Source organism: Blennius ocellaris (assembly GCF_963422515.1).
Source record: "Blennius ocellaris genome assembly, chromosome: 21".
In the NCBI taxonomy this organism is placed as follows: Eukaryota; Metazoa; Chordata; class Actinopteri; order Blenniiformes; family Blenniidae; genus Blennius; species Blennius ocellaris.
The window spans coordinates 9,917,686-10,206,043 of NC_137670.1; the positions used below are offsets into that span (position 1 = coordinate 9,917,686).

At 43.1% G+C, this 288,358-nt stretch overlaps 14 protein-coding genes and 1 pseudogene across 27 annotated transcripts in view; 10 read left to right on the top strand and 5 right to left on the bottom strand.

Annotated features, from left to right (window-relative positions):
• mapk8b (mitogen-activated protein kinase 8b) overlaps positions 1-11,566 on the bottom strand; it is a 26,871-nt gene extending 15,305 nt beyond the window's left edge. For both annotated transcript variants that reach the window (XM_080516880.1, XM_080516879.1), the window contains exons 1-5: positions 11,386-11,566; positions 4,841-5,021; positions 3,339-3,468; positions 2,813-2,871; positions 591-729 (exon numbers count right to left, since the gene is read on the bottom strand). In XM_080516880.1, the coding sequence (XP_080373006.1) occupies positions 591-729; positions 2,813-2,871; positions 3,339-3,468; positions 4,841-4,962 (450 nt within the window). In that variant the 5' untranslated portion in view covers positions 4,963-5,021; positions 11,386-11,566. The remainder of the gene's footprint in view (positions 1-590; positions 730-2,812; positions 2,872-3,338; positions 3,469-4,840; positions 5,022-11,385) is intronic.
• Positions 11,567-15,866: 4,300 nt separating this feature from the next.
• On the top strand, positions 15,867-27,567 carry frmpd2 (FERM and PDZ domain containing 2; the record flags this gene model as incomplete). The annotated part of the gene is made up of 27 exons (XM_080516819.1): positions 15,867-15,987; positions 16,075-16,238; positions 16,678-16,743; positions 16,835-17,014; positions 17,156-17,231; positions 17,835-17,922; positions 18,244-18,400; positions 18,518-18,589; positions 18,770-18,944; positions 19,104-19,239; positions 19,678-19,816; positions 20,113-20,265; positions 20,369-20,554; positions 20,659-20,818; positions 20,949-21,147; positions 22,330-22,445; positions 22,564-22,638; positions 22,785-22,892; positions 23,047-23,163; positions 23,719-23,900; positions 23,980-24,078; positions 24,592-24,685; positions 24,852-24,937; positions 25,703-25,901; positions 26,914-27,128; positions 27,309-27,375; positions 27,453-27,567. The coding sequence occupies 27 exons, from the start codon at positions 15,867-15,869 to the stop codon at positions 27,488-27,490; spliced, it is 3,468 nt and encodes a 1,155-aa protein (XP_080372945.1). The 3' UTR covers positions 27,491-27,567.
• A 48,890-nt stretch (positions 27,568-76,457) lies between these two features.
• Positions 76,458-81,927, top strand: gdf10b (growth differentiation factor 10b). Its single transcript, XM_080517392.1, has 3 exons — positions 76,458-76,856; positions 77,957-78,807; positions 79,432-81,927. Exons 1-3 carry the CDS (start codon positions 76,601-76,603, stop codon positions 79,621-79,623), a joined length of 1,299 nt encoding a protein of 432 aa, XP_080373518.1. The 5' UTR covers positions 76,458-76,600; the 3' UTR covers positions 79,624-81,927.
• A 1,582-nt stretch (positions 81,928-83,509) lies between these two features.
• On the top strand, positions 83,510-85,247 carry gdf2 (growth differentiation factor 2; the record flags this gene model as incomplete). Its single annotated transcript, XM_080516637.1, has 2 exons — positions 83,510-83,846; positions 84,355-85,247. 2 exons carry the CDS (start codon positions 83,510-83,512, stop codon positions 85,245-85,247), a joined length of 1,230 nt encoding a protein of 409 aa, XP_080372763.1.
• A 3,385-nt stretch (positions 85,248-88,632) lies between these two features.
• On the top strand, positions 88,633-91,398 carry irbpl (interphotoreceptor retinoid-binding protein like; the record flags this gene model as incomplete). The annotated part of the gene is made up of 1 exon (XM_080517033.1): positions 88,633-91,398. One exon carries the CDS (start codon positions 88,633-88,635, stop codon positions 91,396-91,398), a length of 2,766 nt encoding a protein of 921 aa, XP_080373159.1.
• Positions 91,399-92,922: 1,524 nt separating this feature from the next.
• On the top strand, positions 92,923-95,786 carry rbp3 (retinol binding protein 3; the record flags this gene model as incomplete). Its single annotated transcript, XM_080517034.1, has 4 exons — positions 92,923-94,116; positions 94,239-94,429; positions 94,771-94,913; positions 95,374-95,786. 4 exons carry the CDS (start codon positions 92,923-92,925, stop codon positions 95,697-95,699), a joined length of 1,854 nt encoding a protein of 617 aa, XP_080373160.1. The 3' UTR covers positions 95,700-95,786.
• A 2,093-nt stretch (positions 95,787-97,879) lies between these two features.
• On the top strand, positions 97,880-134,141 carry antxr1c (ANTXR cell adhesion molecule 1c; the record flags this gene model as incomplete). 2 transcript variants are annotated; one of them, XM_080517418.1, is made up of 19 exons in its annotated part: positions 97,880-97,970; positions 98,518-98,601; positions 111,729-111,800; positions 113,771-113,842; positions 114,256-114,337; positions 114,556-114,586; positions 114,669-114,742; positions 114,840-114,908; positions 115,146-115,226; positions 115,565-115,625; positions 116,869-116,967; positions 117,998-118,067; positions 122,184-122,262; positions 124,155-124,250; positions 124,411-124,449; positions 124,979-125,077; positions 125,176-125,343; positions 127,065-127,145; positions 131,624-134,141. In XM_080517418.1, the coding sequence occupies 16 exons, from the start codon at positions 113,775-113,777 to the stop codon at positions 131,885-131,887; spliced, it is 1,461 nt and encodes a 486-aa protein (XP_080373544.1). In that variant the 3' UTR covers positions 131,888-134,141. The 2 variants fall into 2 exon arrangements, with proteins under 2 accessions (XP_080373544.1, XP_080373543.1); XM_080517417.1 differs by lacking the exon at positions 97,880-97,970 and having other exon boundaries at positions 98,441-98,601.
• Positions 134,142-148,188: 14,047 nt separating this feature from the next.
• On the bottom strand, positions 148,189-162,678 carry ubtd1b (ubiquitin domain containing 1b). The gene is made up of 4 exons (XM_080516854.1): positions 162,070-162,678; positions 154,728-154,955; positions 154,399-154,556; positions 148,189-153,376 (listed from the first exon to the last, which is right to left on the bottom strand). The coding sequence occupies exons 1-4, from the start codon at positions 162,149-162,151 to the stop codon at positions 153,131-153,133; spliced, it is 714 nt and encodes a 237-aa protein (XP_080372980.1). The 5' UTR covers positions 162,152-162,678; the 3' UTR covers positions 148,189-153,130.
• Positions 162,679-163,623: 945 nt separating this feature from the next.
• Positions 163,624-174,562, top strand: mms19 (MMS19 homolog, cytosolic iron-sulfur assembly component). The gene is made up of 31 exons (XM_080516887.1): positions 163,624-163,717; positions 164,893-164,941; positions 165,217-165,317; positions 165,592-165,677; positions 165,766-165,840; positions 166,209-166,278; positions 167,205-167,333; positions 167,430-167,491; positions 167,871-167,957; positions 168,042-168,116; positions 168,253-168,330; positions 168,523-168,661; positions 168,938-169,092; positions 169,304-169,388; positions 169,617-169,742; positions 169,817-169,898; positions 170,078-170,175; positions 170,297-170,443; positions 171,154-171,309; positions 171,625-171,724; positions 171,852-171,954; positions 172,136-172,213; positions 172,290-172,416; positions 172,487-172,593; positions 172,859-172,915; positions 173,009-173,195; positions 173,278-173,360; positions 173,443-173,607; positions 173,684-173,743; positions 173,824-173,924; positions 174,154-174,562. The coding sequence occupies exons 1-31, from the start codon at positions 163,630-163,632 to the stop codon at positions 174,182-174,184; spliced, it is 3,087 nt and encodes a 1,028-aa protein (XP_080373013.1). The 5' UTR covers positions 163,624-163,629; the 3' UTR covers positions 174,185-174,562.
• A 127-nt stretch (positions 174,563-174,689) lies between these two features.
• On the bottom strand, positions 174,690-181,724 carry zdhhc16b (zDHHC palmitoyltransferase 16b; the record flags this gene model as incomplete). Of its 2 annotated transcripts, none has more annotated exons than XM_080517611.1 (9): positions 174,690-176,071; positions 176,352-176,422; positions 176,552-176,675; positions 176,773-176,858; positions 177,074-177,323; positions 177,427-177,515; positions 177,823-178,017; positions 178,103-178,391; positions 181,597-181,724. In XM_080517611.1, 8 exons carry the CDS (start codon positions 178,361-178,363, stop codon positions 175,969-175,971), a joined length of 1,179 nt encoding a protein of 392 aa, XP_080373737.1. In that variant the 3' UTR covers positions 174,690-175,968. The 2 variants fall into 2 exon arrangements, with proteins under 2 accessions (XP_080373737.1, XP_080373736.1); XM_080517610.1 differs by lacking the exon at positions 181,597-181,724 and having other exon boundaries at positions 177,074-177,207; positions 177,295-177,323; positions 178,103-178,504.
• A 670-nt stretch (positions 181,725-182,394) lies between these two features.
• On the top strand, positions 182,395-192,154 carry vps35l (VPS35 endosomal protein sorting factor like). The gene is made up of 30 exons (XM_080517421.1): positions 182,395-182,403; positions 182,955-183,054; positions 183,147-183,332; positions 183,410-183,529; positions 183,709-183,733; positions 184,056-184,135; positions 184,753-184,881; positions 184,963-185,047; positions 185,122-185,178; positions 185,280-185,376; positions 185,661-185,708; positions 185,809-185,902; positions 186,611-186,811; positions 186,915-186,961; positions 187,113-187,224; positions 187,322-187,438; positions 187,515-187,568; positions 187,646-187,726; positions 187,801-187,863; positions 187,965-188,050; positions 188,137-188,217; positions 188,313-188,376; positions 188,528-188,626; positions 188,722-188,799; positions 188,895-189,009; positions 189,105-189,244; positions 189,543-189,708; positions 189,853-189,971; positions 190,296-190,445; positions 191,872-192,154. The coding sequence occupies exons 2-30, from the start codon at positions 183,052-183,054 to the stop codon at positions 191,968-191,970; spliced, it is 2,796 nt and encodes a 931-aa protein (XP_080373547.1). The 5' UTR covers positions 182,395-182,403; positions 182,955-183,051; the 3' UTR covers positions 191,971-192,154.
• A 431-nt stretch (positions 192,155-192,585) lies between these two features.
• On the bottom strand, positions 192,586-194,753 carry LOC308145569 (tripartite motif-containing protein 16-like; annotated as a pseudogene). The gene is made up of 2 exons: positions 193,310-194,753; positions 192,586-193,227 (listed from the first exon to the last, which is right to left on the bottom strand). The product of its transcript is annotated as a tripartite motif-containing protein 16-like (transcript).
• A 1,644-nt stretch (positions 194,754-196,397) lies between these two features.
• Positions 196,398-203,484, bottom strand: get4 (guided entry of tail-anchored proteins factor 4). 2 transcript variants are annotated; one of them, XM_080517653.1, is made up of 10 exons: positions 203,319-203,484; positions 202,355-202,433; positions 201,858-201,939; positions 201,484-201,633; positions 200,266-200,404; positions 200,016-200,156; positions 199,790-199,865; positions 199,218-199,290; positions 198,537-198,674; positions 196,398-196,848 (listed from the first exon to the last, which is right to left on the bottom strand). In XM_080517653.1, the coding sequence occupies exons 1-9, from the start codon at positions 203,456-203,458 to the stop codon at positions 198,583-198,585; spliced, it is 972 nt and encodes a 323-aa protein (XP_080373779.1). In that variant the 5' UTR covers positions 203,459-203,484; the 3' UTR covers positions 196,398-196,848; positions 198,537-198,582. The 2 variants fall into 2 exon arrangements, with proteins under 2 accessions (XP_080373779.1, XP_080373778.1); XM_080517652.1 differs by having other exon boundaries at positions 196,398-198,674.
• A 1,064-nt stretch (positions 203,485-204,548) lies between these two features.
• mrtfab (myocardin related transcription factor Ab) lies at positions 204,549-246,255 on the top strand. 9 transcript variants are annotated; one of them, XM_080517363.1, is made up of 20 exons: positions 204,549-204,613; positions 205,132-205,190; positions 208,806-208,994; positions 230,101-230,166; positions 235,007-235,062; positions 235,949-236,024; positions 236,415-236,576; positions 237,478-237,641; positions 237,765-237,908; positions 238,080-238,148; positions 238,888-239,072; positions 239,760-239,934; positions 240,232-240,615; positions 240,918-241,877; positions 242,477-242,683; positions 242,780-242,872; positions 243,380-243,520; positions 243,642-243,734; positions 244,583-244,646; positions 244,728-246,255. In XM_080517363.1, the coding sequence occupies exons 2-20, from the start codon at positions 205,151-205,153 to the stop codon at positions 245,339-245,341; spliced, it is 3,882 nt and encodes a 1,293-aa protein (XP_080373489.1). In that variant the 5' UTR covers positions 204,549-204,613; positions 205,132-205,150; the 3' UTR covers positions 245,342-246,255. The 9 variants fall into 9 exon arrangements, with proteins under 9 accessions (XP_080373489.1, XP_080373490.1, XP_080373492.1 ...); XM_080517364.1 differs by having other exon boundaries at positions 244,586-244,646; XM_080517366.1 differs by lacking the exon at positions 243,642-243,734.
• Positions 246,256-262,063: 15,808 nt separating this feature from the next.
• The window catches only part of shisa8b (shisa family member 8b), a gene marked incomplete at both ends in the record, with an annotated part of 29,920 nt that continues 3,625 nt past the window's right edge, over positions 262,064-288,358 (top strand). The window contains 3 exons of the mRNA XM_080516821.1: positions 262,064-262,704; positions 274,545-274,669; positions 287,377-287,490. Of these exons, the coding sequence (XP_080372947.1) occupies positions 262,064-262,704; positions 274,545-274,669; positions 287,377-287,490 (880 nt within the window). The remainder of the gene's footprint in view (positions 262,705-274,544; positions 274,670-287,376; positions 287,491-288,358) is intronic.

A 288,358-nucleotide genomic window follows, 5' to 3' on the forward strand; every position in this document is an offset into this window, starting at 1 on the left:
TCCGTATCATGCCTATCAATCAATCCCTCCATCGATCCCACTATGTAGTACTGCCTCCATTCCACATCACCCCATCCATCCTTTTGTGACTCTATGCATTCAATCCTCGTCCATTCTCCACGGATCCATTCATCCGCCGCTCCATCCAAGTTCCATACAAAATGACAGAGTGTCATCACTTGTTGAAATAAAACCACCCGAGGAGTTCAGAGGGGATGAAAGCCATTTGTTGAAGCCACAAACAAGTTCTGGACATCTGACGATTGGGTGTTGCTGCAAAGCTGATAATATATCAATCATTCAGGTGAAAGGTAACCTGAAAAAAAGTAACCTTATATATTCTACTGGGACAAATCATCCAAGAAGTATCTAGAGGTGGGGGTCCTCTGTATAGAGGGGTCTTTTCACACCCTTGTTGTGCTCTTAATTATCTGGGATCAGTTCCAAACACCATCCCCTTCTGCCCCGACGTCTGTCTCTATGTCCTTCCTCTTATTCTACACAATTTTCTCAGTCTTCCTTTCTTAGTCAGCTGAGCGATCTGATTTCGAGAACATGTGAAAACACGGTCATAATAACACATGACTAACCCTGTGTATGATGCCTGCAGCGTGCAGGTGCTTGATTCCACACAGCATCTGGTAGAGCAGGTAGGAGAGCCTTTCGTGGTCCAGCTCCATCTGGATCACCTGACAGAGGTTGGCGTCCATCAGCTCCATCACTAGATACCTGCAGAGGAAACCACAGGAGCTCAAACAGCAGGCACAGAGAGGGGGCTCCCATTCTCCCCAACTGTTGCTCCTAAGACACTTTATTATGGGTTTTGTGCAAAAATACATATACAAATACAATGAAAGAAATCATTTAGCATGGTTAAAGACTTATTTATCTAGACATGGAACAAATAATGAGAGAATATCTGGTGTTTTTACAATGACCACACCCAAAACACTGTTACAACAATGAAATATAACCAATCGACTGTTCCCAGCATTATTGTTTTTTTTCTTTGGATTCATAAATATGACATTAATGGGGGATAAATCTACCGCTTTATCAAAGTAAATACAAAACACCAAGACATTTCTCGATTCCAGCAGAAATGAGAGTGAAGCTACGTTTAGGTTTGTTACGTCCTCCCCCACGCAGCACTTCTTCTGCCTGGCATTTGGGAAGTGACAGTTCGGGTTTCTCCTCCTCGAAACACCGACGATGTTATGTTATCTGGCAGCTGTTATATCACCGGTCTCCTCAAACCTCCTACGTAGAGCGAAGAAACCTTTTGACAGCTTTTCGTTCCTTCACTGAAAAGCGACACCTTGGCGACGACGTCTGCCGTTTCCACGCCCGTCAAAGTCGGGTCCTGCGCTTGCCTGGAAGGCAACGCGCCGTCGATGAAACACATTTGAAGAACGCACGGGGCAAACGGAAGCGTTCGCCCCCTCGTCCTCTCAGCTGTGCGCTCGCCCCGCGGCCCCCTCTGGCTATGATTTGTCCGGTTTCCTTTTTAGCTCCAATGAGGCAGACAGGGCCGCGCCATCTAGTCGCACGCACATACGCACGCACGCACGCCCTGAGCTTCTCGAGGATGGCATTAATCATGTTTGTTCTCATCGTGCTCGGTGTAACCATCACTTCCCCCACATCCCGGTCCAGTATTCCCCCTCTGTGATTTTACAGCCAGTTTCCACTTGCGTGGACATCTTGTCGACTTCGAAATACATCCAGGACTCGGCTAAATATACCCGGGCGATGCTCTTAGTGACGGTTAGAAGTTCACATAAATGTAGAAATTATATAACAATGAGGACAAACTCATCTCTCTCAGATCACACCCCCCTCCAACAACGAAACATTTTCACCTTCTAACAATGACAGCAGAAACTGTTTCAGGACGCTTTCACTACAGCTTTGTTGGGCACCGTTTAACAACAATTCAAGTAAAAACACACCGTTTTAACATCTTAGTTAAAAAAAAAAAAGAACAGAATCTATTTACTACGGCTGTAGTGCACATGTGTGGTATCAGCTTTGCGTAAAAGTTCGATCTGCTATTTCCACGGAGATGGAGCGTTTGTTGTGGTTTTCACACACACAGTTTCAACGGAACCAGACGGTTTTCAAAAAGCTCCAAGTTGAAAGCCAAATTCAAAAAGTAGGATTTCAATTAGCGCGAACAGTGCATTTTAGACACCCAAAGCATTGCAGTTGTTTGTGGCCGCTCACAAGAATAATAATGATTTTTAAATTGCTGCATTGTTTCTTTTTTGCGGTGTGTGTAAAGTCGGCTGAACAGGATGAAGCCTCATTTTCAGGGCCGATCAATGAGGCAGATTGCCTAATTCTGCTCTTCTTTAATCCCCATTTCCCTCTTGCATCACGTCCCAGAATAGCAGCATGACAGTCAACCAAGCTAAATCAAAGTGTGAACGTTTTCGACAGACCCGCCTAATTAAATATATCGAGTCGTAAAGTCTTGAGGTGGAGTCTTGGAAGACTTTTCATTCTTTGGACTACTTCAGACCAGAAAAACTTCACACGAGCTGCAGTTTTGGAGATTCGTTAATGTGGTCCTGTAGCCATCACTATTTGGTCTTTTTCAAACTCAAATTCTTACATTTGCTCATTTTTTTATGGTTGATTGTGCAGGTCCACTCAGTATTATCTCCTCTCACGTGTTATGAAAGACAATATCACTCTACTAAGCTCCTGCTGGACCCTTGAAGTAGCACACAAAAACCAAACAAAAAAAAAAACCCCATCCTTGCCTAGATGGATTTATGCAGCTGATTGGGGGTTTCGTGATACTCACACATCTTGGAATTCTTCCAGCGTCTTCTGCGGCGTGAATACATTTAAGAGGCCGATGATCTGTGGGAAACAAAAAGCAAAGTTACCAAGGTGTATCTGGTCGAAGCAGGGAGAAGCACCGAGGTGATATAAACGTATATCCTGTCGCAATGGACATCCAGAAGACGTCCTGCTGAGGGAAACAAACTGAGCAGCCTTCTGCTTCACTGCCGACTCCGCAGTGACTCTGAATATGACCACATATCAATATTTAAACGCCGACTGTGCCGGTGACGAGGCTGCAAGGTTTAAAAAAAGGATGCACAGGCGGCGAGATTGATGTTCTGCTTTATATAGCGGCCAGGATTTCCTCAAGCAGACTTTGATTTTTGCCATTTAAATGAGTATTTGCTGCTTTTGCCAACTGAATCATTATTTATATATTGTGAGGTATTTGTGCGGCTAATTCTACATTCAGGGGATAAATATCAGAAGACGGACAATATCGAGTCTTTTATAGGAGGAGGAAAGCCATGAGGAGCTCTTACGTTTTTGTGGTTGACACATTTCATGAGCACCAGTTCTCTGTAGGCCCGCTTGGCGTGGGTTTGATTCTGGAAGGGCCGGCTCAGCTTCTTGATGGCGACGTTCCTCTCCAAGTTGTGGTCGTAGGCTGAACTGTGGTGAAACATGAACACAGAGAATGATCAAAAATAATCAGAATGCGAGAAGGCGCGTGAGCCGACGGTGCATTCTCCCCATCACTCGGAAGTTTTGATCCAAGAGATAGATATTTTCAGGCGTATTTGCAGGCGAGAGTGGTACCACACCTCCGACTGTGAGGCAAATAGAAAAGGTGGCTCCAGATTGGCTCCTCCTACTTTATCAGAGAGCGACGCAGCTTCTTGACAGGTCCGTACGTACAAGACGATCACACGCAGTTCCACAGACGTTATTTTAGCAATACTGCATCACTGCTTCAATCGTTATAGTGTAACGAACTGCATTGGTGGATTCAATTTCGGTGTCAGTCAGCATATGTTCCCGTTTCAAATTGTCGTTCCGAAACACAGATGGCCAATCGGCCCTCTCGAGTGATGGAACATGTCGCACGTTGGGTATGCACGAAGTTGGAAAAGGCGGGAGCATGTTCTGCCAACGTAAGAGAAACACAGATGCTGATAATTAATTGCCACTCTTGACTTGCGTTCGTCTTCATCACTCTCGTTGAGTTCCCACCTGGTATGAGGAGCCGGGGAGGATTGATGGCAGCACAGAAATTGGATGAGTTCATCTTGGTTAGCTTATGTTACGAGATTGGGGCGCCGTTTGCTTCAGACCGCCCCGCTTTGGCACTTAATTATATATTTGACGTTCCGATCAATCAGCCCCTGGCATGATAGATGTGCGAGCAGTGCACATGGCGATACGTATGCAGAAACCAATTCTTATATGGTGATTAACGGTTCGCACGTCAAAACTCATCAACCTTTTGAACCAGGAGCCAGTAAAAGATCTAACTCGACAGCCTTGATTTCTGTCTACATCTCAGAACTATGAATTCTTAGCACAAACTGTTGAAAAACATAATAAACAGGATTCTGTTCTCACAAGCTTTCCCCAAGTGTTAAAGGAAAACGATCCTGTTGTATTTAACTGGAAATCACTTCCAGACACAACACTAGGGCATAAATACATCTATTAGCAAATACAGCTTCCAAACCCAGCACTGATAAATGTAGAGACGTGTACGACTAGTACGCCAACTAGTAAATGTCCTTTCTAAACCTTGTCAGTTTTGTGAGAATCTACTTTTCGTTTACTTGTTAACTAGTTAATCATAGAGTTCGCACTACTCAACCTAATAGAAATATCAACTCTGACTCATCGAGGTCAGAGTTGATTCAAACTCACATTTCCCATTTAGAGTTCTACATCTCCTGCTCTGTAATCAACTCCATCGACTAATTATCCAGAGCTGGAAGCTGCTCAATGTGGCGCTAACACAAGCGAAACCTGCTCCCAGTCGACATGAGGAAATCGTACTCACCAGACAATTCCCTGCGCTCCGGATCCGATGGGTCTGAGGTTCTGGTAGCGCTTTAAAACCATGAAAGTTGAGTCGCCCACATCTATACTGTAGTACTCCTTTTCACGCTTGTTCCGGTTCATGGTGAAGCCTTGGCCGAACGCTGTGGCTGGGCATCCAAGGAGAGATCACCTCTCAAGAGCTGCAGGGGGAGTGAAGAGGATGATGGGTCAAGTTTGACATAGAGAAGAAGAATAAAAAAAAAAAAAAAAAACAATCCTACAGACAAGAGCATGGAGGGCACTGCTGATTATGAGCTTCCCATTTCAAACAGAATAAAACAAATCCCTTAATACCTATGCACAGCGGGAAGCTGTATTGAGGAGCTGAACAGATGTTCAACACAATTTTAAAGAGTTTGCTGATTAAATATGCCTTTGCGTGCAGCCTTTCAATAAACAAGGAGGTGAAGACAAATTGCTCATATATACAAATATGAATATGCATGGCGCGATTTGTGATGGAAGCTCTGACAAAACTAATGTTATGACTCATAGAAGAAGAAATAAATACCGTCACGGACAAAATGAGTTCTCCAACAATCAATTTGAGCATGTCAAGACGGACTGGAGGGAAAACCAGCACGACACCAACTACATATAGAGACTCTATAAGAGATAAGCTTCATGTGAGCACATTAAAAGTACGGGTTTACACGGCCTCTTCCATGCTAAGTGATCTGTGAAATGCGGGAATAACAAACAACCAGTGTCGTGCAAGCAAACGAAAAAAAAATTTCTATTGAAAAATTTGTAGAATTACAAGTTACTGAAAAGTGCTTTAATTTGCTTTTGATTCTGTGCCCATTATATTACTGTGGTGTGGCTGTGAAACAAGGGTTGAACTGTGTAATAACCCATTTGCCTGGTGAGTTCAGAAAGCATTACGTTAGAGGGAAGATGCTCTGTAAATTAGATGTCAGCAGTTTTTGGACAACTGATTTTCCAAGTTTCATGAGGAAACTGCACCATTGTCATTTGAAAACGAAGCAGTTCGTAGGAAAACCTAAGAATTTGTATATCAGCCCGCACCAGGCTTGTGAGTTTGAAATCCTTTAAACTCTCTTGCCCCTTCGATGACGATAACACAGTTCAGGACAATTACCCCGGGAGACGAAGATGATGATGATAATGAAGAATTTAAATATAAGGAGGGCACTTTTGAAGCAAGTACTGTTTTGCAAGAATAGAAAAGTTGCTGCTGTTGTTTAGACTCTTGAGTTGTCTTTCCAGATTGCTAGTAAGTAAGAAGCTCAGAGGACTTATGTGGAACGAGTTCGAGCACTGGATATATTATTCCGTAAATAAAAGTGGCTGATGGTCTTCAGGCTGGCGCTCAGGATCAATGATTCTCGAGTAGGAAAAGTCATCAAAGCCCATTTATGGGTCCTGTTCATCGAGGGTCTGAGTGTGAAGCTGTATGAAGTAATCAAACACAGCCCCGTTGACGTGTCCAGTTCAGCTTAATTGACGCAGGTTAATAAAATGTGAGCAGCTTGAGGAATGTGTGTACATTTTTTAAACTGGGAGAATTAGTCTGATCAGCACAGGCATGCCATCGGCAAGGATCTTGTATTGTTTTCTCTTCTGCCTAATTAAAACACCAAAAAGCACTCACGAGCAGCAGCACGTCAAAGCGGCCGCACAACCAAACCGCCGCGATGACTAAGCTAGAGAAATCAGCGGAATAACCCTGGAGGAGCTGCATGTGAAATCCGAAAGGTCAGGGGCGATGGAGCAGCGATGGAGGCAGAGAGGAAGCAGGAAGCCGGGCTTCACGCTGGGTATGAAGATGACAAATCATTAGAGGGATTAGGAACGCTGCGGTGAAGAGGTCGGCTCCGTGCTGATCGCTCAATGTTCCGCGGACTACGAGCTGACCGATCGAGCTGCTCGCCGACGCCACCCCACCCCTTCGTTTCCAGTAGAGCCTTCCCTTCTCCCCTTTCCACTCCTCTCCACACAAAGATCTTGACCGTTGGCTTTGACTCGGGTTGAACAACAACCTTGCAAGACAAAGTTAAAGTAAAATTCAACCCTCATGTAGATCCCTGATGAGGCAAACCATAGATCTGATGGCCGGCGTTCTTCTCTCTTCTTTGCACTCCTTGCTTCTCTCTCCGTCTCCCGCACTTCAGTCGCTTTCACTCTGATCAGGAAGCGCTGCGTTGTCCGTCTTCCATTGTGCAACCCTGTCGACCGTCTTGGATGGAGAAACGGTTCGCGCAACGGGAGAGCCTGAAAGTGGCCGTTTTATCTCACAGCGGGAAAAGCACTGAAGAATACACAAACACAGACCTACAATTGGCCTTTCCAAAAGATGAGCTGTGAAGGTTTGTTGGACTGTTTCCACAGCTCATATGTTGGGTCTCAATCATTTCTTAGTGAGGTATGGGTTCACGAGACTTTGTAGTACCAGTCCACCTACCACACATACACTATTTTCACACTCAAGCTGGCCCCCTGTGCAGATTCTTCAAACAAGTCAGAGTCTGTGATGGATCTTTGTGCCAAATTTCTCATTATAACTGAAAAATGAACACTGCCAATGAGTTTCATGGTCGATCCTTCTATGCCCCTAAGCGTTACTGCAGTATTACAAATGTTTGTCTTCAAGTTACCCCTCCAAAAATGGAGAAATTCAACAATAAAAACCAAATACGTGCAAGGGATTAAATGACATTACACACTGTCGAAACTTTTGCGTTCCGACCCATGATTGGACAGTTTCTCGACACTCAATATGAGCTTTAACGGTAGACTGACTATAAAGATAATACTGTGAAGTTCAAGTGACAATGCAGACCAACCATAGCAAAGTCCTCGCATGTGATTTGCTTCCAAACTGCAGCAAACATGTATAAATAACCTCAATGCTCTCAAGCACCCTTTATCTCCACATTCACTCTGATGTTACTCTTTCCATTTATGCTGCATCCAGTTTCATTAACTCTTGCTGGCTGACGGGAAAAAAAAAAAAAAAAAAATCTTAATGTCAACTTCATTTGCCAGAGGTATCTCACTTCAGCAGGGCCAGAAATAACAAGTAAGCCAGCTTCAGACGTGCTTTTTTAGAAAATGTCATTTGACAAATCCAATATGGGCCACACTGGAGGGAGAGAGTGTATCTTTGTGCTCCAGTATTCGAAGAAGTATGTGAACGTTACGGAATATGGCGTCGGCTGCCAGTCCTACATACAGCGTCAAAGTCAGGCATATGTGAAACAGCAATCACTGAACAAGTGACTGAATGAGTGACCTCAGTTACTAAAGTGGGTTCTATCCACCAATACTTGAGAAATGCTTCGACTCTCTGATTCTTTGAGATCTAAGGCGACTCCAGTCTGAAAAAGATGTGATGCCAACATGCATATTCCAATACACTAGGAAAAAAACTAAACCCAAATCAACGAGAAAAGTCTTCCGAGAGCCAGACAGAAAGGAGTAGATAACTGTGTCAGAAAAGTGCCAGATATGGCTTTTGGACTGGCAGTGGTGTCCAGACCATCCACAGCCTCCCCTCCCACAGCCTTCCATCAAACCGCCTCTCCCGGGAGTAAATCTGCCTCTCGCTGCTGCCGCAGGTCTGCTCCACTTCACGTCTTATTCGCACAAATACAAATTCTGAGGTCACCTCGGCGGCTTGGCTTTTATCTACGGAACACTCGCGTTTGGCCAAAGTAGCGGCTGTTGATAACAGCCCACAAGGACGCCATCAGCGCCAATAAAGACCCTGAACCAACTGCACTTCTCAACATTTACCGGGACAAATCAGTTTTTGGTTCAGCTAGACCTTCCAATTTCACAAAACATGGTCCCGTTTCTCATTTGCATTCCAGAATTTTTTTTTTTAAACAATAAAAGGAAACAGCAGACATTCAATGCTGCACACACACGCGATGAGCCGAGTACCTATTGTTGTCGTGTGCTGATGGCTTTAAATGTGACCCATGGAGTCGACATCTGATAGATTTCTGGAGGTAAACAATCACAGCTGTCCTCAAATTGCAAAATGGTCATCTCTCCAACTCTAAGAATGAAATCTTCCTGTGTAAAGACAAATCGAACCCGCGCCATGATTGTCCTGCAAAAAACAAAACTTCTTCTGTTCATTCAATTTAGGTTCAATGAAACGGTGCAAATAATGACAGGAAACACTCCCGTCAACCTCCTGAAAGGCCTTCTCTTTATGGAAAGTGAAAATTGAAAACCTTTGTTGTGTTTTAGGGGTCTGTAAACTGATGCAATTGCAAAAATGATGCATTTTTACTTGAAACATAAACTGAGCCTCAAGAGAACCTATGGTGGCCATGAAGCCTTGGAAACACACTCCCGGTAAGTATTTTTCTGCTTAGAAAATATGCAAATGTCTCAGTAAAACATGCAACAACCTGCATATTGCAAACATTTTAATAAAATAAAGTAAAATTCTTGTAATATTAGTATTACTATGTAATATTAGTATTACATGAATTCAAATCCACAGTGGATTTCAAGTCTCTTTGCAGATTTTTATAACAAAAGAAGAAGAAGAATAGAGTCATCTGTTGCGACAATATTTAAAGAGAATAGATTCACCACAAATAGTCAACATGTTTTTTTTTAAGACATTTCACTGTATTTTGTCCCAGGGCACATTAAGTCTTTTATAAAGATTGAATTACAGTTACATATATTTGTTTTTCTTTGCACTACCATATTAGAAGTACATTTAGAATCTTGATTGTTTATTAGATTACAATTTGACAGGTCCGGCCACTTGTGATCAAAGCGAGCCGTTTATGCTGACAGAGTTGTTGAGTCCCCTGCTCCAAACCCAACACACAATAATGATAACAATCACCGAGTCAGTTGTGCATGGAAATTGTTGCAATGAATCATAGCAGAGGTATAAATACAAATGCACACAGGCTTCAATGAGTCCAGTCTGCAAACCTCTGGATGAGACGATTCTCCATATTAAAAACTAACTGACTTAAAAGACATCTCGGCGTAAATGTGAGCAATCTTGCCTCGCAGGATGAACGTCCCCATACGAGTCTGGGCACCTTTCTGTGAGGAATTTTACATGTCCTCCCTGCTTTGTTTTGGAGTTTTTTCCAAGCATGCATGCTGAAATTACACAACGCTTTCAAGTGAAAATGGAACATTTTTGTTGCGTTCTGAGTGTCCGATTACACAACAACGGAGCATAAAGAACTTGAAAATGCAAATTTCATGAAAACGGCTCCAAAGGTGGAACTTTCCGAAAACGTTCTTACTCCGAACTGAAGAAATTGCAAGTTTATGAAAACTCTCTTGTCTCTGTGTAGACAGAGGAAAACAGAACTTTTATGGAATGCTGTCATTGTAAATAGTTCTTCTGCACATGCGCAAAAAGATGGTAAATAACAACAATGGCAGCCTTCAGAGTGTAATGACTCTCAGTTCATATCCTCTTGGGACTTGGTAGTTTTATAGTTGAGACTCTCCCGTAACAGCAACCCAATTTTGTTGTCGGTCCATATGAATGTTCGTGTACTCGCCATTGTAATAGCAATGCAATATTTATTAACATATTTAACATATTGTTCTCTGCACGCATGTGCGTGTGGTTTCATTACAAGGCCAAACAAGCGCCATCTTGTGGCCTGGCATGCCAACTACACAGGTTTGAGTGTTTCTGTAATTTCCATGTCAACGGCCATTGTTTTAAAACGTTGCCGTGTAAACACAAAACTTTTCTGAAACGAAAACGCAAAAATCAATGCGTTTTCACTTGAAACAAAGTGTAAACTGGACCTGAGTTTCTGTGTTTGTTCCATAGGGGGGAGGCGGTTGACCTGTTCCAAGGTTACGGCCCCTTTCTTAAAGCCCCTGAATTACACATGGCAGCAGCAAGGATGACCATTAACGGGGGATATCAGAAAATCAGACACGATCACCAAACTCTTCCCATCTCTGCAGACCACGTTTTGGTGCAGGGGTCAGATTTCTTGGTGCATTTCGGCTGATCATCACTGCCCTTTTTTTTTTTTCTTGGCCGACAGTTTGAAAATATCTGCAATCAACCAAATATCACTACACAGAGGAAAAACAAAAACAGAAACTAACATTCAACGCAAGCTGCGAAAGACACATCAGATCCTGAAGGCATGCTGAGGCAAAACCGTGCAGGATGTGAGAGGAGTCAAACTCAGAGGTAGCTAGCCGGAAAAACAAACGAAAACCAGGGTGTATTCAGAGACTTTTAAGCGTTTTCCCAGGAGCAGACGACTTCCTATGTGACAGGCAGGTTGGAGCTAATGTGCAGCCCCGACACGGGAGGGCTCCGGCGACGCTCCCCCTCCCCGCAGTGTCGCCTCTCAGCCCGGGCTGCTCTGCACCGTTTAGGCCGGACCCGTCCTGCCTGTCGTGTTTGTGCTGGAGGAACACGCTACCACAGCAATACACTATTATGACCCACTTCCAGGCGCCGCTAACAGTTGACAATAACACGACAAACATGTATTCACGAATCGAGCTCACCCCACTCCGGTTAATTCCGACACTGTCGACCCGCTTGAAAGCCTGCCGGAGACTCAACGAACCAGGACGGGAGTCTTTCTTTCTTCCTTTCTTTCGTCTTTTAAACAAAAAAGGAGGAAAAGCAGCTCTTGAATCTCCTTTCCTTTCTCCGGTTTCCTTCACACTAGCAGGCCAGGACCGCCGCAGAATACATGTGTAGCTTCTACGTAACCTAATCTCGGCGCTTCCGTGACACGGACAGTTTCTGCCATTTCATTCCGACCGTCGTCGAAAGCTTCCGATGTTCTCCGATCAGTCTTCCGATGTTTCCTTCGGCTCCGCTCGGCAGCGGAGGGCGGGGGAGAAGTGTTCAAGAGCGGCGAGGCGTTCTTGAACACTCCCTCTTCCGCCCCTCCGGCGTAGGGAGAAGCGTTCAAGAGCGGTTATGCATTTCCAGATATAGACTTTGCAACGTTTTGAAACGTGAAACTCAGTCAAGTATGTAATATTACCCTGAATGCACACACACACACACACACACACACACACACACACACACACACACACACACACACACACACACACACACACACACATTTTATTAAAAAAATGTTTTGATTGTTATATTTTTTTTAATCTATTTATTTCTTTTTTTAGTTTTATTTCTTATTTTATTCTATTTTTTGTGTTTTAAAGTTGTACTCCTCATACACAGCACTTTGCTTCAAACATGGTTGTTTGTTTCAACCTTTAAAAGACAAGATAAGATAATTCTTTATTTGCCCCACAATAGTGACATTTGTGGAAATTGCATGGTATTGGTATTTTCGTTTGTTTTGAAGGTAAACCACCCCTTTTACCCACAAATGAACTGTGTACATTAACATACACATACTTTTGAAATATTAATTAATAAGTTCAAGAAATCTTTTTGATAAGCAGGTTTTTTAAAGGTCGGGTCAATAACAACTCAACTGGCTCCTTCTCTGGTATCCCCCAGGGCTCTGTCCTAGGTCCGATCCTCTTCATTGTCTCCCACCTCCAACTTGGGAATGTTTTCCATGCACACAATATAAGCCATATAGCCATTGCTATCCGGATGACATTCAGCTCTACATTTCTACCCCTTTTTTAATGTTACTATGTTGTTACCATCCTTACTAGTGAACATTTTCACTCTGATTTAGAGTCTGTTTTCCTTTTGACCTCATTACCAATAATGGTATGTTTGTTACATGATTGTTTGTCAATCGAGAAGTCATGGAAGAGGCATTATAGTTTATTTCACACCATCGCTATAGAGAATTGCTGAACATGCCTGAAACAAAGTAGTGAATTAATGTGAATTATTAATAATTATGAGTGTCGGTGCGATTGACATAATTGAAAGTTAACACCAGTTTTTACCATGAGGTGGGGTCTCAGTTTAGTTAAATTATGTTTTGAGAGTCTTTCTAATCCATAATTTTTTAAAGATTAATATGTAATATCCAATCACTGCTTTGAATCTATGGAAATTGTGATTAGAAAGTAGGACAATTAATTAGTCACTTGCAGTTGAAACATCAGATTACCACAGCACTGTCTACAATGGATTGGTCATTTGCTGCCCCACCTGCCGCTCACTTGCCCTGCAAATCCAATTATGTTCTTAAGTTCCGCAGGCTAAATATAGTTGAAAATGACGGAAAACACAGAAAGGACCACGTCAGTGGAAGAGAGCGCAGAGGAAATAACGTTATGGATCTGATGTGCTCTTTCTGCTGAGACAATTGATCTGCTATTGAGGAGATGAGGGGCTGGTGAGGGGCTGACGATGAAAGACAGGAGGGCCGGGAAGAGGGAGAGGTGGGTGGAATGGCAGCAGGGGACGCCTAAGAAGAGGAAGGATTAGGTTCAAGAGTGGCGGATGTCTGACTGAACTTAAAAGGGGATCTCTACAGATACCGGATGAAAGAAGGTAAGCTGCATAACGTGTTGAAACTGGGCTATATATTGTTTGAATATTGCTCATCAGATCACCTGGAAAAGTATGTATGCATGGATGGAGGCAACTGTTACCGGTGGTCAGCATGCTTTTTGTTGCTGGTTCTCTATGACACTTCAGTTTTCCCTTGGAACCAACAGAATAGTGGCGAGTGCACAACTAAGCAAGATGGAAATCACAGCAGCAAATCATTTCTAAACTGTACAACCCATCATGGACCTTCAGTCACACCAAACCTAAAACAAATGATGGCTGGATTCCCCTCAACCGCTTCAGGACGATGGACCTTGTCCTGTTTATATTGGCTGACGGTCATGTCTTAATGTAATCCATCATCATATATAGCTTATCTAGCTTTAACATCAAAGTATGCAGTGTGACAGGAGCCCACACACCACTTGTGACCGGCCAGACACTTCACAACAGGTTATCTTTCTTTGAATTCATTCAAAGCACACACAACCTCCAGTTACAATCGATTTTCTTACCCGCCACTTTCACATGAAGTAATGTCTCCTTTCTGTTCAAACTTTAAATTGCGTTCACATGAGAGATGGATCACAGAATCATGTGGGCGCATGGCAGCAGTTTGTACTGGCAGACAAGCCAGCAGCAGAAATAGCACATGTTTTCTTTGAGGCTTTTCTGGCGACATCTGGCCACTAATCTGTTAAACAAACAGAGAAACCTCAGGTTACTGGTGTTACCAAGAACCATGTAAATACCTCTGTGTCAAGTTAATCTGGGTATTCACTGCAGCTTACACTTCAGCCACCATCCACTCTTCACTATGAGTTTAACCCTAGTTTTCTCAGAAATGACTGCTTCTTCATATTTTGTAAGCCAGTTGTCCAATAGCTTGTTTATTATAAATACTCTACTTAATAACTATAGTGTTGGTAATGTGGCGCAAGTAAACAACATTCAGTTCACCAATACTGTCACTTCATCATTCTCTTTTGCAGTATTAATTTGTCATGCAGTATTCAACAGACCAATGGTAGAACTTGTTTATTTGATATTGGTCTGAAGCATGGTATGACTTGATACGGCAACATTTGACAGATGAATGGTAGAAGTTCGTCATTCAACCGACAATAAGTGCCATTTTACTGATCAGTGGGCCACTTTGGTAAAACAGTATTCAGCCCAACAAAACTGTCACATTTGCATGCAGTATTCAGTTGACCAATGGCCGAACTTAGTCATTAGATGTTCAACTTACCAATGGTACAATTTAGCCATGCAGCATTTCATTGAACAATAGTGAAATGTAGTCACAAAGGAATTGGATTGACTAATGGTCTAGTTTTTTCATGCAGCATTCGGCTTACCAATGGTGCACCCACATTACTCAATCAACTAGACATAAGCTCAGTTACACATCTTAAAATTAGTAAAACTGGATCATTTTAATCTCTGAAAAGAAATATTTGACCCTGAATTTTGAGTAGCTATGTTTTGGTGATCCTCTGCTCACATTCCGATACCATATACTGCCCCTCTTCATTCACATAATATCTGTAATATTATTAGAAGTGTCCTATTCATCAAAAGCTATCCAGTGATATAGCTCACAAAAAGCTGAATATTTCTCTGATAAAACCAAAATTACAGAGGTACTGCCTAAACTAACGCGTGTTTGGTTGCAATCCATTTTACACAATTTCTCAGTATTTGAAATAATCATGGCACATATACAACACTGCATGACATTAAGGATGCTAACATGTTTTGTGTTGTCTCTCAGGTCATTAACTACGACAGAATCCTTTACTATAAGCACATAAGTGCTTTAAACGTGCTCAAACCAGACTTGGTTCAATGGACAATAGAATTAGTCCAGATAAAGAAAATAATCCAATAGTGGACATGCAATTGCGAAGTAGTGAGTGTTGTGTTTTCTCTTTCGTCATTGTTTTTGAAAGGCTGCCTTCTTCCTCTCCTGATCCATTTGAACAAAATAAGACATATCATTTAAAAATGTCTTAAGAGAGGTTTATTTCCCATGTTCAACATACTGTTGTCATACAATGTCACTTCATTTTGAGAGAAAGGCAGACTATATCCAGTGAACCTCGGAATTAGATTGTTTCTACTTAGTGCTCTTCTATCCCACTCGACTATAATCTTATTGGTCTGAAACTCTGACCTCTGAGCTTTGCATGTCCACTGTGTGCGATTTACATGCTAGTGGGATTCTGGCCTGGTAGGCGAGGCAGCCTGTTTGCTAATAAATTGTACCAAGAAATTGCAATTCCACCAAAAAAAAAGGCTTCCACAAGGATTTTGACAAGGTCACATACAATTCTATGTCGTTTTTTTCTTTCTTATTTGTCAAATAAAATGAATTATACAGACAACATTTTTATATACATGACATCTTCTCTTGCTATTTCATTTTCTGAATCTCCAACCGAAGAAATTGCACTTTATTATGAGGCAAACAACAAACAAACAATGTAATACCATTGAGTTGTGGGTGTATCTCCTTTGCATTTGTATTCCAGCAGGAATGGGCACCTTTGTGACCCTGGCAGAAGTGTTGGAGGCCCGGGGTTCACCACTGGAGGAGGATGAAATTTGGTGTCTTCTGCTTGCCACCACTGAGGCCTTACTGGACATCTCCCAAAAGGGTAAATGTTTAAAGTCTTCAGGCACTCATCACCCTTCGCTCCCCAAAGATAGACGTCTTTTGAGCTTGTGGTCTGTCCTTTGCTCAGGTTCAGGTAACATGTGCAATGTGCTGAGCCCCAGCTCGGTGCTGCTCTCTGCTAATGGGAGTATGGCCTTCAAGAACTGTGGGCGATATGAAGACGTGGCCTCCTTCACAGCCCCTGAAGTCCAGCAGGGTCTCGCTGCCTCCACCAGGACTGCAGCCGAAAAGGTCTGGAAAGTGCCATGATATTCAGCCCAAATGCTTCAAGACCTCCGTCCCCTGTGTTTTAGTGTCACTGCTTCAACACACCCAAATCTAATGATTATATTCTCACCAAGCTCTGAAGAAAACCCAGTAAATGTTGCAATCAGGTGTGTTACAGCACAGAGTTCTCCAAGATTAGGATTAAATGCACCTACAGACATATAGATCATGTTTTATGCCGACACAGTATGAAGGTAGACAGTAGTAAAAAATGATTTTCTGTTTTTCTAGGTGCTCTTATTAACCACATTTGTGCAGCTCAGATGTCATAAGATTTTAGGAAAGAAAGAATGGTATTTTTGTTGAAATTGATTGATTTCAAAGACAATCGCATTTAAGGGTTCTGGACTTATGAAATATGGCCTAAATGAATAACATTTTTTTGTCATTTCTTTGTCCTCAGATGGTTGTGTACTCCCTTGGGATGACTCTCTATTGGTGCATTGATTATCATCTACCTCAAAACCAGGTACTGCACTGTCTCTTCTACCGACTCTCCCTTGCACTCGCTCTCCAGCCTTCTCAGCACATCCTCCGTTCTGCTGTCGCCCGTTTCACAGCCGGTTCACATGAGTGCCGAGCTGGAAGGATTACTTTTGAGCATGTGCGAGGACATGACGATGAGGAGGACCGACCTGCTGACGGTACTGGAGACGTGTGAGCTTCACCACAAGGCCTCAATGCTGCCTCCCGCCGAACGACTCATTAGGCAGCTGGTAGAAGATGTGTTCAGAAACTCAGTGAGTGGTTGTCAGTTGGCCTCTTTAACCTTCAGATGTTTCGGGAAGGTCTTCTAGGAGTGTGGGTCATTCTTGTTTTGAGTTTACTGATACACCGACCGTCTGCTTGTCTCCTTGAGCCGGACAATCATGTCTTTGCAGGTTGATCACGTGTCCATGGGCGAAAACGGGTCCCAGCTAACAGACCGCAGTCAAATGATCAGGGACAGATTGCACAGTAAGATACTGATTCCTTTTGGTCACATTTGAAGGTTTTCATTTTGAAATGTGCTTATTTAAAAAAAAAAATACTGTGTCTATGAAAAAACATGATACATATCAACCAGCAAACAGGTTTCTTCAAAACTAATAGAAACCAAGACAATTACAAGAGCCAAATGTAATTTGAATAGGCTTGAATAGATTCCAGTTGCCGCATTAGAGAACAGGAAGTTATTCACTGTTGCGTCTTCCTCAAAGAAACTGCTTTAGAAGCTACTGGGAATGCTAGCAATAAGATGATGATAAACAAATACCAGGTCTGAATTTGTTCTTAAGTACCAAAGCTTAATTCAAATAAAGGTTTCTTATTGGCAGATTCACAACAGAGACACTTGACCTTGATTTGGAAAGTTAATTTTAAATGATCAAATATATCTAAAGCTATTAGGATTCTGAACATTTGGACACAGCAATGCGATAATCTTTGCCTCACTAAGCTGGGAAAGTGATAGTAATGTTTTGTACATTTTTAAATTGCCCAAAATATTATTATTATTTTTTTTTTTTTGATTGAAATGTTATTGGCATGTGGAAAATTAAGCATCACTTTGCCTTTCAGGGGGATCTCTTTGTAACTCACCATGGGCTATGAGGAGGAAGATTTCTAGAACCTTTTCGGGAGTATCTTATGGAGCCGAATCCTCTGGGTAAGTTTTCTAATAAACCTACAGGCACAAAGAGGAACTGCTATGAACCCATTTGCATTTCTGAATCCAAGTACAAAATGTATTCATCCATGAATCATCATCATAGTAACTTCAAACTAATTCCAGACACGAGAAAAATGAGACACTATGGAAAAAGACACAAAGGGGAGAGAAACTATGAAGGGTGGAAAATCTCCCTAAAGGCCTCTTTGGCACAGCTATTGCACTATAATATATATTGTCTGGTTGCAAGCCATCATTTCATGAGTGACAGATCTCACCTTCCATCAGAGTGAGGAATGGAAAACTCATTTTCCCCAGGATTCCCTCGGGAGGACGTCACAGGGAGAGTTACGGCGGCTGGCAGCAGCTGAACCACCGCTCCTGCAGCCCGTACGTGGATGGTAATCGACACTGCAACTCAAGAACCCTCGCAAGCCTCGACTCCACGATGAGTCTAAATGACAAGAGACTCAAGGTGAAGCTGATGATTACATTAGGTTTTACACCTTAATAGTATAAGTTTAATAACTTGCCATAGTCTGTCAGAAGCTTGTTTGAGGGTGGGATTGACATGTCTTCTTTTGTGTCACAGGATATGGGTCCTGAGTTTATTAGAGTGTTAGAGGAACCTCCGGTTGTCCTGGAGCTGCCTGGATCCATCGTGGTGAGTTGTTGAAAGAAAAAAATGTCATCAGAGAATTTTGGAGATTTTCTATCGGTGGCACATGTGACAGATTGGCACAAAATATAGCTGGAGTGATTTATCGGAACGCAATCCTGTCTTGATGTTTCTCTCAAGAACCCTCCATTTATCTTTTTGAAACTCTCTTGACTTTCTTCACAGTCAAAGAAAGGGAAATCCCCCTCCACCCAGAGAGAGCTGAGCGTGGTGATGCCAAACGGCCAGAGCATTACCGTCAAGTGCGAGGTGAAATCCAGCGGGGGAGACGTCTTTGACATGATCGTGGCTCACTCCAACCTCGTAGAACACTTCTACTTTGGCCTTGCATACATTGACGGTAAAGAGACTTCAAAAGATGAGTGAGTGACTGTGTAGTAATTTGATATAAAGAGGACTTTCATGTGTTTGGGAACATGACTTCAATTCATAATGTTTACGAAAATTACACAACATTGTGATAATGTTGACATTTTATCTTTGTCCATTCTCTGGCCAGATAATGAGTTTTTCTTTGTGGACACTGACACCAAGATTTCCAAAGTTGCTCCAGATGGCTGGAAGAAAGTGCCTACATCCACCTTTGTCCTTTTCTTCAGGGTCAAATTCTTTGTCAATGACATTTCTCTTCTTTTGTAAGTTTTGCATGAACATTGTAATTTTCAAAGTCTTCAGCCCAATTGAATGCCCCATTGTTGACATCTAAAAATTTTTTAGATAAGGACTATCAAGGCCTCCGAATAAGATGATGAATAATTAGAGAAAGACCAAGACTGGAACCCAGTGTTTGAACCCTATGGGAGCCCATTTCTCTTTAAAGCACATATACTGATGTCAATAACAATTCAACATGTAATTGAAGGATCACAGGCAAAAGTATATTGTGTTTCTAAACCCCAAACAATCAACAACTAGCTATGTGGCATTCAGAATGGTGACAATAAATCCTAAATCTATTGGAATAATGAAAACTAACAATGGCTTTTGGATTGTGCTGATGCCCTTACTGGTAGAGTAGGATCACTAAAACTTGAAGGTAAACATGTTTAGAAGTGTGTGATCTTTTCCATCAGGCACAAACAGACCCGTCACCAGTATTACCTCCAGCTCAGGAAAGACCTTTTAGAAGACAGGCTGTCCTGCCATGAGGGGACTGCTCTGTACCTGGGAGCTCTGGCCCTGCAGACGGAGTATGGAGACTGCATGCCTGAGGTTGGACACATACAAAACTAAATTATGGATCAAAGTTGGATAGCACATGAGGGGAAATGCAAAATATTATTAACAGAGCATTTATTGTCCTTTTATCCATGTTATAGACTACTTTCTATTCAAACTAAAGTCACAGTGTCACCATACCCTCCAGAAGTATTGGTTTTAGCATCAAAATGGAATATTGGTGTTACAACAACATTAATATCTCAGCTGTTATAACATACAGAAGGTTGTCCATAATAAGTTATATATTAAGCTGATTCTACCATCCTCTGATTTTGTGTCATGTTTAGGTGTATGGTAGGAACTACTACCGCCCTGACCAGTATGTCTCCAAGAGTCTGATGGAGAAACGTGCCTTGCCTTACATTCAGTCGGAGCTGCTCCGACTTCACAGCAACAACGCTCAGATGCTCCCTGATGAATCTGAGCTTGAATTTCTCAAGGTGGTGTAGCAATCACAAATTTGACTATTCAGTACGTACTGCCAAATCTATCCAATTATGACTCTTTCTTTTCTTCCTTTTTTTTTTTTCTTAATCTCTACAGGTGTGCCAGCAGTTGCCCGAGTACGGCGTGTTGTTCCACCGAGTAATGCGTGAGAAAAAGCCTTTAGACGGAGAGATTATCCTCGGGGTTTGTGCCAAAGGTGTTACCGTCTACGAGGTTAAGGACGGGTACAAGTCCACTGCGCAAAACTTTTACTGGAGGGAAACGGCAACCATCTCCTCTAATGTGAGTGACTGGTTGGTAGTGACACTTGTTATTTCATGTTCCGCTTTTATGCCCATAAAAAAAAAAAAAAAAAAAAAAAATCACTTTTCTTTGTTTATTTATAGAGACGTAAGTTTTTGGTAGAGTGCCGGGGCGGCAAGAAGAAATACACCTTCATCACAGAGAGGTCGAAGATAGCCAAGTACCTGTGTAACCTCTGCTCAGCCCAGCACAAGTTTAACAATGAGATGAACTCCCGACAGCTGAGCCACAGCCAGGCCTCAGGTCAGCAAATGCATCATAGAGCAATGAAAGAGGAACTCCTCCATGTCTGAAGACAGATTTGTGAAAAGCAAAAAAATTGACATGCTGATGGTGTCAAATTACTGAAGAGAACTTCTACCTCTTTGTCCAGAAGACAACATCGTCCAGTATGCATCGGTCTGTCGGACTCAGAGTGGCCGGTTCAAGTCCTTCTCGTGTTCTGAGACACCACAAGATGAAAGTGGCCTAACGACACCTCGGGACGAGTCCTTGGTCAAACTGTGTGACGATGTCACCGCCAGGATCGAGGCCCGTGTGACACAGCAGCGCCAGAGCCTCAACGAACATAGGTACCAAAATTTCCCACACAGAAAAACAAATTGTTATAATATATAAACAAAATGCTAATTGATTTGTAAAAAAAAAAAAAAAAAAAAAAGAATATGTCTGTCAAGGATTAAGATGAATTACACAAACAATTTCATTTCTTTTTATGAACCATGTGTTGGATACAATGGCAGGTTTTCAGATCTAAGTAAGAGGGTTTCGTGTCAGAGTTCTTTGTTGGTTTATTGAGAGAGAGAGAGAGAGAGAGAGAGAGAGAGCGAGAGAGAGAGAGAGAGAGAGAGAGAGAGAGAGAGAGAGAGAGAGAGAGTGTGTTGGAACACAGTCTGAGCACAGCTCCAAGTCACAACTTAAAGGTCTTAAAGGATCTGCGGATAACATGTGGTGCCAGAAACAACAGGGCACCTTCACAGATCTCTGCATTAGTAGAACTGGTTAGCTATAGAGGAAACACCAATGATCAGTGGGTTTTTTTTGCAGATTCCTGACATGACCATTTCCATAGAAATTGTCCTTTTATGGATTTCCAGTGAGGACTGAGAGTGAACCCATAGTGAAGAAACAGCACTGGTGAAAGTCAATAACAATAATCGTATTTGTTTTCATTATCCTGTTCAGACTTGAGGCTGTCGTTTAATTTAATTGGTTGCAGCATTTTATTTAAGGTATATAAACACATGGCTGAGATATAAAAGCAATATTTTTTTATATCATATTTCTAAAGTTTCCAGTTTGGTCATGTCAACCATGCCCCCTCTATGTACTGTATGCTTTCCTGAGCCTTTATTATCAGTAAATGCAGCACACATTTTTGTTCACCTTCCTTTGATTAGATCCACTGGATTTACTTAATAGCTGCAGAGTTGTCAAAAAATATTTACAATTATTGAGATCGTTTGCCACCTGTTCCAAGATAACGCCACCGTTTAATATCGAGCAATTCTTCAAATTTACTGTTTTTGAAGTTACAGAAAAAAGTTGCATGTTAAAAATATAATGGTTTGGGAATATGCAAATGACGCCTTCTTCTTCCACTGTTTATCTATAATGCCATAACAAATTTAACAAAATATCTTTGTCAGTTTTGGGTGCATCGAGTTTGATTTTTGATATATTTTTTTATAAGTTAATGTCACTTCATTCTAGTAATACTTCACCCCTCCTCTGACTCTGCCTTTGTTTTACAGCACTTGCTCCAGCAGTCAACGCAGCAGCATTGGTATGAGCAGCATTAGTATGCGTTCACCAGCATGTTCCCAAAGGAGTGGATCTGAAGCCCGATCTAGTTCCTCCGCAACTAGAGGTAAGAGAATGCTCAGCATCCTTGACTCTCACACAAAAGCTCTTGTTTTAGGACGGCTGCTTTTTCACCCTTTTGCTCCACCGCTAAGTCACGAATGCTATTTTAATATGACCCATAGAAAGCCCTAAGGTTGGAATGCTGGAGAGAGAAGTCATATGCGTTTCCTTAAAGAAAGACCCAAAACTAGGACTTGGTAACGTGATCACACACCACCACACACAACAAGCACAAAGCTGTTTATTTGTAGGAAATCAATCCACTATAACATACTATGCCATGCACTCAAATGTTCTAGCTGAAACTCAGTTCTCTTTCTATGCCATTGGGTTGCATCCGTAGGTATAATGATAGTTGGGGAGGACGCGGTGGGGCGTTACGACTTGGGCATCTTTGTTGCCTCTATTGTTCCTGGTGGGCCTGCTGATAAAGACGGTCGCATCAGAGCAGGTAAAGAAACCACTACTAGTGCAACCTCAGGAAAATGCAACTGGGGACAGAGAATGAGTCTCTGATTTGCCTGTTCGGCCTTTGGGGTCACACAGTCTTTGATCTGTGCCATTACTGGACACCGGCATTGTTTCACTGTGACCTTTGCCCTCAGGTGGTCGTCTGATCTCTCTGAACCACATCAGCCTGGAGGGTGTCACTTTCAACGAGGCAGCAGAGGTCATGCAGAGCAGCCCTGAGGAGGTGCAGCTCATTGTCTCGCAGCCAAAAGGTGCTCTGTGCATGTGTGTGGATTTGTTTTTGTGTGTGGTTACTGAATGTATGTAATACTAACGTGGTTAAAACCTTTGCCCACCTTTGGGGACGTTAATAGTAATGGAAGATGAAGAATTCCAAAAAAAAATTCTTCTCTATAGAAAGACCACGTCCATGAGAAACTTCCTTCAGCTGCGCTTGCAAACTTCAAAAGACACCGAGCTAGCGCTTTTGTCTGTTAATGTTTCCTGTTTCTGCCTCCAGATCTTGCTTGAGGGACATAAGGGAGAGTTAATCTTCTCCTAAAAACCCAGCGCTGATATTAGCTTCAGGGTTAACTCTTGTTACCCGACTCCAGTGTTGGTAAAATTCAGTTTCTACACGAACAAGTTCAAAGTTCAGCTCACAAATTTTATAATGAATGAGTTCAGTTCATAGTTCATGATTCAGTTCCAAAAATGAACGAGTTCATAGTTCTTTTTAAAGAACAAATGAAAATGCCAAACAACACAAACCAGGTATTTTAAACATACGGCAGAATCAATTCAGACATTTCTGTTTTTGTCCTTAGTCTCAATCAGCCCGATCAGCATTCGCTCACCTGTAATGAGGAATTGCGAATCCCAGACCACACTGATGACAGACGGACGATCGGGAGAGGAGAGTCTCGATGAGATCGTGTCCGCCATGATGACGCCAAAGCCCGGCAACAAGCTCTGCGTTCCTCTTGATGTACGAGCCGTCGGTGCACAGGTAGCCCTCGTGATGACAGTGATATTGTTTGAGCCTCAGATGAAGCTGAAATGAGTGTTAATGTCTGCGTTGGTTTCAGGATGGTTACTCGCTTTCCCCTTCTCTGAACTGTGTTGGGCCGGAGGAGATCACTGTGGAGCTCAGGAAGCTATCGGGAACCTTGGGCATCAGCATTTTTGTGAGCTAAAGACAGAATTTTGTCAGAATTAGAATGGGCAGCTTTGTTTCAAAATAACAAATTTTAGTAATTGCTGAGTGTGGCCTTTGCATCGTTTTGGTTTCAGCATGTATGACACTTGTTTTCATCCAACTGATGTGTTTACAGTGCATGGATTTCATAAAGAACTTTACAAATGAGCAGTCAGGGGGGTAATTAGTGAAGCGACTCATGTCCAGTCTTTGGCCGCAAAGTCTGCTCCACCCAATCTCATTAACAACTGTGATCTGACAGGATTACACAGAGATAGAGAGAGTTACACTGCTCACTCTAAATATCCCTGCAAAGTGATTTTGCAGGACTCCACAAGTAAACGTTTTTTTATAAATACTTCATTAGGAAAAGGATTGTGGAAACTGCAGCTCAAGTAAAGCACCTCATCTTTATACTTGAGAAAATTAGCTTAACATTGCAAACGCAACAGTGTTCACATGGAAAAGTTGAAATAAAAATCCCCTGTGACCGATTGTTCAGGGAGGTGTGAACACCAGTCTTCCTCATGGAGGAATCTACATCAAGAGCCTCGTTCCAGGAGGGGCCGCTGAGCGGGACGGACGTTTACATACAGGTATTATTAGAGTATGGTGTTGTTTGCGTTGGAATCTCCAACAAAGAAAACTTGCTGGAATCACTAGAGAGCTGTTTCACTTGAAGAACATTCCTTGTTTTCGGATTGATATCTTTTTCCTCCACAGGTGACAGAGTTTTCGGATTGATATCTTTTTCCTCCACAGGTGACAGAGTGTTGGAGGTGAACGGCAATAACTTTCAGGGCTTCACCTACCAGCAAGCTGTGGAGTGTCTCAGTAAAACTGAAGAGGTAAGAAATAAACACATGTATATGATCAATATATGCTGCTGATGATGATGATGATGACCAAAACCTGAGAGGAAACTGTATCGAGGTTAATTGGTGACTTTTGATCGCCCTTACATATACATGTAATGGTCTGGGATTCTTTCCGGACCAGGCAAGCTTAAGTTTGATAAAAGCAGTATTGAAGATGGATGGATGAATTCTGAATGACTCATCCAATTTAAACAGCCCTTTGAAGCAACTATAGACGTTCCACTGCCTGTCCTGCTTCTACAAAACTTTTGAAAAGTAGCTTAAATATCACCCTTACCTTGGTTGAGTTTTTTTTGTGTGTCACAGGCTGACTGTGTTGCAGTCTAAAAGGAAACCAATCACAGTAAACTACAGGCCAAACGGTTCACATACGTCACCAGTTTGGGCTGGGGAGGCTACCAATGAAAAATACATATGACTTTGTAAACACAGTAGATAGTGTTGAGCATATGAGTGTTGAGTCAATGCTTCATGCAGATTGGCTTTGATCGCGCTGTATAACAATGCTACGTTAAGGCAAAAGAAACATTCTTGTAATCATTTGACCGTGAAGCTTCCCATGACTTTTAAAGAAGCATATTTATTTATATGTATTTACTTTTTTGAAATATGCTCAAAACAGTTCTGTGACAGAAATCTGAAAACAAAAAAACAGCTGGATTTGTGTTTTTCTTGTGTTTTTCCTCATCTGGGTATCAAATTCATTTCAATCTTCCTCTCGTCTTTCTTCTCCAGGTGGTTTCTTTGGTCATGGAGAGGGAGATGATCAACCTGCCCAAAGTTTCTATCAGTGACGACATCAGCAGCGTGTCCAGTCAGAGCCTCAGTCCCGTCACCAGCAAGCCCAGACTCAACAGCTGCTCCTCTGCCGGCGCTCCTCCTTCGCCGAACATCACATTTGAGCATCCCCGGGACTACGGCTTCGCCACAGAAGGTAGGACACCTTTGGAAAACATCTCAAACCGTGTAATTAGGAGAGAAAGGTGACTGCCCGTCCACAGGAGAGAGGAGGAGCTCTCGTGAGAGAGCTGATAATCTGCCGTGAGCTTTAATGGGCGACCAAACAGCCAGACTAGTGCAACTGCATGAAGGTGAACTTTAACATACTCCCTCTTTGCACTTCATCCTGAGCTCCTTCACTGACCCTGACCTTCCTCGTCTTATCCTTTGGCCTCTATATCCGGAGTCAGCCCTTATGGTCAGGACCGCCCATTATGATAACTTCTGTGCTGATCTTTAAGTATCTTCATGAAGACATTAGGCATCAAATATTAAATGTTTCTTTATCTCATGAGGAACCACCAGAACTGAAGTTTAATGCTTTTTGGGGAAAGTCATCACCTAACAATTATCAGTTCATGACAATGATTGGGAAAAATGTGAAAATGGAGATACTATATTTAGTACAAATGAAGAATGTGACCTTTAGTAAACTCTGTGCCAAAAACAAAATCACACATTACATTAACATATAAAGTACTGTAGTACTCATGGAAATGTTTTAACAAGATTTTGTGGACAGATCGGACAGAAACATATTCAGTTTATGCAAATTGTTAAGCGATCTGTCATGAAATGTGTTTGACACAAAATAATATAATATGGGACCTGTAAAATGATCTACAACACTAATAGATAGTTAGTCTTGAATTAGCCGTTAAAAACCCCTAATCCAATTTGCACGTATTTCAAGGTGTGGCCTATAAAGGGATTAAAAAAAAAAAAAAGGTATAAAAACTGACCCTTGAAACACCAGGTCAGAGATTCCTGATAGGGTTCAAACTTTCAGGTATTTCAATGAGTGACACTTAAAAGGGTCACGTCTGGAAAAATCCTGAAATTTCTAGACCAAATTGCTTGTTCAACACGAATAAAGTTAGATTTACCAATAAAGATGATGAACATCGTTAGTTATTGTTGTTCCCTTCACCACTCTCCGATTCAAGACAACACCCAGGATGTGATCCTGACCAAGAGTGCCAGTGGGCTGGGCTTCAGCTTCCTCATGTGCGAGCTGGATCCACCCACCCGGGACTTCGGCAGTCTGGTTCGGATAAAGCAGCTTTTCCCTGGACAGCCGGCGGAGCAGAGCGGCCGGATCCAGGAGGGCGACGTTCTGTTGGCCATCAACGGGCAGTCCCTCAAAGAGCTGTCCTATCCGGTACGGACAAATGCTAAACGACTCAAGTGGTTTCCAATTAGAATTGCATTCATCCATTAGACATCTCCGTAGCTAGATGGACTCTTCTTCCTGAAGAGAAGCCATTTTGGGTTGTTTCGCCTTATAGCTGATAGAGTTTCGAAGAATGTTATTATTTCTATGTGTTTTTTCTTTCTGTAGAAGGTGTTAAAGCTGTTCAAGACCTCCCCACCTGAAGTCCAGCTCACTCTTTGTCGGCCCGCACCAGGTATGTATGGAAAAGACGAAAAAACAACAACCTGCAAGTCATTTGACCACCTTCTTCACCCAACTTCTTCTGTGCAGGGATCCTTCCTTCGATGGATCAGTTCACCGGCACATGAGTCGTGTTAAAGTGTGGCGCATATGCCAGCATCGGTGGATTGTGTGAAAGCAACAGCGTGCTTTCCCAAGAAGAGATGGAGCGACGAGATCCGCACCGAGCAGCGGACGGAGGCGTTAAGTGGATCTGGTGGATGGACGTCAAAGACAGGTTGGCGACGTGGCTCAACCTCGCCAACAGAGCGACAGAGCACACCGTGACCTCCACTTAACCCCCTTCTGCATGACACTGCCAGCAGGAGTTTTGTCAACTCTGACTGCGCTGCCACTTATCCCCTACAGCCTAATGTTACATAACAAACCATCACAAACATGCATAAAGGATCAATGACATTCTACTACTTTGTTTTATGTTTCTACTGGATCTTTATTTGTTCGGGGTTTTTTTCTCCCTAATTTTCATTGCAGACTGAAGAATAACAGACAGATCGGCGGAGTGGAGAGTTAATAGGATAAAAGTGATCGGCTTTATCATCGGTAAATAATCTCACATCGTCTCAGTTTGGATTCATTTCATTGTGTTTGGTTTCTCAGCCATTTCTAAGAAATCACCCAATGTCTATCAAGGACAAACAAGTTGAGATGTTTCTTTTGTTTGTTTGGTAATTTTTGCTTTTCCAATGGCAGAAAGAAGTTTATTGTACCCATTTCTGAGGATTATTTGGAATGTGAACATTCAACGTCACTGCCATCTACTGGATCTTAAGATGGAATGGCATCCAATGAGCCAATAAATATATTTTAGGGGTTTTAAATTCAAGTAGTTGTTTTAGACAGTTAATATGTTTTTAATCTCTTTTCTCAGTTTTTAACTGTCTTAGACATTTACTGATTTTCACAGCAATTTTGAATTTGTCAGGTGATGTTAGTAATTTCAGCCACAAAACACATTTAACTTTTGAGATGAACAAATAACAGCTCATGGGCATGTGGGAATAGTCTTTAACTACACTTTGGAAAAAGAGCTTTTATATCAGTTTTGCATATACTTTAGCTCTTTCTTTCTTTCTTTCTTTCTTTCTTTCTTTCTTTCTTTCTCTCTTTCTTTCTTTCTTTCTTTCTTTCTTTCTTTCTTTCTTTCAGATATTTTCCTTGTTTTTTCTCTTTTACCTTGGCTTGTGGCTCAAGCCAATGTTGCTGCTTTGTTATGTTGGAAATATTATCTTTTAGCCATTTCATTTACTTCTGAAGCAATTTTCTGCAGTTTTAGCTAGTTTTTTGCTGATTAATTTTAACCAGGTCAGTCATTTTAAGAAATGTAATGTATTTTTTTACTAGTTTAGCCATTTAAAGCTATTCTAGCAATTTTGGCAGTATTTAACCATTTTGTCTGTTTATCTGAAATGTACTCCTTCACAGACCATTTCAAAAACAGGTCTGGCATGTAAATATATACAATATAATATATAGCATTATATACATCCATATATAAATAAGATTTTAATGTTTATATGAGTATAATTTTGCAAAAACTTCAGTGAGAGGGGCTGCAGATCAGGCTTCAGAGTAGACCCCTGGCTTACAAATAGCTCAGAAAACTACTCATAAAGTGAAAAATACATGTTGCTTTGTGGCTCCAAAGTGTTCACAGGATGGCCCATGTTGCTGTTACCTACTCATATCCACCTGAACTTTGTCTGAGACTTCAAGAATTGAAAAATATGAGCAGAATTGGTTTGAAACGTGTTTAAGTGAAAACAAAACTTGTGACTTTTTCAACATTTATGGGTGTATTATTGCATTATCCACATGTAACCGTTTGAACAGTTTTAATGCTTTAAAACAAAGATCCTGAAGAGATCCCTATATCCCTAGTCTACCTTGTCCACAATGTGGCAGCATTGCGCTGTAAGCCACAACACCCACTATATGTGCTGCTAACCATTATTGTCTTCTCATACTCAACTGGTAGTGAATTACTTTGGAAGAAAATATGGTAATGATGTGTTTTCTTTCCCTGCAGGAAATTCGTGAATGAAGAAGATCACCAAATGAAATAACTTCCATCATGAAACACCAGATGAATTTTATTAAAGGGACTGCCACTTTATGCTTGTTTGAGTAACTTTCTTCACTTTTTTTTTAACAAAAACCTCACCTTTTCCCACCAAAATTAAAGCCATTAAACTGAGTCTGACCTGAATGTGGATGACCTACTCCCAAACACCCATTTAGTGAGCGGACACACACACACACACACACACACACACACACACACACACACACACACACACACACACACACACACACACACACACACACACACACACACACACCTCTCCCTGGGTGAGGAGCCAGCAACGGCCCCTCGTAAATAAGGGTTCCTGTATTTTCGGCGAAACCCAGTAGTGCATCTGGATCCCATCAGAGCTTGTGTTCCCTTTGCAAATGATCCCAAATGTTTCTAATTATGCCAGTGGAGCCGGCACGAGGCTTTTGCAAGCGAGTCCTGTGTGTTTTCATGTGTGTGTGTGTGTGTGTGTGTGTGTGTGTGTGTGTGTGTGTGTGTGTGTGTGTGTGTGTGTGTGTGTGTGTGTGTGTGTGTGTGTGTGTGTGTGTGTGTGTGTGTGTGTGTGTGTGTGTGTGTGTGTGTAATCACCCTGAGGTACACACACAGAGTGCACCCTGGCTGTTGTTTATTCATGAACCGGGCAGTGGAGATGGACAGCGCGGTCTTGACCTCTGAATTCTCTGCTCAGGTCACTGAGGAGTGAAACATGGGACAGAGAGAGTGGTTTTCTCCCAAATAACACGAATCTACCCACACTTTATGGAGCTTCTCTATGCAACCCATGTTGGATCTGCATCATATTTGAGGTATCCAAAGTTGCATGGACGATGCAACTGCGCTAATGTGAGTGTGGATCGAGGGTTTACACACCAGGGATTGTTAAGAGTGTTCTACACACCTTTTCCTTTGTCATGCCACCATAGATATCTCCAGGAACGAAGCACAATTGACTGCAAAGCATCCACTTTTTCTGAAACGAAAGTGCAAAAATGATGCAATTTGACTTGTTATGTAACGTTGTTATGTAAATGGAACCTTAAATACTACGAGTTAATTGAATGAGTTAGCAGAACAACGGAAAACTTCACCAGCTATATGGTGCATGCTTTCATATTCATTAGAAGGTGTTTTTGATTGTTTTGATTGGGGGTATGTTTTCCATTGGAATATTTGACAAACATTTTTCCTGGTTTGTAGTTTCCCAGCAAATGCAAGGTTGAGGGCAGATACATCATAAATATGAGATTAAAACTATAATGAATCTACTGGTTCACAGATGCAGCAAAGACACCCTCAGTGGAACAGATAGTGATGTTTTATATTCTGTGTTGAAAGCACTGTATGTATAAATATTTTTAAGCAATAATTTGTAGCACAAAGCTTGCTGGAGGGGGATGATTGATACAATCACAACATTGGCCAAGGTTGTGACTATTTTATTTGGCCTAAAACCAGCTAATTGAATTTTTAATATTAAAGAGTTTAAGAGAGTGATTATTCACATTTTCTGCCATCTCTTAAGCCATTGGCTTTCTAAATAAGTAACATTCTCCCTGGTTCAACACAGTTCTAAACCTAAGCTATCTTTTCCAGCCTGTTTCTTTCAGAATTCACTTCGCTTCCCACATTGTTTAGTTAATTCAACTGTCAGCTAGTTATTTAGACTATTTACTTTTTCCTTTTCACAAAAAGTCACTACAAATGAATTTTGTTGAGGTAACCGTAGATTACTTTGAGCAATTTCTGCCCACAGCAGAACAAAAAAAAAGAAGAAGCCTGTTGTGGTTCCAGTACTGTGATACAATATTTAAAGTGTTCAGACCTGCTTTCTAATCAGAAAAGAAATTGAAACCTTCTCCCCTCTGCAGTATGGGACCTTCAACATCGTTGTGTGTGGCCAGAAGCATCTAAATGACTGTTAATGTGTTCTGTGACTGCAGGAAAACCACTTGCTAACACGTTAGCCACAGATGTGCCTCCCCCTCAAAAAATACTGCTTTAATGTCAAGCCTGAGCACTTATTTCTTACTCAGTCTCTACTTAACCTTCAGCTAAAAGCTGATATTGAGTGTAGAGGGTGTGACAATGTCCCGCCCGGATTAATATTACACGTTACGACTGAGCTTATTTACAAGGAGCGGCATTATACAGTGACTGGAAATAGCTGTGGTCAAGTCTGACCCCGTCTTTCCTTGTTGTGAGCAATGGAGTGACACATGAGAATCTGGCTCCTACACCCAAGCTGGTCATCATTTCACACCACGTCTCCAACTCACGTCGGACACTACGGAGGCATGAAAGAGCATCACACAACGGCGCACTTCGGCAGGCCGTGGAAATGCCCTCTCACTGCATCACGAGGCATCGTGTTCTCACTTTTTCCACCGCGCGGGCTGTTTGATGTCACCTCTTGCCATTTCCTCCCAATTAAAATTGATTGTGCTAAAGGGCAATTCATGGTAAGGTGTGTTGCTTTTTAGGACGGCCTCGCATCCATCACTACGGACACAAACCCCTCCAGCGCTGTATGAGACGGGAAATCATCAAATCTGCCTCGCCACTGGCAAGTGGAAAAGGATATCCTAATTGCAATTGTACCCTGGCCAAAGTGGGTCAATATTTGAAAATGAAAACAATTGGTAATTGGACATTTTAATGGGTGTTGGCTGGTTAGAGGATCCCACCTTTCGGGAAGTTAATTGCCAACAGAAAGAAAGTTCAATGCATTGAATTGATGAATAGAGGGTAAAAGGTAGGGGTGGGTGTGTATTTATAAGCGCACACACATACGCTGAGGAAAAGTGAGAGAATCAAAGGAAATAGGAGAGCTCATAATGTGTGTACATTGTTGAGTGTGGGAGGTCGCCCCGGGGGCACGCCACCCAGCACACAGGGGAGAAATCCAACGGCTCTTTCAACGGAAATCCTCATCGTACGTCTCCGCTGCTTTCAGAAATCAAAACAACCCCAAAGAGAGGGCCGCGGAGCCACAGCCGGGGCCGCGGTCGTCCCAGTCCGCGAGGCGGAAAGGATCACGAAAGATTTACTCACTTTGATGACAGGAATCCAACATCTCACGTGTTGAAACCGAGAAGAAAGGCGCACACTGTTCAAACATTATTCAAGCCTTTACAGGGCAATCATCGGTATACCATGCCCCAGAGTGTTATCTGAGGGTCTCTCAATACTTCAAAGTCAGTTAAAAAAAAAAACAAACCTCATCTGCAGTTTACACATGATAAAGTATGTTGCAGAAAATTACACTCACACGTGTTTCACTCTTTTTGGCTGAAAGTTCTTGTAAAAAGAGGTTTTACAATGTTTAGCATAACAATTGTCACCAATGTACAATTACAGGAAGAAGTGCAGAAGTGAGCCGATATCGCCACTTGGATTAAAGAGAAAGAAGAGTTTGGCTTGTGGGAAAGGCTTCAACAATGAAAATGTTGGAGGGAAATATACAGCTTTCCTTGTAATAAATACTGTGTTCCACAGAGAGGGATGTGTGCACACACTGAAGGGATCCACTTATTCCAGGGAAAGGTGACTATAATGTGTCTCATGCATGTGCTCTTTGTCAGCAACACTGATTTCATTCTTGGTTACACCCGCTTACATCCGCTTACATCCGCCGCGAGCTGCCAACAATTAAAAGTCGTGCAGCTCATGAGGGTAGCGGCGGTTGTGGGACGTCTGACAAGCAGAAATGCCCTTTCGCCACTCGTCAAGGGACAGTGACCACATATGAAGTGTAAAGGCCTGACCGTGTCGTCTGGAGCCAGACGGTAAGATTTACAGTGACCTCTCATGACCAAGGTATTTATAGCGGCAGCAATGTACGGAGGAAGTATCGGAGGCGAGTCGGGGTCAGGAATGGACGGATGATGGGATTAACCTGAATTGGAGGAAAGATGGAAGAAAGGAAGAACAAACGTGCTTTGGATTTAAAGAGGTGAAGTGGCAATGCTTCATAGCAAGATGATTGAATTCGCACAACCTAGCGTGTTGTTTTGGCCCGGAAGTCTGAAGCAGCAATTTATTATCTTAAAGGGGAAATATCTTGGAGTAATGTCACACCACTGTGGTTCATTAGGTGGCAGTGTTGAACCTCTTCAGTCCCAGCTTGTTCTGTAATTACCATATTTTCTAAGGTTTTTTTTCTATGTCCAACCATAACAGCACCATTGTAAAGCATCACTTCTTCCTTCCTTTTCCATTTCTGGGTTCATATTTATTACTTTTTAATTAAAAATTTGGTGTTATTGTTTTGTTTTTATCAACATATGAGATGTCAAACATGGATATAATGGAGGTTAGCTTTTTGTTGGTGCTGTAACAACTCTATGGTCAAATGGTGACATCAAGTGGTCACAGATGGTATGCATGGGACTTACAATACAGTTTAATTGTTTGGCTGGTTATGCAAAGTAGTTTATGTACAAAGTAAGGAAAATAAGGTAGCATCCCTTTGCAGAATGGCTGAAATGCCAAAGCATACTTCCCTGAAATGCTTAATGTTTTGATACAGTTCCTATCTCGAGTTGTGTTGAAGACAGATTGATCATCCCAGGGGACAGAAATGAGATGTAGTCATCTACTCATGATATCTCCATGCAGCTACGAGACTCTCGTTCACACTGAACAATGTGCTTCCCAGTTTCTATCTTTTAGCTGCTTTCAGCCTGAATCATGCCATCATCCAATATCTGCAGTGATTATATGGAAGCAATAAAAGCATTTTAAAGCTCACAAAAAAATACATATACAAGGTTAAAGGAGAACTTTATTCACCCCAAATGGTTATTTGTTGTCCAGCAAGCAGTAAGATACAAATAAAATAATTAATTATTTATGCGATACAAATACTGACACATGTATTTACAGTTATTGAGCCGTTCAATGGTGGTTAGAATAAAACAGTTCTTGTGCTTGTTGGATGTGCAAGAGTGTGTGTAAACTGAACCGACGTCCTGACGGAACCAAGTGAAACACAAAAAACAGAAGACGGTTGCAGTCGATCAAGCCTGAGCTTTTTCCAAGGTTCTTGTTCGATCTAAATCTGTGAGCTCTTTCACTATACCCTTGAGCCTGTTTTGTTTCTTTCAGTGTACCAACAGACAAAGGAAAAAGTAAGAAGGGATTCAAGAAAACAACGAGAAAACATTGTCATCAAAGTTTGATTAACATTCAAATTCTAAAATGTTTAGCTTTTCATAAAGTCCACCGACGAGGTGCTCAAAAGATAATTTGTCATCGATGGTGGTGCCAAGGTGTTTGCAACTTTGTACTGCCTTTACTGTCTGGTTCATTAAGGCCCCATTCACATGACACAAGTGAAAATGTATTGTTTTTGTGTTTTCATTTCAGTCTGCCTGGCAACGATGTCCGTTTCTTCCACTTTTGGCAATGTAGTTAACATGTTGGTTGTTTTTGTAATGAAACCTCACACACACACACACACGTGCACAGAGAACAATGCGCTATAAATATTAAATATGACGAACACACAGACATTCATATGGACAGACCATCACATTGGATTGTTATTACAGGGGACTCAACTATAAAACAACACGTCCCAAAAGAGAATCTGGACTGGGAGTCATGACTCTCTGCAAGCAAACATTGTTATTGTCCATCTATGGAAAGATTATAATAAATAATAAATAAATAAAAGAGCAGTGGTTCCTCTGGTGCATATTGGGGTAGTGGTTAGTGGATCACCTCTGTTCAACGCCAGGCGAGAGCCTTGCTGTATAAGACGAGTCGCAGTCTAATCGGGTTTTAAGACACTGACAAGGCATCTGGTAAAATTTTACAGTTTCTTCACAACGGGTGATTTTTCTCATAGTGCCTGTTTAATAAACAGTGCGAGACAGCCAGCGCCTCATCTGGAAATGGAGTTAATCCCTAGACAAGACATGTTTGGTGTCAAGAGACAATACAAACCATTACATGGACGTTTTTTTGGAAAAAAGAAAGAAAAAAGGAAGGGAAATGGAAACACAAGACGTTATATGTAATTTTGAAATGTTGGGACCTGTTGAAGACATTCTGGAGAGGAGCTGGACTCAGAAACAGTTCACAGAGACTATCACAGATGAAGGTAAATATCTAACAGGTGCGATTGGGCCTACTTAGAGAAGTGACAGTGGTCAATTCTTCAAAGTCAGGCCTGTTGGCTCAAATGTGGTTCGAATTTTCATGTTAATCATCAATCCATCCATCATTTATACCCATGTAGTCCAAGCTCGGGTCACGGGAGGGTTGGTGCTCATCGGCAAGGCACACCTTGGACCAATCAACCCAATTTCAGGCCAAACACACAAAGACACACAATCGCCACATGAAGTTGGGGTTGCTGACAAACCTTATGTTGGCTTTGTAAGTCTGTATTGTTGAAGGAAGCTGGAGTTCGAGGAGGCATGGGGAGAACATACAAGCTCTACATAGAAGAGCTCTGGGATGGTACCAAACTTCTTGCTGTGAGGTGACCACGTTTGCCACTTTCACACCGTGGAAGCAGCAGGTCATGATTTATTATCTATTTATCAGTTCAGTTTACATGATAGCAAAAAGTGACGGTTCCATGAAATCGCAAGGTCCACATTGTGATCATGGAAGGTACAGTAAATGCTTTTCTCGCAGTTGAAATTCAACACTTTTAAGCTTGTTTAATCTATAACATTCACCTCATTTGCGGTGTGAACTCAAGTTATACTCCCATGACAGGAAAAAAAAAAGCCACACGGACTTTTCGATTCAGTCTTTCGTTTGCTCATTTCATTCTCAGTGGTCAGTATCCCTGCATGTGCTCTCTGGCTGCCATAAACCAGACTCTTCAGCTCTCACTCAGCACCTTCTCCCAGAAGAAAACCATCTGTGCAAAGGATCAAACGGCCAAAAGAGAAAGAGGCTCAGTATCCCTTACAAGCAGAGGTTAGGACCGGGGTCCGACTTTCTGCTTGCATTGAGGCCAGACATTCTGGTTATGAACTTACGATGAGGGAGGAAAAGGTACTTGTAGCGGACATGGACAGAGGAGTGATGGGACTTTAATTCATCTGAATCCCTTTACAGTGATGATAAGACCAGAAGGATGAGGTATTGTGTGACAAATTAACTCATTTTTCCAGAGGCCTTAATGAGGCTCACATGCTGGGAAAAGGGAGCTCCGTGTTTCGCCAAGTGCTTGAATCATACAGGGGTCTGCCACTGTTTTAAATATAACATTAAATAAACAGAGCAATCCAAGCTTAATCAATAGTGAGGTTAGTTTTCAAACAAATAAACGTCACTCTTTTGTTCTTTTGGTTGGCCAGCGCTGGTGTTTTATGGCGATTCGGTCTGGAGCAAATTCACACGTTTGCCTTCAAAGTAGGGCTGCACTATACATTCCAAATTTACTGTCATCGTGATGTCAACGCTAATGGTAAAAACACCGACTGAAGTGAAATAATTAAGTTTCAGTGAAATGTGCACTCATGCTCTACATGTTCACATGTTTGACCAATCAGGTGGAGCACTAGATTGTGTTGACAAACATTGTCGTTCACTTCATTATTTCAACGTCACCATCATATCTGGTGGCAAAAAGCCAGAAGTCTAAAGCACAAATCAATGAAAATCTGCTCGAAATAATGAACTCAACAAGCTGAAACACTCCTGAAACGCTGTGGAAACTCAAAGAAAGAAAAACAGAGCACTCAAAGGCCCGGTTTGCATGACAACATTTCAAGTGAAAAGGCATTGATTTGGCATTTTCATTTCAGAAAGGGTTCACGTTTACACAACAACGTTTTGAAAACAATATTTGCATGCACGGAAATGGCAGAAGCACTGAAGATGATGTAGTTAACATGCTGGGCCACTCGTGGGTGCAGTTGTTTAACATTGTAATAAAAACACAGAGAACAATATGCTCTAAACATTAGAAATGGTGAGTTCACATTGGAGTTCACATTACAGATGACTCAAGTCTAAAACTACTAGGTCCCAGGAGAATATGGACTGGGAGTCATGACACTCTGGAGGCCGTCATTGTTGTTATTGTCCATCTACTTGTGAATGTGCAGAACAACTATTTACCATTTAGCAGCATTTCAAAAAAGTTGAATTTTCTCCCAGCTTCTACAGAGCCGAAGATAGCCTTGGGAGCCATTTTGAAAAGGTTGTGTCTTTTAGTGGCTCTGAACAAAGTTGCCATTTAAACAAAATGCAACATAAGTTTTCTGTTTTCACTTGAAAACTTTTCAACGTAAACAAGGTTTTATTCAAGTCATATTATGATCGCATTGTTAATGTTACTCCATATTGCATGTTTAAGTAATAACCTGCAGCCCTGATCGAAAAGGATTAATCCTAAAAGAAAAATGATGGGTGTTAAAATAAAAATAAAAGAAATCCTTGAAGGAACATTTCTAGAATCAATAATAATTGTCTCACTTCACTCTGCCTCGTCTTTCAGAAATCTGATGTGAGATGAGATGACTTTATACAAAAAGAATCGGGGATCGAACAGGGTGTCTACTGGACCTTTGTGCCGAAAGAAGCACGCTCAAGAAAATGACCCCAACGAAGTAAATCAAGCGAGGGGTTGTTAGTTTACAGTAGGAGTAGGTATATTGTGCGTTCTGTTCATTACACAGTTGACGGTACCTGGAACAACCTGAGTTTCAGCTAAGCTATAAGACACCTGATGAAAATTGCACAACTCAAAAACAATTGTAAAAGTTTTTTTTATTTTTTTTATTTGCATGCTATAAGAAAGCCCCATATTGTAAAAGAAAATTGTGAAGTAAAAACATTCCGTCAGCTGGGTAGCATTAGCAGCCCCACATGATGGGTCAAACCCTCACACGTACAGTAAAGCCCACCCATCTGCAGCCAGAGCCTGGATCATCCGGAGCCATCTCTCTCTCTCTCTCTCTCTCTCTCTCTCTCTCTCTCTCTCTCTCTCTCTCTCTCTCTCTCTCTCTCTCTCTCTCTCCTTCTGCCTCTCTCTCTCTCTTTCGCCCTCTCGCTCGCTCTCTCCACTCCCCTCCAGTCCAGGAAAAACACGCTGAGCTTGGACCCTCCACCTCGCCGCTGCAGTTAACTTCAGCCTCCGTGAAACGCAGGGAGACCGCATCAGCCCCAGACAACTTTTACAAGCCCTCTGCTCGCTGTTCTGGCCTCAATGGGCACCGCCCCCTCCCACCCCCCCCAAAGGCCCTGTGTCCTCTCCCGGACCACTCCCCCAGGTCCCATTAGCACTCACAGCTTGAGGTTTTACTTAAAGAAGAATTCCTCTGGACAGGAGCAGATATCAGCACAACGGGAAGTAGCCAAAGATCGGTGAAGTTTGTTGAAACGTCAACCGGTGTGGAAGGAACTCTGGTCTGGTGCCGACCGCATCATAAAGCCGAGGCGTCTGACATTGATTTATAACTCTTACATCATTCAAGCTGCTGAAAAGCTTTACATTTTGAGCTCTTTTGTGGTGAATTAATTGCATTGCCCTTTCTGTTTGTCTGGCTCGACCCAAATTACTTGAGACACCATTAAAAATATGCCAAATCCTGACGATTCAAGAGCAATTCTCATTGGTAGAAATATTTACCTTTCGGTTGGAGTGATGGCTTGTTTGAGTCCCCACGATCGCTTGCAGAAATCACGTCTTCTAAAAGCCTCCCTGAAGAAGGTCAAGAAACTAGAATTCAAAAAATGACCAGGAGACATTACAGTCACTGCAAATCACTCACCCAGGCAGTAACTACAACAACACAAAAAGATGATCCAGCCTTCGACTAAATGATATTGAGCGATTAAAAACCCACCAGAGGCACTGGTGGAGACCTAAACCTAAACATTTCTGGGTCCTGTGTTCGAACCGTGGCTGTGGCAGGAAGAACATCCTGCATGAAACAACAAGCCAAATAGCTAAATATATGATAGAAGTTGCAGCGACTTGCTGTTTTGACCCCCGGCAAAAGAGAGCAACACAATTTATGCATTATTGATTACATGTGTCACACTGAAAAGGAAGTTTTCTTCTCTATAAAACAGATTTATATTGTGATCATTTTGCATTCCAAACCCATAAACTGGTTAAACGATGAGAGTCTAATTATCTGTGATGATGGAGTATGAAGACCGTGAATTATACTGTGTATTGGATTGGTTTCAGTATAAATTCTTCAGGCTAATGTTTATTTTTCAAGGCGAAATGTTGTATTTTATCCTTCAATTCAGGACTCAAACTTTGGCAGAGGAATGCGCTACAACTGCTCTTCACTGGTATTGTGGGTTTTTTGCTGGGTTTTTTTTATTTGACGTGAAGATAATGAAAGTGAATGACAGGAATTCAACAATCCCCACAGCTCTCTTTATGTGGAGTCTTTTTCTCTCTCCTCTGTTTCCTCTGGTTTATTTCCCCTTTGCACATTCATTCCCTTTTTCTTCATCTAGTCTTCCTGGTCATCCACCTTTTCTCCTCTGTCTCCCCTCTTAATGGATCCCTGTGGAAGGAACGGGCCACGCCAGAGCCGTAAATCTCACCCCAGTCCATCTCATCCCTTAAATTTTATTTTTTTTTATTTTTTTTTAATCTTTCTCGTCCTGGTGAAAACTCCACATCCTCGGATCCCTGTAAATAATTTGTTGCCATGTATTTTACAAATCATGCTCGCAGTGTGATGTCCACCTTGTTCCAATCACTCCCTGGAATGGATGATTTGATGCACAGCGTGCGCAGATTGCTACAAGGTGGACTGGAGCTTGAATCAAGGCGACGGGCGCACGCATGCAAGTACAGAGGAAAACTGGCCGTGCATAATGCATCCTGACCCGCGGGGTCAAATTGTCTCCACCTGTTATTACGTCTCATTGCAGACATTCTTGCTGCATTCGTTGTTGGCAAAATTCAAGGCAACGAAGACCTTTTTCACCACGTTGTGAATCATTTATGAATCTTGACCCTGAACCTTATAAATTTAACCAGCGAAGAAAAGTGTTGCGCGAAATCCTGTTGACTGATCAGTAAAGTTCAGTTGGAGTACAAAGTGAGCAGCTGTTGTCAAGAACAGTCCAGACGCCCGAGGTTTTACTTTTTTTCACTCTACTTTGAAAAGGACGGCCCAGTTCAGACATTCTTATTGTTGATGTTTACAGCTTACTGTTCTTCCCAAGTGTGCGGTTTCATTACAAAAACAAACAACACCACCCACTAGTGACCGAACATGAAACCTACAATATTTTTAGCATGTCTGCGAGTTTCATGTAAATTGACATCAAGACGTTTCCGTATTTCCGGAAGGAAAACGAAACGTTTTTACATGAAATCTTGAGTAAAGTCAGAAGTCACCATCATGGACCGTTGTTGCTGCTCAGGAAATTCAAAAGTCGAGGCACCAAACCCTGTATTGATTAAAAAGAGAAAGTTGAGGGTGAAATGTTTACATGTGACTCACTGGTGCCAGTAATCTCTTTATCCACCTTCAAGAATATGATAGATTTGATGATAATTGAAAAGCCCCCCCCAAAACTTCCAAAATGTCTAAAATGACCATCAGACCCTGATGTTGACATCCATACAGGGGTGTTGATCACAACAACACTTTATACGCTGACACAAGATTTTGAAGAAAAACGACAGAGAAGTTGTTACAAACACGTTCTGGTCATCAAACCACAGATCGGCTGGCTCGTCTCGTCTTACCGTCTCCTCAACTAATCCTGGACAGACTGTGATGTGGAAATCAATCGTTTGTGTGGTCTGCAGCATTGTTCCCCAAGCTCTTTGTTCTCTGAATGACACGAGCTGCGTTTAGGGTTTTTTTTTTTTTTTTTTGTCAATCTGATTGAGTTCTTTCCGATTGTAAATAAACACTGAATAGAGTGGTGAGATTGATGTGCTGGTATAAGATTATCATCCAGTTCAGTCGGTGAATCACTCTTGTAATTCTCTGCATTGTGACATTGACCGTCTGTGACTCTCAGACAGGATCTCAAATCAAGCTTCATCTGGAAGGACTCCAGTATTTGGTTCGTCAAGTAGATGAAAGTCTGATCGGGAAGAGACGAGTTTTCAACATTTTCTGTTTGAGGCAGCAGCCTCGTCTTTGTCTCCTGCATCTACCAGTTGGTTTACGACCGCATTTTTTTCCTAAACACAGTCGGTGAACTGTCACATCATGGCATTTAACAATCCCATTGTATTAAGTCAATCTAATCAGACAGAAGTGTTTACATGATTCAGTTTTAATCAGATTGGTGTTTGGCATGTTTGGGATTAGTTGGAGACAAAGAGACGCTTTCATGATGGTATCGCATGGTGGATGAGTGTGTTTGTAGAGTCTTGGTTAAGCTGCTTCAAAATATTCAGAAGAGATGGAAAGTCAGACGTTGCTTTGTTCCCTGGCCTCACATAGCTGTGTTCAAACATCTCAACTTCCTTCCTGAATCCTTGCTGTTTGGTTTATTAAATCTGACCAGTCACCCCTTGATCTCACTGGAATTTCTCATCCAAGTGTGGTTCGATCCAGAAGATGGCAGTGCAGAGCTTCAGCTGGTGTCACGATGACAGGCTGTCATTGTGCTGCATGTCCCCTAAGCAGGGATCTCAACCTGGGGTCAAAACAAACATGGATGGCCTTTAGAGGTTTCATGAACTGTAAAGGAGTACAGCTTCCAAACAGTGGCTGAACTGTGGAACAGACCGGTCTGTTTTTCCAACAATTCATTATCTCCTGTGTGTGTGTGCACGTGCGCACGTGTGTCATTAAGGGTAAATCAGCTATCAGTCTAACTCTGTCTGTGTTCGCTTGGCTATTACCAGAGCAGACAGACCATCAGATTGGCAAAATATGTGCGTTATTAGTGTGTGCATTCCTGTCTGCTTTCCCTGCATGTGAATCTATGGAGGTGCATGCGGAATTGCTTATGAGTTCCTGCATGTGCCATTATTAGAAATCGGCTTTTGTCTAATTGTGTATCCACATACTTAACCAGGGTTCAATCAGTGAAACTGCTTCCGATCATCATTTCACAGGCGCATATACATAAAAAAGGACATACAAATTATACTCCCAAGTTTACCAAAAAAAACCTAGTCTTTGTTCAATAACTTGAATCATCAGGGATTTGGATTCAGATCTTCACAGCGGTAAACATGCTACATGGATGTTGAGATAATCTGATTTGAGCCTTTGAAAGAGTTGATTTAAAGTCATACTTACTAACAATGATACTAACCCTCACCCTGTGAACCTGTGTGTGTGTGTGTGTGTGTGTGTGTGTGTGTGTGTGTGTGTGTGTGTGTGTGTGTGTGTGTGTGTGTGTGTGTGTGTGTGTGTGTGTGTGTGTGTGTCTGTTGCGTCCACTCCATCTGCCATTACCTCACTGTAATAAAAACACCATTATTCTTACTAACTAAGATTCCATCCTCGGCTCTTGATGACAGTTGAAGCTTCTCCAGCTCCAGTGTGTGTGTGTGTGTGTGTGTGTGTGTGTGTGTGTGTGTGTGTGTGTGTGTGTGTGTGTGTGTGTGTGTGTGTGTGTGTGTGTGTGTGTGTGTGTGTGTGTGTGTGTGTGTGTGTGTGTGTGCGTCTGTGTGTCCCTGCCAAAGACACATGCCCTGGGAAACACAGCTGAGCCGGCTGGTGGGGGTTTGCCTTTCACCGCATAAAACGTGTCATCCCTTCTCTCCGTGACGGATATTATATCCATGTGCGTCGTCTCCAGGTGCCCGGGCTCTGTTCGTCTGCCCATGAGCATGTTCCCTGACTTACTGTACCCTCGCCATGTCTTCATTAATCACAACCCTGAGACGAGAGACAGACCATCTTTGTTTCGACCAAAGACGCTTCTTTGATTTCCGTCTTTCCTCTCCCAAAACCGCTGAACGGGACACAAAACATGATCTCTTTTGACCACAATTCAAAAGCCCCCTCTGCGCTCCGGCTGGAAGGCTGGCCTGTATTGTCTTTAGATATGGGCTAGATCATACAGACTGTGGGTTTCCTGGCTGGGTGGAAATGTAGCAGTGAGAAGAAGAGAAATGTTGAATAGACATTAGCAGAGTCATTTATTTCATCCTGCCGTGGAGTATCAGTGTCAGGGAGGGTTACAGGCCATTTAACAAAATTCTGCTTTTCCAACTTAAAGTGTTATGCAGCAATGCATATCCAATTTTGTGTTCAGTCGCCTTAGATTTATTGCCCTTGTGGTTATTTACACCAAAAAGCAATTTAGCAATAAATAATATTGGAGGAAACATCAAGAATTGGTTGATATAAGCCTGATTTACACCAGGGAGTGGTTGGATGAGCCTCCAGCAGAAGATCAAAAGTGATACTCGGAGTTCAATTTGTTTTTAGAGGAAATTATGAAACATATTGGAATGAATTTGACCCCCCCCCAAAAAAGATGAGAAAAACACAATCAGTTTGAGGAGGTCGCTATCACCTTTTCAATTGTGTTAAAATAACATGCAACTATCTACAGATGCTGTAAAACAGATTGCATTTTTGAGCATTCATGAAAACAAATGCGTTAAATTGACAGTGCCTGTTATGTGTATATGTTTGTATATGTTCAGCCATTGTGAATGAAAACTGCATTCCGTGTACGAGATGTTCTCAACATGTTGGCTGTGTCAATGCAAAGCTTTATCTGAAACGAAAACGCAAAAATGTGTTTTCACGTGAAACGTTGTTGTGTAAATGCAGCAACTGTAACAGTCACCCAGGTGGGTCACCCAGGGTTTTATATTATTATAGTTTATGTCAACGTCCTCAGCTGGCTGTGGCTCACTGACTGTTACAGAGACCTTCAGTGTGATTGTTGCATTCACACTGAAGGTCACACGGGGAAAAGTGGCCATCGACATGACTGGAAATGATGAAAAATGAGTGAAACAACTAAAAACAAATAAAACTAAATTTGAAAAACAGCTAAACTGATTATATAGTGGTTCATTAATACGGCATATCATAATTTCTGTCCTCAGCAGCTTTAGACTTTTGGTCTCTTTTGATTCCATTATTAAGAATTAAGCCCTCCTTTGTTTTTTGTTCAGTCAATAAGAAGACATCCAGGCCAGCACCCACTTTCCAATGACTTGATAACATTTGCAGGCTTTAAAAAAAAAAAAAAAAAAAAAAAAAAAAGATGAAGAAAGTTTTGGATCCCGGAGGTGCCAGAGAGCGTAAAACTCTGAGCATTGTGAGGGATGGTTTCCGGCCTCGCTTCTGTTTCCCTCCTGCGGGCATCAGGTGATCGGCAGGAAACGGAGCGTAGTGTCATGCATTCTTGATATGAAAACACGACTCAGTACAGTAACATGAGGATAAACATGTCATCTCTACACTAATCGTGATGAATCGCCTCATTGTTTTTCACCACGAACAGAAAACACAAATGGCTTCTGTAAAGGGTTTTGTCCTATATATTTACACTAAAATGATATTCAAACTACAGGGACATTCATCATTTGTTCTATTTCAGGGTGTGTCTTCTAAATGGTTATAATCTGCATTGTTGTGCGTCTGGCTGAACTCTTTGTGGCTTTTGATACATACACACTGAATATTGGGAGGTTATTCGAGTCCGTCGGGATGTGGAAAAGAGCATTCCCGTAAGTGGTTTGAACTTATCGACATGGGAAGACACAAATTTCTGTTAGTTATCCCCTCTACATCAACATCATGGCGGTTAGAGAGCGTGCTTGACCCGATTCCAAGACAATGTCGACCTGACCCGGTTAAAAGCCACCTCCAGGCCAGAACCGGGTCCCCTCAGGGTCTGGAAATGCATCTACAAGCCACAGAGTTGAAGGTTTGGATAAAACAGACCCACCACTGTGGATAAAACCAAACTTTATCCACATCCAATCACGCTGAATACGGCTTATGTGTTCACCTTGGAGCTGATTTAATGCATATTTTCCTTAAGTCTTTGGCCACGACAGTGGTAGCTGTTCGTATTCTACTTCCAATTCAAGTTTATTTATTTCTGGAGGCTGTCGTCATGGGCCTGTCTCAAATCAAACTAATCAACAATCAATTAGGGAAACAAATGCAGCTACACAAGTTGTCGAGGGCTGTACAGAAGGAATAACAAGCTCTCCAAACCTATAGAAGCCAGCACAGGCAACCTGGCACCGTCAGCCACGGGCTTTTAAATGTGTTTAAGGAAAAATAGCCCCCAAAAAAATGACTTGTATTTATTTATCCTGCATCTTTCACAAGCGCTGACACAAAGTATACAGTCTCCTTTAAATCTCTCCCCGCCAAAATCTCTATCTCATATTTAGTGTTCCTAGAGTTTGCGTCTGATTTTAATCCAGTTCAAATCTACTTTATTTATCATATGTTTAGTGGAAATTTGAGCCTAAATGACCATCTATATTTGGTTGAGGACAAATTCCCCCTGTTGAAAGTGATCCCAATTCAAATCAGAACCACAGCTCCTTTTTTTTTTTTTTTTTGTTCTCTTTAAAAATGACACTTTTCTCCTTTTTTATTAAAACCTGATGGACCAGATTACTTTTATGAAGTCCCAATGACATGAAACAAATATCATGAGACACATATCCGTTATACCTGCATTTCTCATTCTTTTTGGATTTGGACCTGAGCAAAATGTTGACAAAAACATATCGGGCTGTGTTGTTCAATATATTCAAGTACTGACACTTGGCTTTGAAAAAAGGTTTTCAGGATTTCAGTGATTCGGTGCAAACGTCTGCTTATCCTCAGGTAGCTGAATGTACAGTTGCAAGCGATCAGTTACATTGTTCATTACTGTTGAAAGTAGGGACATTTCAGTGAAAGTAATGATAAATTATTGAGCACATGGAAGGAAAGCATGGAAACTCTCCTTGGACAAATGTGAATGTGAAGCCATCATTTACCTTGAGACTGTTGTTTCATTCAGATTTGTCTTTTTTCCTCCAGTAAACACGGTGATCGAGGGCACGAAAGTCACAGGTCCCGACGAGGCGGGAGGTGCATCAGAAGTTCATTAGGCTCCGGATCAGGAGCGGAGGTCAGTTTTCCCCACCGAGGAACATTCATTGCGGGGTCCCTCTCAGAGCGTTTTCATTGTTAACAAAATGAGACAGAACTGTCAAAACAGAGCAGATGCATGAAGGGCACGACTGTGCGTTTGTGTCGCTGTTTGTGTTTTCAGGGCAGGTCCATTAACTGGCTACTTACAGAGAAACTCAGCGGGGTTCACATGTGTTTTGTCTCGCTGTTGATTCAAGCTGTGTGACTCTGAACTTCAGCAGTCGTCATGGGTGGCCACACACACACACACACACACACACACACACACACACACACACACACACACACACACACACACACACACACACACACACACGAACTTAAAAATATTTTTGCCGACATACATTTACATGTTTTTAACATGTACACAGAAAATACATGTTGAATGCATGTCTGAATCACCCCAGTTCAAATTTAAAGAGACGTACTCACTGAAATACTTCACACACTCTCATTCACACACACACACACACACACACACACACACACACACACACCCGTCTGAGCCGTAAAAACAAACTGCTCAAAATATGGCATTTGTCTTCTGATTAAACTCCCCACATTCCAGCGAACTGTGCTCGGCCGGCCCGGCAACAGCCGTCATATTGACAGTGGGACGTGCGGTTTGTCGGGGTGATCGCTCATGAAGGGAACCTTTATGGCACAGCCAGCTCCGTATAATCAGCTTTAAATGGCCCCAATGCTAACCAGAAGAAGCCGGTGCCAGCCGAGCCGCCCCCGACCCCCCGGGGTCAGGAAACACAGAGACAAGAGCCACAACGCCCATCACAGACCGAGGAGCGGGTTCAAGCATCGCAGAAAAGTCACATTTCATGGCTGTGGAAGTGTTTGTTAAAGAGTAACCACCAGTCTGGAAGCTGTTAAGCTGGAATGATGATTTGCTCTTGTATGATAAATTGCTATAGCTACGCAAAGGAGCAGCCAAAATATTCGGGGGTTTACTGAAGTTGATGTTACCAAAATTTTAAACTATTTCAATTCATCGGCTGACAGATTTATCTTGGACGACAAGCATGGTTGATGTCATATAAATCTCCATGAAAGCACAAGTGTTTGCAGCAATTGGAGATGACAGATTTGACTTCTGAGATTGGCAACAATTTGCCCGATTTCTTTGGTGAGATTAATATTTTTTCTCTAACAGTGTTCCTTCCACATCAGCATGTTAACTCCATGGATGTCCCTGTGGCTAATTTCTAGGATCGTAAAACGGGTGGCTGGTTAGATATCTTTGGAAGGGAAAACAAAAAGAATCGTGACATCTCTTTCATGCATACGTAGAGCATTAACGAGCCTTGAGACATCAACAAAACAATGGACGTCTTCTCAGCATACTAGCCACTTGATTCCTGCTGCTGTGAAACAGGTTGGAGAATGAAGAACGCAAAAGGAGAGAGTCGGGGGCCCACACATGGTGCCTCTTACCCGAGACCCCAGGGGTGGTTAAAAACACCCCTGCTCGTGTCCGATCCTATTGAAGTGAGTTCCTGTAAGGCAATACTTACAGCAGTAAAATCGCTGCGTTTACAAGTATGACTCATCTCGGAAGACACACGAAGAGCAGAAAAGGGAAGGGAAAAGTCATTCCAGATCTAAACAAAGATTACAATAGAATGTCCCTGTCATGTGATCCCACACATATGTCCAGACGTCCAAAACCATATTTTATTTTCTCATTAATTTCCAATTGAGCACGGTCCTTCTGGCGCAGTCAGAGTCATAAGAAGGGGATAACTGGAGACACGGTGAACCAGTCAGAGGAGATAAAGTTACAGAAACCTTGTGCTTACAAGGAGCTCAGACACTGTAATGTAGAGGCTCCAGTTTCTGACGACAAACCTCTCATATCCCCCACTGACAAGTTTTATCTATCAGAGGACGCAGACAGGATGCCTTTTCGGTTATGTAGCAGTCTCTCTCTCCGTCAACCATGTCTGAGACTGCGAAGGCGAGGAAAGGAAATAGCCGGGTGGACGTCAGGCTAACGTCAGAGCCCGCCGCTCTTTGTTCAGGTGTCAGGAGGAGGATGAAGAGGAAGGCAGGAGGAGAACAAATGAGATGAACAGAGACGGGAGTTTGGATGTTTTACCTTCATTCTACTGCGAAATGTAGAAAAGCAGCCAAGAAAAAAGCCCAGACAGCATATTTTGACAGTCAAGCACACAACTAGAAAAGCTAAGTTCAAGTCCGATTCACTAAAAGACCCAAATACACAACAAACAGCTAAATCTGCAAGTCATAAAGTAGATTTTTCAAATTAATTAAAATTCTACAAATACAACAAGGCTATAAAAGCAGCTTAGTCCATGTTTGAGATTGGTGTTTTAGCATGTCTGAGACATGTCTTAGGTCTCAGTGACGTAAAACCACAACAAATGTCTAAATGCCCAACTCTTAAAGTTTAGATTGGAATATAATGTGTGTAATCACAACAAGGCTTTAAAAGTTAACCAGTCTGTTGCACTCCAAAAAAAAAGTCATTTGTTGAGTTTATGTAATGTTAACATTTCCATCTATGTAGATTCAGTAGATTGGATGTCTTTTAATTATGTTATCTGAATGACATGTCTTAAAATCAATCATTTAACAACGAGAAGCTCGATAAGCTCAGCCTTTCAAAAACCCACTGACAAAAACAATTAAGTGGAAGTGCTGCGATGCAACCAATATTCATAATTTGCAGTTTAAAGTTTCCTCTGAAAAGTAAAAACTCAAATCAAACCTTAAATGACATCCTCAGGAGCCAAGGGTCCCCAGGAAGTCGACACCTACACCACACATAGCTGAGGGGAGCTTCTTGAATTGTTGACTCCATGTTCAGCCATGCGCAGCTTATTAACCGAGCTGAACTACAATGGGACAAATAGACGGAGCTTAACAAGGCAGCGAGCATCTGGTGAAAGTAAATCTTTACAAGGCCCAGACACAGCGACAGGGCAGCGCGGTGAGAAGAGAAAGACACATTATACGAAGATAGGAAGAGGAAGGCTTTACGGGACAGTTGTGTAACCCAAGAGAGGATGCTAACTGAGGCGTGTTGACTTCCACAGTATCCGAACACTCACGTTAGAGCAGAAAGAAAAGGTGAGCTGTTGGGGTTTTTTTTTTTTTACTTTTTCAAATGCATACAAGAGCATGAAAATCCAGATAAAGTTCATGACAAACAATCAAAACTTGTGAGCTCTCATATCCTAACTCAATACGGTGAGCGACCTGAAGGGGGCGTTGCTCGATCTGTGTGGAGCTCGTTAAAGAATCACTGCAGCTTTGTAACTGTTGTGTTAAATAGCTTATAAAAGTGTGTGTGTGTGTGTCTGTGTGCACATGTGTGTGTGCGTGTATGCGCATGTGTGTACGAGTAAATGTAGGTTCTGTTAGACAGCCTGCCTGAATTTAAAGATCATAAAGTACCACAAGCTACAAGATGCAATTATACAAAGCAGGAATAACTGAAAGTATTCAGAGGAAACAAGCAGATTTGAGGAATACTTTACAAAAGATATAGGCCGATATAGAAATTAATGCAAACTTGATGTTTACGAGTGTGTTTGTGTGACGTCTTTGAATTTGAATTCACTTTAATTTAGCTCATTCTCGTCGTAAGTTGTATCTAAACCTTTTCATTTGTGTTCTGCCCTTTGTGGCTTTGTTACGAAACCTGAAAAATAATAAAATAAACAGCCCATGTTGTTGTAGTTTTCGGTTTGATTGAAATATCATCAGACATTACAAACACGCCGCTCGCAACGTTGGTCAACAGACAATAAACCAGCTCCTTCATACTGGTTTGGCTGCACATGCAAAAACACCTGTATTAAAATCCAGGAAAAGTACTATATGTCAGTTATACATTGTAAAACTCTCGATTTTATTTTTTCCATTTCTGCTCTGACCTTACCTGTATGGTCTTTATGGGCTGACTTTTTGTGGTGTGTGTCTGGACCAGTGCATGATACAGTACATTGACGCTTTATGACCATATCTGGTAACTTTTGGACGGGGCAAAACCTTTCTGGCGTGACTGCAGTGTGTCCGCCGTTCCCATGTGTTACGGAGCAGTGCTGTGGAAACGCTTGCAGGCTTCAGCTGCCGTGGCGTTTGGTTGGACTGAAACGGCTCTGGCTCGCAGGAGAAATGCTGGTTGCAACTCACCTCTGCGAGTGTTTTCTCAACTGGACCCCAGTATAGGAGACTCGGCGCTAAAGCACTATCCCAGATGTACGCTATGCATCAGGCTTTTAGGAGACGGCGCCCAAATGGCCGTGGATCCCATGGCTTTCCAGTGGCTTTATGACTTGAGATCTTAATAAAGTGTCTGAATGACTTTCCAGTGCTTTTATTCGGCCTAATTCTCCTCACTGGAGGAAAGCAAACACTCGCCGAGGTCTGTGAGGATCTGCCTTGAAGAGCTTTGCAGGGTTTTTTTTTGGTTTTTTTTCTCTAGTTTTTTTTTTTTTTGCCTTTGAAGGATCTGTGCTTCGGGGATTTTCCCAGTACAATCCATCTCTGTCTATCTTCCCTGTATGTGAGTGAGTGAGTGAGTGTGTCGGTCCGCGTCGGGCCTTTGCAGCTATTAGTGGGGATTTTGCCCTCTCTTTGAGGTGGTGATCTGTTTCCTTTTAATAGGTGAGACCTTGAATTGGTCCTGAATCCTCTGGGCACGCTGGGCAGGATTCACATTTTACCACACGCTGCTGCAGATCATCACACGGTGGACCACCGTTGCCCTGGGCGTGCGGTGGGTCTCGCACGTGTGGAGAACACTGGAGATGAGATCAGGCGAGGCGGTTACACAAGCTATCATGTCAACCTGAAGGCCACAGTTTGATTAGCCAGGGAACATGGTTTCAGCAGCTGAAAAGACAAATGCTTTCTATGGAAAATCAAAGCTGAAGGTAGATTTCGTAATACGGATTACGTAATACGTAATAATTCTTATTTCATTTTTGTGATACATTGTCGTTTCTACGTGGTGGTTTTTTGTGCTTCATTGTATTTTCGTCTTTTATTGTTTTCCGTGATGTTTCTCAGTTTTTTTTGTGTTCGTAGATATTTTTTAGTTCATTAAGCTAAACCTTGGGCCTCTTTGGAGTCATTTTGTGGTTTTTCATAGCTGTAGTGCATATTAGTGGTGATTTATATCTTTGTTGCCTGCTTTTGCCTTCTTGTAAAGAGGATTTTGTTGTTGTTTAAGCGTGTCTTTATGATTTCATATGTAGTTGTGGCTCTTTATGCTCTCTTTATAGTTATTTGGTATTGTTTTGCAGTTTTGTATTTCTTTGTAGTTATTTGGGAAATAGTTAAAATAGTAACTAAATAGTTTTTTAGCATGTGTTTGTATTTCTTTTTCATTGTTTCACATGTTTGTCGATTATTTTGTGTATGTTTGTGTTCATTTTTAGTTGGTTTGAGGTTTTTTGTTTTTGTTTTTTTTCTTAACTTTTTTTGTTGTGTCTTTGTAGGAACTATGAATCCCTTTTAAAAGGATAGAGGTTGTTTTGTGATTTATCATGTTTCTGTGTCACATTGTTGTAGTTGGGCTTCTGGTTGTAATTGATTGTTTATCTTTAGAGAGGTTTATTATTTCTTGGGAGTTGTTTTGTGTCGGAAAGCTGGGACTCTCAAGAGAAAGGTAAACAAACAGCGACTTTATGGCTTTGCTACTAATTAATTCAGATTAATGACTGGTAGCTTAATAAAACTAATGTTAACATACCTTCACATTTAACTTTCCATTTAGCTTTTCTCTCAGGATTCACACTTTTTTCTTTAACAGGTTTTTTATCTGTAAACACCAAAACAAGTTTGCAGATGGAGGGTAGAGTGCATTTTTGCAATATAGCCAAAAGCAGTAAAGCTTGTTTTCAACAACACCAACAGTAACAGAGACATTATATTTAGCTGGCTTGGCTTCCACACTTTATTGCCCCCGACTGCTTTGTGGGAACACACAAAGACATAAAAAAAAAAGTAAAGAGGTGGAGGTGAATAAACATGTCTGAGTGTATCAGATAGGTTCAACCGTGCATTCCACAAATACTGGCTGATATGTCTTTATTTCAAAGGGATTTTCTTCTTTCGAGACGTTGACAATTTACAACCCCGAGGTTTGCTCCAGGTCCCGTACGACCCGTCTTACACACTCATGGACGTACGCACATGCTCATTTGGAGTACCTCTCGTCTGAAGTATTTTGCCAGGGAGCCTCAGAAGCTTTTATGTGCTTAACTCTCGTCTATCACATTAACCTTAATTGGCTGTGTGAGCTGAAGGAACAACAAACAGATCCTGAGTGCTGCAGAGACAGCTCAGGCCCGAGGGAGACACAAATACTCTTCGAGTGGACGCTTCAGGACAGATGGATCTCATCTCAAAACTGACACGAGTCACTGTGCACCATCCATTTGCAGCTGATTTAAACGAGATATCTTTAATACACAAGTACACTTTTCACCACTTTTCTCTTACATGAAATAATGGGATCTTTGTTGAGTTTTATAATTATTCCCATAAAATTTAACCACCGTTGAAATTGCAGAGTACAGGCTTCTTGATGCTGACAACCTTCAATCTAAATGTGCTGCACTTAGACCCAATTGAAAGTATAATTATGTGCTGACGTTGGTACTTTGGTGCATTTGATATAAACTCCAGCGCTCATTTCAACCAGGCTCAGTGAGGGTGTTGCAACCTTGCGCGCGATGACAAATTAATGAAAATGAGCTGGAAAAACCTCGACTGTACGGCTTGCGTCTAAAATGATTTTTCAACTTGTCACAGCAACAGATGTTTTAGCAACAAATAAAGTGCAATAACTGCTGCAATTTCTGAGACATCCGATTCTAATAGCAGCATTTAAAAGCAGTTAGTGTCGGTGGAGTGTACAGGGATTAGTGTGTCTTCAGGGGTGAATCTAACAAGGATACACCAGTTTTAATATCACATGTAGTCTGTCTTCTTTTAATGATGCTGTTGGATGATTTGAGTCACTTGCAGAATTATTGATGGTGGTCTCGCAGTTGGTTGGTTTGTTGGTTGGTTTCTGCATTAATAATTTCACAATACTCATCAGTTACTTTCCACAGAACCAAATGAGTGTGAAATTACATGAGGGAGCTGAGTGAATTTTGATCAAATATGATTTTACACATTATACCAATGATTTCAGGATATTTATATGCCGCTTCCAACTGAGCTTTTCATCAAAGTGTTTCCTAAAAATGTATTCACATGCACTTGTGCAATTTGTTTACCATTAAGAGAAGGGTAAACAAAGAGAAGCAAAGCCATGTGATACTACACTATATATATATATATATATGGACATATACTAAATGTATAAAAAATATATCAAATATCAATTAGAAATAACAATATGTAAAAGTACATTGTACAGGATGTATTTTCTCAAACAAATTCTGAATTCTCATCCATGGACAAGTTGTCCACTGAGGATTCTGTCCGTGGACGAGCTGTCCTACAATATTTCTGCTATTGGGGTTAGAGGAGAGAAAAGGATAGGACAGACAGATCGAGGGAGGGAAGGGGGTAGGGATATAATAATAACAAAACTTTATTATTATAGACCTTCTTGCTCCAGTCGGAAGTCAGACCCTTTATTTGTGATAGATATCTACAGCAATTCAATTAAGCATGCTAGTATGTGACGCTAACAAAACACCAGCATGGTATCAGCAAATTTGCAATATAAAGTCTCGCAGCCATGGCTACAGAACTCCGTTTGACACATTTATGAAGTAGTAATGCAATAAATGTACGTGTTACTTCTCAGTTGGGTGGAGAAAAGTGTAGGTTGAGTGTGCGATTAGTGAACTGTAGTTTGAGGTGAGGAATTCCCACATGCGTGGCGAAATATGCAGCTCGTAGGGTTTGCGTGATTCTCAGGAAAGAAGTGGAGCCGCTCAGTTAAGTGTTTGATTCACACCTTCAGACGCCCCCAACCACACTGTACACCCACACATACCTTCCCCTCTCCCACCACTGCTGGCACCAGTTGAAGCACCATGTCTGAGACACCCCTCATTAAGTTCGTGAGTGTGTAGAAGTGTGTGTGTGTGTGTGTGTGTGTGTGTGTGTGTGTGTGTGTGTGTGTGTGTGTGTGTGTGTGTGTGTGTGTGTGTGTGTGTGTGTGTGTGTGTGTGTGTGTGTGTGTGTGTGTGTGTGTGTGTGTGTGTGTGTGTGTGTGTGTGTGTGGATTTTGATTGGCCTCTTTTTCCTGCTTATTAAACATTCTTAGGAGGGCAACTACCCCCGATGTTTAAGTTCCTTCCTTTTAGCCTGTGTTTTTGTTGTGTGAGGGTTTTCTGTGAGGCCTGCAGTGATCACACAGGGAGAATGTTACAGGATGCTAACAAAGAGCTACTGTTCAAAAAGTTGACGCACTGATCAGTGTGTGTCCGCATCCTGCCGTTCCCTCGTCTTTTCAGCACGTCGTCCGTTCTGTTTTCCGAAAAGCAAAACAAAGTCTCATACCTCGCAGCTATTCACGTAGCTAGCTTAGCTGTAATCAATTTTAAAGGTCTCTGAATGGAGCATTTTGCATCCTTGAACAACTTCTTGCCAAAAAAACAACCTTTTATAATTTTTAAGTAAAATGCGATTTTGTTAAAGTAGCTTGTTCCAGACAAACAGACAGATGTTCACCTGTTCCACCATAACAGAGACTTCTAGTGACTGCAAAGATTAAGACAGAGGCAGAGTACAAAAGTCAAAATGTTGTCAATCTGGAGGAAGGGTTGCCAGATTTGACCGAGAGTTTCCAGCCCAAAACACAACATAAAACACAACAAACTCAATAAGAATGGGCCCAAATCTAAACTTAATTACAAACTCACATCATAATAGAATGAAGAACACATCAAAAACATCCCAACTGCATCATTTACACAAGACCCTTGACCCCCCAGCGCTGTAAGGTGGTCGCCCACCACTCCGAGTAATAGGAGAATTGTGGGCAGTGGTGGACTCAAGGTTAGAGGAGTGAACTGAGACTGGACATTTGGAGGTTCCAATCCTGCTGCTGACAGGAAGTGTGGGTCTCTTGACCCCACACTCCTGAATAGGATGGGTTAAATGCAATCAATAAATCAATCAATAAAAGTAAGCTTTCTTCTTTTGTGGATGTTTTGCCTGGAATATTTTCTAATTATCAGCCTAATGTTGTAAAAACCAGACCACTTCAATCTCGTGGCTTCTTCATTACTGTAAGGCTCCGTTTACACAACCACCTTGTGTACATAACCTTTCTCATCTGATCTCATCTGCAAGAAAGGTCACATTTAGAGTGCAATCTCCTGAGCAAAGTCTGACTGCCAGGCCCCGCTCACCCTTAGTTACGGTTGCTAACTCGAGAAAGCCATCGCAGCTGACTGCATGTTTACGATGGCAGCTGTCAGTGGCGAAACCACAGCGTGACTATGAAGGTAATATTGGTGGAAATGGTTGGAGCGCCTGTCAAAGTGCAATTTGTAGTTGTGTACAGTGAGTTGTAGATTTTACATTCTCCACAAGTACAACACAATACTTACACATTCACAAATTCTTAATCACAGGCGCACCAATCTTCATTTAGAAGTCACAGATTAAAAAAATGATTGCTCATATTTTTGCCACTATTGTTTGTAGTGAATTTGGTGCAACAACGCAAACTTCCTCATTATGGGACAGATAAAGGGATTCTCTTATCTTAATATGCATGCAAAATGATGTGTATGCATTGATATGAATGAAATGTATTGGTTGTTTTTTTATTTTATTCTTTTTAGAATGACTTTAAATGTCTCTTCAACATCCAAAATTGACCAAATATTTCAATGAGTGCCCTGTAAAGGGTTAAATCTCATTACACACACACGCACGCACGCACGCACGCACGCACGCACGCACGCACGCACACACACACACACACACACACACACACACACACACACACACACACACACACACACACACACAGGTCATTTCACTACTATAATAGCCCCCAATAAAGCGCCCCAAATGCCAACTCCAGTGAACCTTGAAAACCATTAAAACTCATATTTACCTTCAGTGCTGCTGCTTTTTGATTATTGCACCTTCACATCATTTACTTCATCCTACCTGCACCCATTCAGAGCTGAATTCTTCCTACCAGGCATTAAAGACCCATGGAGCCACTGGAAGAGGTGGGAAAGTCTCACGACTTTTGGCGCGCGAGATGCCCGTTTATCTTTTCTGTTTCGTTTATTCGATTTCATTTCGGCAGCCGTTCTCAAGCCAACAGCGTTACAAAGGTTGGATTTTTTTTTTTTAAATCCTCTCTCCGGGGAGCTAATCTTCCACTATGCTTTCAGCCAGAAAAACATTTTATTCCACCTAATTATTCCACTCTCATAATGCCTGCGTACCTGGCCAGCTCCCCTGCACAAGGTTATTTGCCCGGCTTTGCCAATTTCTTGTTAAAAAATAAATAAATCTGAAAAACCTCTGAAACAGAACAACTCAAAATCAACTTCAGATTGGATTTTATTCGTTCTTCTTGTGGCTTCACTCTGCTCTGGTTTTTGATGCTGATGGTGCTGAAACGTTGCAGTGTGGGATGCAGTCATGTGTTCATTTTTATCAGACAATAAAGTGCAGCTGCACACAAAGAATGGGGGGGAAACATGAACTGACTTTTCTTTAGAGTCAGCCTGTTCTGTCTTTTTATGGTTCAACACATCTACAGAAAGTCTAAAGTTTCCAAGAAATCTGTAGTGATTTTATCACTTTTATATGTTCATTCCTTTCAATTTCATGAAGTTTTTTATTTTGAAGAGAGTAATTTGACTGCACAGACAAACTAACAACCAGAACTCAAACAAGACAACCAATATTTACCAGAGCCACCAAGTGAAGACAATCACACTCTCAGGTTCAGGTGAAACACATCAGGGCAGGGAGCAGCAATCAGACACGAGGAGGGGAAGTCAAAGAAACCTGAAACAAGAGACAGCCTGAGAAAAAAACTAAACAATAAACAGACAAAACAGAAGATGTGTTCCATGACAACTCTCTGTGCTTCGGAAGATTACACCCACATATTGTTAATAATGAAAACATAAAACTGACATTACAGCAGCTTTAGTCATTATTTCACAAGAGTTGGAGATAAAAGAGCCAGACAGCTTCATCCAGATCCGATAAATCTGGAGACTAATTAATAGTGAAAGTCTTAAATATTTTAAATCTGCATGAAAACTTTAACAAAACGGTAGAATTATTGTTTCAAGTGAAAGATTAAAAAAAAAAAAAACAGACTCCAGCGTTATCTCACATTCTCATGTGACAAATAACCTGCTATCGAGTGACACAGCAAGTGAACTGACGCAGAAACTTCTGGATGTCGGCATGAGAGAGTCTGAAAATAGTTGGAATTGTCCCACTTAGCGCAGGGCCCCTGGTTTTCTCTTTAACGTCTCTCGTTCCCACCTCATTGTCATTTCTCCTCGTCTCTTTGCTTCTTGCCGGCTGTCGCGCCAGTGCAGTTCTGTTATCGGTTCAAAGCAACACTGCGAAGGTCAGCGAGGGAGCGTGTCACTCAGACAAGTTGTCGCCCAAATGATGACAAATTGAGCGTCTCTCCGCTCGCCTCCCAATCAAGTCCAGACTTGGCTTTTCATGCAACGCAGAAATCCTGCAAATGGAGATCGATGGCGCTCAGGTAGAGCTCGTTCACTCCACATCTGCTCGCATTCTGAACGTTGAGTTCTTCTGGATCTGGTGCGTTTAGATCTAAATGCTGCCTTTTTCACAATGAAAGCCCACACTAACTGGACGCATGTGCTTTTGACAAGAAAATTGTCATATTGGACTTCATGGACCAGTATTGAAGTTGGCATCCAGCTTCTTCCCACCTTGCACAGCATAAGCTACGGCACCATCAGAGAGCCTTCACCTGTTTCTGATCTCGGCTGCTAACCCCGCCGCCTCGCCGATGGGCTCCTTTCCAGGGAGACAAACATCGTGTAATCCTACACTGGTAGTCTTGCAATAACATCGTCTTTATCGTCGGCGATGGATGGAATTTTCTCATTTCTGGAAGCTGAGAGAATATGCAGGAATGCTTTTCCTCCTGGTGAACGTAGAGCGGAACATGAGGCTAAATATTTGCTTTCTTTCACGCTATTTTCTCTCACTCTCATGGGCCGTTATTGTGTCTCTATCTCGCCGTCCGTCTCTGGCCACTTTGTCCATACACGTTACGTTTGGACAGTGGCTTCGCGTGGAGTTAATCTTGTTTGTGTTTCACATTCAGGTCACATTGGACTGAATTAGTTAGCTCGGGGTACGGCTGTGTCCACTGGCACGGTGTCGAATCCGTAAATAAAAGGCCTTCTATTCGTCAGCCCTGGTCTTAGTTAGGCAACTGATTCACCGAGCTGGCTGGTCCAAACACCGGCCTGTAAATCCAGCGAGTTTGACTCAGTTCGCCTTGAAGTTAGAAGGGTTTTAACAGCTTGAAATATGGTCTGTGGTTATGAAAATCTGAGTAACTTTCCAAGGTTTCACAACAATAAAGACAAAATGAACTGACTTAGTATGAAATCAACAAATCAAATGATAGTTGTCAGTGATTGACTTGATTCATTGACAATTTTCTTTGCGCATAGTCTTTTTATTGTCTCAGAACCTAAAACTTGTCTTCGTCATGTCACTTTTTTTCCCCTGTAACACTCCAGAACCAATCTAAAACTCCCAGGTTTTTGTGAATACAACCAACTTCCTCCAATATAAAAGGTCAGTGTTGCAGCACCCCATTAGATGACAGACTCGTCCATCTCGACAACACTGGGCGAACTGCGCCCGAGGATTCGAGTGACTCAGCGTTTTTATTACTGTTTGGTTTAATGGCATCATTTCTGACTGCCTGGTAATAATATGTGATTTTTGAATGTTCTTTAAATGTCATCTTTTACAGTTTATGGAGCAGTGTGTGCTGACTCTTCCAAAGGTGAAAGTACCATGAGGGGGGCATATAATAAGCTATTTTACACATTTCATGTCGTACTTTCATCATCTTCTACTTTGTTTTTGTTGCTGCTGCGAAACCCTCCGAGGGCCGTAAAGTTTAATGTACTGTCGCTGTACAAATCCAACCTTCACTGTACGTCGGCATTGGGATATATGAGTTTTGGGGCTTGAATGCATTCCTATTTATTCTGCTGTGATGCAGTTCCATGTCTGTGGTCATCTCTGGTTTTGGTGTGAGGAAGGGGCAGAGGTGAAATCCAAAACTTTGAGGCAAACACATACAAAATAGTCCGTTTCATTTTCTCAACCGCAAACTTTCACCGCCAAGTTGGAAATTAACCTTGATTCAGAAACAACAGAAGCCTTTTGTCTCACTTCTTTTTTTTTTTTTTCTTTCAAGCATCGAGTCACTCGGCTGGGCGTCCTGTTATTTTTCCACGCATAAAACTTCCATGATAAAATAGAGCAGACGGGCGGATGGACGATTGACGGCCCACTCTTGAGATTTCGGCCTCTGTCGCTCATGAAGCTCTGTGACTGATGAGAGGAGGAAAAGATGCATCTGCTTTTGTAGACAATGATTATGTCGCACATTCATTTTATTTTTTAACTACTTTTCCCCTCATTTATTGGTTTACCTTTAATTGTTTCTGCTGTTTGTTCCTCCATCTTCATGCACACCCAATTACTGAAGATCTCGCATGCACGCTCTCACACGCACACACACACTCTCAAGTTCCTTCATATTTTGGGCTTTGGGAGCGTGATGAAGACTTGAGTCTGGGTCGTTTCCAGGCGGATGTTGGTTTTGCCTGCAGCGCGTCGCTTCAGCGTCGATATCTGATATTCATAATCTGTCATCTCCGATGTTTTCCTAAGCCCCCTGCTCGACCTGTCCTCATAAATAAGGATAAGCTGCACACTTAATGGGGCAGAGGAAGACGGTGATGATGGCCGGTGTGTTTGACGCCGCATTTATTTCACATGTCTTGAAAAAATTGTGGCATTTTGTGGATAGGAAATTGAACTTTTGCCCCTGGTTTTTAAATCTTAAATCCAATTTTGTATTACTAATCTAAGTAATCTAAGTGATGTTCTGAAAAGAAAATACAGGGCAACAAGAGGGCAACTGAGACACATTAAAACAGAATTAATTTCTGTTCATTAATTTGATTAGTTTTCTTGTTACTTCATTATCCACAGAAAACACAACCTAATCGAGTACGCAATTCAGCAGGCTTTGTGCAGGATGTTAGTCAACCATCCATTATTGTTGTTATCCATCTGCTTGCACATGCGTAGAAGAACTATCCGCTACGGCTCTGGTGCGTATGTGCAGTAGCAGCCTTTCAAAAAAGCTGCGTTAGCTCCTATTTCCATGGAGACGGGGCATTTCTTGAAAAGTTCTACTGTTTTTAGTGACTCCAAGCATTGTTGTCGTGTAAACGAACTTCTAAGTCAGGAATAAAGTTTTGCTTTTTCAGTTGAAATGGTTGTATAAACAGGGCCTTAGTCACACATAACATAGCAAACATGTCAGTATATTTCGAGAGGAAGCTAGAGTATGTCGATAAAGACACAGAAAGAATACGCAACTCCACTTAGAAAGACCTTGACTCCCAAACTTTGAGGTGACCGTGTTAAATCGTGAATAGAAGTCACTAATAATGTTTTCCCAATGTTTCAGCTGTCCCCAATTGTTAATCACATTCAACCATTGACACACACATTCACACACGCCTCAAATGGAGGCAGCTGCCACACAAGTCCATTGGGAACAGTTTAGTGTTCAGTATCTTGCTCAAGGATGCTCAACACATGCACAGACGGAGATGAGGAATCGAACCTGACCACAATACCAACCCAGCCACAGCTGCTCCAAACCGCTCATAATATAAAACTCAATAAAAATAAGACCTACTGTTTGGTTTCCCTTCAAATCAGTGTCACGTTTCCATTCCTCCTGAAATGGGGCATTGCGGTTTATAAGCAGGTTACTGTTGGAGCCACTTTTTAAATGGTTTTCATCACATCGGATGGCTTCTCAGTGGCAGGCAATTAATTTTCCATAGGACTGAGTTTTGGGTATTTTTTTTCTTTCTTTTAGTGTTACCTGGGGAATTTGTGTCTCTAATTCATTTCTTTGCAGTTTACACTTCCACTCCAGCGCCGCACAAGCTACACACTTCGGCCATTAATTCCTCTGATGCAATTTCCTGCGTCTCTGAGCCTCCGGCGTGCGACAGGGCCCACGCTAGCGTTAATTACGAAACGACACATTAGGCCAAGTCCTTCTTGGCTCTCCCACGGTAACGTGAAGGAGCGATATCAAATGTCTTAATTAGCGGCGTTTTGGCAGAAAGCGGCGGACTGAGCTCACTCCTGAACACACACACCTGACGCTCAGGAAAACAGGCAGACTGACGGGAGGCGGGGAAGCGAAGAACGAGAGTGACACGGTTGGGGGAGGAGGCGAGGGGAGGGTTTGTAAATAAATGAAGCAGACAGACAGAAAGTTCACGGTGGTTTGATAAATGCAGCAGCCAAAGTTTTACGGTCCCATCACGCTGCATGTGGAGCATCTGATATGGAAGGGTCAGGTTCAGAGCGTGTTTCAGCGCAATGCGGTGGAAGATCGTGATCCTGGGGGGGGTATCGGAAATTAGTTCATGTCAACACTAAAGACAAGTGTGTGTGTGTGTGTGTGTGTGTGTGTGTGTGTGTGTGTGTGTGTGTGTGTGTGTGTGTGTGTGTGTGTGTGTGTGTGTGTGTGTGTGTGTGTGTGTGTGTGTGTGTGTTATATTCACATATAATTTGATCTGCAGTGGCAGAAATGAGAGTTAATTACAGTCTGCAGTGTTGCAGTCCTCCACTTTCAACAGGACGGTGCAGCGGTAATACCTCTGAGGCCGATTCTGTCGACCTTCATCAGGATGACGGGAGGATTTACAGTCGCAAAGGGGAAAACCACCAGAACAAAAGTGACATTTTAGGAGGTTTGATGTCTGATTTAATCAGGAAGCATATTGTATTAACACAAAGTGGGAACGTACACTCACACTACATTATGGCAGTAGTTTACAAGATCAAGACAGTGTCTTTACAGATATTGCATGTTCTCCTTGTACCAGGAGTGTTTTTCCTCAAGTACACCTGCGTTCCCCCACAATACCTGTATAACACACTGGTTTTAGCCCTGTGATCGATTGGTGCACTGCACTTTACTCAGAGTGGTCTTGGATTGTTCCCAGCTCTCCATACTGACACAGCAGATAAACAATCTGAACAAAAATGGATACAAAACCCAAAAGGAACAGGAAAAAGAAAATCACCCTGATGCTTAAACGTGTCTGAAAATATTAACTTTGGTTCTGCTCCCTTTTATAAAGGCGATGGGTGTCATCATTGGTTTTATATTTTCGCTTAAGAAAAGTTTCGCCTATAGATGGAACACACACCTGTAGGGCCCCCAGTGGGTGCTGTGTTTATGTAATATAGCTCAAACAATCACGCTGTTTAAGGCCCCGTTTACATGACGTTGATCAAAAGATGAAAGATCAAAAACGTTTTTTGTTTACCTGACAACGTTTCGAAAACTCTCATTTATAAAACAACCAAGTCCCAGGAGAATATAAACTGGGAGTTGTGACAGCACCATTGTTATTGTTATCCATCTACTAGCACATGTGCATAATAACTACTTACTATGCAGATGCAGCATTTCAGAAAAGTTGCACTGGGGTATTTTTAAAAAGTTCCACCTGGATTCCTTCATTAATGTTGTCTATCTACTTGTGCATGTGGAGAACTATTTACTTACCATCTCTGTAGTTCAGCTACAGAGATGGTATTTACAAAAGTTCCAAACTTCAGTGAGTCACCTAAAATGCAACAAAAGTACAATTTTCACTTGTGTCAATATAAATGGGTCTATGAATTGCTGGCAAACAATAATCCAACATGCATTGTGTTGCATTTAATAAAGCAAGTAGCTGTGATGTCTGATATACTTTGTTGATTTTAAGTCATAGAAAGAGTTTCATCGTAAATGTTTTTTATATGATGTTAAATATGTCAACGAGGACAAACCAAACAGGGCTGCTAACATGTCTGCTTTCTTTCCCAGCTTTGGTCTCGATCAGTGCATTGCACTACAAGTCAGCACATCACCTTACACTCACTTAAGGAGAGGGAAACGAATCACGGGTGCAACAAGGCGGCTGGTTTAATCGAACAAACAAGAAGAAACCAGATATGGCTCCTAACTTTTCTCGTTTTTATGAAATGTTGGTCCAGATTGCTGTATTGCAGTGCAAGTGAGAACATTGCTCAAGGAGAGAGAAAGAAGGCACGAAAAACACATTTGGGTTGAGAAAACCTCAGGTTCGGAGCTAAAAAAACGATCTGCAATCAATCAATCTGCAATCGAAAGAACCATAATGATTTTCAGTTTGAAGTTTGGACATAGTTAAAAAAAAAAAAAAAAAACATCCTTCTGCACGAGAAAGAGAAAACTGTTCTTTTGTTTTAAAGTGCAGAGGCACAGATTTCATCACAGCTCCTCATAAACTTCCCAAACACTGCTGAACTTGTTGCAATGGAGGTGCCACTGCTACACTCCATAAAACGAGTACTGGATAATCCTTTTAACAAAGGCTACAGCTTTGATAATATGATCCTGGTGCACACATGTAAACTGCTGTGAGTCATGTCTTTACAAGGTATTTATCCAAGCAAGACAAAAAAACTTCACAAATACATGAAGGCAGAGAAAATCCTTATAACCTCTGACTTTTTTTTCTCTTAGAGGATGAACTCATTCGGTGAAATCTCAAAAACCACCCAAATGTAAAAAGGATAAAATAACCTCAATTTAGTCAATGTTTGCATGAAGGGTTTCAGTTCCATGAGAGCGGACGTCTTCAGTTTGAGGAATCACAGCAGGAATCTGACCATTAAAGGTATTAAGTTAGTTTTTCTCGGGGGACCAACGGCAGCCTACACTGGAATACCCAGCTCTGAAAAATATCATAAAACATTTCCACCATTAAACATACACATCCGTTTTTTTTTCTGCTTAAAGGCTTATTTTGTAATTTGAGAATGGTACATTGATTTGTTTACAGCTGACTGTTGCATTCAGTTTGCAGACATTGATTGTTGATCTTAAGTCGACCCCTCAGTTTATGATTGTAAATAAATGTATTTTAAAAGTATTTATAAAAGGATGTCTTCTTTTTAATAAAATAAGAAAAACATGCATAAGAAAATTTGAAATAGTTTCTTGTCAAATATCGGAAATTGAAACGTATTGTTCTTTCTCATATGATGTAGTATCTCAAGGTAAGAATAGTAAACTTGTTCTATTCAAAATAATACAATCTGGTTAGTGAACATTCTCTGTTGAACCATAGACCTTCTCCCCATTCGTACCATAAATCCAACTTGTTCTTTCAATATTTGCTCACGTTGAACACGCCAGACATCTGGTTTATAAACTCAATAATCCTGCGATGGCATCGACTTTCAGGCCTCGACACGAACATGCCAGTGACATGCTGCAAACTGCATATGGCGTTTGAACAAGCTGGCTTTACACAAGGGGAGCAGGAGCTTGATGAGACACGGGCAGAAACAATCGAGGAGCAGGAACATCGAGACACCTTGAGGATCACGCGAAAAGACAACTGCAGCAATGAATATAAACTAAGCATGAATGAGACGGAACAGATTGAAACGTGACATGGAATGACGTAATAAAACATCACCAAATAGATGTGTCACATCTGTCCGTTACGTGACAGATGCTCTGTTAAAAAGAAGCTGTGGCTGGGGTGAAAGATGAGGGTTGTAGGAAATAAAGAACAGAAGAAGAGTTGAATCTTCTATCTCCTGTCGGTCATAACAACTGTATTAAACAATACCTTAAAACTTGACAAGAATTTGACCATAGAACACTTGAGTGAAACTATGAGGTTGAAAGTTTGGATGTGCAGGATGCGGGTGTGTGTTCTTCTCCATTCATTTTCCTGCTATCTGCACAGCGGAGTGCCAGCCGCCTCCTTCTCTCTCTCACTCATCAGCTCTCAGAGACAGGAAGCAATTCACTAACCCCTCTCCTCACCACTCCAGTTGTTCCTGTCTCCAGCACTTTGCGGAGCCATTTTGATAAATACCATGACAATTCATATACAGCGAGCCCGCCATGCCGCATTAGCCTCAATATGATGGAGTGTGTGAATGCGGAGCACAAATCTCGGGCCCCTGACTGAGTATGGTGCAGTATCCTCTTAAACCCCCTTCAAAAAGCAAGCATTCCCTCATGGATTCATGAAAAGAGCCCATTTATAGACATGAAAAAAAGGGCTTGTTTCAACAGACTTTAAGTGCAGCAGCCAAGGAAAACAATTTGCCTAGCCAGAAAAACTCAAGTCTGTAATGCGCTGACTTAATTCCATTCTCTCGCATGAAAAGGGAGTGAAAAAGTTTTCTCGGTCGGCTGGAGAGCTTGCTGTGTCCGGATTGTGTGCAACTGACAGAGGCACTGACATACAAAGTATCGCGCCGCACGAAAATCAACTCCGGGGCTAAATCACACGGCGGGGCCGCCTCGGTGGGGGCCCCGGTGGGGGCCCCGGCGCATCACGGCGATATGACAAGTGATTTATAGAGGGCTGCGGTGCGACGGACGCGACGCGAACGCCATGATACTCACGGTAAAGAGTCAGGCTGGGAATAGGAAGGGGAAAGACAGGAAAGTATAGAAAGATAGAGTAATAAAGTGAAGGGGCGGGTGGGGGGGTGGAGTGAGAGCTGGAGAGCGCTCTGTGCCAGTCGTCGATCCATTTTGTCCATTAATGCGAGAGAGTAACGGCCTCGCCGACTGAGGGATGATGGTAAAATAGCCCCTTCCTGTAGGGCTGCTCTTGAAGTGATATATGGTACCGAGGACAGAGCGCGGCGCTCCGTCTTCCTCCGCTCATCGCAGGCATAAACAACAGGGGGTCCTTTCGGCAAAGACAGGGCACTTCAGCAACGCAGAGCCAAAGCAAACATCAGTTTTGTTTTGGTCTGGGAACTCTGCATTTACTCTCTATGAAAACGTGTCGGCGCTAATGGATCCCCAGCGCCGAGTGATACTTCTACACTGTGAGACAGCGACAGCAAACAACGACGCGTCCCTACTGAACTGTGTGAGCTGCGCACGGAACACGGAAACAAAGCACAAACCTCCTGAGTTATTTGGTTGAAGTTTGGTAAAGTTTCAACAGTTGTTGAATGTTTGAAATTACAAGTGAGTACAGCAAATGTTTGTTATGATTTAGCTGCTGCGAGCCATGATTAGGCTACTTTGAGATTTTTGGATGTTTTGTCCCCAACTGGTTGAAGACAGTAACACAGCTTGGCAAGATCTGCTGTCACATAAGTTTAAACATTTTCAAGTCAAAATGGCTTTATTTTTTCTTTGCTTTGTTATCTATTCTGTGTTAGCTATTGCAGCTATTTTAGCTTGTCTATGTTTTTCTTTTTAGAGTTGAGTTTCCAAACACATTTACCACCTTAAGTGAAAGACGAGGTTATATGTGGTATATTTTTTTTGTCCCCAAGCCAAAGAATCATTCTTTTATTTCACGGCGACGCATCAACAACACCGTCTTTTGTTTAGTATTTAGGCTTACGTTTAGCATGGGCAGCTTTCAAATCAGTTGCTTCATGACATCCACACAGTGGCAGATAATGACCCACACACGTTTTTACCCCATTTACCCTCATTCTTCCTGCATCTCTGACAAAAAGACTTTGCGGTATGGAGGCTGTTAACAAGGTGAAGCCGAGCGAGTGTGAAATCGGCCGGCGCCTCGAAACCACCGGCGAAAGAAGCCGTGCAGTCACGGTCGGCTTTCAGAACGCAGCTGGCCCAGAAGCCGGGGGATGTGAATAATAGGCGCAATTTGAGATCGTTGTCAATTTTTCAAATAACTGACAAACACGTCGTGGGTGATTGTTCACAGAGAGGGGCCACGGAGGAGGAATCGCCAAAACAACTCGCAGCACTGACAACGCTGGAGGAGAGCGATCATCAGTTGCTAATGAACGCTCTTCTCCGGGGAAACATTCGGTCGCATCCGTCACACAGTCACCGACTCACACCCGGTTTAGGCACTTTGTAAGTGTTCAGCCGTCCGCAAGACATATTTTCTTGTGATTAGCAGGAATTGACTGAGTCCCTCAGACTTATTGGAAGTCTGCAGCCTGGAAAGACAGCAAACTCTGTCTTTGGCTTTCCAATCCAGTGCCCTCAGATCTGGATTCTCACTTTCTCTTTGTGCAAAGGGATTTCCCAGAGTGTCTGGTCCTAACCATAATGGAACTAACTTCCCTCTTTAGAGTCAATAGAAGTTCGAGCCTCCAGTGCAGAACATCAACCACTGGATGAGCCAGTGAGACACAATGAGGACTTAACTCGAGAACGAAAAAGAACAACCCACACAAGTATTTTCCTAATTGGGCTGCTTGAGGAAAAGCGTGTCAGGGCTGAAATCCATCACGCTGATTGCTGGCCTTGTCTGCGTGGAGCCACATGGGGGTGGTGCCGTGTGGGGGTTTGTTGGGGTTCTTGTGGTTTTGGACTCTGCACATGCTAGTTGGATCTCGGGAGGGAAGCCCTCGCACAGCCGAGAGCAGCTCATTACCTCGGTTAGTCATCGGCCCCTATTGTCTGCAGAGGAATGATAAATGAGCAGGTCCCCATGTGTGGCTCCGGCAGAACCCGTGGCGAGAGGTCGAGCTGAATTATATTGTGGTGCAAAAGCCACTAGGAGGCCGGAAAAGATGCGACCACAATTCGGAGAACCGTGATGGCTTTCTGGGAAGCTCACTTGCTGTGTTGAATCTCTTTTGTGGTATAAGTTCTGTAAACAACTTAAATCCATCTGGAAATGAGTTACATGATAGCATGTGTATAATCAGATTTGATAACCGGCTTTTTGTTTTTCCCTCATAATTACGATTTTTATTCTCCCAACGTTCAACATTTCTTCAGGTGGTGAGTTGATTGTACGTCTAATGATTCAGATCTAGGTTGTAGTTTAACTTATCTTGTACACTATAACGGATAAATGAGCCAATTGCTATTTCAATGGATTGAACTTCAGTACCAAATTTTCCAAATGATAGTTTTGTCCATGTCCAGATTTAATTTACAATCCTGGTCAAGCACCTTTTTTTTTCTTGGAACTTCTGTGAATTGGTTCATCAGCTCAGGTCCTTCTGCTCTTAGCAAACCATTTGCCTTGTTGTTTTCTTCATTACGGTAACTTTCTTTCTGCCAGTTTCTCACAGTTTCTCACATATTCTGAACTCTTTCTTAGTCTGGATATCATATTCTATCATTTTTACTTTAAATTCTGTATAGATTTTCTCCTTTAGTAGAGACATATTCTCTATTAAAGGAGATTGTTCTGTTGTACTGTAGCAGCAAGCTACATTATGGTATGTACTGATATATTCTAAGATAAAAGTCACTTTTTAAAATAAGTTGAATGACAAGCCATATAACGAAGATAAATGTGAATTATTGTCCATAAAATGCGGTAAAGCAAGTCTATTGATCATTATGGGTATAACTACTACATAAAAACATATGTACATGCAGAAAATACAGTATTTGCAAATTAGATCAAGTACAGCAGCATGAAAGTAAATTACTAAACTCAAGTTTTACTTTTTGTTTTCTAACCATTTTACTGCTTTTTCCATCTTCAGGACCAGGACAGGCTATGCCAATCACACACAGCTCAGCGGTACACTGAGGTAGTTGGTCAGCTGATTTATGGAGTGCATTTGACGATGTGTCGATGTGCCTTACATGAATGATTCATCACATTCACACACCACTGGCAGCAACTTGGTTTTCAGTGTCTTGCCCAAATACACCAGGTTCGATCCCACAACCTTAATTGAAAGTCAATCCGCTCCAATAACAAGTCCAGGGAAACATACAGACGAGCTGCCCAGGTACTGCACGAACGAATCAAGCAGTGTCTACTTCTCCTCATGTGTCACTGGTTGTTTTTTTTTAACCATAAAGTCTGGAAAATTGCAGTGATTTGCAGTCATAAATTTGTAATGTGCCAGTTTCCCCTCCGACTCCGGCAGACATTCCTCTTTCAGCTGGCAACGCAGCAGCTAATGCCTGAGACAAGCGGATATCTCCCGGGGCGAGTGTGTGTGTGTGTGTGTGTGTGTGTGTGTGTGTGTGTGTGTGTGTGTGTGTGTGTGTGTGTGTGTGTGTGTGTGTGTGTGTGTGTGTGTGTGTGTGTGTGTGTGTGTGTGTGTGTGTGTGTGTGTGTGTCAATCTGTCACTGTGGCTTGAGTGATGCTGATGTGAGCCGAAGTGGCATGACTCTCTACGAGGGAGGTATGGCACGGGATCCAGACCAGGCTGGGGGGCCGGTTGGGTGGGCGGGGAGATGTCATGCCCCTCAGACGCTAAAACACAAACATCCATATCCACCATCAGCGAGCATGAATGGTCATTCAGCTGCAGCCAGCAGTATGAAAACAAGTCAAAAGAAGGAAAAAAAAAAAGGGGGGGGGGGCTGGAGGGTGAAGGATGGGGTCTCGGGCCAAAAGAAACATGGTGGGCTCGTCTGGCTTCCTCCTGTCCTGATGAGCACCCCAGGCGAATATTCTGTGAATGAGAGCATATTTTGGGGGGGGGCTACAACTTCAATCTCGCCTGTCATCCATGACATCATACGAATGAAAAGTTAAAATGAGTCTCAATGTGTTAGAGAGGATCTGAATATTGGTAGCTGGTCTGGAAATACTATCACTCTGCAGTTTTTACAAGCTCCATTGCAAATGCAAAAACTTTTAAAAGCATTGTAAATCAATTCTTGTGTTTTGTACAGTAATCGATTAGCACAAACTCCTTTAGGGATTTTGTATGCTGTTGGAAACATACTGAATAAATTCACTAAACAGATTGCACTCAATCCAATCACTGGGAGACATTTCCTATTCTAATTAACTAACTAATCACACTTTAATAATCCCCTTGGGAAATTTGCTTTCTGCATTTACACATCACATTTCTAGGATAAGGTGAGCAGCTACTTTGGGCACTCCAGGGTTCAAGGGTGGAGGTCAAAGGTCTTGCTCAAGGGCCCACAGCGATGACCCTTTGGCTTTAGGAATTGACCCAGCAAACATTGGGGTCCCAAGATGTTCCAGCCTCTAAGCCACCGTCCCTCACTGATCAGTTTCTTGCTCAAGGAGATGGGGAATCGAACCGCCAACTCTGATTGAGACAAAACCATTCCACAGTCGAGTAGATGAGCAACCCTTTAGTAGATCAGGGCTGTAGAATGCAAACGGAAAAAAGTTTTTTGATCTTTGAAGTTCGGGTTTGGTTTCAGCCAAAGACAATATTTATTTGGTATTTTGGGTCGTATGTGGAGACAAAAGTCATCATTTATTTGAAGGCATGTTATCAAAGTTGCACTCCAGAGAAAACAAAGTTGTTTTAACAAAAACTACGATCTTTTCCCAAGACAGATCTAATCAGAGCTACAACATAGTCCAAGCCTAACTTTGATGTCTCCAAATGATTAAAAAAAATATATGTTTGTGACTGTTGATGAAGAACTTCTTGTCCCGTTTTCAACCTGGGCTTTGACAACTCTAACCTTAAAACATCACAGGGGAGGTCTGACGCTCTGCTGTTTTAATGTTTTCAAAATTATATTTGCACATGTTACGAAAACCAAATTAAAGCTTCCTATAGTCCAGAATAGTTCTGAGCGACTGCACGGTGCTTTAATTTTGAAGCCTCCTGCTCTTGTATGTTAGTGGGTATGGGTGCGTTTCAGCCAGCATTTGGCTTCGCTGTGATATTTTGGCAGATCAGACATCGCAGAGGTGGTCTTCACTCTTTCTCAGAGGAAAATAGGTTGAGATCTACAGATCTGAACGGTTTGGGAGTGAGTGGGCTTACTGTGGCATTTCTGTATGACGTGCTGGAACCAGCATATTTCCTGAAATGTCAAAGTATTCCGTCTTGTCAGGGAAAGTACATCTCGGACCTTTCTATTACCATTCTATTCATAAAAAAGGATGCTAAAAAAAAAAAAAAAAAAACAACTCCATGTGGAATATCAAGTATGAGGCCATGTAATATCTGTGCCTAAGCACCTAATAATGACTGTTTCTCAGTGTTGGCCCTCTTGGTCTACACTCCATATTTTGTTCAGCGGCTTGACTGGTAACCAGGCTGACGTGTGTGGGACACAGAGCCCGGACACAGTCCTTTGATCTCTGGCAGCAAATCTACAATAATGAGGTGACTTTATGATCGCCCAGGATTTACACTCATTGAATGTAACAGTTTTCAATCCACTAAATTATGAGCCGTGTCCTTCTTTACGTCCGCCATGACATTTTCTTAACTTTTCCTGCAGTGGGGCAAGCTGTTAAACAAAGGGTCCTGTAAAGTTTGCCATGGGTGTGACAGATACTCGCGAGGGTTTAAATTACCTTTGAAGTGCTGGGTAATCACAGAGCTGGAGCAGATCTGACTCGTGGGGGAGGCGAAGAGGAGACGCCAAGCTGTTTGATTGTGGCAATACGTCAGACTACTGGTGTTAAAATGGTCTTCAGAACAAATTAGAGAAGGATTCACTCGTCATCAATCAGCATCCAGTAAAGGAAAGAGGAAGGGCAAACTTAACTTTGTGTTTGACTCACAAGGCAAAAACAATGACTTTGTATGCAACAGGTTAGAAAAAGGTGAAGATTGAAATTGTTCAACCAACTGTTTGATTTTAAAGTGTAGTTTCATCTCTTTGAGTGATTTCAGATGACACCTCATATTACAATGTGTCTAAATGCATGTCAACTGATTAATTGCGATCATAAGGTAAATACTCACCACTGTGCAATCTAATCTATGTATATACTGTACATTTGGACTGTTCGCCACCAAATATTCTGATTTCAGATTCTTGTACAGTACTGTGAAGATTATGATTAGTTCCTCTCTGAAATATAAATACAATAGGGCTTTTGATAATCATTAAATATATGGAGATAATTACTCTGTGATTAAAAAACAGTCATAGGGTTGTTCTTTAAAGTTTTTGAATAACAGCGTTTCACTGTAATGGTTATAAATGTCGCTGACAAGGCCAAACACTGGGGAAAGGGGAGGTGCAACAGGCAGCAGATGGCTGTATCAACAAATCTAAAGCTGTCAAATCAGAAAAAATCCCAAAACCAAAGAAAGCCTGGAGCACACGGAACGCAGAGATAGCAGGGACACAACCCACACTGACACACAGATGAACCGTCAAACAAGACACACAGAAGAAGCCCAGTATATACCAGAGCCACCAGGTGAAGACAAGCACACACTCACATCGGGTGAAACACGAGCAGCAATCAGACACAAGGAGGGGAAGTGAAATGAGACAGCGTGAGAACTTTAAAATTAAACAGGTAAAAAAAACCATGTTGTGATTATAATCTAAAAAAAATCTAAAATACTGAGTTCATATTTAGTCTTTTTATCACAATGTAGTTATACAACTCGCCATATTTACATAACAGCAAAAAAAAGTATCCGACTTCATTAAGTTTCAAAGCAATATGTTGAATATCTGGGGTGTATTATTTAATAAATAATAAATCAATAACCAATAGTATCATGTCTCGTATGATAATTGGTCAAATCGAAGGCTTCTGAAATTTAGCATTGACTCTCTTCATCACATCCAAAGGTTGCTGGTTCCATCTCCCATGGAGAACCGGATATGTGCAAAGGTGTCCTTTTTCATTGCTAACAGGCAATACATAAGTATAATCCATTTACAATTTCTTGGGAATCGCAGTTACAATAAATGTATTGTTCAACTAAAACAAGCCCGTCATAAAAACAGGTGACAGCAGCAGTGACAAATGCTAAAACCAACCAGAACTAAACTGTGCTGGTTGATGATTGAAAGCTTTGGCCAGTGATTGTGAGTTATCAGTAACACAGCTAATCTATCTCTTATTTTCACAATGGTATGTTTCAGACTGAAGTCTTGTTATAAATGAGGTATTTGACATCTTCATCGCCGAATAGCTAATAAAGCCACTTGACCTTTACCTTTCAAAATTACCTGATGACTATTGTCATGCTCTGGCCTTAGCTTTGCTTCATTTCAGACATCAAAAAGCATGAGGTTGAATGCTGACGATCATTTTCCAAAGACACCAGAGTCCAGCTGACGGTAGCAGATAAGATGTGAACTGTGGTCTCCAATATCAGAGCGCTGCCCTCTGTGCCCCCATTCATCAGCGCTGACCTCTGTCCTCAGAAGTTCTGTGGTACTATAACAACATCAAGCTACTTCCATGGCCCGGAATCCCAAGGGGACTGATTGGTAATCCACCCCAGGGTACTTTCTCATTAGCGACTGAAAAAGAAGAGTCTTTATTCACGTGGCAACAAGACGGTACTTGTTGGGTTGTTTCAAGCGTTTGATCAATTGATTGATGGTTTTCCTCTGGTGAGGACAAAAAGAGTTATAATCACTGGAGTGGATCTTCTGATGCTTTAATTCACTTTGAAACCACCAACAGAAAACACAATATTGGTTCTTCTAAAACCCATTAAAACCAATTAGAGAACCACACGCTGAGTGACAACAAGTCTTGATTACTCTTGGAGAGGAGATCGATGCTATCTGGAGCTTTTCGAACACATCAGCATTTTACTGAAGGGAAGATCTCGGTCCCTGTGGAGTCATTTATCTCTGATGTAGTACACAGTGGTGTCAAAGAGCACCTTGTGATCCCCCCCCCCCCCCCCCCCCCAAGACCAGCAGGAGGTATTTTAATGGCTTTCTGACCTGTGGTGGCAACAGCCTAGTCACAGGAGACCATTGTGCCCCATCAGACACACAGTAAGTCAAAGGTACTCTCTTCTTCTCTTTCTGCTTTGAGCTGCTTAGGTTTGTCTGAATGAAGCTGTCAAGTAAATAAATGACGAGGTTTCACCTTGAGGCAGGACTGAATACACACCCGTCAGTCAGTGCTCGTCAGTTATGTGGAATAGCTTCGAAAAACTATGGAATAAGGGGGAGATTTTATGGATGTAAATCTTTCAAATTTCTCTCATTTGTCAATGATACCATTGTCTTTTGCTCCGGGAAGAATCTTCAGCAAAGTATGATCACAAAAGAAATAAATGTATTTAAAATGTGGCTTGACAGAAATGATTACAAAATCTAGTGAAAACAAAGACGCTGTTTGGAAAACCCAACACAAATGTTCATGTGGATCTAACGATGAACAATTGACACGTCAAAAGAGTTTACAAACATTATCATAGATCACAAAATATGCTAGAAATGACATATAAGCCATATTAGAGCAAAGCTGGCCTCCTTACCTGCATCTTGGGACTATGTGTTGTTGTTTTTTTGTTAATATTTACAAATTTTGACCATGACCACATTAACAGTGGTTACCACTGTGCTAGTCAAGACCAAGACCTTAAGGGGTCGGGGCAGAGCCAAAACATACACATAATCAACACTTCCTCTTGTGTCTTCTTTAATACATGGAGGCATTTCCATGACAGAGGCATTTAAACTGCCTTGTGCCAACATGTTAAAAGCCTAACTTGAGTTTTCTCTGCTGTGTGAAGTCATACCAGAGGAATCCCTGTTTGTTTCTGAAAGCAAGCAGTCACAACACAGCTGACCTTTAAAGACAGGAAGGACCATGGAGTTCACCGTCAGGTAGCAACGACAGCTTGTTTAACCTCTTCTGTCTGAGTCTAAACTGCTTGACGAATGAGAAGCAGTTTACGGTCAGTAAAAGCGCTTGTCAGTACTGCTAACAAGCCTCCGAGTCATCCCAATCTGATGAGGGATCAGAGATGTTGGTTTTATCACAACAATTTGACACAAGCGTAAAAATATACAATGGAAACTCTTGAGATCATTCAGAAAAAGTAAAAAACACTCACACCCTTTCACCTGAAGGTCATTTCATTTCCAAATGCTACTGGAATGACAATCAATAAGATGCCAGAAAATTATAAGAATAGAAGAAGTCCTGCAAAAATGAAATATTATGAATGTTTTAAGTAATATCTTCACATTTATAAAGAAACCACTACATTTTTGTGACAGTGATAATGTATCACTCTAGTGGCGATTAATCAGGAGTATCAAATACATGGCCCACAGAAAGAAAGAGGTTCAGATGTATGAAGGATGACCGTGCACTGTTTAAACATTATAAATATACTTATTTCCTTGTTGTGGTTTTTTTGTTTGTTTTTGTAGTTCTTTTAAACCTTTTTTGCCAGTCAATCAAACTTCTGGGCAACTCTGCTCAGACTGCTGCCTCCGTGACCCGGCCCCGGATAAGCGGCAGAAAATGGATGGATGGATGGATGGATGGATGGATGGATGGATGGATGGATGGATGGATGGATGGATGGATGGATGGATGGATGGATGAAATCCGCTTTCTGTTTCTGGCCTGATCGACTCTCCGTGATGGCTCATGACTCCTGCACTGCTATAAGTGAAGTCCATTTGCCATATAAATGTAGAACCTCTTTAGATTATATTTACAGTAAATGTACTTTCAATAAAAAGTTATTGATGTGTGTACTTCCTTGGCGGTCGATCCTCGGGAGCAGTTCACCTCTTGGCCTGCGCGCACGGCCCTTCGTTGGCTGCGCGCGCCGAGGCGTCACCATCTGTCATCCAGCAGCGGCGCGTCACGCGCGCGCCTTCCGCGGATCTCCTCCCATTGTAAGAAACAGCTGTGGACTGTGAACCGTGGAGCTGAGCGCGGGTCTGACACGGATTACCTGGATACCGATTTTCTTCGGTTCTTGCGATTAATTTAACGCCTCGGTTGTTTTTTGTTGCTTTTTTTGTTTTGTTTTTTTCTTTGTTCTTTTTGTTTGTTTTTCTTCAGTGGATCCACTTCCCAGATCATTAACAGCCATGTTTTTACACATACTGCCTGTATTGGTGATCCTGGAGTCCTGTTGCGCCCACCTCCTGTCCGAGAGTCCCGATGGAGCCGCGCGTCAGGCTCCCGAGGTCCCGCCACCGGCCGAGGAGCCGCGCGTCTTTACGCACGACGGCACCAACCGGGACGCGGTCTCCATCAGCATGTTCAAAGTGTACGAGAGGTACAGCAAAGAGCCGCAGAGCCGGAGGGAAGGGAACACCGTGAGAAGTTTTAAAGCTGTCCCGAGTGAGTTTATCTATCGATTGATCTTTTCTACTGACTAACAAACGTATTTGGCACCTTGGGTTCTGACTGCAGAAGTCATTTAGACTCTTATTATTCTTAATTTCATTTATAAAAGTTTACACAACTGATGAACAATTACAGGGTTGCATCTCATATCACGATCAACACAAAAACATGTTTAATATTTCAGAATCAATACAAAAACGACAATGATTACACACTTTGAATTTCACAAATTCCTATTATTTAAAAAAAAAAATTTTTTTTTGCGACCTAGAAATGCAGATTGAAATCAGAGAGTTTAGCTTGAACCTGAGTGATAAAGAATAATTATTTCATCATCCTAAACATCCAGAGTGCAGGTGCTTTGTCCCTCCACACAGCAGCCCCCACTTTGCTCTCCGACTTTGGGGTAAATGTCTTCACCTCTGTGCCCCACCAGTGTTGTGATTTACTGAACTGAGCGGCTTTAAGCCTCAAACTGTTAGTTCCCCGGTAGCAGTAACAGCCGAGGTGTTAGACAAGAGCCTATTATCACACCCAGACACCGGCTGCACTGCAGAAAGCCTCAGAGGAGCTCCCTCTGCCATAAGCACTTCCATATGCCTGCCACAGACCTAGTGGACCTGCCTGATGTTTGTCTTTCAGGCTGTGGTGGAAGTCCGGGAGACGAGGTTGAACTTCAAGAGTATAGCTATCGAGGATGTTTTTTTTTTGGGGGGTTGTGCATTTAACCATGCAACACTTAATATTTTCCATACTGCTGCTGCTGCTTATGTCAGTCAGATGTGTTGAGAAACTTATTGCAGATGATATATCAGATGTTGTTACTCATCTGAGTCAAAAGTCCCCGAGTGAGATGATAAAAGAGGAAAGGAAAAAAAAAAAAAAGATAAAAGAGGAGGGAGAGCAACGTGATCACTTCAGCAGTCTTTATTGTTCATTTCAAAAACAGTCGCGCTCCCTGAGGGCTTCAACAAAATATCTGCTCGGCAGAACTAGAAAGTACAGTTTCTATCAATCAAACCCTTTTAAAATGTTAAAAAGCTTTGAAAAGAGGGAGTTTTGTCTCAGCTTTCACTCTTCTTCATATTCCCCAGGAGTGTCTCAAGGCAAAGAAGTGTTTCACTTCAACCTTTCCTCCATGCAGACCTCCGAGCTCATCCTCTCCGCGTCCTTCCACTTTCTCCACAAGCGGCCCCGCCAGCACCACAGGCCATGGCGTTTCCGTAAACCCCGCCACCTGCATCCCCACCCCCCCTCCTCCCAGATCCTCTTCCATGGATCGTCCCCGCTGGGAAACATAACTCTGGCGCCTTTTAGGAAAGGCTCCTGGCAAGCAAAGGACGTGACTGCACTGGTGAAACATGCCAGTGACACAGGGGAGCTCGTGGTCACGGTGGAGTTCGATATGGGGGTGCAGCAGAGGAGCCCGCACGGCCAGGAGCGACTCTCCCCGGCCAACCTGCCGTACATCCTGGTGTATGCCGACGACCAAGCCATCGACGAGCCCAACAGCGTGGCCCTGTCCCTTCAGAGGTACGGCCCATTTCCTGTGGGGGAGGATGCGGCAACCTCGGCCTCGAGAATCCGGAGGGAACTTCACCTCCAGATCCAAAACAACGACATCCCGGAGGTCCAGTTCAACAACCTGAAGAACCACGAACTGTGGCAGAACACGTATTTCCCTGCAAAGGCCAAAGCCGCAGTCAAACCAGGAAGGAAGCAGGGTCAGGCCGGCGGCGAGGGCCTGGGCAAACCCCAAGTGCTGACATTTGATGAGAGGACAATGAAGAAGGCCCGCAGGAGACAGTGGAGCGAGCCCAGAGTTTGCTCCAGGCGCTACCTCAAGGTTGACTTTGCTGACATCGGCTGGAGTGAGTGGGTGTTGGCGCCAAAGTCGTTTGATGCCTACTACTGCGCCGGCACATGCGGGTTCCCCATTCCTAAGGTGAGCGACAGAAAGGGTTAACACGGGGTTGTATTTTCTGCAAACAGATGCATGATGTGAGGAAATATTGGGTCAAACTTTATTAGAAGAACCTAAATTCATTGAGTATTTCAAATAGGATATCAGGATAGTAAATAGGATTGTCATTCAGAAAATGTACTTGAGTCAAGTGGAAATCAAGGTTTTTAGACAGAAACTGTTTCTGATCTCTATCTCTACATGTGACCAGCCATTGGATGGTCGTGATCATGGTGCCAAATATACAGAGATCATGATGATTGAGTCACTTCTGTTGGTTTAGCAGAAGAATTTGGCGAGGAAAGAAGTTTTCTGGGCGAATATGAGTCAGCTACATTACTACAAAATGTCACATTGCAGTAGTTACCCAGCTGTTGACACAAGCAATGATCTCATGGATGAACGCTCTTTGTTTCGTCGATTAAACCACGGAAAATGAAGCACGCAATATGGACTCTGCAGTGTTTTACAGTTAGTCGCCTCATTTTCTTCCGTGCTTCAGTTGCAGTTCTGACATAAATGAGCATCAGTAAGTTCAATCAGTAAAACTGCCTCCACATGGAGCAAATCAACAATTCTCCTGTCCTTTTGGTCTTCTTCCTTCAGGTGGCTCGTCCCTCCAACCACGCCACCATCCAGAGCATCGTCAGAGCCGTGGGGATCGTTCCCGGCGTCCCCGAGCCGTGCTGCGTTCCCGACAAGATGAGCCCGCTCTGCGTTCTCTTCCTGGACCCCAACAGGAACGTGGTGCTGAAAGTTTACCCCGCCATGTCCGTGGATACGTGCTCCTGTCGGTAGGAGCAGAGGATTGGTTTGAAACGTGGACTCGGCATAAAGCGCGTGTCAGGTTGTGGCGAGATGAATGGAGGACGACGGAGAGAGTCGGAAGAACCATTTGTCTTAAAATCTTGGACTTTATTGGACACTTCCTTCAGTCTTTAACCCCCCCCCCCTTTAATACGTTCTTGGGGATGCGGGCCTAAAGAAAGCCATGTTTGTAGCTCCGTGTTGCTCGACATCCTGCACATAGATCACGTTTCCATTGATCCCTAACAACCTTTTCCTGTCCTTGTTTTCCAGTTGTCACAATTCAGAAAGTAATTTTTGAGAAGGGCTCGTTTGCGCGGGAGTCAGCGTGGACTCAGACTGAACCCGATGTTGGAAACTATTCAGACTCCTCAGAAAGGGTTTCTTACGAGGAACATTTTTCCCTTGCTCACCTTTGATATTAGAGCTTTGAAAACCTGTGAAATCTCACCCTGGTTGAACTGATGTACCGAAAGAGGCTCTTTGCCAACTAACCAGCCCTCGAGGTGTGATTACTAATGCAAAGTAAGTGGTACTTTTTCGGAAGTGATGTGACACCCGATCCTGCATGAAACCTCATATCTTCGACTATATTCCAATTATTTGTTTATACCTTGTACATAATGAGTATTTTGAGTGTTTAAGCATCAGAAGCCTCATTTCGCAGGTCTGTGCTGTCTGGAGCGTCACAGGGTAAAAACAGAAAGAAAGAAAAACTAAACAGTGCATTGCTGCCACCTGCTGGGCATTTTCTGAAAGTTGAAGGGACTTTTGAGACTTTAGTTACAAGTACAATGTCTATCCAAAAGGATGTGTACAGATTGTTTTATGTACAGTTTACTGCAGATACACCTCATATTAGTACAGCTCAATTATAATTCAATCGTAATACTGACATGTGCTTTGACAGTCATAGGGATTATATTTGCTTGGAGTGGAAATATGTTGAATTTGTACATAGTCAGTGAGTATTGTTTAAATAACTTTTATAAGAATAATAACAGTATGAGCTGAGCATAATGTGCTGTATTACATATATTTACCTTAAATGATGTTACGTCATATTACATAGTATTTTATAGTTTATTTAAAGCTAAGCTAATATCTGACTTTGTTTCTGTATAAAAATCATTCTTTTTTCTATTATTAAATATGACATTTTGGACACATTATTTATATTTTCCCCCCTAAAAATACAGCTTTTTATATTTAAACGGATGTATTCTTCATGGAAAGCTACACGTCTTCGTATTGTTCATTTTAACACACAAAATCATTGGGATGTGCTACTTTGTGCAGTTCAGTGTCTTTAATCCGATTGTTTTCTATCCAACTTTGTTTACTCTTAGGCTCCGTTTACGCGACAATATGTGAAGTGAAAACACGTTGGTTTTTGAGTTTCATTTGAGAAAAGTATAACGTTTATATGGCAATGTTTTGAAAACTATGTCTGTTCACACAAAATGGCAGAAACGCTGAAAACAATATGGTTAGTATACCGGGTCAAAGTCGAAGCGTTTTTGTTTTTTTTAAGTTGCGTTTTCACTGCTTCATTATCTGTGGACAGACCCTTGAAATGCAAACAAAAGTTTTCTGTTTTCACTTGAATACATTGTTGTGCAAACAGGACCTCATTCTTTGCTAGATTATCATAGTTTTAGGGGCAACAATGGAAAAAAAACCATTTAAATTGGCTTCCTAAAACATGAGTCAACACAATTAGCACCACCTGCTAATTATGATAGTGTTGTTTATGTAAAAGTTGTTGAGGTCTTTCAATAGTAGATTTCTGTGAACATATTAGTCAAATCAGCATTAATAAGTGATAAAGTCTTAGTGTTACATTGATTTCAGGCCAGGCAGATCTTTTTCTTTTTTTTAAGTTTATCTTTAAAAGGATGGCGCATTAATAAATGGTCAAATGTTGCATACGCATATCAGCAGAAGCCCGCAGGTGTTGTGAGAGGTTTATGAATAAACAATTTCTTTTATTCTGAGTTACAAATTCAGATTGATTGATTGTGATTATTTAAGTCCAATTGGCAATTAATTTGTTATATCTTTTACAACCGTCATTAAAATGTAATGCCTCTTTACCCGAGGAGCAAAAATATCTATACTGGGGTTTTTTTTTTTTAAGATTAAAAGCTAATTTAGTGTGAATGTTTAAATATTATTTGGATTTTTGATAATAAAACCAATAATTAAAGTTTTGTTTTTCTTGTATGATTTGACATTAACACCAGTGTTATTGAATGAATGAATGAATAGTTTATTTTGGTTACATTTTTAGTGAAAAAGTAAAATTTTGTGCATTCCGTTTATAGTGCTTAAAAGTTCACACACATTTTTGGTTTTCTGTTTCTTTTTTAAATATAGCTGTCGCCGAAATGGGTATAGGCTGAAGCCAAGGTTTATTTTTGCCTATCCCTTAAAAACCCATAAAGTTACCCAGGACACCAGTGATACAAGAGAAGAAGAAAAAAAACCAAAACATAACAGAAGTAATACAAAAGAGGGAAAAAAAGCTTTATTGATTATTCTAATAATTCTTGTTCTATGTGTATTTCCCCAAACCTCAACACAATGTCTTATATGGCATGAAAATGGAAATAATATGAAATACAATATATGCAAACATTTCTTTTTCAGAAAGTGGCTTGTTTTATAAATAATACCAATAGTTTTAGATCACGTATTGGCATGATCATATAGTTTTGTCAGTTTATTTTCCTCCTGCATGCCTACTTTGTTTGCTGTATCCATGCCAGTGCATTGTGTTGTCACTTTTTGTTTTTTTAATCACTCTGGACTCCACTGGAGAGGAAATGAAAAGCATGAAAGTAATGAAAGGAATTTCGTGAAACCCAGTGTGAAACAAGTGCTGAGTGAATTCTGGGGGGGGGGTTGGCAGATTTGGGCCAACGTCCTCACACACAGTGACATTTAGTGTCAGATCCCACCACCCCAACCTCACAGGAAGAAATGTGGAGCTTCCTATCCTGTCATCAATCCAACTGTCCAGCTTCCATACCCGCTTTATTCAAGCTCGACTCCAGCGGAGTCTGGCTGCACACATCCAAGCTCACGCATCCATTCACATCTCAGTAATTTGAAGTTACCACTCCAAACCTCATGCAGGCCCACCAAGAACATGCAAACTCCTGCTTCTTCTCCTTTGAAAGTTATTATCCCAACCGCTACAATAACGTCAAATCTCGAGGTTGCAACTATAAACTTAGTTTGTGAGGATTTTATGTATTTTTGAAGTTCGAACAAGACTCCTGAGATAATGTTTGTGTTATAAGCTTGATATTAAGCCACAACTATGAGTGTGTTTTTTTTTTCTCTTTCTAACATTGGAGAAAAAATAAAAGTCCTGCATTCGATCATTTTCGCTTATATAAATTTGACACTCGGCTGCAGTGCAGAGGTGACTCGAGGGGATTTCTGTCGTAAATCTGGCACCTGCGTCGGCGTGTCTATTTCACTTTTTCTTGGCTGGTTTCGTTATGAGGCCAGGATTTCACCCCCCCGAGCTGGGAAAAAAGCATATATAGAGAAGTCTGCCTGTCAGTGACCTCACATTTTCCAGCGCCTCACTCATCATTACTGCAAAGTGTTTACAGTGTCTTCATTAGCAGCCAGCCCTCTCACGATAACAGAGCTTTAAAGAAGGCTTCAACGGCCGTGATAAGGTTGGCCGTGCTACTATTTTGGTTGACACAAGTCCCCGTGTTTACTCTGGGAGCATGGGAGCGGACATCAGCACTGTGATCCTCGCACTGAGGACCACCATTTTCAAACTTTGCCACCGCAAAGTCTGTTTTCGCACCAGCAAGAAGGTAAAGCGGATTAGGGAAGATTTGATTCCGGAATGCAGATCTCCAGAGCTGTCCTGTTCCAGCTGTGTTCCAGTCTGCTGCTTTCGACCCGCTACTGCACCTGTAGGATGCTCACCAGTGAGGATCCAGAGGAGTTCTACTCTCGCGTGTCGCTGGACCTGGCGGAGGAGGAAGACGCAGACGCCAGGATGGAAAATCTCCTGGTGACCATGAAGGAGGGTTTTCTGAGGCAGCTCAACCTGTCGGACGTTCCCAAGGAGCACAGCAAGATCTCCCCCCCTCAGTTCATGATGGAGCTGTACAACAAGTACGCCTCGAACAGCTTGGCAGCCCCTCAGTCTGATGTCATACGGAGCTTCACCGTACAAGGTACAGGCGGCTTGAACTGGGTATTAGACGAACACTGTGAAATAGTCTTTTCTGGGGTTGGCTTAGCTGTAACACCTTGGTAGTTAATCTTGTTTATGGAGCTGTTTCTCATCATTATCGCTGAGATTTCTTCTCTTGTGATTGTAACCTATAGCCTAATCCCTAACACATCGAATCTGATTAAAAAGGGCAACAAAGTCCACATAGCTTATTTTATTTCTGAGATCCAAAGTGATCTTAACTTTCTCGAATCAGACATCTAAAGTTCCATGTTGGCCCATGATGCCTTTTCAATCGTCATCATTTAATCAACCAAATGATATTTAACATCAGTGTATAATGGTTACAAAGGACCATTTCCATCATTTGGAACCAGGAACACAAATATGTCTAACTTGACTTCTTTTGGCTGCTTTGACCAATTTCATGCACATCCTTTGATATGATTGTCGAAATGTGACGTGTTCTTTCAGATAAATAATCAAACTTTGTCTCATCTTGTCAACAGATATCCTCTCTGTGACAGATGGCGCCGTGTCTAAACACAGGCTGGAGTTCAACATCAGCGTTCCCGCTCACGAAAAGATCACCACTGCCGAGCTGCAGCTCCTTCTGCTTCCAGATTCCAGGTCAAAGGTCACTTCCACCAATTTCCAAGCCACTGTCAAAGTGTACGAAGTCAACGACACCAGTTTGGCATCACAGACGCAGCTGCTTGATGGCGAAGAGGTGGCGGGTCCGCAGAGCACGTGGGCCACATTCGACGTGACCACGGCGGTAAAGTCGAGACGGGCAGCAACGGCTTTTGACGTCGCGGTGGATCAGAAGAACTGTTTTGAGACGGGAAGTAACGGGTGTTTGAGTTTGAGTCTGTCCGTTGGCGACAACGCCTCGGCAGCTTTGATAGTCTTCTCAGACGACCTTGGGAGCAGGAGGTGGGAGTCCAAGAAGGAACTAAAAGAGATGATCCTTCACGAAGAGGAAACCATCCTGCACTCCGCCGTCAACCTGCGCGGCGAAAACCACCTCCCGGATGAGTCCGCAGAGCTTCAGCCCGCACGAAGGAAGAAAAGGAAGGCAGAGCGGGAGTACTGCAGGAGAACATCTCTCAAGGTCAGCTTTAAAGACATCGGCTGGGACAGCTGGATTGTGGCTCCTCCAGAATACGATGCCTTTGAGTGCCGGGGCTTGTGTTACCACCCGCTGACGGACGAATCCACGCCGTCAAAGCACGCCCTCATCCAGACACTCATGAACATCAGGGACCCCAGGAAGGCCAACATGGCATGCTGCGTCCCCATCAAGCTGGACCCCATTACAGTCATGTACCAGGAGAACGGGCGCCTCACTATAAGATACCTGTACGAGGAGATGAAGGTGGCCGAGTGTGGCTGCAGGTAGTGAGAGACTTGCGGTAGCAAAGGTGGTTTGAAGGATCCTTATCAAGCATTTCATTCATTTTAGTCCAGAATTCATGAACATAATATAACTCTGCCTGTCTATCAAGTGCAACAGTAACATGGATTTGTTTTGGTTTTTTTAACAGTTTTCATCAGAAAACAAATCCATCACACATTTCCAGATTTATCGAGCTGGAGATTGGGATGATAGCAAACGTTTCATATGGAAGGTTTCCATGTAACCAATGTCATATATGCAATCAGTGCAGTTAAGCTTTCATGTTGGTAGTTTTTCTTAAACTTAACTAAACATTTTAAATGTGTTACATGACTGTTGGCAAGCAAATGAGAGAGCCATACAGTATATTGTCATCAGCCATATTTTCTTTGATGCAGAAAATGCATTTTGGTGTCCGACACGGTAGTAGTGCTCAGAGCCACTGAAAACAGACTTTGTTTTAATTGGCAAATTCCAGTTTCGGTCTTTAATACAGAAAAAAATACAGGAAGTTGCTACAAACTCAAGACTGACAGAGTTGAGAAGGAATATTCAATCATCAGAGTCGTAAACATTTAAGCCTGTAATTTTTCACATTTCGCATGCAAAAACTATCATATCTCACTGAAGATTGATGACAAGAGCTCACAGGAAAAGACAGATATGTACGTATCGTATATTTATAATGTATTTAAATCATATGTGTATATATAAAAGTTTGTCCTGCCAATTGTTTCTGTTTGCATGTTTTAGCTTTAAGATGAATGAATGACAAGTTATCTTATAAATATCCTTAATTTCAGCTACTATTTCCACACGGACAACAATGTTTGGGCAAAAATGTAAGAGAATCTGTTGGTATAAAAAATATCATTGTCACCACAAATGATAATTTTGTCCACCACAACATCTGCTGATATTATGTGCATGTAAATCTGTATATTTCTACTGTGAGTGTAATTTGTTTATATTGATGAATTGAGAAAAGTACTCTGTAAATTGCGGCCTTACTGAATAGGTTGCACATGTATGCAATCACAAATATTGCATCGACCCTACCTGAAGTCTCTACACAATGCCGCTATACAGAACAGCATTGTTATAAACACACCTCCAGTAGATAGGCTGTCATGTGTTTATTGTGTTTATACATTTTGGTTGAATTAAACCAGATGTTTGATCGTTTAAAAAAAATACAATCTGATAAATGTATAATACAACACAGCATGTTTTCATTGTATCATATTATGTCTCATGATGTCCACATTTTGTTTCTGAGGCCCATCGATATACATGAATAAAAAACAATATACCTGTTTGAAAAGTGTTATATATGTGAGTTTAATTCATGGTTTATAATTTTAGAGCGACTGACTCTCACGAGCAGTGACTTACTGACTGACTGACAATGAAAGCCAATGAAACTCAGTGAATGAACGACTGACTAATTTAACTTTGTGCTTGGGTGATTTTGAGATGTTAACTGACTGAATGACCATTTCACTGGTAAAATATAGGCGGTTGATTGACTGACTAGTGCTTGTTTGATTTGGTTGGATTGCGATTGAATTGATTGACTGGATAAAACACAATTATATTTGGAGCCTGGTTTGATACAAAACACAATGTGAATTGTTTTTTTGTTTTTTTGTTGTTATATATAATTGTGCTGTTTCCTGGTTTTAATTAAATTATGACTCTGAATTAGGTGAACTATGGCCACCCAGCTAAGAGTAACTTCATGCAGGAAGATTCTTCTCAAAATATATCATATGTTCATCCATCACTTGAAACTCATGATTGTCAACTGTCTTCACTGCTGGGGCTGTACATACTAAATAAAAAGTTGCCCACAGATTGACTCAAATTGCCTTCAAAATTACGAAGTGGATCAAATTTGATTTGGCAAAGTGTCAATATCTCAATGCATTAAATGAAAGGTATTAACATATTATCAAATGTTACAAATAGATTATTCGGATCAATGATTCCAGTCAATTTGTTTCACTTCCCTTTCCCCCATAAAATATAAATATTTGTAGAGTGTGACAACCTTATCAGAGCCGGACCTCCAGACACAAAACCAGAGTGGGGGTGAGTTTGTCCAAACACTTGACTGTATTGCATGCGCAATCCAAAACTGCTGTGGTCTCAAAATAGCCCTATTATCGCAGCCTGAAATCCCATTCCAAAGGAAATAATTGGCTTTATTGTTTGCCAGGAAGTTGTCCGTTACTGTGGTCATAAGACCATTTCCAATTCTGTTGCTCTGTTTAGTTGATTCATTAAGAAATATTCAATATTTGATGTAACATTGTGAAACTGTTTGTTTTATATTTATTAAATAAATCTTAACTATGGCAGCCTGTCTTCATTATTTGATATCACATATTCAAGTTTGTCGGTTGTCATAGAGATGTCCAAGTTGTTTAACAGTTCTAATATGTTTGCACTTCAAAGTTTTCAGAGTTTTTGGTAACTCTACTCCATTTTGACACATACTATCAAAGAATGACAATAAAATTCAAGGTGTCGATGTGTGAATGGTCTTAAACTGTATCTGGGAAAGTGGCTGAGCTCAGACAGTATTGTGTAAGGAATTAAGTGGAATTAAAGGTTCAGGCGCTGCGATTAGCTATACACAGTGAGTGAATTAAAGTCAACAGTAGTGTTATTCAATTAAGCATGATTCACCAGGTCACAGGTAAAACAGGGGAAATAAGTTATCGCTTAATCCGTATTAAAAAAAAATAAATCTCCAAGGCCTTTGTGCCTTTAACTTGAATAAAAGCTTTTTTCGTTAAAACCCAATTCTCATCCTGCTTGTGTTTTAAGAAGGATTTGCCACATGTCCACAAACTATGTAATCATGTCACCACTGTCGCGACCCAGACGTGACCTTTAAAGCTATCACCAGCACCAAAATACACCACCAAAAACAGACAGGAAGAGGGAAGGAGGGAGTGAGAGTTGATCAGGCTTTGACTCCAGTCTATCAATTTCTCACCTGGCCCATCAACACTTCACATATTTGTAAAATAAAATATGATAATGCATAGTCAGCTCTGAAACAACTATGAATCCAAACCAAATAAGACAACATATATTGTGACTGACAATAATCTGGGTCATAAGTCATTTTTATATATAGAGCAATGTTCTAATAAAAACATTTTTTCGTCTCTGCTATTGTCTACTGGCTGAAGCACTACGCATAATGCGATTAAAGGTTTACTGGAGACAAAAGCCTCTTATGTTGCTGTAGCTGTCCAAAACAATGCTGAAAATTACATGTTCCCTCGTGAAAAAACAAAAAACAATTTCTCGATGCAGACAAATGAACCAAGTTTGGGTTGTCCTCATATTGTTGTTGATGAAGACAGGAGTGATGGTGTGCCACACTGTACCACAGCTGTGCATGCTTCTCTGTATTCTCTCTCTTAGTTCGTCGTTCCAGCCAGCTCTGGTTTTAGAGATGGCCAGGATCCTTTTGGAAAACTACTGCTTCCCTGAGAATCTGGTTGGGATGCAAGAGGCAATAGAACAAGCCATCAGCAGTGGAGAAATCCAGCAGATTTCAGACAGGAACACCCTGGCAGCAGTGCTCACGGTTGGAGTTCAGGGAGCACTGAACGATCCTCGACTGACCGTCTCATACGAGCCTAACTTTGTCCGGGTGACGCCACCGATGCTGCCATCTCTACCCAAAGAACAGCTGGTTCGTCTTGTGAGGAACTCCATCAAGATGGATATCCTTGAGAACGACGTTGGCTACTTGCGGGTTGATCGGATCATTGGGGAAGAAACGGCGGCCAAGCTTGGCTCGCTGCTACGAGATAATATCTGGGACAAGATTGCTCGTACGTCCTCGCTCATCTTTGACCTGAGGTACAGCACAGCTGGAGAGGTCTCCGGGATTCCCTTTATAATCTCCTACTTCTGCGACCAGGAGTCCCTCATTCATATTGACACTGTGTATGACAGGCCTGCAAATACAACAAGGGAACTGTGGACGATACCCTCACCAATGGGAGTGAACTATGGGAAGAAAAAAGATGTGATCATTTTAACCAGTAAGCGTACAGTGGGGGCTGCAGAGGCGGTGGCCTACATACTAAAAAACCTGAAGCGAGCCATAATTGTTGGAGAAAGGTCTGCTGGTGGGTCAGTAAAACTCCAAAAGATCAGAATTGGTGAGTCAGACTTCTATATAACAGTTCCAGTGGCGAGATCTCTGAGTCCGATCACAGGCCAGAGCTGGGAGGTGAGTGGAGTTTCCCCTACGGTCAACGTTCTGGCCAAAGATGCCGTGGCAAAGGCCAAATCCCTCCTGATGGTGAAAAAAGACATTCCAAAAGTGTTAGAAAGTATATCTGACTTGATCTGGAGGTTATATGCCTTCACTGATAGAGTACCAGCTCTCATTCAAAATTTGGAATCTACAGACTTATTTGCTGTCATTTCCGAGGAGGACCTAGCAGCTAGACTCAACCAGAATCTCCAAAGTGCATCAGAAGACCCTCGACTCATCATCAAATACATGCCAGACAGTATTGCCAATGCAGAGGAGGATTCTGAGGTTCATGAAGCTCCAGAAGATCCACAATTATTACGAAATTACTTTGATAGTATATTCAAAGTTGAAATTCTCAAAGGCAATATTGGTTATCTCAGGTTTGACACGTTTGTCACGTCATCTCATGGGGCTAAGTTGGAAGAATTCATGGTTGAAAAAGTATGGGAACCTCTCAAAGATACTAAGAATCTCATCATCGACCTTCGGCACAACACCGGTGGATCCTCAAGCTCTCTTCCTCTAATGCTGTCTTATCTGCATGAAAATTCCTCCAAGCATCACTTTTTTACAATTTATGATCGAATGCAGAATGTAACGACGGAGCACAATTCACTGCCCAACATTACCGGTCCAACGTACCGCTCGACTTGTGGGATCTACGTTCTGACCAGCTACGACACAGCAAGCGTTGGTGAGGAGTTTGCTTACCTGATGCAGTCCTTGCATCGTGGCACCGTTGTTGGGGAAATCACGTCAGGAAACCTGATGCACTCGAAGACATTTGGAATTGAAGGGACACGTATGGCCGTGACAGTCCCTTTCATAAACTTCATAGACAACAACGGGGAGTTCTGGCTGGGAGGCGGGGTTGTCCCTGATGCTATTGTGCTGGCAGAGGAAGCGGAGGAGCGTGTTCATGAGATCGCAGAGTTTCACAAAGGCCTCAGGTCCTTGATAAAGGGGGCAGGGGAACAGCTGGAAGAACACTACGCTATCCATGAAGTTGCTGTACAGGTTAGCAAAGTGCTGTTAGATAAATGGGCTGAGGGCTTGTATCGGTCTGTGGTTGACTTTGAATCTCTTGCTTCACAACTGACGACACATATCCAGGAGAGCTCCGGCGACGACCGTCTCCACGTCTTCCACTGCAGCGCTGAGCCCGAGACTCTTGAGGAAATTCCTCAAATCCCCACCACAGAGGAAGTCGGATATATAATCGATGCTTTGTTTAAATTTGAGATTTTGTCCGGTAACGTCGGCTATCTAAGGTGCGACATGATGGCAGATTTAGAAGTAGTGAAAGCCATCGGGCCTCAACTCATAAAAGTAGTATGGAGCAAGTTAGTGAACACAGCAGCTCTCATAATAGATATGAGATATAATACGGGTGGTTATTCAACAGCAATTCCCTTCTTGAGCAGCTACTTCTTTGATGCTAAACCTTTGCAACATCTTTACACTGTGTTCGACCGCACAGCTGCCACCATGACCGAAATCATGACTTTGCCTAAGGTCTCGGGTCAAAGATACGGATCCTCCAAGGACGTCTTCATTCTCACCAGTCACATGACCGGGTCAGCCGCCGAAGTGTTCGCTCGCACCATGAAGGACCTTAATAGGGCCACCATCGTCGGGGAGCCAACGATTGGAGGGTCTTTATCTAGTGGGACATATCAGATTGGCAGGAGTGTCCTGTTCGCTTCAATCCCGAACCAGGTGGTTTATAGCGCCATCACTGGGAAAGCGTGGAGCTTTTCAGGGGTTGACCCTCATGTGGCTGCTCAGGCGAACAACGCACTTTCTGTGGCCAAAAGAATCGTAGCAAGGAGGCTTCTGAAGAGACAGCAAGGAAAGTGAACTGGCTTTTTAATTTCTTTTTGGTTTTTACTGAATGTTGCTTTGCTTCGTGTTTAGACTAGACTTCTGTGATTGTTTATGTCCAATCAGTGAATATTTTGTCAGGTTTTGTGGATTAATCCTTTATTTAAAGCTGATAACCCATTTTTTTTTATTCACCAGTTTATTGTAAAGAAGGTTGTATTTCAAATATATTGTGATATTGTTATTTGGTTTAGAGCAGTGATCTGCAACACATCCTTTTGGAGCCATATATGGCTCTTTAGTCCCTCCATAGTGGTTCCCTGAAGCTTTCCCCAATTTTTTTTTTTCTTTTTTGCACACAAGACTCATTCTTTTAAGCAATCTTATCTCCAAAAATAAAATATCAAACAATTAAAATGGCTACGGATGGCTTAAAGGGCACAAAATAAATGTCTAAGACATCCATAAGTCATTTTCAACTTTCCAGACATTTCCCAACTTCTGAAGAAATGTATTTAGTGGAACGTGGAAAAAATGGCTCTTTTGATCATGAAGGTCACATACCCCTCATTACCACCATGCATACTCTAAATGCATATAAATTTTTTTTAATATGTCACTTCTGTTAAACAACTTAATATAAAAACTGTTGAAATATCAGTAATACAGCATCACTTTGATATTACCTTTATACCACAGTTGTAGTGCCACTGTTAAAGCCAATAAAAAATAAACAAAATGAATTTTCTTCAGTATTTTTTTTTTACATGGTTCTTTATCAATGTGCTTCTACATCAATATAGATTCTGTTTCATCTGTTGAATTTAAGGAATTCATTCTTTTGAGTAATTCATTCTTTCATTTATTCATTCATTTATTCATTCATTCTGTTTTAGGGTGTCGATAAATGATGGACACTAATCCCTGTATATTTCAACAGTTATTGTTTGCGTTGTACTTCAGTTGCTCCTGCTGTGTTCAAACATCTTAACTCAACCAGCAGAGGGAGCCAAGAACCCAACAAACCTCCACTGGATCTGCTTGTTCAGTGCAAATATCAGCTGAATACTGCTCTTCGCTTTAAGTCATTGTAAACGCAAATATTATCAAGGAAAGGGCGACATCAATCTGTAAACAATAAGTAAAAAATATCATGAAGACACATCTAGTATCTATTTACACACAGATATAAAAGGTCCTTGTGAAAGATTAACCGACTCTGATTGACAGAATATTTTCTGCCTCCTTAATTTGTTACAAAACATTTGAGACGGACATCTTTAAATAGGTGTGCAGAATACTTTGTATTAAATTAAGACCAATATCTTTAGCAACACCCTCTTGTTACTACACCTATTTGGCTGGCTTGTTATTGCATTACAGAGGCACTAATACGATTAGAGGTTTATTGTGGAGCAAATCCTCTTATGTGTGTGCTAACAGAGACCTTGCAGTCAAAACAGTGCCATTTGACGACGCACCTCTCCGGAGACGGAGGTTCAGCGCTACAACCTCCACTTTCCAGCAGCTCGTTTCTGTTTGATTCGTTTGGGGGCAAAAATGGCAAAGTCCATCTTTTTAGTGGCGTCTCTGCTTGTTTTGGGAAATGCCTCCATGATCCAAGCCTCATTCTCTCCTACCGTCATTGTAGATATGGCAAAAATTATTATGGACAATTACTGCTCTCCAGAGAAGCTGGTGGGAATGAAGGAGGCGATCGCTGCAGCCAGTAGCAACACAGAAGTTCTCAAGATCCCTGATGCCGAATCTTTGGCCAACGTCCTCAGTGCGGGAGTCCAGACCACTGTCAGTGACCCACGTCTGAGGGTCACCTACGAGCCAGATTACGTTCCCGTGGTTCCCCCACAGATGCCACCGCTGCCCCCTGAGCAGCTCGTCGCTATGCTCCAGACCTCCATCAAGCTCGACATCCTGGAAGGAAACATTGGCTACCTCAGAATCGATCACATTCTCGGTGAGGAGGTTGCCGACAAGATCGGTTCTTTGCTCTTAGATCTCGTCTGGAATAAAATCCTGCCAACGTCAGCTCTGATCTTTGACTTGCGCCACACCGGCAGCGGAGACGTCTCCGGGATCCCCTACATCGTGTCGTACTTCACGCAACCCGAGCCTCCGATTCATATCGACAGCATTTATGACCGTCCCTCAAACACTACCACCAAACTGTTGTCCATGGCCACACTGTTGGGGGACCGATACGGCACAACCAAGCCTCTCATCATCCTCACCAGCAAAAACACCAAGGGTATTGCCGAAGATGTCGCCTATTGTCTCAGGAACCTGAAGCGGGCCACCATTGTGGGTGAGAAGACCGCCGGTGGCTCAGTGAAAGTCGACAAAATCAAAGTGGGCGACACCGACTTCTACGTTACCGTGCCAGTTGCAAAGTCCATCAACCCCATCACCGGCTCCACCTGGGAGGTCACAGGCGTAACTCCAGATGTGGAGGTCAATGCGGAAGATGCCCTCGCAACCGCAATCAAAATCGTCAGCTTCCGGGCTCAAATCCCAGCCATCCTCGAGGGGTCGGCCACCCTGATTGCCGAAAATTACGCTTTTGAGAGTATCGGCGCAGATGTTGCTACGAAATTAAAAGGGCTCCAGGCTAACGGCGAGTACAGCATGGTGGTCTCCAAGGACAACCTGGAGGCAAAACTGTCCTCTGACTTGATGACCCTTTCTGGGGACAAGAGCCTCAAGACCACGAGCAACACCCCAGCTCTCCCACCAATGGTAAGGCCTTTGTTGAAGAGATTGTTGGAACTAATTCTTCAAAGTGTTTGACTGATAAAAGCATCAAGATAAAAGATCAAACATTTCTTACTGTACATGTGCCAAAATGTTCTCTTCTGCAGGACTATTCTCCAGAGATGTACATCGAGCTAATTAAAGTCTCCTTCCAAACCGACATATTTGAAAACAACATTGGCTACCTGCGTTTTGACATGTTCGGAGACTTCGAGGAGGTCAAGGCCATCGCCCAGATTATTGTTGAGCTCGTCTGGAACAAAGTTGTCAACACCGATGCTATGATCATCGACCTAAGGTATGTAATCCTGTTTATGGTGCAAGTCTGAGCTTCTATTCAAAACTGTCTGCCTATTTTTAAATGACAAATCATGTACCAAAGCTGCTAAAGCCCATCAATCTAGCTCTATATATAGAGGATTTAGTAGGCATGAGTTCAGTGTCCATTTGACAGGATTTATTTATTTACGCATGGACAATCCTGGTAGTTTGTGTATCACTTTAGAATATGGACCACTTAGAAATGTTGATAATTAACTGCTTGACCCACTGATTACAGTTTCCAGAATGGACCATCACTCAACAGATTATTGGCTAACAGCAACATTGCATTTCTGTGATTGTTTCATGGATTTTCAGGAACAACCTTGGTGGCCCAACATCAGCCATCTCCGGCTTCTGCTCTTACTTCTTTGATGGGGACAAGCAGATTGTTCTGGACAAGCTGTATGACAGACCATCTGGTACCACCACAGAGCTTCTGAGCCTGTCTGAGCTCACCGGTAACTACAAAGAAAACAATCAATGCATCATGTTGCATTCCCTATACATACCTTATTAGGCAAAAGGCAAAGAAAACCACGTACATCCATCCATCCATCCATATTGATTTAAGCTGTTGAGTCAAACATAGTATTTTAGGTCTTTTTGCCATTTTAGATATTTATCTTTTTTAAACAGCATTTTTTGCTGTTTAAAAAATGTTAACCCAAGTAGGCCTTTTAATACTTTTAGGCATTTTGGCTGATTTTCTTTTGACCTTTTCAAGTAGTTTTAGCTATTTAAGCTGTTGCAATGATTTATACTAATGAATTACAGTATGAAGACTTACAAGTAAAGTTTTTTAAAGTAAGCTTCATTTGTTCTTTCTTAATGTTTCAGTACATTTCAACCAATTAGAGGTTGATTAGTGAACCACTCAAACTTCACTTGATTCCACCTCTATCTGTTTCACTCTTTCAGGTACAAGGTACGGCTCCAAGAAAAGCCTGATCATCCTGACCAGCAGAGCCACCGCCGGCGCCGCGGAGGAGTTCGTTTACATCCTGAAGAAGCTGGGCCGCGCCATGATTATTGGAGAGACCACTGCTGGGTCCTCCCACCCACCCAAGACCTTCCGCGTTGGCGAGACCGACGTCTTCCTGAACATCCCCACCGTCCACTCAGACACCACCGTGGGGCCGGCCTGGGAGGGCACTGGCGTCGCACCGCACATTCCCACCGCAGCAGCCGCCGCTCTGGAGACCGCCAAGGGGATCCTCAACAAGCATTTTGCAGGCCAGAAGTGAGCCAGGTCCCGAGCGAAGCCAGGATGGGAGACACCCACTTTTATTTTGGCAGCCAAATGGTTTCAACAATGTAGACTTATCTGAGAACTGAACGATGTAGATAAAGATCAAAGAGTGAAGTATTTTTCATTCTGCTAATACCTAAGCCTATACTTTGTCTCAATGTAAGGTAGAGCAAACATTCAGCGGGGTTTACTTTTCTGTAGATTCGTGACTCTGACTATTGAAGGTTTTTGAGTATGAATGGTGCTGAAAAGCCCACGCAACTTTTCGTATTCAAAAAGAAATTTTAAAACCAAAACATAATCTCCAAATATCACATTTTCAAAGAAGTCAAGTGCACAAACTGATCGAGCACACACACATACATTTGCTTTTTCCGCTTGATATCCAAAATTGGGACCTCGGAAGTGAATTAAAGTTGTTGATCATTGAATGTGACGTCCGCACTGTGTGGAAGAAAACCTACTTGGGTTGTGTTATGTGTACCAGTGGAGAGACTCAATAAAGACGACATGTGAAATACAAAGCTGAGTCTGTGTGTTTTCATGTTTGTAATTTCTGATTGTATCATCACAAAGTGCTTTGATAAGCCGGACATGGGAGTGCAGGCGGTTCTGTCGGATGGATTCAGTTTGTTATGTGACAATACAAACCATATGGCACATCTGAAACGGGGTGTCGAAGGGCCACATGCGGCTCAATTCAATCCAGAGTGGGTCGTGACAGCACAACGGGAACAGGGCAGCTTAGAAATAACCACAATGCAAAACATTTCAGTTTTGCAGAAAAATAGAGCACATTTTGACCATGTTTTCATATGAGAATGAAAAAAACTTTTGTATATTCTGGGAATACAACTTCAATTTCAACATATATTTGATTGATTCTTCCTGGTGAAAAACACAACAATAGTTCCAAACTGTTTCCTGATTTGTGACGTGAGCTCCGATGCTAATTTTGACTGTTGCATTGCTGAGGTCTTGTCACCTATCCTGAAACAGTGATCCTCATTGAATTTGTTAGAAATGACAGTTAATCATATTGAAAAAATAAAGTAAAATAGTTTTTTTTTTGTAATTTTGGTGCATGCGTTTATCTGGTGGGCAGTTGTTTGTTTTTTTTTAAACCTCTGTCCAGCTCACTGGAGAGCAGAAAGTGTTACTAAATCATACATTAATATACTAAAACTGTCAGGCAGCAAAGTGGGTGGGTGTCACATCAAGTGAAAATATCCCCAGTCCGAGTCTGGGTCAGGGGATTTCCCTGCATGTTCTCTGGTTTCGTCCAACAACCCAAACATTTAAATAGTGTGAATGTGAGTATTTCTGGGTTTGGCCCGACGAACAACCTTCACTCACAGTTATCCGGCTCCAAAACACCCAATAAAGCAAATCGAAATAAAATAAGCATCTGCTTGGGTGGGTTTCATGAACCTTTTCAAATCCTGGGCTTGTCAGTGACAGAAACATTGTGAAGATTATACAGTGTTTAAAAGTCAATCATGTGTAGCGTTCTAGGAATACGTTCGTCTCAATTTTTGTGGTTTCAGTGATTGCAGTTCTCAAAGTTTTTCAGAGTAGAAGGCAGGCTCAGTTACTTCACGGAACTTGATATTTGGTTTTGGCAGGTAAAATCCTTTGGAAAAAAACAAAAAAAAACATGATCGTACAACCTTCCGACACTGTTTTTCCACATGACATCAACATATTTGCAATGACATCCCTGGCGTCCCCATAGGATATTGAGATGTGAAGCTGCTACAGACTTTACAGGAAAGTATTTGCTTGTCTGGATTGTGTAGAAGTGAAAGCTGATTATTGCTTCCAACGAAAAGAATCCAAAAACAACTTTTCAAACTATGCCCGCATGCTTGCCTTACTTGCCTATTTAGATTCAAATTAGACTATCTATGAATTATTTGAGGTTTCAGCTGCAGATAACAATACAACAACCGAGTTAGAATAGAGTTAAATTAAAGGTAAGCTTGAAACAACAAAAAGAATTTAAAAAAAAAGAAGTAGATAATCCATCAAATAAGAATGTGTATAAATGATATTTAGCTCATACATCTCTAACTCTATTTGCTTGTGTGTGTTTATGTTGGTCTGATGGCAGAAAAAAATGGAAAGCAAATAATCAATAACCAGAACTCGTTCGATGGATAAAAACACCGGCACAGCCCGGAAGACTGAGCTGTGCGGGCGGTGTCAGCTCCATCCTTCCCAGTGAAATGCGCCAGTCTGCCACGTGAGGGAGGCGCAAAAAAAAGTAGGGGATCTTGACCCATTTTCCCGGTCTCTCCTCCTCAGGATGAAATATGAAACCTTGTCCATTTCAGCCAAGTTTGTCCCCCATCTGCTCCAGATCCTGCAGCTCCAACTCAGCTCTGCATGGACTCTCCTCTCGGCGTTTTAAACACTGAAACCAGCAACTTTTATACAAATACAAATTCTTATTTTTACAAACCACTTATGTCCAATCATCGCATCCTGTCTGGATTTTTTTTCCCCTCCCTCCATCATTTCTTTGCAGAGCTGAAAAGTTTGAGTGCTGCTCGTGGACCGATCACAACTAAAAGTTGATTTCTAATCCTCCCCATCCTCTCCCTTTGTCGCATCTCTCATTGTATTCCACTCTCTGGGATGTAAAACCCCACGTTTTAAAAAGTTTAATCCACAAAGGAATTACTTTTTTTTTTTTTTTTTTTGCCGCTCCTTCTTTCAATCAGAGGAGAAACTATGGCCATCTCTTTGACAAATGCGCGTCTTGTTCTGGTTTTGTTGGGATTATTTTTGCTCTTTTCTCCATCCGCAAGATCCGAGCCAGAGCTGCAGGAGGAGGAGGAGCAGGAGGAGAGCTCCTGTCAGGGCGCTTTTGACCTTTATTTTGTGCTTGACAAGTAAGTAAGAACAGATTTTTTTTTTTATATGCGCAATTAATTAATTAATGTAAAGTCTCTGCACACTGAGAAGTAAACGGAAATTCGATCATCTTAATGTTTTGTTTTTTTACTGATTTGTTTGGATACAACATGTTCTGTTTCTCTTTTTTTAAACTGGAGGAAAAACAAATAAAGATAAGAATAATAGTTTTGGTCAGACGGGGATTCGAACCCTTGACCACCGGTTCCAAAACGAGGTCAACGAGGGCACTGAACAGATAAGATACTATAGAGGCCTCCTAGTGTGATATTCAGAAGTTATGAATGATGTCAAACTAATGTCATTTTAAATGCAATTAATCAATTTCCATGAAATCACATCCATTCTGTGACGTTGTTATATATTAATTAGCTCCATTTCTCGTTTATTTTTGCGTTGTCTATTGAAATGTGTCCTTCTATGAGTAAAGATGACACTTTCTGTGGCCCCAACCATGATCACTGCCATATGTGCTGCTTTGATGACGTTTCCTCTGGATGCAAACACACAGAAAATGAATTCTTGCTGAATTATTCTTCGAAAGCTGCCGAAAAAGCTTCGGGTTATGAGGCTGCATGTTCAGTGGAAAGGAGGCAGTCTCCTGGAGAACAGTGTGCTGAGTCAGCAAAAAACAAGGGCGACCCACATCTGTGCATTCAGTTCTTTAAACCCCCTCAACTCTTACCGTTGGTTATTTATACGAGTCAACCAGAAACTCTTCAGGCCTTTTCTTTCCTTTTCTTTCTGCTTTAAGGAACGTCTCTCCCCCCCCCCCCCCCCCCCCCCCCCCCTTCTTGCTGCTTATTGAACTCTTTCATTTATTCATACACCCACATTGGAAAAATGTTGCGGTTATGTGACATCTTAGCTGGACTGGAGCAGCAGAGGAGAAAATAAAATGTCAGGGGGAAAAACTTCTGGACTGGCTGGTGCAAATTTCTATTTATGCACATTTAGTATCAAAAGTATGTGATGCAAAAAGGGATTAAGTTTAACCAGTTTGAAGTGTTATATTGGTATTTACTTGCTGGTTAAACTTAAGCCATCACCTCAACTTGTCTTTAAAAAGTACTTTCCTTTGTTCACTACAAATTGTAAACCACAGGAATCACTTTGATTTAGTACATTTTTCACTCACTCAGGACAAAATTTACCTTACAGGTTCATGTTTTTACAGATTAATTATCCATTAAACTCCCAAACAATTTCAGATCTGCAAATCAGTTAAACAGTTTAACCTTTTCTATACTGGATTGATTACTTGATGTCATGGAAGGTTCTTTTTAATCACTTAAATGTTCAATGATGATAATAAATTATCATTTTTGTGTAGCATTGCATTTTATATTAACATCCTTCTAAAGTCATTTAATGATTAAAAAATGGCCAATCAATCCCATCAAAATCACACTTTTTAATCACAGTCACGAATATAATAATTTATTGTGCAATATTAAGGTTTTATTTATTAATCTTTTTTTATTGTCATGTATTTGTTAGATATGATAATATATTTATAAGAATCAATCACTCACTTAACATGAACCTTTCTTATTTATTTTTAAATATTAATACAGCAGTCATGCTATTTGCAGCTAAATTGTTTTAAATAAGCATCAGATTTCTCAATAGTTTATGAAGAAAATTCCATATTTTAAGTAATAATCAACATTTACAAGAGAATAGATAGCTGACAATTGTGTATCATGTACTGAAACTGCCATTTAAAGAGTTAAAATAATTATTAATTATTCAAATGGTGATGTTTCTGAAGTCAATCAACAGATTTAACCAAAATAAAATGCTTTCTTCAGAGGAGGAGGACTCAGTTTTATATTCATTTTTTGGGAAATAAATCCAAAATATGGTGGTGGTGGTGGTATATGGGAGATTGAGTTGCAATATAATGTGCCATGTGCACCAACAGAGTCTAAATTATGTTCAGATCAGGAAGGGGAGGAAAAAATGAGTAAAACTCAACAAGCATCTCCATTTTTACTTTTGTTTTTAGTATGCCTGTAAATACTGTAAACGAACAAAGACTCATCATCCACTGGCAATTTTATTAAAAAAAACAAAACTTGTTTCTCTTCCTCTGTGGTTCTAATGGAGCAGCGCCAGTGAGAGGGAGGGAAAACAAGAGAGGACAGGAAGCAGCAACATTTATAGAAAATGTGGTCCTCATTTGGGGGAGAAAAATGTTGCACGCTGCACCTTTAAAGGGCTGTTTTGGTGCGTTTCTATCGGAGGTTGTCAGATGATGAGTTTTCTTGCAGCTTTTGGCCTTAATGGGGGAATCAGCAGCATTTTCACACTGAAGGCTCACAGCAGGAATCAATCCCATGATTTGACTCTGCCCAACCAAAGACCCTGAAACCTTTAGGAGTTTCTCTGTTCACTTAAATACCCAGGATCAATTGCCAAAAAAGAAGGTGCTGTCTCCCAGATGTGAATGTCAAGAACCAGCTCCATTGTTTGTTGCTATTTTTAGCTGTCTGGCGTGCTTCTCTGCCCATTGTGGGGGTGAATAACAACACACCATTTGTGGACTTCAAACACACAAGAGGAAGCTCATTAGGGACTTGTTTCAGTCATCTTATACCCCCCCCCCCCCACATACACACACACACACACACACACACACACACACACACACACACACACACACACACACACACACACACACACGCCTTTACAGGACACAAGCTTGTGGGAGGATCGCAGTGAGCAGATCGTGAGAGGCTTGAGTCCTTCAACTCACGCACTTTAAGTGGTCAGTTGGTCGCAATTTCCACAAAGTCAGCAGGGAAAAGAACAGATAACATATGAAGCAACCATTAATACTAGATTTTGTTGTCATCTTCAGGAGCTGCTACAGGTCACGCGCAGCAAAGTCGTAGAAAATAGTTCCTCTCCACATGCACAAATTGATCAACAACAACAAACAATGTCGGCCTCCGGTGTCATGGGAACCTCCACGAACACCCCGGCGCTCCTCGTTGCTTTCACCGCGTTGTCCGCCATTGACGCCGTGTGCCGACCGAGCTGGCCGATGACCTGACCAGTAGGGGACGTTCACTTCGGTTTCAAGCAAGAACCGTGTTCTGTAGGTGGAAAAAAAAAAAAGATCCACTGAAGATACCGCTGCGCTGGCTCATAAAGCGGAGTCCAAAAGCGTTTATTACAGACTGGTGGGCAGATGATGTCATGTCACGGCTTGAGCCTGTGGCGCTTGTGCAAACACATGCGCGGCTAAAGTGTGAACTGTAAAGATGGTGGCTCGTGATGGTTTGCTTGCCAGTTTACCGTTCGGGGCATCTGGGACAGGGGGCTGGAAAATGTGGGCTTCAGAAAGACGTATTAATTCCAACCACTGTGAGCCATGATGAAACATGTGCAATATCTTGTAGGAAAAGTAGGACTTGTTACAAGACCCGGGCGGGGAGAGGAGGCAGCACGCAGTCACAGGCCGGCAATGTTTAAATCAAACACATGTAGAGATTTTTGGAGCTTCAGCACCAAAAAGGGTTGACGCCAATGATATCAAGCTCATGCAGTTAGAAACATTCAGTTACTGAAGTGGAAAGAATGACAAATACATGCGATAGGCAAGATGACACTGCTCACGAGACAGAAGGTGTCCAAATTAAACTTATTAAAAGAAGGATGTTAATTGGAAAAAAACAAAAACAAAAAAAGTGGCTGTTTCACAGTTTACTTTGACACATGGGTGTGTAAATCATAAATTAAATTATGTATTATGTAGATTCTATAGTGTGATTTGGGTGATTCTGGCAGGAATAATAATTGTTGCTCATGTAGGTTCGAGCAACAAATTTGAAATACGTTTATATTAAGAAGAAGAAGAAGAAGAAGAAGAAGATGAGGAAGAAGACGAAGAAGCACAATCCATTATCTCATAGGTCTCAGAGACAAGAAGCTTCAGAAAGTTCAAAATAAAACGACAGTTCTGAAAACACAGCCCAACATTAGATCAAGTAGCATCAATAGTGGATGAATGGACTTGATAAAACACTTCAACACTGCTAGAAGAACCACATTTGGGTTCGTTTACAGCCGTTTCTCTCACTGGTCCATTACATTTTATCCTGTGGGATTTTCTCGACTATATGTCGCACCCATAAATGAGTTTGATTCTCTTATTTTCAGTGTACTGTAAGCGTGCCAACCTTGATGAGCGCAGATTCCTGGAACCAATAAAAAATGTGAGCAGGTGATGTCATGAGACGAATCAGCATCCGGTGAAGTTGCATCATTTCCCCGAAAGTCAGAAAGAGTGACATTGAGAGCAGGGTTTTTATTCTCGTTCAACACTGCCGTGTAAAGATTTTAATCAAAACCAAGTGGTCGAGCAAACAGATCGCCACTCTGCAACGTCAGCAGCAAGTAGACAAGAGAGGACGAGCGATGTCAGCGCTTTGGAGATTCTTTAATATTAATGAGAATGACAAAAGTAAAGGCAGACTGTATCGACCGGTGGCGAAAGCTCGTTTGGACAACACCAGCAACTTAATCGCCAAGACATTTGGACCGTCAGAGTAGGCCTGATGTCCACATTAGTTTATGGCTCAGTGGATTCACAAAATTCTACATTTTAAAAAGTTTCCGACTCAGTATCGGCAAATAGCTTAAGCTTAGTATTTGTACTTGTACCGGTGCATCTGTGGTGATTAACACTCCCTACACAAACCATCCAACGACACCAATGAGCTCCTAAACTAATGCAATTAAATTTTATATGTATTTTTAAAAATTAAGCAGGTGTTTTGGCATCAACGCTTTAAGAAGTAGAAATACGCTTCAAAGAGCTTCAGGTGAGAGTTTGAGGTATTTGATAACAAAAAATCATAATCATTAATATAAATAAGTGAAAGGCAAAATAGTCAGTTATATTGGCAAAACAGTGTTTTCCCCATTGAATATTTAGTAATTGATGTGGTATTATAATTACCACATCATAATTGATTATAGGCGATTATTAGATTTTTCGAGCTCATCATTCATTATTGATTCCAGATACAATCAGATCAGATCAAAGGTATTTCCGTCCTGTTCTGGGTCTTGCACGATGCTTCTGATGTTGGTGTTGTCACGAGCTTGGGTCATGCTTCCTGAATCCCGGCAAGTCAGCGGAAAATCCCCCAAAATAGTGCTGCTGCAGTCAGTAAATACCTCGGATATGTCTGAATACATCCTAGCGGTGGAATCACACCCAGCTCTCCTGCTCTGTCCTCTGGCCTCACTTTTCACGGAAATCTTTCAAGAACAGCAACGGAAAAGCCCAAAATAGACTTTAAAAGACGCAATTACGAAGAGAAGTGCTTTGCAATGGTTTTTTACGTGATAAGAAATACAAAGGAAGAGATCATATCTGCAGCCACAGTTTCCACGTGCCTCCCCAACGTCTGTTCGCCTCTCGGTTTAGCACTTAGCATTAGCTCAGCGGTCGTAAAGACTTTGACTTCTGCGATGCCTGTAAAAGTAGGTTAGTGGTTTTAAACAAACAACGCCTTGTGCCATGTCAGTTAAATTGGAGCTCCGTCATTGGCTGCAGGCTGGGGTGGTGTGGGTCGGCCTAGCAGCTGGAATGGCAGACTTTCTGGATTTCTTCTACTTCTTCAAGTTTATTTTTTTGTTGTTTTTTTTTTTTTTTTTGACACTTTGAACCGTGAGAACAACGCCAAGCCACTAAGCTTTCAGACCGAAGCAGCTTTTTCCCACATGGCGTCAGCCTGTTGCCCCCTGGGAGAGCAGAGCCCGTTCGGTTGTTAACAGGAGTTCGAAAGAAGGAAAACACTGAGAATAATTTGCAAAGGTATCATATTGAGCCAACACGCCTCAACTATATTAGCCCTACAAGACCGTTGGGAATAGTTAATACTCGCCTGGCATTTGGGTATTCTTTGCAAATCCAACATGAACTCTGTCCGTATTGGTGTAACGCTGCCATGCCATTCATGAAAAACAATACTTATAAAAAATAATTAAACAATCAGATCATTGAAGCCGCAGGACATAAATCCAATGAGCTGAAATAAAGCACTCAGTAAAGCCAATACAAACTTGCTGAGCTGGAGGTTCATTATTTGGGGATTGGCGAGGTTGTTCAGGTTCATTCATGTGACTCATTGAGAACTCAAAATATTTACAAGAGCAGCTTTTAAGTGGCTTTTTTGTTACATAACAGTTTCTGAAAGTAATTATTCTTCAGGGATTGTATTGTAAAGGGCCCCAGCTTGTATGATTTACATCTCACATTACATTAGATTTCTATTTAAGGTTAATACGCAGTGATTCTCAAAATATGTGGCGTCTCCTTAACTACCGGTATTTTGAAAAAGGGAAATGGAGCTGAATTCTTCCAGAGGGTTAAATGATGTGAATCAAATGATACGCAAAGTGCATAACGAAAGAAATCTAAGAATAGTATCATCACTTTATGAAGGACTGAATTCATTTAAAACCAAACACCTCTTGGTATTTTGCCCTATATCTTTGTTAAATTCCTGAAGGAATTATCCCACAGAAGGACAAATATCTGATGAAAAACATTGCTAGTTGTGATTAAGAAAGCAATTAGGGTAAGCCGATATTGTAAATGCCTTTCAAACAGCATTTGATGACATAACTAATTCCCAGCGGACTGAGAAGTCTCGATTTTTATATTTACAAATTAAGCTCAAGAAATACAACTGTAATAAAACAAAAAAAAACAAGATGTTGACACTGTCATTATGAAGTTGTTAGCAGGCTAACATTAAAAGCCCCAGAACAGATATGGATTGGTAGAATGGGTCATTTACACAACTTTGTTAAGTGAAAACGTATCAATTTTACTTTTTCATTTCAGAAAAGTCTCATGTTTGCACAGCAACCTTTTGAAAATGATGTCCGTGGTGAATGCAACGGCGCAAAAGTGCATTGAGGCTGCTGAAGCAGTGGAAAAAGGGGCCTGTGTAACTGAAGTCCATCTAGAATTGACCACAGCTACGTAAATTACAGCCTTGCAGCTGATCGTTTTGGGCGGAAGCAACGCAGTCGAGTTTTTTTTGTTTTTGTTTTTAAATCGGGTTTCACCTATACTTCACAACAATAACACAAGAAAACAAATTGAAATGGGATTTAATACACAATTGGGCTTTCATACCACACAGAACAAAGCGGAAGCCAATAAAACATATTTGACAATGTTATTTGCGGGCGACATTCTCAGCAGTAAAGACTTAAAACATGGAAACACGTTGTTATGATCTTTATTATATTAGTCGGACTTCATCGTTGCGTGCTTCCCACAGCAGTGTTGACACATTATGGTTTAGTCTTTTAGCTTCTTCCGCTGTTTTTTTCTCCTTAGCTGTTGTTATAGCTTATCTATTTAGTTAATTTCTTGTTCTGCCTTTGCAGCACTGTTTCTTTTTCCTCATCTTTAAGCTTTTGTAAACACGCACAGGCTCACGTTGGCTCTTTTTCCGTGAGACCAAAATATCACAGTGGAAGCCGGTCAGCAGAAAATGATGTTATTAAAAATGATTGAAAATGTTTTCATTCTTCAAGGCTTCTCATGGTGTACATCCAAGGAGTTCATTTCCTCTCTTCACATGGCCTCTTTTAGCATTGCTGAGAGGTAATAATTCATATTATCTCACTTATTCAGAAAACAGAGGCGAGCTGCTCTAAATGACAAATGCACCAGAGAAAATAAGTATCTGATTCCATATAATTTTGTACAACAAGGTTTCAGGATGGATGGTCTGTGGAAAACAAGACTGACACTAGTTATGTTGTGCATGTATCTAAAGCTGTGCTTTCAATTGTTGAAGTCTCTATCCAAATGATGAGTTGGGTTATTGTGAATGTGAAGCTTAACTATATTAATCATTAACAGTGTCATCAAAACTGATAGTTTTACCAGAAATCACATGCTCACCAATGGCTAATGAACCAATATTTCATTATGTTCTAGCCTCATGACCAAACAAAGCAAAATGAGCAAGAGAGAATTTTGCATCCATCTATTATTCTTATCCCGCCACTTTATATTAGGATCACAGGAGCAGGAGCAATTTCTAACATAATTAGAGTTCCACTGTCAGCAGTTCATTCCAGTGACACAACATTCAGTCACTCCTAACATAGAGAAAACCCATGCATGTAGCAATGGAAGTTAATGAAGTGTTTCCTGATAGTATTCCCAACAGGAAGCACGTATAATGTGAAAAGTTGTCAAGGATCGCTGATTGGGGAAGGACTCATGAGTTGATTAAGTCCCAGGAGCTTTTTCTTTTGTTTGTTTTTTTGTTTTTTTGAGAAGCATTGGGGAAGGAGGAGATGAGGAAAGCAGCCGAAAAAAAAGAAAAAAGCCTGGAACAATATGAGTGAACCCAGTTTAGGACTGTTCCTCACATCCCGAATACAGCACTGACATCAAACAGGACATATTTTTGTGCCACTGACTTTGAAATAACCAGCAGGAGTGATGTAATTTCTGTTACTGAACCCACACCAAAACCGTTATCCCCATGACAGACACTTGGAAACAAAGAAAAGACGTATGTCAGTCACAGCTGGCGTAAAATGGAGTCGAATGAAAGAGCACTGTTATTTAGAAGAACAAATCTCAAAACAAAAATGCATTTACAGTATTTAGTTTTTGTTGCAAATCTCAACACGATAATCGAATATTTCATGTCCATGTGTCTTTATATGGAGGGAATCTTTTAAATCCCCATTTTGAATGATATTAAACTTCAAAAAAAAAAGCTGGATAAGGAGGCGTTAGGAAAAACACAGTAGCCTGCTGAATGAGAAGAAGGTTTGCAATGGAAAACAAGGAGAAGCTCTATTAGCAGTGACTTCAACATTGAACCTTTTTTAATGAGTGTCACTTTTTGCCCCATTAGCATTCACTTCACTTAGGATGCAACCAGTGTTGCAACAAATAAACTTAATTTTCAATGTATTTCTCCGAGCTGGTCTCATGCAAAGAACAAGAACAAACAAAGGCGAATAAATGAAGGCTACAAGCAGTTACATTCGGTTTAGATCAGGGTGGGTGAATACATCTACAACAACACTTCTTTTGAAGTAATTACTTGGGCTGTGACTTTTCTTATTTTCAAACAACAATAAGTAATTTACGTTTACATGCCACACATTGTTTTCACCAGTTGTTGATTGCTTGTCTCAAGAAGTCTCAGAAGACTCAGAGACGAGGCCTTGAAGCTGAGGTTTCCAGTAAATCGCTGGTGTGTTTTCCTGGTAAACGTGAGATTACGTCACTCCCACGCATGAATTTAGTGAATTTTCATCGATAAGACTCGTCATGTCTCTCTCCTTCCAGGTAACCACCAAGTAAGACATCGTTAAAGCTGTCAATCAATTCAAGTTTAATTCTATTTTCTGTGAATACTGCACATTAGTCAGTCACACCTTTTATTTTAAAATTCGGACATTTTGGATTTGCAGACAGCGCACGGATGAATAAACCTCCGCAGGTCAGTCAGCGTCTCACAATGTGTGTGTTGCGTGTGTTCGACCACCTGCGACCCTTCCTCACCTCGCTGGCTACGTCCACTGAACCTCAGGGCTCGGCTCGGAACATCTAAATTAGATCAAGGGGATTGCGTGTTGGGGGTGGTGGGGGAATAATGCACCGCATGAAAACGGTTTCATCAGGAATCACAGAGCAAAATGTCCCACTTCCTCTCGCCGACGCTGTTTAGACAGGTGAGCGAAACTGCAAGCTCGGGTTCGGTCCCACGGCCACGTCCACCACAGACAATCCCGCCGGTCCAAAGCAAACAAGCACCACTGTGGTTCAGAAATGAAGATAAGCAGCGAGAAACCAAAAGGAGGCAGCCCTCAGATTCACCCCCCCCCGTGTTAAATAAATACTCGGAAACGACCCCCGCACCTCCGCAGGGTTTCACCGGACTTTATTCTCTCTCTCGCTTTGTTGCTGTAATGGAACAATCTGCAGGAGAATCTGATGCTTGCCACTCCCTCAGGTTTGCATGCGGGCGTGTGAGTGTGTGTGCAGTCCTTTTGTGATACTTTCTGTTTGCGCTGCACATTTGGTCGAGCTAAACATTTGGCTCCTCTACCTCAACCTCTCTCTCTCTCTCTCTCCCCTTATTTTGGGAGGATTTTGTTTAGCTTGTAAGGTCTTGTCCTCCGTCTTTGCTCAGTCAGCACCGGAGGAATGTCAGCTTTAATGTGGGAGAACAGGTCATGTGAAATGCCAGGAAACGCTTCGCTTCTTCGGCCGACCAGTGTGTCGAAGTTTCCAGAGGTTTCCAGACTTATGTAACATTTCATGTCTTGATATTCCAACATGAGCAGGTCTTAGGAACTGGTTTTCTTGCTCAGAGATCTCAGCTCCAGTTCTTCAACACTGCTTTTCATTACCGCTACATGTTTTAGCTGTTTTTAGTCGTTTTTTCCGTATATGTTTGATCTGGGTTTTGCCTTTTTGTAGTTATTGTAGCAATTTTGCAAGTTTACCATTTTCGCTTCAACCTCCTGCATCAGTTTTAAAACTCCTGCGCTTGTTTGGAGTTAAAAGCCTTACGGTGTTTCCTTTATTGTCATTCTCGAACAGGAACATATGACGTTAATCCTTGTGAACGAGACCATAATTGCATTTTCAATATCAGCAACTAATTAAAAAAAATTATAAAATTATAAAAAATGTACATAAAACCACTTAATGATTTTTGGAAATTAGCTAAAGTGAAACATCGCGTATGGCCCAGTTACATGACAACAGTGCTCAGAGCCACTGAAAATACACATTTTTGAAAACGCCTCCCAAGATAGAACTTTTTAAAAACGCTCCGGCTCAGTGAAAACTCAACTTTTCTGAAACACTGCTTTTGCGCATGCACCCCATGGCTGCAGTCAGTCGAGGTTGAAACTGCATTTTGTTGAGTTAAGCTCAAAGCAGAGACTCAAGAACTGTTGGCGCATTTCCATCGGCCAAGTTGTGATTTTCTTCCTTCATTAATATAAAACTACTTCAATCATTCAAAAGACTGTAGTACTGTAGTACTCGTACTGTCATCAAAGATATATTGTCAAAAGTAAAACCCAGCTATAACAGTTTCTCCAGCTTTGTGCAGCCCTATTCTCAAGTTGCTGTTAATTTAAATCATCATCGCTACAGTTGGAAAGTGCGTTACGACTTTTGAGAGTTCCAGCATGTGCAAAAGCAATTGAGAGACAAACGGCTATATCATCCTCTTGGATGCATTACACTGGCAGTAAAAATCTGTCTTAATGCCTTTTTAAAGCAGAAAATTGGAGTCTACAAGGATACAAGACATGAGTTTAAAAAAATGTGTATTTAATGGTTTTGGCTGGACAAATAGCCTTGAATGATGGGAAACTCCCTGGTGCGCCCTGTCTGTGTGTTCCCCTGAGCCTGGCCAAGTAATTACCCTTCCACTTCCAAGCAACAACACAAAAACACAATAGGGCATAAACCTCATCAACGAAAGGCAAATGTCATTAGACTCTGGTTGACTTCCACTTCAAGTTTTAGCTAAATGGCTCTTGTATATTTAAAGAAAACTGCATATATAGGCAAAAAAAGACATCAATCTGTAATAGAAAGTATCATTTTATACTAAATGAGAGCTGTTTTAGTCCAAGAAAATCCTTGCAGATACAAATTGGTGTTGACCTTGTATGGCAGGTCCTGTGTGGTAGAAAAAAAAGCCCCCCCATCAACACAATGCTGCTACGTCAGTCCGTCAGCAACTAGAATAACCCCGAGTCAGCCTCACACTTTGTCCTGAGTAAGCTTCCTCCCCGAAGCAGACTTCCAGCTTCACCACAATCAATTAGCTCATTTCCCCTCAATCTCAAATCTCTGGCCTTTTCATTAGCCAACGGATCTCTCTGTCCACTCAAGCCTCTCAAACATAAAATGTCCATGAATAGAAAAATGCAGTCTGGCCAGAGGAAATGAAGGGTATCGCTGCAGGGAGTTGTTTTACAACAGTACAGTTTTATAGACCCCCCCCCCAGGGAGAAAAGAGCCTGCTTCCTTGTCCTCCTGAGGCTGATTCAGGATTCAGGAGAGCGCTAAATAACACCCCGACGTCTGTTGCCTGGTTCTTTCATCTGATTGCTAATGATCGCAAGGTACGAGACTAAATACCAATAGTAACCTGCTTTAACTGTAGCAAAACAGATCGCTGGTTGTTGTTAATAACGGTGGCAACTCAAGGCTTATTTGTGCTTCATATGCTTACAGATATGCACAAAGCTTTCAGTCATCTTCATTTATTTCTGTATTTCTGTGTATCTGGAAGCTTACAGGTGTGAAACTACAGAGCAGTACCACTAGTAACCATGGAGGGGCAGTGTTGAGACGAGCACCGATTAACAAATCGGATGACGGAAGTGTTTGAAGAGTGTCACTCAAAGAACTCTGTCATCTCTAATTGTGCCTCATTTTCCATACCAATATCAGTGCCAGCTCCTTTCTTTGATTAATATCGTAAATGATAAAATATTGGCAGTCTTTCTTAATCCTTGGCAAAAATGTAGATTTAGAGAAAATCCTTCTGATGCATTAATTTCCAAACACTTATTCCAACATATTGGACACACGGAAGTACAGAGTTGGTGACGTTCAGACCGTTTGAAGCACACATGTTTTTCTGCATGTGAAATATTAAAAATCCTGAATAGTGACAGACAGTAAAGTGAATGTATCAAATTAAACAGCTGAGTTTTCCCAAGCACACACACACACAGCTTGTTCTCCGCATTGTGCTGCTGATGTTTTGACCCCCTGCTGTGCCTTTGGCTCGCCAAACTGTACTTTTAGAAGTTGAATGCTCCAACATGTGGCAGCTCGCGCCCATCTGACAAATAATTTAAGCCTGGGGACTTTGTTCGAGTTCCTGCTGAGCAAATCATCTGCAACGCACAGATGTGCCTAAAGTATATTTTACGAACGCTACGGGGCTGAACTGTCTCATTTCCTCCAGCTTTTTTATGTGCTGGACTTTCAAAGAAAACATCTCGTGTTTTCATTTGTTTCTCCCTCTGTTGTTTTGTCTTATTTCCCCAGGTCGGGAAGTGTGAAGGATCACTGGAGTGAAATCTACTACTTTGTGGAGAATTTAGCCGAGAAATTCAAAAGGTAAGAGAAACTTTGCAAATACTTAAAGACTATATGTAGTTAGATCGGAAAAAGAAACATCACGAAACTGGACTGCAGGTCCCCAAAAAAAGTCGTCACCTCGTATTCAACTTCCTGGAGCCACACAGAGATCCCTGAAGAGAAAAGCACTCGTCACCCTGCTGAAGTCCAAATAAAATGTGTTCTTTTAGCTACAACGGCCCATATGCTAAGTCATTCAGTATGTCAGTCTGCTGCAGCTCGCCGACGTCTGTGAGAACACACTGAAGTGTCTTCATGTGCCTGGCCAATGTCAGTTTTCTATCATTTCAAGCAACAGAAAGCCCCACGGATTAATGGCTATCGAGGAAGATGCATATTCTGGAAGAACTGAGAGATTTGTGTGTGTTTTCAGTCCTTGGAAGACCACATGGGAAAGACTCTTTCCAAGAATTATAAACCATATGTGAGACGCATAGAGAACAAAATTCTCTTTTCATTCAAAGTATGTGAAGCCCTTTACCGATAGTACAACAGTGGTATAGTACAACAGTATCTGTTGTACTATACCACGATGTGTCGAGATTAAAATTCGACTTGCGATGAACAAAGAAAACAAGTATATGACGTCAATGTCTTTGTGCTTTAGGATTTTTTTCCCACAAATCTCTTCTTTGACCCAGTTTCCACTGGATACAACAGCACCGCCGAGCTCAGCAGTTTTGTTCACATGAATGATGTTGATGGCTTTACTGAACGTATTCCGACGAGTCGCGTTATGAAAAAGCCATACGTTGTATTTTTCACATGTGTTTTTGATTGGAGGCCTACTGAGCCAACTAGGAAGTGGAGGTAGGTTCTGACAGACCAGTGATTGTCATTGAATTACGCGGCTGAAACTCAAGCAGAAACTTTTAAAGTGTCCTGCATCTGCCCCGTACTAGAAAAGCCTCGGCTGTAGTTATAGGAATATTCACAATCTGTGCATTACTATGAAAACAGGGTCGTCGCACTCGTTTCACTTCATTTCAAAATGTCTTTAAGTGGGCCGGACCATCAAAATGACATCAACCCAGGCTGTTTTCTACTTTGATTATTTTTAAAGAAATATGAATACGTGAAAGTTTATACCAATACAAAAAAACCTGAGCATTAGGTAAGACTGACATTTTTACAGTAAAATGTCAGAATCCTAGGTTTCATTCACTAAACTTTAACCCTTTAAAAGCAAGACAGTCAAGTCAAAAAGTTATGTTTAAAGTAATTTTACACTCACATTTAATGTCTTTCGTCACTGTTTCACCCTTTGCCAGGTTATTCTGCCAGCCGGATTCGGCCCTCAGGACGGCCCATTTGGGCCTTAGAGCCACATCTTAGACACCCTTGCTATAAAAGTACTTGAGTATAATGCCTCCATTCTTAGCTCTTGGGTTGGTTAGTTGTATTCTTTGTCAGGTCCACACCAACACAAGAAACATAATAAGCTTCAAAATGCGCAGATCTGCCTCAACTCACCCGCTCTGGCAAATAACGTGTATTTCACTTTGGACTGTTAAGCTTTAAAGCATGGGTGTATTTTCACTCGAAACAAATTTGGACAATAGACACATTTAAATATCTTTTTCACGTCGTCAATATCTATTCAGGTCAGAATCACACAGATAGGAAGCATATCTGACACACTGGCCCACGTCCATGTATGGTGTCACCTTAGTACATCAGTGTTTTTGTCTGAAAATACAAAATCACATTCATATCATATCACCAATCCTATTTAGACTGTTGGAGGGACCTCAAAAGACTTGAAGTCATATCTGTCTTGTCTTGAAACTGTAAATTAAAGAATTAAAGAATGAAGTACACCCAGTTTTTTGTGTTTGTTTTTTTATTGTCAATAAGTATTAATTGCAATCTTTGGGAGTAATTTCACATTCAGAAATGTTTCCAGTCCTTTACAGTGCACTGAATAGTTGTTTATTTCTCCATTTCAGTCCCATGCTGAGGATGTCCTTCATTACATTTTCCTCCAGATCATCCACCATCATGAAACTGACCGAAAACAGGTGAATTACATGAAGAACTTTGTCACGTGTTGAATGTTGGAATCGTCTATAAGCCTTTAAATAGTCCAAAGTAAACTTAAGCTTTTAACACCATGCATGTTTAAGTGACAAAGATGAAGTCATGTGAGTTTTTAGTCACCTTAAATCACTCCTCTGAAAAGATGTTCCACTTAACGCAGCCTTGTCTACGCCTTGCTGCAGGTAGAAGAAGATATAGTATCGATCAAATGTAAAAGTAATCGAACCAGACTAAAAATAACACTGTATTTGTAAATTACAGACCAGATATGGTTGTGTATCTTTGGTAATTACTATTATTCTGTCTGCAAAGTAAAAGCTGAGCTCTATGATGTAGTCAGTAATTTGGTTGTGGAGAAAGTGACCTAAGCTCTTTGCTGTGTTTCTCTGTGCAGAGTGAACATCAGAAAGGGTCTGAACGCTCTGAATAGAGAGATTCCCGGCGGAGACACGTTCATGCACCTCGGGCTGCAGAGTGTAAGCATTGTTTGTTGTTTGTGAACAAGGAATGACACTTTAAATATGTGGAATTTGGCTGTATTGTACTGGACGAGTATCACTTCCAAGCATTTATTGAGAACTTCTCATGGCCGCGAACATCTAAAAAGTCTGATTTATTCAGTCTATTCTCCCGATGAATACCTTAAACCCAACTTAAATGTTCTTGACATCTGAAACTTTCTTTCTCTTTTAAGGCAAATGAGCAGATACGCAAAGAGAATTTTGGTAAGCCTAAAATAATCCATGAACCTTTTCTTCCAGCTGAGTTACATGTTAACGCCACAGCACGTCTGTCTGTGTTTTCCAGGCACGGCCAGCGTCATTATTGCACTGACAGATGGGGAGCTTCAGGAGCACCAGCTCATCAACGCACAGCAACAGGTAAAAAGAAAAAGAAAAAAGACAGATTTCCATAACATGCTAACATTGTGATGGACATTTTTCTGGAACTTAGCTGTATGCTCTTGTCTTCCAACAGGCAGAGGAAGCCAGATCTCTTGGGGCAATTGTGTACTGTGTTGGTGTTAAAGACTTCAATGAAACACAGGTGGAGCACAAAACCTTTTGCAGCATTGGGGCAGTTTATCCTTCCATTCAATTAAGGATAGGATCAATCAAGGCATATATACAGGACCAAATGCTCTCAGTGTCGCTACGGTTTTAAAATCACATCACATGGTTTTAACATGTCACTACAGATTCTTTTGTGGATCAGTTCTTCTGCGCGTTCCCCTCTTTGCACACCTTCGTGTAAATGTGTCTCTCTCTCTCTCTCCCGCCACAGCTGGCCACCATCGCAGACACCATCGAGCACGTGTTTCCTGTGCTGGGCGGCTTCCACGCCCTCCGGGGTGTCATTGATTCGGTAAATAAACTCTTCTGCGTGCACGGCCAGCAGCCGTCACTCACAAACACACTGGTCAGATGTCATAATGTACATATTGTATATTGCTTGAAGCTTTGCAAGTATTTGGTTGTGACTTGATGCAGTAGCAAAAATAGAGTATATTTATCTTTATTTTGAGTTGAGCTGTATTCGTTAAAAATGACTATACACTCACATTTCCTCTCTCAACTCTGTTCCTACATCAAAGATGGAGATTTTGAATAGTGGTATATTTTGTGATATCGTATTCTTTCATCATCCAGAACACTTTTACTGAACTCTTACATCCCATCCCGATGCTCTCGTCTCTCTTCCAGATCATCAAGAAATCCTGTATAGAGATTTTGGCGGCCGAGCCCTCCAGTGTGTGTGCAGGAGGTGGGGAGCTACAAACACACACTCATCTTTTGAGTCAGACGTGCAATGATCAGATTGAAGTTGTGGACATGAAAGCCACTCATCAACGAGAAATCTAGAAATCATGAAACAGCCATATGTGCGTGTATCCAGGTCAACTGCAGGAAATCTGGTGGGAAAAGGTACTGCAATGGGAATAATATATGTAGTATTTATTAAAAGGATTGGCTATAAGAGGTTGGCATAATAATCTGTCACCTAAACCTCTTTTTTATCACAATTCATATTAAATACATATCCTTAACAATATAGGACTTTAATCTAAGGAATAGCAACCATAGAATTCCCCTTCAAAGTCCAGATCTGGGGTTTTAAATCAGTGTTTTTTAAAATATAATTTCAAGAGTCCAGGTGTTAATTAAAGAACCCAAGTCTTTTTTTTCTTCTTAAAAAAAAAAAAATTGATATGTTGTGAAAGGGTGCAAGTTAAAAGACAAGAAGCAAGAGATAAAATCAGGGGCTGATTTCCACCCAAAGCAGGAGGACTTGGGACTGTTTTCCACATCTGCTCCTGCTCTTTCGCAAAGCAGTGAATTATTTTCTCCCTCCAACAGGGAAATTATTCCATTTGACATGAAGTAGTTTTCATTGCCCTGTTTTGAGGACGGGACAGGACGGTTCTCTTCTCTTCAGTCCCACAAGTTCGTCATCGTCACATTTTCCTTTAATTACATCCAAAATTGTTTGAGGGGATCTACCTTTTGTTTTCCGATGGTTCAAGCGGCAGCCATTGAAGCGGAGCTTCACAGGAGGAGCGCTCAGCCTTCAGGTTACTGTGCATGATGCAGGTGTCAAATTACAAGCACTCATTGGTGTGTTTTAGCAAAATAAGATAAATCAATCAAGACGTTTTCAGGGAAGAGGGAATCAAAGAAAAATAAGCTAAAACTGGTTAAACTGATATATTTACAGTATAGAAAGCTCAATTAAATAAAAATAAATAAACTTTCACTGCATTTTAATACATTTTCATCCCATTTTGTGTAGTTATTCTCACTGCACAAATAATCTAAAATGATCCAACAAGTATAATCCAGTAGCCATGTTATGTTGGGAGTGAAATGTGACCGTGCAGCGTTAAACAGGAAAATGAGCCTCATGTACAATAAAGTAATAGAGTATCAGATGTGGTTTTGCTTGGCAGAAGCAGCCCGCCGAGCACCTCATAAGTAAAAAATGTCCGCGTGTGTGTTGTTACAACCAGAGTCTTTTCAAGTGGTGGTGAGGGGGAACGGCTTCCTCCACGCAAGGAACATCGACCAGGTGCTTTGCAGCTTCAAAATCAACGACACCGTGACCGTCAGTAAGTGAACCAGTCGCCAGAATAGCGATGGATGATCAATGTGAGCGAGTCTCACCTTGATCATTTGGTTGTATATATGTTGATTTGTTGTTGTTGTTTTTTTTTATAGTTTTGGTACTAGTAATACAAACAACTGTGGTTATGTGAGAAATTCACATTATATATATAATATTTTTGAGCAAACTCATTACATTTTATCGCAAATAGACAAAGTGGGGTTTGGCACTCATAATAAAATACTATAAATATCCTCCTTTTCAGTTTTAAAGTTTAATTAAACTCCTTTATATGACAGTAAATCTAATAAAATCTGCTAAGTTACCAAAATGGAACCAAATTTCTTCATTTACACATACAAACATCTTTCAATTTGACAATTTATTTTCTGTAAAACGTTATACACCGTTAGGTATCGATGTCTTGCCATATTTACAACATTGGTTTGGAAGAATCACGATACCAAATATGCTCACTTCTTCTATAAATGATTAAGAAGGAAACAACTACTTTTCTTGTTATTTTATTTTATTATATACTTTGTTATACTTTACAGCAGTGATTCCTAAAAGGGTGGGCTGCGGCCCAACTGTTTTCAGTATTTTAATTTGTACGTTTGAGTTTAGAATTTAGGCCTTTATTGAGCCTTCTTTTGAAGTTGACTTCCCATTGGGAGGTCTGCCACCTCAGGACTCAGGATACCTGACGTGTTTTACAACTTTAAACTCTTCAAGTCCTCATATCAACAACCCAGCTGTGATAAAGTGTCATAACAAAGTATTTTGTTGATATTGCCATTAGTAGATGTAATAAATGGAATTATTCTGTTTCTGGAACAAATGTTTCAGGGAAATTCATTTTTGCCTCATATTGCAAACAAATTATGGACATTAGAGATGGCTGTAAATTTAACATTTTAAAGTGCTTGTATTCTGGATCTTGTAACTGACTGGTTTACTGTAATATCTGGCTGAAGCTGAGTACTGTATTTCAGAGGAATGCACACAATTAAAAATGTTTTATTTCCTTCTAGATGAAAAGCCGGCGGGTGTAGAAAACAAATTCTTGCTGTGTCCAGCTCCTCTTATCGATGAAGTCGGAAAGTAAGTATCTCTTTCTTTATAATCTGATTCTCTTTCAAAGGGAAAAGTCTCCTGCGTCTTATATCCCATTGGTTGTATGGATGAAACACATGGGTGCGTTCCAGAAGCCTGCCGCACATTAGCCGTCTTTATGATCCTTATCCCAGGCTGCATTCCTGCTTTCTAGATCCCAGTATAGCTTAGCAAAATATAAGAGGCTCTGTGGTTTTGCCAGCGAATGCAGCTTTAAACTCTCCTCCTGTCCTACTTCTGTCACGAACTTAGTAACGAATCTGCTGTTGGTTTTAGTGTTCTGTTCTGAGTAACAAAGAAACTAGAAACTCACAAAACTAGGTTTGAAATCTTCATTTATTCATTGAGATCAATAATCTAACCCTTAATTTTTCACCCCGATACAAACGACCTCGTCTGGGTCGACTTGTATCTGTTTTCAAGTGGCCATTGCCCCTTCCTTCAATAGGTTGCCGTTCCCATGGCAACTAGTACGGCTACGTGAGAGCCTTGATGTTGGACCTGACGCAAAACTGAAAAACTGTCGTACACAAACTGCTGTTTACCAAATAAAAATAGTTTTGTCACATCATATTACAGGCTGCCAATTCCTTTGGAGCTTTTCTGGTCCAGAGTTGTTCTGTATTTCCAGTTCTAGGTCATTAAATTACTTTGCAATACTACTTGAAAAATGACATTACGACAAGGGAGAATTCAGGCAACGGCAGCAATGTCGCTCACGACGACTTTGATTGGGAAAACTTTGATTGCCTCAAGTTAATCTGTTCAAGTTCAAGAGTATTTTTATCCTTTATTCTTATCATTTTTGTTGTGTTTGACTGCTCAGGGAAAGCGCTCGCAAGCGTTCACTTCTTTTTGACACAAATGCCTCCGTCTCACTCTCCCATATCGCGTGTAAATCCCATTTGCAGGCAAGATTTGTCCTGGCAGTGGTGAGGAATAGTAGGATAATTTGATTTTAACTGCAGAGAGCAAATGTTCACAGCAGCCTTGATTGACGGCTTGACTTTAATCGATGGTGAACGGTACGGCTGTGTGTCTATTCTTGTTATTCCCAAACGTTTAACGTCCTGACTCGACAATCCTGCGTGAATCTTCTCCTTATTCCCCTTATACAAGTGCCACCGTGGCAGAGTTTCAGCAGCGAGATATGAGGATTTTTGTTTTTTCTTTTCTCCCCATATGGGTCTTTTCTTTGTCTTTCTCACTCTTTAACTCCTTTCTTCCCTCACAGTCTGTTGCATGTCTCCTCGTCCAGTCGTGGCTGATCAAAGCCATGTAGCAAGCGCTCTGAGTCTTTCAAGTGTGTGGCCAGGTGTGTTTGTACGCGGCGGGATTCTCGGCGGGGGGGGAAAACCCTCCAGCGGAGGTTTTACACTCCACTGCAACTCGGGCTAATTAAGAACTCACTGGGCTTTAGCTGTGCTTGCTAAGTTCAGAGTTTTGAGGTTTTTCGAGACCGTTTCTGTGAGTCTATCATTGTTTTGCTTTGTGTGTGTATGTATGTGCTGTCTGCCTGTCTGTGTTATTTCCTGGCCTCACAGCTGTCTGCCACAGCGCCCTACATTACCTCAACGACTTTTAATATCTTTCACACCCTCATATTCACACTAGTCTAATTTTGTCCGCTTTTTTTCCTCACCCGTGTGTGATTTCTACTTCTTTTGTAACATTCCGTTTCTTATCTTTAGACATCTTATATATCGCGACCAGCAAATCCTCTTTGACAGGTTGTCTTTTCGCAGACAGGGTCAGTGGAGCTCGCCTTCTCGTCATAGACTTCCATCAGTGGTTCACACAAATCTTTTTTCCGTCATTCTCTTGTCTCAAATCCTACCTCGATGCTCCAATTGCATTCCGAAAAAGTACGCGTTCTGCTCTTGTTAAAAAAAAAAAACCCCAGAACGGCCATCTGTTTAAAGAACAAGGCGAACAGTTGAAGTAATAAAGTCTTCAGCAGAAACAACAGCAGGCGTTCTGAGTGACGCACGACAACACATTTTCGTTGACCTTTTTTGATTCTTTGACATTTAAAAATTGCTTTAAATGTTAACGATTACACCATATTTTTGCTTCTAACTCGTCCCGCATTGTCGAGCTCTGGAGGAACCAATGGAAACCCACTATGACTTGAAGCGCTAATTAATCCAGATGTTTGTAACAAGTAGTCCAGGGTATACGTGGGTATATGGCGTATACCCAATTATTTTTCAGTCATTCAGTCGTTGCGTACGCCAACTTCCAAATCCCCCGTCATGCACCACTCAGCAGAATCAACAAGCCAGATTAAATTTTTTTTCCCTTACGATGGTGAAGCCACGACTCGCTATTCTCTGCCTGTAATTGGCGAGTACTCACATCATTCATTGATTTGATTGGTTATCATCAAGTGGCAGGAGGGCTGGCAAGCCAATCAGAGACAGAGTAGAGCGGGTCACAACGAGTTAAGTATTGCAAACAGAGAAATTACTGTATATCACAATTATGTGACAATGAGCAAAGGCAAACAAACGTCAACGCAGTACTTTAACTTTCGTTTTCAGTGTCGCTAACAGACCCATTATTTTTTATTGAAATATGTTTTGGTGCTTATTAACACATTTGTCTTTGGTAAGACGGATTTATTATTATCAAAGGCAATAGGGGAAAGTAAAATAAATCAGGAAATTACTCTTCGATGGTATTTTTGCTGCTACCTGCAACCTGTGATCACCTGAGATGCCATAAAAATAATAACAAAAACCTTAAAGCTTATATGCTACTGCAGACCATCTAAGCGTGTTTCTCGTTTCAGTGGAAGATTACAGAGTTGTTTTTAGGGCTTTGCGTCTTGACAGAAAATTATTTGAGCTATTACAAAGACGTAAAATTCACGATATATGATGCAGTTTGCTGGTTAAAGTCATAAATTCCACCAATGGAATAATTGAGAATTGGGATTCAAGACGCAAAGTCCTGCGTATCGCTGAAATCTAAAATAATTTGTGGAAATTCTGCATGCAGATACACACAGTCCCAGTGGAGACATGCTCCGAGACTGTCTAACGTTTTCATTCCATTCCGTGGGCCAGATGTTTGCCATTAGGACAGTGCGCATGCCATCGATCATGAGCTTCACCCACTAACCCAGCTCCGTCTCTCCGGGCTCAGACAGATCTGCGAGTCAGTAAAAGACAGGTTTATCGGTCAGACGCACTGATTTCCATCTGCCAGACCTCATTAACCTCCAAGCAAGCCTTTCATGCGCAGGGTTAAGAACTGAAGTGCGACAGGCTTCACAGTGGGTCACTGAAGGTCCCTTTAAATTCTCTGAATTGTTTTTAACCACTCAGACGAGGTAAACTTACCTATTCTCCTCCAGGCAGCAGTTTTCAAAAAGCACAAGAGGAGGAGATTGTTGTTATTCACTTGCGTGCAATAAGTACAGTTTTATTTGTTGGAAAAAATACACAGACTGTCCGAAAGCATAAAGAAAACAACCTGAACTGGCAAACCGAGTTGTTTCCACTTCCATGTCTTCAGGCCCATTCGTCCTACACCGACCTCCGGGCCTTCCAGTGTCGGATGCCATCGTCACACCTGCAGATTGCTGTTCTTTCCACTGTTTTATGACCATTGAGGAAAACATTTGTAGTTGGTTCATTTAGGTCTGGATTGCCTGGTAGCAAAGGAAATGCATGTAAACAAAACTTCGCAAGTAGCTTGTTTATTCGACAAACCTTTCAATAATGTCTCTTCATGCCAGGTAAAAAACAAAAAAGGATCCTAATTCCACTTTTTGAAGTTTAGACATAAATGTCAAAAACCGGCGAATGACACCATTTTGTCCTTGACTTGAAAAGGCTTCAGCTCATTTTCCTTTGAGTTTTGTGGCTGGTTCAAATTACATTTTCACGTCTAACAAGCCACCTCGCAGCTTGTCGGGGGTTTGGTGACGTTGACTCGGTGTGAAGTCAAGTTCAAATGAGCTCATGCTGCTCAAACAAAGCGGGCCGGAGGAGGAAACGCTTCAGACTAAATAAACTGATCCAGATATGCTGTTGCAACCGGATGACGAGATACTGACTTGTTCTTTTCTTTGCTCTTTGTGTCGTTTTACTCCAGAGTGATTTACCTCCAAGTGAGCATGAACGACGGCTTGTCCTTCATCAGTAGCAACGTTCACATCACCACCACAGAGTGTGTAAGTGAAAGATTCATCTCTCAACGTGCACAAGTACCGACTTCAGTCAAGCAATGTGGTGTTCCAGAGTTTTTCTCCAGAAGTGTTTGCCATTATAAGGAAAGATCATGTGAAGATGACTCGGATAAAAAGTAAAGTGAGACGGTCCCCCTGGAGTCTGGTGGTGATGGAGGAGAGTGGTAGATGGTTGAAGGAGGGACGAACCGACTGTCCGTGTCATTACACTGGGAGGAATGGTAACAAAATTGACAGGCAGGTCATTTGGACAGCAGGGAACTGTGGGAATAAATTGGAGGGTAGAGGAACAGGAAATTAAATAACCTCATGGTGACTGCAGAACAGAATGTGTACGTAGGAATCTTTTCATATATAGTAAATAGAAGCTTTCCATTTGTTCTTGCACATCAATGTTTCTCTTCCCCTAAAAGTCTACTGTTTCGCTCTCTGCAGTGAGTTCCCATTCCTTTTTATCGCTTTCATCTCCCTCTTCTCAATTTTGTTATTTTCCCCCTTTTTTGGGGGAGGGGGGGGGAGTCAGACTCCAGGGGTTGGTAGCAGCAGTGGCTCCACCCAAAAAGTGGCCCCGTGAAGTTCATCTAAAGATCAGCGCAAAAGGTCAGAGAAGCAGGTTCATGACCATTGGTTACATACATATGCTTGCCTGAGCACATGAAAGAGACGCTTCCTGTAACAACCTGGACTGATGGACCAAAAACACAGTCCCATTGACAGTCTATCAGTGTGAATTAGGGACAGAGCCACAGGCCCTGAAAAGCAAGAATTCAACATCATGTAGAGCAGTTTCACTGAATAAAAGGCGCATGTTGAAACATATGGAGCAAATTCCTCCTCCGAACCAACGAGAAAGACGCTCTTTGATGCCGTTCGCCCCCTCAGTCCTTTTGACATCGAATCAGGAGGACACCGTGAACTCAAACAGCTTTGTTGTGGTTTGTAATATACAGGCCTCAATTTGACATACCACTGCAATTAGATGCCACTCGCTGCTAAACCCGACCCTATAGCCTGAAGTCACAACAGGCTTAGGAAGGCACAACAAGGGCGCCAGCTGGAGATGCGCAGGCTCAGCGCAATAAACATGCAAACCCACAAGCCCACCAACCCCCTGCCCTCCCGCTACGAACTCTGCCCAATTTAAGGTTCCATTTTTGTCGCTGGTACACAAATTCTGCACATTTCAGGCTGGTAGCAGACAGTGTTCTGCACTGTACTCATGACTTGTTACTTAATGAAGTCGTCACTGTAGGAAGTCTGTTGAACTTGCTGATTTCGGAGAAGTCATTTTGTTTTCCCCAGTGATGGGACGCCACTGCAGAGTTCAAATTAACCTCCTCCCCCTCATCTTCATCCCTGCCACAACACAGAGAGAGGAAAGTCTTTACCACATGTGCTCCTCAGCTGTGGTCTGTAATGGGAACCATGTTTGTCTCATGGATGCCCGCCTCACAAGCAATAGCTACCATACGGATTTATTCAAAGATTGCATGATTTACAATATTCACTGTCAGAGAGCGAAAACATGAATAATAGAGCAACAGTTATGACAAAGGGACAAGATCTTCCCAACCATCACACCATCAATACAGCTGTGACTGTCATCAGTAGTGCTACCGCTGCAGTTTGGGCTTGTTCATGAAACAACTCCAGTCACTGGCCCCCTCAACCTGCAGTATAGGAAAACTTTAATATCACCAAATTTTTATAATTAAATATACTCAAAGTGCCTGAAGTAATTTTCCCTCATATTCAATCGTCTCAAGTCAAATGCCCCCAAACTGCTCCCCATGGCAGCCGCCTTCATTGGTTCATTTACCAATTTTCCTATTTTTTGTCATAGTAAAGCTGTGATATCTTGTGTATCTCGTGTACAGTTTGATGGTACCATCCTCCTCATCACCCTGCTGGTGTTGTTCCTCCTGCTGGCTCTGCTCTTGATGTGGTGGTTCTGGCCTCTCTGCTGCACGGTGGTAAGAAAAACCAAATAGTTTCATCTGGAAGTGGCCAATATGAGACTCTTTTAGCAACTGTTAGCAACATTTTCAGAACGGCTTTGTCTAAAAAGTAGTGAGCAATTGTCAAAAATCATATCATCTCTCTTTTCATCTTTTTTTTTTTTTATGTCCAAAGGTGATCAAAGAGCCTCCTCCTCCACCTCCTCCAGAGCCTGTGAGTCAAAGCAAAAGCACACACAAACATCAACACACTTCACGTGATAATTTCAACTCTCAATTACATGTGACTTCTTACTTATGAGACAATCGTCGTGAAATCAATTGGCCCAAACACATTGAAATGTCAGTGTTTTTGTTATGTGTAAATGGGCCATGAGACACTGGAGAATTACTCACACAGCAACACAGACGAACCAACGACTCGGGCACACAAAAGACTCCCAGAAGAAACTCAAAGACAATAAATGTGAACTGTTACATTCCAGACTGTGTAAATCAGCACAATTGTGTTCATACAATTAGTACAAACTCCCCATAATGTGGTCTGAAACACACATCCGATATTCCATTTCAATGAAGGTAGGTGTATGAAATTGAAAGGGGTTTTTTTTGTTTCTCTCCAACGGTATTATTAGTGTGCCTCACTAATAGAACACCTTCATCCTCTTTAATTCAAGCCTAGATTCTGACAAATTATAACTTACATAGAGATCATAATCATCTGTAAATCATTCGTATTTCAGGAATCAGATGACGAAGACGGCCTGCCCAAGAAGAAGTGGCCCACAGTCGACGCCTCATATTACGGAGGACGAGGAATCGGAGGAATCAAGCGGATGGAGGTTATAATATGGCTCATGCATAACGCCAGCAGTAAATCTGGATTAAACCATTAGATTACAGTCCCTGTTGGTAATTCTGGTGTTGTGCCTGTCCGTAGGTGCGTTGGGGCGGAAAGGGCTCGACCGAGGAGGGGGCCAAGCTGGAGAAGCCCAAGAACGCGGTGGTGAAAATGCCCGAGCAGGAGTACGAACCGTTCGAGCCCAAACCCAAGAAACCCCACAGCAAGAAGCCGCCTCAGAGCCGGAAGTGGTACACGCCCATCCGGGTAAACACAGCCGTAGTTACCGCGCAGAACCAGCAGACAATGAAACACTGTAATGTTAAAAAAAAAATATATATATATATATATATATATATATAAAAAATTCCGTAACCACGTGTCATTTTCCAGATTGCTAAAATACTTTCATTGAGATAGCGTTCAAAAATATCCTTCATTACAGTTTTCTGCCTGACTTGATGGATAAGAAGCAGAAGTTTCTCTCTTTCCGAAATATAATCATGAACATAGGCGTTTCACATAAGCAGTGAGAAATAAAGCCTTTTCTACACCATGTTTATGGAGAATTAGTTGTCCAAACAGAGATCTCGGCCATTGATCTTGCTGCGGACAGTAAGACGTTGTCAGACCTGGTGCCTGTACGGGTTTTGCTTCCATCACGAGCAACAATGCAGCTCCTGTGCCGGCCTTTAATACAGTGGCGGTACTGTTACCTGTACACACGGCGACTTTGAGGGCCCTTCAGTGATTCACAGGGAAATATTACACTGATCATACATGACAGTCGGTGGAAGAAAAAGTGAATGACTGTGGTGAATACTGTAAATACATCGACTGGTGGAAGTGGGTGTGGGGGCCTGAGTTTTACACGTTGTTCTGCACGTGTACAATTCTTCATGTGTGACGCAACTAGGGTTAAAAATATTGTGGCATTATATGGCAAAAAAAAAAAACGATAACCAAGTACCTTTTGTAAGCATCCTTCTTTAAGGTTGCTGGTATCAACAACTAGCGCTTTAATGTTTTTCAATGACTACATATATGAGATATACATGTATTCTGAAACATTAAAAATAGAATGGAGATAGTAGAAATAATACCAGCTAAACTAAGCTAACGTAAGATAGAGTGAGCCAAACTATATTAAGAATTATCAAGCTCATCGCAGGCCAAAAGTGAAAACAGAAAACTCTCATTGTATTTGGGGGTCTATTGACACAACACTGAAAGTGCAACTTTTTGAAAATAGCTCCCAAGGCGGAATCTTTCAAAAATGCTCCGACTCTGTCTCCATGTAAATGTGGGGAAAAGTAGATGGACATGTGCGAGTAGATGGACAATAACAAGAATGGCGGCCTCCAGAGCCGCATCACTCAGCATGCACTCAACATTTTACCAAAAACATTAAACGCTAAAATGTTGCCTTTCCTCTTGAAACATTGTCGTGTAAACGGGGCCTAAGCCAACAAAAGAAAACATTTATCAAAATAAGACGAGTTAAATTGGGATAAACTAAGATCAAATTTACCCAACACTAAATTAAGATGAGTTAAGATGAAATATCTTATTTAAGTCTTAAAGACAAGTTCTCTCTAGTTTAAGAACTTTTGTACTCAAGTGCCAAAAAAAAGTTCTCTCTTAATCACGAACTGAACTATTATAAAAGCTGCAGCGGAGACGGTCGAGGCAAAGGTTCACACGTTTATGTTTCCAGTGAAAATGACTAGACTGTAGGCGTCAGTCTTCATGACGACTCAGTGACTCAACCAGAGGAAGGAACTCATCAAGAGAATCAGCTGCTGCAGTGTTTGTCTGATATTAAAACCTGCAGACTCTTGATTGAGAACCACAGAAAGGCCCGATATTTGCTGATACGGGAAAATCTGAATCCACATGCTTTTATTAAATCATGGACTGCAGTGCAGAGAACGTTGGCGTTCCAGACGTGGCCAGCTGTTGAACCTCTCCCTCTCTGTTCTGTCCAGGGGAAGCTGGATGCTATCTGGGCTCTGTTTCGCCGTGGGTACGACCAGGTTTCCCTGATGAGACCCCAGCCCGGGGATCATGTAAGTGTCTCTCAGCAGTGTTTGATTTCATCAGATGCTTTCTCCCGCACCCGCCCTCTCCACTTCCAATTCTCCTGCAGTGTTTTATACTCGGTTTGACCTCCAGGTGCTTCACTTTCCACTGCTTTTTTTTTTTTTTTTTTTTCTTCTTCAGTTCTCCCAATGTCATGTTTCTTGAGATTCATGAGGTTTAAAGGCTGGATCTTCATGAAATGACCTTAAACCTCTGGGTTTAGGAGGGACAAATGGCCGTTATGTCCCACAGAGAAGACGCCGTCTCAATTTAGCTCATTTAGTTTCCTCCAATTAAAATTTGTCTGCATTTGTTTGCATGTACTTTATAAAATTTCTAACTTTTGTGGCCATTGTTTTTTCATACGTTTTCCCGCTTTTGTCATTTTATGCATTTCGTCTATTTTAGCTGCTTTAGCTCTTCTTCCTGTCCAGTATGGCGACTTAACGCAGCGCCCTCTGGTGGATCGATTGACAATGGCCCAACCGAACACATTTTTAAGGAGAAAGGCAGAAGCGTTCGCTGCGTGTGAAGCACACGTGTCTGCTTTTGTGCATATGTAGAACATAAATGAGCCTTTCCAGCCTGGATCAGACACCTGCTTCACATTAGACGCTTCGAAATGGTAAAAAAAAAACCAGCAGAACCACCGCTCAGGTCCTCGTAGCACAACAGGGGTGTTTTTGATGCGTTCGCATGTCTGACGTGATGAAAGGTTCTCGTTTCTTCAGATCAGCCACATGGTTTCATTTTATACTGACTGGTCTGTTTCTATAAAAGAGACAGATAAGAGTTTAGGATGAAGACGATGGAAGGTCATAGAGTGCAAAAAAAGCTCTCGAGGGATGTTTTAAATCCATCCAGCACACTGCACAAAGACAGTTTGAATGCTCCAACCTGTGCTGCAGCATATCCTGCCCTGATCGGCACTTTGTAAGTCAAACATACATGATGTGCAACAAATATACAGTGGTTGGCAAGTATTTTAGTGGCATTTTAAACCAAAATTCTGTAATCTTGGACATCTTCCTCTTCATTTTCATACGTTTCTGCTTCGCTGACTCCCGCTGATCAGGACTCGTTCCAACACAATGTAAAATTCTGCGTTATTAGCAGAAACTTTCCAGAAACTTTTTTTTTTTTTTTTTAACAGGAATTCCACATGTAAGAGGGTTTTCTTGGCATCATATGCAGGGACAGCGAGAGAGTTTGTTGCCAGATGTATCCGTCAGCTTTCGTTGAGACACGTGAGACAAAGCTGCCTTTAACTTTAGGTTATAGCTTAACCAAAGTGAATTGACATGAAGATTCTTTTTTTTTCTTTCTTTTTTTTAATGAAATTGGGGGATTTGATCTCCTCCAACTCATTTCCCTTTCCCACAGAGAAGCTTTTCATAATGGCTGCCTGCGTAAACTCCACATGATGCAACGCTTATTCTCTCTCTCTCTCTCTCTCTCTCTCTCTCTCTCTCTCTCAAAAGAATAGGTTAAATAATGTCGCCTCCTTGAGTCATTTGCAGTTTGAAACAAAGCAGCAGAAATGTCACAGGCCGGAAAGCCATCCCATTTCCAGGTATCTTTTAATACCGAAAATAAACCAAATCAAGTGGAAACCAGAGGGAAGGACCTCAGTTTGTATTTTGGGGCAAACCTAAAAAACTATACAAAGTTAAAAATCCTGGCAGTGGATCCAGCATTCCAGCCGAAACACAGCTTTTAGAGCAAAGTCTCACACTCCAACGCTGGCAGACGTTCAAACTCGTACGAAATCTGACTTTCCAAATTGGTTCGGTGTAGATTTTCTCACACATCGATTGCAAATGGCGCAATGTCGCTCCTGAGGAAAGCCCTGCGGTGCCGTCATGGGGTGAGAGTGTACCCAGCCCACAGTGCTTTCAGGTTTTTCCAACTGTAATACTTTTAAAGAAAAACTTTTCAGCAAATAAAGTTCAGCTTCAGTCTTGTGTCCAAGTCATAAACTGTTGCACGCCGTCTGTTGGAACAGGTCAGCCATCTTCTAACAGTCAGGCATGTTTGCTTACTGCCTGTTTTTTTTTTTGTTTTTTTTGAAAAATGTCTCCACAAGTAGGCAAAAGTGTGGATGTGGGTGATGTAGCCATGAGTCACAACTCGTGATTTAGAAGAGATTTGGCTCAATCAAGACGGGGAAACTTGATTTTAAGATTTTACAGACACACACAGAGAAACACACACACACAAGCTATAAACTGACTTGTGAGTGCTCATGCACAGTTCTCTTAAATCGAGTAAGGACTGAGCCGTTATGAGATGGTGCGTCACCAAACCACATCCGTCACGCCGACGTCAGAGCGCGCAGCGCGAAGCGCCACCGTCCCGCCGCCGTCTCCCTCATTCACATAAACACCGAAGCTCTCCAGGGAGGCAGTTGGCGGGCTGAAGAACATGAGGTAATAGCTCATGACAGACGACTGCCAGGCCCGTCTCCACCAACCGTCCCACCATCTCTCTCTCTCTCTCTCTCGCTCTCTCTCTCTCCCTCAAACAAATTTAGCGCATGGCCTAGACAGTTTTATGACCTTGGTAAGACTGCAGACAGTGGAGGAGGTCAGGGAGAACGAACGAGCAGGAGTGACTGTTCTTGATCTGGGAAAATGTCCAGAAGTTCAACCCACAGGTGGTTATTAACAGAAGGACGTACATGAAGAAGGGAAGAAGTGTGTGTGTGTGTGTGTGTGTGTGTGTGTGGGGGGGGGGGGGGGGGGGGTCACAAAACACACAAAAGTCAGCATTTCCAAATTTTAAGAAAACTCTCCCAAGGTTCAGATTAGTTTGAAAGTTGATTCTTTGAGCTCTTTATAACAACAAAAGGTAGCTCATTTCTTGTTTTAACTAATGCTGAGCTATCTCACAGCGAACTGAAACTTGTCATATACAGCCTCAGTGCATCATTAATTGGAAATTGTTTGTGGACACTCACTTTTTTTTTTTTTTTTTAATCCATTACGAAGTTATATTTCTGCATGAAATGGCGTTGTCGTGTGGACGGGTTCCTTTTCAGAGCAAAGAGAGCAAGAGGATAAGGCAAAGGGAAGCCTTGATGGGGTTTTACTGCAGTGATCAGCACAAGCATAGCTTTACCATACAGATACAATTTAAACGATAAGAAATACTCATTGATGTAGCTCCACGCTCTCCTACTGTCAATATGGGGTCTTTTCTCTGCTGGTAAAAACCCCACATGGTCCTTATGAATGAAATGTGCATAGAAAGAAAGAAAGAAAGACATCTTTGCATGTGAAACATTTAGGTGATAGCTGAGTGTTAACTGACTTAATCTTTACTGAATGTCATTACTCCTTCACCCCACACACACACACAGACATCCCCACCCACTTCAGTTTCCCTTTCAGTCTGCAGTGTTACTATTGAAGAAACTAAAAGTCTAAATGTTTTGAATAATAAGGAAAAATTCAATAGAAGTGAATGGAAGAATTTGTTTTACAGTTATGCTGATATATGAGTTTGTGGGTAAAGAGCCGAGAAACTCAAAAAATAAAAAGAAGAAGAAGAAGAATATTTTCAAGGAGCATCACTGGATCAACTCACTTCTAGGCAGGAAAAGTGTTGTGACGATTTTCCCATTTCGACCGTCGTCAAGGAATGTCAGACTGGATAAGCAGCAACAGACCAGAAGCTGGTGGTTGTTGCTGGAATCTTCTGTTTTTGTTGATTTCCTGCCAAATGTTGCCTCAGTGTGACGCTGCTCAGTCTGCATGGGTCAGTTTTGTGTATTTACATTACTTTCCTGCCACCTAATTTCTCATTCCGCAGGCATATTTGGTCTGACCTGAGCAGAGGTGGGCCAAAGCTCAGCATGGGTGTTGGAGAACATGTTGAATGACACGAGACAGAGAGCAAAAGCTTAGGAACAGTTGTCTCCTTTCGCAACTTTTTTTTTTCTTTCACTCATTCCAACTGAATCCACGATATTTGCACGATGTGAAAACGACATGTCAAGACTTTGTGCTGGAGGTCTTCGATTCCTCACAGCATCACTTTCCACTATTCAAAACCTGTGGCTCAAATCACTGACACTGCTTATTAGCAGATTTGCATCACTTCACCGCTCTCGGGCGGCCGACCACATTCAGCTATGCGGCGGGGTTGGGGCACCCGTGGAAACGGGGACCTCTGTGAACTCGCGGTCGGTGTGAAATTTAACAAGCTAAAATTTCAGCCGGAATAAATCCATTTATTTTACGGTGTGAACCGTTAAATTGTTCCAGCTCGGTTCTCACACCCTCAGACCCTCACCCCAATTGTGTTTCCACCACATGTGTCGCAGTGAGCAGGGAAACTTTGAGGGCGTAAAAGGCAATGTGATCTGGAACAGATAGAATGATTTGGTACCGTGACGAGCAGCGAGAGTTTGTCGACTTTGTCGTTTCACGAGCCCTGCTGAAGTCTCTTCCCGTCTTTTCAGGGTCGATGCATCAACTTCACCCGAGTGAAAGAAGAGGCAGCAGCCGCCAGGGCTCCGCCTCGCACCCCCATCCACACGCCATCGCCTCCACCACCGGACTACTGCCCCGCCACTCGTACCCCGTCGCCGTCTCCGACCTCCAGCAGCCCTCCTGCCAGATGCCCCCCGTCTGGCCAGGTCCTCCCGGGGCCCCCGCCCGCCCGCACGCCCCCGGGGCTGCCCTGTCCGCCGCCATCACGTCCTCCACCCACCCTTCGTCCCTGAACCACCACAGACAAGAGCGAGAGGAAAAATATAAAAAAACAAAAAAACAAAAACAAAACAAAAAACAGAAAAAGAAAGCCCCACCCTCTCACTGCACCCGCTTTGATATCACATTGATATTGCCGCCATGTTTGACCCGTTGGAAGGCCGCGGTCTCCTCACTGCCAAAGCTACTCCTGCTATAAGCCAAAGATGAGCATTATGTTTAATCAAAGTCGTTCTGTGTTCTCCACGTGGCAGAGTGTTGATTGAAACTGTAAGTCTGTTATTACTCAGGACGCTGAGAGAAAGCGTTAGAAAAGCCACTCAAATGTTTATCAGCGTCAATTTTGTGCCAAACAAAAGGGTGACAATATCAGGACGAGTTGTTTTCTGCGGGGTAAGCAGCCGCTCATGAGCCGCGCTGTGATTGCGGTTTGACTTGACACTCTGTCTCTCGCAGCCTGAACGAGGCGATTTGGAGGAAATATTTTTTCTCGACGTTTGCGAGGAATTGTTGCTGGACAGCAAAGCACGTAGTAACAGGAAGTGCACAGAAAAGAACTGCAATGGATGAAATGACATTGTATGTCTTCATCAACTACTGAGTAAGGCCATGGTTAGCGAGAATTAGGGTGAGAAAGCAGGTCAGACGTGAAAATCGGAACGTTTTCGGCAGAAGGCATTGGTCGGTTTCTCCGTTGCTCGTATTTTGCAAACTGGATTTCAAAGCCGCGTTGATTGGTCACATGCAAGATGAACCAGTTTTTTGGTTGACACTAAAAAAAGTCTAACCTTTGAAGATGTGCAACTAATTCCAACAACGTTTAAAAAAAAGAGAGAGAGAAATAACAGTTTTGTGATTTGTGGTCCGGTTTTTGTACCATTCAAAAACAGGGAAGTGTACAGATGTTTTATGGGAAATGTGTTTGTTTGAGATGTGTTTTAAATGTATGTTGATATCATTGAGGCTTTGGGTTTTTTCCTTAACCACCTTTTCAAGTAGCTGAATTTAGACTACAGCAATATGTTTGTTTGTTTGTTTTTTTTATTCATTTGTTTTGTCTTGTTTTATACCTGATATCTGCGCACATAGACTGCTGGGAAACCACAGTATGTACTTGTTTTTTGTTTTGTTTTTCGCATTTGGACGTCAGAACTTATGAAATTGAGCAACCAGAAATCAGGGTCAGGTCTCTCCTCACTTCTTTTTTTTTTTTTTTTTAAATACACAATACTGATACTGTACTTTGATGCTATTACGTATATTTTAAGTCTTCAGTTATATCATTACCGGTCACATTGCAACTGCAGGGCAGTTCAAAGAGCATCTAATTTATTTTACTCCCAGAGTGAAACAGAGGAGAGTACTTGAATATCGACAAGGTGTCCAACTGCCAAGATGGACACTGTGTGCAGAATTTAACAACACAACAGCTCGCCAGCTCAAAGTTTTGTCAGGCTTACTAGTGTTTCCAGGCACTTCAGCTACATTGTCAGATTCTTTAAAAAGACAATCAGGAATATTTTTACGCTGTGTGTGATTATTGAGAAATTGTGGACATTAACATTGATCGAAAAAAAAAAAGTGGAAAATGCCAGACATTTCCCACCCCAAAAAATGAGCATAAATATATTCTCAAGATATTGAGAAGAGGCTGAAACTGCTGGTATTCATTTTACATCTAGTGCCTTTTGAAGTTTTCTTCTTCTTTGATTTTTTTTTTTTTTAATTCAACTCACTGCAATGTACGTCGTTCAGTTATGTCCTGTACCGTTGTCTTATTACATGCAATCGTTATGACCTACTAAAAACCTCCAGCTGGTTCCCTGTAGCCAAACAGCTTTAAATATTATGAAACACATGTTTTGATCTCCCAAGATTTGCCTTTGAAGGGTCCACTGTTGATACATTGCCAGATTTATGCATTGGATTTCATAGACAACTCGGCTCACCGACAAACTCCAGATTCCCTCCAACGTACTATCTGAGTACTTTACATTATTCGAAGAGAGTTTAAGTATATGTTACTAGAAGCAGCATGGGTCAGAGCGAGGAAGGAAACTTCCTCAGCAGGGGTGCAAGTGATTTATCACACAAATGAGAAAAGACATTTTATGTTATTCAGCATTTTTGTTTCATTTTTTTTTTTTTTTTACATGTATAAACGGCAGTACTGAAGCAAATATGAAAGACGTATATGATTTTCTATTGTTGAGTGACATGACTTTTTTCAACAGTATCAATAAAGGTTGACTCCTAAGCTTCTTATAACATTTTGTTCGTGTGATTTTTGCTTGGACTTGTGGAAATATCTGTTTGATTGACTGAAAGTACTATTCTGTACAATATACAGTATTTACTTTTTTCCTTGAGCTCGGTTCTGTTAATCCCAATAACTTAACAGTAGGAATCAATGTTTTTCCAATCCTCCACACCACTTCCACAAATACCACATCTTGTGTCGTTTTCAAAACGTTGCTGTGTGAATTCAAAACCTGTCTGAAATGAAAATGCAAAAAACAATTCCTTTTTACTTGAAAAGTTCAGTGAACGTGGCCTAAAAGACAAGCGGGGGCTTTTAGAGGTCTAATAATAGTGTTTCAAGAAAAAAAAACGTAACCGTTTTATTTCTTTTTTTAAAGCTGAATGCAAACATAGGCCATGTGATATGAATCTAAAACCTATATAAAAAGTACAGTTTGCTTGAATTCTAAAAACAGCTCTGGTGGGATGGGGACAGAATGAAGATTAAACCTCACTGAAATTTGTATCGTTCGACCTGCTTTGTGAAAGATAAACAGGCAATTGGAGCATTCAGACTTAGTTGACATTGAACGTTTGCTCTGTATACACAGCAGCTTTATCTCCTCTCGAACTCACTGGTGACCAATAGATTTGTACAAAATCGCTTTTCGTCGCAGACGAGAAACATTCACAAAGTGGCTGTGAAGCCAAACAAACTGCCTGAGTTTGACAAACCTCAAATGGGTTGCCTGCCCCCAAGTAAAGATTTTTACAATATTTTCAGTTAAAATATCGTTAAAATGTCCAAACCAAGCAATAAAAACTAAGTTATGATACAAAACAAGGGCTTAAAACAAAATTGACTTTTCCAACAGTCAGTTTAGACCCAAAGGATGTTTTGCTTCATGTAATACTGAAAGAAATCATAAACTTAAATTTCTAATTAATGATCATGTGATGGATCAATGAGTTGGGGGGGAAAAGGATTTAACTAAAAGCAAAGAAACAGGTGAAGAGATCTAAAAATCTGGAAGATGCAGGAGCGACTGGGACATCCACCATGCAGACAAACCACCACCAAGATGCAACTGAAGCACAATATATAGTGCAGTGACCAGGTGAAGACAATCACACACTCAGGTGAAACACGTCAAGGCAGGGAGCAGCAATCAGACATGATGACATGAAGCAAAGGAGCCTGAAATGACAAACAGTGAGAATTCATTCTATTTGGTGACAGGAACTTACCAGAAAACAATATTTAAATAGCAGCAGATATATATATTTTTTTTTATGACGTAGTCGGATGAAAACAAAGGGAACATTTACAATAGTAGAGATTTATATGACACAGAAAAACATATAATATGAAAAAAATATATATGCTGTTTAATGAGTGCTTGATCAGATTTGTGTTTATCTTCTATTTTCAGGTTAATCTGGGCTTGTACTGAAACAGCTGTTGTTCTGAGTTGCACCCAAAATAAATAAATAAATAAATAACCTTAATAGTGGATTACATGAATAATCTAAAAGACGGTTACTTGTAGCATTTCAATATTATATCAGGTCCTTGGAAGATTAAAAAACTGATTTGATTTAAAATGAACAATTGAATAAAGATTTGTTTGTATACAAAGAGGCAGGCTATTGCGATTTATTTTTCCACAATGGTGACTCAAAGACAGCTGCTTGTATGGATGGGAAGTGCTAAAAAAAAACAACAAAAAAAACCCAACCACTATGTGGCTTGTAAAAGTATTCATACCCCTTGAACTTTCCCACATTTTGTCACATAATGTAAGAGACCAACACGAACGACATGAAATAGAAGGAAAATGATACATAGTTTTCAATTTTTCTTTTTACAAATAAAAAACGGAAAAGTGACTTGCTGAGCTGTTTAACCAAGAAATCTTCAGCATGTAACTTTACCAGAGGAGCCGTTACCATGCGGCTAATGACTTCCATTCAGAAAGCTTGTTATTGTAGACATAAACACACTTCAGGATTTTCCACATCTCTTAATTCTCCAGAGACTTCTTCTTTAAAAAAAAAAAATAATAGATTACCTCTACATTTCCGCTCATACTTTTCTCTGCACAGCCAAATAATTCATCTTTAGCAGCGAGCTAAACCCAAACGAGGCTTTTTTGTATCGACGATCATGGAGGTCACATTATATCTCAGTGTGGATGCAAACACACACACACACACACACACACACACACAGTGCTCAGGGGAGTTTTTAAAGAGTCTTTCTTTGGTCGGTAATGAATTTAATACAGCCAGAATAGCCTTCATGAGCAGTTCCAGCTGGATAATTACTGTGGAGTCTGCATTTTTTTTTTTTTTTTCCCCTCCGCATGCAGAGCAGAGAAGGATGTGGGCTGCTGGAAGGAGGTGGGCTGAATCAGAAAAATGGGGAAAAGAATGGAGAAAATGAGGCAGCTGGAGTTACAAGACGTGACGGAGAAAGAGATCTGAGGGAGACAGAAAAAGGACATATTGAATGATTTCTAAGCAATCAATTTACATTGAATTGCATGAAATGGATATTTAATCATCTGAGCTGGTAACCAGCGAGACTTCTGGCTCTCACAGACCTGTTGGTTTTTCTTTAAAGGGATCATATTATACAGCTTTTCAACACGTTCGTGTGGGTCTTGTTGGTTCAGAAATGTTGTATTCAAAGTTTATTGACCCAATTGCAGCTTTAATTTGATTTTCAGCTATTTGAATATTGAATCATAGGAGCTGCATTCAGAATCTGCTGTGTCTGTGTGAGCTGGATTGGCTCCGCCCACACATGCCCTTCTTGGGAAGAGGAGGAAGCGCTTCCTCTCGTGGTGCCATGTGCCAGAACAGAGCTGCCTAATTGTGGGTGGAGTCAAATGGAGAGCCAACCTTGAATGCGTTTGGCTTAAACCCCCGATGATACTTGATTTCTGATTCACTCATTGGCGCAATAACTTTTTAAAAATTCAAACAAGCCAGGGAGAGAGACGACAGACATTCTTCACTTCGGGGGCGGCATTCCAGGCATGGGGGGGGAGCATCGTAATGTTGGAAAATTTTGCATAGTATGACCCCTTTAAGAAATCCTTCTCCACTCATTAAGTGTATTAACTGCAACTCGAAGGCAGCAACTATTAGAAAATGGAAGAAACTTAAGATGACCGTCAATCTCCTAACCAGCACACGGGGTGGAAACATCATACTTTGGGGTGCTTTTCTGCAAAGACGACAGGACGACTACACAGTATGGTGGGGAGGCTGGATGGAGTCGTGTACCGCAAGATTTGGGGCAATGGCCTCCTGAGCTCAATTTGAGCAACCAAAATGGGTCGTGGTTGTGTTTTTCAGCATGATAATGACCCGAAACAACCAGGGAGACTAAGGAGCAACTCTGTTAGAAGCATTTCAAGGTCCTGGAGCTGGAGAAGATCTATATGGAGGAATGGGCCAAAATCCCTGCTGCAGTGCATATGAACCTGGAGAAGAGCTGCAGGAAACATCTGCTCTCTCAAAATTCAGTTTTTCTATTGTATAAAATACCTATTTCATGCAATAAAAAGCAAATTCATTGTTTAAAAATCACACTGTGTCTCTCACAGTTGAAATGTACCTATGATAAACAAGACAGACCTCTCCATTCTTAGTGGGGGAAACTTGCAAAATCGGCAGTGGAGTCATTTTTCCCTTGTGGACACTGGTAGAGTAACTTGAAATACAGAATGTGAGGCTGTGTTTACCTGATTTCAAGTTAAAACGAAAAACCTTCATTGTGTGGTGGTCAGTCTACACGACCGCAATGTTCGGAGTCACTGAAAATGTAACTCGATCCACCAGATTAGCCAATCAGCTAAAGAGTTATCCTCACTTTTCCTCCCAGATCAATCGAAACGACGTATTTTTCATATTGTTCTGAAATGGGACCGAGGAGTTACTGCCATGACGATTATGACATGTTTACGGATCGTTTGGTTTTTCATAGCATATGTGTGATAATCTGTTTTCTTTCTCTCACTCTCTGACTCCACGTCTCTCCCTCCAGGCACAAGAAAACCGAGGCCCATAGGAATGTGCTGATGGTTGAGTGTTTCATCTCGGTCTCACATTACCGCCTAGACTGAACCTCACTGACCCAACACACACACACACACACACATACAGAGCACAGACGCACACACACAACCGCAGATGTTGCTATTTGTCATTGTGCCTGTGTTTTGATGCCCCCGGTATCCACAGTAACCGGCGCGAGTGCAAAACAGCGGACTGCTGGAAGCAGCCATCTGCTGGTTCCAGCAAGTCCATGCCATTCCCACCATCAAAAAAGAAGCAAGAAAGACGAAAACGAACGAGAGAAGACGAAACGAGTTATATAGTTGATGGTCGTTATGACACAGAGTGTCTTCATGGCAGTGACGTGCTGTGAGGTTCATGATCGGTGAGGCACGGAGTCCTCTGGACTCAGATTTACAATTGTAAGAACTGAAAAGAGCATCTTATTTCACTATTTATCCAACAGGATCGACTGGTAATGCTTCATATCCCGTCAGCATTCCCCTTTCAATCACACCTACACCAACACAAACATACACACAGGAATGTAGTTGTCCTACAAAGAAAGTTACTTGTATAGAAATGCATAGAGCAATTCATATTTACTGTAAACAAATTAAAATATAGAGATGTGTGCAGAACAAATTTAATGTTGACATTCACTAAAAATTTCTGTTATTTTTCAAACTTTAAATTCTGGTGCTTTAATCACTTTTAATAAAGTTTGTCTATCAAAATGGTAAGAAAAAAAATAAATATTTTTTTGTCCCTGATGACCATTTACCTTCTTCTTCTTCTTCACTTGGGTTCAATGGCAGTTGGCATCTGTGAAGTTGCACTACCACCATCTGCTGGATCCAGCATTCTCTCCGCTCAAAAGAGAAAGAAAGAAAGAAAGAAAGAAAGAAAGAAAGAAAGAAAGAAAGAAAGAAAGAAAGAGAGAAAGAGAGAAAGAGAGAAGAGAGAGAGAGAGAGAGAGAGAGAGAGAGAGAGAGAGAGAGAGAGAGAGATCATATATCCTCTCAGAAGTGTCATCAGGATTGTTTTCAGTTGTTGACGGTTGTTTTGAGCTGATGAACACGACTCAGCTGGTTCACTATTGCTTAATGGTGAAAAGAAAAGTCATGAAAGGGTCAGAGGCAGAGTGCCTTGTTTTTGAGAAACGTCGGCAATCGCTGTAATCAAATGTCCGCCTTTGCGATTTCACAATGTTGGTATGTTTTTTGGACATCAGGTTACAACATCGCACATTAAAAACAGGCTGGAGAAAATTTCCACTTGGCTGTCAACTCTTTACCAAAACACTTCAACCCGGGATTTTGGGGGGAAAAAAAAGAAAAAAGAGTGCGATGGAGGCGGCTTTCTTCTGAAATCTGCTGCTGACTGACATCACTGTGAGCTGACCCAGCAGCTTTTCACCCGTTCAGTCAATCTTTCATCTTTTGCTTCTGGGTTAGTCCACATAAACATCCAGTTCGATCTGATCTGGTGAGAGAATAATCTGCAGACAGGACTTGGATGTTAAGCACATGACAGCGGCCTGTTGAGAGACAGTTGAGGCCGAATCCACTCCACAGCTTCTGAGGCTGATTTCTGGTTGACATGTGCATCCAATCACACAGAAATTTTCATTTTCCATGCGATTCCCAGGGAGGGAATAAACAACAAGAGCAACAATTAAAAGGATGTAGTCCAATTTGTCAGCGTGTGTTGCAGTTAAATGTGGTTTGGGTGTTTTACATTACTAGTGTAACTGCCATTAAACAGGAAGCATTTCCAGGGAACCATAATTACAACATGATGCTTCAGTTTGACCTCTGACCTGCTGAAAGTACTTCTTCCTGAGATCAACAGGTCAGAAGTTGTTGTCAGTCTCACAAACGCAGTTGAAAACTGGTGGGGATCTGCCTGTACAAACTTCTGTACTCAGTATTGTTGATGTTTGTATTATCTGCAATCATGTTCCAAAAACCACCAATAGTGCCATCATGTGGCCTGGCACGCGAAACCTTTCTTTTCAAAATGCTGCTGTGTAAACGCGAAACTTTTCTTCAACAGAAATGCAAAAATGGAGCGTTTTCAATTGAAACCTCAACTCCACTTTATTTCTGGAGTATTTTTACAAACAATCACAGCTGACCCAAAGTGCTGTACATAAACAGACATAAAACCCTAAAAACATGAGGTGCAAACAGTAAAAACGATAAAAGACAAAACAATAAAATGACGACAAATAGTACAGGAGCAGAGTCATAAGCTGGGTTAAAAGCCAAGGAATAAAAACAGATGTTTAAACTAGTTTTAATAATGGACAGTGAGCGTCTTTCAATAATCAATAAAAAATGCCAATATAAATCAGAGGCTGTGGACAAATATTGGTGGCGAAATACCATTACTTGTGGAATTGGCTCATTTACAAAAAAGAAAGGCAAGAGCTTTCAACCCACTATTGAATTAGCAAACGGTGGGAAACCAACTGCAGTTGACATCCATAAGAAGTCTAGCTATCTGGAAACAAATGAAAGGAATGAACTTTGTCGCTCAAAAGAAAAGGTTTGATTTCCGCAGTAACACATCGGATGCTCAGTTTGCCAAAAAAGACATGTAAACTGCAGTGGAGACGGAAAGCTGAGATAAGTAAAGACGACATGCTGCTGTTAGTCGTGTCGCTCGGCAGGAGTCGGCCGGAGCGGAGACCGATCACAGCCTCCGAAGTATGTGAAGGAGGTGCAGCGCCAGCCCCGCTGTGCTCCGAGGTGAAAGGAAGTACAGTTCTGTGATGTAAACGTGGCACCAGAAGCCCCCTCCTCCACCCTGACACACACACACACACACATACAAACACACACACACACACACACACACACACATCCCCTTCTGTGCTTTCTCCTCCTTCCTGCGAAGCCGGCCAACATTCGAGCCCCCCCGGAGGGCAACTTGTGTGGCACAGGCTCCCTTCCGTCTTCACTTCTTCCTCTCCTCCTCACAGAGTCCGTCCCGTGTTTTCAAACCGGTTTCATGCCCGTCTACCTGGAGCCTCTCATTACCTGGATTGTGATACAACAACGTTTGCTCTGACCGAACCGGTCTGTAATAAACCCGACCGACACTTGTGTCACCATGTAAACCACAGATTGGAAGGGAGGCGGCACAAGAAGGATAAACACAGGCAAACGCACGTGGAGCTGGTTTGTGAGTGATCAGGAGAAACGAGGGTGGTCCGGATTGAAGAGAGACGCAGGGGGTTCAGGAGCAGCTGAGGTGCTGGGGAACCCGAAAATCCTTGCTTTCTTATGAGCGTCTGAGACCATATGGATATAATGACGGTGAATTTTCCCAAATTCTTTAAATTATCTTGCAGCTGAATAATCGATTTTTGAATAAGATGCAAATCAAGCAGAAAGACCGTTTCCCACTAAATAAAGAAATGGACGCCTTGACCTTTTCGGTGACCCTGATTCGCACTGTAACCGTTGTCATACAGTCTGTGGGACTTTCAGACTTTTACATAATTGGGAGGAACTGCACTGGAGACATAATTATAGATGGAGAGGGCATGCAGTGGTCAAACTTCAAGAGTTAGATCATGTTTACCTCAACCAGGCCTCACAGCACCATGCTTTTTTTTTTTTTTTTGTCATTTCCAGACGTCGACTGAGTACCATGCCATCAATGCATCCATGCAAACTCCTACTTTCCCTCATTTTTTTTTTTTTTTTTTAAGTATATTTGCAGTCTGGCTTGTATCAACCCCCACATTCTATCATCGGGCCACTTTATTTGTCATCAAGAGTAAATGGAGGAGATCTTCTTGCCTTATGAAATCTAATCTGCCATGTTACTGCTCTAATCCAACGTAGATGCGACGAAGAGCCTCCGCTCTGTTTGGACAAATGTGTTTTGGTTGCAACCATCTATTATTGTGTTGTGGCAGGGAAAGAATGTGATTATGTGGAGAGGGCAGCTGTATCTGTGGTCACATACTGTCAGACTGTCCTACAAAGTTAGAAATAAAGCAGCAGAAGTGAAGGTGAAATAGTAAGTTATAGCTGATGTGACTGTGGCGAAGCCTCAAGATGGAGGTGCCAGGGCGCCATTGCACATTTCTGTGTAAGTGGGAGTGAATGTGTGTAGAAATACTGTTTGGAAAACACAAATGATGATCAGCACATAGAAGGAGATTCTTGGAGAGGTCACAAACCACAAAATGTGCTCACAACCACTTATATGACATGAATTATTAACCCAACACCTTGAAATGTGGATTTAGCCACAAATTATGTACAAGAGAAGGTCGCTGTAACCCGAGAGGAGGACTTCAGTTCAGTAAAATTCAACTTTTTAGAAAGTGCCCGACCATGACGAAGACCACTGAAGCAGAACAACTCCTCATATAATAAATATTACGATTTACAGATGTGCCCTGATCAAACTATTGACCACTAACAAATATGAAGCAATGAATGAATGAATTATGAGAGAATTGTGAGCATCAGCTTCCAAGGATGTGCTGAACTGCTCTTCACAGTTTTGTAAATCTGTCTGTTCACATGGAAGTCATCACCCAGAAAAGCTTGTGAGTTTTGGAAACAGAGTGGGGTTTTCCCACCGGCTTCGTGTTTTTCCCCTTGTTTTCAGTGCGGCGTTCTATTTGGTCAGCTTTTCCTAATTTCTGCCTCCTCAGTGTTTAATTGAGGAGACTGACAAAGCCAAAAGTTGCCAGTTGGGAATGACAAAGCCCCCATTTCCCAGGAAGGAAAAGGGGAAATTCCCTCTGTAAATAGGAGTAAATGATAAAGGCAACACAAGCTGTTTGCAAAAATCAATATCATGAACATGTACTGCACAAACTGGGGTCAGAGAGCGAGTGCTAGTGGAAGACGTATGTTCAATCAGGAACGAAGAGGAATAAGTAAGTGGTATTTGTCACGTCGAACAAATTCAGCCATCTTGACTATCAGGAATTACAAAACAGCCAATTTTCCGATCGAGAGTTTGACACATCTTCAACACAGTGACAGTCTGACTTCATCACCAACCGCAGAAGGAGAGAAAAGCGGTGCAACATGATAGGATATAATCGGGAGACGTGATGTCAGTGTCATGTGGTCTGGAATGAGCAGCATGGATGCCAGACGTGATTATTCTATATCAAGAGAGTGTCTGTCTGTCTTTCCGTCAAGTCTTTTTTTTTTCTTTTTTGACAGTTTGTTTTGAAGAAATTTGCTGCAGTGACTGACTTCTCTATGCCGCAGTAGTAAACTTTACTTATGCAACAAAATTACAAAGCTCTTCAATGTGATGATAAAAGGGCACAGCAGCACAGAAAATATACAAGGTCGGGGGGGAGGAGAGTAAACATAAATGAAGGTTTGAGTTGTGGGCTGTTGCTGTTCCATTTGACCTGAAGTCTCCAGCTCTTCATATCGAGTTTATTTAAATCTGCAATATTTGAAGGCCAATACAGTGGAACCTGTGACCGGACAACCTGCCGAACGCAGACAATCGACAGGTTTTTCTGGCAAATTGCAAGCTGAGCGACACCAAAACGGCCGGATTATTGTAATACTGAGATGCTGTGATGTCAGCAGATTAGTTTTGAGATCTGAATAATCGCTGCTTCATCACAACACAGTGCTGCTCAGGATGTGGCCGCCCCAACCTCCGCGCCTCAGCACAAAGCGTGCAGGCGATGCAACGACAGAACCTTTGAAGTGTAAAGTTAAGGTTATTATAGCATTTATTTGGTAGAACGTGGCAAAAAGGACCGCATCTATGGTGGATCACGGGGGGAACATGCAAACTTCACACAGTAAATCCCCATTAGGCACCAGGATCAGTTCTAATTCCTTCAGCACCTTGTCGCCCAAACTACATTTCCATTTGCTATTAAAAAAAAAGAAAACAAAAGGCCCCACGCTGGAAATCGTCCAATGCTTTCGTCTGTGCAATCGTTCAATCACAGCTCACCGTTTTTGAAAATGGAAGCGCACGCCATGTTTAATGTGACGGATTGCCTCTCTCCAGCACGTTTCTGCTCTCGCTGCGATGCACTTCAGACCACAAAGAAATGAGAGGCTTCCCGGAATAGAAGGACTCGAGTATCTGAGAGGCGCTGCTCCGCTGGACATGAGACATGTCCATTTCAACACAGGTCTTCATTTTACGGCGGCCATCCTCCGTCCTCTGGGATGTGGGAGGGACCCAGGATCACTCAGATTTAAAGAGGGATCAGGGCGAAGCATCTTATACACTTACGCAGATGATGTTGCTCTCTGTGTTTTAGGAGTTGATCTGACGTGTGTCACACTTTTCTAATGTTCCAGCACGAACTACACTGATAATGGGTTTACTTACACTTTCAGACATTGATTGCATCCCATTGAGACTGTGTTTCAAGTGTTTAGTCTCCTTGCAGTTACTCTGTATGATTGTTGTTGTGGAAGTTTGTTTTCATGGTAGTTTTTTTCATTTGTACTGTTTGCGTCCTTTAGTAGTTGTGCCATTTGCTTTTGTGGTTGTCTTCAAAGTTTTATATCATGTAAAGTTCTGTGTCTCTTTGTTGTTGATAAAGTTTGGGATCACCGTTGTATTTGGAGTTACTCGGTCTCTCGTTTTTTCCTTCCATATGCAGTGTCTATGTGTCAGTTTGCGGTTGTTTTGTATGTAAAGGATTTGCGTCTCTGTCGTTGGACGATTTGTCTTTTGCTGTTTTGTTTCTATTCGCAGTTTCTTTGTGTCTCTAGTTTTGTGTCTAGTTATGATATTCCTGCCTGTTTACAGTAGCTTTGTCTCCTTGTAGTTTCATCATATCTCTGCAGTTTTGTGTCCCTGAAGTTGCTTTATTTCTGTTTGTACTCACTTTAGTTCTTTGTAGTTTCATCGTGCCCTCTGTAGTTTTGTGTCTCTACTTTCGGGTCTATTAGAAATTTGTCCAATTTATTTGGACATCTATTTGCAGTCAATGTGTCTCTTTGAAGTTGTTTTATTTCAAACTGAAATTGTTTTTTTGTTTCCGTCTCTTTGAAGTTATTTGTTTCTATTTGTTTTATTTCAATCAGCAGTCACGTGACCTCTTTGAAGTTGTTTTGTTTCTATTTGTAGATGTTTTGTCACGTCCGCCAAGAACATAATAAAACTAACTTTCTGCGGATCTGTTTGTATGACTGTCAGCGAGATTACTTCAAAAGTACCACACCGATTTTGTTGAAGTTTTCACCACAGATATATATTAGGCTATGAAAGATTCCATAAAATTTTAGAGGTGATCGGGATCCAGATTCTGAATCAGGATTTCATTTTATAGGCTTTTAAGGATTACGTCAAAACGGCATGAAATGTCAGAAATCTCTTTGCTGCCACTTTGAAGTTTTGTTCCTATTTGTAAATGTTTTTGTTTTGTTTATTGCTCAGTTGAATGAGCTCTTCCTTCCTCGGTCCACTTGCTCCATTGTCTTTGCATACTGAAGGTTCACCGGTCCACTGACCCACCGGACCCCCCGCGCCTGTGCCAGGTAGGCCTCCTCGGTAATCCCTCAATGCTTCCCGCCATGGCTAATCCCTGGAAACCTGCCTGGCCTTATGACACCTTCCATTGGCTCTGCTCCGACTGGGTGGCGTCACGTGGGCCATCAGGCCATGGGGTGACCAGGTTCACGGGTGACTCACAACGTCTCCAGGCCGAGATAAGGTGTGAGCCCGGCCGGCGTTAGGTAAGTGGATGAGAGTCGGACTATAGAGCCACTACAACCAGCCTGACACACACACAACAACACACAAGCTCTGCACAGAGAGGATTTGACTTCATCTATTCTTTTTCTGGAAAAAAAAACACAAAAAAAAACGTCTGCTTTGCATAACAATCCGCTGTATTTATCCCACACACACACACTCTTCTTATAAACATCCCCATGACTCACGAATGACCTCCAGTTCCTGTAAGTGCGCACAGCAGATTATCTTCGGTTCACCAACATCCAGTCCACACTCAGCTGAAAGGGATCTGTGTTGAGAAATAACGCTGGCTTTTGCTAATAGTTTGTGAAAACACAACTGAGGGGGGGAAAGCAGATCATCCACAGCTGATTTATCCTCTTTTTGCCATCTTGTCATGAGATCAAAATAAATCTACTAGAGTCTGAAAATAAGAAACTTGAGCTTGATTGTATGTAAAATATGCCAAAAAAAAAAAAAAAAAAGTGCAATGAATAAGGAACAGCTTCCAAAGCAGGGGTTTCGAACATAAGACCCGTGAGCCAAAACAGGTCCGCAAGAGGCTTTTTTGGACATTTTACGTTTTTTTACACCAGAAGATTTCATTAAAATGGGCTTGATGTTGAGATTGTAGTGATTTTGTGTGGTAATTGTTTTTGTTTTTTTGTAAAGAATATAGACATTTCCCTCACATATACTCTGCTACACAACAAAGAAAAACTGTGTTTGACGCGTTTGATGCCCCTGTTCTAAAGCAATTAAATTAATATTTCACCTCAAACAGAAAGAGTCTGAAGACCTTAATCAGTAAACCAGTATAAAGAACAGAAGCTGTAACAACCAATACGTGAATAATGGTCAATGAATAATTCCTAACAATTATGTATTACTGGCCTATGTTAGACATAATAATGCCTATAAATGAAAAAAACAAACCTGTCAATAGTGCAATGGGACATTTGAGCAATTCAAAAGCCAATAATTTAACATTGTTGGTTTTGTTACAGTCAAAATGGTGAAATGATTACATTGCTGGCAAATACTAAAAGTTTAAGATCGTGTTTACGCAACATTTTCAAGTGAAAATGCAAAACATCTGTAGCATTTGGGGTGTCACAACATGACTGCGGTGCTCAGAGCAACTGTGAAAATGCAACTATTTGAAAACACTCCTTTGCAACTTCGCTAAAACTCTGTTATTACACATTTGCACAAACATCCATAGTGAACAGTAAAGGCGAATTGATCAACAACGACGGCGGCTTCCATGGTGTCATGACTCCCAGTCTGTATTATCCTGGGACTTGGTAGTTTCAGAATGGAGATTCACCCACGGAATAACAATCCAGCTTGGTCGTCAGTCCGTCCAAATGTCTGCATACTCACCATTGTCAATGTTTCTCTGCGTGTGTGTTTGGCAAACATTACCGCGGAAACCTTTCGAAGGCTTACAATATCGACAAGGTCAATCGAAGATGATTTGTGGGTCCAAACATTCCGTACCTACCCAAATATACTGAAATAAGGTACGAGGCGTTCTGTATACAAGATATGAGGATATGTCGGGGTCATGCTGGGTTTGACAAAACGGGGCTCAGAATAAGGCTGACTGGGCTCCCTGTGAAACTCCACCGTCAATAGGGGCTTTTTCCAGGCCCAGTGCACCGCAGCCCTCCTGGGACCCTCTGTTGACTGTGTTTGCAGAGAGAGAGAGAGAGAGCGAGAGAGAGAGAGAGAGAGAGAGAGGGTGGTGGAAAACCTGGAAAAGCTCCCTCGGCAGCAGCGCAGTCATGATTGGAAGCGTTGATGTGACGCATTTCGCCATGCTGGTAGGTTTGTATCAAGGCTGGAGGAAAACAGGCCACCATCACCACAGCGCCACCTGAAGACCCTGAACCCTCGTGGGCAGACATTTCCAGAAAGAGTCCCACTGTGACAGTAGAGCGAACCTCCTCCAGCTTTTGCACAAGAGCACAGCACCATCTGGTGGCGAAGTTGGGTAATAAAGCAGCTTTTCCAGCGTTTCTACTGGTGCACCAGAGGTAAAGAAACAAAGCCTGGAACCAGTTCACTGGTTTCAGTCCCTGAATCCCGAAGTTTATAACCCCAAACTGCAACTGGGTTAAAGATCTCAATCTTCCCAATGGACGAAGAATCATGAGGCAACATAAGAAGTCTTCAACTACCAATAGAAGGCTGGAAATTTACAACAATTCAACTTTATTGATATAGCACCAAATACAGTCTTTTAACAGAGAATTATTAGGATTACTCAAGGATTGCAGATTTTAGAATGACAAGGATTAGGAAAATCTGAAATTAAACGACTATACAAATACACAAAAATGTAATACTTTGTCATTTAAAATGTTATTTTTATACCTCAATGTTTTTCCATTTCAAGTATCCTACAATTTATTAATTTAACCATTTGGTATAATTTATTTTTACTGCAGTTTTATACATTTGCAATTAACATGTATTATATACGAGACATTTAGCATTTATAACATTTTTTTGTGCCTTTTACCATAGTTTAATGACTTAATTTATCATTTTGTTGAAAGCTTATATTCGTTTCACTTGTCAGCACACACACACACACACACACACACGCACACAGTGAGGTAAACAACAAACAAGAGCACAAGTTTATTTTTTAATACAACATTTTGATTTTATTCAACAGCTTAAAAACATGATTTAAAATGAAATCAGCATATAAATGAACGCACCGAGTGTAAAATGACAGGTTGGTGTCATCCATCAAGAAATATCTATATCATGACTCGCTTTTTATGTTTTGCTAAATAAAAACAGATTTTTTTTTTCTTTTTAAACACAAAATCAGATGAAGACAACGTAAAAACACCATGTTTTGAGATTTTCTTTTTCTTCAAGATATGGTTGTCCTTGCATCCCAGCGTAGAAAGCTTTATCTAACCGTTATAATGGTACGAGGATCGGGAGGTGGCATGAGGAGTGTCCGTGCGCTCGGCGAAGAACTTCATGTGCAAGTCAGTTCTCTTGGTCGCATGTTCGCGCTCTCGTCAAGTCTGAGTGGAAATGTGCCTCCAATCCATCGAGTGCAAGACATTTTGTTTTTGCTTGTTTTTTTAAAGTGGCATGAAGACTGCTGGGAGGACCCGTGTCCATTTGCATTGCTCCGAGCGTGAATAGACCAGAAGGAGGCTACGTTTGAGGCTGGCGGTTCAAGAAAAAGTCAAGACGTCGCCGAGCCTTTTTTTATTTTTTGCGAGCTCCAGCTAAATTTCCACTGAAAGTCATTTATTTAAAACTTGACTCCAACTAAAAAACTCTACGAGCATGAATGGAGCGCGAATTAGAGCAAACTTCACAGCTTTCCAATAAAAAGCAACGCGGGCCTTGCCCCGCACAGTGGTGTAGTGGACAGCCTCTCCCAAACCACCGGTTTGAGGCTGTACGATTGCCCGTATTCACGAGTGTCTCTTTGCGTTTGCCCGATGCTTGAGCCCAACTTTACAGAAGACCAAGCGTGACGATTGGTTGAGAAAAGATGCAACTCTTGCAGAAACCCAATACGACCTTAAGACGCGATTGGCAACATAAAAACGGTCTTAATCCAGCATTTTTGGAAAGAAAAAGTGGAGCATTATTGTGCTTTACAACAAACCAAAGAATTTCAGGGCTGCATCGATCGATTCATCAATCAGATGAACAACTACGGATCAAGGGTCTGCAACCTTTATAACCATAAGACCATTTTTTATACAATATAGATGCTTGATAACTTTTTCTTTTAAAATTTGAGCAATTTCTCCTATTTTTTCCTACATAGTTTTCCTATTCCTCATGGTTTGAGTGATACCAGCAGCTTTAACTTTTTTTTTTTTTTTCTGTAATTCCACAACAACCACCAGTTCAGCCAGCTTTTCTGTGTTTTTTAATGGTTTAACTATTTTTTTTGCCTTGTGAAGAGTTCGATATGTACCAACAACCGAAAATGTAACAATGACTCGCATTGTTATAAAACCTAAAAACCTTTAATGTCACATCATAGGGCAGGCAAAAACAGTTTCCCCCTAATATTGTAATAAATCCTAAAGTGAGTCAATGATGTATGGATTTGACTTGAACTGCTTCAATTTGAATAACACTGAAAGAATGAGTTCTAAAAGTTGTATACGTATAGTATTCATTTATACATATAGTACTCGTTTATACGTCTATATACTTTATGGTATATGTATGGTTACTGTTGCCCAAGTCGTTTAGTCTTCTGTTCTCTACAATTTGTAATGTATTTCTCCAATCAGTACAAAATAAAGTACAACATTAAACATAAGATCACATTAAATTCTTGCTAAATCTTGTTACATTATTGACCAGCGATTACATTTTATATTACAACAATTTGGGTCGTTACTACATTTTGGCTGTTTGTTACACATCGGGCTCCAACAAGCCGCCTTTCATCATTTTGAGCCAGGAGATGAGGCCAGTTATGAAAAACTGTGCGGTATACACACAAAATAAAAATTAAAGCGGCGACGGAGGATCTGAAGATCCACGATTGGCTCCAGAGCTGCAGGTTCCAAACTCCCGATGGAGCCAATGTGAAGAAGTAGTTAACTTTGAATTGAAAGACTTTTGTGTTTGTAGGCAGATTCTTTTAATTCTTCAAATTCTGCCAAATAATCATCAATCGAGACTAACTATCGAGGGTTTTTTTTTTTTTTATTGAATCAAATAATACGCATCTCCTCCTGTAAGGCACGTACAGCTTGACCGGCAATTGGAAACGTTGATCAACTCAACCCCTTGCCTTCAAATACACCAGGAGTGTGTCGTGCCATATATCGTCATATCAAGACCGCAAATCAAACGTGGGGAGTTTAAAAACAAAAACAAAAAACTCAATTCAAAAGGCCACGGTCTGCTTTCACTCCTGCATGGAGGATTGAAAGAGGGGAAAAACAAGAGGACGGTCAGAGACACGAGATAAACTGGGACTTCGCTGTAAGAGGAGACGTTAGCAATAAAGCTGTCAGCGCGGCGCTAACCTTCACATCATGATGCTGAATGGACGCTGGGAGTGGAAGCTGTCAGGAGCGGTTTAATAAGATCAGATTTGTAGAGGTCGGTAAGAGAAGAGAGCCCATCCAGGCTCCTCGAAGTGCCTGAATAAGTAGTTGATTATCAGACACGGGCTTCAGATTTGTTGTTGTACTTGTAGCTTGACGTGATGCTGCTAAGAGTCGCGGCTGGTGCTTTGTGGAATCTGCGGAATCGGAAATGGCGCTACGAGGTCTCTTGTATTGCACATACAGAGTGAACTGCTCATTCAAGTTTGCATACAATGATTACAAAATATCCCTTTAAAAAAAAAAAAAAAGTCTCGGCAAAATAAGGCAGCCGAGAGAGAGAGAGAGAGAGAGAGAAAGGTCAATTCATGTGATGAAGCAGCGGCTCAGTTTGGTTTGATTCGCCGTGTGACGCCGCCGGGAGGGAGACTTGTGCGATCGGTGCGGCGGATGGAAACGAAGAAGCGTCGCGAAGACGCACGTTTTCTGCTGGAGGCCGGGAAACAGATTGTCAAACACGGCCGAGTGGAATCCCACAACACTGAAGATGAGGTCCTTTTTGCCCGGCTCATCGAAACGGGCCGACGATTATTCCGATCAGTTTCTCTCATTTCACTGGTTCGGATCAACAGAGTTCGATCCATCAGCCGACAGAGCACGTCTGAGGCCAGTGAGCCATGAATACCTTTGAAACAGACACTTTAAAGCCGCCGTTCCCAACCTTCGTTCTGGAGACGTTTTCCTTGATGACTGGAAATCTAATCCTGGCCGCCCTCCGAATGGCTGAGAGACCAACTGGTTGGGAAACTTTGCTTTAAGGTGAGATCAAGCTGGATTTGGTGCTGAAATAAACTCTTTTCAACTCGAAATATGATTTGGCCTCCTTTTGAAAGGAAACCAAATTGCTGAAATGTTCATAAACATCTATGTAAAATTATTGTTTCCCTTCCAAGGCTCTATATGTTAGGTTTAACATACTTTTTTTGTATTTTCTTAAGCTAATGGCTCTCATTTGTAATGCTAATATAGTCAAACCAACCACAGTAACATTACTAACACTTTATGAGGTTTTCAGAAACAATACTTTAAACTCTTCTTTTTCATCCGCCGCTCTATGCCAAGTCGTCCGACGGGGAAAAGAACCAGCAAACTGAACTTATCGCGTCTCTGACGAGTTAAAATAAAACAAAAAACAAATACTGCATCTACATTCACCAGGTGATGAAAGAAAGAACGATACCTGTATGTTTTGAAGTGATTGTCCGAGTGCTGAGTTGCTCCCTTCTTGTAGTGATTTCAGAGTTCTTTCCCTCGAGGAATGGGATTTACTGGCGAAAGGGACGAGGCGGAAGGATTTAGTGGCACGGGTCCCGCTTCCAAACGTGTCGGGAGAACCTGCGGCGGTGTGTGAAATCTTCCCGAAAAGCCCCTTCCACCACGAGATTTGTTCACTTTAGGTCTTACTGCAGATGGATCCCTCTAAATCCTGACGCTGGTCCTTTAAGATACGACTCGGACTGTAGTCTGCGCTACACATCATCGACATGATTTCAGTTAAAGGCAGCAAATATAGCTTAGATAAATCTATTTGTTCCTGGGAAAACAAAAAACACAAAACAAAAGGGGAAGCCGAGCGGTAAAACTTCCGTCTCTCCAGACATCAACCCGTCCCCAGATTTCTTTTTTTGTCTTGTAGAAGGCACACAAACTACCACAAAAGTATAGTAATAATCTTTGAATGTGCAAAAAAAGCTCAGTTTACAATATTTCCTCGGTAAAAGAAAGGAGGAAGAGACAAAAAAAAAAATAAAGAAAAAAAAAATGCTCACATACTCTACCAGATGTGTTTTAGTAGTAATGTGCTTCACAACCAGCGGTGAACTCCTGCAGTTTATCCGTTGGCACTCGGAGGCAGCGTGCGCTCGCGGGCGTGCACGGTGAGCGAGCTCATCTCGAGTGGTTGGATCGCTGAGAGGCGGCGCATGAAAGAAAGCAGCACTTTGCAGGTCCACCCTCAATTTGTTTTTTTGTTTTTTTCCTTTCCACTCCGGGGTAATATTTTACCTCCACAGTTCTGATGTTTTCCTTTAGTAACAGTAGCCATTGTCCAAACTAATAAACCCTCCAGGAGGTGGAGGGCCCCCCTCCCCCCCGCCCTACCCCCCGGGGCTACTCTGAGGCGGGGACGTTGGGCGCATGGAGGGCCTGCGGGTTGACGATGACCTGGATGACAAAGTCCTTCTGGATCTTGGTGTCCTGCAGCCGCGTCTTGTCCGTGAGCAGCTTCCCGGAGAAGAACCAGCGCTGGTGGCCGGCGTCGATGTCCTCCTGGACCTGCAGCTGCTTCTTCAGCTGCCCGATGGTGTCGGCCATGCCGGCGCTGAGGCGCACGTCCTTCCCTGTGGACAGGCGGACCTGCGGAGGGGCGAGACGGGGATGGAGGGAGGGGGGGCGGAGCCACAACGGTCAGGTGGACGCAGACGGCCCACGTTTTCTTACAGTACAACTTACGGTGTGAGACAATTTAGTGGTTTATGAAATCTTGTGATGCAGTCGGCGGTTGGCGTTTTCGCTGCATAGCGAGACGACGCCCTCGCTGGAGTCGTTTCTGTTTGAAGTTTACACGTTTTTCTGTAAATCACAACCATAACTGACGCCGACGTTGGAATATTAAAAGTTCTTAATAAATCTCCGGGGAAAAAAAACCTGGTTGGATTTTTTAATTATTTTTACCCTTTTAAATCAGAACAAGTAAAACTGATTAAAAGTGATATATACTAGAAGTGTAAGACGAAGCAGCGTTTTCTCCCATTTTCACTTTAGTGTTTTCAAAAAGCGGCATTTCTAGTGGCTTCAGGAACCGTTGCGTTTTCAAAAACGCAGACAAAGCAATCGGAAATGAAACAGAATAATTCGCGATCCATTTTAGTCGCAGCCACTGATCGATTCCACAATATGCAACTATTACAATGATCTTCTGACGGCAGCATGAGACAGGTTGGACGGTGACCCAAAATAAAAGTCCTGATACTGGTTCACCCAGTCCACTGTACGCTCATTCTACAGGAGAGGATGAGGGGAAACAAACAGTGGCTGGAAACATTTTTGTTCCGACTTTAATCTCAGTTTATGTCTAGACTTTTATAAGCTCCACAAAATGTGGAAAATTAGTGAATTGAAGAATTTAAACCAAGCAGCTTTTACGCTGCACATAAAAAAATCCACAATTACTATGAATCCTATCTCTATGCTTCGACTCGTTACGTCTTTCTTAGGTTTTGGTTTTATTTTTTAGTTGCACTGTCAAGTAGACCTGGTTATAAAAAGTACAACATAACTAAAATCTTCTATTCCGCGGCCGTTGCGACAGAAGGGAACTCCTATAGAGCCATCCGGTGAAGGCTTTACTGTTTCAGGACTTGTAACGGTGCTGGTACCTTGAGCTGGAACTCCTTCTTGGTTGCCACCGAGGGTTCGGGGCTGTCGCTGGGGTCTTCGTCGCTGCGCTCTGAGATTAGGTTGACCGGCGGGGCCAGGCAGTAGACGGGCAGCTGGTAGCGGTTCCCCAGTTCGTCGTAGCACTCCGTCAGGGTACCTGGTGGGCAAGGAAGGAAAGCGACAACATGTGGTCACTGACCTCATCCCAATTTCAGCCTCATCCGGTTGGATTTTTCCACAATATTACACAAGTTTGTCTTCTAATTTCATAAAGGTATATAAATCCAAACATCCCATTTATATTCAGGCGCCATCCGTTTGCGCTCACCGTGAGGCAGTGTGATACTGGCTCCGTCCACTATGGCCTGGGCCAGCTCGTGGTCGTTGCACTCCAGGGCCACGGCGGCGGCTTTCAAGGCGTCCCAGATCTCTTTGCGGCCCTCAAAGGCCGGCGCCGTGTCCCAGAACTCGTCCCGCTTGCTCCGCAGCTGGCCCTCCGTCATCGGGTAGTCGCTCTTCCACTTGGGACGGTCTTTCTTCAGAGGCTCGTTCCGTCCTGCGGTGAGAAGAGGAGTCCGTCACATTCGTTTTCAATTTCCAATCTGTTCAGTACCGTTGGCATTCCAATCATTGCAAAACCAGACTATAAGCTCAAGTTTCGAAATCTGCAACTCTGCTTGTGCACTTTTCACAACTGAAAAGTGTAAATTGATTACAGACTGGTGCCAATGGACAGGCTGAAGAGGACAACGGTCCAATCCTGCGTTCTCATCACAGTCACGAGCAGGGCTGCCAGCAGGGACACGCAAGCCGTCACCAGAGACACGCAACATCCCACTCCACCCCGACATGTCATCCCAATCTAAAATTAGGAGGTCATTCACAGTTTGCAATATGCATGAAGGCCGTGTCGCCTGCATCTGTCAATGTAACCTTACCGGTGTTTCCCACCATGAAATATTCACACCAGGCCCACCTCAGGAGCACTTACTGGGGATGAAGAGCGTCAGACAAACAGAAGTCAGAAGTTTTTTTTTGTTTTTCCCTACAGTGACGTCCTTTCTGTGATTTCGCAATGCAGATCGGCGTTGCCGCTGCCTCGACATGCGTTTGATGTACGTGGTCGAGTGTTGGCTGCGTCGCCGTCTGCCGCCAGAATGCAGTTCAATTCCACGTTGAGTCCTGGCATGTGCAAGCCTGTATAAATGAACGCCCGGGAGGCAGAGATACCACGGGCTGCAGAGTTGAATGAGGCAAAAGGGTTTAGAAAAAGGAGGCGGCACTCATCCGGAGGGTTGTCTTTCTTTCAGACTAATTATTTATAGTGTAAAATGTGGAGGACGAGCGCTGGTGTAGGATTAGCTTTTTGTAGAGTAAATCCCAGTTGACACAAATAGGTCTTCGCCACTGTGGCCGATCAGGCAATAAGACACCGACTGTCTACAGAAGACACGTGGGGGATTGTAGCTGTGGATTTACAAAAAGGTAGTCAAAGCCCAATGAGAATTGTGATGCAGGAAGTGTGGAAGGAGTACTACTCCCAATGACTTCAGGCCTCAAGAAAGGTTACAACAAAGTCTGGAATTTTTTTATTTACTTATCGAGTTCCTTGAAGACAAGAACCCAGAACTTAGTATAAAAACAAATAGCTTCTGGTGATAAAATAACATTTAAAAATGTTTTTTTTAAATAAATCTGTATAGTCTGAGTGGCATGTTTTAAGGACTGTTTTGTTGACTTTCGGGTAAAACTTTTTTTAGATGAATTTTGATGTGTTTACATTGAAACAAGCCTTTTAATATGCTTTTGTAGGTTATTCAACCTTTTCCAACAGATCAGCCTGCTTCCAGAAAATATCTTATCTACTTTTACTTTTAAGATGGAGGTAAGCATCTCTGGCATATTTTTCTAAACAATAAGGGGTCATTTCCCTCCTTCATTTCTTCAAAGCATAAGATCAGCTCACTTTTAACAGACTGGATACAAGGTCCACCGGTGCAGAAAAATATTGAGACATTGCATACAGTATGTCGATCGTGTGCCAAAAAACACAAGAGATATTTTCAAAACGCAGGACAAGGAGCCCCTTGGTGTGTCTCAGTACTTCTTAAGTGGAAGAGGAGCGAGAATCATGGAGCGAAAAGAGAAATAAATTGGACGGCTGATGGATTGTCTTTATAAAAACCAGTTTCGTGCTCTGTACTGTACTGTAACTGTTGGTGTCAAGTTACAAGATGTAATTGTCGATAGGCCTTTACCCACCTCAATACAAAGGGGGAAACTTTCTTATTGGCAAGTTAGAAAAGTGCATGAATTGTTAACATTCGAAGGATGTGTTCAAGTTTTCCATCCTGATCTGCCCCTGCTGGCAACAAATGGTGGTGCACGTGGCCCCTGAATCAGCATGGATTTGGCAGGGTGACACTGTGCAAAAGAAGACCACAACCTTGCAGGAACCACGCCATGGTTAGAGAACTTGAGGGGTGAGGGAGGTCGAGTGAGGCAGAGTTTGATGTTGTTGCTTCAAAACTCAGACGTAAAGTAATACATTACACACACAATGAAATATGTGGCATGTTTCCGTCCCCCGGGACTCCCCCCGAAGCAGGTGAGGAGGCTACAGCAAAAGTGTAATCCTGAATATCAATGAAACATTTCACGCACGCCGCATGAGAACAACGCACCAGCTTTTATCCGATACCTCGGGAGACTTCTTTGACTTTTCGCTCAGTCCCAGCATCATGCGGGTTTGGCCTTGTAAAGACATTTAACAGGCTCACACATTCCCCTGACATGAGGCAGACGGTGAAAGTGGGCTGTTATTCTGCGTTTCGCTGGAGCACATCCACAGTGGATGGAGTGGAAGCGCCCTCGACGCATACCGAGTCGATGTTCGACTACATTCTCGCCGCCCATAAAGACACACATTATCTCGTCGCCGCAGCAGTGCCTTCAGCTTCCTGCACACGGAGATAAAGTGTCGGAGATATTAAAGTCCTCAAATTGTTTCTGACAAAGACCGTGTCGAAAATAGCAACAAGATATGCTTATTTTGGACTGATCTCGGGACTCGGTAGCAAACTACAGTTTGAAATTATGTAAACTAAGAAGCAGCCAGCAGGCGGGATTAACAGACACTTGATCCTGAAGTCATCAGTGTTATGAGCTACGTTCATTGATGCATTTCAAGCACAAGCCACCAGAGATTCTTTGATACAATGATATCATCCAACCTTTATCAAGATATGCTGGGGAATCAAAAGCAGTGTCTTGACATGCAACATAGATTTACCACCGGCATCATCACGATCTGACTCCTCAGACCATACAACAGAATGAGCAGGAAGAATTTAAAATACTTCCAACATAAAATGAGCAACTTGTGAACTTGGCATGGGTCCCCACTTCGCGTGCCTGTCTGCATGAGGGTGCGTCAGGCCGAGAGGATTCAGTCCCGTAAGAGGATCCCGTCAGCGACGCGACCGGACATTCAAGGATTCAAGGATTCAAGGATTCAAGGATTCTTTATTGTCATATCAAAGAATGATACGAAATTTGGACTCAGGTCCCGGTGAGCCAGTAATAAAATATATAGTAATAAAATATATAGAGCGTAAAATATATACAAATATACAAGAGCAGAATGTAAGTGTGAAGTGTTTGTAGTGCAGGAAGATGGGAGTCTACGGAACATGGCTCGAGTTCACAAGTCTCACAGCTTCGGGGAAGAAGCTGTTCCTGAGCCTGGTGGTTTTGCTCCTAATGCTCCTCAGCCGCTTTCCTGAGGGGAGGGGCTGAAACAGTCCATGTGCTGGTCCATGTGCTGGGTGGGTGGAGTCCTTCATGATGCGTCTTGTTCTTTCTGAGCGAAGCCTGGTTTACTTGGAGTGTCTGTTGATACCGATCAGGGTGGGAAACAAACCACAAGCGAGAGGCCAGAGGCCAGGGCAAACTCGACTGTGGCGGCTCCAACTTTTAAAAAGCCACTCGAGCGCGATCAAGAGAAACACAAAAGTTACTTCCAACACCACATTTACATCGCTACATTAGATGTCAGTTCAGGAATGCTGCCAAGGAAAGAAAACGCTGCATCGACACTCTTTTTCGACCAAACAAAGCTGGATTCCATCTTGAAAGCCTCTTGAGCCTCCTGTTCCTCTGATGTAAACTGGAGACAATCCCCAGCTGGAAAAAATAAAAGATTGGCCCGCAAAAACTTTCCATCGGTAACAAGCAAAGGGGACATAACCTGCATCCAAATGAAGAACAGACATGTAGATTTACAGTAAAGGGACAACTGGGCTGACAAGGGAAGAGCGTTGATGTTACACTTGTCAGAGAATCTCAGAGGTTCTCAATGCGGGAAAGAACGTATTTTGCTGTGCAAATATGGCGAGCGGAAAATGTTCCGCATTCAGCAACGAGGTCTGTAAACAAGTCGTTGTGCTGTAACAAAGATGTGATCCAGGTGGGATTGGAGCGTTTCGGGATAAACAATATCACATGGGGGTGGTGATTGGCTCCAGCACCCTGAAACCCTGAGCTTAATAAAATGGTCGAGGATGGATCATCATGACCAAAGAAACCACCAGGACAGCATCAAATATGGAACCAAAATCCTGTTATTATTATATTTCTGTAGTTTAAATATGAACACTGCTAAAGTCAACACTGTTGCATTTTCAATTCAACACCAAAGGTCACCACTACAAACGTCTGATTGAATTATTTCCTCCGAAGGGGTCAGATTGTTCCACTCACATTAACAATGAACGAAGAAACAATACGCGACGTTCTCACGGAATCTGATTGGAACATAACCAGCTCCGTCAATCGACTCGGTGTTGACATGACCTGCGTTTTCAGTCGGATTACTTGTGGCCCTCGTCACCGGAGCCATTGTTGCCACGTGTCGGGTCGCGAGAGAAACCCACGACTCCTGCCAGTCCTGCCGCGAGGCTCCTGTTTATTCAATTTAGTCTGGTTGTAAATATAACATTTACTCTTGCTAGGTGTTGAAGCAACGGCTCAGGACTCTGTGTGCCATTATCAAAGAGGGATCAAAACGCGGCAATGTTTATTTTTAATAACGCGTTACCTTCCGGGAATGTGCAGAACCAATAAATCTGAACACGCAGGGTTGGGAGGAAGCGTAAGCTCTCTTACTTTCCTGATTCTCCACAAATTAAATGAAAGACTCGATGACCAGGAGCAGAATACACATTTCATGTGACTGAACTCCAACGGCTATTGATGGTCACGTGAAAAGGAGTTTACCAAAAAGGAAAATCTGGCCGCTGCAATAAAAGAGGAGAGAAAGGAAGGAGATTATAGCAGAGCAGCTGAATATGTAATCATAATGTTAATGCAGCAAAGTCCATAAACACCACGTGCCACAAGAAAGGACTGTTTTTGTAGAATGTCATCTTGGAAAGAAAAAATTAAATTGTAGAAAACATGGAATATAAAAATTAAAAAGTACATTAACTTGCTGAATTGTTGAAAACATTTACGTTTTATTTATGTTGGGATTAGATTTTTTTCTCTGATTATCATTGAAAGATTTTTCCCCCCCCTTTGTATCATAATAAAACCCAAGCTTAATATGCGATCGAGGCTGGTCAAATGAAGAGTTTAGCATTCTCACTTCATTGGAGAAGGTCACCGGTTCAAGTCCAGGTTGGTTTGTGTGGCGTTATCATGTGCGAGTGCCTTTTTCAGAGAGTCGAGTTTCATCCCGCAATCCAAAAAACATGCATTTGAGCCTTATTGTCGACTCAGATTTGACGTAGACGTGGATGTTTGTCCATGGCGTATCCTCCGTAACCTTTTGGGATTGGCTCCAGCACCCCGCGACTCGGAGTTGGTTAAATCAGTCAAGAAGATGGGAGGAAATGTAGCTCAAAGGTTGTGGGTTCTGTGTTTCAGCAAGAAGAAGAAAAAAGTGACTGCTGGCAGGTGCACCACACACAGAAAACCGACTAGGTTAGTGGCATCAAAACGTAAGGCCTGTGGGCCAAAAAACAAGCAAATTGTAATTTAAAAAAAAGAAAAAGAAAGCCTTTAGAGTAGCAAACTCTAGAAAACACTGAGCCTGCTGTTAATGAGTATATCAGTCACACTTTAATCTCGTTTAGCACGTAATATTGGAGTATGAGCCCTGAAACTCTTTAGCATGGAGCACGGCTCGGAGGCTGAGTAGTTAACCTAATGAGCGACATCAGGATAAATCTGCTGAACCAAACGTCACTGGAGATTAAGTTGCTGGTGCTGTACGAACTAGCTTTCACCTCCTCTTGATACTTTGGCAGATCACAGTTTACCGTTTTTTTTCATTCTCACTGATATAAAAGAATCTACCAACCGCGACATCGCTTGTCCTCTCGTTGCGGCAGACGATGCTCCCGCATGACGTCACGTAGGATTCGTCATTGGTATGGAAGCATCCCTACGAATAACTACAATTTTAATACAAGGGTCATCGTGGCATTATTTTACCGGTTCAGCCCGCTCAAGGTGAAATTGGCCTGTTTGTAGGCTCCTGAACAAAAATGTGTTTGACGTGGCACAAAGGGATTTCTCTTCAAGAGGTAGGAAGAATAAAGGAAGTTGCATAACCTGCAGAGGAGTCAACATATGTCATTTGGCATGATAAGTGTTTGTGACAATATGATTAATACCTATTAGTCAACATCCTTCCCCTTTTTATTTTACGGTTGGGCAATTTTTCATAAAAGTACAACTTAGAAATATGATGCCGCTTTAGTTGACAAAGTAGCATCAGAAACCTCCTGCAGGCAGGCGAGTTCATGAAAACATGCGTTCTGAGAGGCAACAGATCAGTCTGGAAAGGAAGACGGCAAACTTTAGCGGCGTCGGTAAGGATGAGATAAGGTCCCATTGTTACTTGAAGACTAAAACAAGTCTGACGCCGAGGATCACGTACAGTATGGCCCCTCTGCTCCTCTGATGAGCTGCAATCAGTTTCTCAGCGCAAAACAAAGATGAGCGGAGATGTGAAACCCAATAACAAGCGGTGACCTGAGATGCATTTGGAGTAACCGTGTGCAGCAGGAGTGAAATACATCCGGATAGAATGAATCTCGGGCAGCCGCCACGGTTCAGCCCCTCAGAAACCTGACAGCCGTCTACGTGGGCTTACAGTTCAAAACTGTTTAAGTTTCAATCTATTAAAATATTTAACATTGTTTGAATGTTTTGGGGATAATGAAGATCATGAAGTAACGTGCAACTGTTAAAGCACTGTGGGACTGCTTAAGCACTTGAAAAGCACTATATATATATATATACGCAAAAGTGAAATCCATTTACCATTTACATCTGCCAAAATAACAACTTTAGCCATGGTTATTCCCCACAGCTACTTGGAATAATGTCAGGACACTTCAGATGAGGGCATGCACAAGCACTTTCCTGTAAATCTGTTAAATGTCAACTTACTTAGACACACGTGTTGCTGTTGCACTAAACTGTGCTATATTCTGGTGGGAGATTGACGTTTATGCTCAACATTTGCATGTGCAGGTTGGAGTCTGCGCTCCACCACTAGGTGTGGACAACGTGTGCTTACTGTCTTCGTACTTTGAACAGGCGTTTCTTAACTTTGTACGAGTTCGTGAAGAATGATACCCACACACACACAGTCTTACCTCCACGTCCACCGTTCCTGGACGAGCCTCGGCTCTGCGTGTCCTCCCAGCCTTCCCAGTACCTCCCCACACACCCTCCCATGGCTCAGCGGGCTGTGGGTCGTCTCCCTCCGGGGTCTCACTGGCTGAGGACGGGGTCCATCGCTCGGGCAGGGTTGTGAACTGGGTCCGATGACGGGGGACAGGTCGCAGTCGTGAAACCACGTTTCGTCATCCGTTTGCTCAAACGGAGACGCTTAGTGCTGCGGCGAATCAACGCCAGTACGAAGCGATCCACACGACCTCGTTGGCTCGCAGCAGAGTCTCATGAGTTTGGCCGCCGAAATCGAAACTTCCCGTTTATAACGCACTTGTTGCCCGCTTTTTTCCCCCCTGTAAAGTTTAGTTTTCGTGGTGTTTCTCGCTAACAGGCTAACGGCGCTAGCCAGCTAGCTCCCACAACAACAGTGAACACAAACTTCCACATCGTGTCCACAGCGCGACGAGCCGCTTTGCCAAAGTTCCACTTTCCTCTCGGGCCGCGCTTCCAGGTGGAGTTACGGCTTCTTTTCCGCACTTTCTGCGGGCTTCCACCTTGTTTAAAGTGTTACTTCCCTCTCCGCTGGTAAAAAGGTGACTAGCCGCGGGGAGCTAGCGCGAGCGAACTTTTTACGCGTCTGCGTAAGCACGCAGGTCGGTGTCGTTTCTGTGACGTCACGGCGTAACCGAATTACGAATGAATGTCGATAAACTCGAGTGGCCGTCTTAAAAGGGTCAGCCACCATAAATATATTTATTAAATTCTGACTTTAATCCCATAAAACTGTGAAGTGACCTGAGAGCTGGTGTCAGAATTAATGTAAAGAAAAATAGAAGTGCCCTGATCTTTTTTTCTGTGAGAATGAATTAGGAAATCTGACTTTAAAGTTGGAGTCAACTTGAGATTTCTGTGGATTCTATGAATTAAAATGGAATTCGGATTGCTCTTTGATTAGATTTTCAATCGTATTTTTTAACTCTTCGAAACGTTTTGGCTCTTTTAGACTAGTGTGCACATAAAATGATGCAGATTGTTTGTAATTTGTCTCGGTTGAGGGTGTGATTATTTAGTAATGGGGTGCCTGCAGTGGATGTAAATGTCAAGCTTCAAGTCACAGTATACTGTCTTTCTTATGAAAAAACTGGACTTGAAACTGAAACAAGGAAACATTCCTGGAGCTCATCAAAATTTAATGAATGAAAACAATGACTGCAGGTGCAACTCATTAACAGGTAATTAAAGTGTATATTAATACATTTCGCGCGCGCGTGTGTGTGTGCGCGCGTGTGAGTGTAAGATTACCGACAGTCCATGAATGCAGCAGCAATACAAACATGTCATGTGGCATAGTTTTATTTCAGCGCGTTGCTAACATTTATACAAACATGCTATTTAATCTGCATTATGTTTACTTTGTGTTGTTGGCTTATGAAGTTTTTTGGGTTTTTTTAATTATCATTTGTTGTTGAATTAATGAGTTTCGTATTTCCGGGTAAAGTTTTGACGCATGCGCAGTGGTGGAAGAGACAGAGCGGAGCACGATGGCTGCGGACAGCTCCCTTCTGCTGTCTCTGGTGGAGGAATTTGTCTCCGGACTGCAGGACAGCAAGGCGAAAGATGCAGCCACAGGTAAATAAGACATCATCGCCTTCTGCTCCGCTGGTTCACAGAGCATGTCGGTACTGGAGAGGCGTTTTTATTTAGGGCAAAAGCCGAGGAAGGGTAACTAGCTAAGTTAGCTACCCAACATCCTGTGTGTGGCTACAAGCCACAAAAAAAAACCTTTCACGTTTTATTTCACATCTCACAGCTCGTCCTGCAAGTTTATCTGTGCTAACCGACCAGGACCATGAATATAAATCCCGCTCGTGTCAGGATCACCGCGTGTCGCTGCTGTGTTTGTGTTCCTGGAGAAGTCAATGAACCCTAAGCTGGATCCAGTCAAACCTGCATGTTGTAGATGTTCCTCCTGCTCCAGCAATTTATGGACCACATGGATATGTGATCACAAAGCTCCTCATAAAGCCCACTGAGGAGGAGCCCCTCGTTGTGGTCAGACGCAGCTCAAGGTCCCTCCAGGTCCAAGTCATTGGGCTGCACCCCCAGTGAAAAAAACATCCGTTTGTGTCACTTTCCACTTGTTAAAATGACTCCGGAGCCACAAAACATCAGCAACATCAACGCTGTCGCACTCAAGTTTAAGAAGTATAATTTGCAGTTCGAATCGATTTTTAATAGTTTTTGTTGCTGTGTTTCGCAGTTTCACTTCTTTATTAAAGTAGGTTTCAAAAGTTTTTTTAACAGTTTAAAATGTTTTTGCAAAGTGTTTTTTTAAAATTAATGTTTTCTTTTTTGAAGTTGTAGAAATTGAACTGTTTTGCTGTTTGTTTGTTTTTAAATCATTTTATAAATCTTTATCTTATTTTCCTTTTTATATCTTGAGTGGATTTGGCTGTTTTACCTTTTTATTGTTTGTCAACTTTTTTGTTTTTTTATATTTTTTTCTAATGTTATGCTGTTTTTAAATTTTGAGCTGTTTTACTGTTTTGTTTTCATATTTTTTTTCCTTTTAGTGTTTTAAGGTTTTTTTGTTAGAAATGTTAACAGTTTTACTGTTTTTTTATATTACTTTTAGACATTTTAATCTCAGTGTGTTTTCCCTCAAATATTTTCTTGTGGGTTTTAGGTATTTTTGCTCTTTTAGCATATCTATCTATCTATCTATCTATCTATCTATGATTGAATATGAGTGTGGTACAAGTAAAAGAAATGCTCATTGACCAAACCTTGCTTTTCTTGTTCAGGTGTGAAAGATGGACAGTTTACGGTCCTGCAGCTGGTGGAAGCTCTTGGGTAAGCTGTCACTGTTGATTTCCAACTTAAACACACGTGGACCACAACCTTTGCACATGTGCTTTTCAGTGAAGTTACGTTAAAACATTTAAACTTACTGATATCACACAGTGATTGGCCTCATGGCATCCTTTTCATGTAAAAAAACCCCCCGCAGAAATGTTATTGCGTTTCCTGCGTCTGTTTACACGACAACGGCGATCGGAGCCACTGAAAACTCAACTTTGTTGAAAAAGCCTCCAACTCCGTCCATCATTGTCTTTTCTGTATTTTAGACTCAGCCTGACCAGCTCGCAGCCTCACACACGAGCCCGAGGAGTGCAGCTTCTCTCCGAAGTGTTACGGGAGTGCTACAGCGAGCTGACCGAGAAAGAAGGTACGGATTTCCACTGTTTGACCGGAATATTGACGACATGTCAGATTTTGATAGTAAAAGACTAGATTCCTCAAAAAGTGGGGACAAGGCTATGCTTACCAGCTGCTCTGTGGGTTGTTTGATATCGTCTTGCTTGAATATGCAAAGCACAGACAATTGTTTTTCAGTGTAGCTTTTAAAAAAAAAAAAAAATTATTGCTGATTTTCCAGTTGTTTGGGCAGTTTTAAGACTTTTGACATCTGATGTCGTGTTTCTCCGTGGTGTCCTCTGCAGTGGAGGTGCTCATCGCCTTTTATGAGAACCGTCTGAAGGATCACTACGTCATCACGCCGGCGGTGCTGCAGGGCCTCGGAGCGCTGGTGAGTCTGCCCGTCGCGGATTCTCGGACAGAAAACGTAACGTGTGGCGACAGAGACTCACAGCTTTGTGTTTTTAACGCGTGTTTAGACAAAGTGCACAGCGCTTCCCCCGGGCTCTGCCGTGTCCATGCTGAGGTCTCTGTTCCAGGACGTTCATGTGCAGGTGAGAAGATATTTAATCAGCTTTTAATGCGGTCCATTGTAATTTGACATGATTATATGGATTCCTACTATATCCCGTTTTGTTATATATCAATTTAGAAACCTGAGCAATGAATAAAGATTGATTAAAGACGTTTGAGCTGCAGGGTTTTTGCTCCGTACCTTGTTAGATTTGGGCTTATTCTAACTGTTTGAGTTTAACCAATTAAAGTGTAAAAATCTACAATGGCAAGTGTCATTGACTTCCTGTTGTAAATACTCTTTGTGGTGATTCACACACAATCGCACATGATTAAAGGCCAGTTTACACAACAGCGTTTTCAAATGAAAATGCAAAACCTTCGTTGCGTCTCTGTGTTTCCCATCTAGTCTCTGATGCTGGCTGAGCGCTCGTGTGTCTACACCATGCTCATCGACCTCATGGAGACCCGGGAGGCTGGTAAGAGACGACATGCAGGTTTTAAACAAGTATAAGTGATGAAGAATACAATAGCTTAATAATAACTAATTCATGTTAATAACTTGGTCGTATACATAGACATTGTTTAAAGTCGTGTTTCACATTCATAGTTCCTGTTTGCACTGAGAAAAGTTTTTTCTCCTGAAATACAATGTTTTAACTGGTTTTGTTTCACTTGGTGTCGCTCTGTAGTTTTGATTGAGTGATGAACCGTGAGGCTGTATTAGACGGTCATATCTCTGTTGTACATTAGGGGGCACTATGAAGACACGTCTGAGTCGGTCTCTTTCGTCTGGCTTTGGGAGTTTCTGGCTCCTTGGCTCTTTTATTCCCTCTCCGATGTAATTGTACACACCAGTACAGTGCATAAATAATGTGTAGCAGCTGATCATGCTGACCCCCCCCCCCCCCCCCCCGCTACTTCTTTGAGTGACTCAATGCACCATCTTGTGACACAAACTTGTATTGCTCGTTTAAATCAAGTATTGCCAATTGGAAAGCTTCGGGAGGTCCACCAGCATCACAGTGCCATTGTCACTTTTAGTTAGCGTAATATTTGATTTTAAGTTAATTTCCATGAAACTAAAATATTATGGACCTTTTGAAAGTTGCCATAAGAGTATTTCTGTGAATCTTGAAAAGCCACTTTTCATTTTGAAGAACATTTTTAATGAAATTGTCACTTGTCTACTTATAAACAACCGTTATAATTACTTGTTTGTCTTTATTTTTCCACGAAGACTTCTCAACATTGGCTCTTTATTACTAGTCATTTAAAGCATTTCCAAACCATCTCTTAAAGTCCTTCCAGCTCTTTGTTCTTCATTGTGTAATTCCTCCCTACGTTCCTTGTTGATAACATGTTTGTCACTCAGCTGACATCGTCTCATTTTCCTCTCCCACAGAGCTCAAGGGTCTGGGCGCTGACTTTGTCTTCGGCTTCGTTCAATCAATGGACGGGGAGAGGGATCCCCGCAACCTGCTGTTGGCGTTCCAGATCGCCAAAAACCTCATTCACCGAGGATACAATCTAGGTGAGAACCTGTAGGTTCTTGTCCCCCCCCCCCCCCTCTCCTATGCAGCTCACGTAACCGTTGGGCCTCCTCTTAACTCCCGGCGTGCCGTCACAGGTACATTTACAGAGGAGCTGTTCGAAGTGACCTCCTGCTATTTCCCCATCGACTTCAGCCCGGTGAGTCCCCTGTTTACTCAGCTGGTAGATACGGGTGACTGACGAAAGCAGCAGAGCAGTTTGCAGAACAGAAGAGTCGTCACCGACTTTCTGTGGCTTCCAGTAAAGGCACTGTTCAGGAAACGGCGTTCGCCTGCAACAAGCACAATGTTCTCGTTTGACGTGGGAGTTAATGAGACTGACTGCGACGACGTCATCGACAGTCCATAAAAGCTTTCGCAATTGTAGAAATGTGTGTTTTAGCTCAATTTTTGGTCTCCACCAACTCAAAAAACCCTGATTTGGCTCCTGAGCCACTTCAAAATGTGTATAATATGAGAACAAGATAAGAGTAAGGTGATAGAGTGTATATTCATTGCTTCGTCATTGCTTCCTTCAGCCTCCCAATGATCCCCATGGCATCACCAAAGAGGAGCTGATCCTGACTCTGAGGGCCGTCCTCACCGGGACTCCGAAATTTGCAGAGGTGGCTTAGTTTTTAAGCACAACTCTTACTATTCAATGCGTATAGAATCTGGCTCAGAGTCTAACGGCCGCTGTGCTCCTGCAGTTTCTGCTGCCTCTCATCATCGAGAAGTTGGACTCGGACGTTCAGAGCGCGAAGCTGGACGCGCTGCAGACTCTGGTGAGAAACTCTTATTCAGAAAGACGTACACGCACAAACCGGACGGGTGTCATAACGGATCGCTCATCGCAGTCAGAACGTGCGTCAGAGTGACTTTAGGTTTCTTACCAGTCTGCACGTTTTGTTTATCTTGCAGACGGCGTGTGTGTCGGAGTACGAACACAAGGACCTGGCTGAGTTCCTGGAGGGCCTGTGGTCATCGCTGCGCAGAGAGGTTTGTTCGACATGCATTGAAATTGTGTTTACTGTTGTCGAAAGATTCCGACATTATTGCCTTTATTATCTGTAGGTTGTGTCATTCCACTGAGTTAAATGTCCAGATCTAAAGCCATCTGGACCAAAATGCAGCGCTGAGGATTTGGAATTGGAAAGATGGTTTACAATGTTCGCCTACGTCACTGTGCAGGTGTTCCAGACCTCCAGCGAGAGAATCGAGACGGCGGGCCTCGCCGCCCTCACCGCGCTCACTTCCTGCCTGTCTCGCTCGGTCCTCAACTCCGACTCGGAGGACTCCCTCTGCACCTTCCTGGACCTCGTCCTCAAAGGTGACGCGCTGCGCCCAATGGTGGAAAAGCTGCAACTTAAGACGGCTGACCTTTTAAATGAATAAGTGAACGTATGAATCGGCTGCAGAACGACTTGCAGTGTGGAGACGCTTCAAGAGCTCAGCAGGAAACCCTCAACCACACTTCTTTTTTTTTTTTTCTTTCTTCACGCCCAATATGTCGCGTCGACAGTCTCGTACTTGGTGTTTGTTGTTAAGACGCACCAGGCGACATTCAGACTAAAGAATGAGGCCTCTCTTGTCCCCGATGTTGCAGACTGTAAGCATCACCTGTGCGAGCCCGACCTGAAGCTGGTGTGGCCCAGCGCCAAGCTGCTGCAGGCCGCCTGTGGCGCCTCCCACAGGGCGAGCCACGTGGTGACGGCCGCCGTCATGCCGGCGCTCATTGAGCAGTACAGCAGCAGAACACAAGTCAGTCACACGCTCATTCTCCTTTTTTTTTTTTTTTATCCCTTTGTGTCTTTTTTACTCTCACGTTTCCTCTCTGCATGTCTCTCGATTGTTGTTGTTTTTTTTTTGGGGGGGGGGGGGTGTTTTCCTCCCACTCCACTTCCTCTCACGGTTTCGGGTTCTCACTTTGTTTTGCTCCTTCTCTCTCTCTCTCTCTCTCTCTCTCTCTCAGTGTTCCCACAGAAGGACATTACTGGAAGTCGTCCAGCGATTCGTCCAGTCGGTGAAAATCTGTGGGTCTGCAGACACCAGCCCCGGTGAGTGCGCGCTGCATCCACTGCCTCGCCGACGTATAAATACCCCGCCTATCAACATATACCCTCAACTCCCCCTCAGTCCCGCCCAAACCAGGTTTCAACTCGTTCCACGGCGTCGTGGAAGCAGCTGCATGTTGTTTTGTGTCCTTCTTTCCGCCTTTTGATGAAGCGTGAGCTTCTGCAACACGTGCCTGTGTGTTGCGTTCATGTGCTTTTACCTTTTACCAGACGAGAGCGCGCTGTCGGGCTTCAGGGAGGCACTGTGCACCATGGTGTTCTCGGCCCTCGCCGAGAGCAACTCCAACCTGCAGGTCACTGCCACCTGCGTGCTCACCTCGCTGGCTCAGCACACAGGTGGGAGGCAATAAAGGGGAAACGCATCATCTCCGCCCGACTCCTTTCTGAGCGTCCGCTTCTCTCGCACGCAGGCCTGCTGTCCGATCCCGATGTTCAGCGAGCTGTAGATCACCTGGCCAGGCTGCTGCTGACTGAGGAGGAGGACAGAGTCTGGTAGGGCGCGAGATCTCGGTTGAACATTTCTTCTTCTGTGACTGGGAACCGCTTTATTAAGTGCTCATATCTACACGTAGCGAGTGTCTTGAATAGTTTTGACAATCAGCTGGATTGAGTTGATTTTTATGCACTCGACTCACACGTGTGTCACATCTTTGTCGTATTTCTGCCCGCAGCCTCGCGGTGGTGGAAAGTGCCGGAGCCTTAGCAGCCCTGCACCCGGCGGCTTTCGTCAACAAACTCATCCCAAGACTGAAGGAGGAGCTGTTCTCCGGTGGGTAGGAAGGGCTGTCATCACTGCACGCTCGCACCACCGCGGCCGAGAGTGTTTGCAGCAACTGCTTTTCCTCGATTTCCAGCCTATCTCAATGCCAGTTGTTCCCTTCTGTGTTCAGAGCCGACGGAGAAAGACGACGGGAAAGTTCCCCGCCATGCAGTGCGCCAGCGGTGTTTGTCCGCTCTGGCGGCCGTGTCCATTCAACCCAGCGTTGTTCAGCAGAGCACACCCGTCCTCCTGCACGTCCTCAGTTCAGCACATACAGGTAACGTATTAACATATCATGTAAATATTAGTTTGTGCCCGAATTTATAAAAAAAAAAAATAAAAAATGCTTCTGACTCATGAAAAGCTGCAGTGTGAAGCTCGTCTTCTGCTTCAGTTGTTTCATGCTGCAAAGTGTTTTGTCAGAATTCACAGGAACTGTCTCACTGGTGGGCGGCACAGCGGTGTCACCGCTCTCGCTCTCGCCTCAAAGCGAGAAGAAAAGGATTTCTTTCAGGATTTTAGCAGTTGGAATTGCATGTTCAAGGATTACTTTGGTTCTCTGCATTAAGTAACTGTAAATTAAATTATCCATTTAATTTCGTGTCTTTCTTAAACATGAACCATTCCCAGTGAAATTGTCATTGAATCCTGTACGGAAGCTTCTGGTCGCTGCTGATCAGACCTGCACAATGCTCTGGAGGAAGTTGGGATGGTTCATCTTAACTTAAAAAATTTATTTTCACAAGAATAATGCTAAGCTATCCTGGAACCGAAGCAGCAAAGCAGCCTCTCACACTGATGCTCCCTCCATCATGCTTGAGGTGTAAAGCTACATGCTAGTTTTCCAAGTAATTAATGTAAAAAAAAAAAACCCAAATATGAAAGGTTTCTTATATTTTTCTTGCGATTGTGGGTTTTCTCTGGAAGTTTCTTCCCACAAGCACAGAGAGTGACGGACGTGTCGGTGTAACGCGTCGTTCCTTTCAGGCGGCGGTAGCTTCTCGGTGGACGAGGTGGTGCTCGCGTGCCACAGCCTCCAGAGGATAGCAGAGCAGGTTGAGGACACCGAGGAGACGGGGCGATGCTTCCATGACGTCGTCATCCCACGCATGCTGTCTCTGGCGCTCCAGGCAGCTCTGCAGGGTAAGCAGCTCGCCAAAACAGGAGTACCAAAACATCCCGGCATCAACAGTACCAGCCTCGAAGTGGACTTTAGAGCAAAAACTCTTGTCTTGTCTAGTTTAATCACGAAAAACTGTTTGATGGCTTGAAATACCTCGGCACGTTTATGAATACAAATTGAAATCTGAATCAGTTATTGCTTTTTTTTTTCTTTCTTTTTTTTTTTGTGCTGATTTTGGAGCATTTTGACACACAAACAGGCTTCACAAGGTGAGCTCCTTTCAGGACAAAAAAACACACCAGTGAAATGAACTGATGGGGATCTTCTGTTTGCAGGTGAGGAGTCTCCTGCTCCTCGCAGTCCTCTGACAGAGGAGGTGGTCCTGTCTGCTATGGTCCCTGTTGTGAGCACCGCCTGCTCCAGGCTGCAGCCCTCGTCAGTTACCTTTTCTTTTTTTTCGTCTTTACATCATTTCTGTATATTTTCCTTTGTGAGTCTGTGCGATCTGTTTTTGGAAACGCACTCGGAGAAGTTTCCATCACGCACATTGTGGTTTCCTCAGGTTGGCGGCGGAGACGGCGGCGAGCGCCGTCGCTCTCTTCCTGGATGGTGACGTCTCCTTTCTGCCCGACAACTCCTTCCCTTCGAACATCCAGCTCCTCAAGGTTTGTGGATTTTGCACGAGGGGCCTTTTAAAGCTCCAACCAGGCGTTTTCATTTCGCTGTTTGTGAATATATGACGTGAAGGTCAACTTCTGATGATGAAATGACAATGTTGAGAGAGAGAGAGAAAGATGATGGAAAAGTTTGTTCAGCTTGAGGATAACCGGTGACGATGCCCCTCAGGAGCAGCAGGGAGGATCGTGGAGCCGCTCTCAGATTGTCTGCCTGCTCATGGCCTGCGTGTGCTCGCTGCCCCGAAGCGTAAGTCCCCCGCTCAAAACACAGTCCCGTGAAGTTTTGCCATGAAAGCAGAGTGACCCGACGGCATGTGGTGCAGGTGGACGTGCCGCAGGCGGACCGGCTGCTGTCCGAGCTGGAGGAGCTGAGCTGCACGTGCAGCCGCCCGCTGGCCTACACGTCGGCCGCCAAGTGCTTCGCCGGGCTGGTCAACAAGAGGGAGCAGGGTCAGTGTCTCGGCGACTCCCGGCCTCCGAGCTGCGGCACGTCAAGTTAAAAAAGCTGCTCTGGTTTCAGGAGAGTCCCTGAACGGCCTGATTCAAAGGACCATGGAGAGAGTGGGCAGAGCGCTGGACTGCGGCTCCTCGCCCGGACGCACTCAGGCCTTCACGCTCATGATCTGGGTAAATGTCCCCGACTTACAGTGTGGTTCAATCCCAGTCTTCGCACCTTGTAACAACTAATAATCTAATCAGTTCAGTCATTTTGAAAATCACTAGCCAGTCGTGTCCTGAAATATTCAAATCTGTATTGTAACATTTTACCAATAATCTAACAATAACAAAATGTAGTAACTACTCTGAATGACTAATAGATGGAACCAGCATCTTGTGTGGCAGCAGCTCGCATTAGACGCTCAGAGCTTTAAAAAGTCCCTCTTTCCCTCAGGTTGCGAAGGCTCTGCTCCTGCGATACCACCCTCTGTCCTCAGCCCTCACAAACAAGGTAAAACTGACGCCCACCGGGTCCGGCCATACCTTCATCTGGCTTGTTTACATTGCAAAGTGATAATTCCCCCCCCCCCTCCCGGGACCGCAGCTCTTCTCTCTACTCGACGATGCCGAGCTGGGCCCGGCGGCAGCCGACGGTTTCTCCCTCCTGATGAGCGACTCGCCCGACATCCTGAACCGAGGCAGCCACGCCGACGTGCGCATCATGTACCGCCAGCGCTTCTTCAGCGAGAACTCGGCCAAGCTGGTGCAGGGCTTCAACGCCGCACCGCAAGGTGAGGAAGCCACAAAACCAAGGCTTTATTTAAAAAAAAAAAAATGTATTTATTTAATCTAATTCGTCTGAATTTCCACCAGAAAAAAAGCCCAACTACCTGAAAGCTCTGTCCAACATAGTCAACAAGCTGCCCAAGCAGGTTCAAGTGGCAGAGCTGCCGGCGGTGAGTAGAGCGGCGACGCCAAAGTTGGTGCCACGACACAAGCGGCGTGGCATTAACGTGCGGTCATGTTGTCCCGGTGCAGCTCCTCTCTCTGCTGCTGGAGGCCCTGACGTGTCCCGATCAGGGCGTCCAGCTGTCCACGCTGTCCTGCCTGCAGCCCGTCCTCGTCAGCCCGCCTCAGGCCCTCATCCAGCAGCTGGAGGCTCTGGTCAGCCGGCTGCTGGCGCTCGTCCGCAGCCCGGCCATGGTGAGTGAGTGAGAGAGAGTGAGGGATCGCGTGTGGCGACAGCCCGTTGAACCGTGTTTTTCCTCTTGTTTTGCAGAGCGTGCGGATCGCTTCACTGCGCTGCATCCACGCCCTCTCCCTCTTCCCTGTGCACGAGGTGAAACACCACGTCAAAGTGTTGAGCTCTAACCCTAATTCTCTGGACGTCTTCTAACGGATATCGTCCCCTTGACTCAGGTGCTGCCGTTTCGAGCGCGGGTTCTGCGGGCGTTGGCTCACCCGTTGGACGACGGGAAGAGGCTGGTGAGGAGCGAGGCGGTGCGGGCAAGAGGAGAGTGGTAAGGACCGGCTACTACCCCGTCTAATTGGTGGTTATGATTTCATATGACATGATTTTCCTGTACATGTACCTTATTTATTCATGACTAACTTCACCCTTTACTTGACCAGTGGCTATCTTTTCCACATTTTTTTTCTCCGTTTCTTAACCAATGGTTCATAGAACACGGTAATGTTAGTATTTATTCTTTCAATGTGTCTCAACATTTCTCTTATTTTCCCTTCTAGGTTTCTGGTCGGGAGTCCCGGGGGAAGATGATTTTCCACAAAACCCACCGGGAAACTCCAGGACCAAGTATTGAAGCTGTGCAGTTCCTCTCTGGGCCTTTCAGTTCCTCCTCCTCCTCCCTTTTTTGTTATAATCGTCTGTATTTACATGAAACGCACAAAGAAATGTTGATGTCCTGACTCGGCGAACGTAGACGTGCCAACTGACTGAGCACTTTGAATGAAGACAAGGCCGCGTAATGTACTTCAAATTCAGATTGTAACTTATGTGGAAAGTATGTCAAGCATCCATTTTTTTTTTTTTTATTCACACTCATGTTCATTTCACTCGGATGGTCCGGCGACTCGTCCGCCACCGCCACGGAAATATTGCAAAGTCTGTCTAACTTAAGATGTTATTAAAACTTTTCTTTGTAATTTACACAAACCAAAATGATGTGCTCCTTTTGTTAAACTGCAAACATTTCAGACACGCATACACAAAAGAAGTTTTATTTCAGAAAGAAAAGGATTTGAGTGGAGCACAGCTCCCGCGGTGACAAATAATGCAGCTGGGAGTTCAGTCGCTACGGCAACCGCGTTCATCCCAATGTCTTAAAGGACTGAAAACGTCTTTAAAGCTGAGCAGTGACAAGGCACACAACAGCTTCAAGTGAGAAATGTAAGAAAAGGGAAACGACTTTTTTTTTTGCAGCTTTTTGGCACAAGAGTTCGATTGGACTGCCGATCCTCCAGCTCGTTATCCGCAGGTGTAAACATGACAGTAGTACAGTTTTTTTTTTTAAGTCACCGGATGGAAAAATGAACCATTTACCAGTGACATGAAGCAGAAACGAGTCATTACAAAGTAGTCATTGGCTTTTTTTCAATAAGCAAAGTGAGTTCGGATCTGACTGAACGAAGTGTTACTGGTGCTGTGTGTTGCACTTTGTCACGCGCTAATAAAAGCAAATTCAACAAAATCCCGGGAATTTTCCACCTCACGGCGTTAATGCGATGAAATGGAAAGCTCATGTCGGGATTTAAATAGGACCAGTTACAAAATGGACTCGTCTCCATCTTTTAATTTATTTGTGTTATGCAACGTTTGTATCATCAGTTCATCATTCAGCCGCCTTTCGTGGAAAATAAAACGAGCTGTGACACAAAACAATGAGCATTAGGACACGAGAGGAGTTTGGGAAGTCCCAGCTTTGTGTGCCTCGACGTTCCATCTTCCTTTTCTGACAAAATCCAACGTTGAAAACAGGAAAAAAATCTACTAAATTGATCACAACTCTTCTAGAGATATGAGGAAAAGCGTTAAGTTTCAATTCCACATTTCATTCCCTTTCCGCTCTCAATGCAGTCACTCAAAACAAAAAACCTTGGTCACATCTGAGTGAAAGTTGCAGCCAAAAACAGCTCGGTGTTAATTAGACTTTTCATATTTTCTGTACAATAAATTAAGTGGATTAAAAAAATTACATTTTGTGGATTTTACAAGGAGTGAAATCTCGATATTGAGGCCAATGAATCCATGTTGGAACAAGATGGGTGACCAGCATTGAATGTGCAACACATAGCACCTTTAAATACGCCGTCGGTTCAGTCAAAGTCTTTTCACAGTCCCCAACAGGTAGAGCTGCTGGAGCCAAGATGCCGGCCAGCAGCATCAAGTCAAGTCCACGTCACTGCAGACACAAGCGTGACGTTGGAACGTGTGGGGGAAAGAAACAAACTATTTTGGAACATTTGTGGCCGTTTTTCCTGAAAATACTTTGGGCACAAGCCCAAAAAAAAAAAAAAGCCTCCCGGTTTTGTGGGACGCGGGTTTCAGATGGCCATCGGGTCGTTCCTGGTGAAGACGCAGTCCCACATGATGCCGTCCCCGCCGGGCAGATGGTTGGAGGGGAGGAGGACCCGCGTAAACCAGTGACTGAGGGGGGGGGAAACAAGGACAGACGGCGTGAAGACGTGCGGCTCGAACGTGACAAAAATCCCAGAGGCGGCGTTTTACTCTGACGGGCGACTGAGGGATTGATCGTTAACGCCCACACTGATCCTCACCGCCGGTTGGTTTTGTTAACGACTCCAATCGAGCGTCAACATCTAAGGCGGCTCCCTCGATTAAACTAAACACCGTTTGCACTTTGCGTGGGGAAAAATGGGAATCCAATGTGTCCGTGTAACGATCGACGCCAAGCAGATGAACCCACCTCTTTTTCTCCACGCTGAACAGCAGCCTCCAGTTGTTCATTTTCCCGTGGTGAAATGGATTTCTGAACGCCTGAAAACCAACAAACACAGATACCCATTATTGTACCGTATGTGTATTTCATGTAACTTAGTCCCTTAAATAAATATAGAAATCAAGTGACGCGGCGTCACAGTGCCACCTCCGCGTGACTGCGCGTACCTTGCCCTTCTCCCGCAGTCTTTTGGTCTCTTTGCGGTTGATGTGGCGCTCCACGCTGGTCTCCCCCCGGCTGATGAGCGTGGCGTGCCAGAGCGTGAGTCCTCCGAGAGCCACCGCCACCGAGCTGCACGGCAGGAGACGGGAGACAAAGGTTTCCAACGTGAGGCTGTGCGACGTCGCAGGCGAGATCTTGCCGAGACGGGCGGCGACGCGCTGCTCACCTGGTCAGTACCCAGAGGAAGATGATGCTCTTGTGGGCAGTGGTTTCTCTCAACGTGAAGTCCGGGGGAGGGGTTTGATAGTACGTCTGATGGGATCAAGAATTGTGTCCCATTATGTCGCACACGAAGTTACACGATGAGATACGACACTGCGGCTCATCGGCAGCAAGTTACGACTTTAACTTGCTGGATCTCGTTTGCTGCTCTTCAGACACACGACTCTTCCAGACTGGTACTCAAATCCTGCCGCTTGTTTCACCATCTGGGGAACTTTGAGAGTCTTACTCTGTTCAACACTCACCTCGATAGCATTGTAGGCATCGAAAAACAAGTTCCTGCTGCTGACGCTGCAGTAGATGCAGCCCAAAGTCATGTAGACGCAGAAGGAGAAGAAGTAGCGGTGGTTGAAATGACCCACGCAGTTGTTGAGCCAGGCTGGAAGCAAGTTCAGTCCAACAAGTGGAACATCAGAAAACAGAAAAACAATTGGACATTGGACTTTGGCGAGTCCGAGAAGGATACGGCAGTGATGGTCCATCTTCAATACACACCTGGAACATGAACATTATACCGGGTTGGATTAACAAAAAAAAAAAAAAAAAACAAGTACAAAGTGACTTTTTGCCAATGTGAAGACGGATCAGATGGTCTTACACGTTACAGATGCTGCAGTGGTGCGTCCTCGGTGGTTTGGGATTGATACACTTCTTACATATGGACACAGACGGTATGTTGATTTTGTCCTGAGAGAAACGAAACCCAACAATCAAAAGGGATGTGGTGGATTACTTGATTGAACCGCAGACAGAATGTTAAAATACTTCAAAGAAAACATATATGTTTTTAACAAGTTTCTTAAATTTCACGAGTCCGTCCCACCCGTGAAATTGAGCTGTATGTGGCCCATGAACTAAAATGTGTTTGACCCCCCCCCCCCCCCCCCCCCGATGTAAAGCAAGAAAATGATCAGGATACCAAGAAGATATAAGCAGCAGCCAATACTTAACTCTAAAATATCAAATCAGGAGGAGAAGCCAATGACTGAGGTACCTTGGGGGGGTGTCCAGGGGAGGTGGTGGTGGCCTTGTAGTAATGGAACACCACCATGACGAGAAGCCAGTGGCCGCAGCAGAGGTGCCACGCGATCCAGTGTGCTGGGTAAGTCCTCAGGATGGTGGGCAGGACAAACATGTAGACGATGACGACGATCGAGGACGTCAGCACGGTGACGAGACAGACGAACACCTGACAAGTCAACAAGGGTGAAAATCCACTAAAAGCACGGATAAGGAAAGTATTAAGATGAAGGTGTGGGGGGGGGGGTACTTACCACTCCAAACCAGCGGGTCACATTGTCCACGATCCAGTAGACGGGTTCAAAGGCACAGTCCAGCAGCGTGTCCGAGTTGGTCAGACTGTTGTAATAGAGCGACCGCAGCAGCAGGCTGCTGTAACTCCACAGCTCCAGAATCCTGCCGCTGATCCACGGTTTGCCTCGGCTTCCCGTCTGCAGGCGGCACAACCGGCACCAGCGGAGCGTGAGTCGCATGGCCCGGGATAGCTGCCACCTCCAGCTGCTTCCTATACGCATGCCCCCGCCGCCGCCTCTCCTACACACTCTGCCCTCCAGACACACACACACGCACAGGCAGACGGACCAGCAGTTACAAACGCACGCCGCGTAAAACAGCAGCTCCTCGTGACGAAGCCGGACGGCCGCCGAGGTGTCCATCGTCGGGTGGCGGGTCTCCCAAGACGTTCGGTGCGAACGCGGCTTCCACTCCGAGGAGAGTCGAGAAAAGTTATTCAGGCACAGTTACAGCCTCCTCTGGGTGACATATGCCAGTCAACGCGAACGGGGGCTATCAGGTGATGAGCTACGCCCATTGGGGCCCCTCCGAATAAACTTCTCCCTTTAATAATTCACAATAAATCCAGATCCACAGGCCAGAAGCCTCCTTTACAAACTCTTACTGGAGACATGTTGAGTGGTAACTCTGTACGGGGGGGAATGCCAAGGGATGAATGTCTTAAGAAGGACCGACAGAAGCTACCTGATCCCGGGGCTTCAGCTCATGAATGTGAGTATTGGTTACACAGATAAGACTTGTTCGGGTTCTCCAAAATAGGATGGCATTATTAATGAGAGATGCTAATGTGGGCGCTTGAAGTACAGTAACTACGAAGCCGGGCAACAAATGCGATCGGACTGATGACTGTACCTGGTTTTGATTGAACAAAAAGCAACTCAAACTGAAAGATTTGGGACCTAAAATTACGAAAGAAGTATCGATATAAAATAGAAATGAGTGATATTGGATCCTGAGGCAAAATGCACCGAGAAAATGTCGAAAATAAAAACCAAATGGCCCGTATGAAGATGAAGTGTTGAGAAGACTCAAGAATATCGAAGGCATTACCAACAACAACACTTTCAAGTGAAAATGGAAAACCTTTGTTGCGTTTGGGGCGTCTGTGTCGGCGACAACACTGTTCACAGCCTCTGAAATCGGCTCGCAAGGTGCAGCTTCTTGGAAATGTAGATAAACACAACTTTTGGAAAAAGCTGCTCCTACACGTGCGAATCACGGCCATAAATAAATAGTTCTTCATATTCTCCCTCTACTCGGCATCGTTTTTAAATTGTTTTTAACCTGAAAACATTGCATAAATAAGGCCTAAGAGTGTGTTTTTCCAAGTTAAAACGAGCTCCAGGATCATTGCTTTGTTTGCAACAATGAAATGTGGATGCAAACACTTCTCATTACGACCAACATGTTGTAGGCAAGTCCATCCAAATTCTGCCATCTCTGATATTATTTCCCAAAAAATATATAGAAGTACGAATTCATTGATCTGAGCAGCCAAATGAACAGCGCATCCATTGCATACTCATCATTTAGTATTTTGAAATGATGAAACTTGTGGCAGATATTAACTGGAAAAAAAACAATTGTTTATTCCTGCCAAGGGACAAAAGCGAACTCAAGTTGTCTCAACATTTCAGGAATGAAGATTAAATGTTGAGAATATTACATGCAGAATATGACCATAAAGTTCTGTATTTCAACTTTATAGTCAAAATCCTATTGGGTGCTATATTCTATTTCTCACTTTTCACAAGCCGATATCAAAACTATCGTGCAAGAATAGGATATGAGTGAACGCTCTCGGGAAACGTACACAGATATCCGGATCAACATGTTGAACGGCGGCGGTATTAATCGAGAAGTTGCGTACCTGGTAGACAGAGGGTGGCACGCAGTGGGACACCGCGGTCACTATGGCGACACGCCGCCCTAAAGCTGCTCTGGGCTGAAAAGAAGATGAGGCTTTAGTTCATCCTCTGTGCTGTCGCCATGAATCAGGAGGAGGAAGAGGAGGAGGAGGAGATCTGTGACAGCTTTCACTTTTGGTCAGTCTGCCAAAAGGACACTGATCACCAAGTGCAAACATTTTCATCCTCGCTTGCTTGTTTTCTTCATTTTTTAAAAACGGGTCGCACTTGGGTTATTGGAAGACAAGTCAGTGTAGAATAAATATTGATTAAACATAACTTCTATTGGGAAATAATATTGGGCAGTGAGTATTGTGATACGACATTAATAATTACCCTAATTAGGATACTAGTCACCTTTGTCAGAAGAAAAAAGAAACGCCATAAAGATTCTGTTGTTGTACAGTGACATCTCGTGGTCCCAGATAGTATGTAATAGTATATTTTGACACAAGTCGTTTCTTAAGCTGCGAGACCAGCCAAACAACTACAAACAAAATGCAAAATTGACACAATTTCACGAAAAACTCTTTGAACTTTTTGAAAATGCTGCTACATGTGCACCTCGGCCATACTAAATAGTTATTTTGCACGTCTTCATTATGAAAACAAATAATAGCACCAACATAGCAACTCGCCATTTTCAGTGTTTCTGATGTTTCCTTTTGACATTGTTTGAGAAACATTGCCACGTAAAGCCAAAACTTTTCTGAAAGGGTGCTTTTTAAATTGTAAATGGTGTCGCGTAAACAATCGTCAATGAGTCCGATTGTCTGATCGAAAACGTTCAGGTTTAGACTCTGTCCACATGGTGACGCAGTCTTATGTGACCGCATAGTTTTTGAGAACGAGTTCTAGAATAGAGAAATTTGAAATCTTGGCCTCGGCATTGATCATTGGACAGGCAGAAGCACGAAACAATGACGTCATCACCCCACTTCTCGACCCAATAACCCCCGTAACAATGACGAACTCCACTCTCACGATCGCGGAGCAGAAGAGAGAGATGCTACCTGGTTTAATAACATGTTGGATTCTTGTTTTATTGCATGCTTCGTGTCTCCTTCTCCATTTTTGCTCTATTTCTGTGGCAGAGATATAGTGCCACCTATGGGCCTGGCATGTGTACTACGTCATTTCCATGCTGTCATCTGTCATGTTCAGTTCTGAAGGGTCTAGACTCTAGAGGCTGGCTTTCAAGTCAGTGTTAAAGTGTCCAGCTGTGTAGATTCACCGGTTAGAAAGACTTTCTATTGGGATTGTGTTAAAGTCCTGGGAGTGACCGACTTGTCATGGATCCAGGTGTGTTGGTCCTTATGCAGCAGCTACCCATCACCACAAACCCACCTGAAAACAACGTCTAAAAAAGAACCACGAATGAAACAATCCCAGCACCGTGTGTCTCATAAATATGTATAAATATGCCTTCGTGACACTCAAAGGTCCTCAGAGCTCCAGTGTGTCATGCTTTGCATTAGCGTGCTAACGGCTAGCTGCCAGCAACATGCTTATGTGTGTGGAGAGACTGTGTGTGGGACGGAACTGACCTGGTCTGGAGAACCGGTGTAGGTACCAGAGCCTGCGGGAGCTGCGGTCGCGTCAGGTCATGGCCGGGCTTCTATTGGAAGCGTTCAGGTCCGAGCAGACCGCCTGTCTGCCCGCTGCAGAGAGAGACGGAACGCCGGGGAGCTCAGCTCGGTGCGCCGCGAAGATCGTTTATCATAATGATGTTACACTCAGGAAAACAAAATGATATCTCTTGGGCTCACCAGCCACAAGAGTATTAAGGCGACCTTAAAAAAGAAAACAGAGTGAACGCGTTTTTAATTCCCACTTTCAAAATGTAAACTTTTTATGTGAAAATAAGCAATGACTAATTCCATAATCAGTTATTCTCACAAAATCAAGCCAAAGTTTGACCCTTTTACTTTGTCAAATGTACAACACAGTCTAATACTCATTAGCACACGTTGTGGAGGATGAGTACAACTTGAACTTTGAATTGTGCCACTATTAATGATTGTCACCGCCTATTCTAAACATTCTGACTTAGAAACCCATCCCGTAGTGACACTTCTTCTCTGGTTTCTTTCTTCGCTGAAGCGGAAGCGAGTTCATGCGCGCGTTGCATGCTGGGAAGTGTAGTCACAATTGTACAATAGAGGCGCTCTAGCAAAATCGCAGTGTGCTCAATGTTGAAATTAAGGAAATTAGGAATCAACAATCACCTACAGTGATCTGACAACAACATTCATCATGTCAGAACAAAAACAAGCGCTTCGGAGAAACATCTTGGTCGAAACCAGGAAGTGCTTATGGGTCATGTGACAAGCAGAAATGGCTGCGGTGCAGTGGTAAGATGCTATTTTCTTTGAAGCTCCTGAAAAATCAATAAGATTTCACGTGTGTTGAGGTTGTTTTAGATGGCATGCATGTAGTGCAAATACGCAGAGCTCCAAAAGAAGTCTACACGTTTGCTGACATATAAATCTGGAGGTCGCAGTGAGACGTGACAGTAGAGGATGTAGCTCTCTGAAAAGCTCTCTGGCCATTAAAACATGGATTTTCATCCCAGTCTGACATGGAAAGTCAAATGCTTGTATTTCGACACCAACTTAATAAACTTACAGTTTAATTGTTTTTTTTTTCCAAAGACAGCACAGTGATCTCAAGGCACTTGTACACAAACAAAAAACTAAACAATTCCACATGAGCAGATGAATATGGTCAACATGTTGTATGTCAGCATGCTGAGAACCTAGTGTTCTTCTGGGGGTATTATGGAACCAACAGGTTTTTAAGATATGATAGAGCCTAGATCTTCAGAGCTTTGTACAAGAAAATACTGATACTCCCTGTTCTGGATAGCCGCTTCAAAAGCATCCTCTTTTTGTTGTGTCTCCAGGCGTTCCCGTGGGCGCAACTATGAGACGGAGCAGCAGAGGTGTCGCTGTCAGGCGTCTCCAGTCGAGTTCGGAGACTACCACCCCCTCAAGCCCATCATGGTATCCTGTAAAAACTGTCAATAAGGATGCGGGAGACTCTCTGATGCCATTGAGTGACTCACCTCACTTCCATCTGTCTCTTCTGCATCCAGGTGACGGATACGAAGACCCGGCGTGGGGCCCGCAAGGGCAGCACCTCCTCCTCTTCGTCATCCTCCTCCTCCGTTCCCCCTTCAGACCCCCTCAGCTCAATGCTGGATGGGACCGACCCCCTCTCCATGTTTGCAGCGGCTTCTGGCAGCGAGGCTCATGCCCTGTCTCACAGCACTTCTGCAGGGGTCAGTTCGTACTGCAGGCAGAGCGAGTGATTCTCCAACGATCTTCGTTTATTATAGAATTTATGCTGTGTTTCCAGGACCTTGGGAGGAAGAGGAGAGAGAAGGAGGAAGAAGCCGTGGGATCAGACTTCGAGCCATGGTCATCCAAACGCGGGGAAATACTGTCCAGGTTCACCACAACTGAAAAACTCTCAATTGTGAGTCGCCCTTTAAATTTCTGCCAAGTTTCTTCTGCGATCATAGTTTTATGTTTGCTTGTTGTGATTCACTATTCTTTGTCATATCTGCTTGGATTGAAGACTTTCATCGACCAACTTTGCAATCACCCTCGAATTCATAAAGTTGAATCTTAATTCAAATGTCTTTGTTTCCGTAGAATCTCTTCATGGGCTCGGAAAAAGGTAAAACCTGCAGTTATATTCTACAATTCTACATGGATACACTATGATTATTATCTGGGAGTCAGTAAATGTTTATGAGGGGTGTCAAACACATTTTAGTTCAAGGGTGACCTACATCGAGAGCGCCGAATCGGTAAAGTAGAGCCAAGATAACCCTGAAGAAATTTGTTTTTAAAAGAATTTTGACTATGTGCTCGGTGGTTTGGCGGACCAGACTGAAGGCCCTTATTTTTGACACTGCATTTTGTCCCATCTTTCTAGAAACCAAGTATATCACTTTGTGATCTTCTGTTGAAAGTGATTCTCTCCTGTTTTTCCAAAGGAAAAGCCTCCACCCCAGGCACATCAGCTGTTTCAGAGAAAGTTCGCACTCGCTTGGAGGAACTGGATGATCTGGAAGAGGTATTTTTGTTTTTGCTCGGTTTTACAATCACCAGCCACAACACAAATTTAAGCATCAACCTGAATGACCTGAAGTCCAAAGTAAGGATCGGAAGGGAAAAGGTGCAACTTTTTGAAAACGCTCCGTCTCAATGGAAACGTTTCTTAAATGCTGCTGCTGCGCATCCAAACCACAGGTGTAGTAAATAGTTGTTTTGCACATGCAGGAGTGAATGGACAATAACAACAATGTCGGCCTCCAGAGTGTCATGACTTCCAGTCCATAGTCTCCTGGGAGTTGGTAGTTTTATATTTGAGAGTCACCTGTAAATCGCAATCCAACTGTCCATACAAATGTCCCTGTACTCACCATTGTTAATGTTTATAGCGTAATTTTGTCTGCGTGTGTGGTTTCATTACAAAAACAACCGACAGGACTCACTAGTGGGTCAATATGAAGACTACATCGTTTCAGTGTTTCTGTCGTTCCCGCGTAGCTCAACTTCGTCTTCAAAATGTTGGCGTGTAAATGCGAAGGCTTTCTGGATACGAAAACGCAAAAATTATGCATTTTCACTTGAGTGTAAATGGGGCCCGAATCCGAATTTTCAGTGTAGATGCATGCTCCTTGTATTCAGGGTTCCCAGAGGGAGCTCCTGAACCTCTCCCAGCAGGATTACGCCAACCGCATCGAGGAGCTGAACCAGTCCCTGAAAGAAGCCTGGGCCTCCGACCAGAAGGTGAAAGCCCTGAAGATCGTCATCCAGGTAATCCGTTGCTTTGAAACACTGGTGCATTACTTGTCTGTTCGAGAGTCATTTGGCACGAACCTGTGGTCTTTGTTGCAGTGCTCTAAGCTGCTGTCCGACACCTCGGTCATCCAGTTCTACCCCAGCAAGTTTGTTCTCATCACAGACATCCTCGACACGTTCGGTGCGTCGCCGCGCCACGTTTTCCGTTCTCTCCTTGTCAAAAGCGTCATCCCTGACTGTCTCGCTTGCTTGTAGGTCGGCTTGTGTTCGACAGAATCTGGACCATGTGTTCGGACCCTCAACCGTTACCGGGTACAGATGAAAAAAAACCAACCCGTGTTGTCAAGTTTTAATCGCCCACTTTTTTTGCGTGGTTTTGGTGACTTGTTTTTTTTTTTTTGGTCCCGTTTCAGACAACTTCACGGTGGAAGACGTAAACGATACGGCGAAGGAGACGTGCCTCAACTGGTTCTTCAAGATCGCCTCCATCAGAGAGCTCCTGCCCAGGCTGTATCCTTCACCTCCATGACAGCTCAGATCCTGTGCGCTGAACTTTCTACGTTTTAGCTACCTTAAATTCGACAAATACGAAAATAACATGTTTGCGTGCGTGTAGAAGTTTGCCCATGAAGGCTAATGTTTTCATAAATATCCAGCTTTGCATACATCTGCAAATGAATTAAACTCATATAATGGAATTGTACATGTCAGGTATCACATTCAGGGGGATTTTTTTGTCATTGGACTCAGAAGTGACTGTTGCTTGAATTTAACTCTTTAACCACATGACACAGATATGTTGAAGCTGCCATTCTCAAATGTAACCGGTTTCTCACCAAATCGTGAGTAACAACAGTTTATCAGTCAGTTGTTCGTCTCTGAATTCACTTTTGGCACCGTTTTGTTTTGTTGTGGGTCGAAATGAAATATTTGGTTTCACAGCGGCATCCAGGAGACTCTCCCACGTTTGACGGCCATGATCAGAGGGATCGGAGATCCGTTGGTGGCTGCGTACGCCAGAGCTTACCTCTGCAGGGTGAGACGGCTCCCGTATTCCAAGTATTCAAGGCAGTCGGTGCACCGCCTGGCGGACTGGAGTCACATTGAGTTTACACGACACCGTTTTTTTTTTTTTTAGAAGAAAGGGGGGGAAACTTTGTTGCGTTTTGACTGCACATTTCCACGACACCTTTTGATCCATAGTGCATCATTTTAAAAACAAGTGTCCTCTTGGTTTTGCATGGTGGATCTTTTACGAGTACCCCGTGCAGTGTCGGACCCGATGAGTATGAATGAATGAAAAAAATGAATGTTTGGACACCGCGAGCGTAATTGACAGGTTTTTGACTGGGCTTCCATGTGAATGCAAAGCAGAAGATGAAGCATTGCCAAATGTGCTTCTCAAAAAAGGGAGTCGGTCTTGTTACAGTGAACATAATTCCACTGTTTAGATGCTTGAAATTACACTGACGACAAAGAATACTATTCCACTGTAAAACAGCACTTCTGCAAGAAAGTGCATGTTTATGACACCCATCATCTGGACCACATGCAGAGAAACACATCTGGTACTGAACAGGCCTTGGGGGAAAAAGCTTGTATCATACTGTTCTCTTATGTAAAGCACAGCACCAACTACTGGCCTAACATGCAAACTGCAGCCTTTCTGTGAGCGCATGCAATGGCTGTCATCCCGTCGCTCCCTCTCAGTTTTCACTGAACCAACATGTTCTTTATGACCTAGATTGGCATGGAAGTAGCCCCGCAACTCAAAGACAACCTGAACCGCAACTTCTTCGACTTGCTCGGCACCTTCCGGCAGATCAGCGGCGAGACGGTCCAGAATCAGCTGGTCCTGCAGCGGGTGGAGCCACCCGAGTATCTGACCCTCTACTCTCCAGCCATCAACTGGATCTTGCAGTGTATCGCCTACCGAGCTCCAGAGGTGCTCACAATGCGACTCTTTCAGGCTGGGATGAATGAAAATGGGACGGTGGGTTTGTTGGGGGATAAAACCGTTTTGGATGCTGATTGTGTTTCTGTTTCAGCCGCTGCTTACGGAAATGATGGAGAGATGCAAGACATTGGGTAATAAGTAAGTAAGCTTTTAGCAATTCATTTTTTATTTTTTTTCCATCATCAAAATGTCTTCACACAATACCTCTCACACACCCGTCTATATAGGGTCCTACAGTCGACAGTGTATAATCAACCAGAGTCATTCACGTTTCTTCTATTTCCCACAGTGCACTGCTTCTAAATTCCGTTATGAGGGCGTTCAGGCCGGAGTTTGTTGCAGCGAGGGCAACAGACTTCATCAGTATGATTAAGGACTGTGATGAATCCGGCTTTCCGAAGGTCAGAAGACGTGAACGTTTGCCACTATCAATGTACATGGTGGTAAATGTTCTGAATGAAAATTATAAATGGACGCCCGTTGTGGTTCTCTCTTCAGCATCTATTGTTTGGCTCTCTGGGCCGCAGTCTGGCCTGCACGGACCCTCCCGAATCGGAGAGGCTGACGATCCTGAACGAAGCCTGGAAGGTCATCACCAAAGTGCGCAGTCCGCAGGTAACTCAGGGCCGACACCGGCTTTCCAAATGCTCGTCGAAAATGTCCCAGATACTCACCCGTCGCGTCTTTTCAGGATTACATCAACTGCGCTGAAATCTGGGTGGAATTCACCTGCCGCCACTTCACAGTGAGTACAGCAAGGTCTGACTCCTCCCTGCAACACGTCTTCGCTTCTTCTTGACGCCGTTTCTTGTTCGTTTTCAGAAACGTGAGGTCAACACAGTTCTGGCCGACATCATCAAGCACATGACGCCCGACCGAGCGTTCGAGGATGCCTATCCACAGGTTGGTTCTTAATCCGTCCCCCTCGTCTCCCTCCGCCTGCTCCGCACTGAACGTTTGTGCTTTTCTTCTTGCAGCTGCAGTCGGCGATCCAGAAGATCCTCACATACTTCCACGATTTCTCCGTTCTCTTCTCAATGGTGAGCGACGTTCGAGTCTAAAGGCGGTGAAACACCAGGCGGGCTGACAACAACTGCCACCTTCCTACCACAGCTGTCATATCCCTCTTTCTGCTCTTCAGGAGCGCTTCCTGCCCTTCCTCGACATGTTCCAGAAAGACAGCGTGAGGGTGGAGGTCTGCAAATCCATCATGGAGGTTTTCATCAAGTAAGCCACACCTCAGCAGATTTCTTTGAAGGGCTGATCGCCGTCAGACAATCCTCCGCCTTAACAGTCTTTCACCCTTGGCGCAGACATCAGGTGGAGCTCACCAGAGACCCGGTCATCCTCAACGCCATGCTGCACATCTGCAAGACCATGCACGACTCTGTCAAGTATGGCGTTTGTCAAAATACATGTTACTTTTAAGTTTGGGTTCTGCTGATGCAGCGACGTGTGTTTCATCCAGCTGCTCTGCTTTCTCCCGCAGCGCGCTCACTCTCGAAGACGAGAAGCGATCTTTGGCCCTGCTCATCATCGGCTTCATCCGCGTGGTAAGACTCCTCAGCGGTTCTGCTAACACTCCCCACGAAGCGTCCAGAGCCAGCTGCACTGACACGACGCACCGCCTTGAAATGCGCACGTCTCCAACGCCGTCATGTTAGACCCCTGAGCGCCGTTTCTCTGGTGACTCTTTCCGTCCAGGTGTCCTTTGGCCGTGACTTCGAGCAGCAGCTGAGTTTCTGTGTCGAGGCCCGAGCCACGTTCTGCAACCTGGAGCCGGTGCTGGTGCAGCTCATCCACGTCAGTCTGCGTTTGTACCACTGTCATTGAGCACACACACACACACGCGAACACACGCCCTCCTCATGCGCTCTGTGTGACCTTGTCCTAAGCAGACGGTGAACCAGCTGGCCATGGAGACCAGGAGGGTGATGAGAGGGAGTCACTCACGAAAAACCGCCGCCTTCGTCCGGGTGAGTCGGCACACGCGGCCTCGCACCCTCCGCCCATGTCCGTATGGGGTGAGGGTGGTTGTCAGCTCATGCTTGTGCACCCGTCTTTTCTCCAGGCGTGTGCAGCGTACAGCTTCATCACCATCCCGTCTCTCAGCAGCATCTTCAGTCGCCTCAACCTCTACCTGCTGTCCGCTCAGGTTGCCTTGGCCAACCAGTGTCTCTCCCAGGGTGAGGGAGGTCTTTCTACATATTACTTTCTATTATAATTTTTTTTCTACTCATTCCCCATCTTCAGTCTGCTCATTTTTCTCCTCTTCCTCCAGCCGATGCTTTCCTGAAGGCAGCGGTCAGCGTTCTCCCCGAGGTTCCTCGCTCTATCAGCGTGGAGGGGAAGCTGCGCTCCTCGGAGAGCTTCCTGCTGGACTTCGTCAACAACTTTCTTGCAACACTGCTGGTTGTCCCGGTAAGGAAGAGGCAGATGAGAATGACCTCAGGTCTTCCACAGATCACACCACACAATCCCGATGACTGGGGATGACCCGAGACCGATATCGGTATCGGACCCGATATCAAGAGTTTCCATGGAGACAGAGTTGCATCATTTAGAAAAAAAAGTTGAGACAGAATCGGAGCGTTTTCAGTAACTGAGCACCGTTGTCATGTAAACACCCCCCCAAAATGTAACAAAGGTTTGTTCCACTTTCACTTGAAAGCATGTAAACGGAGTCTGGCGTTCTCCGACGCGCCTCCGTGTGTTACAGGACCACCCGGAGCACGGGGTGCTCTACTTAGTCCGGGGTCTGCTGAACATGGTGCAGGATTACACCTGGGAGGACTCCAGCGACGCCAAGGTGCGGGTCTACGTCAGCGCTCTGCCTCTGCTGGCCGCCATGAGTCAGGAATCCTTCCTCTACTCCATACCCGAAGGTAATATTGCTCATTTTGATCACGTTTAAGAATTGTAGTCATTGCTCAGTACTGCTATGCTGCTGCACTGATATATATTAATATAGATATAATTAATTAGGCCATTTTCTGAACGTATCTTTTGTGCCTCTCTGCTGGTTTCAGTCGACTCCAATGAGACATTGTACGGAGGAGACCCCAAGTTTCTGTCTGAGATCAACAAGCTGTGCGAGACTCTGATCGGGCAGATCCTGGACCATCTGAAGACGCTCAGCCGGGACGATGTGAGGCCACATAGAGCAACCGTACACACACACAAATCCTTCCTCATTGGGAAAAGTGGAGGTTTTTCAATTCAGGTTTAATAACGACGATAATTGATTTCAGATGTGCGAATCAGAAAAACTTACCTATGTAGAAATGTGCTCTGATATAACAGTTAATATACGTGGCCATATCCCTGCAGCTACAGTGTATATAAAGTCACACAAACAGTAAATATGTCTGAAAAGGAAGAAGCAAAACTTATTTGATCACACCTCTTCTTCTATATTCATGTGGGTGTTTGTTTTTAAGGTCTTTGCATGTTTTACTCCTCCGTCTTGCAGCAAAGCACACGGCGCCAAAGCGCTCTGGCCTTCTCCCTGTTCGGCGTCCTGCTGGCTCACGGTGAGCTGAGGAACAACAAGCTGAGCCAGCTGGCCGTCAACTTGTGGAACCTCAGCCACAAACACGGACACTGCGAGACTCCAACGTCTGTGAGTTCGCGTTTCACTCTCTTCTGCTCAGCCAGGTTTACCATCTTGTCCTGTAATGGCAACTTTTTTTTCCACATCGCTGCTGAGTCGCTGCAGTAGACTCCAGGTCTCATTCAGGAGTCACTATCCTTTAAGAACAGTTCATAAGACACGACCAAACAAAAGTGCAGAAGTGACGCGTGTTGAACTAAATGTTGCCAAGCGTAAGAATTAAGCAGGGCTTGTCAGGAGAGTTCAGTGAAGTTCAGAGAGTTCACTGAACTCTCCTTATCAGGAGAGTTCAGTGGAATGTTTTCCTTTCAAAAAGTAAAATTTTCCAACAAACCAATTTTTTTTTTTATTTGGAGCTTTCTGACAGAAAACCAAAAAATACGTAACACCAGTTTCCTTTGATTTAGATCTTTATGTTTTATATGTTGTGTGATATTTGGGTGTGGCATGCTTTTAAAAGGTTTTAAAGTTTTTAACACTTTCCACCAAATAAAATCCACAAAACATATTCATCTTTTTCTACTTTTAATAGTTCTTGGTGGATGTGACGGCTTTTTAAAAGCAGGATTTAACACTTTGAACCAAGTATCAGCTGTTTTCTAAATCAAATTATTTTTCTCAAGCCATTTTACCTTGTACGGTCTTTCTGGCAGTTTGAACCTTTTTAAGTGTTTTTTACTTTCCATTTTCTCATGGATTTTAAGCAGTTTTTGCTATTTTTACCAGTGTTTTTACATGCTGGGTTTAGAAGTTTTTGCCCATTTATTAACAATAGAATTTTTGATATTTGGTGTCCAAATAAGAGAAGGGAAGAGAAAAAGATTTTTTTTTAAAGTTTCTCACCGTACTATGTAGTGAAAGCCACGACGTTTTACTTTGCTCTTTGTTCTTCTGCATCAATATTAGTGATTCGTACAGCCGGAGGTTATTTCCGTCCGGAGAAACACTCTTTTAAACGAAACTAAAGCCGGCTGAAACGGTTCCTTGATGTCTTGCATGAGGAAAGACGGGCAATCTGAGCTAAAGATCTTCAGTGACTTAAGTCAAACAGCGAAGCAACTGACTTTACAAAGAAGCTGATGAAGTCTGATGAACTTAAGACGGATAAAATTGCTCCGTGGTCGCCTGCGATGGACTGGTGACCCCTCGAGGGTTAAATCATATGAAAAATATGAGAGTTCCACTGTATTATTTCTCTCCCAACCGACTGAGGACACCAGACACTGCAGCTCGACACACCATGTCCCAGATCTCCTCAGGACTTCTGTGTCCCCGGCTGAGTTGATTCAGTCTTCCCGTACAAATCCACATCGAGAGCGTTTCATCCGACTGCCTCGTTGTTTTCAACCTGCAGGAGAATGTTTTCAATGTGTTTGACTCACTGTTTCAGCCCGATCTCTTTGACTGGCGGTGTTCTGGTCTCTCTGTGCTTCAGGTTCGGACTCTGGAGTCCATCAAGCACCAGGCTCAGCAGCCTGACATGGCTCACCTGTCGGACACGGTCCAGAGGCTGGCGCTACAGTCCCGCACCTGAACGCCGGCCGGCTCGCCGTTTGGAGAAATGTCGTGTCCATAAAACTAAATCTTGAACAAATGTTTCAGAACCCTTTGGGTTTAACACATTCACACACTTAGTTGGGATTCCGATGAATAATAAACTAATTTCAACCACAAAGCGGCTGATTTTGTTCAGCATTGAAGCATTTTAACACCGTTTTCAGTCCGTTTCATGCTGGTCAACAAATAAACTTTGATTTAAGAAACTAAGATTTGTTTGAAGTTGTTGGAGATTCAATCTTTCCAAACTAGTTTTATGAAACTCAGAATCGAGCGTTTGAATAAAGAGAAGAAGCTTTATGGCTCAACCAAGAAAACCTAATTGCCTTGTCACATTAAACGACTGAGCTGAAACATTAAATAACACAACTGAGCGCTTTTTGATCAATGGAATCAAAGCTTCTGATCATTTTCTTCACTCTTCAAACATTCCTTCATGTTTTCTGTCTAAATAATATATAGACTGATGTTATAAAGTCAACGGGACTGTAGGGGAAACACGGTTTTAACAGTTTTTTTTTTTATTCAATCAGTGATCAAATCAGTACAGAAAAGTAAAAACTATCATCAGAACTTCCTCATTGGAGTTTTAGGAAAGGATTCCAACGATATACAAGTCACATTTATTAAACTTGATAATGATTCCTCAGGTTCTCTGAACAAGTTAATGAAAAATCATCATAATTATTAATACATTTTTCAAACAATCATGTTAATCCCACACATTGAGGCTATCCTGATGTTTATCTGTGTCAAACAACATCACAACACATGAAATTAGGTAATTTACAAAAAGATACATTATCTGTTGTCTCACATGTCGGGAGTCAAAAAGAACACCCTCTTTGCATCCAAACTTGATTCAAAGTTTCTAAAACTCAAAGAAATTAATCTGTTTCTGTGACAAAGCTGTGAGAGACAACATCAGTGTCGAGAAGCTGCAGGAATAAACCTCAGCAGAAGAAGAAAAGACGAACAAGTGCTGTTTGTTTGACACCTGATCTGTGTCCAGTGTAGAAAGAAAACTACAAAAATCACAGCAAATCACTCCAACTGATGTGGCCTCAGTCTATTTCAGTTTCACGAACTCTGCACTAGAGGGTAAATCCCACATCCAGACTCCGGCGAGGAGCGGCTGAGTGAATGTGGTCTGGACCCTGTGGAGGAGAGTCATGGTTTCAGAGACGCTGTAGGGGTGGGCAGTCCTGGTCCTCGAGGGCCGCAGTCCTGCACGTTTTAGATGTTTCCCTGCTCAAACACACCTGCATTATCATGATGAGGCTCTGCAGAAAGCTTGACAAGGAGCCACTAATCTAGTCAGCTGTATTGACGTAAGGAGCCATCAAAAACATGCAGGGCTGCGGTAATCGAGGAAGATTCGTAGAAGCAATGTTCAACCTAATATAAGACTCCCCCTCGTCGTCGTGGATATTGGACCACCTACAACCTAACATTGACGGCGGTATGGACGGTAAGTTTGGACGAGGACCAAGACTGCCCTTCCTAAAAGAATAGAATGTCGTCTCCTCCTCCTCCTCCCGCTCTGACAAGGACAGCTGTGTGCGCGCTGTGTTTGGATCCAGAGTGAGTTCACATAAGGGATTGAGGAAAGCAGCTCTGGTCGCTGGATCTGGTTGAGGCAGTAAAACATCCACTTCAGTCACTCTCAGTGAGATGTTTGTCCACGTTTCACTCAGGACGTCCTGCACTTTCTCGGAGACTTGTGACACGGCTGCTGTCACGTCCTCAAAGTATCTGAGAGGAGCCTTCTGGAAGCTGGAGGAGTGTGTGGACTCGCCGAGAGCAGTCAGTGAGGGGAAGCTGAGCAGGAACTGGTTGTGGTCCTTGGTGTGCTCCAGCTGCTCGTCTTTCCTCTTCAGCTCGCCGATCTCCTGCTCCAGCTTCTCCTGAAGCTCTCGCGCTCGACTCGCCTCCGTCCGCTGCTGGGCTCTGACCTGCTGCTCCACGTCTCTGCTCCTTTCCTGGATGAGACGGATCAGCTGGCTGCAGATCTCCTCACACTCCTCCACCGTCTGATCGGCGGAGGCGTCCAGGTTCTTCACCCCCTGTTCCAGCAGCTTCACGTCTTTCTCTGTGTCCTGGATCCTCTGCTGGATGTTCTGTCGACTCTCCTCTAGCCACTTCTGCCTCTCCCACCTCTATGCTGCAGCCGACACGAAGTCGTGGCCTTTGTGTTCGTCCACGGAGCAGAGAATACAGATACACTGCTGATCAGTGCGGCAGAACATCTTCATCACCTCATCGTGACGAGAGCACACGTGCTCCTGCAGCTTCTTGGAGGGATCCACCAGCTTGTGCCTCTTGAATGCAGCCGCGTCATAATGAGGCTGAAGGTGCTGCTCACAGAAAGAGGCCACACAGAACAAGCAGGACTTGGACGCTTTCAGTTTCCTTCCAGTGCAGACGTCACAGGCCACGTCTTCAGCTCCAGCATAGCAGCGATCAGCAGGAGCAGCTTGAAGTCCGCTCTTCTCCAGCTCCTCCACTACAACTGCCAGCACGGTGTTTTTCACCAGGATAGGCCTGGCTGGGAACGTCTGCCTGCACTGAGGGCAGCTGTGGACTTTCCCCTCATCCTCGCCTCCCCAGCAGCTTTCAATACACTTCATGCAGTAGCTGTGTCCACAGGGGATAGTCACCGGCTCCTTCAGGAGATCCAGACACACGGAACAAGAGAAGTTGTCTCTGTCTAGCTGAACTCGTTTCTGCGCCATGTCTCCTCTCTGTGGCTCCGACTTGTTTGTTTCACTTTCTGATAAGAGGAACTGCTTTGAGAAGTGATCTCAACGTCATGTTTGTTCAATGAGCCTATCAGCTGCTGCTGCTGGTTCCACCCATCTGGCAAAGAGATGTGAAGGGGAGGGAACAAGGTTCTACGCCCTGCTCTCTGGTCTCCTTAAGAAAACTTTATCACCACTCCAACTTTTACAAAACTCTGCAGCACGAGTGCTGACGAGGACCAGAGGGCGTGCTTTTTAATTCATTAAAAAAATTAAAATTAAAAATGAAGATCAAGCTGATTAAGTTGTAGGTTTTTACTGTTTTTCAATTTAAAACTCAGCTGCAGCACCCTGAACTGGATAAAGCTGTACAGAAGAAGGATGGATGTTTAAGTTATTTATGAAGGATCATCTCTATGATTTAGAACTACAAACATTTAAATCAAAGCTTGTTTAGATATTGTACATTTTGTTTGAGCTGGTTCAATGATGTATTTATTTAAATAATTAACTTTTTTTTTTTTTTTTGCTAAGCTTATTTTGGCATTTTTCCTTTATTTGTGCTCTGTAGCATCGTGGCCAAAATAACCTGTGCACCTGTTTGAGTCCAGCTTCTTCTGCATTTCTTGTTCTCAACATAGCTTTCAGTAGGTAACATGAGGCGAGTTCGTCCCCTACTGGGTAAACCTGGTAACATGTTTACAATAATATCAACACCCTTAGTGTTCAGTATACCGCATGCTCTTTTAGTTATTTTTATCCATTTTAGCTGTTTAGTTATTTCATAGTTTTAAACTACCGGTACTTATTTTTGTTCTTACTTTTTGGCATCTACTTTTACCAAAGCTTTTTACATTTTCTCATATTTTCCAGTGAGATCTTCGACGGCAGTGGTAATGTTTTTGGTTTATTGTGTTGAGTTTTCTTTGGACTCCAGTGTTTCCTCCCCGGTGCAGGGGGCTGCTGGTTCTGTCCCAGGTGATGCTGGCTCAGGGTCCGCTCTGCCCCGGTGAGGTGGGAGGTCCTGGTCCTTCCGGTGGCGACGCCTGGCTCTTCGCCTGCATGGGTCTGACCAGGCTTCTTTTTTGGCCCCCCAGGTGGTCCGGGGTCCTTTTACTGAGGGGGGGCCCCCATGGATTTGATCCGTGTTTCCTCTCTGGTAATCGTTTTTATAATGAACTTTAGATTTTGTAAAAGAAAATCACAAAGTTCCACGTGCAGGAAAAGTGGAAACAGCAAGAAAAAAAAAACAGGATTTAAATGTCACATAGAATCTAAGATAAGAAGCTGCCCTGTGCACTCTGACGAATCGTAAAGCTTTATTGAAACGGGAAGTTTTGAGTGTTTTTTTACATAAATATCTGTTTGATTGTAATTCTTCTGCAAGTTGTTTGTTGTAATAAAACCACAAACACATACAATATGCTATAAAGACCAACAGTGGCGAGCACAAGGACATTAAATTGGATTATTATTTTTAATGCAAGTTTAATCTGGAAGGTGAGTGCTGCCATTGAGGTTTGCTTCCCTTTGCTGTTTAGTCTTATTTTTATGGTGGTAGGTGTGTGTGTACTTTGTGCTGCATTTCATTGCATATAAAGTGCTCTGTACACAAAACGTGTTTTATTTCCGTTCATTTTACAGAGTTAATAATCCAAACATGACATGAGGCCTTCATGTATATTACTTTGACCTCCTGCGATTCTTAAGATCTGGATGCAGAAGATGCCGCTTGACTGTAACTGCTCACAGTTCTGGTGGCTCCAATCAATATTTCTGACCTTGTAAAGCTCCAGGTCGCAGCGATAGAAACACACAACATGACGCCATGATGGTAATAAATAAACAGAAGACGGTTTGTTTGTTTTCCAGACGTCCTCAAACTCTTCGCTGTTGTACTTTATTTACTTGGTTAGTGAATTGTTGCAAAGGCAAACACTCTGATTTAGTTCTCAAGGGATAACATAAAAAATAAAAACAAACTAAACAAAACAGCTGCGGTGATGAAGATGATGATGATGGTGATGGCTGGCACACAAACGGTGAGCAGGCCTTTGGTCTCACACTCACAAGGTTGACGAGAACCTTTCCCCTTCGGCTCTTGATCATTAACACTGGGTGGGAAATCAAACTGGTGAAAAGTGTTGAATTGAAGTGTTGCTCAGCCATTAAAACTGAGGTGAACTGATCTGTTGAGCAGCAGCAGTACTTCTGAATGTTTAAAACTACTAAATATCGTCTCATTTCAATCAAATAAATTGCTTAAGCAAATCAAGCTGCATTACATTGTAAAAGTCACTCAAAGTTGGGTTTTGTCAAGTTTTATAAACCAAAAAAATACAATTAAGCAAATTATGATGCTCATTTTAAATTTCATGACTTGTCAAAATGATTTAAAAAGTTTCCATTTCAATTAAACTGAGCAAAAGAATGTAACAGATTCGAAATAATATGAATTACATTTAGACCTAAATGATTTGGTCTATCGTTTCCCTTTTTTAAACATTTGTACTTTTGACCATTTAGGACTCCTACAGAGACACGAGTCGATAAAAGGAAGTACAATCAAGTAGTTACTTTACACTGGAGAACCTCGGAACATTTCTAACTTCTTGGCGTTTACTGAAAGCTGGAACTTCACACGTGGACTGGAAACCTTTCTAAAGACACCGTGGAGCACAATTATGGCTTCAAATGGAGAAAAAGCCCAGAAACTGCAGCCCGACGAGCCACCGAGTGACCGTCGCTAGCGGGGCGAGAAGAAACTGAGACGTGCGGAGAAAAGAAAGCCGCGTTCCTGGAGGCCCCGTGAATTTCACACTGATAAACCGCAGCTTTGTTATGACACGTTTTTTGTTTGTTTTAAATATAAGTGCACAGACTGAACTGATGTTTGAAAAAGAAAAAAAAAAAAAAAAAACTGAAGTAGAATAACTGCCACTCTTATCTTCTCACTCCGCAGTGCTTCAAAGTGTTTGACTTTGTGTCAGGAGAGACTAAATCTGGCTCACCCTTCCTGTGAGAGCGCGCACGAAGTGGGACCAGTGCAATGGAGCCAGTTGGGACACAAACTGGACGTTTGCGGTCGCTGAACCGAGACGACGCCACAATCGACACGGCCGGAGGCTTTGTGCGGTTGGCCGATATCCCGGGTTCAGAATGACCTCGGGGGGACTCGCACCAGAGCTCCCGCGCCTTTTTAAGTCCATCAATCTGAAGGCGAGAAGCTGCGACGCAGCTCGTTTGATCATTTAACTTACTGCTGACAAGAAACGTTGAACGGAAAGAAGAAAAAAAAAACACGCCCGCCCGCCAAACAGAAGTAGTGAGCCGACGGAACCCTCCCTCCACGTCGCCGCCATTATGGAGGTTTAAACGCGCCGACCCTCCACACAGGGAGACGCCAACCACTTCCATCTCCTGTGGGCAGAGGACCGTTTTTCACCTCTTGTCGAAAAAGAATAAGAGCAACAGTCTCAATCTAAGTGATGAGTGGAAAATGAGGTACTCTGACAATGACCGGACACGGGAGGAGTTTGCCGTTTGGCGCCGTCAGTCCCGGCAGTGCTGACAGGCTCGTTTTTGGCAGAGTTGTACTTGTTGGGGTTTTTGGACTTTGGGGGGGGGGGGGGGAGTAGGAGGGACTCGTTTATATTTAGTGGAACAGCACGCTTCTGAAAACACAGACCGACGCCTCGCAGACCCCCATCAAGAGGTGAAAGTTGAGGGGGAGGGAAGGTCTTCCTCTCCTCTCTCTCTTTTTTTGTTTTGTTTTGGGGTTTTTTTGTTTGTTTTTTTTTACGTGTGTTCATTTGCTCGTCGTCCTCAATCCTGCCAGGGCGGCAGGCTCAGTCCAGTTCTATGGGGCTGCCGTCCTCCTGGGCTTCTTCGGCCCCGTCGTCATCCTCACCTGAACCCATCAGGCTGTTCAGCAGGTTTCCTGTCGCACGCAACACCGAGGGAAGGATGAATGAGTGAACGTTGCAGGGAGTGAAATAAGTCACAAAAAGGGGCAGGCACTTGGACAATAAACGGGAGTCTTTTCAGACATGATTTTGTATGCACACACACACACACACACACACACACACACACACACACACACACACACACACACACACACACACACACACACACACACACACACACACACACACACACACACACACACACACACACACACACACACACACACACACACACACACACACACACTTTTCATTCATGAAATGCTTTCAAAGGAGTAGAAATCAATCAGAAGAACTCCATCTCGGATTTCCATTAGATAGCGTTTCGTCAATAACTACGGAGTTTGTTATTTTCCACAGAGCCGGCGAGATTTCTGCAGTCGCCCCGAGAGAAGACATTTGCCGACTTGAAAGGCTAAACGCTATCCTGACCTGCGTGCGTTCGTCAAATAACCTTCCGAATAAAGCTGAGCACGTCCCGCACACATTATTGAAAGACGTCTTGGCCCACTCACCTAGGAGACCGCCGTATGACGGAGACTGCTTGGGTGGAACGCCAAAGAAAAGCTGTCCTATTCTGTCGAGATACTGGAGGAGAAACACACACGTTGAAACAAAACTAAATGTGGACGAATCACGTTGTGAGACGAACTATAAACTGGTGCGACTCTCGCATGGCGTTAAGAGCAGGGCTGTCAAAGGGTGGCGCGTTGACCACATTCGATCGCCCAAACACTGTATAGCCAATTTCTGAATTAAGAATAACTTTCCTCTTTTCCCCTTAACATGCATGCAAGTTTGACATCTGACTGTATTTCACACCAGAAGGTTTCATGAAAATTGTCTTCATGTTGAGATTAGAGTCATTTCCGGTAGTAATTGTTTTGTTTTTGTAAAATTAGAGATTCAATTTTAATGTTACCGTGGTACTTTTCACCCAGCCCGGCCACGTCGACATAAAACTGGGCTGCTTGTGGCCCCTGAACTAAAACATGTTTGACACCCCGGCTTTATATGAACATGCACGATATTTTAAATGGCACATAATATGGCGAGTATCTGCAAAGAACACAGACTTGACACTCACCTCATTATACATGGGGTCCTTCTTCAGAGAGGGTTGATATTGTTCACATAACACCGTGAAAACTGTTAATTTACCCCTGTAGAACAAAAACACCATATTCAGTATCATCCTCCCATGCATTTCTTTCGTCAAGCATTTAAAAACACGAGTTCCATCTCTGTTGAAACCTTCGATTCTTCATCTTACAACAGAAACAGGTGGTTTCCAAGAGGTGTTCTTTCCTCACCCGTCAACTGCCAGCAGCAGAAACCAGATAAAGTTTAGTAGAGGCTGGACGAAGGGAGGACCTTTCTCTATGGACGGGTGTTTCTCCGTGTATGTGCTGAATACCACGGAGGCACTGTTTTTGTTCTTTAAGCAGAGGAACCTGGGACGATTGAAGTTTAAGAAAGGGAGGGAGGGAGGAAGAGACAAGGTGTGACGATGGGTACAACAATCTTCGACGGCTCAAAGAGAAGGGGAGGCCGTTCGCTCACTGTAGGACGGCCTGCGCCACAAACATGTCGACTTCACTGCGGAAACCTCGAGACGCCGAATACTCCACCAGCATCTGGGCGCAGCCCTCACCGTCGGACGAGTGGAGGAAGTGGTAACGAGACTCGCTGTAGTTTTGCTCTGCACACAAACATCAGAATCACATTGATGAAGAGAGTGAGGGAGGGGCGAGGTGCTTTCATGATGTCAGAGGAGGGAGCCTGACCCCCTCTACTGCTTTGCATAAGAAATTAAATTGGGGGGGCTTCAAAATAAAATTGAGCCAGCACAAAGAAGTGTCGGTGTACACGTCTCTGAACCCAAAAGTCAGACTTTACTAGTCCCTTTTCACACCGACGTCACTCAACTTCCGGCTTTCTCACAACGCAGGGTATGTTGCGTCCAGTCAGACCCATTTGATGTGAAAATACGAAGCATCGGAGAGCGTTCAACCGGATTTCTAAAAGGTGTCTTTTGTCATCCTTCCGTAGCTGCGCGAGACGTGGGAAAGTAACGTCATGACATGCGACCCTGCAGGCTAACAAGCAGCAATTTCAGCTGCAGACTCAATATGATCATCTGTTCCAGCCAGCGGTGCAGAGGAGGGTATTCGTAGGTCAGGATTACACCGCCACATTCTGTCAATTTACTATTTGGGCTGCACACCTCGCAGACGGTGAAATATAAGATTGTCCGAGTGTTAACGGCTTGGCGAATGTGGGGAGATTTTTCTGAAACGTCGAGTCATTATATTTCAAGCTCGGCCCTGGAGGGCCGGCGCCCTGCAAGGTTCTGCTCTCTCGCAGTTGCAACACACCCGATTGCAATGAAGGGCTTGTTATTGGGCTTTTTCACAGCCTTGGTGATGACATCATCGTGAGATTCAGGTGTGCTGAAGCAGGGAGAGAACTAAAACATTCAGGGCCCAGTTTGGACACCCCTGCCCTACAATATAGATGCAACTTTTCCCAGTGTAGACTCATGGTCTCATCTCAAAAAGTGACACACTTTTTTTTAATCTGCCACCTTCTCACGATTATTTTAAACTTCAGTCTTTGTGTGAGGCGTGTGCATTTTGAGGTAATTTCAAGTCGATTGTGATTTGTACAGCAAAAGATGGCGTGCCTACGCAGTCTTACAATCCTGGCTTCAGTTTGGAGTACACAAAAAACTTTAGGTAGCTGAATCGCACACGAAAATCCAAATTATTAATACATTACCTTTCCACAAGGTGACAGCCAGAAGCTGGTGTAATTTTGGGTGACCCAACTTTCCAGATCCTCCCGTGGACCACTTCAGGGCTCTGGACACAAACGCTACTCTCTCTGGAGAGTTCTGGTCCATCAGGCTGAACAGTTTAGCCAGGTGTTCTGCAGAGAAAGAACCAACTTGAACCAGGTACAAACATCAGATGCAAACCTCTTGTGTTATGAAATGTCATACTGTACTGTCCTATATATTAAAAAAAAACTGCTTTGTTGATACAAACTATCCTGCATCCCCTGAACATCAGTACACAACATTGCAAACCGTCCATGAGAGCACATTGCATAATACAAGAATTCATTTAGAAGAGCTGGTCTTGGAAACCCACCTAATATTTCATCTTCAACTTTTGTATCGGATTTCTCCAAAACCTCCAGCACCAGCATGGACAGATCTGCTGCACTGTTTTGCTGCAAAGCATTGACAGAATTATGATCAGGACAGGTCAATCAACATACCCATCACAAGGGGAGAAGCTTAGGGATGCTCTGATGGGTACAGGTATAGGACTCGATACTGGCATCTGTGCATTTCTATAGAAATCGATGCACAAGCTCAATGAGTCGCAAACAAGACCTATAAATCTAACATTTTACTGACAACTGATGTCCTGCTTCAGTTAATGCAACATCTGATCAGCATTCACCATTATCTACATGGCAACAGAGGATGATGACGCTGAAAAGTTGAACTTTGACTTCTACATGCACATGTTTGATGGAGAACTTTAACATCACAAGATCAATTAAATTACAGTCTTCAGGGCGGTGGTAGTTCTTATTTGATTGCACAGTGTTTCGAGACAAATGTCTCGGCTGTGTGTACCTGGTTATAGCTGAAGAAGAGCAGCGCGCCGTTGTACATCAGCTCCCTGGCCTCAGCATGTTTTGCTTGTGACATGTACCTGAGGGAAGATAGGAGTGTGGGGTGGGTGGGGACACGTGATGATTATACAGTCTGCTTATCAATACACACAGAAGTGCCATTTCTCACGTGCTACGACACAAACAGAGGTATGACAATACTGTTCATACTTATTAAGGGGTCACCAGTCAGCTGCGAAGATTTGCAACCTGACTGTTTGAGTTAGTAATGGGGCCAGTTTGACTTCAATTCGCCTGCATAGTGTGCCGATTGCCTTACTTAATGAACTGTACATGCCAGTCAGCCTAACAAGTTCACTGCAGGAGAAATATTTCCATCCACTCCACACACAGTAGGCTTAAGTTAGGCATATGAAAAACTGCCGAGATTACAGATTATAGGCATAATCATTTCTGGCATGAGGTGTTGACAACTTCCAACCAATCAGAACTACACTAAGAATTAAAACTTCACATTTATTGGAAACATGAGCACCTCGGGGCATCGCAGTCCAGACTGCGGCACTGTGGCTATCGGGCTAAAGGCTAACACCGCTGGGGCGCTCCGGCAAGAATGACGGCGGTTAACTTAAACAATCGACCACTTCCGCCACTTAATTTGCTTGTTATGACAATTATCCGGAAGGAGTCAACCTGCTACCCGAGCCATTAGCATACAAACGACATCTAACTGGAGTATCGTTTTGCTCGGTGGTGCTATTGTTGCTAAAGAAGTAGCTCGCTAACGAGCTGTAGTTAGAAGTTCCACTTGATTGAAGCGGGGACTGGCCAACCAAATGGACGGAACGCGATAAGTGGGCGTGTCCGAAGTAGAATCCAGCCAATGACAGGGAGTCAGGTATACCAGAAAGATCTGGAACAGGTAGGCCTCAAAGCCAAAGAGCGAACACAAGACGAGCTCTTACCTAAAAAATAAAGTCCTGTACATCTGGTGTGCTTCATAGTAATCCCCCTTTTCTACACTGGCTCGCAGTTTCCCTTCGACTCGCTGAACTCCTCCACGGTTCCTGGCGCTGGAGCACCTCAGAGTCTCCGGCTCCGACATTGTGATTCCTCCGCAGCGGCTCTGTGGGAGTGTTGACACAGCGAGCACAGGGCGCTTTAAGACGTTTGGACCCTCCTCGCTTACCGTCGCCGGCTGGTTGTGACGTCATTTGAAGGGAAAGTAGAAATCACATGGATAAAGAATCATTCAAATATGACTCTGGTGACTGTTTTTCCTCTGCGATAACCATTGTTCCATTAAATTGGGAGGTGATACATCCCAGGGGAGTCAAACATTCGTCCAGTGGGCCAAAACCGAGCCACACACACACACACACACACACACACACACACACACACACACACACACACACACACACACACACACACACACACACACCTTTTCTTGTTTTAACAAATTTCAGTATCAGACACTACATCAAGGGAAAACAAATGTTGTTTTGTTCGTTTGTTTACAGGCCTGTTTCCCCCCTTTTTTTCTTATTTCATTGAATTACAACCATGTCCTCATCTCAACGTTGTTCTACTAGTTTACATCATCTATTGAATCCAAATCTTAATCTCCTTCCAAAATTCCTGGCAAACATAATTTCGAAATCAACATGTCTTTTGTATGGAAATCAGTTGTAAACGGTCTAAAACGCCCTGCTATCCACTACTACTAGGTGTCTTTTGGAAGTGTTGAAAAAATTCGAGAAAACATTCTTTATCTTTTTTCCCCTTTCAATGCTGCGATTCCTCCTATTTCAGATAGAAAATCAACGCACATTCTAGCCACACCTCAAGTCCCCCACAGTTGACAGAAATTAATGGCTATGGTCCCCATAAATCAAAAACCTGTAGCTCGTGCAGTACACACATTTCGACACTAGATGGAGACAGCCGCCACAGTGAAGATGTAAACATCATTACAGGCGCAAAACTCGAAATTGGATTTTATTTTTTGTTTTATTATTTAATGGTTTAGTATTTCTACTTGCGCTTGATCAACACCATTGTTCTGTCTGATGTGTTCTCACAGGCTCCCTGCTATGATTTCTACACCCCCACGGAGGAGCAGGGAGCGGTGTTGTGGAGGAAGCGGGTGTCACGGACCTTTTTCCGGCTAAAGTTTCCTTTGTGACTCGGAAGTGGCGGTGCGATGCCAGCGCTGTTTACCTCCACAAACACGGCTCACACGCGGCGAACATGATCAGTAAGCACATGTCTATTTGTGTTGAATTCCTCCAGAGTAGTTTACCGCCCGCAGCAAGGGACGGGAGTCATGGGAGCGGAGCGTGGAGCGAGTTTGCGATGAGCGGCGGTGTCTGGTGGTTCTGCCCCGGCTAACATGCTAGCTAGCCGGGGTCTCTTGACACTGATCCGAAGGGGGGGAACCGAGATGCTTTCAGGGGAAGTCGGCTCGGAGAGTAAACGTATTACTCCAGGCTGTAGCTTTGCACGTCCCCTGAGTAATGTTTAAGACGCGAGCGAGACTCTTTGGGAATGTTTATGTAAACTCCCACACAGGCGAGCTAACAATAGCTTAGCATGTGTGTGTGTGTGTTTTGGATAGTGACAGCTGGGAGCTGACGTCTGTGCTCAAGGCCTTGTCAAACCTGCTCTGGATCAGGCTTTTCCTTCGACTAAAATAAACAAGATGTTTTTGAAGGAGATGTGTGAGGGTGTTGAGTTGAATTGATGTTGGATTTTCTCTAATTTTCCCCTCCACAGAGTCTCTTGCAGCTGTGTGATGACATGGGAAAACGTCCCTGAAAGGTTTTGGAATACAGGTAGGCAAAATCTGGTTTAATTTTTTTTTAAAGTGTTAGTGTTACTGCATCTCAGGGCTGCACACCACAACATAACGCTCGACAGACTGGGTGGCTGGGGCTCCAAAATTACTTGTGGGGTTCCTCAAGGCTCCATACTTGAGCCTCTTATAATTAACATCTACATGCTTCATCTGGCTCAGATAATGGTACATCACAACATCTATCTTAATTATGCAGATGACACACAGTGCTATATATATCGGGGAATGACCACAGCCCCTTATACTTGCTAAATAAGTGCATAAATGACATTTATTTAACCCAGACAAATATGGACATAAATGTTTTTGGCCCCAAAGAGGAAAGGTTAAAGAGTGGTGCTCATCTTCACTCCATGACAGTCAAGACGAGGAATCAAGCAAGAACTTTGGATTTAATTATGGACCCACACAAGACATTCACTAACATTAAGTAGTAACTCTTGACTGTCTTTTCTGTGTTTCATAATCAAACCGGCATGAATATCAGCTATAACACACATCTGAGAAGCTAGTGTAGGCTTGTACAGAGGAATGCTGGGGATATTTTCCATTAGTACATTGCACCAGAATGGTTCTTCCTGCATGTTCAATAGCATCCATGTGTTGGAAATTTTTTTTTTTTTGAAAGATGTTGCTGTAATCATTTCCGGCCTAAATTTAACAATATGATTACTGTGCCGTAGTTCATTCTAATTCGATGCCCTATTGCTAGTGGTTCCCAACATGTAGAAATAGGACATGCTCAGAACAGACATGCCCTCGTGTGCTCTCTCCATGATCCATAACAGCCGCCACCCCACCCCTGCTGTGTGCTGCAATCTGGAAGATAAGCATCTCAAGGTGGAGTTATGTACCGAGACTGATCGCATGATGGCACCACTAACATCATCTCAACATTTCATCACAGTGGCTTACATAGTTTGTGAGCCTGCAGAGTGGTAGATGGCCGTATAAAATGAAGAATAACGTCTCTGTGAATATACTTTTTCTCATCTCTTAAGTTGATTTTATAGTAAGACTGTTAACATAGATACACAGCAGTGAGAGAGCACTTGAAGGATATCAGGCTTAAAAAATTTTTTCATGTATCATTAACGTGCAACCTGTTGAGCGTCCCTTCTTTATACCAAATATCTCGCTGTATTTGGTTGAGAAGCGCACTTATTTTAACATGTGTACCATATTCTATTCTACTTTAAGAACTTTCCCACTTAATGACAACTTGATCGCTGCTATGATGAATTCACAGAAATGCTTACATGTTATTACTCGTTGCAAAATGAGACCAGGCACACATACACAGATTTGTAATAGTCGTTTATAGTTCTATGTTCCACTTATTTAATTTAATGATGATTCCTTCTGTAAACTTAAAAGAAAATTAAACGTTCTCTGTAAAGGCATCCTCTTGACCGCAACAGTTTTGTGGTTTACTGCTTCACTTCATTTCCATAAAAGATGGAAAAAGAAAAAAAAGCGAGCTGAGTCCATATTTGCATTTATTCTTTCATAATGAATTATAGCATTTCTGAAATTCTCCTTTTTAAGTGAAAACAGATTTTTTTTTTTTATTCCTTCTCCTGTGCATATCTGCCACTTATTTGTGTTCTCACAGGTGTGCAGGTACATTTAAAAGTATTATTTTGTCAAAGTTGCAGACATCCGGAAGTTATAAACATCGAGAGCCGTTTTAGCCTGTCATGTGGTCAGCATGCCGCTATTCATATGAGCGCGAGTCAGCGGTTGATTGTGTGACAGAAGAGGGGAATCTCAAACATTGTTTTCAGGCTGACTGTTGCCGTAATGACAGAACCCCCATTTGAACCTCACGGCTGCAAACGCACATTTGGAGCGCAGGCTTTGTAAACGCCCGCGAGCGATGGGCTGCCAGAGTTTCTGGACGGGCTCAGTCTAGACAAGTGTAACACGTAAGTCGGGAATTTATCTTGTTTCGTCCTGAGGCTCGGCTTTAGCCCAAGTTTAACCACTTTGGATAGTCTGTTATTTTATTTTTTTTCCTTTCTTTGCAATAATGACTATTATTTCTTGGTGATTGAGTTTGTTTTTCTGTCCCGATTCCCTCAAAGAGTTTGATTTAAATAAGAACATGAACAGTATATTACAACATAAACAACATACTAATTGTGTAAATTGAGACATTTACATCTTTTTGATTTCTAGCAAATGTTATTGGTAGTAACCAGAGTGCTCAAGCAGAACCAATTAACACACGGGGAGAACATGCAAACTCTAAACCGAGAAGTGAAATAGACACTTTGGGAATTTTGTTGCAAGGCTTAAGTGCCAGCCACTACATCAGTGTGCACCTTTCCCTTATAATTTTTTCGTACAGTATTTGTAATGTTTGAGAGTACTAAGCAATGCTGTTTTCATGTTAGGCCACTAGTAGGTGCTGTTGTTTGTTTTTTAAATGAAGCTACACGTGCATAGAAAAAGACCAGATATTAACAATGGTGCTAAGTTGTATTGCTGTAACAGTGACCGTCAACTATAAAACTTCCAGACCCTGGAGAATATGGACTGTTTCAGGGGGAGTCGGCTCGAAGAGTAAATGTCTTCCTTGGGAGCCTTTTTTAAATTATTCATCACATCTTCAATGGCTCCAAGAAGTATTGTTTTATAAAACGGACAATCCAAACGCAACCAAAGTTTTTCCACTTTCACTTGAAACGTTGTGTTCATGGGTCCTTAGCTGGAAGCATTCAGAAGTGTTCTCCACTTCTGTGTTCATCTCCCTTGTCAGGTTCACTTCGAGATAAACACCTGGGCAGATTAAACTCCTCACCTGCAAAGTCTCCTTTGTTTTTCTTGGTTTTCTGTCAGATTAATCTCTAAGACTCGGATAGATTTTCTCATAGAACATCCAGTGCAGGCTGGCTACACGTTCTAACTCAAATTGGACGTGTTGGACCTGAGCTATTGGTTTTTATAATGCAAGACCTGCAATATAGGAGAAAAGACTCCAGCTGTAGTTTGATTCGGTAGAACCACTTGCGCAGAGCTTTTTACAGTCAGCGTTGGCCTCGCTTTAACTGCCTCAACAGGGAGCAGCCCTAACCCCAACTCCACTGTGCCCTCGTTATTATTCCAGCTTCCTTTTATGAGAGGCTTCCTGCGCCAAATGTTAGTTTTATTAATTGCATGCAAATCACACTGAGCTAGTTTAATATATAACATGTCCTCTCTAAAAACAGAAGCCACAGCAACAGTTGTGAAACTTTAAACATGCCGATTCTCCCGGGATGGCGAGTTTAATCCTCTACCTCCAGCCATGAATTCTTCCTTCTTCTTTTTGCTTCTCCCAGTTGTTTCCAGTCATGCATTTAATACTCGCACAGACCTGTCTGTTAAAACCTGTAAAGGTTCCCCAGGTTGGAAAATGTGTTTATTTTTTTATAATGGGCGATTTTGTGGAATAATTAAACATAATATGTTATTGAATTTGCGATTGGGTTTGTTGCCACCCCCATCATTAAAGCTGCATGTACGACAAAGTTAAAGTTGCACCGGTGTGGAAGTTGGGACTTTTTAAAAGGGAGACATTGAACTTATGTTTTTTTTTTTTTTCTAGGTGTCTCTCTCTCACCAAGGGCAACAATGGACTCGCAGCAAGGGGAGGAGCCAAGTCCTGGCAGCATGGAGGTGGTCGGGGGGCCGGGCTCGGCCAACAGCCCTCAGAGTGAGGCGGTGGCCACCGAGCTTCAGGAGCTGTCCATTCGGCCCGCCGCCTATCCGATGCCTCTGCAGGAGCGCAAGAATGGTGAGAACACAACGTGGAAACGTTTGGTGGTCGAGCCACCGCTGCTGCAGCCGCACGTGTTGAGGTTTCGGGATTGGATTTTTTTTTTGTCAAACGCGCCAAGAATTTCCTGCTCAGGAAAAAGCCGCGAGCAGTTGTTCAAACACGGACAGATCAATTCCGGATAGAATATAATACCCCTGATCACTATCACTACCAATGTATACAGTTAAAGGATATCGTAAAGAAAAATGTAATTCGTAAATATCGTAATATACACATTAGCCCCCTCTGTTCTAAAATGTAATCACTCAAACCACAAAAAAACTATAACAAATACATAAACGACAGTACCACATCAATTCCCTGAGGTAGTTGATCTGGAGATTTGAAGTACCTCCCATTCGATAGTAATTGGCAAAATATTTGCAGCAACACTTCCTCCATGACCTGCAATTCTAAAACACAACTCCTCCGGTCTAAAATCTTACCCAGAACACATATCACTGGCAGCGCTCCAGTGCATGTTCTGCATTGAGGGACGGTCAACATGGCGTGCGTTGGCACGTGGCCTTTGTTTCCCGCCGCCTCTCGTTCTGCTCTTACTGCACGACTTGGCCGAGGCAGACACTTCTGAGGTCCCGCTGCCACTTCCTGAAGTTCCGTGGAGAAAGGCAGGTACGGACACTTTCATTCAGTGTTGCCAGACTCTGTTCTTGTTAAAAACTCTTGCTTCTACTTCATTTGAATATTCAGACCTTCACGTCACTCATCCTCCTCAGAAGCCAACATAAAGAGAATATGCTTCTGCCCCTAATTGACTTGTTCCTCTGCACTGACCTCCTGCTGCAGTGAATTAGTGCGCACAGAATGTTTGCTCTATGGAATTAACACTCTGTGGGACGTTTCTGCGCCTGAAGTTGGCTCCGAGCTCAGAGTACTCAACACTGTGGACAGAGATATCTACAGCCACCTCTTTCAGTTTGATTCATGTTGGAATATTAGCTGAAAAGAACTGATGAATGTCACTTGAAACGTGTCTAATAGGGATGTCTAAAGAATCGGCATGGTGTATTATTTAGGCTTGACAGCGTGACGGAGAGGAAGCTGATCATGTAAAGTTTTCTTCATGTTCAGCTTCATTATGTTTTGCAACCAGGCGAGATGACAGCGTCTCCAGAGAGTGACGGCACGGCTAGCATCAGTTTATTAATGCTGCAGATATACATGAACATGTTGTGGACGTGTGTCGCTCCAATGGAGTGATTATATTGGAATAATCACGTGGTCAGGATGAGAGATGTATTTCAGCAACACACCTTCATTCATAATAAATGGTATTTTTATTAATGTTGTATAAAACTGCATGTCATCAAAGTCAGGTTGCTGTACTTTGGCTCGTATGCAAACAGACAGGCCTTCCTCTTCCAGAAGAGGTTCTCTTTCAGACCGCAGCATTTTGATAATGACCACGGTCCACGTGGGAATTCTGGAAGTACTCTGGTTTGTGTGTCACAGTACATTAACGATCGTATGGAGGCCCCTCAGTGTCTGTTGTATGTGACAATTGTATCTCAGGTGAAACTGTTGGTGTAGTGAATGCACACTTTGTTAAAGAAGCGCTACGGGCGAGTGGCACAAACACTGAATCTCAATGAGGATTCTGTCAGGATCGGAATCCAACATTAAGATTTGAAAATGTCTACATTTTGGCAAAAGGAAACAATTGCTACAGAAAAAGACTACAATCTCAACAGAAAGCCGATTTTAATGAAACCTTCTGGTGCACAATACAATGAAATGTCTGATAAATGTCTCCTGTAGCTGTTGCATAATGCATGTTTTTACAAACTGACCCTGACAAACAGGGCGTTGAGTCTCATTTTGCAATGAGGTAACAAGCTTTCATGGTAGCATCACTGATATCTCATCCTCAGCGTCAATTGTATTGTGTCCATTACTCTTAAGAAATGTATTTGAAAAAAACAGCAATGTTTTCTTTACATTTCTTTACAATTTGCTTAGTGGTTTATAGGTCAGATTACAGCCTCTTGCGGCCAGCTTTTGGTCCACGGACCTTATGTTTGACTCTAAACGCATGCATATACCCACTACTCCCCTTAAATGACTACAATCCTGTCATGATACCTCTTGAAGAAACCTGAATTCTGTCCTCACAAGGAAGACGAGACGTCCTGATTGTTATGTTTACATCATCTGAGAAATGTAAGATTGGTCTTGTGACTACTTGTCATGGGAGCGCGCACATGCACAGCCTGAGGCCGCCACTCCTAAATTTACGAGAACACTGCTCTTGATGGCCTTTTTTTTTTTTCTTCTTTTCTTTTTTCTTTTCTTCATTTTCATTCTGCTCGCCACAAGCAGACATGTTGCTGCAGGCACGCCTGCACATAACCTTGCATGGAGGCTCTTTCAGCGTTCTGGAGAATCACATCATGTTCATTTTCATACTGCGATGGAACCGAGCAGCGTACCTGCAAAGCAGAGCCTATCGACGCTTTATCTCTGACTCCGGGTTATGTAATGTGTTTACTGCACTGGGTTCCTTCCTCCCGGAGATTCATTGTTAAACAGACATACGTTTTCTTTGTGTGCGTGTGTCTTTAAGTAGACAGAAGTGGTAGATTCTTTAGGCAGAGAATCAGATGTCGAAATTGGTGCGTGTGTCCATTCGGAAATTAATTCTTATATAAAGATACATTGCGGGTTTTGCGTTGAGGTTAGATGGTTTTGAGGCACATTCTAGTTGCATCTGAGTGCAGACTAAGTCAGCAGGGGATGAATGCAAGTAAATACAATGTCCCAGACTGGCGTGAAATCACAGCACGCACGCGCATGTGTGCGTGTGTGTGTGTGAACCTTGATCCAAAGGCTGATGTAAACAGAGACCTGAAAGCAGTTGAAATATCCTGTCCTCCCAGTCGCCAACTCGTTGTCCCGCAGACAAAAGCTGCTGCACACTGGGATTATGTGGTTGAGATCATTCAGAAAGTTTGAGGTGGAGAAGCCGGCGTGAGTGTTGTTGGGGTGCAGCTGCAGCAGGAGGAGAAGACAGAGGAGGAAGTGCAGAGGAGGGGGCGGTCGGGTCTGAAATGGCAGCATTGCATAACACGAGGGAACAGAAGGAAAGAGAGGGGGAAACTGGAAAGCAAAGAAAAGAGGGAGTGTGTTACATGTACTTGAAGAGGTGAGGCTTGGCAACAACTTGTTTTTGTTCTTTTCCACTTTTCTTTTTTTTTTTTTTTTTAAACCTTTCTGCACGAGCCGACAGTACAGAGGCGGGGATTACAGTTTGAACTCTTGATTTGTGAGAGCTTTAAAGTTTACCTGAGTGGGAGTTGACAAAGCTGGAACCTACGGGCGGAAACGTGTTGCTCTCCGAGGACCAGGAAGACGCAGGCATGCTCACGCCCTCTCCGTCGGGACATGCGTGCACTTGCAGCTCGGAAGACCGGAGAAGGGGAATGTCCTGAGTTGTGTCGATACCTGTGGAGTACCAGCTGCCAGTGATAAGGGGGGGAGAGAAGAAAAAAAACAACAACAACAAAAAAACTTCTGCTCAGCTTCTCTGCCGCTGGTGTTGTTCTTGTGTCAGAGGAGAATGAGGAGGTGAGGAAAGCGGCGCTTCCTCGAGGCATGGTGCAGAGGGAAATGACCATCTTGACAGGTAAAGTTTATTCCAGCACTCTTTGTTGAGACGAATGACGCATGTGAAGCACTTGGGTGTACATGTGAGTTGACTCTGCAGACGCTTCAGAATGCATTAGCGTCGAAGCAACAGATGCAAAGTTCTCCGCCAGAGCGGAATAAACTTAAAGTTTACAGAAGTTACCGGATTATGCAAAGCATTTGACACAGTTGTTGCATTTCTGGAAGTTGGTGGAAAATCAGACGTCCATTCAAAAAAATGTCAATAGTCTTTAAGGGTCGGTATCAGGCGTGGTTGCGGGGACAGCTTCTCAGGGTCTCCCCTTTGCGTCTCCAAGAGGACTGACTGCAGGCTCTGTCCGGGGCCAGGGGCCAGACAGACAGAGCCGGGGAGTCTGAGGTTAGCCGACGGAGGAGGAAAGTCGCAAGACGCAGACGTGGCTGCTGCTCACCGACAGAGGCTGGGACTTGGGGCGGAAAGTAGGCTAAAGGCATCACAGACCGTGTTCCAGATTTTAAGCAGAAATGACCCGCTCGTGTCAGTCAGGACCGATTGTTCCAGATGAAGTGACACGGAATGCATCTTCTACCAGAGAGGTTTTAATGTGGCAAATCCAGCGAGGCACGGTGCCAGCGCTTTTTGCAGAGACCACAAGCAGGGATTGGTACTCATGAGATTTACTTTGGTTTTTTTTGTTGTTGTTTTGTTTAAATTAATGCAACGCCTTTACCACAAAGAGTTCGAAGCTAGGTTGGCTACTTTTAAACTTCTTTGCACCCTGGCCGTGCGCAGCAGAATAAATGGAGAGAGAAAAAAAAAACAAGTATAATGCATAATACACAGATCGTTTTCAATGAAACCATTCATTTGAGAGGAAATGCAAATTTGTGCCAGACCTTCAGTGAAAAGTTGGAAAAGATTTATGGCAGTTCAGGATGTGTCAGCATTGTTCATAATTGATGATCTTGGCTGCCTCTTCATCCCTGAGCGCGGTGATTTTGGGTCCATTGCATTTGAGAAGTTGGAGAAAAAGGTCAAACTTTGCACAAGTTGCCATAATCGGATATGTGTTGAGATATGGGTTTCCGATTTCATGGATTAAAAAAAAAAAACAACAACAACCCCCCCCCCCCCTCACAGTTGTGTTTTGAATGTAGTCATGTTTAAGATTTGGCTCAAAAAGAGAACGTTTTTGTTTGACGTGATGGGCTCACTCTCAAAAATAAAAAACAAAAAAACGCTAGAGTGAATCCGCACAGACGGATTCTCGTGCCGTTGGGCAGCGTTTAAGATGCTCCGGCTTGATATGTGGCCGGGTCGAATGGAGCTCAGCCCAGCAGTGATTCAGGGAGGCCGACGGTGCAGTTATGTAACCGGCTGGGAGGATGCCAGCAGCGGCAGAGGCCCCAGAGCACGCTGTCAGGCTGAGAGTAGGAGGGGAGAGAATAAGATGGAGGGACTGATAGATGGCAAGATAGACAAGAAATGAGCGTGGCGAGAACGAAGAAATGCGGAGGGATGAGAAGAAGGCCCAAAGATACAATTGTAGAAGAAAAGATTTGAGGAAGAGGTAGGAAGGAAGGAAGGAAGGAAGGAGGGTTGTTTTTGTTTTATCCAGGCAGACAGCTGCATGTAGCCTTTTCTTTGAGCCTCTAACAAAGGCATGGTTTATAGTAAGTAACTTGAACAAAATGTCAAATCAAAGCTAGTTATTTAGTCTAAAGGAAAAAAAAAAACGAAAATATTTCTCAAAATTCTGAAAAAAGTTATAGAAAGGTATTGAGGCCCTGTTTACCTGACGCGTTCAAGTGAACGTGCTGAACCTTTGCTGCTTTTTTGGGTATTCGTTTCCATGACAACGGGGCTTGGAGCCATTGAAAACGCAACTTTCGTACTCCTAAGATGCCACTTTTTTAAATACGTTTTGACTCCGTCTCCACAGAAATGGAGGAAAACAGAACTTGTGGAACCAGTGGAGTTATTGTATGCTTTTTTTCCCAACTGACACACCATCCATGTTACTTTGTCTTCATTTTCTATAAACTATGATTGTTCTGTGAGAACCCGTTTTACCAACTTCTGACAGTTAAGTTTTGTCTGGTGGGCGGGCGGGGAGGCTTAGATTGCACTGTACATGTATAAACCACTAATTGGTTTAAGTGAGTGTCAATGGAGTGGACATTTAATCATTTCGCTGACAAATCACTAGTTTTAACTCAATCATTTTAGTCTCGGTGCACATTTTGCCAATTACGTGTTATTATTGATTGATCTGTGCATGTGGAAGCATACGCAACAGTCTGAATATAAACACAGGAGAGCAAATGTTGTAGCTGTTGGTGAATGTAAACAGCTTTCTGTTTAATAAACATACGTAGTTATGCAACGGAGGCAAGTTTTGTAAGAAGCTTAAATCTTTGAATGTGTCCAGCAGACCACGCACACACCCACTGATGATGCATGAGTCACTAGCACTCGGAACACACAAACACTTCCCAACCCCGGGTTGCTCTCAGGACCTGGACAGGCACTTACAGGATTTGGTAGCCTTCCATTTGCACTGGGTGTCCTGACGGCGCGGTATTTCGACAAGCACCGACACACTCGTATCTTTGATTTGTGATCCAGCGCATTCCTGTTGGGTAATAAGAAGTGAGAGAGATGGCGAGAGAGAGAACAGCCTCACATCTGTTGCCTACAGCTAAAGAAAAGCGCTTTATCAGCTCTGTAGGTTTGCGCGTAGCAACAGGAACACGATTCCTGCACACCCACAGGTACAAGCCCACTCACGTAGCTTGGTGAGCTTTAAAAACACACATGCACAGATGCACATGGACTGACACATTTACTGTGTCTTACAATTTCAGTAGCCTTGGAGTAGACAGTGAATGATGGACACAGTAAACATAGTACATCTTTCCAAATGCAATGCAAAATAGATACATTTTTTTAATAATTCCATGGTTTATTTGAGGATGGCATCATGGGTCGCAAAGCTGGAAATAATGCGCAGTTGAGGTATTGGCTCACTATATTGAAATGAGTGCCGCCGTCCTGCACTCGATTGTATGTTGCTGCTACATTTGCTACAGTAATAAACTGTAATCTCACAATTCCGGTATATTATGTGATTTCAGTAGTCCGAACAAACTGTGATGCAACATTGTTCAGTTTTGTTTTTGAAAGGAAGTAAACAAAACATTCTAAACCTGACATCCTTCCATTTCCCTCTGACAACCTCCTGCCGTGGGAACGCGCAGCCGCACAAACAAGAAAACATGGATTCCCCCTGTTTGTTATGATTCTCCCTCACTCCGATTCAACTTGTGCTTGTGCGTCTGAATAATACAAAAGCCATCAGCCTGTGACTCACCTACAAACATGCACTTAGTGTTCGCTGCTCACGGCTACGGAGGTCACAGTGAACTGACGGGACTCCTGTTTCGAGGTGACTCAGGCACGAGGCGCGATTGCCTGTGTCAATGACGGCGGCAGTGGAAAATGAATCGTTCAACGTCGGCTCTGTGTGTGAGAAATATTTACAATAGATGCCAGGACATTCATAGACATTCCCAAAAAAAAGTGCACACAACAACTTGGAAGATTTCACCTTTTGGGGGGTTCTTCCAGGTTCTTCTTGATGCATCAGGGTTGAATTTCTGTCTCCTGTTGTGTGTGTAACTATTATTATGGATGCACCGATGCCACTTTTTTAATGTGATGGAGACTTGAAGGATCCCGTATTCTACTGTGACTGCATAATGCAGTTTGTAGGGTTATCTTCTTGAGTTTCTTGCATATGAAATGTTCTGGTGGCACATTTTGTTTCTGTTCCTCTCAAAAAAAGAACAAGCAATCAAGTGTGTCTGTTCCTGCAGAGCATATAATCACTTTAGGGTAGGGCAGTTTAAGAAGAATTAATCTGTCAAATAGCTGTTCTCCCTTTGCGAACCTGTTTGATGTAATATACTCCCATGTAGACTTAATTTTGCAACTGCGTGTCAAAAAAAAAAGAAAGCTGTGTCCCTGTTAGAGGTGTGTTTAATAAAAGTAAAATCCTGACACTGCATCAAATTAACAGCCAGGCTTTTATTAGATGCTTTATACAGTAACAGAAAGAAGAGTGAATATCAGGAGGGAAAAAGAAGCATGAAGCTTATAAAACTCCAGTGATCTGAAAGGAAGTGTTACTCTCTCATGTCCAAGCCAAAAGCAAAAAGATTCCCGGCCAAACACTTGTATTTCTGTCGTTGTTTTCTTGAAGGATGCTGTTGTAGAAATGACAGGGAAACCAGGGGTTACGGAAAAAATAATTCCAGACTTCCTCTGTAAGTAGGCCAGGAGGTTAGGGGGTTCTTTACAATCAAATAATTTTCAGATGTTGGGAGTTACGTAAGAATGTTACAGCGCTGTCATCGCAGCACAGGGAACTCCCATCTACTTTTGCGTTTTTTTCTTTTCCCCCGGCTCGTCGGAAAATCTCCTTTACTGAGCCAGACTTTAAACTCCCCTCCTTCATGGGTCCTTTCTGCTTCTCCTTGAATACTCAGTTTACCAGCTGCTGCCAGCTGGCCTGGCCACTTCATTCAACACCATGATCTTGGAGGCACTTGGGTCTCATTCATCAGTGTGTAATGAGGGCAGGTGGCCTGTGTTTAATTGGGTTTCTGTGTCGATATAGAGTGGTACTGCAGGCTGGTCAACAAAGAACAATTATAACTGCTGCCCACCTCACTAATTCCTCCAATGGACTGTAGCTGACTGGCGAACTGTGTTTGCTTACAAGTCGTCGCTGCCTGGAGAGACCTGATCAGTGGTGTGTCTTCCACAGAACCTGTAAAACTATTTTAACGACAAAAATGATCAAATGACTCATTTTCAAAACTTCCACCGTTGGCGCCAGTGCTCGCCCATAACCACGTTGTGTTCGGATGTTTGCAGATTTGAATTTCACTATTTTCAGGTCAACCCGGTGGAAATGCTGCTACTGTCCATGCTCACCATGGCCGAAGTAAATACTTCTTCTGGACATGTTTGAGTAGGGGGACAATGGCGGTCTCCACAGCGACATGACTCCCAGACTATGTTCTGCTGAGACTTGGTCATTTTATAATTGAGAGTTACTCGTATTAGCGATTCCCTTTCGTCGGTCCGACACAGTTTTCCAAATGTTGGTGCGAAAACGTTCTGACACGAAAACGCAAACGTGATGTGTTGTTAACTAGAAATGTTGCGTAACCGGGGTCATAGACATGCATAATTTGCGAGAACACCAGCATAAACGCAGTGAGGCACTTAACACACTATTCTGTTTGTTGTGCTGAAGCAATGTCCCAGAAAGCTAGCATAGCATCACTAACCACTTGTTAACAACAAGGTGCACGGGATGTGAGGAAATCGTACGATCCGAATCGCTCCCAACGTCTCCCCGCGAATAATGCTGTCTCGCCAGTAGCCTTGGTTTGGGTATCTGTTACAGCATTCCTCAGACTGCTTCTCTCCCGTTCAAAAAAATGCCACTGGATCAACGCTGAGAAATCCCGGGCCTGATGTCAGTGCTGAGTTCCAGCCAAAGTGCAAACAGGGCTGGTGAATTCCTGAGTGGTGGTGGTGGTGGTCGGGGAGGGGGAACCAGGAAGTAAAAAAAAAAACAACAACAAAAAAACCACCTTCTGTTTTCCATCCTGGAATGTTAATGACCGGTGTGACCTGCAGTAGACTTGACGCTTGCCCAAGTTTAGTGCTTTTTAGCGTTCAGCTGCGAAATTGATTGTCCGGGATGTCTTGGCCATATACAAGGGGAAAGTATTGCCAGATCAATGTTCTCACGCATTAAAATTGCTCTTTAGTAATAGGACCACGCACATATTCAAGCTCATTTATCAGTCCACAAATGCCACTGTTTGATTTATCGGCTTCAGAGCAGAATTTGCCAGAATAAAAACAGCCTGAGGTCAATGATTATCTGTCTCAGATAAGAATAATATCAAGTCCAAGTCACACACATACATGCTGGAGATGCCAGCAGATTATTCGATGCCAACCTGCTACGAAACGCAAGCTATGAATTGTGAATAGTCACATTGTTCTCAGTAAGGATCCAGTACTTAATGATGAAATTACAAATACTGGAACCATCAGGAGGTTTTCTATATATCAGACATTGTAACAATGCTTTACTGCTGGCATTTGAATGTCGTTTTTTCAAACTCGTAACCAATTGAAACAAAAGTGAACTACCAAACAGCCATGACGTGACCGTACGTTTGGCATTACGAAAGGGAGGGAGGGATTTCTTCCACTAGAAGTCGTAGGGGGTTCTGATCAATCGGTCTGGATGGAACTGCATCACATTGCCTGTTTTAGACAGAAACCCTGTCAAGTATTTACTGTGCGCCTGAAACAGCCGAGGGAGGAGAGAAGGGCTTTGCCATAGACTGCTGGTTGTTATGGGAAAGCATTAATGTCTGATGGAAACGTGCTCTATTCCAGGAAACACAAGCTGTCCGACAATCAAGACGCAGAGTTAAGAGTGCTGGTTAATGCCGATGTATCCCCACCTTCTCAGGTTTCTGCCATTTTAAAAGCATCATGACGTTAATGTTTTTAGTTTCATTGATTTTTGAAACCAAAACATGTGAATGCGCTGCTGTACACATGGATGTTAAGTACTTAAGTGGCTTGGTATTCATCAGCAAAGCAATATACAAAAAAAAATAGCAGCGAGAGTGATTCAGTACCTAATGTTGGCACACTTTACTGTGATGCCGCTACATTCAACAATAATGCACTAATAACCGATGACACTTGTGAAATGAATAATGCAGTTACATCTACTGAGGCGTCACGTGAACTAACTTCCCTCTTTCACTAAACTCTAAATAATCCTGAACCAAGGCTCCGTTTGCGCAACGTTTCCAGTGACAACGTGTTGTTTTCATTTCACAAAAGTCTACATGACACCGTTTTTGAAAACGAAAATGGCAGAAACACCGAAAACTATGTAGTTAGCATACCAGGCCACAATGTGGTTGTTTTAAAAAAAAAATATATAACTACACACACGTGAGCCCAGAGAACAATGTGCTATAAACACAACGGCGAATAAACGGACATTTATATGGACGGACAACAAAGTTGGATTGCTATTACGGGCGACTCTTAACTATAAAACTACCAAGTGATATCATGTGTTTCCTTCTCAACTGTTTATTGTTGCTTTTATAAAATGTCTTTTGTTTATAAATCTAGTTCTTAAAAAAAACAACTAAAGTGTTCTCCTGATGTCAACATGACCTCAACGCAGCGCTGACGGCGACAATAATAAAGATTATGCACATTATGACAAATAAACACTTGAGGTCATTGAAGTTACTTTTCCAAGTAACCTTACTTTTAATTCCAGTAATGATTTGATTTACCAAAGCTTTTTAAAGAAGGGACTTTTCAAAAAGTGGTGCTCAGTGGCGCTGGGGGATTGTTCAATTCACTCATTTGTACACCCACCAAGCAAGTTCTTGTAAAATAACTGTCTGCCTGCAGGAAATAACGTTTTTTTTATTTATATTAGTTCTTTCCAGTGAGAGATAAAGAAAAAAAAAAAAGCAGCGATAAGACTTTCAAGGCCAGATAGTTTCACTGGAATGTTCTGACATGCAGAACTATGACTTTTCACAAGCAAATATTTAAAACCACTTGCTTGATCCCCGGCAAATAGAATTTGTTCAGAGTGGCGACCAGAGCCTTTATGTCTGACTTGACGGTGCAAAGCAGCTGATCAGAATAAGTGTTTATCCATAGAAATAACTTTATACTTTGTCACGTACTTCAGTTTTTCCATCTAGAACTAATCAGACAATTTCAGCATTTCTGCTGTGGACAACATCACTTTTTCATTTATGTGCCTTATACCTTTTTTAAGTGACCACAAAGGATGGTTTTCCAGGCTCACAGTGCAGCTATCATTCTCATCTTGATCGTTTCATTCTAAAACCATTTTTCCATTATTTATTTTTTTCTATTACCACGTTTTTTAGTGACCTGACCGCAACCCACCACAACAATTGAGTCATTCTTCGGATTGTAGATATACTTTCACAAATGGATTTTCACATCCACTTCACAATGTTACTGATGGTTTACAAAAAAATGGCGGCGCCACTCTCAGGAATATACACAGTTTTATCAACACTACCTTCACAATCGAAAGGGGAAAAAAAACGTCGAAGGTGTATTCTGTACAGACGCAATTCTCAACAAGGCCCTACAGCTTTGTAAGTTCTCCTCTAAACAACATCCTCCCCTCGATTGAGGTGACCCTGACAGGCATCAAACAACACAGAACGTATATGTTCCTGTGGTATTTATTGAAACTTTTATGACTAGGAGGACTGGCACTAGATGAAAATAGAGCTGAAGGATGCTGTGGTTTCAGCCTATAAAAACAATACGGGATGCTTGCTTGAAGGATTTGCGATTTTGTGCCATAAGATGGAAATAAACAGGCATGCCAGGCATCCTGCGGGTCAGTTTGTATTGAGTGCGATTGGTCCGACTCACACAGCGACATCTTAATCCCCAGCGTGCGCCGTCATCCCCTGCGTTCCCTGGCCAGACTGTGAATCACGGCGGCAGGCGGACTTTAATCTCACACTGGTAACAAGACAGTCATTGTCGTGGCCAGACACCGTTTGCTCAAGGTGTCGCCTCTTGTTTCCGGGTGCGCTGCCGTGGCCGTGTGCAGATCGCTGTGTTGGCACCGGCGATCTACGCTGCTTTCTTGATACCTACACAGACCGCTGCTTTATTAATAGCTCAACTTCTTTCCATGCGAGCGATGAAAGGAAAGTCATGAGAGCCACGTGTCTTCCTCCCTTGTTATGCGTCATAAAACTTTGATTTATCCCAGCGAGATGGGGCTCGAAGTTATCTAGTGCGGACTGCGACGTGTGTGTTTGTGTGTTCGTGTGCGCGCCCCTCAGAGTAACCTTACCCTGCCAGCGCACAGGTGATACCGGGCTGAATATAGCCTCTTTATGGCCAGCTGGCCTTGCTATTTAAAACGGAGTTGGATAGAGAGGAAGGGAGGGGCAGCGGTGGCCACTGATGGCGGTCACCATCAGCATTCTGCAGGAGCCACAGACGGTTCAAAATCAATTTGGAAATCTTGTGACAGATTGGGACCGGGAAGTTCAATATACCTCTTGTCCTGAACAAAACTCAGTTTCTCTTTGTAAGTTTGTATATTGGTGAGTTGCTTTTCTTTAAGGGCACAGTGGACTGTGTGTAGAAAGAATCTGCATTAGTTGATGATTGAATATCAATCGATAGAAGTGAGTGCGTGATTCATTCCCGTATCAGATTTTCAGATTAGCACAAGCATCTTTTCAGTGAACGCGATTGTTAGATGAGGTCATCGCTGAACCGTTTCTCCTCGCCCAGTTAAAAAAAAAAAAAAAAAAACTGTTTGAAGGTTCACTGAGTCATCGTTTTACAGGACGAGCCTACGTAGCTGAGAAACTGTTCAGGAACGGAGAGACTCTGCGGCGTGGCCGCGGTTTCTGATCGCTGCGTCCTGTTTGTGAGTTAAACAGAGAGGTTTTGTGTGTGGCGCCCCCCCCCCACCCCCCCGAGCTTGTAACTGTGAATGAATGGCAACAGCTGAGCTGGAGAACTTTATCGGCTGGGCTCACCGCTTGTGTATGTGTGTGTGAGAGAGTGTGTGTGTGTGTGTGTGTGTGTGTGTGTGTGTGTGTGTGTGTGTGTGTGTGTGTGTGTGTGTGTGTGTGTGTGTGTGTGTGTGTGTGTGTGTGTGTGTGTGTGTGTGTGTGTGTGTGTGTGTGTGTGTGTGTGTGTGTGTGCGCGCCAGAGAGAGAGAGAGAGATTCAGGAGGGGCTGCAACCAGAGCAGTCTCACTGGGGGCTCCTCTGTGGCGAGCTCACTGCTGTCCTCGCTTCCTCAGCCGCTGGCCTCTTTTTTAGCTTCCTCCCCTCGGCTCTCTTGTTCTTCTGCTCCATGACTCGCCCTGTGGATTTCTCTACCCGTGGCTCTCTGACAAACCGCAGAACAGTGCTGTCGTGACTCGCCGGCGGCCACTGCAACAAGAGGAGAAAGCAGGAGGAAGAAGCAAGAGAGAGAAAGAGAGAGAGAAAGGAAGAGGCTGAGACGGAGCAATCGATCACGCCAACACAGAGGAGAGGCTCCCAGTGCCGAGACTGTCAAGCTGGACATTTTATTTTCCTTGTCATTTTAGTTTCGAAGGAGATTCTGTCCGACTTGCGTGGGAGCTTTCTCAAGCGTTTTTAAAATCCGCCTCTCCCGTGGAGAAGAGCGGACCTCCGACTGACGAGGCAGTTTCTAAGAGACCAAGGACTCGTCTTCCCCCTGCCCTCCGGAGGGTGACGGCATTTGGGCAAGAAGTTCAATGTTTACCAAATAATCGATCTGCATTCTGAATGATAATGCTGGACACCAACCATTGCCTGTCCTTCGAACCCTCCCCACTGGGCTCCCCTCCAATGGCGGACGACTTTGAGAAGGCAGGACTGAAGATGGATAATGACAGACTTGTCTATCACAGCCTGAAAGAAGGTGGGCAATCTCAAGTCACACACGCAGCAGAGAGAGGCAAGATACATGACATGATCTGTGTTTATCTGCTTCAGTCTGCGTTTTCGAATCTTTACGACCGGATATAAATAGTTAATAGGCTTCGATAAAGAAAAGTGATTCAGTTTACTGCCTTAGAGAACCAAATGAATACTCAGACATCTAAAAATTGCTTTAAACCCTTAGCCAAGATAGTTTATTTTTTCTGATCTATAAAAATCTACATTCAACAAATTTACAAGCCTACAAGCTTTTAGTCTTTAAAAAAAAAGTATTATTACATGATTGCATTTGTTGGGAAGTCGTCACTCACTGCAGGTCACAGTAATGCAGTAGAAGCCATGTGTAGGATAAGAACGAATGAATTCTTGACATGCATCATAACAAACGAGCAACAAGTTGTGAAAACAAAGCTCTGCCGTGCTTCTGGTGGACACATTTCACAGGCGAGGTAAAAAAGCAAAACTAGGCCGAGAAATGTGTACCAATGTTTTAGCTGCTTTTCATTTAAAAAGTGCAAAAAGAGAACAAGGTTCTCTAATGCTAGAAAAGTCCAGCAGTGCAAAAAATAGCAGACAGTCTATAAAAGGAATCCTCTGAAAATATGTAAGTTTGCTAAAATAATCCTTCTGTACTCTAGATACTTCATGTTTCTTGTGTTTTATTAAGCAATTCTCATTAGTAATGTGAAGCAAGACAAGCGGAGATACTTTTTATTGTGTAAATTGTATGCCAAGAGTCGAATTAAGAGGATGTGATACTCATACAACTCGGGCCCCGTTTATACAACAACATCTTCAAGAAAAACGGAAACCTGTATTTCGGATGTTCATTTTCACAACAAGTGTACTCGGAGCTGCCGGAAACACAACGTTTTGAAAACGGCTCCCTCGGTGGAACTTTTGACTCAGTTTCCATGGAAACGGGGGAGAAAAGCTGCAACTGAGCATATGCACCACGGCCATAGTAAACAGTCCTTGTGCACATGTACAAGTAGATTAACAATAACAACAATGGCGGCCTCTAGAGTGACATTACCCCCGTGTGTGTGTGTGGGTTCATCGTGGCATTCTAACTTTTTCTGTGTAATTGGACATCATGTGTGAACTTTTTCACTTGAAACACCATAGGTCATTCTCTGGTTAAAAATAGGTCCAATCTGTCAAAAAGACAAACAAAACTGAGTTGAATCTTTAAATGACCTTCATTTTCTCGTGTTCTTGTGATTGTAGTCACGCCATGTTTTTTGCACTCGTATTTGTTTTTTGGTGCATAGGTATTTTCATGCTTAAGTGACAATGTCCTCTTTCGTCATGCTGTCAATGTTGTGCTGGGTTCAGTATTTTCTACTGTGTAACTTATTGCCACTGTTCACGTTTGGCATCAGTAGTGATTTGTGTGAGGCTTACAAAAACATGTTCTATAAAAATGGAAAAGAGGAGTCGGCCAACAATGACATAATAACGAAAATTGGGGGATGCAGCCTAATTTGGTATCGTCTGTGGTGAGAGCACGAGCAAGCAGGGGGGAGGGAAAAAAAATGTTTATAGCCAGCATTACAAGCACGGGCCAGAGTCACAGATGACTGGCTGCAGATGCAACCAAACATTCCTGTGAGGTCAGCATGATGGAGGCGACAGGAGGGAAGTGAATGCAATGTGTAAAAGAGAGATGTGATCAAGCAAAGGAGTAGGAGTTTGAGCTCCTGACCTGCAGCGGTCAGTGAAACTCCCAAAGTCACAGCTCGCATGCAGGGGAAAACTGTGAGCGACACCGGCTGCCCGCTAGCAGTTTGATTCATGTTCCTTGAACTTTAAGAAAAATCAGTATGCGCGGCGCCTCGTGTCGCCGTCGCCGTCGTCTGGCTCCTCGGCGCAGTGCGCAGGCGGGTGCAGGGCGGCCTTCACCTGGTGTCGCCCCTGCTCTCCGGCTTCGTTCCACCGATGTGTGAACAATGAGCTCATGGGGCACGTCCTCGTTTGGACGCCGACGTTTCCACCGCCACCGCCAAAACTGTGACGTGGTTTCAAAGGGGAGAACTTTTATATTATGTGGGTATGCAGCAACGTGTGTTTCCACCTTTGTGTGCCCACTTGTTTTTTTGTTTTTTTTGTGGGTGGGGGTGTTTTGGGCTTCATGTGTGTCACCGTGGAGGGTGTGCGAGGGGCTTAGCCGTGCCAAGCCCAGGGGTCTTTGGGGACAGTGACGGACTCAGACATGTTTAATCAGATCCACTGACACATGAGCGCAGCAGGATTAGCCCAGTTGGCCGCCGCCACACCGGCTCAACCTCACCGGCCTCCTCCTCCTGCTCCTCTAATGCTCCTTACAGCTAAGTCCTCCAAGCCTTTCCTCAATCATTTGACTTTAGTTTGACTGTTTTTTTTACTGTTTTTTTCTTCAAACGGGACAGTTTCAAGCTTTGTGTTCATCAAATTATTTAAAGATAAAATAAACAACAGAATGAACAACTGACAAACTGGAAACTTTTCAAAGGGGAAAATATTACAAATACATCGTATTGACAGTGGAGTAAACTGAGAAGGTGTCACATTATGTTGGACTGCTGGCGTTAAGGATGATGCGACAAAATACCATATACAGCCTGTTTTCCTCTTGAGTGGAACGGACTGGGAGAACAGTCCCATAATAGCCTTTGAAATTACGTTTTTAAGGTTTTTAGTTTTTTTTGGTCTACATTTTTGCGAAATTAAACATTTACTCCCAAAAAGGACTACAGTCTCAACATAAAGCCTGTTTTATTGATTTTCTTCTGATGCAAAATACAGTGAAATGTCAAAAAAAAAAAAAAAATAGAGAGATCATAACCTCTCAGTCATTGCAACTTTCACTTGTGGACTCGGCTGGTTCGCCAGACCGAGACCAAACCTGATAAGCCAGTAAAACAATAAATCTGTTATTGTAAGAGCTAATCAGAAAGAGAAATTTAAAAAAAAGTTGCATCATCTTTCCGCCCCCGCTTAGATTATTCTTCTGACTTTCACTGTGACTCTGTGGCTGGCAGCTTGACACAGTGGTGGGACGAGGCCACCATGTGTAAGAGAAATTCAGTGTCCTTATGTAAACCAGCACCACTTCACTCAAAACTATGGCTTTATTCATTCAATTCAGCTTGATTTAAAAAAAAAAAAAAAAAAAATCTGTTTATTACATGTGTTTTGGATTCTTTTTAATTTCATTATGCATTCTTTTCCCATAAAAAAAAACTAACTTCCAACATTATTGTATTACATTATCATAACTGGGAAAAGAAAACCGAAATGTTGTCAATTGTTTCATAATAATCGATGAATCTGCAGTTTCATACTACGGTCTCCTCTCTGCTCTCTCTCTCTCTCTCTCTGTCTCTCTCTCTATCTATCTCTCTCTCTCTCTCTCTCTCTCTCTCCTGTACTCAAACCTTTCCTGACTGGATGCATGTGTCTGCTCTGGCCTAGTATCCCAATAAAAGTCGCCCTTCCTTCTTTTTTTTTTTTTTTTGTATCCTTTTCTTAAATTAACCAAAATGGCCTTCAAACCTGATTTCAGTGTCAGAGCCCTGAGCTCTGGGACAAAGAGGCTTCTTTTATTTTCCCATTCCACAAAACCCTTTTACTTTTAATTCCTGTCATGAAACTGGAGCTCTTGTGTTTCTGTTCTTTGTTAAAGCGCCGATATGTGAGATGTGGAGTCACTGTACAGTGCAGCTTCTCATCATTTGTGTTCGCTGTGTCATCTTCCTCTTTGTCTCACACTTAAAACTCATTTTCCATTTTTTTATTGTTTGTTTATATACTTTGAATACTTAGAAGTTGCATCTTGTCTACTGAATGTGTTTCATCCCCCTTATTCTAGTTCTTGTGCTTTCTTGTAAAGCTTTTGTCATTGCGTCTGCACCGTGGTGGGATTCGCTTTCCTCACATGAACCTTTTATTTCAACACTGCTGCAGATTTTCACACGCCGAAACCATCACTAGAATGTAGGAGGTGTCGCTGCGAGACTTCTGAAATGTATTTAAAAGCAGTTGGAAAAGTGGATGAGTTATCATCACTGCAGTCAGATGTTTGGCTTAAACATGCAGTGCGTGTTGTGCGAAGTCGACGGCCATCTGCTGTAAGGATTGATGAGAGGAGCCACCGAGGGCATGCAGGAGTAAATAAGTGAACTTGGCTGAAGATGAGGAGGGGGCACGGAGATGTGAGGCAGGAATAGAGAGAACGTGTAAGATTCTCGTTCCCAGAATAAACCTCCCTGGAAGTGCCAAGCGGCGTGGCATCTCATCCTGTATGCCCTGGTCAGAGTGTGTGTCACCGTGTGTCACCGTGTGTGTGTGTGTGTGTGTGTGTGTGTGTGTGTGTGTGTGTGTGTGTGTGTGTGTGTGTGTGTGTGTGTGTGTGTGTGTGTGTGTGTGTGTTTGTGTGTGTGTGTGTGTGTTGTGTTAACACGTGAGGAGTTTTCCTGCAAGATGTACACCAGAGGGAAAAATCAATCTGCAACAGTGGAACAGAGACACGCTTGAGTTTCAGGTCTGAAGATGTGGAAAATATGCACTCAACATAAATAAGGAGCTGAGGCGAGGAGTGGCATTTCAAAGCAGCGAATATAGGCCTGTTTACATTTCCAAATAAAAATGGAAATCTTCTGCTGTGTTCTGGGTGTCCGTTTACACGACGATGCTCAGAGCCTCAGGAAAACCCTTTGAAAATGGCTGCCAAGGTGGAACTTTCAGCGAATGCTTCGACTCCGTCTCCATGGAAACGGCGGACCTCGTGGCCTTTTGAAGACGCTCCGACTCCGTCTCCATGGAAACGGGGAGTAAAGCACAACCGCGGTCGTAGCAAATGCGTTTTCACTTGGAAGCGTTGTCGTGTAAACGGAGCCTCTGGGAGTTTTGCTGTCGAGGCGAAGAGTGTTTGTCACAGCTCGCCTTTGGACGCTAATGATGTCAGTTTGTCTGCAGGAAGGAACAGGTGCTGCCTGTCCTCAAAGTAGCAGACATAACCCTGGCCAGAAATACTTGGGAATCTACAGTGGTGTGTTCCACTTAATACACACACACACACACACACACACGGCCCAGTACATATAAACCAAAGAGCCTCCTCTTGAGTGGAGCAGAAATGAATGTTTATCTCAAGGGGGGGGGAACAGTGTTTAGTATAAGCAACTCGCTCTTTCTCTGTTTATGACATTCTCTAAACTTAAACCCGAGGTGTACAGTCTGTCCGCGTCCCCTCTTCAGTTTTAAAATGGAAGCACCGTGGAAGTGGAGGGCAGTATCAGTTACTCAACGAGCTATAAAAATAAAAACACACCCACCGACCATCACAACAACCCCCGTGGCCCCTGCGTACATTTCTGTGTTGTCTGCGAGGCCGGCCCAACAGTTCGGGTCACTTCCCTAAATTGTCATCATGCCACAATGAAACTGAAGCTCGTGATGAAATACCGTCCGTGGGCAAGATGCTGCAGCACCCTGCATCAAAGTTGTTGTGTTGATTCTCGCCCATGTCCATCTCTTCTTATTCCTAATTGATTTCAAGGGGAGAGGTTTGCAATTATCACTGTCTAAACCACTTCCATTGATTTGATGTTTGATGTCTCATCGAAAGGCTCTTCGATGAGCTGTAGAACCAGTGGCTCTTTCAGTTGAAAGGTTGCGGGTTTGATCCCCCATGTCCACCTTGAGCAAGACGCTGAGTCCCCAAATTGATCACAATGGATAGACTGAGCGCCTCGCGTGGCAGCCGCCGCCATTAATGTAAATGTGACCTGCAACATGAAGGAGTTTGTAACCTGCCGGCGAGGCAATTATGTACATGTTCTAAATCATTAGCTTGACAAAAAAGGGACGACTCCAAAAGTCGCTGGCAGATTTTGAAAAGATTTGACTCCAACTTAAGAATTCATTTTTGATCAAACGTAAAAATTCCATTCCCCGTCTCCAACTGTCCGCATGTTGAAGTGTCCTTGAGCAAGACACTGAAGCACCTTTCAGAGCAGCCACAGACATTGCTTTAAAGAATTTGCCTCAGGAACAAAACTATTTCTATTCTATTCGTTTCTATAATCGACATATATGTGTATATTTGTACCATGGGAAGGGGACAGCTGGAAGGTTATCGTCTTGTTTTTTTTTGTTTTTTTTGCCATTATTGCCTGCTTGTTCTTCTACTTAAGAGAATAATGTTTTTACATCCTTAGTGTTACTTTAAAGTGTTCTGAGACCCCCTTCACATTCTGAAAGGTCAAACGTGGTACAGCTTTGTACTTCTCGGTGTTCCTTAAAACTCTCACCCAGCCTCTCCGTTATGTAACGAGCCACTTCCTGTTTTGAAATGATGGTGCAAGCTGCCAATTTCTATTCTGCTCCGCTTCAAAATGCACTGCATTTAATTTGAAATATTTCACATTTTTAAACGCTTTTTTTTTTTATAGGCTGTGATCGAGCAATCCTCTGCCACTGATTCTTTACTTGATCATCCATTTTTTTCACGCTACTCTTTTAGCACAGTTTAAAAAAAAAACAAAACAGGAAGCGTGTGGTTGCCTGCACACACCCTAAAACTCTTGGACCCGCCTCCTTGTAACTTAAAAAAAAAAAAAAAAAAAGTATGAAAGAAGTGAAATGGGATGAAGAACCAGATGTCAGAGAGCGCTGCTCCCCGTGGTGTCACCACCACATCAATGTATTTTTTGACCTGAATGTGGAAGCTGCTCTTCACAAGCCTTAAAGAGTTTGTGATCGTCGCCGGCCGTCACTGACTCTCTCTTCCCGCTCTGTGTCTCTCCCCACCCACCCACCCCCCACCCCCCCCACCCCCCTCACCTCCTCTGTCTCCATGCAGTCCTCCAGCTCAAGCTTCAGCAGAGACGGACACGAGAAGAGCTGGTTAGCCAAGGGATCATGCCACGTAAGTCTCAGTCTTTGTTCTCAGAAGTGAACCGGCGACACACACACACACAGCCATACAAGTGCAGTGTTGTTAGAGCATCTGCCGGCGGTGCAGGACCTCTCCATACCAAGAAGTCAGGCCGACTCACCAACTGATCAGTTTTTTATTTCGTGTGTGGAAAATCATGCTATTGTGGCATTTTATCGAAACGCAAGCAGACAACTGATCCCATTTCAAAGAGTCAACCTTCATGTAGCATGGCAGATACTGGCACACGAGTCGTTTCATAAAACTAATGCTATGTTATATGTGTAGGCTCTACGCGCGATGTGGGATTTGCTTATGAACCGTTTTAAGAAGCAACTTCAGTAAGGACTGTCTTTTCTGTGGAAGTGTTGATGTATATCTGCTTTACCGATATGAGTATTTATGGTGTGCATGTGTCACATTTATCAACGTCTGTGCACCACTTTGAGTTATCAAATAGGGCAGCTTCCTCTTCTAAATCCACTTCCTGATTCTGAGTTCCGCACATCACAAGATGCAGAGAGAGATGGGGCTTTTTTGTCGATCAGGGCTGCGTGGAACTAGACAATATCTTCTTCTTTTTTTACGCTTTAAAGGACTTCTGTCCTGTAACCGAACACCCAAAACACAAAGAAAGGTTTGCATTTTCACTTGAAAACGTTGTGGTGTAAACAGAGCCTTAGCATACAGAAACGCTAACCTCAGTCATGCAATTGGAAACGAAAATAAAAAAACGTGTTGATGCCACAGTGGCGTGAATCCCACAACATGCTGATCAAAAATTAGAATTACCAGCAGAAATGTGTCTCTTTGACTTACTGAAAGTATGAAGCCCACGTTTTTTTTCTTCCCTCAAACCTAATTAGCAGACAATTCGTCCTTAATCCAGCTTATATTTGAGAAAGTTATCGCAAATTTCCCCGTAACTAGATTTTCCCGACATGCTGATGAGTACCATATAAATGCACATTCATCCATTCATGTTCTATACTCCTTGATCCCCCTTAAAGTTGAAGACAGCTCTGAGCAAAGGCAGGGTACACATGAGAGATCACCAGAGCAAACAAGGTTTTGCAGTATCTTGCCTATTGACACTATGAAACGACGCCATGGGGGGATCAAACCGCCAGCGTTTCGATTGCACGACTCCTCGCAATGAAATCCACTCGTCATCAATCTGGCACATTTTCGGGGGACTGAAGATACAAGCTACAGTATCGAGAAGGGAAGTGAGGGAAACCTGCTCCTCAGATGTAGATGAGATACTAGATTACATGCCAAAGTGGGCACTGAATAGTCCTGAGGGGCCACTTTAAAAACGAGGGCCTCTTTGGAGAGCGGAGCGCACTGTTCCCACAGCACAGGAAAGACTCGGACGTTCACCACTTGCTAAAAACCCATCAGGCCTTACTTTTCCGCCATAAAGTTGACATTCCTGAAGGAAAATAGCAACATATACAAGCACTGAGGAAAATAAAACAAAACGTCATTAAGGATGATGTATTTTTTTCTCCTCGACTTCTCACAGGCTGGTCAGTGAAGAACGGCTTTCTTTGTTCTTCTTGAAATGAATGTGGCGAAAACGTTCATCACCGAACCTTCTATCGGCCATAACTAACACCCAACCTTCAGAGAATTAGCGGGAAAAATCGGCCCCTCGACACCCCCCTGATGCTGCTCACTTGTTTTGGGGGAGCAGGAAGGTGCTTCTCATTTAGCACTTGCAGCGTTTTCCTCTCAAGCTGTTTCTCTGCAGATAAAAAAATAAAGAAATAAAACGACATGCCGTTTCTCTCGAGCCTGCAAGCCTTTGAACGCACAGCCGTTACTATGGGCTGTTGCTTTGAGACACGGTGAAGCAGAGCAAAGGCTGTTCACATGTCAAGACGGCAGTTGAGTTCCAGAACGGCAAGGATCATCCCAACCACTTGAGTGCGAGGATTCATCTTCTCACTCACCTTTTATTGACGACATGAACTCGTATTGCTTTTATTGTACACACAACTGGGAAGACCATCCTGCTTAAATACTAGTCGAATACATTTGTTCGCATGCTAATGTTGCTCTATTTATAATGATGCCATTCTAAACTATATTTAGGATATTGCTAGCCACTGCAGCTTATTGCCGATTATTAATAGATAAAAAAAAATAGATATACATTTGTAGAGCATAAAAAGAGCTGTTTCAGTGTTTTGTTTTGTTTTTTTTTTTAAATAGAATTGTTCTTGAGTTTTGTGTCTAACGATGACATACTGTGTCATCCCTCATGTAGAAGAGACGAGTGATGCTGTGAACTGACTGGGTCAGTTTCTGCTGCACAAAAAAAAATAAAAATATCACACTAGTTTTGCAGTTGAAAGCAGCGTGAACAAGCAACTTTCCACCTTCCCTCTGTCAGTTAACACTCAACGCTCCCCTTTCTGCAGTGACTTTGAATCAATGCTCGCGTGCCATTTTAAAAGGCCTTTTGTATTTATTCCCAAGTAGAAAAACTAAAGTATTTCTTAATCCTTAAAGTTTTGCATCATTTCCATTACCCGCTGAATTTGACGACTGTAAGACGAACTTGTCTCAAGAACCGTGGGACTTTCGAAAAGCTCAAATTCACAGAGCATTGTGCCCACTTCCAAAAACAGATTTTGCAAATCATGTGGACAGGCTAAACGATCTCAGTTCCTTTTTAGCATGTTCGGACAATGTCTCCGTTCCATGTGCTTTAACATACTGGTGTGCGTCAGGAGACACATGAGACGAGAACAGAGGAGCTCAAAATCAACCGAAGCTTTACATGTGACGGTGGTAAGTGACAATAATGCATCTCTATTTTGTAAAGTTGGTTCGTTATTACAAAAGTAATTTTAGTGTGGTTCAGCTCTGTGGTCAGGACCAAAGTTTGCACTCTTGACATTTGATACTTGACAAAGCATGTGTTCAGATCTGTTTGGCAATATGTTTGGTCTTCAGTTGATTCTTCCTCAAAGAGATTAATGTAGACTGTGCAGAAGCGAGCGTGGGAAAGTCTATATTTAAACATTTCTTTTCATTGAAATTAAGAAAAACAACATTTTTATAGGTTTGAAATACTCAAATTGTCAAAAAAAATTTAAATATTTTCTTTCGGACTTTGGAAATTCTCATTTTCTTTCCTTCACATATATTTCATATATGATGTCTTTACAGTTATCAATATCAGTAGCTGATAGGGGAATGACCAGGATGGCGTTTGTGGAATTTGGTGCAGTTTTATTTCAAGTCATAGCACAACTGGTACGTAGATCCTCTCTGTAACAACAGAGGGTTAGAGTCAGGAATGCCCCCCCCCCCCACCTGTCAGCTGTGACACACACACACACACACACACACACACACACACACACACACACACACACACACACACACACACACACACACACACACACACACACACACACACACACACACACACACACACACGCTCCACAAAGGATTTCATCTGGTCTTGTCCAATTACACAATCTCTCTCTCTCTCTCCGTTACATCATAACTGCCATTGTCCTCCCAATATCCTCCCGCTAATACAGACTAGAAGTTATTGTTTATCTGAAAATGCATCTGCGTTCGGGGGCAAGTGGTGTCAAATCGGAAGAATATTAAACATTCTTCATTTGTTCTCAAGTACTTAAAAGAGAGAGAGATTAAAGTTTGGTGGACATTTTCCTTTTCATTCTCATCACTTACCTGGATTTAAAAAAAAAGTTGATAAAATCTGTAAGTTTTGTTTTGTTTACATTTTGTTTTATCAGCTGTGATATTTCTCGCTCTCTCTCCCTGAGAACATATAACTCAAAGTTTGGTTCTCGTCATTAAATGTTGCTCTGGTTCACAGTCTGGTTTTACAGTTTGTCCGGTGTGTTTTTTGGTCTAAATTAGTCAGTGGTCATGGTATAACGACGACTCTCTGGGTTACACTTAAGATTCAGGCATTTGCATGTGCACTTGAAAGAGTCTCCTTGTTTTTCTTACTCTGACATTTTGACACTTGGTGGTTTGGTGGCCAACTTGAGGGCTGGTTTTGGCCCATGAGCTTTATGTGTTGACACCCCTGGGTTCAGGATTGCAATATGACATACGTTACAGAAGTACACAGCTTTTTCTACACTGTTTGTTCGACTCATTTATATTTAGGGCGCAACGTTTCTTGTATGTTGTCACAGACCACAGTTTCACACCACGAGCCATGTTCGCCAGGTACTCTACAAGCAGTCACAGCGACGATGCTCGTGCACGCCTATCGTCTATCCGTCAGTGCACAACTTCCTCTATTTCCACAGTTGAAATAGTTGGGTTTTTTTGTCGGGGTCGGATAAATGAGACTGAACTTTGCATGTCAGTCTGTTTGGAAAAAACAAACACAAAATGAGGAAACTCCAATGGGCTTAGTGAGGATATTTATGGTACCGTCTGCACAATATTTAATCCCACCAATAAGTGGAAATCTTCGTGGTAAAATAAGCTGATCTAAATAGAGCTTTTATTTATTTTTTTTTATTCACAGTTCTAAAACAGTGTGTAGCATGTAGCCTCAGAGTGCCGAGGCCGAAGCATTGGCCGTGTGTAATTTGACGTCAGCTTCACCAACTTCGACAGCTGGCTGATGAAATGTCGCGGCGTTCTCGTGGTAACAAAGTCAGCGGAGGCGCGTCGGCCTTTAGAAGAGCACTTGTGACCTCCTCTCTATTGCTGTGTCTGCTCTCACGCTGACAATTCACAACTCCCATCAGAATCTGTCTGAGCTACATTCATCAATCCCCCCACCCCCCTCTCTCTCTCCCCCTCCCACCCCGCGCAGCACTGAAAAGCCCGGCAGCCTTTCACGAACAGCGGAGGAGTCTGGAGCGAGCGCGGGTGAGTGTTCAGAGCACTAATCTCCCTTTTTGAGGAGCGTGAGGCTTTTGCAAACATCCAAATCTTCCAGTGCAAAAGGCAAGTTTCAGCATCATCTCCCCGTTATTCAATTCCTCGAGTGGAGATGTTACTTGACTACATTAGATTTGAAATATGATGCATCATGCCTGATATTGGGCAATTGTTTGAGATTTTGCAGTGGTATTACAACCACTTCCTGTTTAGTTTTTAAGAGTTTCATGACAAAATGACAAGAGCCGCATATAATTAAAGAACTTCCCCCCCCCAAAAAACATGAATAATATCACTTTTTAGCTGAAAAAGGTGTATTGCAGCGACACCGAGGTTAAGTATGTAATAGTTGGGGTTAAGCGTAATTGAGTGTGTTTGTGGCCTTTGACGCTGATGTAGAATACAGGAGTTTGCTATTTTGAGCCACGCAGCAGACCGGTCACTACTGTAGGCCCTTGAGCAAGACCCTAAACCCGTAGCATCTCCCCGGAGCGCCATAATGCATAATGTAGAGTTTCCCCAAGGGATGAAAAAAGTAGTATGATGATGATGATGATGATGATGATGATTGTATGACTATAATTGCTGCAAGTTGTAGGATGTAAAATCAAAGGTATGCCACCTCCATGCATTAGGTGGCAGCAGTGAGTCTTTTTAGTTTCTGTCAGATATTTTTGTTATTAATCAGCTGCACATTTCCTCATTAGACCGAGGACCAGGTTTACCTATTTCACTTATTATCAGTTTAGTTTTGAATTAAAATATTTGTTTAAATCTTTGTTTTTTTCCCCTCCATTGCATAATCGTACAGCGCCGGTGTAGAAAGCCCTGCATTAGCTTGTGTATTTATTGTTTTTCATGCTCCGCCCACCAGACCGAGGACTACCTGAAGAGGAAGATCCGGAGTCGTCCCGAGCGCTCTGAGCTGGTCAGGATGCACATTCTGGAGGGTGAGTTTCAATATTCCAGCTAAATCCTTACTTTATACCCCACTGACACAACAACAATGAGTGAAAACACAGGACCTTTGACAATTTGGCCACGGTCTGTTCTCCAGTGTGAACACAAATTAAGGAAGTGCAAAAACAGCCCTGAAATTTTCAGAAAGCGGACTTCCTACCGAGCCGTTCTGAGTAGATCCGCAGCAACAGGCACACATGGGAAGTCATATAAGTGTTTGGCAAACTTTGTTTCTGACACGGAGGCAACAAGGTGTGCAAACTCACTTTTTGCGATGTTATCCAGTTTCTGCTACACGTTAGAATAAAAACAAAAACAAAAACAAAATCCCCTCATGATTATTCTCATGCTTGTCATCTTGCCCCCCCCCCCCTCCACAGAGACGTCAGCAGAGCCGTCTCTGCAAGCCAAGCAGCTGCAGCTCAAACGTGCACGTCTGGCGGACGACCTCAACGACAAGATTTCTCACCGACCGGGTCCCATCGAGCTGGTGCACAAGAACATCCTGTCCGTCAACTGCACTACGGCAGACTCACCGCTGGGTAAGAACTTTCTCCTCACAGCATCTCACCGCTCGTCTGATTCCTCATCGAGTCGCCTCCTCGCTTAAAGGAAAAACATTCGGATGAGTTTATATTTATATATATTGGTAATTATTACATTAAGTGCAATACATTAATTTCACCACCAGGGGTGCACTTTTGTCTGTGTGGTGTGGCGGATCAGTTCAGGTGATCAGGATATTACTACACGGATGTACAAATTAGTCTACATTGATGATAATTTCTAGAATTTGACAAGTTATTCTGATCATAACATGAACTAGCCGACTATATTTTTTAATTCCAGGCGACTTCTACACTATTGTGTTTTATATGTTTTTTCCCCCTCGTCATGATACAAATAGGATAAAGATTCTTTTTTCCGTACAATAATGTAAGGAAGCCACATTACAAGACACTTCCTCTTTGTATTTTTTTCAATATAAAGTGTCCTTATTTCATCAATTTACAGAGAGATACTGCAAATCAGGTGTAGAAAATCAAATAATGCACACAACTTGGTCCAGGTGTGCTTAAAAACACACTCGGCAGCATGCAAACACAACATCTGGGTGTATTAACGCGGCGAATTACCGAGCAGGAACCATCACATCCATTAAGACCAGGTCCAGCGAGAGTTCCATAGGTTACACAGCGGCTTCGTTTAGACATAGTCCTGTTTTGAAACACGAGATGCAGAACATACAGAGTTGTATAACTTCTCTAAAATTAGTCAGAGCAGATTGCTAAACAGCAGTGACTTTGTTCGACTGTTGCACATTACGAGGAAAGCGGAGACCGAGCTGTTGTTTCCTGTGACCCGGCTGCAGGGACGATTCTGTCGAGTTTGTATTGGGTGCGTTGTCCGGCGGAAAGTGTGAACATTTCTGCTCCGTCACAGATTCCCCGAAGGGCGCCGGGGGAGAGAGCTCGTCTTTAGACGAGGACAGCAGCGACGCTCTCTCGCCGGACCAGCTGACCAATCACGACTCTCCGCTAAGTGCCGTCCCCCAGCTGTCCCCTCCCGACGTGCCCTCCCCGAACGGGGACGTTTCACCCCCGCAGGTATTATGGCAGCGTGTTACAGTGACAATACACTGGTGGGGATAAACGGGCGATTCCACACAGTAAAGTGAATGAGCGACAAACGTCAGCACACGGTTAACTCAAGTGTTGTCTGCTGATCAGTTGGTCACACAGCCGCCTCCACCACCGCCTCCACCACCGCCTCCTCCACCGCCTCCCCCACAACTCAACGGGTTCGACTCCTCTCCGCTCCCCAAAATGACAAATGGGACAATTCTGACCTCCCGGCCTTCTGGACAGGTCAAGGTGAGCTGATCTTTTTTTTTTTTTTAACAGAATCCTCCATAATTTCCGAAACATTGAAGTCCTAATCTCCGTTTGGGGAACAGCTGGAACAGACTAACCCTACCCCATCTATCATTTTGCTCGTTGTCCTCCCCCCCACTAACCTCATTTCTTACGGCCTTCTGTCTGCAGTCTCAGGCTAAGACGAGCTCAGACCGTCCTCCGCACAGATCGAAGAAAGCAAAGGACAACAAACCCAAGGTCAGCCACGTCCTCCTCTCATTTCCATTTCAGCCCACACTGATACCGGATTTACTGCTTCAACTGTGAGCGGGCATAAATTATGAAGAGCTTCTCCCGTGGAGGCAGCCGTCGCCATCGTTTTCAGACAGCACTTTAGTTTTGAAGAATTTAGATCGCTCCCAAAACAGATTGAGGAAAAGGGCTTCTTACTTTTTGTTTGTTTGTTTTAATGCGTCTTCGTTTAAAATTGAAAGCTCGGACCTGTTCCCTTCTCTCGCTTTTAGGTTTCATTCTGATTATTTGAGAGTCGTACGAGGAGAAGTGTGAGGTGAAAGAGGAATAGACACAGTTGAGCTTCGGTGTCGTCATACCAGAATAACAGAAGTTGTTGTTATTCATGTCATTAGTAGGATTTCTACATTTAGTGACTATAAAGGCACTTCACAATCTTATATAAGAAAACATTTAAGTGCTGTTGTTTATGTCTGGTCTCATTTGTCTGCGGATGTGGTGTGATTTTGGCTTGTGACTGTGAATTTTAACAGAGAATTCACTTTCCTCTGAGGTTCTTGGAATTAATTGCGGCATTTGAAAAGCACTCGCGTCACCTCTGGCCGTTACGGCAGAGGCATGCAGCTCCCAGGGCTTAATGCATTTCGAATGCCTGTCATTAAGTTGTGTTAAACCGAGACGGGATAAAATCCTTCATGCTGATGCGCTCAAGTCACCTCTGCACCATGTCTCCGTCTGGCTGCAGGTGAAGAAGCTGAAATACCATCAGTACATCCCTCCGGACCAGAAGGCCGACAAGGAGCGTCCGCCTCAGATGGACTCGTCCTACGCCAAGCTCCTCCAGCAGCAGCAGCTCTTCCTGCAGCTGCAGATCCTCAGTCAGCAGCAGCAGCACTACAACTACCACACCATCCTGCCCGCCCCGCCCAAGTGAGTGTGGGGCGCGGCGGCTTGACAGTGTTATCTTATTGCGAAATGTTCTCGCTCCTCCACACGTCAAGCAATCAGTTACTGTGCAAGAAGCACTCGGTGCCCACAGGCGATGTAATGAAATGCATTCTACTCGGTAATCTGCGCGGACCGCTTCACCTCAGCGCCGCGAGTTCAATAACATGCTTTGCGCGAGAGACATTATATTGAAATCCGAAGCAACTTAATACCCCGACATATTGTTGGGGCAGTTTTTGTACCACAGAGTGGAGCAGTGAGTCACTTTCAGTCTGTAGAGAGCGACTCTTTCTTGAAGATATTTGCACTTGATGAAAATGAATAATGAGAGCAAAGAAGTCTTCACGGATGTCGCAAACTTGTTTTGCCAGTTGAGCTAATGTACGACAACTGGTTGGTTCAATGAGGGTTAGGGTTAGGGTTACGTATTATGTCCAAAATCAAAATCAGGGAATAAATAACAAAGAGAACTCCACTCATGACTTTCAGAGTCTTCAACTCTTGTTGTCAACTCTTGTACCACAAGATGGTGTCATGAGTTACTCTAGTCTTTCAAACAAAACTCTTGGATATACATGGAAGGCAAAGAGCTGATGGAAGTAATCTCAGGCCCCCCCCCCCCCCCCCCCGTGTAACACAACGTGTTCAAGCGCATTTTGTCTTTTCCAGGCCCCAAACAGAACAGCCCCCCTCGACCAACTCTGGCCCCTCCCCCTCCCGCAGCATCCACGCCCCCAGCACGCCCACCACCCCCACCAGTCAGAGCGGGACGGCCCGTCAGAACCAAAAGGCCCCTGGAGGAGCCAAGCCAGCCTCTCTGCCAGCCAACCTGGATGAGTTCAAAGTAATTTGCACGGTTTTCTGCATTTCAAGAAGTCACAGTTCTAATCCCAAAAATACAAAAAGCTTTTTCTTTGCAATGACATTTTTCAGATGCACCTCTATATTTGATCCAAACTTTTTTTTTTTTTTTTAGGAATGATTTTGCATTTCAAAATGAACAAGAATAAATCAAAGCACTTAATTTCAGTAATGTGAGCCTCGTAACGTTCAGCTCAGCCTCCTCGCACTCACACAAACCTTCATATTTTATTTTTTTTCCCCTGCTGTGCGCGAACTGATGCGGTTTCTCGTCCTCCAGGTCGCCGAGTTGAAACAAGAACTGAAACTGCGTGGCTTGACCGTCTCGGGCACCAAGAACGACCTCATCGAGAGGCTCCGCAACTACCAAGAGCAGAATGGCGGCGGGGCGGCGAGGAGTGGCACGGGTCAGCCGGGCGCTGCCACCGCAGCCACCGGCATCGGCGCGTCTTCCCCAGCCACGGTTTCAGGACACGACCAGCAGTCGGTCGAGGGCGGGTTCAAGTTGAATCTGTCCTCGTTGGCCCAAGTGGTGCCGGGGCGGGTGATGCGCTTCGGAAGCACCAGCTCCAGCCCTCCGGTGTCGCCGACTCCGTCGGAGAGGTCGTTGGCGGGGATGAGCCCTGACGAGACCAGCTGTAACGGAGACATGTTTGGAGAAATGGTGAGACCTGCATGTTAAATCCTTGTGGCATCGATAAAGCGTCTACTCCACTCAAATCAGGGCAATGTTTTTGACCTGGAAACTGGAGGAAATCTTGATGGGGACACCGGATTTGATTATTTGAGCAGCAAACTTGTGTCTTCATTTTTAAACATTCAGGATTTGATATTTAGAAATTGGCAAATAACCCATTCTATGTCACTATAATGTGTAATTATGTCTGTTTTCAAACTGTTCACGAAATATGTGTTTGTAAATGCTTGAGAATAACCGGCCCCCTCCTTGTCGCTGGTGTCCTCCAGGTGAGCTCCCCCCTGACTCAGCTCACCCTCCATCCGTCTCCTCAGCAGTCCCCTCTCTCGCAGACGCTGTCTGTGGTGAAAGAGGAGAGCCAGAGCTCCTGCAGTCTGTCCAAGTCCTCACCGGCGTCTGTCCAGCCCGCCGAGCCCCCGTGTGGAGCAGCCATGGACACATCCTGCATGGACAAGGACCAGATGCTCCAGGAGAAAGACAAACAGATCGAGGAGCTGACGCGGATGCTCCGGCAGAAGCAGAGGCTGGTGGAGACCCTCCGGTCCCAGCTGGAGCAGGGCAAGATGGCCGGTGGAGTGGTGGTGAAGAAGGAGGGAAGCGAGAAGGGCAGAGCGTCCTCGGAGCTGAAGCTTCAGACGCTACTGAAAGCCTCAGCCGTTCAGTCCGCGTCGCTCTCGAATGGCATCATGCTGAAGGTGAAGAAAGAAGTGGAGCCTGAGGAAGACATGGAGGGAGTGGCGGAGGAGACCACGGCGAAGAGGGCGGCCCAGCCCATGCAGTGCTCGCAGGAGACCCTGCTCAGGCTGCAGCAGATTCATCGGCTGCAGGTCCAACAAGCCGAACAACAGAAGCAGCAGTCGAAGCCGCAGCAGCAGAAGACCTCGGAGGCCAAGATGACGCCTCAAAAGCAGCAGCAGCAGCAGAAGAAACAGGCTCAGATCCTGCTGCAGCAGCAGCAGCAGCTGCAGCAGCTCATCATACAGCAGACGCAGCAGAAACAGCTGCTGGCCCAGCAGAAGTTGGCCCAGCAGAAACTGGCGCAGCAGAACCAGCTCAAACAGAGCCCGGCCCAGCCTCAGCAGAAGAGCCAGGTCCAGCTGAAGCAGGTTCAGGTGCAGATCCAGAGCCAGACGAATCTGAAGCCTGCAGCAACCCCGAGCCAGCAGAGGAGGCAACAGAGGCAGCAGCAGAAACAGCAGCCGGCAGCCGCCACCACCACCACGCAACCGGTGAGGAGATGTTGATCCGATGTTGTTCAACCACAAAACAAATAATCTAGAAGCGGTTTAGAAGATGAGAGCAAATAGAAGGAAGCAGCAGGTCACCTATGCAATCAGATTAGTGTGTTGTCACGTTGATCTCACCGACTTCCAGTACTTCCCCTAAAAAAACAGTTAAATAAATGAATTGCAATTAGAGGTTGAAGCTGATCCCAACTGACTCAGGATGCAGGATACAGAGCACTCACATCCACACTGACAGACCATTTCAAGCTACAAATGAACCTCAAATCCATGTCTTTGCACCGAGGTAGAAAATCCACACACGCAGAAAGAACATGCAACCCGAACCTGCACAGAAAAGGCAAAGCTAAAAGTAAGAAATTCAAATAGGAAAAGACTGAAAGAACAAATTTCCTTTTGCTCTCACAGTGAATTATCTTTTTTTTAAATAGAAGAATTGATAAACAAGTGTTTGTAGTTTAAATAATTCTACCTCATTTGAAAGGTCCGACTGATCCCTTCTAACATTGTCTGTGCCAAAAAAAAAAAAAAATCTGCATATCGGTCAAATAGTGACACCTACTGTTTGCTGTGTGCATTTCCAGGTGACTCCTGTCGTCATCAACCAACAGAACAGCACTTCTCCCCACACCCAAGCCATCTCGTTAGACCTCCTCAAGGCCAGCGGCACGCCCACCCTGGTGACCGACAGCAACGGAAACCACTACCTGATCGCACTCACCAGCCACACGCCAGACGGACACAACGGAGTGTCGCCATTGGCCAAAACCAACGGACGCATCACTCTGCAGGTACAGCCACTGTGGATCACGGTGTTTAAGGCGCGACAATGAAAGCGAAAATATTAATCAGCAATTTTTTGTTGTTGTTGTTTTGTTTTTTTAAAGCGGTTACAGTCGACTCCCAGTAAACTCCCCAGCGCTGTCAGCCAATCCAAAGAGCAGCCAGAGACCGAGGCGGTGAACCAACCAATCAAAAAGGTACAACACACACTCAGACCATTTCACCACCAGAGGTATCAACTTACAACAATGCCTAATGTTGGCAAGTTTCCCACTTTTTTTTTTCTCCCCCTCCCTATTGCAAACAGTTGTGGTTATTGTACTTCTCTCAGGTCCGTCCGGAATGAAGGGCTTCTTTTTTTCTGGTCATAATTCAACACATAGAAAATACTAATACTGTTCACTATACCTGACCAAGAAAAGGAAAAGGCTGAAGCCAGCAGCTTGTTTATGTCAATCCTATTACTTGCAAACGAAAAAACCCCAATGCAACAAACCCAGCAATTATATAGACAGCAACCCGATAAATGATGCTACTTGTTGTCGACCTCCTGCTGCTTCAATAAGTCACTTTTTTTGTCTCGCAGTAACCACAATCCGCCACAAGAGGTCGCCACTCGTGCAAAATGTGTTGAGTCATGAAATGCTTAAAAAGTCTGTTATGGCTCTCGTCTCATCCACATTTGCCCCCACCCCGTTCCTCAGGAGCAGAAGACGAGGCTCCACCAGGATGCCAACGGCGGGCCGCCGCCCAGCCAGCCCGTCACGGCTCCGCCCAGCCTGCAGCCGTTCTTCCACGACGCCTCGGACACGGAGAGCCAGAGCAGCTTGATGTCGTCCCTCAAGGTAGCGGCGGCGGCGGCGCGTCCTCTCCCGGCCGCCAGCATGTGACCTCCACCTCATTAAACTGTTTCTCCTTGTTTCTTCTCTCCTCTTGCTTCACCTCTTCATCACGCCACCCACGCAGAGAGAGGCGGCGTGTCCGTCGTACGACCGCCACACACTCTTCACCCCCCCCTCTCCCAAACCCACCGCCTCCCCTCCTCCTCAGCGCTCCACAGTACGTCCTCCTTTCTCGCCATCCCTCCTGCGGTAGCCATCTTTGTCTTCTCCCTGTCTGCGCCGCCATTCTTCACCTCCTATCACTTCTGCTGTGTCTATGCCGTATGGACTTACTTCCCAGAATGCATTGCACGACTGTCGACACATGACATTCAGAAGGGAAGGTTCCGTGAAGGCATAGATTAATTTCTACATATTTAAATGCATTTATTTGTTTTCAGGCAGGTCTTTACAACACTGGAATCCCATCAATGAATGGATGAATCCATCAAGAAAAGAAAGTCATAGGAAATTTAATCGAGAGATCAAGATTAGTTTGCAGTTTTGAGTACACAGCCATGTTAGAAATTAAGATTAAATTAAGAAATGATGGAGAAATTAAGTAAAAGAAACCTCAAGCTGAATAAAACTAACTTAATGTTAGTTCAGGTTGAGAAAAAATGTATTAAGTAGATTAAGAATATGTTTAACAAAATGACAAAAAAAAGGAAATTCAAAGATATTTCTGAAATGTCGAGAAACATTTTAGAAAGAAAAATAGTAAATGAAATAAAACATTTGGGAATGACAATGACAATTTTGCAGATCTGAAAAAAATGTGAATGAAGAAGGAATGTTGAGTATTAAAACAAAAAATGAAGAAAAGAGAACGTGATTGATGGGGAAAAAATGATGTCGAGGGGATGATGAAAGTGGAAAGAAATGAAAAGTAAATGTTGGGGATTAAGTAGAAACGCTGTTAAAGGAAGTGATAAAAGTGAAGGAGATGAAAACGGAAGCATGGAGCAGAAAAGCGTGTGTGTTTCCACCTCACTGGACACGAGAGCTGAAACGTTTCTGTGTCAGCAGGAGAACGGCGTGAACAGCCAGCAGATGGACGACCTGTTCGACATCCTGCTGAAGAGTGGAGGTAACGACCGCCGTCACTCAGGCCGAGACGCTTCCTGTGTTTCGTTGTCGCGCGTCGTTCATCTCCTCTGTCTCTTCCCAGAAATCCCCAGCTTCAGGGCCAACCCGGACCCTTCGCTCGCCCCGATTCACTCGGACCCCCCCTCCCCGTCCAGCGCCCCGTCGCCCCTCCACCTCTCTCCCCCCACCCCCACGGAGCCCCTCATCTCACCCCAGCCCGCCACGGCGTCGCCCGGCGGCGGCGGCGGCGGGCACCTGGAGGACTTCCTGGAGGGCACGACGGGCCCCTCGCTGCTCGGCATGGATTCCAACGGCGGCCTGGCGCTGTTCGACACCCTCCACACCCTGAGCACGCCCAGCATCCTGGACCAGCCCCCCTCCCCCATGGACACGTCCGACCTGGGCTTCTCCGACCACTCGGAGGGGCTGGACTTCGGCGACCCCACCCTGGACAGCATGGACTGGCTGGACATCTCCATGGTGGGCAGCGCCAGCGGCGGGGGCGGGAGCGGCGAGGGCACCAGAGGAGGAGGGGGGAGCGGCGGCGGCGGCGGCGGCGTAAGCGGAGGCACACCCGGCGACGGAGACGGGGGCACGAGTTTAGGCCCGCTGGCGCCGCACACGCCGCCAAGCGTCTTCTCGGCCGACTTCCTGGACGGCACGGACCTGCAGCTGCACTGGGAGCTGTGCCTGTAGCCGCCGGCCCGGCGCTGCACACAGACACGCGGTCGCTCACACTGTGTACAGGCTCTGTCTCTACCCACTGCACACACGCCTTCTCTATGCTGTCTGCGCCACTGCAGGGGGTCACCGGCACATGCAATCACACGCACACTCGCATGTATTTCACCCCGTCTTTGGCTGTTACTGTAGGCGAGGCCGGGAGGGGGGGGGGGGAGGAGGAGGAGTAGCTCGGTTCAGAGAATGGACTTTGAACGTGGTGGAAGTGAAGTGGACTCTTTGAATTTGGCCTCCGGGGGGAATCCTCCCAGCGGCGCCCGCTTCTCCCGCGGTCCCTCTGTCCCGGCCCTCGTTATATAACCCGGGGGGGGGGGGGATTAATAGCTGTAGGTCACCTCGACATATTTCCGTGCGACCGGTCGCGGTCCCTCTCGGGGCTCCAGTGTCGGCGCCTCCCGAACTTTGCACTTATGCTGAATCTGATTGGTTTGAAAAAGAGGGCGTTCAGGTCCCCTGCTCCCCCCCCCACCTTCAGCACCGAGCCGTCGGCGGTGTGCTGGAAAGAAAACGAAGGCAGCTGAACCTGAACCCCCCCCCCGCCCACGCTAGTCCAGAAAAAGATCAACAAAACCTCAGTGGTTGAGTGTTGCTGTTGAAATGAACCATATCAGTGGCAACAGTTGGAATAGAAGCCTCATTGGAGGCTGCTTATTATTGGTAACATTATGGTAGACCACTATGTATTGCTGTATATGGGGTGTATATTATCAATTGTCCATATGATTATTTTTCTTTGCTGGCTGCTTTTTGAGTCGAGCTCTCCAGCGGGGGAACGCGGGCTGAGGGCGGGGCTTCCAAAACACTTGGACCTTGTCTTTTTTTTTTTTTTTTTTAAAGAAAATGAAAAAAACAAACAAAAAAACAAACAAAATAAACATACTGTAAAAACTCAAAAAAGTTGCGTCTGGTTTTCTTTGACGTCACAAGAACATGATGGAAATGTCACCCAAACGTCTAAGGCAATAGCAATTCTATCTGGTGACGCAGGATTTCACTCAATTATTGTTATTCCGGGAAACGGCCACCAGAGTGCGCCATTGTGAGGGAAACGGCTTTCTTCGACTGGAACTGAAAATAATCCAGAATAGTTAGACATAAGTCAATCATGCTGGTAACGTGAAACTGTGGTGTCTTTATCTTTTAAAATATCTTGATTCCATCTTTATATTTATTGTCTATATCCATCAATCATCTATAGCAGTTTATTTTTAATAATGCAGAAATCAATTTACATTTTTGGAGGGAAGTCCAACATTGACCCATTCTTCATCATCATCTTTTTTTCCCCCAGCACAGCACTGGACTGAATCCAGCTCCACTGCCCAGTTGGATTCACTCCCTCCCTCCTCTCTATCACTTTTTAGATATGGATGGATACTTTATTCATCCCCGTGAGGAAAATCCACACACTCCAGCACATGAAGCGATTTGATGCACGGCACGCAAAACGTGCAACCAGCTCCTCCAAATCCCCGTCACACACACTCTCGGGTCCTCGGAGCAGCGTCGCCACCATCTCGTCCACAGCAGATTTTAGTCCCGAGGCCACGACACTAATTAACCACAGTGAGCTGCCGAACGTCTCCTCCGTATCCCACATCCCACTGACAGCGGCCCGCCACCCTGCTGCAGCCACGCAGGGTCTTTAGTCGCTCAGAAAAACCTTTCACAGCAAGAATGGCAACACAGGAAGAACAAATCTGTTACAAATTCTGCCAAAAGGGGCTCGATTGGCATTCCCTTGTTGAGTTTGACCTCAAGGCTTCCAGGTTTTAAACTCTGTACATTTTCTTGATGACATAGTTGTACTTGGTGGTTCTTCTCTTTGGTTTGTCCTTTTGCCACTTTATTGAAAATGTATTGATCATTCTTTTTTGTCATCAAATGAAACTATATTTGTGATTCTAACAGTCTCTGTCTCTCATCACCTCATCATTTCCTCATGTTACACTTAAACAGAACAGAATGTGTAAACTCTCCGGGTAAGACCCACGCTCTTCCTCTGTTGAGTTCAGTGTCACGCCATGACTGAACACAACCAATCTCACCTTTGTTTGGGACGTTCTCAACTTTTATTTGCCTGTAAATATCAAACGTACACAATGGATTACATCTCACTGTCATAATTAGTCTTTAAATGCAGAGGAGCTGCGCGAGGTCCATTGTGATCTGGATCAGACATGATAAGTGAAGGAATGAAGTCTGTGAAGTTTACAGGGAGGCCGGTGTGGGGCCGTTCACATCTGTACTGTGCGAGAAGTCCCAGTGAACACACACACACAGAGTGCAGATGTTTCTCATGGCACCTCTGTCTCCGTCTTGTTTGAGGCAGCGTGATGTGAAAGGAGCAGTCGGGTTACGTGGATCCTGCTGTGGCTGCCGGGCCTTTGATAGCAGACGATGTGAAGGCTGACATTTGCGCGGCCGGGCGATGGGGGAGACGGAGAGGAGGATCAGTGAGGGAAGTGGGAGGCAGGAGGAGGGAGGGGAGCGGGAGAGTTTTGCTCTGTTTGGAAGGAGTCGGCAAACAAGGCAAAGGAGCGGCACAGTGCACATTAAATACGTTTACTGTGAACAAGAAAGATGAGTGCGCGGCCATCTTACTCTGCTAAATCCTTGATCCACTTTTTAGGTAATGATTGAGTGCGGACTGGCATATAAATGCAGATAAAAAGTGTGAGACATTTTAGAAAAACAAAAACAATAGAACGAATAAACATTTTCTCTTCACACACAAAGCTGTTTTCAACCAGGATCCATCACTGAAGAACTGCTCGTCCCACGTTAACTCAACAGAACACTTTTATTTCCCTCAGGGTGTCGCTGACAGGAGATTTCTACAGCTCTCAAAAGCAGAATGACGAAGAGTTCAGGTTTCGGGCTCATCTGAACAGAAAAAGCAAGAACAAATGGCAGGAGCCACAGCAAATCCCAGGCCGTGTTTTTAAACGCCAACAAGCATCTGAAGGCAGAACGAGGCATTTCACCTGAGCTGCCTCGGTTTAACGGCTGAAAGTGTAGCACGTCAGCCTCGAGCGTGAAAGAAGCGACGCGGCAGTGAAGCATGAATGTCGAGCGGAGCACAATCACTGACCACTGTGTCAGTTCCCGTCCCAATCAATGGCCCTGGATTAGCACACATGAGGCGTCAGACTGTTCGATGGGGAACGTGATCAGCTTGTCCAGATTTTTCACTTCATTATGAAATTTCCCTTCATTATTTATTAATTTTTTTTAACGTGTGTGTGTGATCTGATAAGGCATCAGTTGGTAATGCAGAGTGGGAATGATGGGAGGACAATCTTAAAGTATAGCTCATCCCACTGAAAGCATGAATTAATTGACTGGTCCAGTCCAAACAGCCCTGAGCTCTCGGTTTAATTGGGAAGACGCGGTTGGTTCAGAGGCCTGATAAGAGTGAGAGAACAGAGAGTTAATCGGACCCATTGTACCGGGAGTCGCTTACAATAATGGCTCCACTGATACGACCGGGATGTCGGGTACAGTCGCAAATACTACTGATGCGTTGCAGAGAATGTAAAATAATGTGCGACTAAAACTTGTCAAGAAGACAGTTCAAAGCTGGGGGGAGGTTCATGTGTTTAATTATCAGTTAAATGCTTGAAAAGAAAGATGAAACGACTCAAATCAGCAGCAAAGTTGTGATGAAATGTTTGCCGTCCTAAATTGGATGTGTTTCAAAACTACTGTATATGTGACACTTCGGAAGCTGTGTCAGCCTCGTTTTGTGTGCATTTTGCAGGTGATTTAATAAGAATAAATCCAGGAGTGACGAATCGGGAGTATTCAAAGGAGGGTTAATAATGATTTTGACCAGTTTAGACAATTGGTGTCCTGTACTGAATGAAGACGGAGGATTCAGGCACTTTATCTGTAATGAAGGCTAATGTTTTGTGTCTAATTAAAAGTTGAATTTTCAAATCCACAAAACAACACACACGCACAAAATCCAGTCAAATACCAGAGGCTGTGTTATTACATCGTGATCAATAAAGCTGTCTCTGCTCACACCCAGTACTCGTGACCGATCTCACTTAACTGGATTTACTTTGTGTCTTTTTGGCAAAGGTCAGATCGAATGAATTTTCATAACTTGTTAATATTCTTTCTAAATAGGTGTCATTTAAATGTATAAACTTTGTCATGTCTCCTCCGTTCAGTCAGAACTAACTGACTCCATGATTTTTTTTTTTTTTTTTACACAGGATCCCATTATTTTGGAAGTTTTTAGACAGGAGCAGCAAATCTTTGCTGGAGTTTCAGGAGATTTTAAGGTTCCTGCCTCCTCGCTGTCTCCCTCCTCGTCACAATGCGCCCTGTCACAGATATCAAAGCTTTGCACTCATCCACTAAGCCAGCCCTCATTCTTGGGCTATATTTTCTCTCATATGCTCATTTTTCCTCATATTCCTCCCACGAGTCACATCCAGTGTGTGTGTGTGTGTGTGTGTGTGTGTGTGTGTGTGTGTGTGTGTGTGTGTGTGTGTGTGTGTGTGTGTGTGTGTGTGTGTGTGTGTGTGTGTGTGTTTATGAGCCTCCTGCTTCTATCCCTTTGAGAAGCACATTTTCAGATCGTCCAAAGGAGGACACGATATGAAAAGGTACAAACGAGATCAATTCTGATGTGAATTCTCTTTACATATTTACACTAAAGGAGACTTTTTATGCAGTTTCTTCTTCTCAGACTCTTTTCCCTTGCAGGTAAAAATGACGGGAGAAATGACGTGAAGATATCATTATTTTCTCTGTAACTCAATTCTTCTTCTGCTGGAAATGCGTTTCTGTCTCGAAAGCTGTTTGGCCAGATTGAAGGAAGATGAACACATTACAACAATCACGCCCGCCATGTTTCAAAAATGATTACTGTACTCACAGAAATGCTATTCCAGGCTGCATTTTTATGCCAGCCCACAAGGTGGTGCTGTTACAGTAATACAAATTGAATAGCAACTTTATGCAAATGAGGCACTGGTAGTTTGAACTCCAGGATCGAGACACCACCTAGTGGCCCGCAAGTGACACCACCACCAAGAGTGCGATTTTCAGACGTGGTGCCAATGAGGGAGAGAGAAAAAAATAAAAATAAAAAATCCACCCAGTATCTGCTGTACGAAGCGATGTGGAATTTAAAGCTTCAATCTTCAACTATTTACAACGCCTGCAGTACTGAAAACACAACAATTTCCACATTATTAACACATACAATCTGAGAGAGACAAATGAACCCTTACCAACTTACTGTGACTTGTTTGGAACTCCACAACAAGTAACTGTAATGGACGACTGACCTTCAGCATTATGCATGTGAGCGACGACTGAAAAGCACTGATACGTTGAGCAAAGGCAGCAGCTTTCGCTTGCAGTTTAACTCAGTTCAAAGGCTCCGCGTCACACAGGCAAAGCTCAGTGATTGGCTGGTGACCTTTCGCAGCCACGGGTCAGAACAGTCCACAGCTGAGTGGAAATCGATGGCTTGACTTCATCAATGGATTTTACGTCGCGTGTGTTCGACGGTTGGACGTAAACAGCTAAACTTCACTCGATGCATCACGTTTCCTGTATCTCTAATAGAAGTCTAATCCCAACAGTTGCTACACTTTTTCAACATTCATTCCCAGACTAATGGGCCTCCAAGACAAACAGGTATGGATTAATTTGATTTATCTTGTTGGTTTTAATACATATCTTAAAGCTCTAATTTCCCCAGCTTTCTCAAGGTGATGATTCCAGACAGCTGGTCCAAAATTGTACATATTTTTTTTTTACGATTCTCTCCAGAAATGATGCCGATAATGGACGAGGCCACGCCAGGGCTGATTTGTATCTGCTGAGGAGAGTCGGGGGCCGGAGGGGGGGGTGGGCGAGGCCTTTCAAATTGCTAATCGAAGCTGGCCATGAAGACTGACAGCTATTCTCGCTGGGCGTCTGCACGTGGAGCCCATCCACCTGGAGAATCGCTGTGTGTGGAGTTCTAATGGCCCCAAATGAAGCTGCATATTTGCATCTCCTTTGATTTGGTAAAGGTCAACGCTGACAGGAAGGTCCTTGATGGGGACGAGGGGGCGGAGTGGAATCTGTGTCCTGATTGGAAACAATGGGATTACACTCTATTATCTCCGCTTTGTGTCTAAATCACCCATACTGAAGCATGTCCCATCTTCTTTTTTTCTCCTTTTGTCCTCTTTGTGTTCTTCCAAACCACATGAAGTCCCTTCAAACAGCACATCCATATATTATATAACATTTATTCTGTATTTATACTCTCGTCTCCTTATATTCTTGGACTCCGTTGTTCTCGATATCCAGACTATTCATGTCAAAAAGACCTTGACGTCTCATTCTTTCTTCCGTGTATTTCTGGAACTGAGGAAAAAAAAAAGAACAGATAAACATGTTTATTTTTGTGAATTCCCAAAAGTGTCTACTGGGAAATGAATAATGTGAAAACAAACCTTGTGTCACCCTCAAGAGTGTGTTTAGCATCATGAAGTCTGTGAATCTGAGCGCCTGTAACTTTTTCTTTATTAAAGAGAACCTGCGGTGGCCACGAAACAATCCCTCCTCCCATCCATTCGTCTTGAAAAACTTGAAAAAAATTAGTTTTGTCAGTCGCTGAAGTGACATCAAGGTTAAAACCTTGAGCATGTTAACAGTTCATCACAAAAACACACAATTTAGGCCTCGTTTAATGCAATAATGTTTTAAGTGAAAACAGAAAACCTTTGTTGTGTGTTGGGTGTCCATTTACATGACAACGCTGCTCGGAGCCACTGAAAACACAACTTTGTGAAAACGGCTCCCATCCCAATGCTCCGATTCTGTCAACATGGAAACAAAGGAAAAAGTTGTTGTCGGCCAAACGAAGGATGGCCGATAACGACACTGGCAGCCTCCAGAGCGTCATGACAGCCGGTCCATTTTCTCCTGGGACTTAATAGTTTTATAATTGAGAATCACGTGAAATAAAAACCCTATATTGTTTTTAGCGTTTCTGCTGATTCCTTGCAAACAGACATCATTGCCATATGAAGGCGAAACTGTAAAGAGTGCCAAGAGAAAAGGTATGCAGATATAGAGAACATCTGGAATCGAACCAGGGTTATTCTTGCTGAGAGACGACTGAGGGAAGCCAAGGAGCAGGTTGACAGATGACATTTGTTTGGTTGTGTGACGGCGTCTGGGGGTGGGGGGTGGGGTGGGGAGGGGTGGGGAGGCATGGCACTCTAGTTCAGGCCCTCGGGGCTCTGCTGCCCTCTTTGCCTTTGCTTTACTAATTGGCAGACTGAGTGCAGTCCAACAGTCAGAGGAACATCACTAATCATTCACCTAAGTGACTCTAATAACGGCCCCGGCTCGGCCTGTCATCCCACGTCTCTCCGTCCTTCAGGACACGGACAGGACGCCGCTGTTGGGAAAACCTGACCTTGCTCCTGAGCCCCCCGACCCGCAGCACAGTCGGATCGGAGAACGACCGTGACGACGTTATACTTAAACTCTCCGTTTTTATTGTTAAGGCACATGTGACACGATGTCAAAGCCAAGAAAACGACTGTGAATGTTTAAGTTGAATGTTATCTGACATATGAAAGCATCAACTGTAATGGCATTTCATAAGTACTCATATCGGCAAGTAACTAAAGGTCATTTAAAAGGTGGTACCTCTGCTTTCGTGTAGTGATTGTTAAATATTGTAGCTGTTGTGAGGATTCATCATTTTTTATTTTGATCTGTTTGTGCTATTTACGTAAAGCATGTCACTTTGGCCACACGTTATCTTATAAATCAAAGACAACGTCGCCAATGGTGGGGTGGCCGGCAAATAAAATCTGGCCTCGGGCGCCACAATGGGCTCAGGCACTCAGCACAACTGATCAATTCTCACAGTTGTTTTATGGATCGCATGCAGTCGTCCCCTTTAATTTACTAACCGATGGCTGATCAGTTAGTAAACAACGTGAAGCGGGGGGACTCTACATAGACTCCATGTCGATGGTCCATGTCGAAGATTACAACATCGCTGCAATTATTAAATTTTAGATTAATTTTTTTAAGGGTTCTATATTTGTGTAATGAAATGTTCAAGGGGTATGAATACGTTTTACCGATCAGCAAAAAATGGATCTAAACAACATAATAACTTCTAACTTCAATTAAAAAAATCTTCATTTATCTAAAAATAGTAACTGAATTGATTAAAAAACCGACGTGATAATTAATTCACAGTGATTATCCCTCCGAGTTTAAGCTTGGTGATATGGATAGATACCCCACATCTTCACATTTGAATTGTGCATCAAACAACATGCTCTGCTGCAATCCCACGTCAAATGTACCAACAAGAACAGAGACCACAGTGACATTTTGTAAGATGAGCGAAACATCGATCGTATTTCAATTTGCCAGTAAAGGTTCCTTATTCGAAGCATCGGGTGACCTGTGACCTCACATGAACTGTGCTGTGTGTACGAGTGAGGGAACGGAGATTTGAACTAAATGATTTCTCCAGGCGAGCCAAATGGACACAGAGCAAATAAATCCACATGTCACATCTCATATAAACAAACCGGGGCGCCGCCACCCCGAGGAGAGCTTGTGAAGTCGGCAGCATTTACCCCCATCAAAACATGCAGGGAGCTAAATGCATTCGACTCCCGGTCTGCTGTCAGACTCTCGGCTGAGCCGTCGATGTTCGGTCCCGCAGCATCGCAAGCATCAGACTCACTCATTAGCTTTGTGCTGTGAACTCCAGGCGCCGGCTGTCAGGGTGCACACACACAGACACACACACACACACGCACAAATGCAAATGCAGACTGTATAAGCAGATACGGGAGCGATGATTGACAGCTGACGCCTCAAAATCAAGCATTAGAAGTTAGATGAAAGAGGAAACCACACGCCCTTCAAACAGAAACGCTACAAAGCAGCATCTCCACCACACTGTAAGTAATCCCATTAAATGCTGTGTGTGTGTGTGTGTGTGTGTCTGTGGTTGCACATGAATGCCAATCAACGTCGTGTAAATAAATAACAATACCCACTCACACACTGCACTCACAAGGTGATTTTAATTTGTAATTAAAACAGGACAACGTGGTCTTGAACAAATGTGACCGTATGAATGCGGAAAAAGCTCTGCCTGAATTAACTGGTGTAATTGGCGCTCATTAAAATCCTTTTTTTTTTTTTTAAACGAAGGTTTTATGATACCGAGCTCATTAGAGTGACCAGACTTCAGACGCTTCTAGACGATTTTGTTAATATTTCACATTAAATGTTCTTTTGAATCCGTTGAAGGTATAATCTTATATTTGTAAACTGAATATAAAACGTGTGCTTTCATAATAAGGGGTTAGAGTCCAACCAGTTGTAAACCAGCTGAATGAGACTTATGATCAATCATCATCCGGATCTATGGATCAACACAAAACTATGACGTGGCACTTTAAGATGAGTAATGCATCAAAACCTGCAGCCCAAGGTCAGTCAGTCACACATAAACATAAACACCAATTAAAATCTATAAAGCTATGAAGCACTATTATAAACTACTTCCTACCTATCCCATCATTTTACATTGTTTTGTTTACAATCATATTAACGCCCAATGGAAGTGATGTGACTTCGTCCTGATTTTGAGAAACAGATGTTGAATACAGCCAAAAGACGGCGAGAAAAAGCCCCCACAGCATCTATTCCTCAGGTTTTATGAGTGATGCCGTTTACGACCACACTTTAAGACTTTAAGTTCACTGCGGCCGCATCAGTTTGCCGTCATTTTTATGTAATAACACATATGCTCCAGTCTGCCTATAGAGTTCATCCATGTGCACAGAGACACGTGGATGCACACATGCGGGGCTGCCATCCAGATGCGCTCGCATGACAATACGTCCTATAAGCGGTGATCAATAGCGGCTGATGTTTTGTGATCAATCGAGCTTCCTGTGTGAAGTGGGCAGACGGGGTCGTCCTGAACGAGCTGACCTTTCAGCTGCCTGACCCAAAACAACTGTGGAGCAGCTGAGAGGCGAACGAGTGCAACTCCGGTTTGAAAATACACTTCTCACATGAACTGAGAAATCAAATATACCGAGAGCTACAGAGAATGCAGTATCATAATAGAATACATCATTTTCTTGCACAAAACATCTCAGGCAGCACATTTGCTGGACGTGTACGACAGCTTCTGTGTAACAGCAGACCAAACAATGTGGCTCAACGGCGGCCAAACCTCCCAATGACCTTTAATTTCCATGTTCATGCATATACTTGAACATTCTGAGCTGCTCGTCATCTGCAGCTGTAGAACAGCTGCTTCCCGAGACACTCGCAGAGAAAAGTTCATGCAAGTCGCTGCTGTGACCCTTGACCCAGAGCAGAGCAAAACAACAGGACAACAGACACTCTCTGAGCCTTTGGTATGAGCAGACAACAGACAAAAGTCGAGAAATAACAGAACAGTGGAAAGTCTCCGCCTGTGCCGTATGAGGCGCTATGGAAATAAAATCAAATTCAAATTGCAAATATATTGTCAAAACTCACACTGACAGATAGAGACTAATCAGCCACTGTATCCCCTTTGTCTTTGTATTGTAGCCCTGCAGCGAGAGTTTATCTCATGATTGTAAAAGTTTAAAAGGTCATTCCTCCATCCCACCTCCTCTCTTTTATTTCCACCACCACCCCCTCGAGGGGAGCGGCATCAAAGCCTCGCCTGGATCAACTCATTAAGGGGCTTCCCTCTGATCACAGGCCTGCACAACTCCGCGGTGGAGTACTCTGTCTCTTTCATGTACATACCCTGGAAACATTTACTACACACACACACACACACACACACACACACACACACACACACACACACACACACACACACACACACACACACGAAAATGTATGTAAGCAGACACAACTTGCAACCTTTAACAGCATTCAGGAGCTCCAATTTAGAAACATCAAATCTGAGTTAAAAGCGAAAGCCGTCCCGGGAGCAGAACTTTGCCTCTGATGTCAAAGACGGTAGTTCTCTGCAGCGTCGTCTCTGCTTCAGGAACAATCACAGGCCTGACAAATGTCTTCAAACGAAACAAGAGATAGTCAAATGAATAGAATAGAATGAGTTTCAAAGACTTTGCTTTCAGTCCTGTTCAACCTGCATGGCAAACCATTGGGGGGTCACGCATGACTTATAATGATGCTGCACCTTTGTTGACACGCCAGTAATGAAAACATGAAAGGTTGCTGAATTGGTAAATGCATGCAACAAGAAATGAACAAGGCACATTACCATTATAATCATTATAATGTTACCCCCGGTGGTGGCCCTTAGCCCTTGGAGTGTGTTTGAACCCATATGATGCAGTCTCCAGTGTAAACAGGGTCTGTGTTACACAAAACCTTCATCTGAATACTCTTGTTGACACATGATCTCACTCTTGCTCTTAGTTTTAATTCATTACCAGTAAATGGAACGTGAAAACTACTCGTGGGAGCCGTCCAGACGAGTTTTACCTACATTAACACACACATCGATTACAATTTTCTTCTTCTATATTTCCATTCTACGCCACACAAAAGGTCACATGTCACTGGTTCACGCTGACCTCTATTTTCTCCGACGCCGGGAGAAACAGCAATCGGAGGAAGGTTGTGTTTTAACATATTTCCAAAGAATTTGTTTCTCCTAAATAGGATGTCACTCGCACACATCGTCCATAACTATAAATCCTGAAAAGTTGTGGTCTGTTGTCACGTGTTTATTTTTATTTCCATCAGGTGAGTGTGGAGTTGGAGATAAGAGTTCCTCCGCGAAAGAAAAAACATAAAGAGAAGAAAATGTGAACCAAAGGACAAAAATAAACAATTTTCAGAACATTAGGCAATAAACTCCAAAACAACTTTTAGAAACAACCTAACATGTCTCACTCTTTTTTCTGGTATTTCCAAATAATAGCATTTTGGATCTATCTTTGGTTTCCTTGTGATGCATCTTTTAGTTAAAGATGAGAGATTATTTTAAATGCTAAAATGATAAATGCTAAAGAGTTTCCAGACTCTGTGAGAGAAACAAGCAACTTTTAATCAAAATTTTATGAAAGTTGACATACAAATAAATAAATAAATATAGAAAGTTGCTTGGGGTGTTAAACTATTAAAATGTTGAATATTTACTGAATCAGATCAAAACAGACTGCAGAAAATCTCATTTTAAAATAACTACAAGCCAGAAACTGGACAAACTGCTAATAATTTGCAGCAATGGAATTAGGATGAAAGTCAAATCGGTGAGTAAGAAAAGGCCCATATATTTTAAAATAGTGTAAGTTTTTCCTGTAGTTCGAGCACTTTGGACCACACCATGGCTTCCAGTCGTTGTCAAGACATTTCACTCAAAACCGCCAAATGTCAGCTTCGAGGCTGTTTAAGTTGTAAAAGTGGGGATGAAAATCAGGGGGATTAATCCTAAAAGTAGCTGTGCAAAGTGAGATTTTGGGCAGTGGTGGTATCTTTTATCGTCCTGCAGTGAGATTCCTTCTTCAGACAGTCGTCACAACCACGTGACCGCAGACGACCTCACGGATTCCACGTCCCACTATACCGGAGTGCTGCTGCTCCTCAGAGCTATAAGTACTAACTTAATAACTTTCACTTTCAAACTGGGCCTAAATCACTAACGCCAACAAGAATAACACTTTTTGAATCAACACTTCAATTCTTGGTTCACTCTGTGTTTCTTATTTTCAATGACCTACAGGATAACGTGGCAATTCTTCCACTCGCCGTTTTATTTGTTACCTTTGATTCGGAGGAACTTACTAACCCAAGATTGAAATCCACGTGGCACAGTGGAGCGGCTGTAAGCCTGCTAAGATCACACAGCTGGTTTGAGGCTTAAACGCGCCCGACTGTCACACCGACGTTCCCATGTGCAGAGCCGCGCCTCTGGCATGGATAAAGGATGTGCAGAGATTATCACCCAGCTTCAACATGTCTTCAATAGTGATAATTAGTCTTAATCACACATGTCAGGCATACTGTGTGATTAATCTTTCCACATGCTTGCGGGGTTTTTGTTCTCAGACTGACGGCAAGTCACAAACAGGCGAGGAACCTAGATAACCCCTTCCTTCAGCCGGAAACAGTGCGGTGCTCCTATAAAGAACTATTTGTCGCGCCGTGAGATCACGCTCATCCTGGCCGTCGTTCGGCTTTTGCCGTCGGCCTCTTGGCTTGGTGACCTTCTGCGCAATCCCGGTCCAGTCAGTGCTCTCTGTTCGTTCTTACGTAACGTGCATCTGTGTGTCCGCTCTGTATGAATTCAGCGTCGTCAGGAGTCAGCGTGAAGCGGAGGAGGAAGTGCGTCCAGTTCTTCATTAATTGATAAAGTCCCACCAGTCAGTGGCTCTTCACCCCGTGAGCTCGCCCATCCTCCGATCCCGTCACCTGCTACCTTTAATCCCCAAAAACTCTCTCTACAATCAACTCGCCTTCCCCTCTTTCTCTCAGCTTCTTTTGGTCTTCAGCCAGTCGCTTCCCCTCCGCTGTCCCACCTCTCCCTCCCCCACTTCCTTCCTTTCTCTCCCTCTTTCCTCCTTTCTTTCCATTCTGTCAGCCTCCTCCCCACTGCCCTACATTAACTCTCCTCTTTTCATTCTCTCTGTTACACTTTCTCCCCTCACCCCCCCTCCCCTCCTCCCTTCCTCCCTTCCTCCCTGCCTCCCTTCCTCCCGTCCTCCCTTCCTCCCCTCCCTCGCTCTGATATCCAGCACGCAATACAGCGAAAATCAGAGGGAAACCGCAGGAAACGATGAGTTTGCGCCGGAATGACAAGACATAAAGCAGGGGATTTTGGGAGAGGCGATTAGCGGAAAGCAAAACAAAAAGCCCCTTGTCAATCTGGCTTATAATTCCATTAAAAATTGCACATGTGGTCGTTTACTTTGAGAAAAGCTCTTATAATTGGCCTCAGCGGTGGCATCCGGGTGTGTGTGAGTGGGTTTGAGTACATACAAGCACATGTTTATGTGCGCTTGCATGCCTTTTTAAATAAATAAATACATTTTTATTAATGCACAACTGATTTTTGTCTCTTTGGGCTCTGGTTTGTGTGTGTGTGTGCATGTTTCTGTGTGTGTGTGTGTGTGTGTATGCCCTGGCAAACTCTCGCAGTATATTTGTGTGTCCCTCTAAGCTCCTGGTTTTTGGCATCTGTTGCACAGGTTGGGATTTAAACAAAACAATAGGCAAAGATGGAGTCAGACCCTGGTGACTCCTCAATCCCTCTGACACAAACTCACAACACACGCGCACACACCAACACACACCTGCACACACATTTTGCAAGCAAAAGTGTTATCTATGCTTACGCAGTGAGGGAAGTGCAGGGAAGAGAGACACTGCAGGACACGGTGAAGAAAGAAGGAGGGAAATGGGAGACAGGCGAGGGATCGGCGGGTGATGATGATTGTGTGTGTGCAATCTCTATCTGAAGTGTCTCACGAGGTTGGGGTTCACACTCGTAGTTGTCCGGGCATTACATCATTACATCAAGTGCATGTTTATATGATCGGGCGCATTAAAATGCGGGGTAGGGGTTCAGGAAAAGCAGGAGCCAGACGGGGACGGGGTGAGCCATGAGTAGATGATAAGCGGGGCTGACCGCACCAGATGTTGACTGTCCTCTGTGGGCCAGGCCAACATATTCGACATTTAGTGACCACACACACACACACACACACACACACACACACACACACACACACACACACACACACACACACACACACACACACACACACACACACACACACACACACACACACACACACAGTTTTGCCTTCATTGCTGCAGGGGATTTTGCATTGACCCAAATTAATGTGAAGGAGACTTACGTACATGAACTTTAAGTGTAAACACTTATTCGGCTGAAATTAAATCTGAGGCATCTCTTCACCTTGGAAATAAAAACAAACATTAGTGTTAAGAAAATACTTATCTTAGAAAACACACACACACACACACACACAAGTGGTGTGTTTTGTTTTTTTTAACACAGTCCGGGGGCATTGGATACATTTATCTAATGCTGACTTAAAAAGGTGCCTATTTCCTCGACTTAGTCCCAATTTGCGATGAGATTTTCCAACGAGATGCCTATTTTTTGTCAAGTTTAGGATATCCGTCCAAACGACAACTGTGCCATGTCTTTTTTTGGCATTTCTGTCGTTTCCATGGAAACAGACACCATTTTCAAGACATTGCCATGTAAGTGCGAAACTTTTCTGAGACGAAAACGCAAAAATGAAGTCGTTTAATCAGGGCTGTAGCAACACACACGCACACACACACACACACACACGTACAAAAAGTGCCTAATTACTCAGTTACAACAAACCTTCCCCATGTTTTTTTTTTCTCCTCCTCCTACTCTCGCTGCTCCCTCCCTCCCTCCCTCCTTCCAGGCTTTTTTCCTCTGGGGATGATGGGAGATGCAGCTGGATATGCCCCCCGACACACACTCACATACACACACACACTCACACACACACACACACACACTCACTCCCTCTCCCCTCTCGCTGTCTATCTGGCACCGAGGAGAAGTAAACAGGAGCAGATCTCATTCGGTTCGTGAACTGTTGCCGTGCTCAGTGCAGCCACTGTGCTCTCACTTTTAATTTCCCTCATATACACACTTACAATATTGCATACAAACACACACACACACACACACATACACACATGCACATCACAGCGGCATACTTGGCAGCAGACGATCCTGACAGTCCTGGACCGGACTCGTATCTGCCAGCTCTGACTGAGCAGCACTAAAAGAAGGAAGAAGAGAAGAACCTGAGACGAGCACGCAGACGATAAGAGGAATAGGTCGCGTCAGGGTTTTTTTTTCCCCCAAACATCTCTCATCCTACAGCTGACGATGGAGAATACATGAAGGAAAGAGAGAAGTCAAGAGGAATGCTCAGGAGGGGAAAATGTGGCTGAGTAAAGTTTGTGGATATTTCTAAAAGGGATTTTCTTTTTTTTTCCTTTTTTTTTTGTGCCCTTGAACTTTGGGGAAGAATTTCTGAGGCACGACTTTCTGGGGCGTTCAAAGAGGGAAAAGGTGAGTGTCTTTCACAAAATACAGTTCCCATTGTTTAGAAAGTGTATTTATCTACCTCGCTTTGTTTTCCTTTATTTAAACGTATGCTGAGTTCTGCCACAAAGCCAACGGAGTCGGACGTTGCTGGTCTGATGGAATGCTTAATACCTGTATCCTGACTTCCCTTTGAAGCTGATTATCATGACGCACAGGCTGATTAACATCTTCAATAGTAATTCTGGCTGACCTATTTAACACGGCCTCTGCCCTCTTTTCATCACTGGTTCAATGGGCATGCAGGTTCAATACGCTGGCAGGATCAATAGATGCATCATGTTGTGAATCTGCTTCTTTTGGTGTCCTGGTTTTTGCAATGTTATGTCCACCTTTTAAAAAAAAAAAGAAAAGACAAAGACATTTTTATATGTTTCTATTTTAAAATGTGTTGAAAAATAGGTGTTTACGTTATGTTCGTTTATCTACAAACTTGTTTTCTCTCTGTTTGAAGCCTGCAGGTGGAGCGTCAAGTATAAAAAGGGCTCACCAGAAGCATGGCGAACACCAGCTTTTCCTCCTGCAACCTTTACCTCCTCTTCCTCTTCTCTTTTCTGACCACTCAGCCAGCCCTCACCCAGGACCCCTCGGTCACCACAGTGACAGTTACAGAGGGCGTCCCCTTCAGTGTCCCCACCTCGATATCCAACCAGACAACCACCAGCTATGTGGAGACCACCCAGAACACTCCTCCAGAGACGGGGCTCTCCACCCCCAGCAGCGGTGGGGACGCCGACGACGAAGACGTCCCTCCGGCCGGGGGAACCCGCTGCCAGGGTTACTACGACGTAATGGGCCAATGGGATCCGCCGTTCAACTGCAACGCCGGTGTGTTTCTGTACTGCTGTGGTACCTGCTTCTACCGCTTCTGTTGCCAGTTCCGCCAGCAGCGGCTGGACCAGAGAATCTGCTCCAACTACGACACGCCCATCTGGGCCAACACCGGCAAGCCGGTGGCCACCCTCACCGAGGGCCAGGAGGACCAGGACCGGGACCGTACGCACCTCATTGTCTACATCATCTGTGGAGTGGTGGCCATCATGGTGCTGGTGGGCATCTTCACTAAACTGGGTTTAGAGAAGAGCCGGGGGGGCAGCGGAGGAGGGGCGGGGACAGCTCAGGCTGACATCAACTCCAGGTGAGGACGGCTGTTCGTCTGCTGTGAGAGTCCGTTAACCACGCCCCCTTTAGAGACTGGATGTAGACTGTGTGTGTGTGTGCGAGTGTGTGTGTGTGTGTGTGTGTGTGTGTGTGTGTGTGTGTGTGTGTGTGTGTGTGTGTGTGTGTGTGTGTGTGTGTGTGTGTGTGTGTGTGTGTGTGTGTGTGTGTGTGTGTGTGTGTGTGTGTCCATCCGTTCATGCATGCACGTGTGTATCACTGCATGTGTTTTCTGAAACATTACAGGGACGTTGGAAAGTTGGAAATTCTGACTTCAGTCACGCAGAAAAGAAGAAAAATGAAAAAAAATGAAAAAAAACAAACATGTCAGACACAAATGGATAAAACAAGCCCCTACAAATCATCCCATTTTCATCAACACGTTAACACACAACCTATCAGTTTGGAATTTACAACTTCCAACATTGAATGTGTGTCTCTCGACCTACTAACATGTGTGCATGTGTGTATGTTTGCTTGCATTTGTTTAAATTCACCTCAAATCTACAAACATAGACATGAATTTGACTGCCTATTACAACTCTCTCAAAACTGGTTCAGAGCTGAAGCTGTTAGATAGTTGTTGTTTTTTTAATTTAATGTCAGATTGTGGAAATAGATAATGTGTAAAGTTCAGGTCACGTGAAAGAGAGAGAAAAATATCAATAACTGACAAAATGCTGAATATTGATCGTAATGTGGTACTTTAGAAGTGAGTCAAGCGTGATACTTTATTGAGGCATGATTTTTTTTTAATAAGTCATGATCACATGTCTTTGCATGTTGTGAATACATTTGTAAAGCTAATTCTTCTACGGACCCCTTTTATGCTTTTATTTATTTTTGCATCTGCTCAAACTTTTTATGTTTCTAATTTTACATTTTTCTTTATTTCTTTCTACCCTTTTCTTTGTTTCTCCTTTTCTGTCTTTATTTTCATATATATTTTTTGTATTTTACACCCTGCTTTGCTTGTAAGCATGACGTATATCTGAAATAAACCACGGAAAATGTGCTGTCTTTGCTGCAGTAAAGCACTTTTTAAAGGAGCGACGCTGTGCTTGTGTGTGAGATTTTCTTATTCAGAGTTTATCTGCCAGGGCTTTACAACGAGAGACAGTGCAGCCATTACACTAAATGACGTAGAGAAAAACTAAAGACAAGAAAAACTGTCAACAGGTGAAGAAGCGCTTACGTCTCCTTTTTGTCCCAATACACTTGCAAGCCGGCATGCACACATGTGAAAACACACTTGGGGGTTTAAAAAATGTTCACAATGCTCCCCTCAAGAAATCACCACAGTCAAGCTCTCACCTCAAACCATCTGACCCTCATAACATGATTGAGCATTCTTCTGCAAACCCTGTAGATCCTGCTGAATCCTGCAGTTTCTGATCTCCTCTATATCTTCATCACATTTGTTACTCTTGTCTTGAGCCCCCCCCCCCCCCCCCCCCCCCCCCACATCCTTTGTACTCCATGTCAGCCTTTCTTTCACTTTCATTTGCTTTTCATCCCCACTCTTTCCCTCCTACGGGGCTCACAGAGACTGACACGTTCAACCACTGTGATCTTCTTCTCCAGCTTCACTATTCAAATTCCCTCTCATCTGTAATGTTTGTGCAGGACACTCCTAACCTGTTTCTTTCTGTCTGTCCTTTGTGTTGGGTGGGTTGTGTTTTTTGTTTTTTTAATTGTAATTAGGGCTTCTCGGCAATACATCTCATACCACTGGAAAGCCTGTCGTTTTCTATTAAACGTTGCAATATCTGTGAGGAACATGCATCTGTGGATTGCACCCATGAAAAATGCGCAGTAATTCTTTAATGAACTGGATCAATGAAATCTGACATTATTTGGGGAAGCAGAAGCTCAAAAAACATAACCAGTTTGGCACTGACGGAGAAGATTGAGGAAATTTCTAATGACAAATGCATATTCCCTCCTCCAAGATATTCAATTGTTATGAGATTTATTGCCAAGCAGCAATGTCACAGGGAGGAAATATCCCAACAGCTCATGTCAATTATTTTTGTGTGTCTTTTACATCCGAGTCGATTTTTTCCTGCATCTTCCAGTACCAGTGTTTCTGTATCTCCCATTAACCTGAACTGCAAATCTCATTGGGTGGATGACACACAGCCAGGATTAATATTTCCTACAGGGAAGCACCTCACTGAAATAGAAACACTCCAGTTGCATAAACATCCTCCTTCTCTGAGCTCATCTCCACAGATTACAGCTCCTCCTTGAGATTTAACAAATTTCACCGATGATTATGGCTCTGCCTTTTCCCCGACTGCTCTGCTCTGCACACTTGTTCAGTTATTAGCCTGCTGACATGAATCCCTGGTCCAAAATTGTGCGCGCAACTAAGACCTCATGTACGGCAAGTGCTTCAGGAAGTGAGGCGCGAGAACACGTACAGACACCCGCTGAAAGCTTTCATTTCATGCTGTTCAACGCTGCCGCGTACCTGTGTTTGTTCTGTCTGTCTGCACCAGGTTCTCCTCTTGCTTTGCACCCTGCGTGCAGAGTATGTTTGACACTGAAATCACAGCAGTTTTCCCAAATCAGCTTTAGAAGTTGGAAACAAAAAGTGATCTTCCACTCAGATCCTGCAATAACACACACATGTGCGTGTGTGCGCGCGTGTGTGTGTGTGTGTGTGTGTGTGTGTGTGTGTTATACTAATTCATATCCAACAATAGGCAGCGGAGAGCACTGCCTGAGGTCACATGTGTCATGTCTAATGAAAGGCTTCTACCAGAGAAAGGGGCTGGCTTTACACCGGGATAGTAAACAAACACCAATGACCTTCATGATTTTCCACACACTCACACACATACAGGCTGATTTATAGTTCAATTAACAACAAGGGTGATAGTAGTGGCATTTAGGCTGCATTAACATGGTTCAGATCTCGACTGTTAGAGGTCGCAGGGCAGCCAGGAGGGCACTGACATGCGACGTCCACCTGACACTGAGGGGGAGATCGTATGGTATGTGTGTGAGATTGCTTGTATATGTATGTTTGTGTTGTGCCATTTATCCACCTTAATGCTCCACCTGTTGTCCAAAGCAAGATCCTGGATCTTCCCATCTTTGGGAATTCCTACGAAACTACCTTTGAAAAGCAAATATATTTTGATAGTGTAAGACCCAAATAGTTTTGACCTTTAGCGGAATGCCCTTTTTGCTAATTGTGGATGATGTATATCGACGTCTTTCAGTGCTTTCCCATTTGCCCGTCATGATTCCAGTCGAGACTTCTGGGAAATTAAGTTTTATGTCTGAATAATTAATTCTGTAAGACTGAAAGACACAAACATTTTCCGTGAATTGAGGTTCCATCTGACTTGACAGTCGAGGTGATCCGTCATTATGATCAAGCTCTTCGGCCCCAGGCTGATTTTCTTTGTGGGACTCGTCGTCGTATTTGCAGGTAGTTCAATTCACTCTGGGTCATTTAATGTCCCGATTGATCTCCAACACATGTTTATGGACTGCGGGAAACTGAAGTACTCGGATAAAACGATCAAAACACCACACCGAAAGGCCTGGCATGGATTTTGAACCCTTTATGAGGTGAGAGTGCAATACAACTCTGACTAACCATAACAGGAAAAAAGGAATTATACTGAGATCTGGTCCAGCTGAAGGAGAATTATACATTCATGTACGTTGACGTGTTTATAGAATTTAATAGAGACATAACTGTGACTGGATCACCAATCGATCAACACATTCAGTTCTAATAAAATGTTGAGACTGATTGTATTAGTATCATAAAGTGCTGAAATGAGTGTATGCACTGAGTGCGTGTGCATATGTCTCACTAAAATAGGCCCCAAGTTGGAAATTAGAGTAATCTAACTTACTTTTCTTCTCAAGGAAAGAGTGTGAGTGCTGATCAAATTTAATTATTCCCAAATTAGATAACCAGATGAAATCTGGGCAGAAATCTTCAATTAACAGTTAATGCATTTCTTCCCGAACACTCCTGATATACAAGATTTATATTCATTTTTATACATTCAATTTAGTTTGCATGTCGTCTGAGTCCTGCATGTGTGTGCATGGCGGGAGCCTTTTCTGCCAGAGCATTATGTAACTAAGGACATTTTCACTTAAATGGTTTTACTGCTCCGGCCTGGTTGGAGGCAGACAGATAAGCAATACTCAATACGACATGAGGGTACACTCGGGCTGCCCCCACACGCAACAAATGGGATCACTTTTCCATTTCACTCGCCGAACACCCCAACCTCCCATCCTGACACAGTCCGAGATCAAAACATTTCTTAGTATCATGTCACACTTAATACTGCAAGTGCATCGCATTTCTAGCACTTTGATTGGCTTTCTAGTGATCTGGAGCTTTTTCAGCAAATTGATCAACATTTTGAAGCTGCAAACATCATACTTTTGGATCTTATTTACCATTTTTAGACTCATCATCCAGTAAGAGGACCACAGTATTATCAAACAGATCCATTATGATGTGTGTATTTGAACTGATATTATAGCTAACAAGAAAGTTCAACATTTCATTTTTTGTAAACTTATTTAATGACTTGTTAGATGAGTTCCTCTGGTTTTAATCAGCTGTCTGAGCCAGCAGGTATAAAATCCAGCACACCATTAACCGGAGGTCCCTGCCTTGACACGTTGTCCAGTTTTGTAATATAAATAACAATTAAAGCAGCAATGTGAATTGAGCGCAGTAATAGAGGTCTCTCTCAGCGAACTGCTAATGAATTGATTTTCATCTCACCCTCTGCAGCTTTGTAAGATTGTAAGTGTTATGCAGTGTCTGCCTTCAAACTCTGCTGATAACCAACGTCAGTGAAAACATTTTTGTGACGTTTGACAGAGGAAAACAGTATTGTAACGTATTGTAGCAAAACAGGCAAATCAATATAGCTTTGAAAACACACACGGCACACAAAGGGCGACATCTGTAAATTTAGCCTAAAAACACAAAGAAGAGGAAGAAGACTAAAGTTTTATATCAAAGTCCAGCCCCTCCTCTGCTCCACTTTAACTACCCGCTCCTCTCCGTCTTCTGATCACCTCCAGCATCAGCCTGTCACTCTCTATCAACTCTCACCTGCCACCAAAAGTGTGTGTCTGTGTGTGTGTGTATGTGTATGTGTGTGTGTGTGTGTGTGTGTAGTGTGTAGTGTGTAGTGTGCAGTGTGTAGTGCGAGTATATCGGCGGGCGTGTACAACGGCATAAAAATCCATCCGTCATCGCTCGTCCCCGAGTGAAAGGACATGTAAGCTGACAGATTCCTGGCTGTATCAGATGTGACAATTTCCACCCTCCAGCTGCTTTACCTTCCTCTCTCCTGCTTAAGTCCTGCCAGGCTTTACCGGGCCCACACACACACACACACACACACACACACACACACACACACACACACACACTCAAATGTGGGTCAGCGCCCACTGACAAGAGAGTTCGGTCTGTGTGCCGTTTTCTCGTATAAAGCCAAAAGATTGGCAGCATTTGGAGCCGTCACATCTCGAAGGTGGCATTAGAAGAATTTAGTTTAAAATAGTTCATCCGAGCACAAAGATATGTTTTGTCACAGTTTAACTCGTACCAGTCGAAAGTGAAGTTCGTAGGTCCAACAGTGAGTTGGCCCCCGTGGCTTCATTTCATCTGTCTTCCAAACCTCCAGTGGGCTAAACAGCCATGAAAACCAGTTATAAACAGCCTCGCTTACTATGTACGCTGCCACAGAACCTTTCATTCAGTATTTCGAATATTTCAAGGTGTCTTCAGGACGGAAACAAGTCAGCTACTGAACTACTGAAAACTGAACAAAACCCTACATCAGAATCACCACAAAACCTCCTTTCTCTTTTATTTCAAAGCAAGTGACGTGACGAAAAGCCAACATCTGTGACTGGAGGCATTTTAATTTGCCCAAACAGTTAAATGTCAGTAAATTCAACTACCTGGCTTCTCACAGTTATAGACATTGTTCCATCCACTTCACTCTGCCTGTGATTTAAATCTAAATTATTTTTCAAATGTATTTCTTCCTGTGGAACATCTGGTCATCAGAAAAAAAAAAAAAACCAAGATGATATGTCTAAAAAAAGTGAATTAAATAAATAAAAAGAAGCAATATATGGAGACCCTCCAGAACAAAGATATTTAAAAACTGAAGTATCAGTCCACTGTCCCCAAAATAAATTCTCTCTTTGTTGTGTTTGGGACATACTGTGTCATCTTGTCACGCCGAATCACTAATCATCTGTGACACTGAGGCTGATTTTCACTGTACCTTAGAAAATAAGATGGAGGGATGGCTGTGACAAGATGGGCAGTGGCAACCAAGGAGGACGTGTGCGATCGTGACTCTGCAGCAGCTGCTTTGATTTACTGCAGATTAATTACATGTTTCTGTTAAATCACATCAAGAAAATCCTGGAAAGTGCACAATAGGCTCATGACACCTGACTGTCACTATCTGTGTGTTTCATTATCGCGAGTGTGGGGAATCAACAGGTAAATAATGTGTAAATGGTGCAAACTAGAGGAAATTAACTAAATGTTCATATGGAAGCGAAACAAACAATTAAAGATCACTTCAATACCTTTAAAAAAATTAATAAATAAACGTAATCTACTTTGAAACTGATTTATATGTTAGATACTGTATGTTGTTTTTGTTTTACCATTTCTCAATTAATACGCAATATTTCTCAAGCTTCATTACAAGGCGATCATCCACAATTCCCCCTTACAGAGTCGCTCATTAAAGCTTTTTAGTCACAGGAGTTGGCGTACATATTTCTAATAAGCACAACTCACAAACACTTTGTGATATTTAGGAAATGGAAAAATGAAACTTCCAGAGGGTAAAGAAATACACCTTATACAAGTAACTGCCAGAACTCCTCGTACTTTCTAAGTATGACTGTCCAATCACACAGTAATACTGAAAAAAAGAGAATTTCAACACGCAACGAAGCAAACACTTGAATGCAGGCAGCATTTAAACTTTAACTTACTGAAAACACCGGCGTAAAACTGTGGCATATTCATCAAAGTGTAGCAACATGCAGTTACAGGATCAATACCATGTGCATTAATATAGAAATAAAGCCTGGGGATGTAGAGGAAACATACACTGTACTGTACTTCCTGAGTGTATTCCTGTTCCCAGAACATTTCCCATTAGAGCGATCTGTGGAGTCGCGCTGCAGACACACAGACGGACAGCGTGTTGTAATCTAGGTGATGTGGGAGGAGTAATTGATTGTTACAGGACATTAGTAAAGTCTCATCTCAGTGTGGCTGTAATGTGACGGGAGAGTGCGGAGGAACCCACGACCCCTCAGATCTCAGGCACGATGCCTCTGCGCTATAGAGGAACAAAGAGCCGTGGGAAATGTAAGCTGAAGGTTACTCAGGGAATATATGAGCGTCTGTATGTATATTCAATAACTCCCTGAGTGAACAGTGCCTGAGGAACCCAACGCAGGGCAAAAGAGCCCTGTGGAAGTGGACAATGGTCTGCTGAGCTCTGACTTGACCTGGTTACATACCATGAACTTTATGATCGCATGCAAATACGAGAAGACGCTTCTCTTTTTTTGAAACTTTTTTTTCTTCTTTACAACTTCAGCCTATGAAACATCAGTACCAGTCAAGTTTGGGATTATTTTAAGTGTGTCTATAAGGGTGATTATGACTAGAGAGGAAGAGAAAAGCCATGTAGAGAACAACATGTTGATTTTAGACATTTGTAGTCTAAAATTTCTGTTTGAATTCTAGAATCCTAAAAGGCTTCTACCTTGGGAACTGTTTAAAAAAGAAAAAGTTCTATTTTCAGTGGCTCTGAGCACCGTAAACTAACACCCAGCATTCACACTTTAGCATCTGACCAAAATGGCTCCAACGTCTATTTGTCTTTATTATCGCATTATGTTCTTATATGTATTTATAACATTATTCTTGCTCATTTGTGAGTGTAGTAAAGCCCAGCATAAGGTACTGTGGTTCGTATTTCATCACACAGGACAAAGTTTACAAAACAATGGACACTGGAGATTTTCTTGAATTTAAGAGAAGATCTTTCATTCACCCTTAACTAGAAGTAACTGTAGATAAAAATAGGATCAAATCAATAAGAACAGACGAGACAAAATTGGAGAGTCACTGATTGTCATTGACTAACCATGTCGCTCGAACCCAGCCGATGACCTTAAAGCTTCACTCTCTTTAAAAGCCTCCACAGGATCTCTGATCACTCTGGAGCTCCGTCAACACTCCGTAGCCTAAAGAGAGGTGGGGTTTTTTTCTGGTTGTGGATTAGCAATCCAAATCAGCAAGTTGTCTGAGCAGCGAGCCAAGAGAAGAGGCTTGAGGCTCCACACGGTAATGACTCAGAGAGAGGATGAGGAGCAGATAGAGAGAGAGAGAGGAAGAGCGAGAGGAGAAAGAGACAGATTTAGGATTGGGTTTAGGTGAGGAGGGGGGGAAAAAACTATTATATCTTGAGGAGAGAAAGTGAAATTGGGATTTAATCATCTTTTTCTTGCACGATTTGAATGTTTCGGAGTGGGAGAAAGTCCCATTTTAATCTAATACACAGTGACACAGAAACACACACTGGCACGAGCTCAAGATCTGAATTATTAGAAGTAATTGATATTGGTGTAATTTGTCGGTGTGGATAAAGTAGATAAGTTCGTATGGAAGGCTGTAGCTGAGCATCAACAGCAGGCATTAGAACCTTCACAACCTTTAGCCTGAACAACCACTGTTATATCATCATAGATTTTCTCCAAACATAAATTTTCCTTATTTATTGGCCTCCCCAGTTCAGAATGCAATAACTTACCCTGTTGTATACCAATGCTCTGGGGTCCAAAACATACACTGGTTGAATATCTAATATCTAAACAGGTCAGGGCAAACATGTAGCAGTGGAAACAACAAAGGCCTGTGTGTTTGTTTGTCCTCCAACAGATACCTAACTTTGAGCATTACTAAAAGATGACCTTGCTAATATCTAACACACAGAAAGGACATTTTCTGAAAAAGTATACACCGCAATGTATGTTTACAGAAACATAATTACAAGGCCTGTTACATTTTTCTGAGGTTTGTGTTGAATTTTATGCACTAATACACAAAAGTACAGGAAGTGGCAGTGGGAGATAACGCTGATGCATTTAAAGGTCCATCTTGCGTGCGTCCACAGGGTTGATCTCAGACTATATTGATGGACTGTGCCACTCAGACTGTCAAAAAGACACCAATATATCTCAAACTCATCCTCAGACACCATCTGTGGTCACAGTAGCAGAAATCACAATGCTTTTTGTTAAACTCTGTCACTCTTTTCCACCCTATAAGGTCTGAGGACTCAAACACAAGGTCACAAATGCAAACAAACTGCACACATGTCTGCACAGGATCTGCGCGTGGGTGATGACGAATGGGATTATATCATGAAAACGGCTCCATGCCCACAAACACAATCCCTGCAGGAGCTGCTGTCCTGCCTGTGTGACACTGTTACTCACGCACATCATCACAGCTTCGGATAGCAGAGTGGAGAAGTGGCCAAAGGGACTCACTTTCACTTTTTGGCAGGTGGTGTGTGGACATATTGCTTCTGGCTGCAGTATACACTCGTGTCTGTGTCTGTGTTAGTGTGTGTGTGTGTGTGGCAGACATGGCTGGTATTCCACCCTGAGCGAATATCCCCCCCCCCCCATCACAAGTCCGTCTCTGAACCGCTGCACCCCTGTTGAGTTTCCGTCCTGGGCGGATTCCCGCTTCACCCATAGCGAAATCCGCCACTGGGTCGAACTGAACATACTCTCTCACTTGTTGTGTTTGGATGCTGTCATCAGATTGAAACAAATCAAATACTGAGTCCAGATGTGCCCATATTGCACATATGTCACTCAGTGAACAAATGGCCGTGGGTCAAACACAGCCAGCTGGAAGTTATCCAAGAAGCTGCGCTGAACAAAACACACAACATGAGCCAGTTTACATTCAACTGTGTACTCAGAGAGGAAAGTGTCGGCGTGCCAACACCATCCATGGACAAGGGCTGATAAATGTGTCGTTTTTCTAAGTATACTGACATAACATCTCCTGAATTCAAGGTTACATGATACAAATGATTAATGCTGGATCAAGCAACATTCTATTTTAGTCTTCCACCAGATTGGAATGGGAATGTACACGTGTTTCATCAACACCAGCGCTTAATCAATGAGATCCTGCAGTTTTAAGACGAGGGGGCAGAGGCTCTAAACAGGCCTTGTTTACATGACAACATTTCAAGTGAAAACGCAGCGTTTATGAGTTTTCCCAATACTGAAGTGTGGCACAGCGATGTTAAACAGTCCACTGACTCTGCTACACCCTCATATTGAACAATCAAAATACGTCAATTTCCAATCATTACACAAAATGGCATATATTATTGAGCACACTCAATAATAACAAAGTAATATGTTTAACAATCAATGACTTATTTACACTTGAAATCCTGATTATAACAACTTGACGGCGTATTTGAGTCATAAGCAAAGCATTTTCACGTTGACCCATTTTCACACGCACGATGAACACAGCGCCCCCTGGGATGAGGGAATGTACTGTAAATGAACCACCCGTGTGTGTGTGTGTGTGTGTGTGTGTGTGTGTGTGTGTGTGTGTGTGTGTGTGTGTGTGTGTGTGTGTGTGTGTGTGTGTGTCCTGGGTGCCAGCTGCAGGGGGAAGCTCTCTCAGGAGACTGATTACACTCCAGATGATGTTACTTTCTTCCTCGTGGTGCTTCAGTGTGGAGCTGTCAGCAACAGTGACCAACACATTTCAAATAAACACACCGGCAACCTGCCGCATCAATGCAAAGGGTCACTTGGCTGAATCTAAGCGACCGGTCATTGTGGTCAAGATTAAATGTGGCGAATACAGTTTCTTTTTAAAGGTTGATGTGCAGGCAGGTGTTCATATTTGGCTGCATAATCAATTTCATGTATATGCAACATTACAGCCACAACAAAAAATTGTATCTGGACTTTTTTGTGCATGTTTTTATGTTTGCATGTGGGCAGACTGTCGTCATGCTTCGGTCAGCTCTGTGTGATCATTTAATAGTAGCGAAAGGGGTTTAAGGGAGGTTGATGAAATCGATTGGTTGTCGTAAGGAGGCAACATAATCATGTTTTTGATTAAAGTGTTCAAGACATTGGTATCTGTCTTGCAATAACATAATCCAGAAGTAGCAAACAGCTGATGAAGACGCCCTTCTTGAGGTGGAGGGGGAGAGAGAAGAACGGGCAGATGCTTGTAGACACACATACAAACTACATTACAAAACCACTGACATCTTAACACAGAAATATCCTCACACCTAAAATGGTGTTGCCACAAATCTAAACGTACGCGCAAATCAAATAACACGCCCTATGCGCACAAATCACTCCCCAGCTACATTTGTCCCGTATTATCCAGATGTTTAGTGTGTGAGTTGAGCACATTAAACTGATTGATTTCAGTGGGAAATACATTTCACCAACTACTGACATCCTTCATGCATCAAATATCACACAGATTACATCAAATGATAGGCGGAGCAATGTCGACTCATTTATGAGCCATAATATGTGGAAACTGATGGATTCTCTGTTTTATGGTCAATGTTTGTGTGAATAAAGGTGGTCAAGTGACTGACAGGTTATCACCCTGAGTCCGTTAACACTAAGAGTCTTGCTCTCTCCTGTGTGTGTGTGTGTGTGTGTGTGTGTGTGTGTGTGTGTGTCCAGGATACTGACAGACCTGCTGAAGCAGCAGGGAGCCGAGGTGAGCTCAGTGGAAAATGCCACGGCCAGTTCGCCCAGCGGAGGGAGAGCCAACGGCGTCTCAGCCAGGATGCTGCGCAGCAGGAGTGGTGAGTGAAGAGAAACGAAGAGAGAGAACCAGAGAGAGAGTGTGTGTGTGCGTGTGTATGTGTGTGCAATGGTTTTTCGCCACTGCAGAATGAACCTTACTTTAATACCTCAAGATGAGAGGCTCTTCTGACACGTATCATGGGGATTCACTTTTTTCCCCTCAATACGTAGTAAGAGGCTACAAACAGTCTTCACAAATCACATTGGCAAGCCAATTATTTTTTTGTATTAAAAACTGAAGGAAACAACTGGAGAGGAGCTCGACAAGCAGCTTTCACGAGGCAGATTAGTTTTCTTTTTGTTTCTGTTTGCATAATGAAGAGAATCAGACTCAGGGCTGTGCAGGATAAGGATGAACTCCATCAAGTTGTGCAATACTGTAAGACTGGTTTCACTTTTTAACAGGGTGCATCTTGCAGTGATGCATCTATCTCCTGCCACAGTGATCCTGTTTGCACTTCTACATGATCTTTATCCAACTTCTGAACCTTAAATATCATAATCTGAGGTGCCTGATCAAATACCAGTACGCGTATGATGATTAGAAATTGGATGATTAAATCTTATACTGATTTCTCCACAATAATCCAATGTCCTCATGAACCTTATAACTGGTTTATTTTGCTCTTTTATGTTTGTACACGTGTGAAATAAAGAAATAGTTTTAAGTTTAACATCACTACTGGACAATTATCACATTTCTGAAGTGTTCGAAATGCATTACACAGTGTTTTTCCATTTTCTATAGTATATTGATGGAAGCTTCTTTTAACAAATCAGACAAAAATACATTTTCAAAAAAAAAATGTTTTTTTTAACTGGATCTCAGTGAAGCAGTGCTGCCCGCGCACATCCCGCATGTGATTCATTCAATTAATTCTTATGGCTTTTCATTATAGCGTATCATCCACTCAGCCATCTTATAAACTGGTTTCTAACCAATCATCCAACTTCGAGTTGCACCACTGCATCTGCCCGCAGCTCGTAGTATTGCACTAAATGATCTCTAAAAAGTGTGGTTCATTAAAATAGGTTTGTATCTTATCTTCACTAGTTACCTGTGATTTTTGTTTACATGAAAGAAGACATGCTATAAAAGGCTATAAAGCCATTTCAGAGCGATTATATTGTAAATGTTTCCTCTTCATTTTATGTAGTACATAAACTGTGCAACAAATGCAGTCATAGTCAAAACAGTGTGACGCATAAACATTTTGATAATTTTGCAGAGTTCCCAATAAGATCATTTTCTAAGTAAGGAGAATAAAGAGGAAGGGGCAAAGTTAATTATTTAATCTGCAGTTCATGTTCTGCAAAAGCCATTGTGCTGCTGTTTGTATCTTCATCAAAACGTCAAAATATTTGCTATGTGCATGCTCATTTGTACTTTAATCAATTATTGATGCTCTCATTTGTTTAAAATGTGCTCTTTTCTTCTTGGGCTACACTATTCTTAGATCAAACAGCAGTGGCAACAGGAATTCATACAAGTCAGCAGATATTAAGGCTGCTGTGAAGACTTTGTGTCGCTTTTTTTGCAGCAAGTGAGGAACTATATCAATGTTATGGTCTGATTGAAATGTTGACTCCCGTCAAACACAGAGAATTTAAAATTCTGAGATGTGGTGCACCCTATCAGTTCCAGGTGGTGAGCGTTATTTAGGGTGGAGGACAAAGTAGCTTCTTTATTTGGAACTGGAACACATGCTTGTTGCACGTGCAATACTCGCAACACTTGCATACATGCAAAACAGACACACACACACACACGCACGCACACACATACACGATTTAATTAGTATGTTAATGTAAGCAGAATAAAGCCCTTGCAGGCAGCATGTGCTTTATCCCCACATTTTCTATCCAGATACGTGGTCTGCCTGCATCAAACCCTGCTTTACATCAGGTATGAACCTCCAAGAGTCCAATGGCAAACTATCATGTTTTGATATGTATATTTCAATCCTGGACTGATTTGGTTTTTGTAGTTGATCGTATATATATATACGTGTGTGTGGGTGTATGTGTTTCTGCGTGGATTAGTATGCGTTGGTGTTCGCCTGCATGTGAGGGAGGGAAGGGGATACAGTGTTTGATATGAGAGACCCCCCCCCCCCCCCCCCCCGCCTGCAGCTATCCCACATATCTCTCTCTGTGTTGGATTTCACACCCAGCTAATGACTTGATGCGACATACAGTGGGCGTATATTCCATTGATCAAGCTCACTTGAAAGGGCAGCAAATGCACTTGCTGGAGCTGGAACCTTAAACATGAAGAATCTTGCTGGCCAGCCTATTATCTCGCCTAAAGAGTTGCGAGAGAACTGTTGCTCATCGCCCGGCTGTGGCAGTGGCACAAAAAAAAAAAAAAAAAAAAAGAAATCAATCAAGTTGTGATGGCACTAATAGAAAAAGTGTTAAAGCAATACAGCTGATTGTGTGACCTAAATGGCTTTTCCAACATCTGACAGGACTTCTGGGCCCGGCAGCAGTCACATTATAAATATTAATGGAGATATATCAGTTGATCTCAGCAGCTAAATGTGATTTCTGCTGGCTGATTTTAAGTCTGCTGAAATGAGCATCTTTACATGCTTGCTCATGAAAAAGAAAAACTGTCTGCACATCCCCGTCTCACTGCAGTCCATCCATTCACATTCAAACCAATGTGGATGAGGCCTGTTTGTACAGGTAATGTCAGTATTTGGGCAAGCAATAATATCCATACGTTGGATTTTAGGCAATTAATCAACAATAGTTATGCATATTGGAGTTTACAGTTTTGTTTCAAGAGTTGGAATCAAAGGAGGATGTGAGGAGGAACGGAACTCAGGAAACTGTGGGACAAAACTGATGAAAGTGAAAATGCAAACGACTGAAGAATAAACAAGAAATGATGAAGGAAGAGGATGAAGGAGATGGTTCAGAGCCCAGGAACAATCAGACAGCGATGACAACGAAAAAGGGAGAAGTTGTTGTTACAAAGTTTTTTTTTTAACTTATTCCAAAAGATCAGAAAATAAACAAAAGTGAACAATGCATAAAATGCAAATGCTGAATTTCAATCTGTCTTGTCCGCTTTGCAATTTTCTTTCCTAAAATAACCCCAGCAAATGTGGGCTTTTCCCTCATTCCTGTACCTACCATGTTATCTGGAGCTTCCTCCTGCCATTGCAGCCTGTTGCTGTCCTCAAAAATGGGGCTAATTATTGTTGAGTTGTCAGTACTGACGAGTTTTTAATATCCCGCTGCTGAACGGCACTGACTGCTCAGGGATTAATCCAGCATGGGGCTAGATGATCTCAAACCACTGAGTTTTTTCTTTCACACATGCTGGATTCTCCGGCACGAGACGGCGCTTGGCATAACTCGAATGAATTAACAAATATGAGCAAGGCAAAGTGCACATGAAAATGCAGAAAAAGGCGTTGTCGTGACTCCCTCTTATTAAAGATTACGATTATTCTTAACCAACTTTGACAGCAACATGAATGTTGTTCCAGTTATAAGACGCATTAACATCAATTGGTATTCACAGTGGCTGTGATGGACAAGATACAAGAAGCCCAAAACAATTCACAAGACAATTATAAACCAAAATTCTATTTTGAAAGGAATCATAATATTAGCAAAGTCTTGTGCTGTGTAAATAGATGTTTTAGTATCTAGTTTATCTCATTTTCTTTTTTGGGGGGACTCTTCATAGAGCATCTTCCTCCTAATGACTGATGTGATTGTGTCCTAACGAGTGACTTGGCGATCAGTCTGACGTACACAGGTAATGTGCCATTCCAGCAAAACAGTAAAACTGTTAGGGGAAACCCTAGAGACTCATTTATGTCCCACGTTAGATGCAGATGCAGTCTTGTTTCCTTTCATCCACTGCGTTCGTTTCGTCCGTCTCCGAGAAGCTTGTGATTATACGGTGCAGTACCACCAGTAACTGTAGGGGCGCTGTTGATATCAGAAGCAAATAACAAAAAGTGAAAGTGTCCCAAGAGTGACATCTCAAGGTGTTTAACATCATCGCAGACAACTACCACCTGCCTCCGAATAACCAGGATGCCATCGTAGAGATCATTTCCTCTCTTCCAGAAGAAGAACTCGGCTGTTCTTATTTTCTTTTTGGGCCAGTAAGTGGTGCCTTCTTGTAGATAGAATGCAAAATTTGGACTTGAATTCATTATTTCCTGGAAAAAGAATACTTTTCTCTGTGCACGTGAGAAAAGTTCCCAACATTGCTGTCGTAGTGATGCAGGGGGCGCTGGAGATATTTCAAAACAATGCAATATAAACTCTGGCAGGTAACTCATTACCTAATATCAGCAGCACTCAGTAAAGTAACTCCACTTTTAAAGGAACCGGTAACTACAATGATGTCAGCTTTTTCAGCAACTTGCACAAAGCCGGTTATGATACGGCAGCACATTTGACAGTCTAAGAAGGAGACAAGCTGAGCCCTGGCTATGATTTCATTTATGGGATGACACAGCTGTCACTGTGCAGCCGTGACTGTCGATCTGGTTGTTTTTTGACTGTAGCCGCGGCTTCTTTGTTTTTGACGAGTCAAAGACTGACAACACGGAGCAGTGACGGATAAGCGTAGCACTGAATGCGCTCGTTTCCAAAACTCGTCGATGCACTGGAAGCACGTCTCTCGTAGAGCGACTGCCTGGTCGAAGGCACATTCACAACACCAGAGACTGAACCACACGGCAGTTGCAAATGTCCGTGCGGCGACGACATCCAGCCTCTTTCAGGCGGCGCAGCTGCAGCTGAGCTCACAGCCAGCAGCTGGATACTGTCAAAGATCTGCCTTTTCAAACAAGTCATGAGGACTAAATAGTTTGTTGCCACAACTTTTCTGTTCATGTGACATGGCAGCTGAAACCATTTGTGGTGTCTGAGCAGGCTCACAGCCTGACATTTGAGGGTCGACACGTCTCACTGTGAATCACCTCCTTCTGGCCCACATCTCAATCCTCTCTCTCTGGCCGCTGCCACGTTGAATTTCAGCTGCCGCACACTGTTTGTGTATGCAAATGTAAGGCAAACTGCTCTCTAATTGAGCCTCGTGACACAGTGGAACACAGCATAGATTGCCTGGGGAGAAAACCAATGGACACCATTGGTTTTTCCGCTGTAGACAAGATGCCAGACAGAACAGAACCTTTGGAAAAAAAAAAAGTGTTACTCATCATTGCGCACACAGTAATTGAACACATTTGAGCTGATTGGAGGAGCGTTGCAATGGATGCAGTCATTCTGTCTGTGGCTGAGGATAAAACGAGGCAAGGTGACATGTTAATGCATTAACACGCAAGACTTCAGGTCTAATTCATTTAATATAATACAAGCAATTTTGTAAAAACACGCAACTTTTTGATTGTTGTAGTTTGAGGTAGAGGATGAGACGTAGACCTTTCAGTGAGACAAGCCACTGTTTGAGTCCTGGGTGAAACAAAGGGTTTTCCCATATTGACAAATAAAGACTGATGACAATTTAAAGCAGGTGTAATTTTAAAGCGATTCCCACACATTGTCCCAAATCATTCAATTTAAAAGTGAGGAATACGACTCTTCAAACAACAGAAATCACCTGCCTTTCAATTCAGAGAATTTGAGATTTCACATATCTGCCGGGGACATGAGGCAAAGTCTTAAAAGTCTCAAACAAAAATGACTCATTGCAGAGAGAAAGCTCGAAGCGAAACGCGATGACCTATTTATCAAAGTCGACTGCAGAAGTAGTGTGACCCAGTAACACGTCACTCCCCACAACAGAAATTTCACCTTTTCCCTCCTCGCCTCATACCCTGGCTGTCAGTGGAGTTGCTTTGAGTGCTTGTCTCCTCCTTAAAATGTTTCCCTGCTCTCTAAACTTCCCCCCTGGGTCATGAGAGGCAAACTACTTACGCCGTGAATTAATGATCTCAGAATCTGGGCTCGCCTCCTCGTGTCACGTTGATTATTCTGACAAAAGGCATGTGCGCCATCAACTCAGCAAATCGCGCCGAGCGAAGATTATAAAGTGCGTGGATGTGGGACGTTGGTGTTGGGGTTTGTTTACGCTACCGCATTAAATGATGATGCACAAAGACGTTCGCATACGATCGCAGCGTTGAAAGGTGATGTGCTTTCTGGCTTTGTTCATTCCTCTTCTTGGTGATAGCAGACGCCACGCAATGTACTTTCTCCTTTGTCACTCTCCCCTCGGCATTTAAATGCCCTTTCATGTTTCATTTGGCACACAAACACACGCACACACACACACGCACGCATTGAGGGATGCACAATAATGCACACCATATACAAAAACAACATCTCATGGTGTTGAACACGCACAATAGCGTTCCTGTGCAAACATCGGGCGGATGATGCCGGCATGAGTTGGTGCAAATGAGAGAAAGAAACAAGCATGAAAGCCGTCACATCAATAATTCCTTTGACTCCTTTTGAAAAAGAAAAAAAATATCCGACTCCACGTACGTTTGCGACGAGAAAAGAAATTGCCGTGCATCACCTTCTATGTCATTTGACAGAGGATATCTTTATTAATAATGATTAAGATCTTAATTATTCATATTGTACCAGACACCATCTGATCATGTATTTAAAGTAGCGTTTTAACTTGTGGCCAATTATCTCCACCAGCTATTTAAATCATTCATCATCCCAGGTGGTGCTGAATTTGAAGCAGATTAAGATGGATTAAACCTAGACTAGAATATTTTAAACAGACGAAGGTCTCATTTATATAACAATCATTTCAACCAAAAGTATTCAGAGACCCTGAAAATGCAACGGTTTTAGAAAACGCTCAGATTCCATCTCTGGGAAAAAGGGGGAAACCGCTTCTGCTGAAATAACATTATTACTTGCGGTCGAAGTTATTCTATTTATTAAAGTTTGTTTGTAACAAAGGTTTTCCGTTTTCTTTTAAAAATGTTATCATGTAAATAAGACCTGAATGGAAATCAGTTCAAAATTCAATAAGTTATGAGTATTTCAATGGGTTGAAGAACTCCTCCCTCAATATAAGTTCATGCGCTGGAGGCGAAGTGGGTCCTCATCCAATATGGCTGCCACACTGACCGAGCTTCAGCAGCTAACATGATGTCTACTTATGTACATCTGTGTTTGTTGGAGTGTTGCTCAGTGGGATCTAGTTGATTGAAGTAGAAGGGTGAACAAGTTGAAATGCCACAGTGGAATGTCATTCATCTGGAGCAAATATGTGAGAAATTCCATGTGGTTTTCTGTCGTCATGAGCCTTTGTTTTCAACTACTACTACAAGAAGAACAAGTTCCATCCAAGTTTAACTGGGCTAAACAAACACTTTTATGGCTCAGTACTTCTGAGGAGTACAAATCAACAGCTGTGTGTCGAGGAGAGCGCTACACGCCCTCATATATTCAAAAAGGATGAAGTGAATAATTAATGCTCTGGTTCTCTGATATGAGATGAATGACAGGCAATAACAACACTAACTGTCACTTTTACATCTGTTGTGGTGTACAGATTAGACCAAACCCTGGAATCAGAGATAAACCAGTCATGCTGTAAGCCAAGCTAATCACCTCCTGGATCCTGCTCCACGCTTAACACACAGATATGAGGCTTATATCAGGCTTCCCATCTAACTATCAGCAAAGACAGAGGTGGATTTGCTTTTTATAAATGTATCTATATGTCCTACAGTCGTGGCTTTGTATATCCTCGTTCTTTCCCACCGGTTCAGTGACGTTCCTCAGACTTCTACACTTACTCGTTCGTTTCAACACTGTTTCATTCAAACAATAGACAGAAAGCCCGGCTGCTGTTCACCGTAATCCTTCTCAGTCTGCAATTCCCACTGAGACAGGAAACAGTAAAATCACTCACTAAGCAGCATCCCTGAACTTTTGTTCTGTGCTTAAAAGATCGTGATGCCAAACATTTGCTTTAATGGAGGAATAAATAGTGAAGCTCTGCCTGAGTTTTAACATCCCCAACCACAAACCAGACCCTAATTACTTTGGTTATATAGATCTATTAGTATACACGCACGCATAAGCACTGACAAACAAATTGATTCAGGGCAGTTGACCTTCCTTCATTTTCTGATGACTTATTGTAAACATGACCACAACATTCTTTTTTTTTGTTTCAACATCCCTAACCCTTAACCTAAGCACAACCAAAGACACATGGTAGATTTCACTTTCAATATGTGTGTATTTTGCAGGCAATTCACCTAAAATAACCCCATGAGTGATATTAAATGAGGGGTTTACTTGCTCTAAACCTTCTTTATAAATGAGGAAAGTAATCTGGATCTTCATTCGATCACAATGGAGTGACTGAATGTCCAGTTGGATGTGTTGATGAAGGAAGTTATCAAATATATTGAAGCCTTACAAGCAAATAATTCAACAAATACCGAGTCAGTTTACACCACCTTTTTTATACATGAGGTAGTTGTACAGTAATTTATCAGGATAAACTCACGTTAGTGTTTGTTATTTTTGAGGGATGCTCATTATGCCTTATTCATGAAGACACAAAATGGATAGTGTATGTTATTTTACGCATCTGTCAGACTGCATCTTTAGCATATCTCCAACCAGTACGTCCAATATCAGGTTTGTTCCTGTGTTTATAAGAGTAAAACCTCAGTAGATTAGAACAAGTGTGTTTTCATGTCTTTCAGGGGTCATTGTACCGACATTAAAATCCTCCCACTAAACTCAAATAGCTGTAAGTACAACTTTCTTCACACTCACCCTGACCTTAGACTTAAATCTGTTTTGTCCCCTTAAGGACAAGTGAGTGAGTGACTAAACAGATTTTCAACCCCACAATAAAAAAATTAATCCATCTCTGCATGCTCTCGGCTTCCGTTTGTCCAAAGAGAGATTTTATCCAAGCAGACTTATTAATAAATCTCATTTGTATTTCTACATGAGTGGTTGTACAAGATGTGCAAATGAGCATGGACGATACCGGTATGAGCGTTCTCATTTAATATTTGGAAGTGGAAATATCGTCAGTGAGGTTTGTTCATGCAACCATCTGCAAACTGCATTTATGGATTTTACCTTTTCCATTTTTCATTTTTCACCACACAGGACATTAAAAGTGAAATATTAACCATCTTTACCATGTCTGTCATTATTCATTCATTTTTATAGCAGTACCAAATCCATAAACACTGATTATGGATACTGAAGTTGTGACAACTTGGCGACCATATGGAGGGTTGGTTGATGGGCTCCAGGCGAGGGGCGTGTACCCCGCCTGGTTTTTCTCATTTAGTAATTGGACATGGATCACTGAGAATCTCTCAAAGCACAATTCTGTTAAAAGACTTTATATTTATTTTTACCGAAATAAGCACATTTACAATGTTGAGTGTTTGGTTGAGCGTGAAGCCCAGGTAGTGAAAGCTTGGTTTGTACATCCTTGGAATGAGCTCCTTTGTTTGTCCAACATCCATTGGTCAGTTTTGCTTCAAAGCTGACCAATGAAAGAAAGCAAGGTGCAGAGATTACAGCGGCTCATGGTGCTGTTAGTTGCCTTGAAAGTTATGATTTCAGGCTGGTTATACCACTGCTGTTTATACTGTACCAAAAAAAAATCTTTGAAGGAGAAGTGAAGACCAGAATACACCTGTAACTTTCCCAATTAAATCAACTAAACCACTGGCATAGAAGAGGAAAGGCAACAAAATATGTTAAGTTTCATAAGAAATTATACAGACATTATGATCGATTCTTTCAGTCAATTTAAAGGGAGTTAAAGATAAATCTAGAATGTTCTGTGAGTCATATTATACTCAATCAGCACCAAGACGGAAGAAAACAGGTGAAGATAGTGATGATTATTATGACGATGAAATAAAAAGGTGACTTTTTTCCATCATAATCCACTAATCTGACACTAGCTAAGAGGTCAGCACCACTCATATGTGCGCACACAGGCTCTCACACACACACAACGTGGAACATCTTACTGCTTATCAGCTTACCCAACAGCACACTGATTAGCGTGTGTGTGTGTGTGTGTGTGTGTGTGTGTGTGTGTGTGTGTGTGTGTGTGTGTGTGTGTGTGTGTGTGTGTGTGTGTGTGTGTGTGTGTGTGTGTGTGTGCGCGCGCGCTAAAGCAGTGATTAAGGTAGAGAGTTGTAATGTTACCATGAAAAGTAACTCCTGACATTCCTCCACTGCTTGGCTTCATCATCATTTTCAAATTTATTCCACCAGAACATCCTGCCATCCTCAATCTCTCTCTCTCTTTTTCTCTCTCTGTTCATAGTTCTCATTCTGTGTGTGTTTTTCATGACCACATGTGTGTCGTCATTAGTATTCAGAAGTTGCACTGCATAGACTTATTTACATTTTCCTTTGCACCGTTGACAGTCGTGGATGTGTCGAAATCTTGTGTCTTTGAAGCCACGCATCCTGTCATTGTCACGTCGTCTTCGTGTGCACACAAACACACACACACACACATACATAGACACAAACACACTCGCAGTTTTGATTTGTGCATGAAAAATCAGACTGGCGAGCGTTTAAATACGCTTTTCTGTTCAGTCAGAATATCTGTCAATTAAACACACAAGCAGGCAGAAGGAGGACAAAATAAAAAATGCACATACAATGAGATCGCAACCAATTTTTTTTTTTTAATGACTTTAGAAATCGTGTGTGTGTGTGCGAACATTTGTGAGCGCGGCGTGTGTGTGAGTCCATCCATCCCCGGGGCTCACATCATGTTCGCTGGATGCATCAATGAACTTCATTAATGCTAATAGCCAGAGCTTCACTCTCTTACCCACAGTTTGTTCCATTGCTCATTAACCCGAGTCTATCTGACACGGGAGTGGCTGCTCATCAGACCACCGTCCCACCAAAAGCATCTGGCATAAAGCAGAAGCACTTTAACTCCGTTTTAATCCACCATATGATCCCAGCATGTCACTGATGACCTTTCCCCAAAACGCCAGGCAATGCACACTGGCAAAGTGAATAAACCTCCACACCTTCTGCCACCATAAAGATTCTCATTCAATTTACTTCTGGATTTAGAAACAACTGGAATGGACAACTGGATTGTTTGACTCCCACAGCAACTCGTTGCTCTGGTGTGATTTGAATGAGTGGAGTGTGTTACTAAAAAATCAATAATGAGTAGTGCATGAACTTTACGAGCTCCAAATGAGAAAAGTTAACTAATTACTTGGGACAGTAACTCCTCCCTTACTTTTTTTTCTACTTTGGCTTGCAAATAGTTGTAATACTATTTTGTGGATCAATTTAATGTAAAAGAAGCACATATTCAGGAGCATCAGCCACACTTAAGGAGCAAATGAAATATCAAAATGTGCAGCTACAGGCCATCTGGGACCACTGCAAGGCCTCATTTACACGACAATGTTTCTCGTGATCGTTTTTGTGTTTTTGTTTAAGAAAGCTTTTGGCCTGCACACAGCAATGTTTTGAAACTTTTGTGCTGTTTTCACACAGAAACAGGGTTAAATGCTGAAAACGACGTAGTTAGCATGCACGGCCATGAGTTGATGCTGTTGATGCATAAAACCAATTTACTCATTTTACACAGTAGCCGCGTTTCAGAAAAGTTGCTTTTTGCCCTTTTTTTTTGAAAACTTCAGTCACACGGAGCATCATTGTTTTTGTTTTTTAAATTGAAAATGTTGTCTTGTAAATAGGGCCTTAGGTTCTCTAAGCCTGTGAGCATTTGTCGAGTAACGCCATCATTGTGTGCTTTTGTCTCCCGTGAGCTCAAATGTCGCCTTGTGAAATCAACATGCTGGAAGAACATGCTGTGTGTGTCAGATAGTGTTGAGATGATCCGCATTCAATCAACCAGTGTTACTCTATGTCACTGCAGTACAACCCAATAAACACAAGGGATTCAAATGTATAAATGTATATATATGTATAAAACTAAAAATGTATATGGCACTCTAAAGGTTCTGTCTTCTCTTGACTCGTACTTGAAGATTTGTGCCTCCTCCTCCTCGTCTCAGAACATGTAGCGCCATGCCTCCAGTGGCCCGTCAAATAGCTCATGCAAGTACAACTTCTTGGTGTTTCACTTTGACACCAAGAAGTACTTCACCTGTCTACTTTGTCGCCATCAACCATAAAGCCGTGAAATACTCTTCAGTGTCCAGGGATGCGTAAACATTTCTGACTTGCTAAACTCAACTTTCTGAATTGTTATTCGCGTGGCATAACTTTTGGTCATGAAGTATTTGTCAGGTGAAGAAGAGATTCAGTCTCACTGGTCAGACAAAAGCCGGCAACAGCCCCAGAGGCCCCCAGGGTTTAGTTCTTCACATGCAATCTGAAGTGAAATACTAAAGGTCCTCAGGCAACACACATATTATAATCTTACTTTGATCCAAAACTTTTACAGTCTTTTGAATACTTTTGGGGTATTCTGAGTGTGATGGGTGCAAACAGGAATTTTGCACGCGTGGAAGCTGAAACTTAATTACAGTGCAACCGGGCAACTTTCTGACCCACTGCAGGGTCACAGTTTGTCTATGTATGTAACTGTGACAGAGCCAAAGCCTGCAACTTAAAACTTTCATTCACAGTGATTTGACGTTGTGGATCTCGTTGTTTCTCCCTTCTTTTTTTTTTTTTTTCCCCACATTCCCTGCTGACTCTTCCTCTTTGTGTGTCTCACCAGAACAGTACCATCTGAATAACTCCGCTTACGGGCCGTTCGGACAAGGGCTTCCTCACCCGCACAGCAACCACAGCACAGTGGGACTGAACAAGTACACCTCCCTCAAAGCCGTGGGTAAGTCGGACACGGATTGCGCAGGATTTGACGCTCACCGCAGACGACACGGTAACCTTTAACGGGAGGGGAAGCTGGCAGCTCGGGAGCTGCTAACTGACGGGGGTCTCTGCCTCGTGGCAAAAGGAGGGAGTTGATCTTAAGGTGGAGACGCCACACTGTTCCTGTCCGACACTGTGGCGTGACTGCCTTGGAAATGTTATCTAAACGTTATTGAGTGACTGAGTCTGTGGTGGATTCGCTTCATCCGTTACATTATTACATTTTGGGTTGCTCCAAGATCGCAGCCCCAAAAAAGTACAAGAAGCAATCCAATCATATAGGATTATTCCCTGATGCACATTATTCTTGAATTGACAAACTGCTTGCAATCAGCTTTAAAATATCCCGGTAGTGTCAAAGATTTTCAGTTCACTTTTTGTGCAGATGTGCTTTTGTAAAGAGTTATATCATTCTATTGTCGTGTTACAGCCCATGAAACAGGCTGCAGGGCTGTTCTTGTTCTATTAGGTGACTGTACAGGTTGTATTATGTCGACAAAGAGTCTCTCGTTCTCTCCCTCTCTCTCTCACACTCACACTCACACTCTCACACACACACACACACACACACACACACACACACACACACACACACACACACACACACACACACACACACACACACACACACACACACACACACACACACACACACACTGTCCTTGAGTGGTGTGGAGGACTGCATCAGACCTCGGGGAATCCATGAGAACGCAGTCGGCCGAAAGGCAAATCTGGCTCATCAAGGTGGATTTTACTTCTCAAATCTTCACTATTATCATTGAAAAGTTGACAAAGCCTGAGCACAGTCCCAGTAACATCTGTCTTTC

Excerpts from the sequence above, each read along its gene's own strand:
- vps35l (XM_080517421.1), top strand. Across the intron at positions 185,179-185,279 it reads GGACCCTCAACCGTTACCGG|ACAACTTCACGGTGGAAGAC; the intron begins GTACAGATGAAA and ends GTCCCGTTTCAG. Across the intron at positions 189,245-189,542 it reads CAACACTGCTGGTTGTCCCG|GACCACCCGGAGCACGGGGT; the intron begins GTAAGGAAGAGG and ends CGTGTGTTACAG.
- mms19 (XM_080516887.1), top strand. The coding sequence starts at position 163,630 with ATGGCTGCGGACAGCTCCCTTCTGCTGTCTCTGGTGGAGGAATTTGTC. Across the intron at positions 165,318-165,591 it reads CGAGCTGACCGAGAAAGAAG|TGGAGGTGCTCATCGCCTTT; the intron begins GTACGGATTTCC and ends TGTCCTCTGCAG. Across the intron at positions 169,899-170,077 it reads GAGGAGGAGGACAGAGTCTG|CCTCGCGGTGGTGGAAAGTG; the intron begins GTAGGGCGCGAG and ends TTCTGCCCGCAG.
- mrtfab (XM_080517363.1), top strand. The coding sequence starts at position 205,151 with ATGACATGGGAAAACGTCCCTGAAAGGTTTTGGAATACAG. Across the intron at positions 237,642-237,764 it reads GGGACGTTTCACCCCCGCAG|TTGGTCACACAGCCGCCTCC; the intron begins GTATTATGGCAG and ends TCTGCTGATCAG. Across the intron at positions 243,735-244,582 it reads CTCCTCCTCAGCGCTCCACA|CAGGAGAACGGCGTGAACAG; the intron begins GTACGTCCTCCT and ends TTTCTGTGTCAG.
- get4 (XM_080517653.1), bottom strand. The coding sequence starts at position 203,458 with ATGTCGGAGCCGGAGACTCTGAGGTGCTCCAGCGCCAGGAACCGTGGA. Across the intron at positions 200,405-201,483 it reads GGCTGTCACCTTGTGGAAAG|AGCAAAACTACAGCGAGTCT; the intron begins GTAATGTATTAA and ends GTTTGTGTGCAG. Across the intron at positions 198,675-199,217 it reads GTCATACGGCGGTCTCCTAG|GAAACCTGCTGAACAGCCTG; the intron begins GTGAGTGGGCCA and ends TGCGTGCGACAG.
- gdf10b (XM_080517392.1), top strand. The coding sequence starts at position 76,601 with ATGTTTTTACACATACTGCCTGTATTGGTGATCCTGGAGTCCTGTTGC. Across the intron at positions 76,857-77,956 it reads AAGTTTTAAAGCTGTCCCGA|GAGTGTCTCAAGGCAAAGAA; the intron begins GTGAGTTTATCT and ends CATATTCCCCAG. Across the intron at positions 78,808-79,431 it reads GCGGGTTCCCCATTCCTAAG|GTGGCTCGTCCCTCCAACCA; the intron begins GTGAGCGACAGA and ends TTCTTCCTTCAG.
- ubtd1b (XM_080516854.1), bottom strand. The coding sequence starts at position 162,151 with ATGGGAGGGTGTGTGGGGAGGTACTGGGAAGGCTGGGAGGACACGCAG. Across the intron at positions 154,557-154,727 it reads CAGTATCACACTGCCTCACG|GTACCCTGACGGAGTGCTAC; the intron begins GTGAGCGCAAAC and ends CTTGCCCACCAG. Across the intron at positions 153,377-154,398 it reads AGAAGGAGTTCCAGCTCAAG|GTCCGCCTGTCCACAGGGAA; the intron begins GTACCAGCACCG and ends GCCCCTCCGCAG.